General features: G+C 41.1%; 11 protein-coding genes and 1 long non-coding RNA gene across 17 annotated transcripts; 8 read left to right on the top strand and 4 right to left on the bottom strand.

Annotated features, from left to right (window-relative positions):
* The first annotated feature begins 3,095 nt into the window (after window positions 1–3,095).
* Window positions 3,096–36,751, top strand: rbl1 (retinoblastoma-like 1 (p107)). Of its 2 annotated transcripts, XM_022213868.2 has the most exons (22): window positions 3,096–3,393; window positions 5,974–6,107; window positions 7,307–7,510; window positions 8,160–8,224; window positions 8,711–8,839; window positions 10,469–10,632; window positions 10,840–10,904; window positions 11,006–11,180; window positions 12,390–12,556; window positions 13,510–13,622; window positions 13,830–13,933; window positions 14,163–14,300; window positions 16,007–16,171; window positions 25,998–26,151; window positions 26,760–26,987; window positions 27,639–27,841; window positions 27,963–28,139; window positions 30,959–31,030; window positions 31,845–31,932; window positions 32,500–32,648; window positions 32,725–32,889; window positions 34,454–36,751. In XM_022213868.2, the coding sequence occupies exons 1-22, from the start codon at window positions 3,232–3,234 to the stop codon at window positions 34,646–34,648; spliced, it is 3,216 nt and encodes a 1,071-aa protein (XP_022069560.2). In that variant the 5' UTR covers window positions 3,096–3,231; the 3' UTR covers window positions 34,649–36,751. The 2 variants fall into 2 exon arrangements, with proteins under 2 accessions (XP_022069560.2, XP_051803961.1); XM_051948001.1 differs by lacking the exons at window positions 3,096–3,393; window positions 5,974–6,107; window positions 7,307–7,510 and adding an exon at window positions 7,574–8,027.
* Window positions 36,752–43,542: 6,791 nt separating this feature from the next.
* On the top strand, window positions 43,543–68,459 carry tmem74b (transmembrane protein 74B). The gene is made up of 4 exons (XM_022213872.2): window positions 43,543–43,801; window positions 49,838–49,900; window positions 50,900–51,166; window positions 55,265–68,459. The coding sequence occupies exons 3-4, from the start codon at window positions 50,948–50,950 to the stop codon at window positions 55,883–55,885; spliced, it is 840 nt and encodes a 279-aa protein (XP_022069564.1). The 5' UTR covers window positions 43,543–43,801; window positions 49,838–49,900; window positions 50,900–50,947; the 3' UTR covers window positions 55,886–68,459.
* A 2,865-nt stretch (window positions 68,460–71,324) lies between these two features.
* Window positions 71,325–88,085, bottom strand: psmf1 (proteasome inhibitor subunit 1). Its single transcript, XM_022213869.2, has 7 exons — window positions 87,858–88,085; window positions 85,330–85,482; window positions 81,357–81,439; window positions 80,850–81,038; window positions 74,133–74,189; window positions 73,427–73,585; window positions 71,325–72,031 (listed from the first exon to the last, which is right to left on the bottom strand). The coding sequence occupies exons 1-7, from the start codon at window positions 87,984–87,986 to the stop codon at window positions 71,980–71,982; spliced, it is 822 nt and encodes a 273-aa protein (XP_022069561.2). The 5' UTR covers window positions 87,987–88,085; the 3' UTR covers window positions 71,325–71,979.
* Window positions 88,086–89,888: 1,803 nt separating this feature from the next.
* pigu (phosphatidylinositol glycan anchor biosynthesis, class U) lies at window positions 89,889–105,999 on the top strand. The gene is made up of 12 exons (XM_022213863.2): window positions 89,889–90,064; window positions 91,081–91,145; window positions 91,775–91,834; window positions 91,986–92,048; window positions 92,551–92,660; window positions 95,033–95,133; window positions 95,281–95,378; window positions 97,472–97,626; window positions 98,556–98,699; window positions 98,802–98,926; window positions 100,539–100,681; window positions 102,841–105,999. Exons 1-12 carry the CDS (start codon window positions 89,935–89,937, stop codon window positions 102,952–102,954), a joined length of 1,308 nt encoding a protein of 435 aa, XP_022069555.1. The 5' UTR covers window positions 89,889–89,934; the 3' UTR covers window positions 102,955–105,999.
* Window positions 106,000–107,913: 1,914 nt separating this feature from the next.
* Window positions 107,914–122,954, bottom strand: gmppb (GDP-mannose pyrophosphorylase B). Its single transcript, XM_022213864.2, has 10 exons — window positions 122,828–122,954; window positions 120,257–120,450; window positions 120,107–120,187; window positions 117,009–117,057; window positions 116,650–116,792; window positions 115,704–115,862; window positions 115,498–115,576; window positions 112,824–112,951; window positions 112,556–112,738; window positions 107,914–110,964 (listed from the first exon to the last, which is right to left on the bottom strand). Exons 2-10 carry the CDS (start codon window positions 120,383–120,385, stop codon window positions 110,833–110,835), a joined length of 1,083 nt encoding a protein of 360 aa, XP_022069556.1. The 5' UTR covers window positions 120,386–120,450; window positions 122,828–122,954; the 3' UTR covers window positions 107,914–110,832.
* Window positions 122,955–125,500: 2,546 nt separating this feature from the next.
* pde12 (phosphodiesterase 12) lies at window positions 125,501–134,450 on the bottom strand. The gene is made up of 8 exons (XM_022213866.2): window positions 133,506–134,450; window positions 132,196–132,608; window positions 130,345–130,450; window positions 129,907–130,051; window positions 129,289–129,367; window positions 129,072–129,194; window positions 127,407–127,612; window positions 125,501–126,041 (listed from the first exon to the last, which is right to left on the bottom strand). Exons 1-8 carry the CDS (start codon window positions 134,072–134,074, stop codon window positions 125,922–125,924), a joined length of 1,761 nt encoding a protein of 586 aa, XP_022069558.2. The 5' UTR covers window positions 134,075–134,450; the 3' UTR covers window positions 125,501–125,921.
* Window positions 134,034–136,806, top strand: LOC127533954 (uncharacterized). Its single transcript, XR_007941849.1, has 2 exons — window positions 134,034–134,154; window positions 136,469–136,806. It is a non-coding gene; the product is annotated as an uncharacterized LOC127533954 (long non-coding RNA).
* atp6ap1la (ATPase H+ transporting accessory protein 1 like a) lies at window positions 136,168–167,583 on the bottom strand. The gene is made up of 8 exons (XM_051948085.1): window positions 167,460–167,583; window positions 153,128–153,150; window positions 152,599–152,642; window positions 151,672–151,740; window positions 150,376–150,530; window positions 150,120–150,170; window positions 142,076–142,313; window positions 136,168–136,612 (listed from the first exon to the last, which is right to left on the bottom strand). The coding sequence occupies exons 1-8, from the start codon at window positions 167,546–167,548 to the stop codon at window positions 136,355–136,357; spliced, it is 927 nt and encodes a 308-aa protein (XP_051804045.1). The 5' UTR covers window positions 167,549–167,583; the 3' UTR covers window positions 136,168–136,354.
* Window positions 167,584–170,333: 2,750 nt separating this feature from the next.
* On the top strand, window positions 170,334–173,395 carry rps23 (ribosomal protein S23). The gene is made up of 4 exons (XM_022215840.2): window positions 170,334–170,425; window positions 172,052–172,211; window positions 172,692–172,812; window positions 173,207–173,395. Exons 1-4 carry the CDS (start codon window positions 170,422–170,424, stop codon window positions 173,351–173,353), a joined length of 432 nt encoding a protein of 143 aa, XP_022071532.1. The 5' UTR covers window positions 170,334–170,421; the 3' UTR covers window positions 173,354–173,395.
* A 2,880-nt stretch (window positions 173,396–176,275) lies between these two features.
* LOC110966471 (dynein axonemal heavy chain 12-like) lies at window positions 176,276–187,545 on the top strand. The gene is made up of 13 exons (XM_022215842.2): window positions 176,276–176,430; window positions 177,861–178,025; window positions 178,905–178,954; window positions 181,153–181,287; window positions 181,355–181,513; window positions 181,812–182,057; window positions 182,393–182,564; window positions 182,652–182,757; window positions 184,633–184,812; window positions 185,367–185,495; window positions 185,597–185,725; window positions 186,908–187,061; window positions 187,125–187,545. The coding sequence occupies exons 2-13, from the start codon at window positions 177,889–177,891 to the stop codon at window positions 187,298–187,300; spliced, it is 1,773 nt and encodes a 590-aa protein (XP_022071534.2). The 5' UTR covers window positions 176,276–176,430; window positions 177,861–177,888; the 3' UTR covers window positions 187,301–187,545.
* Window positions 187,546–194,192: 6,647 nt separating this feature from the next.
* ip6k1 (inositol hexakisphosphate kinase 1) lies at window positions 194,193–235,364 on the top strand. 2 transcript variants are annotated; one of them, XM_022215838.2, is made up of 9 exons: window positions 194,193–194,415; window positions 213,210–213,457; window positions 215,258–215,403; window positions 216,319–216,445; window positions 221,213–221,450; window positions 223,917–224,098; window positions 227,649–227,824; window positions 230,401–230,634; window positions 231,750–235,364. In XM_022215838.2, exons 3-9 carry the CDS (start codon window positions 215,287–215,289, stop codon window positions 232,233–232,235), a joined length of 1,560 nt encoding a protein of 519 aa, XP_022071530.2. In that variant the 5' UTR covers window positions 194,193–194,415; window positions 213,210–213,457; window positions 215,258–215,286; the 3' UTR covers window positions 232,236–235,364. The 2 variants fall into 2 exon arrangements, with proteins under 2 accessions (XP_022071530.2, XP_051803999.1); XM_051948039.1 differs by lacking the exon at window positions 194,193–194,415 and adding an exon at window positions 208,510–208,674.
* A 1,178-nt stretch (window positions 235,365–236,542) lies between these two features.
* On the top strand, window positions 236,543–261,982 carry ccdc66 (coiled-coil domain containing 66). Of its 4 annotated transcripts, none has more exons than XM_051948018.1 (21): window positions 236,552–236,773; window positions 240,242–240,300; window positions 240,886–240,908; window positions 241,024–241,272; window positions 244,013–244,262; window positions 244,341–244,464; window positions 244,843–244,937; window positions 245,190–245,245; window positions 245,627–245,719; window positions 247,526–247,660; window positions 247,737–247,957; window positions 248,690–248,774; window positions 248,871–249,029; window positions 249,134–249,212; window positions 249,535–249,600; window positions 251,473–251,719; window positions 252,679–252,883; window positions 252,981–253,033; window positions 253,609–253,757; window positions 257,229–257,341; window positions 259,661–261,982. In XM_051948018.1, the coding sequence occupies exons 1-21, from the start codon at window positions 236,763–236,765 to the stop codon at window positions 259,760–259,762; spliced, it is 2,574 nt and encodes an 857-aa protein (XP_051803978.1). In that variant the 5' UTR covers window positions 236,552–236,762; the 3' UTR covers window positions 259,763–261,982. The 4 variants fall into 4 exon arrangements, with proteins under 4 accessions (XP_051803980.1, XP_051803978.1, XP_051803977.1 ...); XM_051948017.1 differs by having other exon boundaries at window positions 241,021–241,272; XM_051948019.1 differs by having other exon boundaries at window positions 236,554–236,773; window positions 241,021–241,272; window positions 247,782–247,957.
* Window positions 261,983–262,607: the final 625 nt, after the last annotated feature.

Here is a 262,607-nt window from a genome sequence, read left to right as displayed (position 1 = left end):
CAAGTCCAATCAGTTTAATTAAACACAGCTGGACTCCAATAAAGAAGCAGAACCATCTCGAGGAGGATCAGAAGAAATGGACAGCATGTGAGTTAAATATGAATGTCGCTGCAAAGGCTCTGAATACTTCTGACCATGTGATATTTCAGTTTTTCTTTTTTAATAAATTTGCAAAAATTTCTACATTTTTTGTTTTTTTTCTGTCAAGATGGGGTGCTGAGTGTACATTAATGAGAAATAAAATGAACTTTTTTGATTTTGGCAAATGGCTGCAATGACACAGAGAGTGAAACATTTCAAGGGGTCTGAATACTTTCCGTACCCATTGTAGAAAGATAGATAGATAGATAGATAGATAGATAGATAGATAGATAGATAGATAGATAGATAGCATTGGTAGAATTATTGATGAAGCAGGTCCCTAAAGTGTATTACAACCACAGTCACACTCAACCCACAGTAAATCTGAAATAATTTAACACTGCCCTCCAGATGTTAGTTAGTGTGTGTGCACTTCAACAGACAGAGACAGTGGAGGACTTCACAGTGCTTTAAAAGTAATAGAGTTCCATTTTACCAGCAGAGTTGTTGTTAGGATTTAGATTCTAGAAACACTGAGAGATTTACCCAGTCTAAAAACGTTCGCATTTCAGCCTGATCGTTTTCAGGTTATTTCACTCTAAAATGAAGTGCATGACTCAGGTCACACTTCTGCATCCTTATGTGACACATGACTTGAGTTCTCTCCTGAAAAATAGATGTTATGGACTGTGACCATCATTTTTCAACAGGTAAATAATTAACAGTATGAAACAAAAATCTGCTTCCAGCAGCTGTTGGTGGTGAAGTCTCCAGTGCGCATCCACATCAGAGAGAAAGGTCAGTGTAAATAAAATTATTATTACCATCAATAATAAATTGTATTATTTTTCTTAAATTTCATCATTCTGTTTCAACAGTATTGTTTTTCTTATAGCCATGCAGTCATAATTACATCAGGACTGATCCAATGTGATTATAATACATCCAGGGCCGGCCCTAGGACTTTGGTGGCCCTAAGCAAGATTTTTTTGTGGCCCCAAAACATGCACAGGGCAACTACCAAATCACGTGCACAGCTTGTAACTGGGTTAAAACACAAATGTTTTTATACTTAAAAAATATAATTTCACATAGCTTGGAAAGTAAATGGATATCCTTAAATGTTTGGGCCAGTTCAGATATTGAATATATGTATTAAAATTATAAGTCTAAACAAACACAAATTTAATGTTGCAATAAAACATTAAATCAACTCCTATTCATGTTATTCCTTGGCCTGCAGCTTCAACACATAGGCCTACTGTTGATTTGAGGTGTGAATGACTGTACACACCAAAAAAAAAACTATCATTCACATTACACAAAGTTGTCATTTTTTTCTCTTTTCAAGAATATTGAAGAGGCTAAATATAGTGAGCTTTTGACAAAAATCTGCATCCTAAAATAAGATGGATTGACTAATATCACAAGAGTTGTGCTTATTTGACATATCTAACTGCCTTCAAGGGTCTGTTCATAATCTATTCTTGATCAAAAGTTGTGTTTTCATGTCTAGCCTACTTTTCACATTTCTTAACATGCAACTAGCAAAGAGCCTCATTATTCCGCCACAGCTGCAGTGTAGAGCCTGACCTTCTAGGAACCTGGCTGGAAACTGTGTATGCATGCAGAGAGAGATTTCTGGCTTTTACTTTCCCTGTTTACATAGCCAATACAGTATCCATGCCTGATTGCTGCCTAGCTTGTTGCCTCCTACTAGAGCAGCAACCGTGTCACCATCCTAAGGCTGCTCAAAAGCTGTCGACATTATTGCATCGCAATACCAAAATCAAAGCAGGCTGCCCAAACAACGCCTAAGGCCATTTGTATTCGCTAACTAAAAGATTTGAAATGTTTAATTTTCTGTGACAGCCATGCTGTGCATGCGAGGTTGGAGAGTTTAGGCTACTTGCATTAGAGCGCGTTGATGGGGCACTGCACGCGCTTAAGTGAGAGAGCGAGCAAGAATGATTGTATCGGAAAGATTTGTGTGAAGTCGAGTGACATGATAACCTTTATCTCGGGCTCTTCTTTCCATCTCCAGCTTCTTCTTTTTTCGTCCTTCAGCACCACTCCAGAACTTCCTTTTTGGAGCCATGATGCCATCTCTAGTGCTACTGCTTTTCCATCTGTAGCTTCTCCAGACCAGTGTAATCGATCAAGTTTGAAACGGTGCCGTGGTGTCACAGTAGCCTAACTTACGCACGAAGCATGGAGTCACCAACTGACTGCTGGTTTATTTTTTCTTTCCTGTATTTTTCCCATATAGTTTTCTAATAAGCCAGTTTAAATTGATATGTTACCATGATGATTTATGTGTTATTGGAATAAAGACAGGGACAAAATGCGAATCACACACTTATTGTGGTGTGGCCCCCTCTAGTGGATGTGGCTATAAACAACGGCATAGAGTGTTTATGCCAGCGGCCAGCCCTGAATACATCTATGCATTTTATGGAATTTACAAGTGTTTTCGTGCTACCTGTCAAAATGACTTTAAACCATTTAAATCATCTTAAATCACTTTAAACCATTTAAATCATCTTAAATCACTTTAAGCCATTTCAATCATCTTAAATCACTTTAAAGCATTTCCATCATTTTAAATCACATTAGACCATGGTGTCTTGAAGGTGTACATACTGTTTTATTGACTTTTAATATATTTAGTATTTGTATAGAATTTAAAATTATATATGTTTTGTTTCTAGTATCGTACAGCAAGTTTTTTAGAGTATGAACTAAGCTTTAACGTTAATGTTGCTAACCTGCTTGTTTTGCCTTTTTGTTATTTTTGTTTTTGTATGTAAGCTGCTGAATATTTTGAATTTCCCTGGGGATTAATAAAGTATCTATCTATCTATCTATCTATCTATCTATCTATCTATCTATCTATCTATCTATCTATCTATCTGGTGAGTCCTGTTGCTTCGTGACAGCCGTGGAAGGGGGTTGGGCGAGCCGCCGCTCCCCTCTCCTCTCATTGGTCAGTGCCGTGAAGTTTTCGCGCCAACGCGCTGCATTGTGGGGATTAGTAGCGGAAGTCCGCCGGTGGTCGGCGTTGTTTGGATGAGGTAGGGAAGCGCCGTGTTTTGGTGTTTCGGTTTTAACTCCGGGGGGATTTAAAACGTGACGGTTTCGCTCGGACGGATGCGGGGCGAGGAGTCGTCGGATTCGGAGTCGGGGAGGATGGAGGAGAGCTCGGTGCGGAAGAGCCTGGAGACGCTGTGTCAAGAGCTGAACATGGACGAGCAGACTGCCGCTGAAGCCATGGACAACTTCACCGGCATCTGGAACACCTACACTCTGGAGGTGAACACTGTCCAGAACCCTTCAGTAACCTGTTTATTAGAGTAGCTGCTCTAGAGGAACTTCTCTGTCACAGTAAACTCTGCAGAAGTGAACTCCGGTGCATTGTGGGACACAAACACTGGAGTTAAAGGGCTTCACACAATTCACTCTACCACTGTTTTCATTTAGAAACGCAACGAGTTCATCGATGCTTGTTATACTCATAAATAAGTGTTGTCGTATTATTTCCAAGTAAGAGTCAAACATCTCTGGTTTCAGGTTCTCTCTCTGGTAGAATCTTTATTCATTAATGAAATCCCACATGTTAACAGGACTGTAGATCTCTATCTTTAAATGCAGATGAGCTCCTGTTGTCGTTTTAGGGTGAACTGAAGCACAATAAGTGGCATGCAAACACCGTGATCCACCCAGTCCCTGAATCATTGTAGGGAGCTTCTTTATATTGTCACAGCTTTTATTTTCCACCTCCAACACATTGAGACAAACGGAACACCATCAGATGTTTTTCTTTACACAGTTCAGCAGCCTCTTCACAGAAATCGCTAAACTAAGAGTCTGACAGAACACTACACAAAGAAAAGCAAAAGTCTTCTTTACTTCATTAATGATGTCGTCGACAGTCAAAATAGTACCAACGAGCTCATTCATCAGTGTGAGAAATACAGATTCAAACATTTGTGACTACTCACCAATTCTGTCTGACAATTACATAAAAAGTAATAGATATTATGTATAGTGAATAATGTTTTCTTTTTTTCATTTGTAGCATGCAAACATTATACCACAAAAACAAGACCGGTTTAAAGATGTCATGGATTCTTGATCACATTGTTTTTCAGAGGGAAGTGTTTAATAAGATGAAAACAGGGTAACTGATTAGCTGGCCTTAAGAGATTATTTTATTGAACCAATACAAAACAGGTGAAGTCAAACTGCTGCATTTGGTGCCATGTTGTGACAGAACAGCCCGTCTGTGTGCTCTACCATCGTTAATGAATGCCTTTACAACAGCTACACTAATTGCGTCGTTGCTCACTGTGACGGATAAGAAGGAGAAGCAGCGACCATAACGCTGGTTAAATAACACGCGAGGCATCTACTGCCTCATTTATCCAGCTGTAAACAGCTGCATGGGTTCTGTGCTGCTCTGCAAAGTGCCATTTACCAGCTCAAACTGTCACAACAGTCCCTGAGTCACTGTGGTGACTGAATGACTAAAACGTTGTAGTGCCTTGTTAATTAACGATATAACAAAACTGAAACCAATGTTTGATCTGTTCTGTTCTACTGCGGCCAGTACTAGTAATATTAAACGTGTCTATTGTGCAATAATTAAGTGGTTAATACTTAATTTATTCTCTCTTGTTATTTTACATTGTATTAAACCTGTGCCGCTGCCATCCATCCATCCATTCATTATCTATACACCATAATCCTCATCAGGGTCATGAAGAGCTGGAGTCTATCCCAGCTGATTTAGGGTGAAGGCAGGAAACACCTGGACAGGTAACAGTCTGTCACAGGACTGCACATGGAGACAAACGGTCACACTCACATTCACACCTACAGATAGTTTAGAATCACCAATTAACCTCAGCATGTTTCTGGACTGTGGGAGGAAGCTGGAGAACCTGGAGAAAAGCCACACATGTACAGAACATGGAGACTCCATGCAGGAAGATCCCAGGCCCAGATGTGAACCGGAGATCTTCTAGCTGCAAGGCGACGGTGCTAACCACCAATCACTGTGCAGCCCGCTTCTACCATTATTTTTTTTTTGTTGTTGTCTAATGTTCAGATGATTGTCGTGATGAATAGTTGATCATTCTGTTCATTGCTTGTCAGAAAGTTGGTTTAAAAATATGTGATGCCAAAATGCAACAGGCCAAAAACCAGAATATATTGAATTTGTAATAATAAATAACAACAACCTGGTTGTGTCACATGTCTGTAAAACATCACAAAATGTTTTAGATGGAAAATATAATAATATTAATAAAAAGAATTGCTATAATGTCAAAACTGTACAGAGGATAAATCGAAAAGGTAAATGCAGGAGCTAAAATCATAAAGTAGACATAAAGGCTTTCTTACAGTGATATAAAGCAGAAAATACACATTTGACTTTTTACTTAAAAAGTGAAGCAGGTGATTAAACAGTTGTCAGAATAATTCTGACCTAATTAGCTGTCAGCTGTTTCGTGCAGGTATTCATTGTGTTTGAAAACGAGTTAAAAGGCCAAATGTAGTTGTCTTTTGTGCTTTTTTTAAAATAGATTTTTATTTCTAAAAATGTATTTCTCAGTGCCTAAACTAAAATGCTGTGTAGTTATGTCTCACTGGGGCATTCAACAGGCTCATTGTCAAAACAACCACTTATGTTTTCTGCTGTTCATTAATAAAACTTAAAGTTTTGCACAGGTTTTAGCTACGTGTGTGTACATGTGTAATTATGCTGCATAACCTTGAATGCTGCTGTTGAAGTTGCTTGAAGTGGACCAGCGATCGTCACGCTTTCTCTATCAGCAGAACGATGGTGCCGCCCGGTGTTTGCTAACGTTTGTGTGTGTGTCTCTGTAGGGGGAGGTGGTGCACTGGCTGGCCTGTTCGCTGTACGCAGCCTGCAGGAAGGGCTCCACTCCCACAGTGGGTAAAGGACTGATGGAGGGAAACTGCGTCTCCCTCACTAGGATCCTTCGCTCGTCCAAACTCAGGTCAGACACTGGCGCCTCTGCAGGACAATATTACAGTAAAACCTGCCTCTGAATACTGCCTAATAAATTAAAACACTGAACTATTTTCAATAATGAATGGATTCTGGTTAAATGTATTTTATTCTTTTAAAGCTCCTTCAAACAACTGGGTCATGAATGATGTGTTTGCAAACCCAAGCTTTGCCAAAGGGAGTTGAAAAATGTCAACAGTTGTTCAGTGAGTTATTTTAAACAGGAGCCAGTGAATGAGCACAGTAAACATCTGTTTTTATGTCTCCTCTTTGTCTGTGTCTCAGAGCTGCCTCAGGTAATAAAAAATTCTCAGTGAGCCCATACTGTACACATTTAGAGGTTCCTAATTTATTTTGTGGGTAAAGTAGAATGTTTACAAGTATGCATTTTTTTCAAAAACACATGATTTTAACATGATTATGGAGATGTAGCAGCAGCAGAAGAAGCTGCTCAGTCTTTGTTTGAGGCCAAAGTAGCCACCAGGCAGGCGCTTTGTGTTACATGGTGATGTAGATCAGTAGCAGAAGAAACACCTGCACTCAGAATGAGGTACTGTGATGAGAACAACAGCCCAGCCCCTTATTCACAAGATTTCTGAAAACAGAGATCTATTAACTGGTGATCCAGGATTAGAACACAAACACGTTTGACGTTTAGATGCTCTGCCAAGGTGGCTGTTGAGTTGTGATATTAAAAAAGCTTTTTGCAAAGTTTATTTTTAACCATTTTCTTCCACTTGGTATCAGAGTATTTAGTTCAGCCACTGAACTGAAAATGAAATGAAAGAACCCAGCTGCTGTGTTTCCCTGTTCTTTTTAGACTTGTCGTTCTCTAACACCTGGCCTAGTTTCATTCTTAAACCTGTTGCTGCTGCGTTTTTCTTGCCTTATAATGGATCTTTGACCACACACAGCAGTGGGCACGATTGATAGCATGCTGTGAGTGAACTCATCTGACAAAAATCAGAGTGTTTTTCTCACTCTTCAGTAACAGACACGTAAAAACGGTTTAAAGAGTTACATTTTTATACCATGTTCTGGTGTTGTTTTCCTTTGGTGCCTGCTCAAACCTCTTTGGATGGTGTATAAACAATTCTCACTGCAAGAAAACCCTTGTTTTTATGATTTTACTGTGGAAAGTTAGTTGGTCTATATAAATGCTTTTTGACGCTTGTGTCCTTGTCTCAGTCTGATCCAGTTCTTCTCTAAGATGAGGAAGTGGGCCGACATGTCCAACCTCTCGCAGGACTTCAGGCTACGAATGGATCGACTGGAGCGAAACTTTGAGGTCTCCACCGTGATCTTCCGCAAGTTCGAGCCTATCTTCATGGACATGTTTCAGAATCCACAGGGAGGAGAGCCGCCACGACAGCCACGCAGCAGGAAACACAGGCAAGACACACAAACTGCTGTCTGTGCACCATTTTTAGTATTAAGTTCATAAAGACATGCTAACTGCTACTTGTCTAACTCCTGCTCTAGCCTTGAACCAAGTATTCCCCCTGAAATGTCTTGATTTAATAGTAAGAGACTTCCTTTTTGTCCAAACGGTGTGTCAGCTACATTCAGTGTTCAACAAGTAAGCAATAGTTTTGTTTCAATGAATAGAAACACATGTGAGGAGTACGTTATTGTTTAAATTATTTTCCTGGTCATAAAACTGTTAACCAAGACGTGGTTTTATTGGGGAGCTGTGACAGTTTAGAGCTGCATGTGGCAAACAACTGATCAAGAATAATAGAAGTTGCTATATTAAACAATAGCACTTCCAAACATCCAACTTATACTCACTCCTTGAGTCCTCTTTGCTGCTGTGACCTGAAAATCAGCCCGCTCCACCATCATGGAGGATCTTCCAAACCTTTAAATGCTCAATAAGGAGAGTGGAGCTCAGAGTGAGTAAACCCAGGTGTGTTCTATGCACAGTAACTACAGGTTATGCACGTGCAACATGCAAGACTGGTTTCTGTGGTTTAATGCCACACACACACCGTCCCCCTGCCCAGTCTAACAGAGTGTGTGTCGTCTCTCTGCTCTGCAGGCGGCTGCCCTGTCACATCAGCGATGTCTTCAAGTTCTGCTGGACTCTGTTTGTCTACACCAAAGGTACTGTGAACCAAACCCGACTGCTGTGGGGCTCGTTGCTTTGTCACGTTTCTGCTGACATCAGTCTGGATGTTTGAAGTGATGTGATGTGAAACTCTGCATTACGGCTTAGCTGCATGATGACAGTGCTGGTTACAAAAGGCATAAAGCTGCTTATTTTACATATGTATTGGTTTTCTACATAATGTCTCTGTTGTTTTGTCTGAACAATACCAGAAACACACCAAAGTGCAGGGGGAGATATTTCCAGTTTGTTTTATTCCGTCTGCAGTCCAAACCAAAGACATGCCAGTGATTCTTCCATATTACAAAGAAAAGCATCAGATTCTCACAGCTGAGAGTCTGAAAGCAGCAAATGTTCTGCCTTTTTCTTCTTAAAAAATGACTTAAACATTTAATCAGTTGTGAAAATAGTCATTTTCTATCAACCAGCTTCCCAAATATTCGTGTTGCTGCATCTTTCCTTGTCCTCATGTGTTTGTGAAGGAAACTTCCGTATGATCGGTGACGACCTGGTGAACTCCTACCACCTGCTGCTCTGCTGTCTGGACCTGGTGTTTGGAAACGCTCTGCTGTGTGCCAACAGGAAGGACCTCATCAACCCGACGTTCAGAGGTGTGTTACAGGCTTCACTCAGACTGAAAGGTACAAATACAGAACTGTAGTGATGTCACTAAACCTACCACCAGAGTCACACAGAGCTGCTCTCTGTCTGTCTGTCTGTCAAAAACGGACAAACGGAGTTGGATGAAATTTTCAGGGAAGGTCAGAAATGACACAAGGACCAAGTGATTAGATTTTGGCAGTGATGCAGCTTATAGTCTGGATGCATGGATTTGTTAAAGATTTCTGTATCATTGTGAGATAGCAGCACAGCATCACTGTAACCATGACAACAGTTGCCTGCTGATGATCAGCTGATTGTGATCCTGCTACAAATCCACCACTGAGGACTTATCAGGACTTATCCATCAGAAATGATCCAATGAACAGCTGATTAAATTGTGGGGGTGTTTCTGACTCCCATCAATTCCCGCCGTCCGCTACATATTTAGGTCACGTGATTTGGTATCCGTACATAACATACACATACATAACATACACATGCAGAACACACACCTGTGCTCATCACAAGGTTATTTTTTTGTTTGTGGGTACTTCTATATTAAATAGACGCATTCTATGCTGTCATGAATTCTGATCATCAATAACTAATAAATATACAAATGCTACAGTCCTAAAAATATAAATGGTTAAAGACACAGACGATGCTGTATGGGGGAATGAACAGCCTTGGTGGAGTACTGCTCTCTGAGTGCTTTTCTAGTTCTTACATGTAGAAAATATAATCCTAAACAAATATTAAATATAATCAGGCTAAAGGCATCAGGACTGCTGCCAAAGCAGGAAGGAAAACTGGTGAATAGCGACTTACTGTGTAAATGTATAAATGAATAACAGGTTTGTCATTGTCCCTGCCTCATTATGAAAGAATTCCGAGCCGACTAGAGTAACAGTTGTAAATCAGATAATTATCATTCAGTTTAATTATCATCATGCAGCTAAAGATTGTAGAATGAAATGCAGATTCATTCCCTTTATGCTACTCACAGAAACATTTAAACAGCAAGTAATAAAAATAAAGTAGTTTTGGTGCTGATGTGGAGGATTAATTAGACTCTCAATGAATCTCTTTATTATAGACTTTAAAGCTATTTCAGTCTGATTTAGGCCTGGAGATGTTAAACATGTATGGCAGCAAATAGAGAATAAATCATTTAAGTAGGTAAGTAGGGTTACAAGCAATGTTTAGTGAGTTTTAGTTTTTACCCTTTTTCTGTTTTAGGAATAAATCGCTATACAAAGACAGAACGATGAAATGGCTTTGAAATCATTTGTTCCTGCCCTTCTCACTATCTGTTCATCTATTCACTGAACTCTGCTGGATTTTCCTGCGGGTTTGATTGATCGATAGCCGGTGGTTATATGCGCATTGATCTGCTATCTCAAACACAACCTACAGGTTCAAAAATTCACCGTAAGTTACTGTGATGTACCTGGTAGGAGGTGACACTCAGTGGTAGTCCTGAATACCAGTTAAACCTGAACACACCTCAACCATGCTTAGCTATTCCACTTGTTTTTGTTCACAGAAGAAAAGTCCTGTCAGCTTTTCAGGATTACCTCCTGAATACCTGCTGTTGACTAAAGTTTCACCATCTTCACTTGTTCGTTTGTGTGCAGGTCTGCCTGCTCTGTACCGCCCTGACGGCCACGTTTCCTCTGATGAACCTCCTCCATGTGTGCTGGAGAGGCTGTGTGAGCTGCATGACGGGCTGGTGGTGGAGGCTAAGGGCATCAAGCAGCACTACTTCAAACCCTACATACAGAAACTCTTCCAGAAACAGGTGCTCTATTCAGCTTTTCCTGCTTTCTCCATTCACCCGTGCTGTTTTATCAGAGTGACAAATTCATTCTGTTAAATGGGATCAGCCCTGGATTTCATTTCAGATGAATTCTCTATGGTCACTTAATGATCATCCCATATTTTTGGTGTTTTCTTTTCAAAACAAATATCCTTTATTAACTTAGATTTATGTCTGCTCACCAACCAGATTCTGAAAGGAAACGAGGAGCTTTTGACAGAAATGTTGGATCCTCAGAACTTCATTGACAACAAGTAAGAAGAGCACAGCTAGAAACTGTGCTTCTCCTTCTTTACCATCCCTCTGTTTCTCTGTCTTCAACTCTTTGTGAGGTTTTGTTAATGTGTGTGTGTAGTAAAGCCATGAACAGGGAGTATGAGGAGTACGTGTTGACGGTGGGAGACTTCGATGAGAGAGTGTTTCTGGGAGCTGATGCTGACGAGGAAATCGGAACGCCGAGGAAGATCATTCAGGAAACAACCGTTACCCAAACAGCGGCTCAGAACCAGCTGCAGCAGCACGTGGAAAAGGTAAAGACACACACAGATACAGCAGCAACAACACACACAGAGCGCTTTATTAGGAACACCTGACCAATCAGTCAGTCGTACAGAAATGATAGAGATTAGGATCTTTATGTTTACATCAGAATGGGGAGAAAGTGTGATCTCAAAAATTTTGGAACAGGAAATGAATTTATAACAGCAGCATGTTAACATAGACAACAGAGGAGGAGTGAGGTGGGGCTGAGCTGATGAAGGCAGAAGTCTGGTTTGGAGGAGATGGTGGACCTGGTCTCTCCAGTCTGAGCGTGTGCAGTAGGAGGAATGTAAACAACAATGGAGACCATCAGTGAACTCCTGCAGCAGATAGTATGATCTCAGACTAACTGCTAACAGTTCACTGTCCTGCTACAGATCTGTTCTCTGATGGTATCGTGTTACAGCAGGGTTCCACCGTCAGACCAAGTCCTCCACCTCTCCTCTTACTGCCCGTATAGTCTGGAAGCCTCTGACTCTGGTGATATTCTCGGTAATACAGTTTTCCCGCCATGTTTCTGTGTAAACATGAGGCTGCTTTCCTGGTAGAGTCTTTGGTTCCTGCTCCTCCATCTTATCACCCATAGAGCCAACATTTCCATGATAACAGACAGAAGAGCTGGTCTAAACCATCTCTTCAAACCATCTATTTTTCTCACAACTTTTTACTCCAGCTCATCTCCCTCTACATCTCTTCTGTAGTAATTCCTCCAGAATACCATGTCTCATCCTGGTAGTTTCAGAGAACTCAGTGAGATCAGAACCTACTGTTGGGAGTAAAGAACAGCCGGCTGGCTCCGTTGCTCTGCAGGTAGAATTCCACTGATCAACGGTAGCAACTTTCTTTTCCACTCCCTTTCCTCCTCTTACTCCACCAAGATAATCAAAACAGTAGAATAAAAAACACTTATATCACTAATGATTATAAAAAAAAAAAAAAGTTTGGCATCAAGAAAAAAAACAACAAAAACAAACACACTGTACTGAAAGCACAGGACTAAAAAGCTGCCGTTAGCAGGCTGCTACCTCTTGTTTTCTTTTGAATGATGGCATTGTCCTGACTAAGTATTGCAGCTGATCCTGTGCATCCCTTCATGACCACACTTTACTGTTCAGTCCTAAAAAAACAACAGACTCTTGGTTTCATGTTCTGTAAGTACAGATGGTGTAAAGATGCTCACAGAAACTGTCTGTCTGCAGTCCGGCTCTCTGGCCCCCTCCACTCCTCTGACGGGACGAGTCTACCTGAAGGAGAAGGACCTGCTCGTCACGCCCGTTTCCTCGGCAACGCAAAGTGTGGGCCGGCTGCAGAGCATGGTGACCGGTCTGAGGACGGCACCCAGCGACCACCTGATGCAGATCTTCAAGTGAGTGCTCAGCTGTGTGTCTGTATGCAGAGAAATGAGAAAAGAGGGCACTGGAGCAGATTAGAGAGAGATGAAAAAATGTAGAAGAAAACTGAAGGAAAAGATGAGTACAATCAGGATGAGCAGTCTGTTATTTTGGGGGTAGAATTTCATATTTTTACCTGCTTTTTAGTGTTCTACTTTAACTCTCTGAACCCCAAGCAGTGTCTTGGCATTCAGTTTACTCGCTGTGGGCTCCTTTTCCACAGCAACATAAAGTTCTGCACCTTTAGAGAAACGGCACAACCATGGCTAGAAGCAGAAGGAATTCAATTTTCTTTTAAGCAATCTGACAAAGTTGTAATGTGACGAACCTAAAAGCGTTTAATTTCTTTGATTATTCAGCTTTTATTAAAAATCTGAAACTAATTTGAATCAACATGGACAACAGTTTTTTTTAAGACAGCTGGGAAAAAAACCACGACTCGAAATCCATTTTTCATTTATTTCCATATTTATCTTTTATCTGCTCCGTGTAATCAAATTTAACCAAAAAGTTGCTGGACGTTTGTCACGTGACTGTTGGTCACCGTTGACTTATTCAGGACTTCATGGCTGAGCACTGAGTTGTTTCGTTTGATGCAAATGTGGGTCAGAGCAAATCATTCATATTTGGGGAATTTTTAAATGAGACATATAAAATAAATTTTTTTGGATGACATATTGCAGTTTTAATCTTGTCCAAAAGCATGGCACATCGTATACGACTGCTTCAAGGTCATTTCAAACCCACCTTTAGGTTTTGGGACTCAGAGGGGTAAAATCTACTTTTTTTTTTTGTTGTAGCTGCTGCTGCACATAATGTGGTTTACATTTAAAGCCCTAAAATCATAACTGAATAAATGAATGGTTCTAATGTGGTGATACAGTATCATCTGTATCATAATATAACGTTTCCTGTGTTGCTGTCAAAGGTCCTGCTCCAGAGATCCCACAGAGTCCATACTGGCTCGAGTCAAGACTCTGGGACAAACCTTCAAAGAACATTACACCAACGACTCAGATGAAACACCTGGCTCTCATATAGGTACAGCGCACACACACACACAGATGTACGGCTGGTGGTGACATATCCCAAATTTCTTACTGATTAAATTAACCTTGAGAACTACAGTTTTACCGTTTTTGGATGTTTAACACTCGTCTGATCCCTGAATCCTCCTCAGCTGGTTTTGACAGCCTTGGAATCAGAGTCAGCAGGATTCCTGCGACGAATGAATGTCTTTTGTTTCAGACTTTGCAGAGAACCGTCTGAAGCTGGCGGAGATACTGTACTACAAGATCCTGGAGAACGTCATGGTTCAGGAGACCAAACGGCTGCAGGGCAGAGACATGAGTGTAAGCAGCCTCTAAACACCACGACCACTCAAACATGACAAGAAAAATCATCTGTGGTTTGTTTATTTTCAGCAAATAACTGCAGCAGCTCCAAAATGTCAATCTCCCTGTTCATTTCTTTCCAACTTCCAGTTCCAGCAGATGTGAGCAGATGATCTGGTTTGATGACTGCCTCATGAAAACGTGTGTGTTTGTAGTGGATATAAATGTATGTGTGCACTGTCCTCAGGTTTTACTGGAGCAGGACATCTTCCACTGCTCCCTGATGGCCTGCTGTCTGGAGGTGGTGCTGTTTTCCTACAGCTCCCAGAGGACCTTCCCATGGATCATCAGCGTCTTCAAACTGGCCCCATTTTACTTCTTCAAGGTAACACAGACGTTCACTTTTGTCAGTTGAGTCAGACAGATTTCTTGAGTTAATAACATGACAGAGGGACACTGTATGTAGGCTCAACTGCATGTTGTCCGAGTGAAACTAAATCTCTGAGTGATGGGGAGAGCACGGTAAACAACTCGTCTGTATACTCCTTTGTAATATCACTAAAATGTCAAAAGACCTCTCAGTAATTGCATTCTTTCTGAAGTTGAACAGTAGAGTATTCCCTCTTTGGAGCATCCTAAAAACATATACGATATTTTGCAAATTTCAGACTGTATTAAAAATACATTCCACCAAATATGAGTCCAGCAATAATCAGGAGGTACAGAATGAGCCACTAATCAGAGCTGCTGTGGATGAAATGCCTCCGCAGACAGTGCACTACTTTAACAGTCCAGCTATGAGAAAACACACGGCAGCTTCTCAGTGGTTATGAATGGACGGCTCACATGAAGGACGGGGCCCAATATCAACGTACCCTCTATGGATGATGTCCCAAAAAAACAGTCTTGTTTGCTTTTTGGCACAAAACTGTGAAATTAAAATGTGCTAAAATAGAATAAAGGCCTGATGAATATTGGGAGCACATTCTTGGATGGCACCAATATGAATGTGTTTGATTCAGACCAGGTCCAGAAAGTTTGGTGTGAACCTGGTCAGGACGACCACAGTGAATGCATGGTCAGATCTGGGAGTGTGATGATGTGATTCTGTACGAGTACAAAAGATGCTGGGAAGATGATATTTACTCCACCCACCAAGGAGCGCGGTGGAGTCATGTGACCATCAGCGTATGTTTATCTGTCTCTGTCTGTCCGCCACATTACTGAAAAACAGATTAACAGATTTTGATGAAATTTTCAGGGAAGGTCAGAAATGATTCAAGGACCAAGTGATTAGATTTTGGCAGTGATGCAGCTTATAGTCTGGATCCATGGATTTGTTAAAGATTTCTGTATCGTTGCCAGATAGCGGCACGACATCACTGTAACCATGACAACAAGTAAACAATACATCAGCTGATTGCTGATGATCACATGATTGTGATCCTACTACAAATCCACCACTGAGGACTTATCAGGACTTATCCATCAAAAATGATACAAGGAACAACTGATTAAACTGTGGGGGTGTTTCTGAGTCCCATCAGTTCCCACAGCCTGCTACATATTTAGGTCACGTGATTCGGTATCTGTACATAATGTACACATGCAGAACTCACGCCTGTGCTCAGTACAAGGTCATTTTTTGTTAAAGATTTCATCCATTGGAAATGATACGACTTGGCAGCCTTGGCGGAGTACTGTGCTCTGAGTGCTTTTCTTGTTGTAGATGGCACTATTAATGCTGACATGATGACTTCCAGTCTGCACAACATGGAGGAATATTCCAGAGTGCTAATGATCCAGAGAGTACTGCCAAAATCATGTGTTTCTACAGGAGAAGAAGGTGAAAGCTTTGACCAAATATGTGGTCAGTCTTAAATCCAATAGAACCCCTTTGTGGCACCCACACAAACTTCACCTTGGCCTCGTGAAGCAAATTATGGAGCCATTTAATGTAGGATGCAGCCAAACGCTGCCTTTAGTGAAGCTAAACCTCAGTGTACAACATAATATGTCTGCTTTGTAGTTGAGTACTACCATTGTTTTTCACTGTTAACAAGCTTTCTAACGGATCTGTTGTGTGTGCAGGTGATCGAGGTGTTTATCCGCTCAGAGGAAGGCCTGTCCAGAGACATGGTGAAGCATCTGAACTCGATTGAGGAGCAGGTTCTGGAGAGCAGAGCGTGGACTGCAGACTCTGCCCTGTGGAGTGCCTTGCAGGTTGCTGGGAACAAAGTTCCCACAGTGGAGGAGGTCAGCAGGACACAAACTCACAGAAACACGCAAAATGATATGATCAAATGCTCCGTTGCTGTGCAGACATTGGGCCTCTCTACAGATGTGGAGGGCAGGTAGGCGGTGTTCTTGAATAAGAGTTTTAAGACTTGAGGTTAGTTTGCAACACTTTGAACAAATAGAATAAGATTTGAGGCAAATTTGTTGTGAGCTGCTAAGGTTAGTAATGAAACAGAAACAAAATATTTTCTTCTTTGTTCTTTAAAAAGTGTCACATTATTTTCAAAAATTAGCCAGATCTCCTGCAAGAAAAAAAAAATAGGGCGCCTTTAGAGCTCAATGGGTTAAGCAGGCGAACCATGTACAGGGGCTGGTCTACGAAGCAGCGGCCTGGGTTTGATTCCCACTTGCGGCCCTTTGCTGCACGTCTTCCCCCAACTCTTCTCCCCATTTCCTGTCTCTCTCTATCTCTCCTATCAAATAAAGCCTAGAAAAGGCCAAAAAAATTACTATAAAAAAACAAGTTTGGAGTAAAATGGTAAGTAAACATTTAGACGTGTTTACTTTGCAAGAAATACAGCAGTTTTACTTTAGTTAATGTTGTTTTGATAAGGTTCAGTTTATCTGCACAGTTAAATACACAAAGGCAGGAACCCCTAATTAGTGACATTTTTACTCACCTTGGGCTCATTTCGCTAAAGAATATCATAATGGTGTTGTGTTTGTTAGTACATCTGTTAAATGGACACATTCTATGGTGAAGTGATTTCTGATCATCAGTTTCTAATTAACAAATGCTGCATTTATTTAATAACATGCTGCATTTCTGAGCCTTGGAGGAGTGCTGTGCTCTCAGTGCTTTTCTTGTACTATTTGTCTCAACTGTTAGTCACAGCTGAGTCACTCATGCCTTTTCATTTGCACCAAGGAACACAAAATCTTCCTGTCTTTTTTAAAGTCATGTTTTAAAATTTTAATCTGGTTCATTTTCCCAACAAAATTCAGAGTTGTGCATAAGTTCAAGAACCATTGAAAAATTGAAAGTTAAGCCTTTCTGTTTTTACAGTTTCTGCTTCCGTATCTGCGATCTTGTTCTTTTGGTCACTACCCAAAGCTCATGACCATAGGTGAGGGTTGGAACGTAGATGGATGGTAAATCGAGAGCTTCGCCTTACGGCTCAGCTCCCTCTTCACCACGACGGACCGGTACAACGCCCGCATTACTGCTGACGCTGCACCGATCCGTCTGTCCATCTGTCGCTCCATTTTCCCATCACTCGTGAACAAGATCCCGAGATACTTGAACTCCTTCACTTGGGGAAGCAACTCACCCCCAACTCGGAGGGAGCAATTCACCGGTTTCCGGCAGAGAACCATGGCCTCGGACGTGGAGGTGCTGATCCGTGTCCCTGCCGCTTCACACTCGGCTGCAAACCGCTCCAGTGCGTGCTGAAGGTCACGGTCTCAGGACGCCAATAAAACCACATCTTCCGCAAAAAGCAGAGATGCGATCCTGAGGCTCCCAAACCGAAAACCCTCCCCACCACGACTGCGCCTTGAAATCCCGTCCATGAAACCACAAACAGGATTGGAGACAAGGGGCAGCCCTGGCGGAATCCAACACCCACCGGAAACGTGTCTGACTTAGTGCCGAGTATGCGAACACAGCTCTCACTTTGGTCGTACAGGGACCGAATGGCTCGTAGCAACAAGCCCAGGACCCCATACTCCCGCAGTGCCCCCCACAAAGCCCCTCGAGGGACACGGTCATAGGCCTTCTCCAGATCCACAAAACACATGTAGACTGGCAGGTCATACTCCCATGACCCCCTCAGCAGCTCCGCAAGGGTAAAGAGCTGGTCCGCTGTTCCACGACCGGGACGGAATCCGCATTGCTCCTCCTGAATCCGAGGTTCGACTATCGGTCGGATCCTCCCTTCCAGCACCCTAGAGTAAACTTTCCCAGGGAGGCTGAGAAATGTGATACCACGGTAGTTGGCACAAACTCTCTGGTCCCCCTTCTTGAAAATAGGGACCACCACCCCGTTCTGCCACTCCACAGGCACTGTACCCGATGCCCACACAACATTGTATAGACGTGTCAACCAGGACAGTCCAACAATGTCCGGAGCCTTCAGCATCTCAGGGCGAATCTCGTCCACACCTGGCGCCTTGCCACCAAGGAGCTTCTTAACTACCTCGGCGACCTCTGCCACAGATATGGACGAAGATCCCCCCGAGTCTTCAGGCTCTGCCTTCTCCATAGAGGATGTGTTTACCGGGTTCAGGAGTTCCTCGAAGTGCTCTTTCCACTGCTCGACGATATCCCCAGTACGGGTCAACAGTTCTCCACTCCGACTGTACACAGCCTGAGCGAAGCCCTGCCTCCCCTTCCTGAGGCATCGAACGGTTTGCCAGAACTTCCCCGAGGTCGACCGAAAGTCCTTCTCCATGGCCTTCCCGAACTCCTCCCACATCCGAGTTTTAGCTTCCACAACCACCACAGCTGCCGCCCTTTTGGCCAACCGGTACCTGTCAGCTGCTTTGGGAGACCCCCGAGCCAACCAGGCTAAAAGTCTCCTTTTTCAGCCTGACGGCCTCCCTCACCGCTGGTGTCTACCAGCGGATCCTTGGATTGCCGCCACGACAGGCACCAGCGACCTTCAGATCACAGCTCCTAGCAGCTGCTTCTGCAATGGAGGTTTTGAACATGGACCACTCAGACTCCATGTCCCCAACCTCCCCCGAGATGCAGGAGAAACTCTTCCGGAGGTGGGAGTTAAAAACCCTACGGACAGGGTCCTCCGCCAGACGTTCCCAGTTCACCCGCACTACACATTTGGGTTTACCAGGTCTGTCCGGCAGTCTTCCCCGCCATCGGATCCAACTCACCACCAGGTGGTGATCAGTTGACAGCTCTGCACCTCTCTTCACCCGAGTGTCCAAAACATACAGCCGCAGGTCTGACGATACGACTATAAAGTCGATCATCGACCTTTGGCCTAAGGTGCTCTGGTACCAAGTACACTTATGAGCAACCTTATGCTCAAACATGGTGTTTGTTATGGCCAAACCATGACTAGCACAGAAGTCCAATAACAAAACACCACTCGGGTTCAGATCAGGCAGGCCGTTTCCTCCCAGTCACCCCCCTCCAGGTTTCTCCATCGTTGCCCACGTGAGCGTTGAAGTCTCCCTGGAGAACTATGGAATCCCCAGGTGGTACCCCTTCCAGGACACCACCCAGAGACTCCAAGAAGGCCGAATACTCCGAACTGCTGTTCAGTGCATAAGCACAGACAACAGTCAGAGTTTTCCCCTCTGCAACACGAAGTCGCAGAGAGGCGAACCTCTCGTTCTCCAGGGAGAACTCCAACAAAGTGGCGCTCAGCTGGGGGCTTGTGAGTATCCCCACACCCGCCTGGCGCCTCTCACTTTGGGCAACTCCAGAGTAGGAGAGAGTCCAACCCCTCTCCAGGATTCTGGTTCCAAACCCTTGCTGTGCGTGGAGGTGAGCCCAACTATATCTAGCCGGTATCGCTCCACCTCCCGCACCAGCTCAGGTTCCTTCCCCGCCAGTGAGGTGACGTTCCACGTCCCCAGAACCAGTCTATGCCACCAGGGGGTAGAAAAAATGCGACCCCCGATCCGAAAGGGACAGGGACCCCAGAGGCTGTGGCAGACGAGACAAGACCGGCAAAACGGCAAAAAATAAGAACTTATAGCGACAGCTACCTCAAGTATGGATTTAGCTGGAGGGGAGATGCTGCGTGCCCCGAGCCGGTATGTCTACTTTGCCTGGAGAAGTTGGCAAATGCGGCGCTGGTGCCAAGTAAATTATTACGGCACCTGGAAACAAAGCACCCTGAACACAAGAACAAAAACACTGAACATTTTCAAAGACTAAAAACTCAGAATGAAAGACAGACTGAACGGATGCGATCATCTGTGCGTGTGTCCGAAAAAGCACAAGAAGCTAATTTTCTTGTGGCTGAGCTGGTTGCCAAGTCCAAAAAAATCACACACCATTGCAGAATCACTAATACTACCAGCATGCAAGATAATGGTTGAAAAAACGTTTGGACTGGATGCTGTCAAGGAAATAGAGAAAATCCCACTCTCGGACACACTATCAAACGGCGTATTGATGACATGTCAGATGACGTGGAATCTATCCTCTGCGAAAAACTGCGGCTGAGGGGGAACTTCGCGCTCCAAATTGATGATTCAACAGACAAAGAACTGACTTTGGACCGTTTTTGGGTCAGTGTGGGGCAGGAGTACTCCTCTCTGTCAGAGAGTGCCATCAGGGTCTTGATACAGTTTCCCACCTCTTACCTCTGTGAACTGGCATTCTCCAATCTTACATACATGAAGAATAAACTGAGGCAAAAAATGTCAGTCGAACAGGATCTGAGAGTTGCCCTGTCCACAATCCCCCCTCGTATCAAGAGACTTTGTAATCAAAGACAGGCACATGTGTCTCATTAAATTGTCAAGCTGGCTGTGTGGAAACCAGACACAATTAAAGTGCCTTGTAACGCTTGAAATGTTTAATTTGATTAAAGAAGAAATAAGTATTAGTTAAATGAGTGTATGATAAGAATATGACCTTGTATGAAATTGTTACATTTGACGTTTGACATGTTGAAGTTTGCACTCAAAATGTTTTTCACTGTGAAATATATATATATATATATATATATATATATATATATATGGCATGCCGTTTAGGAAATTATATATATAATGAAAGTCGATATATATATAATGAAACTTGATATATATATATATAATGAAAGTCGATATATATATAATGAAACTTGATATATATATAATGAAAGTCGATATATACACACGTGGACAAAATTGTTGGTACCCCTCAGTTAAAGAAGGAAAAACCCACAATTCTCACTGAAATCACTTGAAACTCACAAAAGTAACAAATAAAAATTTATTGAAAATTAAATAATCAAAATCAGCCATCACTTTTGAATTGTTGATTAACATAATTATTTTAAAAAACAAACTAATGAAATAGGGCTGGACAAAAATGATGGTACCCATAACTTAATATTTTGTTGCACAACCTTTTGAGGCAATCACTGCAATTAAACGATTTCTGTATTTGTCAATGAGCGTTCTGCAGCTGTCAACAGGTATTTTGGCCCACTCCTCATGAGCAAACAGCTCCAGTTGTCTCAGGTTTGATGGGTGTCTTCTCCAAATGGCATGTTTCAGCTCCTTCCACATATGTTCAATGGGATTCAGATCTGGGCTCATAGAAGGCCACTTTAGAATAGTTCAACGCTTTTCTCTCAGCCATTCTTGGGTGTTTTTGGCTGTGTGTTTTGGATGGTTGTCCTGTTGGAAGACCCATGACCTGCGACTGAGACCAAGCTTTCTGACACTAGGCAGCACATTTCTCTCCAGAATGCCTTGATAGTCTTCAGATTTCATCGTACCTTGCACACTTTCAAGACACCCTGTGTCAGATGCAGCAAAGCAGCCCCAAAACATTACTGAGCCTCCTCCATGTTTCACCGTAGGGACAGTGTTCTTTTCTTCGTATGCTTGGTTTTTGAGTCTATGAACATAGAGTTGATGTGCCTTACCAAAAAGCTCCAGTTTGGTCTCATCTGTCCAAAGGACATTCTCCCAGAAGCTTTGTGGCTTGTCAACATGCATTTTTGCAAATTCCAGTCTGGCTTTTTTATGAGTTTTTTTCAGCAGTGGTGTCCTCCTTGGTCGTCTCCCATGAAGTCCACTTTGGCTCAAACAACGACGAATGGTGCGATCTGACACTGATGTACCTTGGCCTTGGAGTTCACCTTTAATTTCTTTGGAGGTTGCTCTGGGCTCTTTGGATACAATTCCAACGATCCGTCTCTTCAATTTGTCATCAATTTTCCTCTTGCGGCCACGTCCAGGGAGGTTGGCTACTGTCCCGTGGATCTTGAACTTCTGAATAATATGAGCCACTGTTGTCACAGGAACTTCAAGCTGTTTAGAGATGGTCTTATAGCCTTTACCTTTAAGATGTTTGTCTATCATTTTTTTTCGGATGTCCTGGGACAATTCTCTCCTTCGCTTTCTGTTGTCCATGTTCAGTGTGGTACACACCTTTTCACCAAACAGCAGGGTGACTACTTGTCTCCCTTTAAATAGGCAGACTGACTGATTATGAGTTTGGAAACACCTGTGATGTCAATTAAATGACACACCTGAGTTAATCATGTCACTCTGGTCAAATAGTTTTCAATCTTTTATAGAGGTACCATCATTTTTGTCCAGGCCTGTTTCATTAGTTTGTTTTTTTAAATAATTATGTTAATCAACAATTCAAAAGTAATGGCTGTTTTTGATTATTTAATTTTCAATAAATTTTTATTTATTGTTACTTTTGTGAGTTTCAAGTGATTTCAGTGAGAATTGTGGGTTTTTCCTTCTTTAACTGAGGGGTACCAACAATTTTGTCCACGTGTGTGTATATATATATATATATATATATATATATATCAACTTTCATTATATATATATATATCAACTTTCATTATATATATATATATCGACTTTCATTATATATATATATATATATCAACTTTCATTATATATATATCAACTTTCATTATATATATATCAAATCTTTTTTTCCTACCGAGCCCCGGAAGGGACATGTCCGTATGGCGAAGCGACAATGAAGGACACTCACCCGGACGAGAATTTTATTGAGTTTTATTTTGAAATCGGCCTGAAATACACAGACATTCAAGCAGTGCGATGCGCTAAGAGTCTGCCATGCAGACCAGCGATCCTGATAATGGTAAGTTTTATTTCTCCAACATCCTGCTGTTATCCTACTATGAATACGCTAGCTACAACAGTCCCACATCAGTATTATGAACGTTCCGCCAGCTAACGCGGTCCGGACACCGGATCACTGACTAGAGGTTGGCGTTGAACTATTGTTTGCCAGCCAGTTAGCCGCTGGTAAGCTAACAAGCTATGAAACAACTCCTTATAAAACCGGAGGAAAGCAGCAGCAATATTTCAGTCCAACACCTGTATTCAGAACCTCCCACGCTGTTACACAATGACCCATTAATCATATTACTGAACTATATGGTTATCATTGAAATTTCCCTTGAAGAACCAGTGAACTCTTTGCGAACACATTTTAATTTATGTGTTGATTATGTTTCGTATCAGTAATACAAGTCTAAAAAACTGATTCAAATGATCAAGTTAACACAGTGAAGTAAAGAGTACTGGTAATCTGCAGCTATTTTCATAATTTCAAGGTGAAATTCTGATGTGTGATTTTCTAGCTTTGCAGATGTGGAAATCCAATGCACTGATTTCTTATACACAGATGCTTTTGGTCTTTTTTGTTGTAAAATAAAACAAGGCATTTATCACTGTTGGAAATTATTACAGGTATTATTTGTAACACTTTCTAACATTGTATGGACAAAGCAATAAATCAGTTAATGGATAAAATCATTTGTATTACAGATGCTATCAACAGCATGTCTTGTTCATTTTATTTAGTTGTCGGCCTTGGATGATGAGGTCCAGTTACCAGGAGCACTAGTCTGCAGCTTACTGGTTCCGTCCTGCAGCTCCTCCACGCTGTCCTCCTCTCTACAGACCAAATCAAGTAAGATCTGTTAGACTATGCAGACATCAACATGATCAGTATGTTATCGTTTGACTCATCCTAAAATCACAAAATAGAACATTTACTTTAAGTTAACTGTGTTTATGAAAATAGAAAATAATTACTGACAACTAGTACTTTTTGGTGCTTTTATGCAGGAAAAGGGAACCAGGAAGCTGCTGTGGATCCTCTGCAGTATCTGGAGAGGTCAGAGGAACGGTTCTTGGAACAGATCGGAAGACACCAAGACGTGACCTCTGCCATTCTCCAGAACATCCAGAAGATGAAAGAAAACCTTGGTTGCACTGATGGGACGCATGGTGTCGGTGCTGGAGCAACTGTCCCAGAATTAAACTGCATTGTTGACTATTGGCTTTTCTAGAAAATAAATCTTTTTTAGTACTTCACCTGTTTTGTATTTTACCCATGCACTTTGGGTGAATAAACAGAAATTTGTGATGAGAGATGCAAATTTTGTCTATAATGTACAGAGACTTTATTCAGTGTTCAGTGCACACTTTTGTTACACACATTTTGACAGATAAGCAGTTGTGCTTTTCAAGCAGATTTTAGTCAGAAACATCAGTAGCATATGTTTTTTTTTACTGTTACACCAATCTAGGTAGATAAACTGCACTACTGCAGCAGATATATTATTGAAATGTGCTTCTATTATGTGTCTACATACACTGCTCACAAATAGTTATTCAACTTTTGGGTGAAATTGATGGAAAATATAAAAAGTGCATGCTGTAGTGATATATCATAAAAGTAGGGTATTTAACTAGAAACATGCAATAGTGATTTCCTCATCTCAAAAAAAATTATTGAATCAAAAGCTAACAACGGTGGAGGGTATGTCACAATAAAAATGTCTGTTTGGACAGAACAGCAGCCTTCAGCTGAAATCCAGTACAATTGTGTCCCACCAGTGGCGTGATCATGGATGTGTCCAGGCAGCAGCTGACCTCTGCCTCGTAATTAGCCTTAAGACCAGCTATAAAGATAAACATAGATATTATCATTATCATCAACATATGGTGCATGTGTTTAACCTTTAAGCTATGTAGGGATGCAAATGTAGTTGAAGCTAAGTAGCTAAGCTAATGCTAACACGTTCAGTGTTCAGAATCAAAACATCTCTAAAAATTACCTGTTTTCTCAAACGTAGTCGCCGTTCCCTGTGACAACCATGAAGACAGACAGATAATCACAGAAGAGCTCATCTGAAGAGCAAATGTCCAATAAGGTTCCTGTTTTTGTTTGCCATGTCCTTCCAGGGCTCAGTAGGAAAAAGTCTGAATATATGGAATGAAACTTTGAATAGATGGAATGAAAATCTGAACATTCTATATTCCGACTTTCATTATATATATATCAAGTTTCATTATATATATATCAACTTTCATTATATATATATCAACTTTCATTATATATATATCAAGTTTCATTATATATATATCGACTTTCATTATATATATAATTTCCTAAACGGCATGCCATATATATATATATATATATATATATATATATATAAAATCGGTTGAATGTAAGTTGCACTTTAAATTTGTCACATTTGGTGACCAACGTTTTTGGATATTACCTTAACTGTTACTTGTTACTTATTTTACTGATTATACTACTTCCCAATAAAACATATTCATTCAGATGTTGTCATCCTTTTTTTCAACAAAAACTTTAATAACGGTAATTACGGTAATGGTGACATATGCCTCAAACAGAAGGTGCTCGGAGTGCAAACTATAGAAATAATTTAGGGGTGCCTCAGATTAAAATAACATTTCTTGGGGTGCCCTGAGGCAAAAAAGTTTGGGAACCCCTGCCCTACAACATAGCTCCCAGGATCCCCGAGACACTCAAACCCCTCTACCGCGATAAGGTGGCGATTCGACGGGGGGGGGTTATTTCAGTCTGCTGTATTTCTCATCAATGTGGTAAATAACAATTGTGTCTTTGTGTGTCATATGAACAAACCAAGAGTTTCCCAACATGGCGTATATTACGACACTTTGAGCAAGTTTCGTGCAGCATTAGAAAACGCAGCAGGTTTCTAAATTAATGTCAGTGGCAGAATTTAGCCGCCTGGAGGTGACCTTTTGTTAGCTGCTCTAAGGATCTCCACTCTGGGATACAGACTATATCTCATCTCCCGTCTCTCTGCAGGTGAATTTTTCCTCCAGTCTCGACACTGGCTCTGGTTCTGGTTCTTTCAGTTCTGGGTCCACAGTTCAGTCCCATCTGCCCCTGGTGGCCCTCTCTCCCATCATCCACCCTCGTATCAGGGAGTTCAGATCAGGCCTGGGCAGCATACGTAAAGGTGAGTCCCCTGCAGAGGAGCGCATACCGACATGACGCCTTCTTTGGAAACCTTCTCTTACACCGTAAAAACAGTTCACCAGTTTGTGTTTATAAAAACATTTAGAATGAGGAAACAGCCATGCATCTGTCTTCATTTTAGATCAGCAACAGCTACTGTAAAAGCTTTTCAGGAGTTCCAAGAGGCAGTCAAATGCCCCTGATTTACATAACAAAGACGAAAACTCAACCTTGTGCAGGGGAGGAGCAGCCGACGTGATGTCTATCAAAAAGCACCAGTCTGCTCCAGAATACACTGCAAAGCTGCTTCTGTAGACAGGGAACAGAAAGTGTAGACACAGAGTATTAGGTAGGCTACTTTCTCATCTGTTTGGAGAATATGTTCCATGCCTGTGCTGCAGATCAGCATCTACGGATTTCATGCTTTCACACTACTGCCTTTGTGGCGTACTCACCAAACCCCACAGCTGAAGCCACTTGAACTCTGGCATGCTCTTGGATGCAGAAATCCCTCTGGACTCAGTGTGGTCTGTGTCTGCAGGTAGCTTCTGTACTTTGGTGTGAAATCGCCTTCATGAGCTATAATTTGTTGTATTTCCCCTCTTCCAGATGTGCCTCCCTCTCCGCTGTCGGTCCATGACAGGTACAGCTCTCCTGCGGCCGGCAGCGCAAAGCGGCGTCTCTTCGGTGACGACCCTCCGGCTCCATCTCCAGGCCTCAACCCCAGCGGGAGCCCCATGCCGTCTCCAGCCAAGAGGCTGACGTTTGGCTCCAGCAGCACCCTGAAGATCGGAGCACAGGGGACCCAGACCACCGTCCTGAGCATCCCACTGCAAGGCCAGTACACATTTCCATCTCTACACCGTCTTTGATTGCTTCAGACAAATCCACAGAAACCAGACAGATTCTTCAGATGTTTCTTTCCCTGAGCTCAAGTGGTTTCCTGCAGAGGAACTGTTGGAGCTGTAGCGCTCACTTTTGTTAACACATGCAGTGTGTAAAGCAGGAAAGTTACATTTATATTTTAGCACAAACTTCACAAATATTTCAAAAGCAGGAAAGGAATGAAAAGTCATGAGTTTACTCCGTCTTCATTAAGGCTGTAATCATAACAAGACAAGCTGAAAGGAGACATGCTTCACTGTGATCACCCTAAATCTGAATTATCTGTTGTGAGGCCTCTAAGAACTTTTCCTAAACACTTTTACATGACCTCAATGGAGGACTTCATGAGGTCAAGGAAAGATATGAGTGGAGTTCATGAAGACAGGATGCTGATGTGGATTCTATCACTGTGAAGCTTGCTGCCATATGGACTTGTGAGACTGCATCATCATACCGTACAGTTGGACCAGTTCTTATTACAGGACATGTAGTGAAGCCCCTCCCCTGACAGACTGACGGATCCCTGAGCTTAGATAAGTCTGCATAAAACACGCTGGTAGCTTCTTTATAGAGCTGATTGTGTCTCTGTGTGAATACCTGCAGGTGTGAATAATGACCGCACCATCACGCTGATCCCAGTCCAACCATGTGACTCCTCTGCTGCCATCACCGCTCAGTTCCTGCTGACGGCCTCCCCGAGCCGGATCGCCCCCATCCCAGCCCCCGCTGCTGCCACGACCTCCGACCCCCAGACAGGAAGTGGACGGCCGCGACGCACCGGATCACTGGCTCTGTTCTTCAGGAAGGTAGAGGCTGCAGAACGGACAGATTTTAGTGTCCATCATCGTATAAATGTGGGAGGGTTTATCCTCTGCTGTGTGTCCTGTGCAGTTGTGGTGGTTTTATCCTTTCTTCTGTGTTTCTCAGGTGTACCACCTGGCCAGCGTACGGCTCAGGGATTTGTGTGTGAAGTTGGACATCTCGTCGGAGCTGAGAGGGAAAATCTGGACGTGTTTCGAGCATTCTGTGGTCCACTCTACCGATCTGATGAAGGACCGACACCTAGACCAGCTGCTGCTGTGCAGCATTTATATCATATCCAAAGTAAGAAAAGCTTCACATTCAGTTCACCGTTGAACCATAAGACCTTCCAGCAGGTTTGAAAGGCATACTGTCTTTGTTTTTCTTTACTTGAACATCCAACACACATACATTTATAACTTGCCACAATTATCACATTTTTCCCTTTCATCAGTCCTTTCATTTGAGATCTTCTTTTTTCCTCCCCCACCGTCCTCCAATCCCCCTATAGTCCAGTCATTGTAGTAATTGTTTAACCCTTTACACTTCAGTGCGTCGTAGGTGTACCGCCGGCGGTACACCTACTAATTTGCATAGGAATTTCAAGAATGTCCGACGGCTGCAAACCCGATTATACAAACACTATACGCCGATGGAAAGCTTAGATTCTCATGAATCCGCCGGTATAAACCACTTTCAGATGCGATTACCACAGCGGGTAATATAAACACATTTGTCCGACAAAAACAAATATTCATCCGTCCGTTCTCTATACACGGCTTCAACGCACACAGCGCGACTCACATTTCCGGGTTCATTATTACACACAGAAAAAAAGATTCCACAAAAAACGGCCATAATCCAACCTTTTACATCCAGACGACACAAGCCAGTAAACTATTTTGTCCAAAACATGTCCTGAAGTCGGTATAAAATCCACGAATCGGTCGTTTTCAAAGAAATGCACCTCGTGATGTGCGTCCAATATTCCCTGTATTTTTCATAATTTTTTTTATTTAAAAATAGAATATTAGCGATTTTTTTTTTGTACTGAAAACGGCTGGAATTGACTGAAGCTTAAAGGGTTAAAGAACAGAAATATGCCTCACTTCACAAATATAATCAATACCGACTCATAACTCATACGACAAACTCCACATTCAGTGCTAGTGATAATAAGGATAATGGTAGGAAATAATAAAATGGGGGGGGGGGGGGGGCAAGAATAAATAAATAAAAATAGATAAATAAATGAAAAGCAAAAAAAAAAGAATTACCAGATGCAGAAAGGATGACTCATACATTCACGAATCAGGAAATCAACCCTCAGGAGTACATATCGTATATCATTGCAGTATCAGAGACATCACAGGCTTCCATCTCTTTAAAAATTTTTCTTTTTGAAGTCTAACAGCATAGGTAATTTTTTCATTTTCATAAATCTCCCATACCTTCAAAATCCAGTCATTATATGAAGGGGATTCAGGATCCAGCTATCGAAATGTAAGCTAGTAGGATTTGTAACAAATATGCATTATCTCGGCCTGTGACTCCTTCTGGTATTAAACCAAGGAGAACCACTATGTGTTCTTTGGGAATTTCACTATGAAAGATTTATTTTAAAGACCTCCTTCAAATAATCCTCTAATTTTGGGCATGACCACATTACAAGGCATGCTGTCTTTTTAACAAATCTTCAAATGACACTAATTACATGATGGTCCTGGAACTAATCATCTGTGATGTTCCTTCAGAAAACATGAGCAAATCTCAGCTTAAAATCATGTACAGGGTGAACTTTTTAACAATCCAATAAAACCAAGAGTGATGGAAGAAAAATATTTTATTCATAGTAACTGAAACCTTAAAACATGTCATTTAAGAAACAATGATGGAATTTTCATTTTTTTAAAATTACTTCCTGTAGATGGCGTCCTCCTGTACGAATGCATTCTTGAAATCTACCTGGGGCTATCTCAAGAGTAAAGTGTACACGACTCGACCAAGAACTCTGGATGAGTTAAAACAGAGAATTCAGGATGAAATTCACAGCATCCCCGCTGAGATGTTGTAGCGGTCAATGAGGAATCTCAACAGTAGATTTCAAGAATGTATTCGTACAGGAGGACGCCATCTACAGGAAGTTATTTTTAAACAAAAATGAAAATTCCATCATTGTTTCTTAAATGGTATGTTTTAAGGTTTCCATTACTATGAATAAAATACTTTTCTTCCATCACTCTTGGTTTTATTGGATTGTTAAAAAGTTCCTGTTTTTTTGTGTCACCCTGTGTGTCACGATGCTTTTGGTCTAGATGTGTCACTGAAACTGTTTGGGTTTAAGAGAACTGGTGGCAGCTGTTTTCAAAGGAGGCTTCTCTGCTGCCTTGAGGAGAAATGTTTTGGGGACATGTTCGCAGGTTTTTAATTTCTCAGCCACGATTTTGTCCTTTGAGAGACACGTGTTTGTGACAGGTGCACTAAACTGATAGCCGGACTGAAAATAAATAACATCTGGTACGGTAATTTGTTTTTAAAAACAATTCTCAAGATGATTCTGTTTCCAGCTGTATCAGTATCATACAGGTTTATAGAGATGCTAAACATTTATATGCATTAATTCTAAAATGTAATATCTACATTTATTTGTGTCCCTCTGTCACGGTCACATTTAACTAAATGAGTAACACTTTAACAACAAAAACTCACATGGATGTAAGTAACCAGCTTCCTCACAGCAAAGCAGCTGTGTTTGTGTAGCACATTTTAGCAACAAGTGGCAGTGCAAGATGTGAATGAAATGTACTAAATGGTAGGAAACTAAAAAATGTGAAATCCTGGCAGTGGGAGTGGACCTGTGGTGTTTTGGGAAAGAAACCAGGTTGGACATGTGATTAGTTATAGGTGATGATCATACTCGTGTGACTGTGTTGCCAAAAACTTAACTTCTAGAGTCAATTTAGTGTCATGAGACTTTCTTTTAATCTTTTGTTATGAACATTTAAACTGTAAAAAACAAAAACGTTGACTGCTGAATCGGGGGTCAGTCTTCTTCAAAGAATCCAAATGGACTCCTGTGATTAGACTGAATGTGACTCCTGTGATTCCTGCCTTCATTGTAGATCACCAAAGAGACTCACACCTTCCAGGACATCATGAAGTGTTACCGGAGCCAACCACAGGCCAGCAGCCACGTAAGAAACACACTAAATACACAGGCTAGACAAACAAAATGTGTCATTGTGGTTTTTACTCTCTGTCAGCAACATTACTCAAAAAACAGACCATTGGATTTGGCTGAAATTTTCAGTGAAGGTCAGAAATGACACAAGGACCAGATTAGATTTTGGAAGTGATGCGGCTTATAGTCTGGATCCATGGGTTTGTTAAAGATTTCTGTATCACTGCCAGATAGTGGCATGGCGTCACTGTAACCATGACAACAAGTGAACACTACATCAGCTGATTGTGATCCTGATATGAATCCACCACTGAGGACTTATCAGGACTTATCCATCAGAAATGATCCAGTAACAGCTGATTAAATTGTGGGAGTGTTTCTGAGTCCCATCAGTTCCCACCATCCGCCACATATTTAGGTCACGTGATTCGGTATCCGTACATAACGTACACATGCAGAACACACGCCTGTACTCGGCACAAGGTCATTTTGTTTGTAGATACATATATATTAAATAGACACATTCTATGCTACCATGATTTCTGATCATCAATAACTAATAAATAAATGGTGCATTTGTAAAAAAATGCTGCATTTGTGGCAATGCCATATGGAGGAATGAGCAGCCTTGGAGGAGCACTGCACCCTGAGTGCTTTTCCTGTTTTTTTTTGTTTTTTTAAAAAATAGCTTTTTATGAAGTCTTTGACAACGTGCAGTATGTTTAATCCTGTGATTGTCTGACTACTGTGGACTGTTTGTGTCTCGATCAGATTCAAAACTTACTGAACTGTGTGTGTGTGTGTGTGTGTGTGTGTTGTGTGTGCAGGTGTACCGCAGCGTCTTACTGCGTCACACTCCCAGAGAGCAGGTAGCTGATGAAAACATGGAGGTGGATTCTGTTTCAGGTGGAGAATGTAAGATCACACACAGAGTGTTCACTAAAAGCCTTTAAAAGAAGACGGAGGCCTGTGGTCCCATTTAAAGCAGCACTAAACAGTAATGAGGAACACCCTGCACTCCGATCCAAGAACAACCTGATTTTACACTGAACAGTTGAACCATTTTAATGGAGGTGTTGTCCTCAAAAATGTTAGTTTTACCTAAAAAGTTGGTTTCACTGCATAACCCAACCAAAGAAAGTTCTTTCTTTTTACAGTTAATGCACATTTAGACTCCTTAAAGATGTCCTGACTCACAGGTGCAGGCCACTGATTTTCCATTCATATTGTAGAAATCCAGATTAAATCTAAATCCATGTAAACATAGAACAACAGAGCACACCAGAGCTGCAGCTGATGACTTATAATTGGTCATATTTATTTGTACATTGACTGTTTTTGATTAATTTTCTCAAATGCAAATTCCAACAGGATTCGGTTTATTATGATACAAGTTTGATAAAAGTCACGTTTTTGGCGTTTAAAAAGCTCCAGCGTACAAACGTTTGACATGTTTGATGATTGGTTTGTGCGTTTCTGCAGCTGCAGAGAAAACCAGTCAGCTCCCAGGAGATGCAAACTCCAACCAATCAGTGGAGGAGGAGCGTGGAGACCTCATCCAGTTCTACAACAGCGTGTTTGTCCTGAAGATGAAGAGCTTTGCACTGCGATACGCCATCCACGATAACCGGGTACGAGCGTCTCCCCGCTGCACGCTGAGCACGCTGAGGTTTGAGCGTTCCGTTTAACTTTGTGTTTGATCTGCAGGCCGACGCTCCTCCTCTCTCTCCGTTCCCGTCGGTCCGGGCTCAGCCTCTTTCTCCTCGCAGAGTCTCTCAGAGACACTCGCTCTACGTCTCCCCTCACAAGAACTCAGCGGGGTGCCTCACCCCCAACTCCTACACCTACAGGATCAACAGCAGCCCATCCAAGGCAAGAACACACACACACACACACACACACACACACACACACACACACACACACACACACACACACACACACTGTGTTTTTCTATCATTGTGGGGTTCTACCATTGACTCCCATTCATATCTAACACCTAACCCTTACCCTAACCTTAACCCAGACCAAAACAATGCCTAACCATAAAGAAACGTTTTTGCACTTTTACTTTTTTCAGTAACAACAACATGGCCAAGAAAACACTGTTTAGACTTGTGGGGACCGAAATGAGGTCCCCACAAGTGACATTTCTTTTGGTTTTCCTATGGTTGTGAGGACATTAGGTCCCCACAAGTATAGCCAGCACCTGATCGCACGCACGCACACACGCACACACACACTGCACTGGGACCACACTGTCAGGAACAAACAAGCTGCTGCCATGATTAGAGGGTTCCAACACTCCTGCTGTGACTGAAATGGATGCAGTGTGTGTAGTTCTTCATCAGTGCGTCTTTAGCATCAGATTTGGTAGAACTGGTTCCATAACATCAGTGTGACTGACCCGCTGCTATCACACTGTTCTTTACTCTTTTCTACTGTTTAGATGAAGCTGGACACAGTAATCCTTATTGGATTTGAAAGTTTTGATCCATTGAGCCCATTTTCATTCTGGCCTCACAGTTCCTGTTCCTGAAGTCATCCAGGGATGATTTTTTTCAGATGGAATTTTAAAAAACAGCTGTTAATCAAATGAATTGCAGTAAAATGCATTCATTTATTAATTGTCCTTAAATCCACGTCTCACAGGTCTAAAAAGTCACATTCAGAGCCCAGCGCTGTGATCAGGAGGCAGTCATCTTAAAAACAACTTGGTAAAATGAAAACAGGAAGAATTCTTAGATTTTCAACCTTTTAACAGCTCCTTACCACAGATAGGGAAAATAATTTATCAGCATCACTTTATTCTTGCTGCCCATTTAAAACGTGGAACAGAAGCAGCTGTCTGTGTGAAAACAAACATGAAGCCATTAGGGACAAAAACTGAGGGCATTTTCAGTTGAACTGCAGGCTGTGTTTACACAGAGCAGAGAGGAGACGCATAAGGAATAGATTTCACTGAAAGCATTTTATTTTACATGTCTCCTTTAAAAATGACTCCTCCAGTCATGTGACTAACATTCAGGGACGGTTTGAAATGCAGAGAGTGTTTATGCAGACCTCATTTTTATGGTAAATGGCTCTTTACAATGTTTCCTGTACACTCACCAGTAGCACCAGAGCTGCCATGATGCCTGCACTGGGAGGGTTTAGCATCTTCCCATGGAGAGGCTGCAGATCAGTGGACAACCAGCTCTGCTTCTCATGCAGTGATAAGGAGGACAGGAACTGTTTGGGGTTAAAGGTGGAGGATTTGCTGCCTCTCCTTCTTACAGGATGGTGAACTGAGTATGTTTGTTATTGAGGCATTTGAGGAGGTCACCACAGACCTGGAAAGTTGTGAGCCCCTGTAGGAAACAGACAATGATACTGGTTGTTTCTGTTAGCAGCATGAGCCTCATTCAACCTTGTCCCCTCATCTGCCTCCATGCAGGAACTGTCCGACATCAACCGGATGATCCGGCAGGGCTGTGTGAGCAGGAAGAGGGCCTTCACTATGGAGGGGGATGTGATGATGTCATCAGCGTGCGACTCCCCCAGTAAGAGGGCGTGTCCAGAGAACAGCAGCAGTCCAGATGTGCTGCTGAAGCGTCTGCAGGACGTCGTGTCAGAGAGGCAGAGTCACTGAGACCAGACAGAAACCAAAACCTGACAGCGATGAAAGCTGCTCCTCAGGTCAACAAGCTGCCCTGACAGAAACCTTCAGGAAACGAAACATTAACAGTCTTTTTTTCACAACTTTGACTTCTCTGTTATGACCTGAGGGACATAGAGATTCATTCATGCTGTGTTGTTTTCTACAAAGCAGATTGTAGTTCCACTTTCACCATCCCAAAGTTTTGACTTTTGTACCAGTAATAATATCCAGAGTGTGATATTTAAACCACATCAGTTATCAAAGCTGAGAATGAAGCAGACAGCAGTGAGACGACAATCTGTGTGTCATTTGCACCCATCAGCATCACATTAGCAGCTACATGGAGCATCCCACAGATGATGATCGATGTCTTTCACTTCAGCTGTCAGTGGTCAGAATGCTGTGGGTGATCTGTGTATACGTGTACGGTCTGGTTTTTACCTGTCCACGAGGTATCATGTTTAACTCCTGTTCATTGTTTCTTTTCCATTTTTACTCAGCCTCCTCTCCCAACCAGAAGTAGGATCAACCAGTGATTTAAAGCGCAGGTTGTCGAGGTTCAGATGTCTTCAGAGACCTAACGCATTGACCACAGTTTGTTCACTTGTAGTTTTATAATGAAAAAAAATCCCTGCAGCCCTAAAATATTTTTCATTGACCTCCATTATGAAGAAGACGTCTGTAAAAGTGTGCTGAAAACAGGGTTTGATTTTAATTTTTCTACAATAAGCTTTTAATCTGTTGAGGCTTCAGAAACCTTTGTGACCTGTCTTTCTCTCACTGTTTATTGGCAGTACATCATTTTGGCTTATTTATTTTGTCAGTGTAAATTGAATATCTGTTTGACTTAATTGGGTAAAGTTCATCTTGCGCTAACCCTCTGCTGCACTGACCTGCAGACATTTTTAACAGAGCATGATGCAGGAGAAGATGCTTGAGGTGATTCAGAAGTCATGAAAAAAGCTGTTTTTCCTTGTAGTGACACAGGATAAACAACCTGAACGAGCTTCTTCAAACAGTGTGTGGATCTGGACTAGTCTGGTAGTGTTCATATCAGATGTTATTGTAATGCAACAGTTTGACGACATGTCTGCAGATGGTTTTACCACGTGGGTCGGGGGCTGATGTTGAAGCATCAGAAGCATTTTTTCAAAGCTTTCACAGCTTGGTGACAGCAGCAGGCTTGAGATGATTCAGTATTTCTCAATTCCACCTTTAACAGACTGAAAGAAGCAGCACACTCTGTCCATTAACAAAGAACAGCAGATGTTTGTAGTACGTTCTTCAGTGTGACACCATCCCAGCTTTTTCTAAAACAAAAAACATCTCGTATTTCCTTTAAAGTCTGATGAAGAAGAAAACCTCTTCAGTGAATCAATCGGAAGATTTTTGACTCAGACGACCTTTGAATGTTTTGTTTTTATTCATCTTTGTGTTCACTGCGGTACAGTGAAACTCTGGGTTGCCATGACAGCGGTGCTCGCGTCTTTTCACAGTCAAACCTCTCAGCCTGTCGGTGCCTTGTTGTAGACAAATAGCTGACAGTATTTTAAAATAAAAATATCTGAATTTCAAGTCCAGCTGGTGAACAGTGAAGCTCTCTGCTGCCAGATGTGATTGAGCCTCTAACTTGTATATAGTTTTCTCTAACATGTTGTGTTTCACTACAGTATCTGCAGAACCTCCACTTTGTTTGGAGGCTGTCTCCTTTTAATATTTTCTTTCTTTGGTTTTGAACCATGTAATGCTGTAAAAACAGGCTGAATGCTAACAAAAAGCTGGACTGATGCAGCGTCTCTGTACCTAAATGTGTGTGTGTGTGTAGTATCTACACTTGATCTTTTTACTGAATTTAACATTATACTGAGTTGTTTTCATATGTACAACAGTACTGCTGTTAGAAATCAATCTTTGTAATGTTTAATATCTTTTTATTTTCATACCTGTTGAAGGGAAAGGTCAGAAAAGATGAACCACTTAGTTTTTTTCTCATTGACAGCCTGAAAACATAATGATGGAGTCTGCTTTTCTAAACAGTGACTTTTGCATTTTCTACTGTCAGTCAGGTTTTGTACAATAAAACTTACTTCATTATTTTTATGTCTTCAAGCTTCATTCATCTTCTTTAAAGTGTGAATGCATTTTAGAATATATATATAGGTACATCTATATTACACTGCGACCCAAATTATTATGCAAGTCCGTTTAAAAAATATCTTTATCCAAATATGTTCCACTGATGAACAAGTGGTATTAATGTAAGCCTGATAGGGCAGTTGATTATCCAAAAGCATAAAATATCTGAGTAATTTTGAGTAATAATCAGTTAAAATTTAAAATGCTGTGAACCAAATTATTATGCAGACATATATATAAAAGTGAATATTCTGTGTTCTGTGACCATAAGCACTAAAGATGGGAAAGAAGAAGGACCTCAGTAGTAAGGAGAAGGCTTCTATCGTGACATTTTTGGGAGAGTGGTGGCCAACGATCGAAATAACCAGATTATTGGACTGTGACCATAGGACAATCAAGGCCTTTGTTTCTAATGGTGAAAAAGCAAGAAAAAACGTGAAGAGGCCCCTAGCAGGAAGCTAACAGCTCGAGATTTGTCAGCTTTAAAGAGAGAAATGGTCAAACAGCCTTTGAGTTCCAGTGCAAGCATCTTTTCTGCTGTTGGTCTCGGTCACACCCCAAAGACATCACGGAATCGTCTTCTGAAAACGCTTGGTAAGGTCCAAAAAGCGAAAACAAGGCCTCCACTTAATCAAAAGCACAAGGACAAAAGACTTGCTTGGTGTAAGAAGTACATGAAATTGGATTTTGGACAAGTTATCTGGACTGATGAGATGCGTGCCGCCCTTGATGGTCCGGTTGGGCTAGAGGTTGGATAGCCGAAGGTGCCGATGCTCCACCCAGGTTGAGGCGTCAGCAAGGTGGTGGCGGTGTGATGACATGGGCAGGCATCATAAAAAATGAACTCATTGGACCTTTCTGGGTTGCAGAAGGAGTGAAAATGGATTCTGCAAATTACTGCAAATTTCTAGGAGAAAATTTCCTTCTGTGGTTGAAGAAAAAAACAGCTGCTGAGCGCAAGAAAATGATGTTCATGCATGATAATGCTCCAAGCCATGCATCGAAGTTTACTGCTGAATGGCTGGCATCAAAGGGCTACCCAAAGGACAAGGTAATGGACTGGCCAGCATCCTCACCCAATTTAAACTGCATAGAAAATCTGTGGTCGATCTTGAAAAGAAGGGTTTTTGAAAATGGAAAACAGTTCTCATCAAAGGATAAGCAGTGGGAAGCTATTGTAAAGGCTGCAAAAAGCATAACACCTGCTGAAATTGAAAACTTAACATCTTCAATGGACAGCAGGCTCCTTATCAATCAATCAATCAATCAATCAATCTTTATTTATAAAGCACCTTTCATACACTAGAAATGCAGCACAAAGTGCTTTACATAGAATAAAAAGCACAGAGAATAAAACACGCACACGCACACACACACGCACACACACACACACACACACACACACACACACACACACACACACACACACACACACACACACACACACACGTTTACCTGAAGAGCCCACCCCCATTCTCACCCCCCCATCCACCCACCTAGAAAAATACAAACATAGCAGCATGGGTTGGCTGAGCACAGAGGAACCAGGTTGAGGAAACACCATCTTTGAGAGTCGTCTGCACGTTGGGCAGCAGACGCCGACAGCCCAAACACCAGCCTAGGGTGCACCACGGCAGGGGCCAAAGGAAAGGCAGAAGCCTCCCCACCTCCCAAAACGCCAGAGTGGATCCCAAGTCGGCGTCACCGGACCGAGAGCCAACCACAGCCCCAGATGCAGACGGCCCCAAACTGAGGAAACACAGGAATGTAGAATAAAATAGAGTGAATAAACACATTAAGAATATAACTAAAACTGTGTAAAACAGGATGTTAAAACAAATGTTGAAATAATTACTCCTTACTCTGATGCAGAAGAAAGGTGGCTACATCTCCAAGTAAAGATACATCCAGATATGCTTATTGTTTGACCATTTGTGCTCAGGATAGTCTAACTGACAGTATAAAATACATTTGTTAATAAAAAAAAAGATGTTTTATTTTCATATGCTGGATGTTTGAGTTTGAAATAAAGATTTGCATAATAATTTGGTTCACCTGAAATTTGAAATGTTACATTTTCCATCTGATGTCATTTGAGTGTCACATTTTTATGGATACATTTGTAGAACCAATATAACAATGTATACGATAGTTTCTGCAAAGTAATTAAAAACCTAACTTGCTTAATAATTTGGGTCGCAGTGTAAATGCACACGTTCTACGTTACCGTGGTTTCTAATTTGACAGTGATGCAGCTTGTAGTCTGTGGTTAATTTGTGTTTCATTTTGGTCACTTCCTTTTCTTTGTGGTTGATTTCAGGCCTTTTGTGATCATATTGTATCTTGTGGTCATTTTGCATCTTTTTGTGGTTGTTTGTGGTTATTTTTTTTAATCTCTACGGTTGATATTTGTCTTTGTGGATGATGTTTGCATTTGCTTTTGCCTTTTTGTTGTCTCTTTGTGCTAATTTTACACCAGTTGGTGGTTGTTTGTGGTCATTCGGTGTCTTTTTGTCATTGTTTTTTGCCCTTGAGGTAGTTTTGTGCGTCTTTGTATTTGATTCTCGCATTTTTGTGGTCAGTTTGCATCTTGTTCTGGTTTGATCTGATGAGTCCGTATTTGAGATCTTTGGTTCCACCCGCCGTGTCTTTGTGAGAGCAGAAAAGGTGATGGATGGTCTCTGCATGTATGGTTCCCACCGTGAAGCATGGAAGAGGAGGTGTGATGGTCTCTACATGCATGGTTCCCACCGTGAAGCATGGAAGAGGAGGTGTGACAGTGTGAGAAAATGAAAGATGGACCACAGAGTGAAGGCTAAAGGACCAACAAGTGCTCAGCATCTTTGGGAACTCCTTCAAGACTGTTGGAGAACAGCGATAGGAGACTAAGGTGCACGCTTCAGCATTTCTAAAAACACATCTGGTTTCTTTTAAATCTGATTTTGCACATCCTAAAGAACACTGAGGGAAATAACACGGTGTCATGTGGCATTACTCTGTAAACCATACGACTCTAACCCTGGAGTCTTGTTCTTTCATTCAACTGTTTCTCTTCACAAACAAGAAGTTGATCCAGCTTTAAGTATCCGCACAATCATTTGGTATTTCTTTACAGTTTTTTTGCACTGGTATGCTGGTGTACCCATGTAGAAGTCTGAAAAGAATCATATTTACTTTTGTAAACACTGAGAAAGCCTCATCGGTCGTCACAGTCTTCATTTTGGTGTGAATTTAGCGATAAAGTTAGAAGTGAGATTCAGAGAGAACTGCTGCAGGTTTTCAGTATTTAATCACTGTGAGGAATAGGAGAAACCCAAAATGTTCCATATCCCCATGAATACAATCCTTTCTCATCCTTTAAACCTGGATACAAAGGCCTGATCTAAAATTAGGCCAGCTGAGTATTGAGGCCACCTCTGCCTGTGAATCAGCCTCTCTGTGGTTCCTCTGTGCAGCGACTGAGACACGCCACACTTCCCTGACCTTACATCTCCTCAAGGTGAGCTGATGATCCACCCGAGGCTGCTCAGAAACACATCTTCACCGCCGAGACATGAGATTATTCAGCATTTCACGGGCTGCTGCCTTTTTACATGGATGACTTCTCTCTGACAGCCGGTGCTCCCTTCGCCTTCAATATCTGTTCATCGTATACCAAGAAGTCTCTGTGATGTTTAACGTTTCCAGGAGCTGCTTTCACCTGCCACTTACATTCTTCTTTTTCATTATTTGCCAGCTGTACTCATGAAAAACCTTGAGCTAAATCCCAGCTTGGGGCCCATTTCCAATCTATGTCAAACACTTACCCATCAGCCCAACCTCACATCCCAGTGTTAGCAGAATCTGAAATACAGTTTTATACTCTCCGTCCACACAGCAGCCTGACTATCGATCGGTAACTCCCCCACTTTGATCCTCAGTAAAATATCTGAACAACCTTATATGTCATCTGTTGAAAGTGTCGTGTGAGGTTGACAGTTTTTCTTTCGGGTGAATACTTGGGGGCTGCACAGAGGCTTGGTGGTTAGCTCATTCATCAGCTAGAAGATTTTTGGTTCACATCCTGGCCTTCCTGGGATCTTTTTGCATGGAGTTTGCATGTTCTCCCTGCTTCCCCCCCACCCCACCCCACCTCCAAAACTAATGTCATTCCCACCAGCCTCAGCTTTAAGCTTTTTTTTGGCTATTCATTTAAAGCATTCTAATGTAGAAACTAGGAGAGAAGATATAGACATGAAGTTGTAGCATGCTAACATACTATCATCAGGTCAAATCATTTGTATGGCACGACTCAACCCTCTCTGGGAGGGATGTCAAACATAAGGCCCGTGGGCCAAAACTGGCCCTCCAGAGGCTCCAATCCGGCCCATGGGATGACTTTGCAAAGTGTAAAAATTGCAGAGGTGAAAACAAATCCTAACTATGAAAATATTTAAAGACATTGAGCATTGTTCAACATAATGTGAGTAAGCAGCTTCAGTATGACAGAGTCTGGGTTGTTGATGCACTGATACAACTTTTATGCATTTTTATATATACATTTTCTACATTTACAAAGCAGGAGGATAACTTAACCTTCTTCCTTTTATTCACTAAAAGAAAGAGAAATATTAGGAGGAGTTGTTGTTCTTTATAGGTTTATTATGCTATGATTTGACTGGTCTGACCCACTTAAAATCAAATTGGGCTGAATGTAGCTCCTGAACAGAAATTAGTTTGATGTTCTGCTCAACAGGATATATATCTGTGAGCATCCTGGTGCGTGTCAGTCAGAGTAATGTAGTGTGTCTGTGCTGATAAAGGGACCATATTAGGACCACAATAAGCTAAGAGGAGAAGGTTATGCCGGGCGCTTATACAACTTTAACTTGTTGCATCATCTGCTGACCAATTATGTGGCTGCAATGCATGCTGGTCTTTTGAGGCTGGTAAAGAAACTACAGTCCCCTCCATGGAGCCATGAGCAGATAGAGGATGTTTATCTCAGCAGAGTGTTTGGAGCTGCAGACATACAAAACATCATTCCAGGAACTGTTCTCCACTAGAACCAGGAAGAGATCAGAGAGCATCACCAGAGATCCCACTCACCCTGGACATGAGCTGTTCTCCCCCCTCCCCTCCTGGACACAAAAACCTCCAGACACAAGAGCAGCCTAATAAACAGCTGAGCCATTCTTCCACACCTGTACTACATACCAACGGACAGATACATTATTTTTGCACTAAGAACAGCATTCTCTGCTCTCTCTTTTTTGCACTGTAGCAGTTATCATTTTGCACTACTGTGTTTGTCTTTCTTTTGTCCTAGATGTGTAAATGTCAGTTTATATTTTTTGTTGTTTATTTTTTATTACTACTGTTTTAAAAATGAATTTTATTTCTTCTCTTCTTCTTTCCATAGTTTCTTTTTTATTACTATTCTCTTTCCATATTCCTAGGACGACACACTCGATACCAGATTGTACGTTGTGTTCGTACTCGGTCATTAAAGCTGATTCTGAAGATAACATGTAGAAATCAGCTGCAGTCAGATGACAGGCTTTTGTCAACTAATGTTTTCATGAGTGCTGCATTTATGAATGCTAATGTCTGCGCTAGATATGTGTTGCCATGGTAACAGGTATGGAGATTGTAATCTTTGCAAACCAAAATGAGGCAGGCTCTTCCATCTGAGTGAGTCCTCTTTGGACAGACTTTGCTGTGAGGAGATTCACAGACCAGAATTACCTGCCAGATCCATTATTACACATATATCTGTCTGGAACTTCTTTTGCTTCACTTTCAAAACCCGCTGCAATAATTCTGTCACAGCGTCTCAGAAATGGAGTTGGTAATGTTAAGAGAGAGGCTGTTTCCTGGTTCTGTTGCCTCCCTGTGGCTGTGTTGCATCTATTTGTGGACATTGTGTGTCTCTCTCTGGTCATTTTTTGCGTTACTCTGGTTAATTGTTGCCAGTTTGTGGTCATTTTGTGTCTGTTTGTGGTTGTTTTGCATCTCTTTCTGGTTGTATTATGTCTCTTCATGACTTTCACTTCACTTTTCATCAGCTTTGTTCTTCACTGATTGGTTACACAAACTGGCTATGCTAAACACAAGAAAGTACTTGTTACCCCATGAAGAACACATTAAAGTGTTGCTGTGCAGCATTTTGTTGGCTTTGGATGACGTAAAAAGAGGCGGTTGTTTTAGGTTTTGTTGTTAAATGTAAAAAGGAACATTTCCCCCATCTTTTAATGATATTGAAAACTGCTTTATTTCAGATTTTGTTGAGTTAAAAAGTTGCTTTTGCTTTTTTGACCTTTGATGTTGTATAAAGCATGTTGTGTTTCTGATGGGGTAAAAAGATGAAGGTTTTCTTCTTGGTTTCTGACCGTAAAAAAGAAAAAAGTAATGGTGTAAAAAGCAATGATACCCTAAAACCCACTAGTGTGTGTGTGTGTGTGTGTGTGTGCATGTGTGTGTGTGTCTGTCCATATATATATATATATATATATATATATGTGTGTGTGTGTGTGTGTGTGTGTGTGTGTGTGTGTGCATGTGTGTGTGCGTGTGTATGTGTGTGTGCGTGTGTGTGTTAATATTTTTTTTGGGCTTATTTTTTCTGTATTTAGGTCTTACAGGGTTAAAACCTATTTTAACAAAACAGCAGAAATCTGCTATCTGCTCTTAAAATCCCGTAAAAAAGCAGTCAGAAAGCGTTCATTGTTGTGGTTTATTTGGAGGACAGCGTCCCTGATGGGGTGTTTGGGGGCGCTGTAGCCTCGCTGCATCAGGAGATCTGTCTGCAGATGTAGGTCAAAGGCATGAAGTCAGGAGGTTTCCGTGACTCCACCAGCTCCACACACACCAGCACCGCTCAAATCCACGGGCTGCTTTTGCGCATGGTCAGTCTCACCCCTCTCTCTCCTCCTCCTCTCTCCATCCTCCTCACTCATCCTCCAGCAGCATCCATCTCTCCGGGCATCCACGGTGCAGATTCCCGGCCGGTGGCGGCTCCTGCTCCAGGTAAGACTCCTCGTTCCACCGTCATTCCGCCTCTTTGCGCATCGAGCCCCTCCGTCCTCTCCTCCCGGCGGATTATCGATGCTTTCGGTGGCGTTTCTACTGATGCAGCTCGGGATGGATGCTGAATCCATCCCCGGTGTTTCCCTCCGGAGAAATGTGTCGCTGGTTGCATAATTTCCCTCCGATTATCCGCTGACTCGGTCGGTCCCTCCTCCCGTTATCAGCCTTCTGGACAGCATGTCGGTGTTATCTGCCCCGGTTCCTCCTGTCGTCTCCACACACAGGGGTGTGTGTGGTCCAGGTTTGGCGCATGACAAGGTCACGGTGCTGCTGACGGCCGGAGCTGCAGCCTGACCACCGGGCACCGGGCACCGGGCACCGGGCTCCCTGGGGCTCCGCAGCTTCATGTCAGGATGGATGGAAGTGTGTCAGTGGGTTACTGTGGCCTGGAGCTCCCCGGAGATTATCCTGCAGCAGAAACAAAAAAAAAAGAAAAAAAGAAATGTAAATATCTGCAGGATAGAGTACAAAATAAAGGTCTGTCCAGCTGGAATATCCTCCCTGATGAATCACAGCCAGGACTCTACAGGAAAGACAGGCTTTCTTTTTATTGTGGGGTTTTTAGGTGTGTGTTGCTTTGAGAGGACATTTGTGGAAAGTGAATTCATTTGAGGGTTCGTTTTGGGATCATATTTCTGTTTTCTGTTTTTTGGTAGAAAAATATCTATTTTTTCCCTTTATGTATATATTGTCAGATTAAAACCGAAACACAACATATTATAGACTCATGAATCATAATAATAGTCATAATCTGCTATTAACATAACAATAACAGAGTCCGGACACAGCTTATACCCAAACCAACAAGATAACAGAAGCTATAATAACAACAGCAGTAATAAAACTGCACTTAATTTAAAAGTCAAACTTAACAAATGAAATGAAACAATGGATTTTAGATGTAGCTACATTTAGAAACTAAATATTAGTTTTTTTCTGTCATAACCACACTGGCTATTTCTGTGTATAAAAATCATTTGTGTCATTTGTGGTTTGGTGATTAGCACCGTCACCTCACAGCTACAAGATCCCCGGTTCATGTCCTGACCTTCCTGGATCTTCCTGCATGGAGTCTCCATGTTCTCCTGTACATGCGTGGGTTTTCTCCAGGTTCTCCGGCTTCCTCCCACAGTCCACAAACATGCTGAGGTTAATTGGTGATTCTAAATTGTCTGTAGGTGTGAATGTTTGTCTTTATTTGTTCTCCAGCCCCCATTAATCTTTTTTTTGAAAATTTCTACATAAAAGCAAAACCACAACAAAAAACAAAGAATATTTTCCTTAAAAATGGGTGGGAGGATGTGGAAGCCGATCTAATCCCACCTATTCTCCTCTCACAATGATTGTAAATCTCTTCATTCTGTTTCTTCTAAGTACAACCATTTATAAACAATAATAATAATAACAATAAAAATAATAGTGAACATGATTTAGAATAAATATACACCAATGTTTCAGTTTACATTCATACAAAAGGACAAAGACAAAAGGACCTAACAACAGCAAAACACAGCGGGAAGAAAAGACCCAACTAATAATACACATAAATAAATAAAGAAAACAAATGATTTTAGAAATAAATCATGACTAACAGTAACCTGTGCACACCCAGTGACTGTCACACCTCCACTCCATCCCTGTATCCTGAGAAAACATTCTCTTTGTATGTAGTTTTAAACTGTTGTATGTTTGGATGTTCTTTTGTCTCCTCACCCAGACTGTTCCAGAGTTCTACTCCACAGAATGAAATACAGAATCTTTTTCGGTTTTGTTCATTTTGAAGTTGTATTTTCCTCCCTAATGAGGATTTAGCGGTGTGTAGATAAAGGATGGATGTATATACGATCTTCTCAGGTGCGTTTTTAATAAGTTACAGAACAAGTTGTTTTATCCAGAAAAGTTGCATGTCTGTCTAGCGTGAGTACAACACTGATCAGGTCACAGAAAAATGTTCCTTTCTGCAGAACTCTGTGAATTTCAGTCAGTTTTATGTTAAGGTGAGCAGGAGATGCACACATGTCAGTGTAGGTTCAGACATGTGCATGTGTGCACATCTTAATTTGTTTCTGTCGACAAATTTTAGATGATTTTTTCAGGCTTTGTTAAATTGTAGAGCTGCATAATGAAGTGCTTACGGTATAATAGTATAATGAAAGTGCAGGAGGTGCACTGTGAAGTCAGGCAGGTAACTCAGAAACATTTGGTTGCACCTTTGTTTGCTCCTCAATACAAATGGTCCTCATTTTAGACCAGTCAGACTGATGTATAATTTAGTCCGTTTTTTTACACTTTATTTACAGCACACAGAGTTTGTTGAAATGTAGCTTTCACATAGACACCACAGACGGAGCAAGGAACAGGAGAGAAGTGCTGAAAAAACGCCTAAATTTAAAAAAAAAGAAAAAAAGAAGGAAACGCAACATCAGCTGTATGGAAATGTATCAGCTACACTAAGGATGACGTTGAGCAACAACTGGCCCTCTGTTAGCAGAATCCTTCAATCATCACAACTACACTGAACAAAAATAAAAACACAATATGTAGATTTTTCTTTTCTGACTTGAAACATCTCAATCTCTCATCTCTTGTTATGGATGGAAAAGTGTTCAGTTTGATCAGTTGTGCACAGAAACAGATGCTTGAGCATGGAGTTAACGTATGCCCTGATCAGGTGTGGCTTTAAAGCACAAACATCAGATAGTGTAGCTCCTTTGATCTATTAAAGGACACCTTAAAATGCAGCTTTATTCAGTGACACAGATGAAAAAACAAGAATAAGAACAGCAGCCTCATGGACTGTGTGTGTCACAGATGTGTGACTTGTTTCTGACTGTGACTCCATTTTCTGGGTCATGAAGTCTGTTCTGTTGGCTTTGTGTTGAAGCAATAAATCCTTTATAGCTAAAACAATAGATCACATTGAATTATTTCATGCTGCATTTTTGTTTTTGTTCAGTATAACAACTTTGAACATTTGAATCAGCACCACAGAGTTGTTCAAAAAATCTGGTGAAAATATCTGTATTTTTCCATGTAGCAATATATATACTACAGAATACTAAATATCTCAATGTCAGTTTTTTCCGGTATTTGTAGCCCTGTTAGTTGGAACGGACCTTGGCGATGAAGACTCACATGATGCTTTATGGAGCTGAACAATATGCAACAAAAATCCTTTCTGATTAGTCCAGGTGGCCTTTGATGGTGTAACATGCGATATTTTGTTGGCTTTGATGGTGTAAAGAAAACTATGCCTATTTTTTTGGCTTTTGGCTGCATTAAAAGCAGATTTCTTTGGCTTTTGGTCTTGATCAAAGAGGAAGTTTCTTGCCTCCTGACAGCACAGAAGGTGACATTTATTCAACTTTGACAGTGTTGTATAGAACAGTTTATTTAGCATTGGACATTGTAGAAAGCACAGTTTTTTCATCTCCTAATGATGTAAAAAGTAATGTATTTTCAGATTTTGATTTGGTCAACTGTCATGGTATGAGGGGGCGGGAATGGGATTTGAACCCAAGAGTGAGAGCATACAGAGCAGGGGATAAGCGAAAGTCTATCAAACAGGTTTTATTAAACAAAGAACAATGCCACTCAGTCCAGGGGGAGGGTGGGGAGGCTGCTCTGGCGTCTTCAGTGTCGCACCGTGGTCTCAGATCGAGACAGACAGTCAGTAGACTCCGACACTGAGTGCAGTGCGGAGCCGGTCTTTATTGCTGCTACTGGATGAGCTGCAGATGTGCGTCTTCCACAGCTGTGCTTCATCCATGCTGACTCCAGCAGTGCAGATGCAGCAGGTAGAGAGACACACCTGCAGCAGAGGGACAGACAGCAGTAAAGTGGGGGTCAAAACCCTGGCTGTGACATAAACAGAGGCGTTATAATGTTCTGCAACTCAATAGAGCACCTTAGACCGGGTAACCTTTAACTGGTTAGCCTTATACTGCATAAAATGCAGCATTTTGAGCAATTTTGACTGTGGAAGAGCAGCTTTTTTGGCTTTTGATGCTGTATGTTTGCATTTATTTTCCAGTGCAAGAGATGTTAAAATGATAATTGGTTTTTGCTGCAATCTGTACCAAGCAGGCATGTTCACTGACACTAACGGTCAAACGTTTGGACACACCTTCATTCAATGTTTTTCTTTATTTTCATGACTGTTTACATTGTAGTTTTTCACTGAAGGCATCAAACTATGAATGAACACAAATGAAATTATGTAGTAAACAAGTAAGTGTGAAATGAGTCAAAACATGTTTTATATTTTAGATTCTTTGATTGCTGCTTTGCACACTCTTGGCATTCTCTGGATGAGCTTCATGAGGTAGAACCTGAAATGGTTCTCCAACAGTCTTGAAGGAGTACCAGAGATGCTGAGCACTTGTTGGTCCTTTTGTCTTCACTCTGTGGTCCATCTCATCCTAAACCATCTGGATTGGGTTTAGGTCAGGTGACTGTGGAGGCCAGGTCATCTCCATCATCTCCTTCTTGGTCAGATAGTCCTTCCACAGCATGGAGGTGTGTTTGGGGTCATTGTCCTGCTGGAGAATAAATGATGGTCCAACTAAACCAAACCTGATGGGATGTCATGTGGCTGCAGGATGCTGTGGTAGCCATGCTGGTTCAGAGTTCCTTCACTTTGGAATAAATCTCCAACAGTGTCACCTGCAAAGCATTCCCACACCATCACACCTCCTCCTCCATGCTTCACGGTGGAACCATGCATGTAGAGACCATCCATCACCTTCTCTGGTCTCACAAAAGCACAGCGGGTGGAACCAAAGATCTCAAATTTGGACTCATCAGACCAAAGCACAGATCTCCACTGATCTCTCTAATGTCATTTCCTGATGTTTTTTTTTTGGTCCAAACTAATCTCTTCTGCTTGTTGTTTTTCCTTAGTAGTGTTTTTTTTAGCAGCTATTGGACCATAAAGGCCTGATTGGTTCAGTCTCCTCTGGACAGTTGATGTAGAGATGTGTCTGCTACTAGAACTCTGGGTGGCATTTATCTGGGCTCTAATCTGAGTTGCTGTTAACTTGTGATTTCTGAGGCTGGACACTTGGATGAACTTATCCTCAGCAGCAGAGGAGACTCTTTGTCTTCCTTTCCTGAGGTGGTCCTCATTTGAGTCAGTTTGTTTGTAGCACTTGATGGTTTTTGCGACTGCACTTGTAGACACATTCAAAGGTTTTGCAGTTTTCCAGAGTGACTACCTTCAGTTCTTAAAGTAATGATGGACTGTCGTTTCTCTTAGCTGACCGATTCTTGCCATAATATGGATTCTAACAGTTGTCAAATAGGGCTGTCAACTGTGGACCAACCTGACTTCTGCACAACACAACTGATGGTTCCAACCCCATTAAGAAGGCAAGAAGTTCTACTAATGAACCTTGACAAGGAACATCTGTGAAATGAAAACCATTTCAGACACCAAGGGTGTGTAAAGCTGTCATCAAAGCAAAGGGTGGCTATTTTGAAGAATCTGAAATATAAAACATGTTCTGACTTATTTAACACTTTATTATTTACTACATAATTCCATATGTTTTTTTGATGCCTTCAGTGAAAATCTAAAGAGTGATGAAAATGAAGAAAAACCATTAAATGAGGAGGTGTGTCCAAACTTTTGACTAGTAGTGCAGGTCTCAAGATTTGTTACTGCAGTCAGAGATTGTGAGACTTCAGTAATATTTCTGATGAATTGTTCAGCCCTAGATGAGCTACTAGGATGTGTACTTTTTGACCAGTCTGTTCAATTTCCCCTCGGGGATGAATAAAGTAATTGTATTGTATTGTATTGTCTTCATTATATAGGACACTTCTGAGGAGTATTTTAGGTTCATTTGGTTTTTGGATACAGAATGAGATGTTCAGGAGTCAGTGTAGGTTGTCATTAAGCAGAAACATCTCTTCTGTCTGTGACATCTGTTTTAGATTCAGCATCTGATTTTAACTCTCCATTGCACTCAACAGGATGTGACAGCAGCGCTTCCAGTGATGACAGGAGGAAAGCAATGGAAGTAAATCACCACCAAGGTGAGCTTCCTGTGATTCAGTGTGTTTGTGTGAGATGGATTCATGGCTGCTGGCTGAGTTGAGATAATAGTTTTCCCAGATAAATCCTCTCTGGTGCAACAAAACTGAGCCATTTGTGACAAAGTGAGATGTTCCTGAGATTTTATTTACTCTAGCAGAGGTCAAAAGAATCCAGTGAAAGTGTTTGCACTCAAGCACCTGTATTTGTACGGCACATTATGCTGAGACATCTATTTATTTATCACATATAATTGGAATTATTAGCGATTAATTAAGGTAGACAGTATGTTAATGCTCTCAAGAGATATATTATTTTAATGAGTCTAAATAGTGTTAGGTATTTAATCGATAAAATACATATTTTGTGAATAAAACCCTGATTTGAAAAGCTGTTAAATAAATGCAGGGGGCATTGTGGGAAATAAGTCCCACTATAAAGTGATGCAGAAAAGGAACATGTGGTGCATAAAAATGTCACCAGAATGCAGTGAATGAAAGACCCCTGCTTAATCTTTATAAATGGATTGTGTATAAACTGTTGGGTTATTTAATAAATAAAGTAAATGTTTTGTGAATATCTAACATAAAATTTGGGCTTTTTACTGTAGCTGTTAAATAAGTGCAGTGTACAGGTACATTTGTAAGGATAGTGCTGAAAATGATACTTACATTTCACTGCACCACTGTTTTTTCTTCAGGACTGCGTCTTTTTTACTCCAAATTATGTGAATTATAAACTCATACAAGCACTGAATCTTTAAAGTCTAATTAGATCCATATATATTCTGTTGTATTTTATTTTATTTTTATGTTTTCCTTTGTGCAAATAAAGACATTCAGATTTCAGGAAGTGTTTGAGGCTCAAAGACTTATTCTGTCCCATATTATAATAACCCTACGCTCATCATTCATACTATACCAGTGTAAAGATGTCATGTCAATATAACCACTCCACTTTTTCTTGTGCCTTCAATCACTGTTTTTAATTCTTTCTTTCAGGGAGGATAAAGCAGAGCTGAGGGCTGGTGAAGACATGAGCACATTTTGATGGAGTTCTCTTTCAACGCCGTGGAGCTCCGGGAGCTTCGGGGTGGAGGAGGCCGACGAGGCCCGTCTCCAACGCCGACCTCCTGGACCGCGGCCACAGTGGGCACCACCCGGGGCTTCGAGAACGCCTCCTACCAGCAGGACGAGGAGCAGGACCAGCAGCAGCAGGAGGCGACCACATCGGCCAGTTATCCACCTCCAGCATCAGGCAGCAGCAAGGTAGACCAGATGTGTTCAGCAGATATCTGTGGTTTGGTCCTCAGTCACAGAGAACTTTTCATTTGTCCACACTGTCACTCTTGCTGGACAAATGATGCACTTCCATGTGTTTGGGGTTTGTGACTGCAGATTTGTGACTAGTTCTAACTCCAGTTTCACATTCAGTTTAACTCTGACTAGTTACGATTCCTAGCTGCACAGTTGCTTGGTGGTTAACAGCTACAAGATCATGTCCCAGTCTTCCCAGGATCTTTCTGCATGGAGTCTCCATGTTCTCCTGTTCATGTGTGGCTTTTCTCCAGGTTCTCCAGCTTCCTCCCACAGTCCAGAAACATGCTGAGGTTAATCAGTGATTCTAAATTGTCTGTAGGTGTAAATGTGAGTGTGATTGTTTGTCTCTATGTGTAGTCCTGTGACAGACTGTTACCTGTCCAGGTGTCTCCTGTCTTCACCCTCAGTCAGCTGGGATAGACTCCAGCCCCCATGACCCTGATGAGGATTGCGTGGTGTGTGGATGATGGATGGATGGATGGATGGATGGATGCATGGATGGATGAATGGATGGATGCATGGATGGATGCATGGATAGATGGATGGATGCATGGATGGATGTATGGATGGAAGGATGGATGCATAGATGGATGCATGGATGGAAGGATGGATGGATGCATGGATGGATGAATGGATGGATGCATGGATGGATGCATGGATAGATGGATGGATGCATGGATGGATGGATCATGGTTGGATGCATGGATGGTGAATGAATGAATGGATGCATGGATGATGGATGGATGATAGATGCATGCATGCATGGATGGATGGATGCATGGTTGGATGCATGGATGATGGATGAATGGATGGATGCATGGATGATGGATGAATGGATGGATGGATGGATGCAAGGATGATGGATGGTGAATGAATGGATGGATGCATGGATGATGGATGGATGATAGATGCATGCATGCATGGATGGATGGATGCATGGTTGGATGCATGGATGATGGATGAATAGATGGATGAATGGGATAGTCATAATTCTGGTTTAAGGTATCTTTAATTCTTCTCAATTCAGGATATCTATATTATCGTGTAGTTTTATCGTTGTAGTTAGAACTGATTTTGTAAATATCTGGAAATAGAATTCTGAGCAGTAATTGCAGATACCTTGACTTAGAGCTTTGACTTGTTGAAATGACGCTGCAGATATCTGTAGTTACATCGGAGGGCAGAGACAGCTTGTTTTCAGACACTGCTGTGGACAGAGACCAAAGTTCATCCACAAGTCTCTAATGAACAGAGCTCTTGTTCTCCACCAGCTCCTCGCTGATGAGCTGCCTCAGTCTCGTTCACCACAGCAGCAGTCGTCACCTCTGCTGTCTCTGTTCAGTTGCTTTGCTGGACCAGCATCAAACATGAAGCCTCACATGAGCAGTGTCATCACAACAGGGAGGTTTCTGCTCTGCTGTCAGTCTGACTGCTCAGGATGTCACTGTAGATGTCTGGAATATAAATTCTGGCTCATCACAGAGTTGTTGATATCTGTAATGTTAAGTGTCAGACTGAATGCTAAAGCAGCTTGTCTTATGTGAGTGTGGTTTGATTATTATTTGATCACTGATATTTGCAGGAGCTTCTTTCTGTCATCTATCCAGAGACCCGCAAGTTTCAGTATTATAGCTTTTGTGTGTTTCTTTATGGTCGCTTTGTATATTTCCGTTGTGATGTGGGGTCTTTTTGTGGTTGATTTCTAACATTTTGTGTCATTTTGTGTCCTTTTTGGAGACTTGTGGCCATGTTGTCTTTTTCTGGTTGTTTTACTCCTTGTGGTTGTTTTTGACCATTTTGAGTCCCCAGGGTTGATTGTAGTATTTTATATATTTTGTGGTTGTGTTGCATTTTTGTGGTTAGTTTGTGTCTCTGTGGTTTATTTTTGTGCCTTCTGTGATCATTTTATGTCATTTTGTTTTAGATTTTTTCATAACTCCACCAAGGAGCACTGTGGAGTTATGTGATAATCAACATTGGTTTGTCCATCTCTTACTCTGTCTGTCTCTCTGTTTGTCTGTCTCTCTGTCTGTCTGTCTGTCTGTCTGTCTGTCTGTCTGTCTGTCTGTCTGTCTGTCTGTCTGTCTGTCTGTCTGTCTGTCTGTCTGTCTGTCTGTCTCTCTGTCTGTCTGTCTGTCTCTCTGTCTGTCTGTCTGTCTGTCTGTCAGCAACTTCACTCAAAAATGGATTTGGATGAAATTTTCAGGGAAGGTTAGAAATGACACAAGGACCAAGTGAATCCACAGATTTGTTATAGATTTCTGTATGGTTGTGAGATAGTGTCACTGTAACCATGACAACAAGTGAACACTACATCAGCTGATTGTGATCCTGCTACAAATCCACCACTGAGGACTTATCTGGACTTATCTGTCGGAAATCAAACGACTGAGCAGCTTTGGCGGAGTCCTACACTCAGTGCTTTTTATGTTGTGTCTGTGGTCATGTTATGTGTTTTCTAGTTGATTGCTGCCTTTTGTGATAATTTTGTGTGCTTTGTGTGGTTGTTGTGCATCACTTTGTGGTCATTTTACATCTTTTATCATTTATTGTCTTTGTGGTAACTGTGTGTGTTTTTTGTGATGGTTTTGTGGTCGTTTTGTAGGTCTTTATAGTTAATTTGTGGCTTTTTGTGATATATTTGCATCTGTTTTGTGATCATTTTGCATCTTTTTGTGGTTGTTTTACAACTTTGTGGTCATTTTGTGCGTTCTGTTGTCAGACTGTTCCCTCTGTGATTACGTTGTGTGTCTTTGTGATTATTGTGAGTGGAAAAACTACAGACTCATCTGGTCAGCTGGTTCACTAATCCGCTGCAGTCATATGAGCATGTATTCAGAGCTGATGACTTTATGTTTTAAGTTCTCTCTTTAAGCTCTGTTTTTGGTCTCTACCTTGTTTTCAGAAAGCTACTTTGACCTTCAATTTGCTTTCACACCCAATGAAATATGTAAAACCAACACCAGCAGGAGCTGCACTCATGTTTGAGTAAGACAACCTGAATGCTCCATGACTCTGCACAGTCCAGAATGTAAAATAAGAGCGGCTGGTGAATCCCGGTTCAAACCCAGCACGAAGCGGATGAACAGACTGTGGGCTAACGGGCTGCTGAGGAGCTGCCAAAGCTCTCAAAGCTCACAGCGGTGAAACACAGAAACACAGTGACGGGACCACACCGCAGGAACGCTCTCATGGTTCCAACTATCACCAGAAATATTACAGATACCAGATATTATTCATCTTATCAAGTATTAATGTGCCACTTTGTAATTTATATTTTCATTTGTCATGAATAAAACAAACATTTACTGTTTACTGCTGGAGTTACCTGAGGGCAGCAGATTATTCACTGACTTACATTATTTATTATTTATTACCAACTACATATTTGTTTTTTTGTCTTTTTTCTTCTCTCCTTGCTTTTCTGCTTTTCCTTTCTTTCTTTCTTGTTTCCTCCCTTCTTCTCTTTTTCTTTCCTCTTTTGTTTCTACTACTTTCCATTTTTAATTCGATCCTTTCCTTCCTCCCTTTTCCTTTGTTTTCGTTTTCATTAGTTTTCCTTCATTTCTCTTTTCTTTCCTGCTTTTCTTTTTTCTTCCCTTTGTTTCTTCCCATCCTCTGTCTTCTGTCCTTTCTTCCATTCCTCCTTTCATCATACCTTTCTTCTTTCTCCTTTTTTGTTTCCGTCAATCATTTTCTTCTTCCCTGTTTACTCTCCTTTTATCACTTTTTCTTCTTTCATTCTTTACTCTCCTTGCTTTCTTTTCATTACTTCCACTGTTTTTCCCTTTCTTCCTCCTTTCTTTCCTACTTCTCTTGTTTTCTTCCTTCTTTCCTTCAATCATTGTTTCATTCTTCATGTTTTCATTCTTCTTTTCCTTTTTGTTTTTCCTTCAATCTTTGTGTCTTCCCTTCACTGCTTTCTCTTTTCCTTCCATCTTTCCTTCTTTCTTTCCTTTTTGAGCTTTTTTTAAATCTTTTGTTTCTCATTAACCCTAACCCTTCCCTCACTCATCCCTTCTCTCTTTCCTTCTCTCTCCCATCCAGCGGCAGCATCAGGAGGCTTCTCCTCAGTCCTATGACGATGAGGAGGCCGGTGCTGCAGCTGGAGGTCCAGAGGACGCTCAGGACTTGGCCGAGTTCAGCCCGGCTGACGACCACTCAGCGGACTACGGCTTCATCCTGGCTCTGGTGTTCCTGGTGAGCGGCATCGTGCTGGTGGTCATCGCCTACACCATCCCCAGGGAGGCTAAAGTGGACCCAGACTCGGTGTCGGCACGGCAGATGGAGAAGCTGGAGATGTACTACGCCCAGCTGGGCTCCCACCTGGATAAGTGCATCATTGCAGGTCTGGGCCTGCTGACGCTGGGGGGGATGTTCCTGTCGGTGCTGCTCATGGTGTCCATCTGCCGGGGAGAAATGTACCGGCGCAGGGCGGCCTTCATTCGGCCCAAAAGGACTTACGGCTCCATCAACCTGAGGATGAAGCAGCTGGCGACCGGGGAGGCGGGAGGAGGCGACGGCGGGGACGGAGGGGAGGAATTTTTGGTTGCAGAGACTCGGAATAACGTCCAGCCAGAACCGAGCCGAGACTCCAAACTAGAAACAGGACTGAGCAGACATCCTGCTCCTCCTGCTGCTGCTTCTGCTGGACATGGACTCAACTAATCCTGCGGTTTGTTTCCTCTGCAGACGTGTTGCCTTCCTGTGCCCCGTTGCATTATGGGGATTCACAGCAGTGCAGGTGCCGACTGGAGAAGCACAACTTGAGCACAAGGCTTTCCGCTGAAGCTTCATGCCGGCGTTTGGGATGAACTGAGTTAAAGGATATTTATTCTAACTGATCAGGAGGATGTACTGCTTCACATAAGAGGGCTTGCTACGGTAGAAGAGCGAGGTAAGGCTGTGGCTGCGTGGAAAAGAGCACATGCGGAGATGAACAGTTGCATATCAAAGATTAGAGTTTCAATATTAAACCCTAGTATGTTAATCAGAGACTTGATTTCACAATAAAAGCACATAATAAAGAAAAGCACTGCAGAGAGCAACATTATTGTGAAGATGTTCCACATTAGCCATATTTTTAACACTTAAATTTTGGCTTTCTGCTGTGAATAGCACTTCTGAAATCTGAAATACAGTTCAGCCGTTGGATAGCAGCATCATTTCCAGACGTCTTGAAGAAGTGAGACAGACAGCGTGATGCTAGCACAAAGTAAACACAGGCAACGTTCTGGCAACTCACTCACCACCAGCAATAAATGGACGATAAAAGTAAAAATATTCACAAAGCAAAAGCAAAAAAGAATCTCAGTTTAAACCTGCATTAAGCGACATGTTTTCACTAATTAAAGGGATCATCTGACTGCTTTCAGCTCATTGTTTTGGTTCTATAGCAGCACAGTTGAGCTTCACATGAGGAAGTAGATTAGAGCTGGATGGGTTCTGAGTCATCCACTTTTTTATCATATTATTGTCACTTTAAGTTCATTATGTGCCACTTTGGATTGTTTTATACTTAAAACAACAGACGTTTGTTACCATAAAACAAATACAAATCCAACATTTTCTACCTTCAACTTAGTTTCTGTCTGTTTCTGTCTCTTTAGCAGCTAAATGCTGCTCTGTGTTCACCAGCTCGTCTCTAACTGTCTGTCTGCTGTGGAGCAGGTAGCGATCAGAGGCTTTTTACAGCTTTATTTCCTTCAAACATCTGCCTCCAGCACTCACAGAGCAGCATTATGATTCATTTTGAGTCATGGCTGTGTGCATCTGATGGATTTATCGTCCAGTCTTCCCTCTGTTTTTGAGAGATACGTGACTTTTTAGCTGCTAAACGCTCCACTATGTTCACCAGCTCGTCTCTAACGGAGTCTGTCTGCTGTTTGTTGTATAGTCAAGCTTCATCTTCAAAAGGATGTTAATTTGTTATTATTATAAGATGACAATTATAACCGCTTATAATTCAAATATTCAGATTTTTTAAAACAACACTGCAGGTAATGTTGAGAGCTTAATATAAAAATTGCAGGTGAAGTGCCCCTTAAAGCAACAACAGATGTATTAGCCCATATGAAGTGTTTCATGTTTTGTCAGTCATAGGAAAACAGCTCCATAGTGTTAGTAGAGGTCAAAAACTCCACAGGGAACCTTTAAACTATCAGATATGAACACTTATATTGCCAATCAATCTGTCTGTGACTGCAGTCGAGCTACACAAAAACAAAGACAAGTGAAAAGGCAAAATGGCTGCCAGTCTCCCCGTGAAATGTGAAGTTTACTGAGAGAATCCTAAACTTCTTCATGTGGAAGATAATTGCTTAATGCAGCTTTAAACACTTAGCCAGTCGTCAATAAGATGCAGCGAGAGGCAGGAGGTGACGATCAAAGGCGAGACTGAGAGGTGCAGAAGTGAAATGAGTCACCGTTTACTGTGAGTCCACCAGCCGGAGCCGGTTTGTTGTTGAGAAGCAGCCTTGGGTAACAGTGTGTTACCTCAGACAGCTGGAGGAGACGTGTAGCTCTGCCTGTAAACTCCTCCTCAGTTTCTCACATTTTCAGCGCCTTCTCTGCTGCTGGCTGAAGCCAAAAACACAAAAACAGATTTAAACACACGGAACATGGCGAGCAAATATTCAGCATCTAACACATGTCCAGTGTCTAATAACGCTGCATCACCCAGAACTGCTGCCTCGTGTTTACTGATCAGCATTTCCTGCTAACGTCTCCGCAGCATCACGCTCCATCTTCTGTCAGCAGCTGCTGTTCCCAGGCTTGAAATTACATGTGAATGGTCATATTTATGTGACGTTTAAAGGTGGAATATCAAACTTTCCTGTGCTACATACTAGTGGCTGCTGCTGCTGCTATAAAAAGAAACTCCAGCTTTATAAATGAACTTTGGCAGATCAAGCTGTTATTATAATCAGTGGTGGGGAAGTTCACATTACTGATGCCACAGAAATAGAAATACTTATTACAAGTATAAGTTCCTGCATTGAAAATTTCACCTACATGTTACACAAAATGACCCTTGTGACTGATAGGCAACATTTCATTGTAGTTACAGCTAACTGGTTGTTGGTGTTTTTGGTTTGTAAGAATTCAGGAAATATTTCAATGTTACCAGAGCCCAGAGTGGCACATTCACAATAAATCATTTTTAAAACACTTATTATTAAAAAAGTGAATGTACATGTTTGAGAATGAGCTGGAGTGATGAAATCTAGAGGCATTTTTCTATCTAAAATAACTTCTGTTGCTGATCATTTGAGCTCTACTAGTTTCATTTAGGGCTTCTGAAATGATCGTTTTCATTGTGCATTAATCTGTGGATTATTTTAACAATCAAATAATTGTTCTATCTGTGAAATGTTAGAAAGTGGTTTACACCCTCCAATGTCTTGGTGTGTCTACAGCTCAAAGATACTCTGTCTGAGAAGAATGAAAGAAACCAGATAATATTCAAATTTAAGAAACTGGAACCAGCAGCAAACCAATAATTGATAACTAGAATAGCTGGCCACTAAACAGTTCACAGAATCAATTAATCATCTCTAATGTACATCATATTTACTCCGCCAAGGAACGCAGCAGAGTTATGTGATGATCGGCATCCATCTCCATGTCTGTTAGCAACATTACTCAAAAACAGACAAAACATTTCTGTATCATTGCCAGATAGCGGCATGGCGTCTCTGTAACCATGACAACAAGTGAACACTACACGTGATCACATGATTGTGATCCTACTACAAATCCACCTCTGAGGACTTATCAGGACTTATCCATCAGAAATGATACAAGGAACATCTGATTAAATTGTGGGGGTGTTTCTGAGTCCCATCAATTCCCACCACCTGCTACAGTTGCTGCTATTTAAGTCACATGATCCAGTATCCGTACATAAGGTACACATCCAGAACACACACCTGCAAGGTCATTATGTTTGTGGGTACATCTATATTAAATGGATGCATTCTATGGTGGGGTGATTTCTGATCATCAATAACTAATAAACAAAACAAAATGCTGCATTTCTGACAGCTTTGGAGGAGTACTACTCTCTCTGAGCGCTTTTATTGTTTCTGAAGCCTTTAGGGGTTTTGTTCACCAAAAGTTAAATTTGAAAAGTACCTACAGCTGTTAGATAAACGCAGTGCAGTGAAAAGTCTGATCATTTCAACTGACCTGAGTTCAGGTAAACGTCTTAAGTACAGTACTTGAGTAAATGTACTTAGTTACAATCCACCACTGATTATAATGAGCTGGGCCTTAATGGGAAATTAGCAAAATGACTTTTAAAGCATTAAGGAGACGTGTGCGTGTCTTTTTCTGTCTACAAGAAGTTGGTTTTGAGTGAGATGAATCTTTAATGACACAGCGCCTACTTGTATTATAACCTGATGTTATTTATGTCATGTAAGGATACAATATGCCTTAATGAGTAAACACACACATTGTAAAGTGTATATATATTATGCTAATGTAAAATAGTGTGTATAGTTAACCAGTTAGCCAAGGGTAATGTAGCCACACACACACATATACAAACAAACACACACTCACTGTTACATTTATACTCATCCTGAGCTGTTTGCTGTAACACAGTACAGAAACGTAATAAATATCACGGGAAGACATGTCAGATGTAGAGGAGCAGCAGAAGCTAAAGCTCAAAAACCAAATACGCAACACAGGTATGCAAAAGTGGAAAAACCTCGTCACAGCTGGACCAGTTTGTTCCTGTGAGCGGCTTCTTGACCTCAGCGGGAACAGAAAACAGAGAAATTGTGATTTAATGAACATTCAGGTCAATTAAATCACAATGAAATACTCTAAATGCTCTGTAGATATTAGGGCTGATTGATTATTATGATGACTATTTCCTTGATTAATTGACTGTTTGATCCATAAAATGTCCAAAATAACCTGATTTAATTAGTCAAATAGATTATTTTAACTTCTGCAATTGGAAACAGTGAATTGTGGGTCTTTTCTGGTTAAAAACATGACATAACTGACAATAAAGCAAGTGCTTATAATGAAAATAGTATATATCATAGTATAAATCAGTTTTAACTCCAGAGTAGTCTGCTAATTATTTCAGCAGTTACCCATTTAATGTCTCACAAATGCTAAAACAAGATTATGAGAGTCATAATCCTCAAAATATTCTGTTTAACGTCCAGTTTGACAAAGAGAAGCATCATAATGTCACATGTTGGAAGCTGGAACAAGCAAATATGATAAACCAATTATCATCAATTCGTTTTCCCGCTGTTCATGAAATATTTGACGCTTAAAAGGAAAGCCACAACATCAAGTTTCACTTCAGTTTCACATACACAGTAGTCATGATAGTATTATTCTTAATGATAAAAGATGTTCATTAAAAAGAAAAAAGAAAATAGATGTTATGAGGAGCAGAGATGCTCCACACTGTCAGTTTAATCTGTGCTGCAGCAGGTTAGCGCTGTGATTTAAATCTTGTTCTTTTACTGGACAGTTCGATTCCCGTGACAGTCCGCCCCTGCAGAAGTGTCTTCAAGTATATCTGCATTCATGTCAGCTGAATCCACTGAACCTCAAGCTGCTTATGGGGGTATTGTTTTACTTGCCGTGGGTTCATTTTTGAAAATAAATTCCTCTATTTAAACAGCACAAGAATGGCCAGAAGGAGGCTGAACTCAGAAATGTCTTCTGTGCAGCTTAGCAAACTTTTGACATGAATCTTAAAAAAGAAAAAAAGATTTCTTTGATTTTACAGAAATTGGAAAAACCTGGAATCAACATGTACACCACAGAATGGAAAACGGATATTTTAACATTTACACAGCCTGCAGTTCAGCTGAATTTTTTTGTCATGTGACTGATGGTCACAGCTGGATCACTGAAAGCTTCACAGAAATTTTGTTTTTTCACAAAATCTGGTTTTTATTTTTGGCGATTCTAAAATGAAACAACGAAGCAATTCTGATGAAAAATCACTATTTTAAGCCCAGATGTGGTTTATTTTCCCAACAAAAGTGAAAGTCAGACAGGATTTTTTTAAGGCCCAATGAATCTTTCAGTTTTTTACAGTTTCTGGCTCTAAGAAACTGTGTAACGTTGGTGATTTTTAAACATAAGCTGCTGTATCACCATTTAGACGAATTAGAAACATCTGGTTGTAGGTTCAGGCTCTCATTCAGACCGATGTGCACTGAGCAGTGAAGGAGCAGCCAGAAGTAAAGAGTGGAAAGCTCTGCAACTAGAAAGAAGCACAGCAGAGTGTTTTCTGTGAGGGAGAAGTGGAGTGAGTGACGGAGGGGAGAAGCAGTGGGCGAGGTGGTGGGATGCAGCTGGATGACGTGAGGGGATTCTTGAAGAGGTGGATTCTCAGCAAGAAGCTAAATCCTCTGAATGACACATTCAGGTTTCCACACTCCCCTCGGGATAAAAAAGATGAGAATGAACAGACAGACACGACTCAGATTAAGCCTGAAAGAGCGGCTGCTTGTTGTTGGGAGACAGAGAGGAGGTCTGCTGCAGCCGGCAGGTCGTCATTAGAGGAGAGAAAGAGCAGCTACAGAAACACAACGTGATGCAGGGAAGGATTACTGCTGCTGCTGGACTCTGGAGGTCTGAGAGGTTTTATTAGAGTTACATGGATGGATAGATGCAGCGAGCAGCAGACCCACAGACCAAGGATTGCTTTTGTGGAAAACACTCCACTGATTTAACACATCAAAGCCCCATTCAGACAGGATTAATTCTCCGGGGGGCGGAGGTTTAACATTACCTGCCCCAGTGAGTAATTACACAAATGACCTCCTGTTTTTCTGTGAACTCGCTGCTCCTCCTGCAATTTAACTCCCATGTTTTAAAGTGAATTCTTGATCTTTTTTCTTTCCTTCTTTTGAATTTTTTACACTATGTGAGGAAGTCAGAAATGTCTCTACCATTCTGCATTAATGTGCACGTCGGTTTAAAGCTGCAGCTGTTAGAAGTGAGGCTAGTCTACTCACTTTATGAACAGCTGGGTAGCCTCATCTATAAAACCACTGCAGTTGTATTCAAAACCTGAAAACTGAATTTATTTCTCATCATGACATTGATTCAGAAACAAAAATATTGACAAAGCACGTCAATAAAGATTATAAGTGAGTTGAAATATGAAGGAAAAAAGGGTCATTTGAGCATTTGAGCACATTAACAAAACAACTGATACTGCAGCTCTAAACCTTAGTCAGAATATTCAGTGTCTATGGATTAACTGAGCTTTTAAATTGAAGCTTCAAGAATCACGTTTTTTTCAAGCCACTTGGCTAAACAACTTTAAACAGCTTCAAGTGACAGAAGTTGCCTGTCTGCTATTTAAAAAATGAACACGCCTGACAGTTGCTGTCATATCTGTCGACATTCAGGCACCTTTATTTGTTTCCTTCACAAAGATGGCGGTGAAGCTTGTGCAGCTGAATCAGTCATTTCAGAGACGCAGACAATAAACTGATTAAAAGAGTGAATTTTTCCTGTCTTTCCTGAAATGACTCATACATTTATAACGCACCCTCGTGCCCCAACAGCTTTACTTCAGCAGCGTAATTAAACACATGATTAGATATTTACTAGAAGTCAGAGCAGAAAGACGATGTGTTGTGAAGAAAGAAACGCTGGGTTTCAGCTCCTCTGTGACGCGTCTGAATGTCAAGACCAAACGCGAGCACCTTGACCAAAGACACAAGAGAAAATCAATCTTTATTCTGTCGGCCGCACGATGACTCTGTTACCATAGAAATAGTCTATTTATATCGAGGACTGTTGGGGGAACAGTTCTCAGATGTCATGGAAAGTCCTTGTGAGGACGCAACAGCAAAAATAAAGTCTTAGACCCTCTAGTTGTCCCTGCAGACGAGGAGACGAACAGTTGGCATTAGTGCCAGTAAATACCACATTTTTAAGAAAAAATAATGAAGATGTAGATGTCTTAATTCATTCACTCTAGGTCAAAAGTGGCTAACAAGTCAGAGTGTTATGAAGCAGACAATAACCCTGCTGGGCTAAAGAATAAACCATCAGCAGCTAGAGTTTCCCAAATCCAGCACAACCACAAAGCCTTCAGTGAGTCAGCAGCAACAAGTCACATGACAAAAATTCAAGAGTTTCTCAGCTGAACTGCAGGCAGTGTTTACACAGACCAGATGGAAGACAAGGATAGAGACAAATTAAACATCCATCCATTGCCTACTACCTTAATCCTCACCAGGGTCATGGGTGGGTGGAGTCTATCCCTCTGAGGGTGAAGACAGGGGACACCTGGACAGGTAACAGTCTGTCACAGGGCTACATATACAGACACACAATCACACTCACATTCACACCTACAGACTATTTAGAATCACCAATTAACCTCAGCATGTTTCTGGACTGTGGGAGGAAGCTGGAGAACCTGGAGGAAACCCACACATGTACAGGAGAACATGGAGACTCCATGCAGGAAGATCCAGGAAGGTCAGGATATGAACCGAGGATCCTAAGGCGATGGTGCTAACCACCGTGCAGCCCCAATTTAAACATGTAAATATTAAAATATCTACAGTTTGTAGAGTCACCACTTTAGTACACTTTAAGCTTCATATTTTCATCCTTTTTTAAAAGTCATTCACATAAGTTGAACTTATTTTGTTGTTAGTTAAAAAAAAAACTATTAGTTTTCTTCTTGTATCGCTGATTTTCAGCCATACTTTTCAAGGCCAGAGGTGAATGAAATTAAGATGAAATACACTTCCTCAATTATTTTTATACACAACAACATATTTAAATATATAAACAGTAAGATTAGCTGCTGACTGCATCCACTACACCTCAGCAATGGAAATACAAAGTTGTACATCATTCAACATGTTTCCCCTTGGTTTTTGTAGCTGAAATAATGAAGTAAATTCAATTCAATATTTTTCAGTTTTTAAGATTTGTGATGTTATGTACAAAATACATTTCTGTGTTCTCTCCACTTCTAGCCCATGGTGGCTAAAAATGTGACAGGAAACAAAATGGAACCTTAGGAACCTTAAACTGGATTTATTTTTTATCTTAAAAAAGATTAATAAAATAGCTGCTGGTTAATTGTCTTTTGGGCCAAACGTGTCTCAAATCTCAGTTTGAAACCTTTAAAGAAATGCACAATTCGCTACATTTTACAAAATATGTATACGTTAATAAATGCAGATTTGTCAGTGCTTAAACTCACAGGACCCTATGATCGTTATACGTTTGGCCTTTCTTGTATGGGACAGAGGAGACAGAGACAGGAAACATGGATAGAAGAGTGGGGGATGACATGCAGTAAACGGTCTCGGGTTGGATTTGAACCCATGACCGCCGCATCGGGGACTATAGTCCCTAGGCCAGCTCAGCTATCCGGGTGCCCCAGCCTGTTATAATCTAACCCTAACCTCCTGCAGTCGCACAAATACATATTAAGTATCTTCAGAAGAACAAAAAGTGTCCACACTGAAGGTCGGAGGTCACAGTGGTTCTGCAGCTGCTTGGGATGCAGCGCGATACTCAAGGACACTTCAGCAGACCCCGAGTTCAGCCTCATTAATCACAACACATCCTGCTGTCTCAGCACTGGTCGCCGTAGCAACAAGCCCCTGGTTCAATAGATATACAACCTCAAATAAGCAGCTAGGCAATAATAGTTTCCGGTTAACCTCCTGCTGTGTTGTTCACCTTAAACAAACCTGCTGTCGCTGCTGGCAGGCTGCAGCTGGATGCTTCCCTTTATGTACAGCAAACAATATGCAGACATGTAACACACAGCAGTAGCATTTTACTCAGAGACTCAATGAATGTACCATGTGTTGCCGCAGAAGGTGGTGCAGCGCAGCAGTGTCACGTAATATCACAATATTATCTTCTGTCATTCACACGTGAAACTATTCGATGTAAAGTCACATGATTTCAGTAAAAAACGCTGTTGTATAAACATTCCTGTTCTTCTTTTGTTCCGTCCTGAACGTGCAGAGTAGCTAGATGTATATTTAAAGAGATAAAGCGATGTTTCACGCAGGTGGAATGTTTTTATGGACCAACCTAGAAGTGAAGAGTCAGCTTCCACTGAAGAATCTGCTTGTTTTAGGCTTTACTGGCCTCTGAATTCAGAACATTCAAACCTGAACTGAAATCATTCAAGCAGCCACTTTCTGAAAAAAGATCACCTCAAATCAGGTTTACTGATTTATTGTGGTTGTAGGAAGTCATAAAAATATTTCCCCATTAAATTTGTTGTAGTTCCTCTGAAAAAGTGAACGTAGAAACATTTACAATTTGAGTCATCCCTGCATTTATTTCTATTTCAAATAAAAGTAGAACTGAGTCAGTGGCAGATGTCTCAGGTTGTCGTGTGTTCACAGCTGAATGTTCATGAATTTAAATGTAAAACAGTTCCATCCCAGTGAAATATCGCTTTAGGAAACCAGAATGAAATGATGCATATGAAAGTCTATGAAACATACAAAAGGAATGAAAAAATATTCAGAGGCCTGAGAATAGAAATGTGTGTCTGTGAGTCAAAGATGTGAATCTTTTGCAATCAATATATGACAGTGAAAGTAATGTTTACCACAAACGTAATGGACACTAAAGGGATATATCACTGGAATTTTTACTTACACTATAAACTGGTGGAAATATTTATAGGTGGAAGAGTTGTTATAAGGAGATTTTTGGTCTATTGTACAGTAATTATTCCAATATTACTTCAGAAAAGTGACATAACCCTTTAATCTGAGTGAAAACCAGGGTCTCTAGACTGTTACAGAGCAGACGGCTGTTAAGATAATTCTGGTTGCATTTTTTTCAATATTTTTTTTATTTCTTGTTTAATGACTTTAGGGAAACACAAGCAGCTCATTTGCTCTTCCTCACATTCATTGTTAAAACAGCTGAGACATTAAAATGGGGGAAATCAGCTTAAAGTCATCCACTGCTTTGTTTTGGAAGCAGATCAATGGCACCTAAACACAGCTGAGCTTCCAAACTGAGGCTGATCTGCTTTAGGTGTCTTCACATTTCAGTGGAAAAACGTGTTCTGTGTTGGTTAGCGTAGCGTTTACTGCTCAGGAGCTCCTTAGCTGCCGTGTTACTTTTGCTAGCAGTAGAGCCAGAAGTTCTAGAGTCTGAAACTGCTAATATTTGGCCTATTTTTCTTTTGTCTGGTCTCAATGTAACACAGTTTTGCTGTTAAGAAGTTGTAGAAATTAGGAAACACAAGCTCCTTTTGTTGCTCATTTCAAGCCCCAGTGTTCAACGTGATTGGTCGGGACTGCAAACTGTTAAAGATGGATGACATGATGACTCCCTCAGGTGGGAATCCAAAACATCTCAGCAGCAAATGCCACCACTTTCACCAGTGACGTCATTTGCAGCCAGAGTTTGTGCAGTAGTGACTGTGTGATGATGAAGGCCAGGCGGGGAAACACTGTAAACCTCCACAGACTGTGTTCCACTGCAGGAACTCTCCCTGTTAACTACCTTCCAGCTTTTGTGTTTCCATTGCTCTATAGATTTGCAACATTAACCCTAATTGCAGTGAAACAGCAAACAGTAGTTGCTATATGTCAGTCCGGGCCCATGAAGCGTGTAGAAATAGAGCAACAGAGGCGGCTTACGTTTGCCTGGATGGTTAATGTTGCATGTCAGGGAGAAGACTGCTGCTCAAAAAGAACACTGGGAGGGCTGAAAAATAATAGTCATCTTCTCCCAGTTTACAAAAATCAGCACTGAGACCTCCACAGCGGTTAATCAGGGCCGCTCAGACGTAACAAGGGGTGTTGCTTCCATTTTAGGGCATAACTGAATATACGTATATTATGAAGTGGATTAGTTACTCCAGCAAACATCTTCCTAATGAGTTTATGGCCTCAATTGCTAGTTTCAAGTCTCCTTCAATGAGGCAGATGTCCATGGTGTAAATGTTTGCCCCATTTAGGGGACAAATGAACAGTGTATGCTTTACCATGGGCTACCATGTGACAGTTAGCTATCATATGAGCATCTTCCAGTCAGACCTATCTATCAGTTGCTGGGTTGGGTTTCAAAAGAGCAAAATGCTAAATGCCAAACTCAAGGCTTCAGGAGGGGTGGTCCACAAATCAATGAGTGACACCATGGTTGCTGCGTCCATCTTTTATAGACAGTCTGTGGTTGTTGTCTTTGTGACCAGTCAACTATCGTCCTGCACACGATCCACATGTGCAGGTTTTCATGTGTGCTGCTCCACTTTGGAGTTTTCAGTAAATGAGCTTGGTATAATAACTTTGGAATTTGGTCCAATGCATTGACAGATGTTATGAATGTAAGGATTAATAAAATGCTGTATTTCAGCTACACAGTCATGTCAGAATCAGATGTCATTGTTTTCGATGTTTTTTGAGATCCTATAAAAGAAAAAATGTGAACTCTGAAGCTTCTGCAGCACATTTTGAGCATTTTTCTATTTTAATTAAAACAGGAATTTCCCTCTAAGACAGCTTTTAGGATTGGCTTTTCATGATTTTCACAACAATTTCAGACATTTTCATTTGATATATTCCATCATTACAACATCACTTCCACAAAGAGTGACATTTGTGCTTATTTTTGAAACCAATAGCAGATATTCAGTCATCTTGTCTTCCCCGTCTGATACGAGAACAATCCCTTTCTAACTGAATGGTTTAAGCTGCACAGACCCCTGGTTTGCTCAGTGGTGTGTTTTATGAAGAGCACAGTGACTTGTGTACAGTGTGTAACTGAATTATATTATTAAAATGATGGCATATCATACATGATCAGTATTTATTCGTAACTATTACCCATTGATAAATCTTTAAAATCCTGCTGAAGAGCCGACATAAAGTGAATTAACGCTGTGAAAATTCCTCCTACAAACATGCTATATTATTGAATGATGATGAATGTAGAATTTTCAATGTTCTATCACTGACCTGAAGAAATATATTCTAAAGATTGATCGAACAAATATATCTGTGTCATCTCCTGTTGTTGGTCCTTATCATAGTTTGAAAAGACGCTGCTTTGTGTGCTTCAGGAGAACAGTGAATCTGCATGTTACTAGTGTGTGGCGCTGTAAAGGTCCGATGCCTTGTTCTGTACATACTGAGGAGCTGTATCCTGTGTGTAACCATGATGCTGATTTTAAGTATGATTTTGTTAATGTGAACAATAAAGTTTCTGTTTTGCTGTTGTTTTTAAACTAGTGTACTGCTTTCTGCTTTTTCTATTAAACATCAGCTGAACCTCATTTCCATTTCAGCAGGTCGATCTGCAGCCAGGCGGCATGGCGGTTGGTGTAACCGTCCAATCAGAGAGATGCTGTAGGTTTAATATCTCCATCTTGAAGTGGGGAAAGCCTGTACCTGTCATCTTTAAAGTGCTTCTTATCCATCACACAGTGACATCAGAGATGCTTCAAATTCTTGGAAAGACATCACAAGATGTTAGCAGATGTGTTTGTATCATTAATGGCAGTTTATCGTAACACACTGATTCATATCGTATATGATATATCAGCGACAAAATAAAATCATGGCACCCACATAGTAACCGCATTGTAACACCACAGCAACCATCAGCTGCATAGCAGCCCCATAACAAGACCAAAACAAAATCTGAAGAACCACACAACAAAACTCTGGCAATCATATGACAACGACATAGCAAAACCTTAACAACACAGAACGAAACCATAAAAAACACACAGCAATGACCATAGTAACTACATAGAAGCTGCATAGAAACTGCATAGCAACCGCATCCCAAAGCCCTAACCACCACATAGCAACTGCAAGACAAAAACATAGCAACCGCATAGCAAAACCCTGGGATCCAAATTACAAAGCCATGGAAACCACACAGCAAAACTCCAGCAACTATATAGCAACTGCATAACAAAATCACAGCAACCACATGATGACCATGACACACAACCATAGACGCCGCACAGCAACTGCATAGCAACCACAAAACAAGACCACAAGACCACAGAGCAACTGTGTAACCACTTAACAAAACCATAGCAACCGCACAGCAATCACGCAGCAAAACCATAGCAACCATGTAAAAAAAAAGTAACCACAGCACATAACAAAACCACAGAAACCACGTAGGACCCACTTTGTAAAACCATAGCCACCATTTATCAACCACAAAATGAAACCATGGCAACCACATCGTAAAACCATGGCAACCACAGAACAAAACCATAAAAACCACACAGCAACCACACAACAAAGTGATAGTAACTACATAGAAACTGCCTATTTAAAACCAGAACGTCCGCATAGTTAAACTAGAATAAGCATTTATTAACCACAAAACAAAACCACAGAAACAAAGCAGGTACCCAGCAACCAGTTAGGATTCAGCAAAAGTGGAACCCATATGCAGCTCAGACTCAGGAGAAGGTTCCAAAGTTTTAGACGGTATGTGTGATGTGAAGGATGGCAGCTGGAGGCAAAGAGCCGGAGTGGTGCTGGAGGTTGAAGGAGGTGAGCACATGGTGGCTGACCAGGTGAAGGAAATGCTGGCTGGGCTGTAGGAGAGTAAGCAGGCAGGCTGAGGGCTGAGAGAGGCTGAAGAGGGAGAGTCTGATCCACAAGGAAACATGGTTAGTCAAAAGGTAATTCAGTCAGAACGAAAACAGGACCAGAAACACTGGCTTAAGAGTGACAGCTACCTCTGGGTCATGGACAGAGTGATGACTGGGCGACCAGCCGGGTGGATGTTCTGATGGAGCGGATGAGTTGATGGGAAGCAGGTGTGCCAGGTGAAAACCCCCACTGATGATTTAGTAATGAGCTGTGAATGCTCTGCAGGTCTGGCCAGTGCTGCAGCGCTCTCTCACACTGAGTCTCTGCCCTTCAAATGTCTGCCTGTCTCTGCTGTTGGTTTGGATTATGAGTTATTGTCCGTTTTTTTTATCCCACTTTGAGCATTTCTCAAGTCTTTTCCAGTCGTCTCTCGCATTATTACCACTGTCAGTCCTTGGGCAGATTTAAATCTGAACATTCGCCTCCATGTTCTTCGTCTCTCTTTGTCCCCATCTTGCTTTTGCTTCAGTACTCTCTCTGCTGTCGTCCTTCATAAAGTGTGATTGTTCTGGTGTCAGAATGACTCATGAATGTTTTCCACACGACAAAGTCAGATCCTCACTTTCCTCTCTGCAAAACTCGATGTAACCACCTGCTGGTCGAAAGGTGAGAACGTCTGTGCCAGAAGCTCTAATTAAAGTAAAAGGAGACACATCAGGTGAGTGTGACTCATCTGTGAGCTTCAGTTGTGAGTTCAGAGCATCATTTACATCAGGGGTGTCAAATCTGCGACCCACAGGCCAAAAGCGGTCCTCCACAGGGTCCAATCCGGTCCTCCAAGTGTAAAAATTACAGAGAAGACATTAACTCAGATTGTAAATTAGTAATAACTATAAAATGAAAATAATTTCTTGACCATGACAATTTGTTTTGAAAAACTAAAATAAAATACTAGATTGTTTTGTCATTTTGTGTCTCATTTTTGTAATATTTTGTCCTGTTTTTGTTGTTTTTTGTCTTTTTTTGGACTTTTGTTGTTTATCTCACGTTTTTGTTACCGTTTCCTTTTTGTCTCACTTGTGTTTTTTGTCTCGTTTATTTGTTGTTGTGTTTTGTGTATTGCTTTTGCCGTTTCTGCCTCTATTTCTGATTCTAACACCCTGTCTTCACACTGTATGCCATTTTCCTCCTCTTTAACTATCCCGCTACCTGTGGTGTCCACTACGATATTTACCTCTCAGCTCACCTGGACAGATAAAAACAACTTGAGATAGCTGCCAAATAAATTAATACATAACAGCTTATTGAGCTTAAAGTAATGAGGGGTAGAAATAAAAAATCTAACAGTATGACAGACAGAATAAGGAGGATGCAGCAGTAAATTAAATAACCTAAAACAAGATGATTTAGGGCACTTTTTTTGAACAAATAGATGGTTGGAGGGGCTTTAACCTTATCGTTTGCCGATAAATGTGGCATTTTCCTACAAAATTCAGCACTAAACAACACAATAACTAAACAACACGGAGCAGAATGCAAACTCAGAGGCTTTTATTAGCGTATTTTGGCATGAGATCAATCAGTTCAATTTTAATAACAAACCAAAGAAAAACAATTGTAAATAACTTTATTTTTATTATAACTTTTATTTTCAATATATTCCCAAGAGAAATGCAAAAAAAAAAAAAAAATTCTTACATTAATAAACCATAACTAGAGGATGCAGCTGAATGAAATGAGAATCTAAACAGACTGCTGCTTCAGAAGCTGTGATCTTTCATTAAATGGACTCCTGTGGACTCAGATCCACCCTGCAGCCCATCCAAACGTCACCTCACTGCTTCACAACAATGAAGCTCACCAACGTTTAGATGTCAAAATATGAGTTTATGGTCAGTATCTATCTCCTTCTTCAACACTAGTCCAAAATGACATCGATGACATCTTTTATTTCAAACTGATGTCTATTTGACGGTTTCTTTTACATCAGGAACAAGGGTCTCCTGCAGAAGTTGTATATATGTTATGCAAAAGGAAAATCTGAAAACAAACTTCTCCAAACACGGAAAACTGGAACTTGTAAGTCACTAAACTGGATGAAACCCTCGAACAGGTGAAGACAGCTGCTATGAGCCAGAGGAAAGGACGTGGATGAGAGGAGCAAACAGGAGGAGCTGCTGGCTTCTACATGAACATGTCATCATAGCCGGGTGGAGGCATGTGGTCTGGATCAGGCCTGCAACAGAACACACAGACACACAGCACCGTCATTACTAACACATGCTGAATCTGTCACTGACCACTGCATTCTCTATGATCTGGTTGGCTGGACATCACTAAGCATTCATAGACAACAAAACTGCTCTATGCTCATCTATAAAGCTCTGCTGGACACCTCAGCACCTTCTCACTGTCACTCCTAGTAGCTACCATCAAACCTCCAAGTGGAAGCTTCTGAATGTTTCCCGGGTTCTAACACACTGTGGCTAAGCAGCATTCTCCCATCATGCACCTTGGTCATGGAATTCTTCAAAAAAAAAACTCTTAAACTGGAAACATTCATATCCATTAATGAGTCTAAGAATATAACGAAAAAGGAATGTGAATGTTTTTCTTGAGAGGTCATTTGAATAGCTGTCAATCTGTTTTATTGTTTATTGTGTGTATCATGTATCTGTTTTATAGAACTTCTGTAGGGCTGCTACCTTGGCCGGGTCTCTCTTATCTCTAATCTCAGTGGGACTTCCTGGTTAAATAAAGGAAGTAAATGAATTAATTACTGTCATACACCCATGTGCTGTCATTGTTTTTAATGGTATGGAGACAGAGTCTAGAAACTGTAATTTTACAGTAATTCACAGCAGCTATAAATAACATCCATACTACTTTGTTTCAGTAACACTAACCTCAGGGAGACACTGATGCTAGTGGTGAGAGAAGTGTTCAGATCCTTTACTTAAGAAAAAAGTAAAAATACAACAACGTAAAGGTACTCTGTATAGGTCAAAGTCCATCCATCCGTCATCTATACACTGCTTCATCCTCATCAGGGTCATGGGGGGTGGAGTCTATTACAGCTGACTGAGGCTGAAGACAGAGGACACCTGGACAGGTAACAGTCTGTCACAGGGCTACACATAGAGACAAACAATCACACTCACATTCACACCTACAGACAATTTAGAATCACCAGTTAACCTCAGCATGTTTCTGGACTGTGGGAGGAAGCTGGAGAACCTGGAGAAAAGCCACACATGTACAGGAGAACATGGAGACTCCATGCATGAAGATCCCAGTCCCAGGCTGGGATGTGAACCAGGGATCTTCTAGCTGTGAGGTGACAATGCTAACCACTGACATGGTCAAAGTCCTGCAGGAAAAATCCTACTTAATTCTACGATTTGGTCCCTCTAAGTGATAAAACATTAAATCTGTCATCATTGTTGCATCAGTGTGTCAGCAGCTTGTCACAGGTTTGAACCACTTTATATTCAGTTATTTATACAAACCAGTTTGTCCACAGCGGTGGCGCTGACGGAGAGAGGCGTGTGTGTGTGTGTGTGTGTGTGTGTGTGTGTGTGTGTGTGTGTGTGTGTGTGTGTGTGTGTGTGTGTGTGTGTGTGTGTCTCACCCTGGTCTGTGACGTCCGACGGGTCCAAACGGGTCGAATCGAGCTCCCGGGGGAACAGCTCCAGGAGGCAGAATGTCTGGGATGCCGCTAGACGGGTCAAAGCCAGAGCGAGGATACCCCGACCTCAGCGGGTCGACTATCATCCCACCAGTACGAGATCTGAGGGGAGAGAAGGTTCACGGAGAGGAGGGACAAGTAATGGGAGGCCGTTACAGTTTCATTGTTTAAAATAAAAAATCAAGGCAGCAAAGTATCAGAAAGAGATGATTAGTTTGAGGTTAATAAAACGATGGCTTGTGTTCGAGTACTTTTGAGTGTCATCATATTCTTATTATTAGTGGAAGTGACACTGCTAGTGAGGAATAAAGTGATAACAATAACCTGAAAACAAATTAAGGTGAATCAAAAGGGGTGAATTAAGGAGTTTAATACGATTTATGAAGTCTCTAAGCGAAGGAGACAAAAAAAGCTCCATCTGAGGTAAAATGATGTTCTGCTTCTGTCTGGTAATGTCTCTGATGTTTAAGGTTAAAGCGTCACATTCAGTGGTGGAATGAATCTGGACAGACGCCAGTAATCCACCGCTGCTGCTCTGTCACTACGTGTTCATCCCCAAATCCCAGATTAGAACAAAACCAGAGCCATGCTTAAATATACATCTGAAAATGATTTGAGGGATTTATGATGCAGGACGACATGGACTCACCCAAAGGGATCCAGATCTGCTCCTCCAACTGCAAACGGAGGAACCATGGGGTCGGGCCTGAAACACACCAACACATCTGTAAACAGAACATTTGTTTTTGTGCCTAAAAATCAACTTAAAGACTTTTTTTTTTTTTTTTACCACAGAGAAGACAATCAAGCAAAATTCAGGCTAAAACCAGTAACGAGTGACAGACATCATCACTTCTGAAGCTACAAACATGCATTAAATATCTGAATTAAAACCATTGTCATCACATCCTATGAGTATTTCTCATAATATATGGGGGACATGGGACACCTCTCCTTAATTCTTATTAAAAAGTCAGAGTTCAATGAAAAGACAAAGACCTCAAAGAAATGCAAAATAACTACAGAAACTTTGAAAATGACCATAAAGAAATACAAAATGACTGCAAATGGACACAAAAGTAGCCCAAGACACGCATAACAAGCTCAGAGAGATGCAATACGACCCCAAGAGACATAAAACAAACACAAAGTGATGCAGAACGACCACAATGACACCAAAGATGACCACAACGAGACAAAAGAGCACAAAAAGAAAAAGATGCATATTGGCCACAAAGAAATGGTAAAATTACACTAAAGAGACACTAAACAACTCAAAAGGATGACAGAAAAGACTCAAAATAATCACAATGATGCACAAAGATGATCACAAACACGTGAAAATGAGCCAAAGAGACGTTTAATGACTTTAAAGAAACAAAAAGAATATCCAGAGACACAATGACCACAAAGAGAAACAATGTCATGAGATTTTATAGCTTAATGTGTGTTTTCTTTGATGAGCTCAGTTAATTCAGGTGTTTTCAGAAGGAGGAAGATCACAGAAGTCTAATTTTCTACAAGCCAGCTTCTACAGTTCAACATTACATGCTGCCTACTGTCCCATTAGAGAGTCTAATTGTTCTTTCCAACCTCTCTGCTCAATTCCCACATCTTTTATTACTCATTTCTTTGTTCCTTGTATCTGTTCTTCTGATTTTCTTTCCCTTTTCTTTATCTTTTCTCTCCTTCCTCTCAGATTTTGCTCTACTTCCTCTCCATCTGTCACTGTTTTCTCGTCCTTATCTCATCCTCTCTGCGTCTCTCCGGGGACGAGGAGGCGACGGCAGTGAGGTCGATAAAGTGCTGACATCACATCGCATCTCATCTGATCAGGTCACGGCTAAGAGGACCGGGGGGGGAGGTGTTTCTCCCACTTCAGAGGACAGTACTAACCCCTGACCACACATTCTCTACTTTGATGCTGTAGTTACAGACAGGCTGTGAGGCTGATCGACTTCTTGTTTCTTCAATTTAAAAAATATCTGATGTTGCAACATCTTAATAATTGATTTCGTTACATCACACAAATAATGCAGCATGAAAAGGCAGAAAAAAGTAATCCAAGCTCCTCAGGCATAGCATAGGCACTGAATTTATGTTATATTTTGTTTTTTCTGAGCAATTTCTGATAAAAAATTTCCTTCAGGATTAATAAAATTTCATCCTATCTTATAAGAAAGCAGCATCTGCCTCCTCTGCAGCATCTGTCCCCAGTAAAATGCACATGATTCGATTTGATTAGGTTGCCTTTAAATCATACATTCACAGGAATTTCCATAATGCTACATTATTAACCATCTCATTGGTACAATGTCAGCAAGAAATCGAAAACAAGAACACGAGTTTATTATGTGTTATAAGGGCTGGGGGTCAATAGATTATTGGTATTAAAATATTTAGCATTTTTCCACATTTTACAGATTCCTGATGAAAACTAAATTATTTGAATGTGCGCTACTTTGGCTCTGAGGCAGTCGACTCTTCTTTCTGCCACTCTGAGTCCCCACAGCACTGCTGATTACACATCAACACTGACGGATGAATGCTGAAAGCTGTCTTTAATTACATCCATCCATACATCGCTTAGACCTCATCAGGGTCATTGGGGGTGGAGTCTGTCCCAGCTGACTGAGGGTGAAGGTTCACCTGGACAGGTAACAGTCTATCACAGGGCTACACATAGAGACAAACAATCACACTCTCATTCACACCTACAGACAATTTAGAATCACCAGTTAATCTCAGCATTGTTTTTGGACTGTGGGAGGAAGCTGGAGAACCTGGAGAAAAGCCACACATGTACAGGAGAACATGGAGACTCCATGCAGAAAGATCCCAGATCTGGACACAAACCAGGGATCTCCTAGCTGCAAGGTGACAGTGCTAACCACTGATCACTGTGCAGACCCCTTTAATTACATGTAATATGCAAAACAAGAATAACCAAAGGCATTTCAGTGAAGTTTTGTGTTGGAGTTTGTATTATTGCACATTTTATTGCCGCGCTAGACAACCCACAGCAACGAATTTAATTCTCTGCCAGGGTGGGTCTAGTTACCCTCCATAAGGCTTGAGGCTGGATTCTCCTAAAACTGGCCGGACCAATCACCATGAAGTGTAGAGTCAGAAGGCGGGCGTAACTAAGTGACGACAGAGGCGTGACGATTCTGACAGAAACAACCGGTGCACAATAAACAGTTATCTTTCGACTCGGCTTTGGCCACAGCCCTTAAAGATTTGAAGCTAAAATTCAACTTGAAAGATAAACAAAGGACGGCACTGAAGTGTTTCATTGAGAAGAAAGACGTATTTGGACTTATGCCGACGGGATATGGCAAATCCTTAATATACCAGTTGGCTCTGCTGGTTGGGAAGCTAATGGGACTTAGCCACAATCCGCCGGCGCTCTAGGAACTACATCAGCCTATTCGTTGCGCTGATTGGTTGTATACCTACCCAATTGCTGCAGAGTGATTTGAAAGACAACCTTTAAGCCCGCCTCCCTCCCTGTCGAGCGGTCCTAGACCCTTGTGCCTTCAGAATTCAGAACATGGGTCTAGCGCGGCCAGGCTAGAACAATTATTGATCTCCTTGATGACTGAAAATCTGCATCAAAACATCTCATTCATCAACCCCATCATCAGTGACAAAGATTGATAACAATCCTTAAAGAGAACTAAATGACAGTTTTACAACTTAAATATCTGTTGCAATTAAAGCTGTCAGGCTTACTCTAAGTAACTCTAACTAACCCTAACCTGACTTTAACCTCTAAAACTAAATCTCACCTTTAACCTTCTGAGCCCAAAAACCCACTGGTAGATTTGAAAGACGTAACCTTTCCTCTGTAATAAACTGAGAATAGTTGGATTTTTACTCCACCAAGGAATGCGGCAGAGTTATGTGATGATTGGCGTACATGTGTCCGTCTGTCTGTCTGTTAGTAAGATTACTCAAAAACAGACAAATGGATTTGGATAAAATTTTCTGGTAAGGTCAGAAATGACACAAGGACCAAGTGATCAGATTCTGGCAGTGATGCAGCTTAAAGTCTGGATCCATGGATTTGTTAAAGGTTTCTGTATCATTGTGAGATACTGAGGACTTCCCAGGACTTATCCATCATAAATGATACAAGGAACAACTGATTAAATTGTGGGGGTGTCTCTGAGTCCCATCAATTCCCACCGTCACTACATACTTAGGTCACATGATTCAGTATCCATACATAGCGTACACATGCAGAACACACGCTCAGCACAAATGATACAAAGAGTGAGCAGAGTTGGCCGAGCACTGCGCTCTGAGTGCTTTTCTCATTAACTTTCTGACATTCTTTAAACTTATCATGTGTGATGTTCCTTCAGGTGGTACACTGAACCAAATCTAAGCCTAACCTGTGATATTTCTTCAAAATCACTTTAGTCTACATGTTCCATTTTTAAAACTACCAATAATAAGTCATTTGTTTTAGCTAGATCGTGTGAAAACAGAAAGGTCTGTGCTCTTTAGTGCAACCAGGAGGCCTTCAGGGACTCAGCTGTGGTTCAATGGTCGCATGACAATACTTCAGAGAGTATGCAGGAGCGGTGTTTACACCGAGCAGACAAGAGGCAAGAATGGAAACAAAATTTGAAATCCAAGTAGTAAATCCTCTATAGTATGTAAAATCATCATTTTTCCAATAGTGGTAAAATTTGTGTTCATATGCTGATGTGAGTGATCATCAGGAAGATTCAGCTTTCATTTCGATCTTTTCATGATTTATGGCATTATAACTTTGTTATACTTTACAAACTGTTTCAGCTTCAGGTCCTTCAGCTGCTCATCGGCATGCATCATTTCATCAGAACACACATCCAAATCTAAGCAGGAAACAGTGCTACTTTAATAAAATCACTTTATTCTAATGCCCCAATTAAAGGTAAACTAGATTCTGTACAAAGCTAAAAAATCTGCACTTATCCATAGACTGTATATGTGTATACACCTGACAGACCAACCATGAACTCGTTGGTGACTGACTATTCAGCTGAAGGCTTAGTGTTTTTGTTTTCTGTAATCAACAATCAAAGCATTTCAACTCTTATTATTTTTCATTTTCAGAATCCACCCCACTGTACTGTGTTATACAGACATCCCTGAGTTCTCTCTACATCCAGCCACGGTTGTTCTGTTTCCACAGAGGTGAAGGACTTAGATTGTAGTGAATAATGAGCCTACAGGGAGGAAACATGTGACAGGAGCAAAGAAAAAAAAAAGCCTGAAACTGTTTGGGTGCAGAGGGTAAATCTAACCTTCAACCAAATCTTCATTCTAATATCCACTGATTCAAGATGACAGCGTAAACACACACACACTTTATGTTTCCATCCCTTCTGAGGAAATCACACTGACTTACATTCTTTTCCTGGACACTTACTGAAATCTAAAACCATTTTTTTTCTAAAATGTGAAATATGTGTTGTGAAAACAGACTGATGTCCCCATAACGTGTCTAATTTAAGTGCAAACACGCACTGTAGCAGCCTGAGCTCTGGCCTCATTTACGAACAGCTGCTCTGTCTGGACTCAGCACATCCAGAGGGGTGTGTGTGTGTGTGTGTGTGTGTGTGTGTGTGTGTGTGTACTTGTTTCTGCTATTCCGGTGGGGACTTTGACCTGACTATTTGCTATAAAGGTGGGGACTTGTCTTACGGTGGGGACCTAAAATGAGGTCCCCACGGGTGGCAACACCGTTTTCTTGGCCATATCGTTGTTAATAAAAAATGTAAAAGTGCAAAAACGTTTGTTTAGGGTTAGGCATTGATTTGGTGATGGTTAAGGTTAGGGTTAGGAGTTAGATATGAATGGGAGTCAATGGTAAGTCCCCACCGGTATAGAAAAACAACGTGTGTGTGTGTGTGTGTGTGTGTGTGTGTGTGTGTGTGTGTGTGTGTCTGTCTGTCTGTCTGTCTGTCTGTGTATGCATCTGTGAACTAATTTGGGGTTTGATGGCATCAGAATCTTGAGGATTAAATCCTGGTTGCTGATTTATTTTCTTGGTTTGTGGATGGGGCCACAGCAGCTACTGACTAATTCATTGCGATTTGTCAGTTTTAACAAAAAAAAACATGTGAAAATGGTGAAATATGCCACTTAGTGTTCCTTAACTACAAGATGACGTCCTGAAATGTCCTGTTTTGTTCACAGCACAAAGACATTGAGTTTACTGTTACAGAGGAGTAAAAAGGAAAAGAAAAAGTTAGAAGTAATTAAAAAAAGAATAAAATTCACATTAAAAAGCTTGAATCTGATTTTTTTTCTACATTTTTCTTTAAATATTACTGAAAATAATTAATCATTTGTGAAAATATTTGAAGATGAATTCATTCTAGCTCCTCAGGCTGCAAACAAACCGTCTAATCCACCTGGACAGTCTATGGGAATCTGCACGTCTCACAGTGAGCTCAACTTTTACACCCGATTGGCTTTAGTTTAACGAGTTAATCATTTGTGATTGATAATCAGAGTTTATTCTGCATAGAGGAATTTTTAACACTCATCAAATAAGTTTATCCAACATTAAAGAAACATTACCTGTGCCAAAGGTTGAAGGTCATTAAGCATTACACACATTTTATTCATCCAGTGCTCAGGAAGAACTGAAAACATGAACAGATTTCTGTTCATAAGATAGCAGACTGGTGAATCATGTTCAGTCACACAGTAACTGACACTAGATCGGTCCAGACAGGAATTATTTGGACAGATGCTCTTTTTTTGTTGTTGTTTTTTGTTCTTCCTCACATTCACTCTGAAATAATCAACACTACATTATAATGCAGAGTCTCTGCTGTAATCTGAGTGAATTTACACCAGTATAGAAAGAACTGTGTGTGAGTTAAAACGATGTCCAAATGTTCAAAAGTAACTGGACACAAAATGTTTCTTAAAACTGCTTCTGAATGTAATGAAGACTACTGGAGACCCTAGATTTATGTTGAGCAGCTCTAAGAGCATCTAAAGAAAGATTCTCTCTCTTCTGTTAATCATCCATGTCTTCTGTTAGTCACAGAGACAAACATGCTCCGCTTTCCACATCTACCAGATTCTGCAGTTTGCATGAAGACAGTGAAGCAGTTAGGAAAGATAGAAATGCTGCAAAGAGCACTGAATGAATGAAAACGCATCAGTGGAGTCAGATTGAAGACTTTGAAATGATTTGATCCCTTCTTCCCCTTTTTTAAGTCTTTTTTATGCAGTCAAAACAGAAACTACAAAAACAGCAAACATGTTCTAAAAACTTCATATTAGTGATTTTGAGAATAAACTAATAAAACTAGTATCTGAACAAACAGTTTTTGGCTGCGTCATCACCCACCAGTGCGGCTGTGTTCCCTGACGAGGATGTCTGCCGGGGATCCGGAGGGGGTCGCTGTCATCTGCTCTTCTTCTCTGCTCATCCTCCTCCTCCTCCCTCCGACTCTTCCTCTGTCCTGCTGATCTGTCCTGGGAGGGCAGCAGCTGAGTCTTCACCTTCTCTGACAAACTGTCTGCACTCTTGAACACGCTGCAAACAAGAAAGAGCTCTTCATTTCATTCATCAGGACAGCGGATCTGTCAGACTGTTCTGTACTGTCTGATCAGCTTTAAATGCTGCACATAATCATTTTCAAAAGCACAACTAAACACATACAGCCAGCAGTTGCTGAGTTATTTCAGACTGGATTAAAGCAGTATGCATAGTCTTTAACACTAAATGACTTTAAAACCACATGAACTGGTTCTTCAGATTATTCCGTTTGATGAGGAAGAACAGGCTGAACACAGCGGTCTGCTCCCTGCTGATGGTCATCATCAGGACTTTAAACAATGATAACACACCAACCTGTCAAAGGTGTGCAGCTGGTCAGCATCCACGTGATCGCTGATGTTCACGGTCAAGTCTGACACCTGCTGCGTGCCTGAGTTCTTCAAACACAGAAACAAACATAGAAAACATGTTATTAATCACCTAAACACTAAACCGGCAGGTCTGCAGGGTAACGTGTGGAATCTGACCTGAACAAACAGGCTCATGTTTAAAGATGAGCATTAGCAACATGAACATTACTTGAACATCTTGTTTTTGCTGACCCCCAGTGGTCACTGCCAGCTCTCACTTTACTGCAGTGAGGTAGAAAAGGTGCTCTGTGGGTACAGGTGTGGCTTCCCTACAGGGCAGGGCGTCAAATTCATTCTAGTTCAGGTTCCACATTCAGTTCACTCACAGCACAATAACCTCTACATAACCACAACTCCAATTTCTCCTTTGTTTTAGTGCAAAAAAGTACATTCTGAAAATGTTCACATTTAAGAAATTATCTTTTTACAAAACCTCATGTAGAACCTGGAATTTGTTAAGAAAAATAATTCAGTTTGAAAAACATTCAGCCTCAGTTTATCATTTGTGCATTACAACCTACAGATTACAGTTTATCTGCAAAAAGACAAAACTTTTAGTTATCTGGAACTGAATGATATAGTATTCTACTTTATGATCAAAATGACAAAAGTCAGGCAAAAAAAGACAAAAAACAACAAAAACAAGACAAAAAATGGACAAGCGGCAAAAACTAAACAAAAAATGACAAAAGCGAGAAACAAAACAACAAAAAAAACACAAAATGACAAAAATGACACACAAAACAATGAATAAAGCAAAACGCAAAATGACAAAAATAAGACAAAAAGAATAAGCGAGACAAAATGGAAACACAAAACAACAAAAACCTGAGACAACAACAAAAGTCAGACAAAAAAAACAAACAAGACAAAATGTTAGAAAAATGTGATACAAAACAGAAGAATCTAGAATTCTACTTTATGATCAAAACAACTGTCATGGTGGAAAAATTATTTGAAATTTATAGTTTTACTGTAATTTTTACACTTTACAGAGGGGGCTGGATTGGACCCTCTGGCAGGCCGCTTTAGGCCCACGAGCCGCATGTTTGACACCTCTGCTATACGGGGATGTTTTGGACTGATTTGGACAATTTTTTTAACTCAGAGATGGATGAAATACATTCTTGTTATCCTGGTGGATATTTTATTCCTAAAGTTTATATCTACACAAAAATGGCCTTTTTCTAAGCCTCACATTTCTCATGTCAAATATCCTGTTTTGTGTAATCAAACCTCCATTTTATCTTTACAAAAAAAAGGTCAACACCAGAAACTTAAACAGAAAAACTTGCCAGATTTTCAACTGTCCAAAGGTCTTTGAACTACTCATCTGTGACACGTTGTCCCATCATAAAACATAATCTAAACTGAAGATCGTGACTCAAAATCACTTTACAATGGGTACGGAAAGTATTCAGACCCCTTGAAATTTTTCACTCTCTGTGTCATTGCAGCCATTTGCCAAAATCAAAAAAGTTCATTTTATTTCTCATTAATGTACACTCAGCACCCCATCTTGACAGGAAAAAAAGAGAAATGTAGAAATTTTTGCAAATGTATTAAAAAAGAAAAACTGAAATATCACATGGTCAGAAGTATTCAGACCCTTTGCAGCGACATTCATATTTAACTCACATGCTGTCCATTTCTTCTGATCCTTCTTGAGATGGTTCTGCTTCTTTATTGGAGTCCAGCTGTGTTTAATTAAACTGATTGGACTTGATTAGGAAAGGCACACACCTGTCTATATAAGACCTTACAGCTCACAGTGCATGTCAGAGCAAATGAGAATCATGAGGTGGAAGGAACTGCCCAAGGAGCTCAGACAGAATTGTGGCAAGGCACAGATCTGGCCAAGGTTACAAAGAATTTCTGCAGCACTCAAGGTTCCTCAGAGCACAGTGACCTCCATAATCCTCAAACGGAAGAAGTTTGGGACGACCACAACTCTTCCTAGACCCGGCCGTCCAGCCAAACTGAGCAATGGTGGGAGAAGAGCCTTGGTGAGAGAGGTAAAGAAGAACCCAAAGATCACTGTGGCTGAGCTCCAGAGATGCAGTCGGGAGATAGGAGAAAGTTCCACAAAGTCAACTATCACTGCAGCCCTCCACCAGTCGGGGCTTTATGGCAGAGTGGCCCGACGGAAGCCTCTCCTCAGTGCAAGACACATGAAAGCCTGCATAGAGTTTGAAAAAACACATGAAGGACTCCCAGACTATGAGAAATAAGATTCTCTGGTCTGATGAGACCAAGATTGAATTTTTGGTGTTAATTCTAAGCGGTATGTGTGGAGAAAAGCAGGCACTGCTCATCACCTGATCAATACAATCCCTACAGTGAAACATGGTGGTGGAGCATCATGTTGTGGGGGTGTTCTTCAGCTGCAGGGACAGGACGACTGGTTGCAACTGAAGGAAGGATGAATGTGGCCAAGTACAGAGATATCCTGGAGGAAAACCTCTTCCAGAGTGCTCAGGACCTCAGACTGGGCCAAAGGTTCACCTTTCAACAGGACAATGACCCTAAGCACACAGCTAAAATAACAAAGGAGTGGCTTCAGAACAACTCTGTGACCGTTCTTGACTGGCCCAGCCAGAGCCCTGACCTAAACCCAATTGAGCATCTCTGGAGAGACCTCAGAATGTCTGTCCACCAACGTTCACCATCCAACCTGACAGAACTGGAGAGGATCTGCAAGGAAGAATGGCAGAGGATCCCCAAATCCAGGTGTGAAAAATGTGTTGTGTCATTACCAAGAAGACTCATGGCTGTACTAGCTGAAAAGGCTGCTTCTACTCAATACTGAGCACAGGGTCTGAATACTTCTGACCATGTGATATTTCACTTTTTCTTTTTTAATAAGTTTGCAAAAATTTCTACATTTCTGGGGTTTTTTTCTGTCAAGATGGGGTGCTGAGTGTACATTAATGAGAAATAAAATGAACTTTTTTGATTTTGGCAAATGGCTGCAATGACACAGAGAGTGAAACATTTCAAGGGGTCTGAATACTTTCCGTACCCACTGTAATCCACAGAGTGTCCCTAAAGACTGGACACAGAGGAAACTTCATTAAGTAGCATTTATTTGCTACCACAGGTTAAATAAGGCTAATACATTAAACATATATTTGATTAATTATGTAATACAAAATAAATTCAATCTATTAAAAATATATATATTGAAAAAAATGTTGTTAAAAAATTCATTTATTGAGAATACGTGTTTTTGCCTCCATGCTCAGACTTTAGGGACACCACACATGCAAACCACTTTTTTAAATTAGATTTTTTTTTTTTTTTAAAAAAAGGCAAAAAATGCTGCAATCCACATTTTAGCTGAAGAGTCTTTAGTGACTCAGCAGCAACCAGCCGTCACGTAACAACAATCCAAAGACTTTTCATCTGAACTGCAGGCTGTGTTCCCATAGAGCAGATAGGAGACAAGCATGAAAACAAACTAAAACAGCTCAGCACTTAAATATCTACAGAATATGGAGTCACATTTTTCTGGAAAAACGTGACCCCCACACACACATTTTTGAGTCGTCTCTGCTTCTAGTTTATGTATCATGCCGCTTCCTGTTCTACTTTGGTCACATCTAAATTCAGGAAGTCAAGAAAACCAGGAAACACCGATTTCTGGTTATATCACAACTTGTAAATCATCACGTTTCAGATCCCTGAAAACGGTTTTTGGTTACCTTTGTGCAGGTAATGTGTCGACAGATTTTATGGATGTGTGTTTGCCATCTCCAACAGAGACTATATGACAGTAATTAGGCAGTTTTTCTGACTTATTAGTCTCCAAATTCAGCAATTAAGCCGTTCGTCTGCCAGCTCCAACAATAAGCGAAGAGCATCGACATACTGGGCTAAAACAAGCTGCTGGAGTTCAGAGGCAGAGGTTTACCTACCATCAGGTTGAAGATCAAGGTGGAGTCAACAGTAATGGCTTTGAGCAGTATCTGGTTGTCGGTGTCGGTGGCTTTGTACCGTAGACTGTAGAGCTCCTTGTTGCTGCTCCAGTCAGCAGGAAGGAGCTCTGACTTCTTATCACTGCTGCGAGGCTGAAGGATGGAAGAGGAGCAAGAAAGACACAGAAACAAAGAGGAAGATTCACCCAGATTAATAACACACTATGTCATTTATGAAGCAATCAACAAATAGAGTCATGGAAAAAATGAATAGACCACCCTCATTTTCTTCAATTTCTTGTTCATTTCAATGCCTGGTAACACTAAAGGTTTATTACCTGAAGAATACAATTAACACAACCAAAAATGCAGCTGATTGATTCCATCATACTTTATATCCTGTTTGACATGCTTCAGCTTCATTCTATTCCAGGGTATAGAAGAGGACATTTCATGTCATAAGCAGCACTGCACATGTAAAGGTCTAGAATGGTTTCCTGCTGACATTCAAGTCGTAGCACAGCTCAGAAGTTGTCAGCTCTCACATAATGCCTAAAACTAAAGATTATGTGAAGACACAAAGGCAGCCATCCTGGTACTGCTGGAAATTGGTTTGAATGAGAGACAGGAGGCAAAAAAACCCCAGAAGATCTCCATGACAATCTTCATTACACCAAGAAAAATCAATCCCAATATGTTTCTACCAAACTGCTAGCTGGTCAGGAAACATCTTTCTACCCACCAGATGACCGTCACTCATCCAGTTCTGCATTAGAAATCATCCTCAGACCTCCAGGGAACTTAAAAATGAGTCGGTACTGTTCAGAAATGTGACTTGTTTGGCAAGAACAGTTGGAAAGCAACTTGTTGAAGCTGGTCTGAAGTCACACAGGGCAGGAAGAAGCCCTTCATCAAGGAAAGGCAGAGGAAAGCCTGGTTACTCTTTGCTGGGATCACAAGGATTGGACTGTTGATGATTGGGCTAAGGTTCTCTTCAGGGATGAATCCAGTTTTCAGCTGATGTTCACTCCAGACAACTTACTGGTTAGGAGGAAGCCAAGAGAAGCTACAAACCAGACTGTCTGCCCCTACAGTAAAACATGGGGGTGGATCAGTGATCATCTGGGGTTGGTTCAGTCTGGGTGGAACAGGGAGAATGAACCAGGTCATGAACAGGACTACTCTGGAAAACAGTCTTCTTCCATCAGCTGGATAACTCTTTCCTGCCTCCAATGACTGGATTTTCCAACAAGACAAGGTCAGTTAAAGCCTGGATGGAGAAGCAGAACATTGGAACCATGCCTTGGTTGTTCAATCACCAGATCTAAATCTAAATGAAAACCTGTGGGAAACCATCAAACACAAAATGGAGAACCACAAACTCCAAAAAACAAAGCAGATTAGTTAGAATTAGTGCAACAGGAATGGTCTGCTGTGATCAGAAGCTGGTGGAGAGCATGCCAAGACGCATGGCTGCAGTCATCAGAAACAATGGTTATGAATCAGTACTAACTCCTGAGTGGATCATGTCACTAAAACAGACAGAAAAGAAAACATGGAATCCTAAAAGCTGTTTTCTATAGCTACTGATGGAAGAACTGAAGTGGTTTAGGTTAGTATCAAGAAAACCATGGAAAATGTCTGATATCAGCTCTGAAATTAAACTCTTATGAGATATTTTTGTTGGTATCATCACATTTGTCCAAAGCAATGCACCTTTGGTTGTACCAGGCATTAAAATGAACAAGAAATTGAAAAAAATAAAGGCGGTCTAATCATTTTTGCCATGACTGTATACACATATGCAAAACTATCCATCCTGCATAGTGAGTACTTTTACTTTTGGTACTTGAAGTACATTTTGATGTACAATATTTTTGCACTTTTATTCAAGTACACTTCTCCACTGTGTCAAGTAGTTCAGTACTTGTGCAGTATTGTGGTGGAACTGCGTTAGCCTGCTAAAGATGACATGACACTTTTTAGAGCTCGTCAGACCTCCATTTTAAATCAGCTTCTGTTTGATTCTGTAGTGAAACGACAGCTCTAAGGAGCAAAGCTAAAAGCCGTCTGTCAGACAGGTACAGTGGCTGGATAATGTCAGCTACACACAGGAGGTGATACTCTTACAGGAGGCCAATGCTAAGCTAAACGCAGCTACTAACAGGAACAGAGGTTCGTTGATAAAAACGACAGTTAAAGGTCTCATTGAGTAGAACGTGCCAAAATTATTTAAACAACCGAACCAAAAGGTTTGTCTGAAGAATAAAAAGAGGCTCTTTGATTCGGCATATATTTTATTTGAAAAACAGAAAGTTTTTAATTACAAATCGTATTCAGCATCTATTGATCCTTTGACTCTTTTCATATGAATCCACATTCCGTTAGTTTTGACTCGTAAACATATAAATTCCTTAAAATAATGAGCTGAATCCATCCAGGCTGACTAATGAGCAGGTTGTCGTTGAGCTGCTGTGTTGTTGTTTGCACCAGAGCTAACACAAGTCTAGCTAGCTGCTTTATCTCACCTCGTCTCCAGCTCCGACACATCTGTATCCGCTCTTTATCATCTCCCAGTGGACGAAGCACACCATGGCGTCCTGCGGGCAGCTGATGCTACCTGCGACACAGGTGTACAACACCTCTAAACCTGCCATCTCTCTTCAATACACCGACATCAACTCTGTTTCCAGTCAAGAAATGAAAACGAAAGTCCTGACAGGGGCTTTACTTCGTCAAGTTCTCGCCAACAGCAGGTATTTCCTGGGTACAAATTTCAGTATAAAAGCACCACATAACCGTTCCATTGAATTCTGAGCTAAATATTTACATAAGGGTCAATATATAATTGAGGGACTTTTGAAGTTCATAGGATATATCTTTTTTTAAATTAAAGGTTGCAAAAATACAGTTTTTTGTGTTTACTATGATTATGTTTTTACAAATTCCATAATTATTTGTTATGGAAACAATAACTTAATAAAAAAAATGACTGATAACACTAAAATGTCAACCCTGTTACAAAAAAAATCCTGAAATTTTATGACATGATCCATAATTACAGAAAATTAGTCCTGAATGACATGAAATTTGTCCTAAATGACTCGAAAATCATCCCAAAAACACAAAAATTATCCAAAATGACAAGAAAGAACCAAGCTGACATAAAACCTTATGAAAAAACAAGACAATTTTCCAGAATGATTCAAAATTTGTTCAAAATGATTAAAAAATTTTCCGGGTCAATATATAATTGAGGGACTTTGAAGTCCATGAGATATATCTTGCATACCTTTTTATTAAAAGTAAAAACAAATAATATTTTTTTATGTTCATTATGATCATATCTTTTCAAATTTCATAATTATTTGTTATGGAAACAATCACTTATTAAAAAAATAACTGGATATGACTAAAATGTCAACTAAATAACCGTCTGAATTTAATAACAACCACCTTCTAATTAGCTAAACAATAATAAAATGAGCTGATTCAGAAATAGCTTGGATTGTGTTCTTTTTATTTAGTTGAGATAATCATGACAGATGTTTCTTTTTTGGCAAAATATCAGATTTTATATGGAAAACAACAAATTGTATCTGTGTCCCAGAAATCACTTTCCACTAAGTTCCCCATTACAAAAACACCTCTGCAGGAAGTGTGTTAATTCCAGATCACATGACCTGCTCCACATGATGTCATTTCCTCCTGAAGTAAAGACTGGACAGACTCCAAGGCTTTCTGACTTATTTAAAATGAAGTAGTTAACAGGTTTACTGGAATATCATTGTAAATAACTTTCAATTTCAATTTTACTTAGTTGTATATATAATACTTAGAAGAATCTTAGTCTAAAAGTGCCATGTGGTGTTTGGTTATAGGCGGCCATGTTGATTTTAGGCTTGAAAACAGCAAAAATGTCAACTATGATACAAGAAGTCACACATTATATATTGACCCATTCACATTCATACAAATAAAACACACTGAAAATGAAAAATGTATAATAAAGATAGTTCACATTTAATAATTTTGTAAGATTTTTTCTAAAAGCACGTGCCCGATTGTTACCAAAATATGTTCACATACTTTAGACTGAATCAGTTTTTCTTCAGAGTTAATTTATTTTGATAAGAGGAAAACCTCACTGGCGGAAACCAGGGAATTTACTGTCTTTAGCTTTACACAGCTTTGTCGGTTTTGTTTTGATCCAACACAAAAAGAGTTTCCGGGTGAAAACTTCTACAAAATTACAGAATGGCATTGTTCCGCTTGACAAGACAACTAACAACAATTGGAGTGTATTTCCTTAATCGTGTTTATTTCTCCTAAATTTCTGCCTAAAATAATAGAATAGTAAAATGATGATTAAAACAACAACAATAATAATAATAATAATAATAATATTTTTTATTATTATTATCATTATTATTATTATTATTTAGGAGTGATATCTAAATGATAAGTAAATGATATGGAAGGTTTTTTTTCATTCATTTAATAGTGTATCATGTTTTTCAGAGTGGACTTCCGGGTTTCCTCACTCCAAGCGGACTTCATTTCCCACCGTGCCCTTCGCAGGGCGGACAGCGCTTCCTTGTCGAGATGGCGGCTCCCTTGACTCTGCTGTTGATTTTAGCTGTTACGATCCGAGCGGCTCTGTTCAGATCCAACTTGGCGGAGCTGATCGCGGAGAGGGTGGAGGTGGTGTCTCCGATCACCGCCTGGAAGAGAGGTAAGCGGGGGTTCGACAGCGGTGCGGATCCCGGTTTGGTCGCTGAAACGCCGCTCCGTTTCCCTCCTGCTGCCCCAGCTCGGCGCTGTTATCCGGTGTAACTGAGGGACGTCGGTAACGTCAAACCGGTTTAGCTGCAGCAATGTGAACACGTTAGAAACCCCACGAGCGTTTTACTACACAGAGCTTCAGCAGCAGACGGGTTTCTGTAGATGGAGGTTTAAATTAGAGCCGAGTCGACTCGTGTCTTAATTCTGTGTTTGATTAGAAGAGACAAGCATAAAACCCTCCATACAATCCACAGCCGGACAGAGTCCTCAGGGAACACGGCTGCAGCAGTGATCAGGACATAGTAGCACTCAGCAGAGATGCAGGGATCCTCCTCAAGTCATTCTTCTGCACACAGTCTGGCTCTGCAAAACAGTGTTTCAGGGTTTATCAACAGAAATCTGAGAAATCAGACACTGAAAATGACACAACAGCCACCTCTGAAAAATTATTGCACCCTTTCTGTAAATCCTATAAACTTCATTTCACTTCTCAAATATCACTGTGTTCGTCTGCTATATGATGTATTTAACTGAAATTGCTGATCCGAACAACCAGTGATTTATAAAGGAAAGTCTTAAAAATGATCAGGGGTGCTCAGACTTTTGCATACCACTGTATAGGTTGTTATGCTGTGATTTTACTGGTCCAGTCCACTTGAGATGAAATTGGGCTGAATGTGGAACCTGGACTAAGATGAGCTGACACCCCTGAGATTTAGTCGCCTGCAGCTGTAATGTTGCTCATTTTGCCAGAATGTCAAAAATGTCAGGGGGTTGAATCATTTTGCATGCAACTGTATACTACAAATGTAAAGTAATAAATCTGTATGAAGCCTCAGCTTGAAATGCAGGAGAAAACACAACACATGAGCTGCATGCTGTTCACACAAAAACCACAACCCCTCATGAATTGTTCATCAGGCAGCCCTAACAGGAAGCTCACTTTCTCTGGTTGTTTGTTTGCAGTGGTTGAAGGTTTGGCTCTGCTCGACTTGGGAGTTTCACCGTATTCTGGAGACGTTTTCCATGAGGTGAGAGATCCACACACGTACTGAGGCAGTCAGAACACTGAGCGATCGGCCACCTAGACCTAGAAGCCTGGGAAATATTCTAAAGAAAACATTAAAGACGTTTAAAAACACACGTTCTGACTTGAAAACTGGAGAAGAAATATTTCAGATTTGTCTCCGTTTCTCAGTCAAACTAAAGCAGCGTTGTTTGTCAAGAGGTAGAACTTTACTGAGTTGCATCCTTCCAGATGACGTCTAAGTAGAGTTGATGAACTAGTTTGAGGCTTGTTCATCCTCAGTTTTTGCTGTTTCTGTCTGCACATTCTGGAGAAGGTGTAGAGTTGAAGCTAGACCGGTTAGACTGAATTAGACTGGTCTGAGGAGTGGCAGGCAGGAGAGTGGGGAGAAGAACGGGGGAAAACCTGCAGTAAAGGACCATGAGCTGCATTTGAACCCAGGCCGCTGAGTCTGGGACTATAGCTTCTGTTCAATCAGTTCAGCTATCTGGGTGCCTGAATCTCAGCCTTTTTAATGCAGGAAACTATTGTTTTAATGTTAAAACATGTTCCATTTGTAACTGATGAGTTTTTAGTTCAGCTGTACTCTAAATATGTGTTTTCACTCCAAATGTCCTCTTCTGTTCTCTTCAGACTCCCCTCATCATTTACCTCTTTCACTTTGTGGTGGACTATGCAGAGATCACATTTATGGTGAGTGAAGACGAAGAACATTTTTCCAAATGCTGATAAACAAGTGGAATATTTCCAGTAGGATCCACAGTGAACACAAGCCGGACTGTTGCTGCTGTGATCTGAAGAGAAAGCAGAAGGATTTTCTTTTTAACCGTTTGTGTCTCTTCAGTTGGCAGATGTGATCACTGCTGTGGCTCTCTACATGGCCGTCAAGGACTACAACAAACAGGTGGTAAGTACGCAGCAAACCATCCAGAGAAAACAAATAAACATGTATGAACTGTAATGATTGTGCAGTTGGTTGTCCATTCTTACAGTTTGAGTGATTTCCGAACGAAAAAAGTGGAGATCCTGATCCCAGCTCCTGAAATTGTAATAATCTAGTTCCTTGACTCTACTGTAACAATAAACTGAGTATCTTTGATTTATGGAAACAAACGAGACATTTGAGGACATCACAAATTGACATTTTTCACCATTTTTTGACAAATAATAGATTATTCAACAGTGGATAGAACTGTATAAAGTAGAGACGATCATTTGTTTTACTAGCATCAGGTTGTGATGAAATATTGATTGTTGTGTTCTGAACTTCACTCCTTTCTTCACATATGTGGCCACATATGACAGATACTACATTTACCATTCCTTTGGATCGAACGTTTTGTTCATATTAGTAATTAAATGTAAAAACAACTCTAACATTTACTGACCTGTCTTTGATGCTGTTTCAGTTCAGAAAGCAGAAGTTTGCCTTGGAGGCAGACCGCTATCCTCTGGACTGTTTGGAGCTCATCAGAAGCCCCAAAGAAATGTACTACATCCCTCTGAAAGTAGCCATGTTGTAAGTGTCATCTGCCCCCAGAGGGCGCTAAAGCAAACCCTGCATGTAGAGAGGGCCTTCCTACTGAAGCCTTTTGAACCTGGGAGCTGCTGCACAAAACGCCTTCAGTCTGACACTTCTCCTTAGATAAGGACCAAACGACTTAACGACCAAATCACTTATATATGGAGTCACAGGAGTGCCAAATCCAAAAAAAATATATAAATAAATAAATGTGGAAATATAAAGAGAAATAAATAAATACAAAGGAAAATTTTGTCTTTGCTTTTACCTTTTCTGTTTTTTCCTTTTATTTATTTATTTGTCTTTATATTTCCTTATTTATTTATTTATTTCTCTTTATATTTCCACATTTATTTATTTATTTATTTATATTTTGACGTGGCACTCCTGTGATTCCATACTTATACACTTCCCTTAGTTAAGGAAAACTATTTAGACATTTCGTGCATTAAAAATCATTCTAGCACAGTGAAACTCCACAGATTACATGGAGAACATTTGTTTGCTTGTACTCCCTCTCTGTGACACCAGAGGGCTGCACTACTAAGATCAGTGTGTTAAAGAGAAGTAAGGGGCTGAATCCCAAACCGCCCCCTACACACTCCCCCTCCACTACCGAGTGTCACTCCAAAAGAAGTCACACTCGCAGCTGTGGAGGGCACCTATTATTGAAGGGGGAGGGTATAAATACGATCGTCAGGAATGGGACGCCCTGTCGCCTCACCGGAAAACGGAAGACGTCATCGCCATGGTAACACAAAGACGCCTACTGTGCATGGCTGTCGCGCTGTGGCACAGGTTGCAACTAACAAGGATCGCTGCTGCTTCCAGAAGACGAAAGCATCCCACTTTTTTTTCACTCACGTTTTCCAATCTTATTATCTGGCATTTCAAATCCAACAAATGAATGAATGAATTCTGTCAGTTGTGTTCAAATTTTAAGGTGTCAGGGGGTGCACAATTAAATCAAACATCAGCAGAGAAGAAGATTTGTTTCTTTTGATTTATCTTTTTACATCACTCTTTTTGTGATGCTCTGTCAGTGTGAAAAAGGCGTGGGAGAAATAAACGCATGTGGAACTTACATCGATATGTTTGTTTCCTCCTCCATTTCGACGTTGCACTTCCTGAAAAAATTGTACAGAGTGAGCATCGATGCAGACTCGCTATTTAAGGGCTGAACAGTCCACTCCCCCTCCGCACTACGCGGTTTGGGACGGCCCTTAATATGGAGGACCCTCCGCGGGAACGCGCAAACGGAGGGATAGTGTGTAGGGATAGTGTGTAGGGATAGTGTGTAGGGGGCGGTTTGGGATTCAGCCAGGGTTTTCGTTGTCATGAAGGCGGTGCTCTGTTAGCCTGCTAGATCACCATGGTAACTGATGCTGCACAGGAAACCTTCTCTAGAGCTTCTGTTAAGAGTTTGGCGTTTAAGTTACTGTCTGTAAGCCTGTTGAGCTGTGCAGTACTGATCCCTCTTAATGAAGCAGTGCAGTAACAGGCACACTGAATGCATCGTGTTTCCATGGGAACCTACATGTATTCAGCCGGTCATACAGAACATGCATAAATATGTTTTTAAATGTGGTCCTGATCTGCTGTCCTGTCAGTTTTCCACTGCTGGTGCTGCAGCTGATAGAACACAGATTAGAAAACCGATGAGGTATTTATGAATCCATAAATCACATTCAACTGATTTCCACTTATCCTTCATTAGGGTACAGTATCATTTCTTTAATGGTATGTTTAAATGTAACATTTAAGAGCAGTAATGTGCAGCTGTACTGAGCTATAACATTACACTGATCAGGCATAACGTTATGACCGCCTGCCTAACGTTGTGTTGGTCCTCTTTACGCTGCTAAAACTCCTCTTTTATGTGAGCATGTTTACAGCCTGGTGATTGGTGTTGTCTCCCAAAGTTGGTATATGGAAAGTTTCAAACAAATATTCAACAAATGGCAGAAGAATAGAAGACAAAGGAAGAAGAAAGCACAAGCTAAGGAGAAAATTTGATCTGTGAATAAAAGCAAAAAGAAAAGAACAATTGTGGAAGGAAATTGCAACATGAATTCATTCAAGAAGGCCTGACAGTTTATTTCATTAGTTTTTATCGACATAAAATTGATCTTGTTGAGATAGAATGAGACAGTCTTTGTACCGTGGTTTAACTGACTTTAAAGGATTCCTTAAGTATCACAACATAAGGAGAAAGCCCCAAATACTTTACAAGGTAATGTCAAGGAGAGGACTTAAGGGTATTTTATGAAACTGATTTGTTTTAAAGAAACCTTAACTCAGACTTTAGATTTTTATGCATCGGCCTCCAGAGTTGCAGCCAAATAATTTACTGTCACCTTCTCTCACAGTTACCTGTTGAACCCGTTCACCATCCTGTCCTGTGTCGCCAAGTCGACATGCGGCTTGAACAACGCTGTCGTCGCCCTGTTCATCCTCTCTACCATAAAGGGTAAACCACAGATCTCATCTAACTTCTCTGTCTGAGCAGGATTTGACTGTTATGTTGTTTACCCATTTAGAAATTCATCTAATTCTAGTAGTTTGTTAAAAAGTTAGCCAACTCTTCTGACCTACATGAACTCTGTTTGGGTTTCAGGAAACGCTCTGCTGAGTGCCATATTTCTGTGCTTGGCCACCTATCAGTCCATCTATCCTCTGACTCTGTGTGCTCCAGCAATGCTGTATCTGATGCAGGTATGCAGCGTTTGAATGGACATGTCCAGTGGTTTGTTTCACCGTCTTCACTAGGAATGTTAATCATGAATAAATTAATTGCTGTTAATGATTTGACTGAAATCTATTAACCGATAAGGCAGAAAATGAAGTGCTTTCATGTCAGAACATGTAATGTAGATTAGCTGTAGCAGCTGGTGGTGGATCGATTCCAGCGTTGGTACTGATAGTAACCAGTCTAATGAGATCGATACTTTAGTTTCAGTTCTCTGCTGTATGCCTGAGCTGCTGTGGTTTCATCAAGGAGTCTGTCTGTCTGTCTGTCTGTCTGTCTGTCTGTCTGTCTGTCTGTCTGTCTGTCTGTCTGTCTGTCTGTCTGTCTGTCTGTCTGTCTGTCTGTCTGTCTGTCTCTCTGTCTGTCTGTCTCTCTGTCTGTCTGTCTCTCTGTCTGTCTGTCTCTCTGTCTGTGCGTCCGTCCGTCCGTCCGTGCGTCCGTCCGTGCTCAGCAGCTCCATCTTCAATCATAGTGGTGGAAAGTGTAACTTTAATTACTTCCATGGCTCTGTCAGTCTGTTCCCCTCTGATGTGTAAAATGAGCTGTTTAGTTGCTGGACGTTCTTCAACCAACACTGAGGAAAGAGGAGGAGAAGTCTGAGACACATCTGATGATCAGACTGCAGGCAGGAGGATACTGCAAAGGCTAGTGCCATAGCAGGGCTACAAACTGAAATGACCATTGATCACAATCATGATTTTAGCTTCCATCCACTATACAGAATCGACTGACTGCAATCTTTAAAATTTAAAAATGTGCCCCGCTCTTAAAAGACTCTTATCAAAGTCATTTTTGCTCACTCACCTGTCTGAGCAGCATCAGTCTGCACCGTGAGGCGTTTAGGGAACATTGGTAAATGTAGTGTCTGTGGTGAGCAAATGTGCAGCTAGTGAGGTGTTTCACCTGTAGCCAGGTCAGACCAGGTGGGCGCGACCAACTGACCATGTCTGTCGTACCAGTGTGACGACTGAAAACGTTAGTCTGCAGTGTGTATTTACTTTGTACTGGATCAATACCACATCTTACACTATCGCTCTCCACAAGTAGCAGCTTGTTGTTCTACAAGAGGAAGCCTGCAGTTTATTAGATTAGAAGACTGCAGCCTGTTTGCTGTGTTTAGCTTCAGTTTGAGGAGGAGTTCTGTGTGGCTAAGCATGACAGAGACTTCTGTGGTGAATAATGTTCATGCTGAGAGAGAGTCTTACATTTCACGATGAGCTAAAGTCTATTAGGACAGAGTTCCTATAGCTGAGTGGCTTCTGGTTGTCAGGATATAGAATGGTCTCCACTGTACTCAAGATGTGTTATCGATTAATTAATTATTGCCTGAGAACACTGTTGACTATCAGTTAAAAAACATATCCTTTGTCTTCATTAATTTATCTCTAGTTTGTACTTCTGTCCTGTTCTTCCACCTGCTTTAAAGCTTTTCTCACTGTCTTTTTTGTAACCTTCAGTCACATTTTTACTCACTGTAGCCTCATGTTTAGAAAGTCTCACACCTCTATGTGAACAGCACGAGAGCTACAGAGAACTCAGACAGTGTCTTTCGTCCACATTTATTCCACAAATCATAAAAACAGCACACAAATGTTCATTTTTTAATATACTTTACAAAAACTGCTGGAAGTGCCTGCAGTACTGTGGTTATGGATATTTTACTACTTACATTTTATTCAGTTTTTATACTTGACTGCTTTCTGCTGAATCACTAATGGCTTCTTCAATGCATGCAGAAGCAGAGAGTTCTTTTTTTTATTTTTTAAAGAATCTGGTTAGTGTGAATGGTTTATTTATGGTGACTTTTGTTTCCACATGTAGAATAGAGAGGTTTTCTGATGGAGCAGCACATCTCAGATGAATAACTAGTGAGTAGTTAGAAATCCAGTGAGTCTTTCTGTTTTTTGAGTTTTGGGCTCTGATAATTTCATAAAACGATAATGTGCATTTACCAAGCAGTTGCAGGTTTCAGGATCCAGACGGTAAATATCTGAGTATTCCTTCTTGTTTTTACGCCTGTGTTTAATGTCTGTCTGTGATTCTGTGTCTCCTCCTCCAGCGTCAGTACATCCCGGTGAATTTTCGGCGAGCCAGCTTCTGGTGGTTCATCGCTCAGTACCTCTTCATGTACCTCGGCAGCCTGTTTGTCCTCATCTGTCTCTCGTTTTTCCTTCTCGGCTCCTGGGACTACATGCCGTCCGTCTACGGCTTCATGTAAGCGGAGAAAGAAAGTTTAAGTAGCACTGTGGAGGAGCTTCATTTAGTTTGTTTTGACTGTGCATGAACGTTTCTCCCAGTCTGGACTGTCATTGTCCAAAAACGTCTGAAGTCTCTTTGGAAGGCTTGTTAGAAGCTAATATGTTGCTCAGTGGTTGAAACGTGCTTCATGGAGTCAGGCTTTTAAACTCTGGAAATTCTTTTATTATTATTATTATTATTATTATTATTATTATTATTACTCTGCCAAGGAACACTCCGTCCATCCGTCTGTCTGTCAGCAACATTACTCAAAAAAAAAAGACGGATTTGGATGAAATTTTCAGGGAAGGTCAGAAATGACACAAGGACCAAGTGATTAGATTTTATCAGTGATGCAGCTTATAGTCTGGATCCACAGATTAGTTAAAGTTTTCTGTATCATTGCCAGATAGTGGCATGGCATCACTGTAACCATGACAAGTGAACACTACGTGATCTCATGATTGTGATCCTACTACAAATCCACCACTGAGGACTTATCAGGACTCATCCATCAGAAATGAGCCAAGGAACGACTGATTAAATTGTGGGCTGTTTCTGAGTCCCATGCTACATATTTAGGTCATGTGTTTCGGTATCTGTACATAACGTACACATGCAGAACACATGCCTGTGCTCAGTGCAAGGTCATTTTTTATTAAAGATTTCAAAATCTTTAATAAAATCATATGACCGAGCAGCCCTGGCAGAGTACTGCGTTCTGTCTGTGTTTTTTTACACCGAATGAGGGCTTCTTGAATGTTGTGAATTTATATTTTATTACTGTTAAAAGTCCCTGTCAGAGCACATATTGTTCAAAAGTGTTAAACAACACTGAAATGTTATCTAGTCCCGGTCAGTCGGTAGACCTCTGCTGTTACACTTTCTGTTTTCTCTCCCTTCAGTCTCTCTGTTCCTGACTTGACCCCGAACATCGGCCTCTTCTGGTATTTCTTCGCTGAGATGTTTGAACATTTCCGCCTCTTCTTCCTCTGCGTCTTCCAGATCAACGTTTTCTTCTACACCATCCCCCTGTCTGTCAAACTCAAGTAAGCCCTCCACATCACCGTCACCCCGTCAGCCCTTCCAGCTTCATCTGTCTGTCTTCTTTGGTCAGTCCCATCATGCTGCTCTGTGTGTTTGTGCTACAGGGAGCATCCAGTGTTTCTGATCTTCATGCAGTTAGCCGTGATCTCCATCTTTAAGTCGTACCCCACAGTGGGAGACATTGCACTCTACATGGCCTTCCTCCCTGTCTGGAGTCATCTGCACAGATGTGAGTACAGAAACAACAGGTCCACCAAGGGCTGCAGGTAAACACAGAAAACATTATTTGCCTAAAATCGTACGAACTCTTCAACCAATCGATTGGTTGCAGGGGAAAAATAATAATTTTCACATTATCTGTAAGTGAACTACATGAGCCTTCCTGCCAACCAATTTGGCCTAAATTAATAGATAATACTGATTATTTAATCATTTTACCCTCATAAATGATCAGATTTTTAAAGATAGAACTATCTTGACTGATCCAGCAGAAGAATTACTGAGAAATAAAACACGGATAAGGTAGCTTCTGTTTTTCTACCATGTTTGTTGTTGAGCTGTGATTTAAAATCTGCCGAATTTACACTGGAGGGAGGGGGCCGTATGTAAATACAATGTGAATAGTGGTTAATTTGTGTATGGTTGCTAATCAGCAACAGAAGAGAAGAGAACAAAGAAGAAAAGGTGGTTGAATCAAGACGTCTGACAGACAATAAAAGACAGGAGATAAGGAGTCTGGCAAACAGTTGCAAATAGCAAAGATGCAACGATAAAAGGTAAGAGATGAGGGATCTGACAGAGAGTAGCAAATAACAAAAGATAAAAGAATTATGGATAACTGTGGGAAACGGAGTGAAGGAGTGACACTGGAAGGTATCTGTAGCAAAAGGTGTGCTATTTTCTTCATCACTACCTGAGTGGTACTCAAAGCGCTTTACAGGATTTCTCATTCATTCATTTATCCATTCACACACACGTTCACACACCAGTGATGCTTCAGTACCCATCACAGATGCAGCACTTTTCTCTTTCTGAAAGGAACACCAGCGATTGTCCGACTTCAGAGAATTCCGTCAGATGAGAGCGTCTGTCAGCCACATCCATAATACAAGCTCCCTGTAATCTAGTAATCCAGTGTGTTCAGTTCAAAGCCCTGAAGCTCACAAAGCCAATAATGCCGATGCTATTGGAACGGTGATTTTAGGTGACTTATTGGGTTTGTAGTAGGGGGTGGTGATGTGCTAGATTCCTGAGATTCTGGCCTATTTGTGCACGTTAAATGTCTGACAACAAAAAGGCTTTATACAGATGGATGAAGTGTCAAATTCTTTGAATCATTATTTTCAGTTTAAGGTGAATTTTCATCCTATAAATTGCTTCAGGACAAAATGCATCCACAGAATGAAATGTGGAGGTGGTTTAGAGTTGGTTGGTCCACAGATGTTCCAGCAGCAGTTGTTCTTTTTAGTAATCGTGTGGCAGACTGACATCCTCCTCAACAGAGAGCATTTCTGTCAAGTTCTTCCTGTGCTACAATGACGTTAGCTGTTCCCTGTCCTGCTTTAATAATCAAAGAAGAATCCTGTTTTAATTGGCTTTTCTAGAGGTTTTTAACTGAAATTAGCTGACTGCTGTGGGTCATAATAGCAAAAGAAGCAGAGCTGATGGTTCTCACTGTCAACATAAAAACACTGACTATAGTCTCTTTTAGAAAAGATTTGTTTTTATGTGACTTTTGTTCTTTTACTAAATGAAAAATAATGAACATTTAAACTGTTAAAACACAGTGATGATCCAGAACTTAAGCTTGAGTGCTTTTTTTGGTTTTTCTCCTTGTCCAGTCTTGAGGAACATCTTCCTGGTGTCCTGCGTCCTGCTGGCCTGTTCCACTCTGTTCCCCGTCCTCTGGCACCTCTGGATCTACGCCGGCAGCGCCAACTCCAACTTCTACTACGCTATAACTCTGCTGTTCAACGTGGCGCAGGTAGGACAGCCGGGACGGAGCCAGAGGCCCATTATTGATCAAGATAATCTAATGTGATGATGGCTGAATTCCATTTAGCTGCTTCAGTGTCCTGGTGGTGGTGTGTGTTGCTGGGACTCTTACCAACAACATTAATAATAACAGTAGTTATCTTTATTTATAGAGCATTTTCAAAATACAAGTTAGACTTCTCCAAAGCAGAAAAACCAAACAGACAGGCATCAAATTATCAGGATTTAGGAGACAGATAAAAACACAATATAGCTTCTAAAAACAACTGGATCTGAAAAGTTCCAAGAAAATCAAATAAAATCAGGAAAGGTTGTTTGATAAAAGTATGTTTTAAGAAGTGTGATCCTGTGAATTCTGCCGCTAACTTTAGTTAGAGGTCTGAGTTGGAGAAGGGATGTGTAGCATCTGGAGACAATCCAGGATTTATAGCAGCTGTTTCCTCCAGAACTTACTGGAAAAGTTCCACATTTTATTTGCTTTCTGCTGGAGAATTGGATGTTCAGACAGAAATCATTCTGACTTATTTGCATTAAAGAGAAATAACAATACTAGAGCCTGACCTGTAAAGCTCCCTCTATACAATACCTAAAGCGTGAAAACGATCATTTACCATCTTGCCAGGCATTTGGCTTGATCCCTGACAACCAGCAGGGAATCCAAGAAGTTCCATCATGATGTGAAGCATGGTGGTGGCAGCATCATGATGTGATATAATCCATCACTGTTTGCAGACCAAGGAAAAAAGGGTGAATGATCTTTTACCTGCCATACAATGTAAATAACAGTTACACATAACATACCCTTCAAAATAAAAGGTTAAATGGAGCTTTTTGTACATCAGACTAGACACTATGTTTGGCGGACACCAAATGCTGTACGTCACCACCAACACACCATCCCCACTGTGAAGCATGGTGGTGGCAGCATCATGATGAAGCATGGTGGTGGCAGCATCATGATGAAGCATGGTGGTGGCAGCATCATGATGTGAAGCACGGTGGTGGCAGCATCATGATGAAGCATGGTGGAGGCAGCATCATGATGAAGCATGGTGGTGGTAGCATCATGATATGAAGCATGGTGGTGGTAGCATCATGATATGAAGCATGGTGGTGGCAGCATCATGATATGAAGCATGGTGGTGGCAGCATCATGATATGAAGCATGGTGGTGGCAGCATCATGATATGAAGCATGGTGGTGGCAGCATCATGATGTGAAGCATGGTGATGGCAGCATCATGATGTGAAGCATGGTGGTGGCAGCATCGTGATGAAGCATGGTGGTGGCAGCATCATGATATGAAGCATGGTGGTGGCAGCATCATGATATGAAGCATGGTGGTGGCAGCATCGTGATGAAGCATGGTGGTGGCAGCATCATGATATGAAGCATGGTGGTGGCAGCATCGTGATGAAGCATGGTGGTGGCAGCATCGTGATATGAAGCATGGTGGTGGCAGCATCGTGATATGAAGCATGGTGGTGGCAGCATCATGATATGAAGCATGGTGGTGGCAGCATCATGATATGAAGCATGGTGGTGGCAGCATCATGATATGAAGCATGGTGGTGGCAGCATCATGATATGAAGCACGATGATGCAAACAAACAGAAATGTCCATTAAGATAAAACGTCACTATGTTGAAGACACTCTGCTTTAGTGTGACTCACCAGTAATGAATGCAGTCCAGGTTTTATCAGAATGTTACCAGGAGCTGAAGACTAGTTTGTTGCTTCGTGCTGTTCAGGAATATTTTCTCTAACTTCCTAAAATACGTGCAGCATCAAATAGCAGCAGGATCCATCTGAAAGAGAGCTGCATGTTGTTATTCCTGTGAATCAGTTGTGATTTCATTAATAACTTTACTTTCAGTTTTTGTGCTGAATGCTACGTAACAGAAAAGAAAATCATTTCTAATAGACTAATTAAAGAATTCTTCAACTGTTGTACCAATGTTAAGTTCGCTAAACTTAGTGAAGATTTCATTTTATCAATGAAAGCTCTTCTGATAAAGATGTATAAGGAAAAGCTACATATTTTGAATGTGTTTTTCTATTTAATACATTTGTTTGAGAGAACTTACTCAGTTCCCTGATCTCTCTCTCTGAGTATTTATTACTGTCCTGATCTTTGTTTCTCCATAGATCCTGCTGGTGTCGGATTATTTCTATGCCTTCTTGAGGAGGGAACACCACCTTACCTACGGACTGTATCTGAAGAGGAAGGACGGGTCTGAGGCCACGCTCGTTCTGAAATAAAACGCTCCCGTCCAGCCTCTGCAGGGAGGAGGAAAATGCTCGAACAAACACCAAGTGAGGAGGATAAAACACTCTCATCCTCAAACCGATCAAAAGCACACATGCAGACCGTGTGCACGGTACAACGTCATATGCAAACAACAGAACCGCAACAAACTACATGACTGACACATGTGGGATGTAGACATGTGGCTCCGTCTCCTCTGGAGTGCTCTTATTTTGAAGCATCACTCCACCTGGAACCTACCTGCTGGGGTGGCTTTTGTTTTGAAGATTTCTTCCTTCTGTCAGCCACTCTGGATGAATTTTATTTTGTTTATCCGGCAGTTCCTGCTTTTATTATGAAGACACAACTTCCAACACAGAATAAAACGTCCCAAAGGGGGAGGCTTTTATTTTGAAGCCTTGTGTAAACACCAAGAGGAGTTTTAAAAATGTGGGAATCTGACACTAATTTGATCATTTGACACCCAGCTCGCCCACACACTCTATTTTTTGTTGTTTTCTGTTTACCTGTTAACATCTGTGTGGGGGAAAAGCCAGAAGAAAGTCTGGAATCATTCTCTTCCTCACTGTTTTCTATTTTATTTCTAACTAACAAATCCTACATGGTCATTGTTGCATCTCATCTCAAGTAGAAACCAGCCAGACCTCGTACAAATGTACTACTCGGGATTGTGATCTTTTCAGCTGCCTAAAAACTGAAGTCACTAAAACCTCCAACATGACTTACATGAATAACTAACAGTTCTTACTGCTAACAGAGAGGAGAGCAAAGACAACAGTGAATGTGTTTTAACAACTGCAGCATCTGTGGAGACAGGAATAAAAATTACCGATATCGTTATAATAATGACCACATTAATGTTATCTAGTCCCATTTTAATCCTATAGCGTCCACCAAATGAATCAGTAATGAGGGAAGTTTTATAGTTTCCTCTGGTTTTTGCATGTAATCAGTGAATTCTTTGTTAAACCTAGCTAATTTTCGCATTTAAAATGAATCATTATCATTGCATGTTCCTAGAGGTGTTTTAGGACGAGAGGCGAATCAACAGCTTAAAGACGAGTGTGGCATTTTTAGGAAATATTTGCCTTCTTGCTGAGAATGAGATAAAAAAAAAAAAAACTCTGTGTGGTAAAAACAAAGCTACAGCCAGGAGGTTAGCTTAGCATAAAGGCTGGAAACAAAGCCCCAATAAACAGACACTACTGAGGGGATTAAACCAAGTTCTAACATGTTAACTGGTGACTTTTAGAGGTGCTGGTAGGTAGAGTTTAGGCTAGCTGCTTCCCCCCATTTCCTGACTGTACGCTAAGCTAAGCTAAGCTAAGCTAAGCTAACCATCTCCTTTATTTATAGAGTGTCCAAAATCCACTCTACACACTAATGGAGAGTTTACTCCAGACTAAAGTCACTGTTTTAGCTGTCAGGGTATGAAAATGAACACATTTGGAAATGGGTTTTACGGGAGGTGTTTTAACTATTTTAACTGGCTACAGGTGTGAAAGCAGAGGTGTAATTAACAACCAGTCCCATTTAGGGTCCCAGTACGCCGTAACTGAACCAGCATAAACAAAAGCAGGACGCCTGTGCTTTCCCTGCTCAGATGAGTCTAAATGTTTCCCCTAAATAACGATTGCAGCAGCAGAGTTCCATTATCATTCATTCACAGTCAAGATTGTACCAGCCCAATTATTTTTTCATCCAGCATCTCTTCAGCTGCTAAATAATCCAGTTTGTTCACCAGTTGGGGAAAATAGCTGCTGGCTGCTGCCAAGCAAAGGCCCAGAGAGTGAAATAAAAGGGTGAAGTTGTAAGTTTAAGCTCTGTGAAGCTGAGAGGAGACGCAGACTGAGCTGGTTCATCTCTGAGGGTTCATCCTCCAAGCAAACGTTCACATTGTTGCTTCATATGCTGGTAAATCAGTGATTAGTCACAAAATGTCTGTCTTAACTGATTTGTTCTGTTCTCAGATGTCCAATAGCAGCAACATTCATCCACACTGACCAGAAATACACTTTTTTCCCCAGTAAGAAGTCACTCCACTCTGAAGATGAATCAATTTATCTCAACTACTGAACTAATCATTGCATATTTTGATTGACTGATAAGTTTGGGTGATTTTTTTTAAGAGAAAAGTCTAAATTGTCTGATTTCGGCCTCTTAAATCTGAATATTTTCTTGTTCTTTTACCCGCTCTGACAGTGAACGGAATATCTTTGTTGGTGGACAAATCAAGACATTTGAGGTGGTCGTCTTGGGCTTTGAGAAACACTATTTTATGACATTTTATAGACTAAACAACTAATGAACTACTCCAGAAAATGATCAACAGGTTGATAATGAAAATACTCAGAAACAGTTTGTAAAGTAGAACTGAGGCATGAAATCGCTCATGTTTTCCCGTCTTTTAGCATTTGCTTTTCCTTCCTTCTTTATCAGGAAACTGTATTTTCATCCTGACATGGCAGAACATTTCTGCCTTCAGTAGAGGTCACTGAGGGTGGATTGAATTCACAAATTTAAAAAAAAGCCTTAAACAGCCTCTGAAGTGTCAGGAAAGGACTGAAAGATGAACTTTTACAAGACATTTTAATCTGTATTATGAAGACAGCTGATAAAAAAAGTTATGGTTTTAGTTACTCTCAGATGTGAAAAAATCAAATGTTTATAACTGTAATAAACTGATTTTCATGTGAAATGAAAAATAACTGCTTAGTGTCCAAGTACATGAGAATATTAAGTGACAACATAAACAAAGTCTGTTGTTGAACTCCTCACCTGTTAAGGCGGGAACAGCGGCCATTTTGATACCAATGCCTGAGAAATAATTTCTGATATTTATTTATTTGCTGCACTGAAACCTTTGAAGAGATTTATTATTTTCTTTATTTTTGAGAAGAAGGAGGAGCTCTTGAGTTCTTTTGATACTGTTGTGTATATCTTCCTTTGTTTGATTCAGGGTTGGACAGGGCTGATATTATGTTTGATGAATGAGTGAACATGTCATAAATGTTGATTAAACCTGAGGTGTTGGTTCAGCCGCATGTGTGTTTTATTGCTGATACTGATGTGTGAGATGTTCTTTGCCAGTTTAAACTTTAACATTTTACACCAAAATGAGATTATTTTTTGTAAAAATGTGCAAATTAAAAATAAAATATAGTAGTCTTTAAAAAAATAAACAAAGAAAGCCAAGTAGCCTCTGCCGCACACAGCTGTGAACAAAAGTTTACCTACTTGTTAAGATGATGTATATCATGATAGTCTTGATGTAAATGTATTCCAGCGACTCGTATGATTTACTCCAGAGATGCATTTTGGGAACTTACAACAATGCTAATATTTGGTTAAATGTCTTTTAGCTAGACCAGTCTAAAACCTTTGTCCATGTGATCAGCAGTAAACTTGATGCAAGTCTTAACGTGCTATTTCTGGAGAAAACCCTTCCTTCTTGCATGCCATCCATCATCTATACACCACTTTATTTTCTGTAGGGTCATGGAGGGCTGGAGTCTGTCCCAGCTGACTGAGGGTGAAGGCAGAGGACACCTGGACAGGTAACAGTCTATCACAGGACTACACTTAAGGCGCATTTCCAATACCACCTACTGGACTCAGCTTGGTTGAGGTCGTTTTCCACTACAGTTGAGTACCACCTCATCATGGGTGGAGTCAGGAAGCAGCCAGGAAGTCGCTTAACGTCATTTGTGTGCGACACAAATGCAACACAACAATGGAGGACATCATGGCCATGGTATACCTGCTGCTCAGTCTGTGGCTTTTTGTCAAATTCAAAGCAGTGGAGAGTAATGTGCATCGTCACTGCTGTCAGTTTTTTTCTAAAATGGGGGGTGTGGTTTTCGTGAAGGAGCCACTCTCGTGTCATCACTCCCTGTCCAATCAGTGGCCTGCACTCTGCAGACATCACGTTATCGGCTCCAGTCAGCTCGCTTGGAACATTAGACGAGTAGGTTCTAAAATAGTACCTGGTATCAGGTACTAAGTCCTAATGGAAAACCTCACAAACCAAGTAGAGCCGAGTCGAGTAGATGCTAGTGGAAAAGCACCATAGAGACAAAAGATCACACTCACATTCACACCTACCGACAAATGAGAATCACCAATTAACCTCAGCATCTTTCTGGACTGTGGGAGGAAGCTGGAGAACCTGGAGAAAACCCACGCATGTAGAGGAGAACATGGAGACTCCATGCAGGAAGATCCCAGACCCAGTCCAGGACGCAAACCCAGGATCTTCCAGCTGTCAGGTGACAGTGGTAACCACTGAGCAGCCCTCTTTCTTGACTTGTACAAGTCAATTATTTGCTTTTTCAGATCTGACTTGAACTTCTCAGACTTCTCCACTTTACTGTTTGTTGCTGAGTCTGAGTGAATAAAATGAGCTCAGTGGAGTCACCAGCTGTAGTCAATCGTATTCAGTCATGAGAAGTTAGGGCACAGCTTTCTACATCACCAAAACTGATTATTCAAGTAGTTTTGTATATGTTTGACCCAGCAGATGTTGCCATATTTCCAGAAAACTTGTAATAAATATACAAAAGAACCAAAACACGTTTGTTTGCTGTTTTTTGTGAGAAAGACGTGTTTCAATTGTTCCAGTATAAAAAAAAAAATTAAGAGTTAAAACAGTAACTGGAAACTGAAGACTGCCGTAATATACACGTTTTTTTAAGTATACCTAAATTTTTCTTCATAACTGTACATACAGCATACTCATAGCAGTGGTGGCTCGGTGGGTAAGGCTTCCTACTGCTCAGAAGAGGTTCAGGTTACACCAACAAGCTGCCACTGATGTCTCTCTGATATGGATTTAATTTAGATATATATGTATGTGCTAACTTGTTGTGTTTTGCCTTTTATAAAAAGCTGACCCTCTTGTGTGAAATATCCCCTAAAACCAGGAAAAGAAAGACAGACAGAGCAACATGTCGTAGGTGTGATCAGTAGATTCCATTATTCTCTTTTTAAAAAAGACTTCAGAACAAGAAATGACTTCATTCATTCAGACATAAAGCCTTCACATTTACAGTTTCCCCCACTGTTCATCACTGACTTCATAACAACCATGGAACAGTCCAGTGCTGAGTGTCTGAACCACCTGCTGCACATGTACATGTATCATTAGTCCTGATCTGAAACAAGGACGACCTCCAGGAACAATTATTTTCACTCCATCAGCCATCTGATGATTTAACACCGCCACGTTTTTACAACCAGGGCGACACAGATCAGCAGTCAAGTCTGTCTCATGCAGACTATTCCCTTTATGTTCATTAAAGAACATAATTTTAAATGTCAGCCTGTGAGGCAGCTTATGAATCAGACAGTCCTCCTAATTTCAACTAGTGTCATTAATAATGGGGCGGCTGTGGCTCAGGTGGTAGAGCGGGTCGTCCAATAATCAAAGGGTCGGCACTTCGATTCCCGCTCTCGCCTAGTCATGTGCTGTATGCCGAAGTTTCCTTGGGCAAGATTCTGAACCCCGAATTGCCTACCAGTGACTGTTCCACTGGTGTATGAATGTATACTGACTGATGTTGCAGGTTGATTAGCAACCTGCGCATTAGTGTGTGTCTGGGTGAATGGGAGCAATTGTTGTAAAAGTGCTTTGAGTACTCTGATGAGTAGAAAAGCGCTATATAAGAGCAGGTCCATTTAATAACAGTTTTAGCTGACCAACATTTCAGTAAACAGTGAAGTCCCAGCAACTTCAACTTGAGATGAATGCTAAAATGGCGTGCTAACATGCTAAACATTTGCATATTTATCACTTTTTAGAGAGGGGTTGCTGACCAACACATCCAGATTGACTCTTTCCTCTGTACTTTAAATATATACTGATCACATTAGCTTACAAGTTGAAGATTTAAGTCCATTCATGACTTTTAAAGAAGTCATCCAACACAGTTCTAACAGCAAAATCCACATCACAGCCTGTTGAGTTTTAGCCAAATGTACAACAAAGCTGGAGGTAACACCAGGAAGAACTCTGGTGGAGCATGCTAACAAATGGCAGGTGAGCTAGCTGTGGCTAACTGAGGAGTCCAGCTGAGACCGATGAAGCCTGAAATGTCCCAACATGGCCACCGTACACAGAACAAGTACTTCTGATTTAGGGAAGAACATGAATGAACTGCAGCATAATGAAGAACTTTCTTCACAATGAATCCAAAGAATAAACTCCCCCAAACTTCTGCTGCACCTGTAACCACGCCCCCCTGTGATGTCACCAGGTCCTGACACACACCTGTACATCAGCACAGCATGAGCTCAACCACAGCACGACTTCCAGAAACACTGAGACAAAACTAAATCAGTCCACATGCACACCACTGTAGACTAAATCATTAAAAAAAACAATTACCAAGCTGAAGGAGGAGAAATATTCTGAGAAAGAACTCCATGTACTTTTCATTCCATTCATCAAACTGTATTTTCAGATCTGGCAATAAGGAAATCAATGTGATTTAGGCCAGAAAAACACATTTAAAAAAGTAATAAAGGAAGAAAAGAATAATTTCTTGTATATTTACATTTTGTACATGTCAGAGAAGTTTGTTTTTCTCATAAATGAACAATATTAATCTCAGAGAATATCCATGTTTTTGTCTTGTATATTTATTAAGACTTTGATTTCAGGGAATATCTGAGCTTTACTCTGACTTTAATCTCAGAGCTTTGTTCTCATCCATTTACCACATCAGTCTTAGGGAAGATCCATGGTTTTTTCCATCTTATATTTTGGTGTTTATCTCTGGGATTTTTTTTAATGTAATTTTTATTTTTTGGCTTTAATCTCAGAATAGAGTTTTTACTCTGGTAAATTTACAATTTTAATCTCAGAATGTCCAGCACTTCAGGCTTAGAGCACATTCAAGTCTTTCTTGGAAATTTACAAGTTTATTGCCAGAGACTATCCAAATTCTTATTAAATTTACTACTTTGATCTCGGAGAATAGTCTTTTTATATTTTTTTTCTCAAAAAATATCAGAGGCTTGCTCTTCAATCAGACAAGATTTTGTCATAAACTTACAACTTTAACCTAAGACACGTAGTTTGTTTTCTCAAAAATGACTCTCCTCCTTCAGCTCAGTAGTATTTCTACTGATGTGTTCATTTAGAACCTACAGTGGCCCTCACACACCGTTGATTCAGTGTCACTCAAACTCATGTAAACAGACTAGAAACTGCAGCTACACGTTGTTCATTTTTTACGTACAGAAAAACCGTTGTCAAGGCAACAACACAAAACTGACAGTGATGCTAATTAAAGCTGCACTAATTAGTATTTCTACATAAAAATGGATCAAATCACATGTTGTGATGGGATAAGGAAGAGCTCGTACATTCATCTGGTAGACACAAACATGGTTCCTAACTCTTGCTTTTTCACAGCTACAGTTGTGCTGTCCACATGAACAAACTAAACTGCATTTAACTATGTTGAATACTGCATTTTGTTGAAAAGGTCTGATCAGAGTCTCAGCTTTGTTAGTCATGATTTCAACATGTGGTTTGATCTTTCAGTGTAAATGCATAGGGAGTCTAAAAAGCAGTGCTAATGCTGCTCTCATCTCCTCACCACCCCCCGTCCCTCCCCTGTATTCCCTGTATTTATCATCCACCAGCGTTTGACCTCTATAACTAGCATGAACCTCCCCGCTGTCTGTTTTTGTCTTACTGGTGGAAGATGCAGCCAAGCAGGGCTAAAACCAATCCAAATCAATTTTAAAAAGAAACAAAAAGCAGCCCTTTGTTCTTCCTCCTCCCCCCGACCCGATTGTTCGTCCCTCTGTTCCTCTGGCACAGTTTGGGTGTTCAGTTCATATAAAAGGCGTTGGGAGTTTCGCTACATGATGATCCGCGGCTCTGGGACCGACTCGTTGATGGATTTGTGCGGCAGGACGTTGGCTCCGTTCAGGTAAAGCTCGTCGTTCACGATCACATCCTCCCCCAGCACCGTCACGTTCTCCATGCGGACCTGACAACAGACAAGTCATCAGTGAACATGACAGCAGCCGGGGCAAGTCTCGACATTCCAGAATGACATAAAACTGATTTGATGAAACGACTGAAGAAGAGCTGCAACCATTTTCACTCTCATCTATTCTTTACTTTCTGTGATCCAAACAGAACTAAACTCCAGCACTTCATTTTTTTGTTTTGTTTTGGTTTGGAATCTTTTAATCCTCCTTTTAAACCAGTTCTACATGTTAGTGTTTCCTGTAATGCCTCAAGACGTCAGTATTGGACACTGTATAAGATGTATGATAAGTAACCAAATAAATGGAACTTTTGTTGCTTCTTTGGTTCATGATTTTTGACGACATAATTTAATTACACGGCAGAAAGAGCTTTGTCTAACAAATTTACAACTAACTTCAGGAGATCCAAATTTGTTTCTTGTAAATTTAAAACTTTAATCCAAAAGAATATCCGAGTTTTTTGCTTCTAATTTTACAGCATCAGTCTTTGTTCTTCTCAATTTACAATTAATCTCAGAAAACATCCAAGCTTTTAAAATATAAATTCACAATTTTAATGTCAGAATATCCTCACTGTTTTTCTTTTAATTTTAAAATTTTATTTCAAGCAATACTTGAATTTAGTTTTTAGATTCAGTTTATAAACAGAAAATAGCAAATTTACAACTGCAGTTTCTGACAATATTTAAGTTTGTTCTTGTAAATTTATGACTGAAAACTTGTAAATTCTGTGGCTTTTCTCGAAAAATTACCTTCTTCTCCTGCTTGGACATTTTTAATACATTTTTATTTTTTTTAAATGTTTATCTGTCCTTACACACTGTCACAGCAGCTTCACTCAAACACACACCACTGTTCAAAAGTTTGGGGTAATCCAGACAATTCCATGTTTTCCATGAAAACTCCCACTTTTATCCATGTGCTAACATAACTGCACAAGGGTTTTCTAATCATCAATGAGCCTTTCAACAGCATTAGCTAACACAATGTAGCATTAGAACACAGGAGTGATGGTTGCTGGAAATGTTCCTCTGTACCCCTATGGAGATATTCCATTAAAAATCAGTTGTTTACAGCCACAATAGTCATTTACCACATTAACAATGTCTACACTGGATTTATCATTCATTTAATGTTATCTTCATTGTGGGGAAAAAAAACATTTTTAAGTGACTCCAAACTGTTGAAGGGTAGTGTAGACTTATCTCAGATTTTGTCGTACTGCACAAAAGATGTTTGTGAAGGATGACAAATGTAACCATGACTACTTCTGGTCCTATTTCTTCACTGTCCTTGAAGGATTCAACAGATAAAAGATATTTCACTAAAAATTACATGAAAAATCTTTGGGGGAAAAATTGTGATCACAGTTTAATGTGCTCTCTAAAAGTCTTCTGCTTCTCAACACAATATTATCTATAAACCATAAATTAGTATCCTCGTACTGCACCTCTTTCTGTCAGGTTGTGTTTTTGTCAGATGTTTAGACAGTCACAGACCGATGTGAACTCTCTCTGAAGACGTCTGCTGATCTTGGCTCATGTCTGGATGTTTGGAAAACGCCGGCAGCTCCTCCCCTCTACTCACCCACTGGCCGACCGAGGAGCTCCACCCCACGATGCAGCTCTCCAGCCAGGAGTGCGATCGAACCCTCGACCCTTTCAGCACCGTGCACCGCTTTATCCTCACGCCGTCCTCCACGACCACACCGGCGCCGATGGTGACGTTGGGACCGATGGTGCAGTTCTCCCCGATCTGCGCTGTCGGGTCCTGCAGGGGAGGAAGTGGCACAGACCATCACCATCATGCAGGAGTATCCTGGACCTGATGTGTAGCCTCAACACGCTACACTCACCACCATGACGTTGCCAAGGAAACCGGGCCCCGTACGCAGCCTCTCAGGAGCCTGTTGTCGTAGTGACTGGAGGTACATACACATCCCTGTCAGGAAGTCTTTGGGCTGACCGATGTCCATCCAGAAACCTGCAGACAGACAGAGAGAGACAAAGAGCAGCAGACAAACAACAAGCAGACACAGAGACATGACGAGTTAGTTTCCATGGAAACAAGCAGGAGCTTCCTTGTGATTTTGAATATGTGACTTAGTGTAACTTGCAAAAACACGTGTATTCTGCTGCTAGAAAACGGTTTGTTCCAAAGAGAAGCCGTGTTAAATATGGAGTAAAAGAAAGAAAAACTCTCCACAGCTCCAAACGGATCAAGTTCACATTAAATGGACAAAATACAACAAAGTGCTGCTTAAAACCCCAAAAGACAAAGTCCAGCACCAAAATGTCATAAATAAAAGTATTTATGACGGTGTGCAGGAGTCTGTGGATATGTTTGAATCCCCTACACATCTGTCTATTTACCAGACTTTTGGAGAACTCTACTAACTTCTGCTCATCTAAGGAAAAGCGACTTATTGTGAAAACCAATCAGTGCATCAGATTACCACAACAAATCAGTAGTTAGCTAACTCTGCACCAGTCTGTGGGTTGGAGCTCAAAGAACAGCTCTGGTTAACTTCAACTCGCTTTGTTCGGATGCATAGAGACCATAGACTGTATATAAAGATGGACGTAGCATCTGGCTCCAGAATTGAAGCCAACCCGGAAGTGTCAAAAACTTGCAATATCACGCCGTCCACTAGGGTTGGCTCCAAAAAGCTTTTTCTCCATAGACCCCAATTCATCACCGGAAAAAATAAATTTGATAGACTGATGTTCTACAGCTCAGGATTTTTTCCCGTTAGTTTTCATGGTCAAAATGAGAGATCAGGTGGCCGATCTTAAAATAAATCAATACTGAATTTTAAATAAATTGTTAAAGTTGGCGGAGCCAGGGGGCGTGGCTATACTTGATAGACCGCAACAGAAGCCTCTGCGGTAAAATGTGGGCGGGATAAGAGAGTCCTCAGCCAATCCTGCCCCTAGTTGCTCTCCGGTCCAGTCTGTTTGATGACGCTTTTTACGTCACTGGCTCCAAAAAAATCCAAAACGGCGACCAGGAAGTAGCAAAATCCGGGCTTCATTTTCTCGGCGTTGAAACCAACGGGTGACGTCACGGTTAGTTTACGCCTGATAGAGACCCAATAGGCACATTACTGGGAAATAAATCTGAATGATCATCTAAAGATTTGTTGCTATGACAACAGATTCACATATATTTGAAGCCATCTTTAAAGAATAAAACATTTTTGTCCTGAGCTCTGATCGTTCAATAAATCCCCTGCAGGAAATAACAGAACTTCAGTCATTCTTTTACAGTTTCAGAGGGAAACAAACCCTCTACTGCTGGGACCAGTCTGCCTGCTGGACTACAGGATGGAGGGAGGTTTGACTGCCAGCTAGGTGTTCCTCTATTTCAGCCTCCCAGAGAGGGATGAGGATCTAGAGAAGCACCAACAGCAGTTCTGATCTCTTCTGATGTTTATCTGAGCACTAGTGAACCTTCAGGTTTGGGTATAAAGAGCGATCCTGTTTCAAACGTCCTGCTTTTTGGTGTCGGTGCTTCTCTACAAACGATTCCTCTCCAGAACTACATGAGAAGAAAAGCCCAAACACTTACGTCTGGTGGAGCTGTGAGCTGCAGAGACCAGAACAGAGAATACAGCACAAGAATAAACAAGAATACAGCGACAAGATGTTCCATTACACTGACAGTACTGCTGAGCTTCTTGGTAAGAACAGCCACAGTGTTTCAGTAGGAACTGCTGTTGATGGATCAAACAGCTTCTTCTTCAGACACAAGCTGTGTTTTCACATCTTATATTCACCAGAGCTCAGTCACTTTGTCCACTGACAGCTACACAAAAGTTATTCAAACATGAGAAGCTAAGACTGCACTGCTGGTTTGAATGGGTAATTTAACTCTATTAATATCTAATTGTGTTTAAATTTTTTAAAAATAAATGGTAACAATCTAATTTAAGCTGTTATAAAATCGTAATAAACCGTAGCTCCAAACCTCAGGTATAGACTGATCTTTGAATCTAACGAGCAGTGGAACACGTTACCATCCAATAGGCCTTCACACGTCTTTTTTGGCCACAACAACACGACCGTCACTCCCCACCTGCTCTGCTCACCTGATTCTATTCCTTGTGACGTCTTCCTCATCCCCAAAATGAAACTGAAGGTTAACGGTTGTAAATTAGACACGGTTTAAGAGACCATGGCCGACGGTGGGCGGTTCATTTACTGGGTTCTAAGGAAGAACTGCAGCACTGCTCTACACTGAGCAGGTGATGGTGGCAAAATTTAAATCAGGTTCATGATTTTATAGGTGCAGTCTCTAAACGTATTGATCACCTGTCATATTACAGTACTCTGCTGAAAAAAAGAGAGAAGGCAGGGTGGAGTGTGTGGAGAGGAAAGGCAGCAGCAGGAGAGGAAAAGGAAGGAGGACGGTTGTAAAGGCAGCTGAGTTACAGTAAAACACGGTAAAATCTGCACTGGATGGGCAGGATGGGAGATGAGGGGATCAGAGGGACAAAGAAGAGAGAAGAAAGAAGAAGAAGAAGTTACCCTGCAGCTCCATGGCATACAGCTGCCCCTCCTCTGCCATGACTGGAAAGATTTCTTTCTCTATGGATGTTGGTCTCAGCTGCACACAAATATGAAACATGAAAGGAAGTCACAATCAAAGAACCTACACACCATCATGTACACTTTAGAATATTGAAATACTTCAAAATCCACCCAGTAACACGGCGACAGAGTGAGGTGGTCACCTGGATCCTGCTGAGCATGCTGGGATTGAAGATGTACATCCCGGCATTAATCTTGTTGGACACAAACACCTGCGGCTTCTCAACGAAGCGATGGATCCTCCCGCTGTCCGACTCAAACACCACCACGCCGTACTTAGAGGGCTCCTCCACCCGCGTCACCTGCACACACATCCAGCCTCCGTGAACGTCAGCATCACAGAAAAGGACCAAATCTCTCAAATCAAAAGTCATAAACGTTTTAAGCACTGGTAAGTTTTTCACGGTTCTGCAAGTTGTTGACTCAGAAATCTAAACTGTGGTTCTTTCAGTTTCTTCTATTTACTGATATAGATACAAGGGATGAACTAAGGTGGAAATATGAAGTATAAACGTTTGTGATGTTTTTTCACTGTTAGTTTGATTTTCAATACTTAAAAGCAATAACTCTGAGTCTGGTTCCAGAGTGGTTTTACTACCTTTTATTGAAGCTTATCTTGGTCATTATAAGGGCTAGCAGTACAAACTGTATGGATGTTTTTATTCAGAACAGTCTTAGCTCTTCCATCATTTCACATGACAGTACTTGCAGAGGTTTTAGATTAGCCTTTACATTGAGGAAAAAACTATTCGTATTAAGAAATTGTTATGTTTTTACTTTTGTCAAGATATTGTTTCATAACTGTGTAGCGGAGACTGTTTTAAATCTGGAACTGTCAGAACTAAGATGGATAAGAGCTACAAGGAAACAAGGAGCCGTAAAAACAGCAACCACCGTGGCAAAAAGAAGGAGCTCCCTGCAGCTTTCTGAAGTTTTTTAGAACATCTGTTTTCAGTCTGAATTATCCACTGGTGGACAGCTTTCACCGTTTAGACTGACAGATTTCACTCTGTTTTATCAACATTCTTTGTTGTAAAATCCCTAAAACCTGACAAAATAAAATCCCGTGTGTGGCTCCGTCTCTCTCACCACGATGGTTCCCTCCTTGCCGTGGTTGTGGTGAAACTGAAGCAGATCTTTGAAGGGAAAATCACAGATGACGTCTGAGTTAAGGACGAAGAACGGCTCGTTGTCGATGTTCAGCAGCTCTCGAGCCAAAGCCAGGGGACCCGCTGTAGAAACACATTCATTAAGTCCAATCTCTGTGTCGGAAACTCCACGACATTATTAAAGTATGTCTGTGTTCAGATCCCAAAAACGCCACAGCAAGCAATAACATTTTAGAGAAAAGTGTACAGTCTGACAGAACCTCATCCACAAATGTTATCTGCCCAGTTAATGAATAAGAACTGGACCGGGCAGCTGGTCTGAGATGAACAGAAACTCACCGGTTCCCAAAGGCTCCTTCTCATGAGACAGAGAAATACGAATCCCGAGCTGAGGAGAAAACAGAGAAATGTTCAGAGCACCACAGCATGAAAATCACTTCTAATCACATCAGATCAGATCAGACAGAGAAGAAGAAAAGCACTCAGAGAGTTCAGCGCTCCACCAAGGCTGCTAGGTCGTATCGTTTCAGACGGATGAAATCTTTAACAAAAAATGACCTTGCACTGAGCACAGGTGTGTTTTGCATGTGTACGTTATGTACATGTACTAAATCACGTGACCTAAATATGTAGCAGGTGGTGGGAATTAATGGGACTCAGAAACATCCCCACAATTTAATCAGTTGTTCCTTGTGCCATTTTATATGGATAAGTCCTGATAAGTCCTCAGAGGTGGATTTGTAGTAGGATCACAATCAGCTGATGTAGTGTTCACTGGTTGTCATTACAGTGACGTCATGCTGCTATCTCGCAATGATACAGAAATCTTAAACAAATTTGTGGATCCAGACTGTAAGCTGCATCACTGCCAAAATCTAATCAGTTGGTCATTGTGGCATTTCTGACCTTCCCTGAAAAATTCATCCAAATCTGTTGGTCCGTTTTTGAGTGATGTTGCTGAAAGACAGACGGAATCACAGAAGGACAAACGGACGCTGATCGTCACATAACTCCGTTCCTCGGTGGAGTAAAATTGTTCAGGAATGATTTGGACACAAAAGCGTGATGGGGAAACAAACAGAGCAAATCCAAACTCTTTAGTAGAATAAGAACACCGGCTTTACCCCACTTTCAAATGAACACAACTAAAGACTACTCACTATTGTCTACACTGAAAAAAGTAAGGAGGATGGCCGAGGTATCAAAGAACACTGCAACACGATGAAAAGAATCATCTTTTAAAAATGTAGTCAGGAGTGATTTCATTAAAATACATTGTCTAGCCTTACTTTAACATGAGATCGTGTGTTTTTAATGTAGGATATTTACATTTGCAAAAACAATGAAAAAATCTCTCTCATTATTCTGTAAATTAATAAATAGAAATAATGTTGGTAATCCTAACTGACCTAAAATGGGAAAGTTTAGTCTGATTTACTGTCAGACAGTAAGTAAAAAAAGGGTATATGTCATTTTACACAGCGTATGTAAGCTTCTGGTTTCATCTGTGTCTGTATATATATGGCTATATAGTTCTAGATGTCGTACACCTCCTGGAATAGAAACTCTAGAAGTTGAATTCCCTCAGGAATGTCTTGGCAGTGTACCAGCTGTTTACCTCCTTTAGCATGCTAGCAGGGTTGGCCTGTGAGCTAAGCTACAGACTGTTTGTGACTGGTATGAAACCTGTACGACTCCCATTCTACGTTTGAACTCCTGCAGCCACAACCAGAGATTGTGGAGCTCACTTTATCCTCTAACCATGCAGTGAAGGCGATTAAAACCAGATGGTTGTCCTTAGTGTTGACTAAAACGCAGCATTACTTTGTGGAGCTCTAAAACTGAAACTACTTCTGGCTTTGATGGATAATTATAAATATGGTTCATTTTATTTGTTTTGTACTGGAGAGGTAACAGTTAACAGTCTTTTCTTATTGACAGAATTGCAGCACCTTAAATTTACTGGAAGAATTTTGGCCAACTAGACACTTTTTATTGTTTTAATTTTTTGAACATAAATGAAAAAAATGTTCACCTATCAGCTTAAACAACAACTTCAGCCAAGTTAACATTAAACTGTGAGTGTTGTGTACCATTACATCCTGTACACTGTTTTTCCACCAAGGAACGCGGTGGAGTTATGTGACGATCCATCCGTCTGTCATTACTCAAAAACAGACTAACGGATTCAGATGAAATTTTCAGAGAAGGTCAGAAATGACACAAGGTGATTAGATTTTGACAGTGATGCAGCTTATAGTCTGGATCCACAAATTTGTTAAAGATTTCTGTATCATTGCCAGACAGCAGCATGTCATCACTGTAACCATGACAACAAGTGAACACTACATCAGCTGCCTGCTGATGACCACATGATTGTGATCCTACTACAAATCCACCACTGAGGACTTATCAGGACTTATCCATCAGGGTGTTTCTGAGTCCCATCAATTCCAACCACCCACTGAATACTTAAGTCATGTGATTCGATATCCGTACATAACATACACATGCAGAACACACGCCTGTGCTCAGTGCAAGGTCATTTTGTTTGTTGGTACATCTACATTTAATGGACACATTCTATGGTGCTGTGATTTCTACCACAAAGTTTTTTCAAGATTTCATCCATCGGAAATGCTCCGACGACTGAGCAGCTTTGGAGGAGTACTGCGCTCTCTGAGTGCTTTATTTGTTGTAAAAGATCCTTCAAGAATGATCCAAAATTACTTGAAAATGATCCAGAATTACAAAATTTTCCAGAAATGATCTAAAACAATGAAAATTTACTTAGAATGACATGAAAATAATCTAAAATGACTACAAAATGATCCAAAATCAGTCAGAATTTCTCTCAAATGATTAGAAAGGATCCAGAATGACAAAAAAATACAGAATGATATTAAATTTGTCCAAAATGCTGTAAAAATCATTCAAAATGACTTGAAAATGATCCAAAATTAGAGAAGATTTTCCAGAAATGATCTAAAACGATTAAAATTTACTCAGAATGACATGAAAATAATCTAATATGAATGGAAAATGATCCAAAATTATTCAGAATTTCTCTCAGATGATTAGAAAGGATCTAGAATAACAAAAAAATACAGAATGACACTTAATTTGTCCAAGATGTTGTAAAAATCATGCAAAATGACTTGAAAATGATCCAAAATTGAAGAAAATGTGTCCAGAATTACACAAAAATTGTCAAAATTACAAAAATCTTTCCAAAGTGACTGAAAAAATGATCATAATGACTTAAATCTGCTCAGAATAAACAGAAATGTATACCTAAATGGCCACATTTTATGTCAATAACTAATAAACAAATGCTGCATCTCTGACATACGGGGGAATGAGCAGCCTTGGAGGAGGACTGAGCTCTCAGTGCTGTTCTTGTTGTGTGTGCTCTAAGTGTGTGATGGTGTACATACTCTCTGCTCCTGGACTCTCATCTCTCTCTCCAGCAGCTCTGACATGTAGCTCACAGCCAGAACCACATGGTCCACACCAGCCTGCAAACACAACGACTGATCAGTACAGCTCACAGCCACCTGTCAGCAGAACAGCTGAATGTCTCCTACCTTGACCAGCGCCTCCACCTGGTGCAGCAGGATGGGTTTGTTACAGAACTCCACCAGCGGTTTGGGAACGCTCAGGGTGAGCGGTCGCAGCCGGGTCCCGTATCCTCCGACCAGGATTAGAGCCTTCATGCTTCTGCCGTTAGCAACAGTTACCGAGGAGGACGCCGTTCATCAACACCGACACATCAACCAGTCTGGAAGAAGGAAAAGGTACAATGATTAAAGAAGCAGCGTCAGTGACTACGACATGCTGGTTTCTATGACAGATTATTACATTTGAGTTGACTTAAAAGTTTATCTTTATTACTCTGAAGACCATATTTGTCATATTCAGCATCTAAAGTCCAGCAAACTGACATTAAATGAATTAATTACAACCTGTGAGACAAAAGAAACATGTTTTCTCAGCTCAGCGATAAAGGCTCATGATCTACATGTTTTTTTCTATTTCCAAGGTATGTTTTCTCTCAATATTTTATATTTTCATTCATTCATTCATACAAAAAATGTCTGCTTGAGTGTTACACAAAGAGCGACGGTGACATGCAGCTATCTGTCTTTCAACGATCAAACTATGAGCCAAACCTGAAAAACAGGTTAAAACTTCAGATGAACGGTTGCTGGCCTGGCTGTGTCTGAACACATCGGCTCTGTCTGTCTCTGATAGCAGAACGCTTAAAAATAGTGTTTGGATGACACCATGTCGTTAGATCCTTTTTTAACTATTTATTCTTCAGGAGGAATGACTTCATGTTTCTCCACTGGGCCAAAGAGAAGCACTACTGGGTCAGAACAAACACACATCGATGCCACAGTGTGTCCTGGTTCACAGAGGCCACGACATGCAAAACAGTAAGAGTAAAGAAAAGAGTGTATGTACAGTATGTATTTTCCTGTTATTTCTGATCACTGACAAACAAGAATGTCATTTGTGCTTAAATACACCCATCCATCTATTATCTGTACACCTCTTTGTCTTCTGTGGGGTCACGGGGGTTCAGGTCTATCGAGGCTGATTCAAGGTGAAGGCCGGACATATTTCCCAACACTTTTTTTCCAGCCCTCTTTCAGCAGTTTTTTTTGGGGGTTCAGTTTATTTTAAATACTAAAGATACAAACTTGACATTTTCTCTCTGTTCAAATCAGATGATTTGTTCTATTTTTACCATTCCTGGCTGGTAGACGGTGTATTTTTGTAAACACTGCCTGCAGTTCAACCTAAAAACTCTGAACTTTGTCTTTTATAGAATCTTTTCAGTGATTTTTTTGGGGCAAATTTTTAAATGATACAAGTAGAATAACGTCATTTTGATGAATTATTATAATTTTCAGCTCATTTCTGACTTCTTTCCCCCTGACAGTAAACTTATGTTGCACATGATGCATTCACTGACTGTTGGAAAGTTAAAAATCTGTTGTAATTTTGGTGATATTTTTAAAGTTCAAATGTCTTTTGGGTTTCATAGGGACAAACTGAAAACCTTTTGTTAACACGCTAGCGTTTAGTTTGCCTATCGAGCTGCAACTATTTCTCAACTAGTCATCAACTTTAAACTAATTCTGCAACTATTATCATCATTGAATGAGAGATTTTTTTTTAAAGAAAACTAGAAATTGTCTGATTAGAGCTTCTTAAATGTCCGTATTTTCTGGTAACCATGAATATCGACAGTAGATTACATTTAATAGTTGTGGACAACGATGGACAACCCTGGACAGGTCACCAGTCTATCACACTGATATTCTTTTTCACCTGAAATCTATTTGAAAGAGAATGAAAAGTTCTTTTCTGCATCCATCCATCAGCTCTGTCAGCTCATGCTTCAGGTCAGAGAAGGTAACACTGAGCCAGAGGAAGATTGGATCCTCAGAAAAGAAACTGAAAACAGAGATTTAGCTGCTCACATCTCAGTTTGCCTCCTTGTTTGAGTCAAGCAACAAAAACAAACACCCAGTGAAACTTGTTAAAAACTAAAACGTTAACTTTTATTTTCAGTAAGAGTGGTACAAAGGCTACTTTGAAAGTTAGAAATACGTTTAAAACACACACTAGAGGTAGTTAAAGCATCATTTTGATCATTTAAGTGCGAGACAAAACCACTGTCTAACTTCCTAAAGCTGAACCAAACCCCAATTTTCCAGCAGATAAGCCATAAAACGTAAACATGTCTCCTTAATGAAGCATCTCCTGGCTGTTAGTTATGGTGTTGTCTTAATTCATTTCATTCATTCTTTACATAAGTCTGACTGAGTTAGTATCCTACTTAATCCCTCTACAGTGTGTAGGAAACCACCACAGATTAACACAGTGGATTTCTCTTGTTACATCGAACATAACGATAACGGCATATGCGTGAAAACTTCAGTATTTGAGTGTAAACAGTGAGTTCAGAGACAAACAGACAGCGCTCATGTTTTGGTCTCAATGAAGTGCAGTTAGCCACCGTTAGCACAACGAGCTAACTGGCCTGTTACTTCATCTACAGCTACTAACCGCCTGTTGGCTGCTTCGGACATGTTTGCTAAAGTCTAAAGTCTTTGTTTAAGTGACTAAAGAGGATAAAAACTCACCTGGATTTGTTCAGCAGAAGTCCCCGGCAGGTTCGTGAATCACTTGAACTCTCGTAATGACACGTAAGACCGTCCAAGCAAGAATTCCGTGTTTGTTTCCGGTGCCGCCGCAATGCGTCAATGTGACATCATCACACGCACAGTGTCCGGCCCGACTTTTCAAAACAATGGTAGAGTGTTTTTTTACACTAAAAAAAGGGTTTTGCTTAAATAAATAAATGTCCTAAATATGTTTAATTAATACACGTGACCATTAAAGAATTTAATTTGCTCTGTAATTCTACATGAAGCTGTTTGTTAAATGAATCTATCTATCTATCTATCTATCTATCTATCTATCTATCTATCTATCTATCTATCTATCTGTCTATCTATCTATCTATCTACAGTCATGGAAAGAATAATTAGACCATCCTTGTTTTCTTCAATTTCTTATTCATTTTAATGTCTGGTACCATAAAGGTTTATTACCCGAAGAATACAATGAACATCACAAAAAATGCAGCTGATTCCATAATACTTTATGTCCTATTTGACATGCTTCAGTTTCATTGTATTCCAGGGTATATAAGAGGACATTTCATGTCATAAGCAGCACTGCACATGTAAAGGTCTAGAGTGGTTTCCTGCTGACATTCAAGTCGTAGCATAGCTCAGAAATTGTCACCTCTCACATAATGCCTAAAACTGAAGACTTATGTGAAGCCACAAAGGCAGCCATCTTGAAATTGGCATGAATGAGAGACAGGTAGCCAAAAAAACTGAAGATCTCTAAGACAGTCATTCATTACACCAAGAAAAAAAAACAATCCCAACATGTTTCTACCAAACTGCTAGCTGGTCAGGAAACATCTTTCTACCCACCAGATGACCGTCACTCATCTGTTCCTGTGTCAGAAATCATCCTTAGACCTCCAGGGAACTTAAAAATGAGTCGGTACTGTTCAGAAATGTGACTTGTTTGGCAAGAACAGTTGGAAAGCGACTTGTTGAAGCTGGTCTGAAGTCACACAGGGCAGGAAGAAGCCCTTCATCAAGGAAAGGCAGAGGAAAGCCCGGTTACTCTTTGCTGGGATCACAAGGATTGGACTGTTGATGATTGGGCTAAGGTTCTCTTCAGGGCTGAATCCAGTTTTCAGCTGATGTCCACTCCAGACAACTTACTGGTTAGGAGGAAGCCTGGAGAAGCTACAAACCAGACTGTCTGCCCCTACAGTAAAACATGGGGGTGGATCAGTGACCATCTGGGGTAGTTTCAGTCTGGGTGGAACAGGGTCAATGAACCAGGTCATGTACAGGACTACTCTTGAAAACAGTCTTCTTCCATCAGCTTGAAAACTCTTTCCTGCCTCCAATGACTGGATTTTCCAACAAGACAAGGTCAGTCAAAGCCTGGATGGAGAACCAGAACACTGGAGCCATGTCTTGGCTGCTCAATCACCAGATCTAAATCCAACTGAAAACCTGTGGAAAATCATCAAACACAAAATGGAGAACCACAAATTCCAAAAACAAAGCAGATTAGTTAGAATTTGAGCAACAGGATTGGGCTGCTATGATTAGAAGCTGGTAGAGAACATGCCAAGACGCATGATTGCAGTCATCAGAAACAATGGTTATGAATCAGTACTAACTCCTGTGTGGATCATGAGACTAAAACAGACAGAAAACATGGAATCCTAAAAGCTGTTTTTGGCAGAACAATGCCATAGCTACTGATAAAAGAACTGAAGTGACTTTGGTTATTGTTAAGAAAATCATGGAGAATGTCTGATATCAGCTCTGAAGTTAAACTCTTGTTGTCATTATATTTGTCCAAATAAATGTACCTTTAGTTGTACCAGGCATTAAAATAAACAAGAAACTTTAGAAAACAAGGGTGGTCTAATATTTTTTTTCCATGACTGTATAATCACTGATTGCTGACATGAAAATGACTGATGGTCAATTCCACTGCAATAAGGGTAAAAATCAAGCATTTATTTTGAAGATCAAATCGTTCTGTTCCTGCTCTGAACGGGGATATTCTGGGGAACTTAACGGTCGATCCTATCTGCATTTGTTCACTCGGGGAGGGTCAAATTAAACGGAATCTTAAATGAACACCGCGCATTTTCCTGTATTTCACAGTGAATTCAGAAGGAATTGTAAACTATAAACTTCACCAAAATAAAAACGCCAAACATCACGGCCGCCATGCTTATTTCATCAACTTCATCTAAACTGTCTTATACACCCCTAACGTTTTATACAATGGTATGTCCCACACACCCTTGTCCCGCCCTTTCATTACTTCTGACCAATCAGAGAAAAACAGCGTGGCGATGAAAGGTGGATAAAACATCCCGATTTACATAAGAGGACGGATGAGGTCCCATCAGTGATCTCTGTCTGACAGTTTTAATATATTTATTTCAATATGTCTTTACAGCATACTTTGAAGTTTTACTATTACACTATATACTTGATACTATTTTGTCATTTTCTCTTGTCTCAGTCAATGCAATAATTTTAATAACTTCTCTGTGCTGTTCATGATTTATCTAATTGAATTCATTTCATTTAGTCACTGTCATATTTTGTGTTTTATTGTTTACCTTCACCATTTAGATTTGACTCTTCTCCTGTTGCTTTTTAGTGTATTTGTTGCAGAGATCACAACAATAATGGAAGTTCATGCTGCCAAGTGAAGTTTTATTAAAAACTGATCGGTCATACGAATAAATACTTACAATAAAATGTTATTATTTATTCAATAACCATGTCACAGCAGAATTAAAGCCATTAAGTCTTTGACAACAGCTTTTTAAAAGGAAGAACCAGCAAGAGTCAGGATTCCCCTTAAAAAAAAAAAAATCAAGAATCATGCAATTAATTGTCTTTTACACCTCAACACTGAATATCAGTGATGAAAACTCATTATTGCCTAATGAGGACTGTAAATAATGCAACACAAACTGAACCACAACCATGTATCGTGCTGGATTTAAGACACTTCTGTTGACTGTTCATCAGTAAACCTGTAAGAACACATTTTAAAGCCACCAGAGGCAGAGTGTGGGGGCAGATTCTTCAGCAGCTTCCAGTCTGGAGGTCAGCGGTTCCAGCGCAGGTCACAGACCAGAGCGATGTGGTCGGAGGGGTGGGCCACGCTGGGCAGAGCCTCGTAGGTGGTGACCTCCTGGTGGCTGGGCAGAGGAATCACCTGCTCCACCTGCACAGACACAGCAGCATGTCAGCCTCAGTCCAGCTGCAATAATCCCTGTTAAAAACATCACTCATTTCTACCAGGACTTTAAATGGCTGACGGGTTAGTACATGTAAACATCATCAGGGGCCTTATTATAATCAGTAATTATAATAAAAAGGATTTAAATGTAACCAAAATAAATAAAAATACCGACAACTCTCAATTTTCCAGCTGTTTCGCTTTTTACTAAAGCCAAATGGATGTCAATAATGCAGGACACTTTAAAAAAAAAAAAAGTACGGAGCCCCTCTGATGACATGGTAAAAAAATATATAAATTGTGGCCACGAAATAGGTATAGCGTGTGCACGAAATACTATTAATAATACTAAGAAAAAACATTAAAAACACTCCAATAAGTATCAAGTACCACCGCATACACTGTCAAATAAATAATTGCGCCACCTCCGATGTAAAATACACTATTTCCACTTATAAATTAAGGCGGAATGCAGTTTATTGTGACTGCCCCTAAAACAAACGTACTTGCATTTTTCATGCAACTTTAACAACTTTTAACTAAACTGCTGAGAAAAACTAAGCAGCAACATATGTCAGTAGAAAAAAGCAGAAAAACAGGTAGCCTATCTGCTGATGTGTCACCCAATACACAAACTTTAGGCTTTAGGCAGATAGGCTACCCGTTGCAACAAAATATCAAACACAGGCCTAAATAAATAACTGCCTAAACGCTGGATAAAAAGATATGGACTAGAACAGCTAAGAAAAGACACTCATTTTAGGAACATCACGTAGGTACAGCCCATACACATATTATTGCAGGTTGTAGAGAGGGTGCGCTCAATTTGCTTACCCAGCTGTCCAGGAATTATATTAATAGCATTAGTTAGTATTTCGTGTGCACATTGTACCCATTTCGTGGGAACGAAGTAGCATTTCCTGCGCAAGTTATAGCTATGTCGTGGCCACAATTTATTTTTTTACCATTTCATCAGAGGGGCTCCGTAAAAAAGAGCTCATTTTCAAACACTAACTGTAATTTGCAAAGACATTTTATAAACATTACTTGGTGATATTTACACCTCGACCAGCAGAAAAATGAGACAAATAATGACCTTCAACTGTCCAGCATCACTGATGCCCTCTGAATACTTTCAGGGAGCTTGAATATAGAAACTGATGTTCGTACACAGTTCTGTAATGATGTTTTACTATTGCAGCTCTGTGGTCAATGGAGAAGCAAACTTAGGACGTTCACCAGTTAAACCAGCACGAAAACTAATCCTAAACCAGTACCTGGTTCATGCTGGTGGAGAGCAGCTAAAGAACAGTGTTGGATGACTTTGTTGTCATGAGTCAGCATCAGTACCTGCATGCTGTCCGGCTGTATGAAGATGTAGTCCAGGCAGCCGTGGAATCCTCCCACATAGTTGGTGTAGGCCGGCTGACCGCAGGCGCTCAGCAGAGGAGGGAAGGTAGAGAGCAGCTCCATGCTGCAGGCCTCCTCCGGCCCTGAGCTGCTCCAGTCTGCATGATGCTGAGGAACCACAGCCTCACTGAGCAGCTGGAACACACCTGAGACCAGAGCAACACACAGGACTCACACAGCTGCATTTTCTAACAAGATTCATCATGTTAACTCTGTTTCTGTTTGACAAACATGCAAACCTGCTCTGACCAGACTCAGCACTTGACATCTGTATAATATGTTTCTCAGGAAATACATTAATGTTGTCAGCAGTCGTTTCAGTGAGGTTGTCTGAGGTCACTGCTAGAAACTGTGCACAGGATAAACTCCTCATCTGCTGATAGAAACTGCATTTTACCGATGTCCCTAAACGCCTCTGATGAAGGCAGACGCAGTTCAGTCAGGTGTGTGATCAGAAATTTATTGGAAAGGAGTGAAATAAGGCATTTTGTCACTAAATGCTTGCATTTGATGATTGAATGTTGTTGTTCATTTATAACTGTGTGCAGTGATTGCCCATGAAGCACCGAGGAACTGAGGTCCAACCGCCGTCCCTGCAGCAAACCAAAGATAACACACACCAGCTGTGTGACTGATGACAGTATGCCTGTAGAAAAGCTACACTGTTTCTCGCCTTTGCCAGTCACTCGTTCAGACTGTGTCTGTTCAGGTTGATTCTTTCCACAAGTCAAACTTTGCTCTGACTTAAGACAACTCTGAGTGTTCATTTGGAGAAGTCAGGACTCCACTGAAGAATTCTCCTGACTCATTTTAATGCCCATGTGGATAAAATGTGTGATTTTATGTCCATGGGCTGTTTTATATCTGCAGCAGCTGATCATGTTCATACAGTTGTGGAATCCAAACCCCTGATCACTGATAATACTCCTTTAGTTTTGCAGCTCCAGCTCTCTGTCAGCCATCATGACTGAACGTAGCACGCTGCTTTTTCTTCACAAATGGTCATCATTTTCCAGCCTGCATCTGCACTCTGATCATCAGGAGTGTCTGAGTCTCTACCAGCTGCCTTCTCTCTCCTCATTTTGTTTTTTAGAATATCAGCACCGCATCAGTTCATTGTTGCAACATGGGAGCAGCAAAACACACAAAACACATCAGGCAGGGGAGCCAGTGAAGGAGGAAAAGTATTAATTCAACCACAGCAGCTTCCCGTCTGGCCGGAGGGTCACCAGATCAGCCTGATGATCATCACACCACATGAAATGTAACTGCTACACTCATTTAATTAAAGGTTGCATATCATCCCCTTCCTAAAATTCATTTTCTGACTAAAGTTACTGTTTTGCCTAAATCATCTCCTTATGATGCTAGCCACCTCTGGTACAATCACCTACCTCCTCAGCTGAATAGATCATGCGGTTCTACCCCTGTAGTGTAACGGCCTAGGTCAAGGTTCAGTGTGGTGTGGGTCAGTTTTTGTGTTTTCTGAAAAACCTGAAAACATGACTTTGGCCAGTATTTTAACATTTAGGTCACAGTCTGGAGCCCTGAGAGGCGTTTTTTTATGTGTTTAATGTCAGTTCAATAAGCTTCAGCTGAAGTTACCTGAGTTTGGGGTGGAGTTAAAGTCGCCACAGAAGAGCAGCGGGGCTTCAGGTGCCACCTCGCTGATCACACGCCTCAGGTGCTGCAGAGTCACGCCCATCTGGGCCAAGCGAACGTTCCCCCCTTCAAAGGAAGTAATTCAGTTTTTTAGAAGTTCCTTCTTGTACAGATCACCACCTTCATGGCTGATATCGGTACCTCCGCTGTGTAGTTTTACCTTTGGGGTGCCAGTACAGGTGAGTGTTGGCCACGCACACCTTCCTGCCTGCTTCACTGACATCTTCAAGCACACTGACCTTTGGAGAGACAAACGATTCACATGGTGGGTTAAAGATGGATCAAAAACTTTGCTCATTACTGAACAAACTGCTGATTATTGGTCTGATTTTAACATGCTGGCTCCTTTTCATCCCCATTTAAACCACCGGAGAGTAGACGTTGCATGTCTGATGAAATCTTTTCCCACCCAGCAAACACACTTTCATTCGCATATTTGCAGACAAACAAAAGTTCTGTGATACTTAGAATAAACAAGAAACATTTAATGTGGCTTAAAAAAAACATCATAAGATATAACATCCTTTTCATGTGACTTAAATTCTCAGATATATTACAAAAGACATGACCACAACATTTTTAGTGGTATCTATGACCTTCATCTTGTGTTCCAATAAACGTCAGCTGGTATGAAAATCTAGTTACAGCGACTAAAAACTGCGTTGAAATAAAAAAATATGTTGACAACAAACTGTGTGTGATTAGATATTATCTAGACAGTAATGTAAACGGCCTGCATCTTCTTCCAGTTTACTCTCAGACAGGTGAGCAGCAGTACCTGCAGCGAGGTGGACCTCTGCAGGATCCTGTCCTTCAGGACGCTTTTAGCAGAAAGCTTCTCCAGCAGATCAGAGTGGACGGGGTCAGAGGTCAGCGCCTCACTCAGCATGATGTCATGACGACTCAGCAGCCGAAACTTTGACCTAAAACACAGCAAGACGTCGTTCAGCAAGTAAGATTTATAGTAATATAGTCACCTAAACAGCACGATGAACAGATGAGGTTCTTCTAGCTTTCCTGAGAAACGTTTGCAGTGCAGGAGGGAGTACTATGCTGCTATAAACGGGCTCTGTTATCTTGTTTAGGAAGGTGCTATGTGCCAAAGTAGCATCCACTGAGTGCAGAACCCAACGTTCCCAGCAGAACGTTGCTCAGAGCAGAGTCTTTCAAAAAGTAATAACTAGAATTACAGATTATGGCTGGTGTTGGACCTCACCTGCGGTAGAAAGTGGCCAGCCCTTCATGCTGCTTCTCTTTAATCCTAAAAACACCGTCCAGACCGAAGGCATCCAGAGCCGGAACCAGGCTGTCCAGGAACACACCTGAAGAGTCCAGAAGACATGAAGACGGTCAGAAGACAAACTCATACGTCCAGACGACGCCTCTGCAGATGAGCACAGTAGCTCCTCCTCTGATGACTAGTTTTATTTAGTAGAAACTGTTTTCAGTCACACTGCACCGTGGATCAGCGGTTAGCACCGTTGCTTTGAAGCTAGAAAACCCCTTCCTGGGATCTTTCTGCATGGAGTCTCCATGTTCTCCTGGACATGTGTGGTTTTTCTCCAGGTTCTCCAGCTTCCTCCCACAGTCCACAAACATGCTGAGGTTAATTGGTGATTCTAAATTATCTGTATTGTCTGTGAATGTGATTGTTTGTCTCTATGTGTAGCCCTGTCCCCTGCCTTCATCCTCAGTCAGCTGGATAGACTCCAGCCACCATGACCCTGATGAGGATTAAACGGTGTATAGATGATGGATGTTTTCTGTCAGGAGAGCTGTAATTATTCTCTAATGTCAGCTGCTATTGTCATGTTTAATGCTGTCTAGGGACAAATATAAATTTAAAAACATCAGAAACAGATGAAATGTTTGCTGTCAGAACTCATCTTCCAGGACACACACATGAACTCATTTTCAAACAAAATATTAAGTGCAAAAACATCTTTGGGAAACTGGGGAAATGTTTGATTTTGCTGCTTCCATTAACTTTTTCTAATGTGATACTTCTAAATGTGTTATGAAAATATACCTGTGTGGCAGTGTCTGTTATGAGCAACAGAACTAATCGACTCCTCAGTAACACCTGAACTACAGCTGCTGTGTAACTAGCTGTCAAAAAGACTGAAGGCAGCAGCAGACAACAGGGTTCTCACCAGGATTTTTATTGCATGCGCAATAGACGGGAACGGGTCAATCGACAGGAAAGTACGGCTGAGGTGGGGAGACATAAATGAACCTAGATAGGCACCCAGTCAATAAAACAAAAGCACATGGCGTTATCTCTCAAAATAACAGCGCAGCGGCCCTAATCACAGTGTTAACCCTTCCTGTTCGGCCCCCGACCGTGGTCAGGAAGCCCGGGGTTAACCCCCTTTACTTCATCAGCAGCCGTAGAGGCAAAAACACAGGAGCCCAGCCGCATCGAAGAACACTGCAGCCTTTATTGTCTATCAACAGTGGCTGAACCACACAGTACCACCAACCCAGTAACTACACACCTTCTCTCCTCTACCAAACCAACTGAACCGACTGCCGTCTCTCTCGCTCGCGCTGCATTCTAGGTCACTTGGACATCTCGCTCTCCCCCTCTCTCCTACACACACATGCTGCTCTCTCTCCCTCTCTCATGACGGAGCCACACACTCTCATAACAACAGCGTAATCTTTGAAATGCGCTGACGAGAACCCTGATCTGTCAAAATAACAGCGTAGCGGCCCTAATCACAGCGTAATCTTTTAAACTGACAGCGTAACAGGCTGTTACGACAGCGTAATGGCCCGTTAGCCAGCGTAACGGGCCGTTATGACAGCGTAATGGCCCGTTAGCCAGCGTAACCGGCCGTTATGACAGCGTAACCGGCCGTTATGACAGCGTAACCGGCCGTTATGACAGCGTAACCGGCCGTTATGACAGCGTAACGGGCCGTTACGCTGAAATGCGCTGGCGGGAACCCTGGACAATCATATGAGGGAGAAAAATAATAATCACTCTGAAGAACAAGAGGAACGTTTGGCACCTGTGTGGTTGATTCAATTTCTCTCAGCAGGCTGTTCTGTCATAGGTTACCTCTGTCGACCTCCTGCAGACAGATGATGTCGGCGTTGTACCCGGCCAGCTCCTTCTTGATAAGGTTCTGCCTGTAGTCCAGCTGCAGGGCGTAGGGGGCACAGTAGGGATACAGCACCGTCTTAGACAGGTCTGTCTGGGCGTAGACGTCGGCCAGGATGTTGTACGACACCACTCTGACGGACGGCCACTCTGCTCCTCTCACGGTGTAAGCGTGACGGTTGTCAAACGTGCACACGCCTGGTCCAGCCTCCACAGCTCCTACAGAGACCAGCTCCTTAGCCGGGCCGCTGCGAGTTCCATCTTTGGGCGTGCAGATCAGTTTGAATTTGCAGCCGATATCCTGATTGGACGGAACGTGGACGCGCTCACGTCCGACCTGTGTCCAGCCACCATCCTGACCAGCTTCAGAACTACGACAAGAACAGGAAGGAGGTGAACAAAGAAAGATTCAAGTGCTGAAACTCCTGAAGCAAACTGATAATATCGTCAAAGTGGAGTATTTTTTACCCTCTGATGACTTAGAGAAAGATTTTATTTTTATTTTGCTTTTGTGTTTTCCAGTTTTTTAATTTTCTTTGTGACCCATCCTACAACACACTACTGCATTACCCTGATTATCCTCTTTGCCAGCTGGCACTGAGACTTACTGATCAGGAAACAGTCAACATTTATCAGCCTCAGATCAGCACCACATATTACTGCAGTGATAAAACTTACTAGAAGAGACCTATAAGGAACATTCAAAGAACCATCTAAAGCTCAAAAGTTAAACAGGAAAATGACAGAAAAGAAGAAGAGGAAGGAAGAGAAGCAGAGAAGAAAGTTAAGAGGAGAAGAAAATACAGGAGGAGAAAGAGCAGAAAAAGATTTTTAAAAAAGGACAAGAAAAATAGCTGCATGAATATCAGGTTAACAAAATGAATGCCAGCAAAGTATATTGAATTGATCTGAGTAAACAATGCATTAACAGGTGTTTGTGGTGCACCGTTTATAAACTATTATGACTGAAAATTGTTTAAGAACCAGTGACCCAAATCAAAATCACACTTTCTTGATGATTCCTATAATTGTACTGCTAGAACTGGTTCAAAGTTTAAACCTTTTCCCATAAATGACAACAGACTCCAAACTACTTCTGAGTGTTCTGTATGTTCTGCTCCTGTGTCTGAGAGCTGTTTTCCAGGGTCACTGTCTCCTTATTCTGAAGTGAGGGGCAGAGCTGATTATTAGTAACCTCAGGTTGCATTTCCCTGCACACACTTTGTATCACACAAGCTGCCAACACCACCTCTGTTCCGTGTAATCACCTCGAGTCTCTGATGTTTTCTTTCAACCACGTGAACTCGCAGTCCTGGAGGTTCCCAAACTCCACCTCCAGTTTGGGGCAGACGGGGAAACCGGCAAGCAGGGACACCGGCAGCTCAGCGGTGGTGAAAGTGGGAGCGTTCCTCTGCACCGAGTACCGGACGTCTCCCACCTGCAGCACGGATCCGTCCCGCCACGCCTCCGAGTTCAGCGCCGTGTCGGGCACCTCGTCCCCGCCGTAGAAGAGTTTCACCACGGCGGGCTCCGCGGCTTCTCCCGGCTGCTGCTCCCGGTTCTTCTTCGACTTCTTCGCTTTTCCTTGACTCTTGGCGATGCTGTTGGAGATCCGGGCCAGCACCTTACCCACCGCCTCGCCCTGGTCCCGCAGCATATGCTTGTGGCTGCCATTGAGGCAGAAGGAGATGGTGAGCTTGGGCTCCCCGGGAAGGCACCTCACCACGGCCGCCTCCATCCTGCCGAGGAGGCGGCAGGCTCCGGTCAGAGTCCTCGGTGAGGACGAGAGCAGGAGGCGGGGGAACAGCGAGAGAGAGGCGGGGAGGTGGTTGAACATGAAGCTCCCGGTGACAGGAGGAAGACAGCGGGGCTGAACGGGATCACCGGAACCGGTAACAGTCAGTCAGCAGCCAGCAGGTACGTAGCGCTGGTCACGCGTGACCCGGCGGGACTGTTAGGCGGTTCCGGTTAGCTAAATGCTAATAAGCCAAATGCTAATCGGAACAGAAACCCGTTAAAATGGAGAGTTGGAGTCAGCCTTCAGCGGTACCGATATACACTAAACAACACTCAGGGTTCGGTGATAAAACGTAGTTCAATACGTTTTTAATATTTAGAAAACATAGGTTACTTTTCTGTCGGTACGAAGCGAAGTCCAGCTGAGCGTCTTCTTCTACTTCTTAAATACTCAGGAGGCTGACTTCTACAGGTACCAGAGCGCCCCCATCGGAAATATCTAGAATTACACCAGACCTCAAAGTGTTCAAATAACATGAAGGTTGTTGCAGCAGCTTCTTGACTCGCGAGACTCGCGTACGGGTCCGTATCTGTCTGGCAAATGGAAAGTGCCGTACCCGTAGCCTGTGGGCTACGGATACGGACCCGTATCCGTAGACACTACCTAACATGAATTGGGTTCATGGGATCTATCTTGCATACGTTTTTATTAAAAATAAAAATAAATATTTAATGTTTTTATTTTCATTATAATATTGTCTTTGCATATTCCATATTTATTCATTATGAAAACAATCATTTATTAATAAAAATGACTGGATATCACAAAAAATGTCAACTCAATAACCGTCTGAATTTAATAACAACCACCTTCTAATTAGGTAAATAATAATAAAATGAGCTGATTCAGAAATAATTTGGATTGTGTTTTTTTTTATTCAGTTGAGATAATCATTACAGATATTTCTTTTTTGGCAATATATCAAATTTTATATGGAAAATAACAAATTGTATCTGTGTTCGAAAAATCCCTTTGAACTAAGCTACCAGTTACGTAAACACCTCTACAGGAAGTGTGTTAATTTCAGATCACATGATCTGCTGAACGTGATGCCATTTCATCCTGAAGAAAAGACTCCAAGGCTTTCTGACTTATTTAATATAAAGTAGTCAACAGGTTTACTACAATATCTTTATAAATAACTTTCAGTTTCAATTTTACTCAGTAGTCCATATAATATTTTAGAAGAATCTCTCTCTAAATATGCCCTGTGGTGTTTGGTTATAGGTTGATTTTAGACCTGAAAACAGCAGAAATGTCAACTATGTTACAAAAAGTCCCGCAATTACACACTGACCCATTTATCTTTGTAGAAAGAGTCACTTTATGACATGCATTACTTTTACAGGGCTTTGAAAAAGTGAGAATGCTTTCAAAGTTAATGTCATGAATGCTTTTGAGTTTCATGCCACATGAAATATTGTGCTTTTGACTCCTCTGCAGAAAACCTGTGTAACACAGTTAAACATCCAAGTTTTAAATATTTTAATGGCTTTTCCTTGATGGAGTGATGAAATGTACACTTTTTAGGTCATGAGTAAAATAATTTTTTAGTTCCTTTTGATTTTTCTGAATACCTTTTTACACCACTTTAAATAAATACAAGGCTTTAGCCTCCAGTACATTCATTTTTCAGCATTAGCAGTTAAAAGTGTGCCTTAAGTCTTCAGTACAGTTTAGTACTCTGTAAATAGGATTCATGCTAGAAATGTTTCATGTTCAGTGTTTGTAATAGTAGATGCTGTAACAAAGTAATTTTCATCACATGTTACTTTTAGATTATTCAACCAAATTTAAATTCTATTTTCTGTGTGTTTTTCAAATTGTGCGGTCTACTGCCAGAGAGGCTAACAGCTAGCATCACAAGCAACAAATGAACAATGAATGAATGCAATATGTGCTGCAACAATGCAGCAAAGTGATGGGAAAATTTTCACACTGGTACAAAACGAATCATTTTAGCCCGATGGAGGTCTAGCGCTGAAACGTTGCATTAATAAATTTATCATTGTCTGTTTTGTACCTGGTTTTACATGCACACCCCTCTCAAATGCACCTGCCTCAGGTAATAAAGAAGGGTTTAAAATTACCACGCTGCAAACATAAAGGGATCCAGAACACAACAGAAGCTATTTTTATTTTTATTTATTTTGTTATAAAGATAAAACCAGAATTTCAACAATGGGTAAATTACAAAACACTAGAAATATCTGTTAAAAAAACGAAATCCTGAGCTGGAAGTACATCACTCTGGAGGTTTGGTGCCATTATCAGATCAGTTGTGTCTCTTTAAAGTCTCTAATCATCTCACTGGTTACGCTACATGACATTTTTCTCAATGGTGTTTTCAGCACAGCAGTGTTCGAGTTGTTCGGGAGTTTGTGGGTAGTAGATGTCAGCCTTGTGTTCGTCCTCATGCTCAATGTGTTTCAGATGGATGACCATGTGCAGGGCATAGGCCAGGACCAGCAGCAGGATGAGGGAGGTGATGAGGCCCATCAGGATAGCCGGTGTCAGGAAGGTGATGCAGTCACTCGCCGGGGAAAACTTACCGGATGAGACACTGAAGGCCTGGATCTGAGGAACACACAGACACATGGTGAAAATAACTAAGAAGACATCTTCATTCATCCTCACACAGCTATTTGTTGAAGGGGATCCTCTATGGAAATTAAAATCTATGATAAGAATACTCTGGCTTTTTGAAGGCGAGATGGTGATATTTCTGAGATGTTGATATTAAATAAATAATCATTTTTCATGTACCATTAGTCAGAGTTAAACGTATGGATTCATTCATGAACTCATTATATTAAGGTCCACTGATGTCACTTCTGTTGTTGATCTCTGCTCAAATAACTAATAAACAGATCGAACTACATAGAATCAAAGTGAAAGAAAATCAGTAAATGGTAATTTCAGAAATCAGACAAAATCTGCGCAGATTCAAGGTTGTAAAAAAAATCACAATGATCAACAACTGCCTGCTGTGTGAGCCACAAATAAAAAGCCTGTTTAATTCAATGTCTTCACCAATGCAGCATCCAATCCAAAAACTAATACTATACATCATCTATCTATACACCGCTTCATCCTCATCAGGGTCATGGGGGGTGGAGTCTGTCCCAGCTGACTGAGGGTGAAGGCAGGAGACACCTGGACAGGTAACAGTCTATCACAGGGCTACACATAGAGACATAGAGAAATATTTTTTAAACTGGGACAACAGGTTGACAGATTTTATGTGTATATAAAGTTTTACAGCACAGAGAGATATGTAGGATCAGTTTGTGCATTTGTGGACATAAATTAGGCACAAATCATCACACACACTGTACTGGTTTTGATTTGTAGATTATATAATGAGCAATTGTCACCATTATTGAGTCTGATATCTCCATATAGATTTCTCAATGAAAGTCAGTTCCACAGATCTACAATGAATGATAAATACATCCTAGGATGCACCGGGACACATCTTCAGTGATTTTCCTGAGATCATTGGGCATTTCTGCGTCCAACATCATACATCCTCCCTCAGGCGACCCAGCCAAGGTTGATAAGACCCTGGCTTGTGTCCTGGTAGCATCGGTCCACAGATCACTCCTCTTGATCCAAAGCCGTCTGGAGGCTCTCTCCACTGTCTCCATGGTGGACTTGATGGCCTTCCTCTTTGCTGCCCCCATGATTCCCAGCAAGGTGTAGAGCCTGCACAGTGAGCGCCCAGCAAAACCCCTACACCCCACTTCTATTGGCTCACAGAGTGTCCTCCAACCTTGTCTCTGGCATTCGTCAACCAGCTTCTGGTACTTTGCCCTCTTCCGTTCATTCGCCTCCTCCATTCGATCCTCCCATGGAACGGTTAGTTCTATAAGAAGGAACTGCTTTGTAGAGACTGACGAAAGTACTATGTCAGGCCGCAATGGAGTTGCTGCGATGTGATCTGGAAATTTGAGCTGCTTCTCCAAGTCCACATGCACATCCCAGTCCACTGCTGAGGCGAGAAGGCCAGCTACTGGTTTGGGCCGTGGCCGTGGCTGCTCTCTAGCTCTAATGAAGGCGATCTTCCTCCTGTCATACTGCTGCCCTGCGCACTTACTAGCAGCCACAGCGTTAGCAATGGTCTCTGCTACTGTTCTCAGCACCTGGTCATGTCTCCACCGGTAGCGACCCTCTCCCAGGGCTATTGTGCAGCTGCTTAATGTTGTGTTTCTAAGTGTGTATAGTGCGTACATAAACAAGGGAGGCAGGTATCCAGTTTAGCAGGAGAAAAAGAGCGCTTTGCTGAGCAGAGCTTGTAATAAGTAGAGCAAAACAGGTAGGTGGAGCTGGTACGTCACAATACAGTGTGCTTGACCATGTGACACCATTATCCAATTAGGTGACTACAGTTATGGCAAAATAAAATATATTCTTGTCAGAATATTACACTTAAGATGTGCTCTAGAGAGCCCTTCCTGGAGCACAGGGCGCAGGCTGGAGAGTCACTCATGCCCCAGAGGTGAAGGTTTGATGGACTGGGCAGGACATCATAAACAGCCCGCACCATGAACCTGATGCGTTGTGGTTCTGCCTTCCAGAGCTCCGACCAGGAAACCTTCTTCTCCAGTACACCTTCCCACCTTGTACTTGCTCCCTGTTGCTGCATGCCCACCAACCTGCTGGTCCGTTCCTCCTCGACCCCTGCTCGCACCTCCTTCAAGACAAGCTGGTGTTTGTCTTTACCTTTAGCCTTCTCATAGAGCGGTTGGGGAAATGTTCCTAACCCTGCACGGCCCATTGTCAGCGTGCCCACCAGAGCCCTGTGTCTTAGTCAAGACTCAGCTATCTTGTGCGAGAGACCCTGAACTCCTCATCAAGGCTGCTGAATGGCAGCTGGAGTTTGCTGGTCTTCCCATACAGTGCAGCACTGCACAGGCTGCGTGGAAAGCCCATCCATCTACGGAGATAGCTGCTGATCTTCCTCTCCATAGTCTCTACCATGGACAAGGGCACCTTGTACACCAACAGAGGCCATAGTACTCGGGGCAAGATGCCGTGCTGGTAAATCCATGCCTTAAACCTGCCAGGTAAGCCAGACTTGTCCACAGCCGATAGCCATGTCTCCAGCTCCTTTGTGGTGGTTCGAATTGCTGCAGCATCCCTGAGACTACAGTCAAAGACCTTTCCCAGGCTCTTCACTGGTTTCTTGGTGATCGAAGGGATTGCTGTGCGATCCACGAAGAAGCGGGACTTGTCCACCACCTTTCCTCTCTTCAGCACCATGGCTCGGGACTTAGCAGGTTTAAAGCTCAGTCGTGCCCAGGAGATTAGCTTCTCCAGACCCTGGAGTATCCATCTCCCCCCAGGCACTGATGTTGTGGTGACCGTCAGGTCGTCCATGAACGCTCTGATGGGGGGGCTGCCGAATGCCAGACTTGGACAAAGGACCTCTGCATTCCTTCTCAGCCGCTTTGACTACCATGTTCATGGCAAGAGCAAAAAGGCTAACTGAGATGGTACACCCCGTTATAATGCCCTTTTCAAGCCGATGCCAGTCCGATGTTACACTCCCAGAAGTTACTCTCAACCTGAAATTCCCGTAGTAATTCAGGATGAGGTCCTTGATCTTACAGGGTACATGGTGGCGAACGAGGGTAGTCTCCACGAGCTTGTGGGGTATGGATCCATAGGCATTGGCGAGATCAAGCCACAGCACCACAAGGTCTCCCTTGCCCTCTCGTACCTCCCTGATCAACTGGGTGACAACTCCAGTGTGCTCTAGGCAACCAGTCACTCCAGGAATTCTGCCTTTCTGGACTGAAGTGTCGATGTAACTGTTCTTGAGCAGGAAATCTGTCAACCTTCTAGATAAGATGCTGAAGAAGATCTTCCCCTCTATGCTGAGTAGCCAGATGGTTCTGAACTGCTCCAGCATGGTGGAATTCTCCTCCTTCGGTATCCAGATGCCCTCCGCCTGCCTCCACTGGTCTGCTACCACTCCCCTACACCAAACCACACGCAGGATCTTCCAGAGAATTCTCAGGAGCCCAGGGCAGTGTTTGTGCACCTTGTACGGTACACCACTTGGTTTTGGGGCAGATCCTGCTCTGGCTGCAGTAACTACCTCCTGGACTACCTCTCTGGGGCGGCATGGCTCAGTGGGTAGAGTGGCCGTCTCTGGGGCGGCATGGCTCAGTGGGTAGAGTGGCCGTCTTGCAACCGAAGGGTTGCCGGTTTGATCCTCGCCCCGTCGTGTTCGAGGTGTCCCTGAGCAAGACACCTAACCCCGAATTGCTCCTGATGGGGTCGTGGTTAGCGCCTTGCATGGCAGCTTCCGCCATCAGTGTGTGAATGTGTGTGTGAATGGGTGAATGTGATGTATCATGTAAAGCGCTTTGGGTACCTTGCAGGTATAGTAAAGCGCTATATAAATACAGACCATTTACCATTTACCATTTCCTTCCAGGTGGGCTCAGTGGTCGTGAAATCGACAATAGGAAGTGGTATGTCCACCAAGGCACTGTGAGGCCCTAGGTCGTGCTCTCTATCAGAGTCGCTCAAGTTGTTCTCCAGGAACTGGTCTATCTCTTCATTGGAGCAAGCTAACTGCCCGCTGCGCTTCTGCCCTAACAGCCGTTTGGTAAATCCAAATGGATCGGCAATGAATGCAGTTCACTTCCTGGCTCTCTCTCTCCTTCGTCTCCTGTGCCATTCAGCTCTGCGCAGGGTCATAAGTTTCTTCCGGATGATGTTACGTAGCTCCGTCAATGGTAGCTTCTCCTCCTCAGTTGCTACCTTGTGCTGCTTTGCCAGGGCCCGAAGCTCTTGCCGCAGCTGGTGGATCATCTCTGCCCTTTGGTTCCTGGTGAAGTTGGGGCTGGTGGACTTGCACTCTTTTACACCAAATCTCTCTGCACCAAGTGTGACAAGAGAGATTTTGAGACTGTGTCTACAAATAGAGAAGGCAAAATAAAAAAATAAAATAAGAAACAAAAATAAAATCAGAGCATTCCGGACAGCCCTCTAAACTGTCCCAGACCAACATTTTCCAGCTCCTCCTGGAGGATCCTGAGGTGTTCCCAGACCAGATGAGATATGTGACCCTCCCAGAGAGTTCTAGGTCCACCCCAGGGTCTCCTCCTTTTTAAATAAGCCTGGAACACCCTTCAAGAGAATCACCCATGAGTCATCCTAATTAGATGCTGAACCACCTCAAGAAGATCAACAAGAAGACCATCTGGATGGCCAGTATTAGGAGGAAGATGAGACCCAGGTGGACAAAGTTGGTAGGCAGCAGAGAGAGGAGGTAGAAGAGGAAGAATAGGAGCTCTATAACAAAGAGAACATAGAACAGGATGAAGTAAAACACCAGAAGGACCAAGAAAGGAGGGAGACCACAGAAATGGCATGATGAGGAAGAGAATCATGAAGAGGAGGTAGAGGAGGACACAGCTGATTGAGACAAGGGAACCAATCAGAGGACAGAAGTGTAGGACAGGCATGAACATTGACCTGTTGCAGAGCTCCCTGTAGAGCCAGTCTGGTCTTTCTTTCTCTTGATTCCCAAAGGAATAAAACCAGTCATCCATTCATAATTCTAGTTAGGAAATTCGGGATATCATACTTGCTAAACACTGTGGGGTTGGAGCGGATCAGCTTAAACTGTGGAAAAAGACACGACTAGTAGGCCGCCAAGGGGATATATTCTGTATATGAGTCCTTACAATTAGAAGGAGCATCGACTCTACCGTGAGCTCCCTTCAGATGTCTCCTCATGTCTCTAAAGACTAATTCTAACTAATTTCAGCTGCTTGTATCTGCAATCTCATTCTTTCAGTCACTGTACATAGAGCTCATAAGAGTTCAAGTGAAAGTTGTAATTCAGGAGCTTTGCCCTTCCACTCAGCGTTCTGTTTACCATGACAATCCAGTGCAACTCCCACACTAATGCTGCAACAATTCATCAGTCCATCTCTTACTCCGGTTTACTGTCTCTCCTGAGCAAATATATTTTCCTGTGCACCAGACAGTGAGTCAGCTTGGTAAATAGGCAGATACCTGGAAGTCTGTGAAGGTGATGGCCCAGCGGCGGGCGTGGTTGCTGCTGGGCAGTAGCAGGGCGCTGTACCGCTGCAGGCTGCTGACATGGAGGCAGCGGTAGGAGGCCGAGGCCGGAGCATAAACATCGCTGGCATTGAACACAGCCTCCTCAGAGGTGTTGTAGAGCAACGAGACGCTGTCAACAGAGAACCACCACTGTCCTGAAGACTCGTAAAAAGTGTTGGAGAGCTGCAGTCTGATGTGAGAAGGATGAGAGAAGAACGTTTACCCCATTAGTGGTGAATGTCTAAGAACAGCATTTATAAAACCATTTTGTTTCTGGGTTTGCAAAATGCTTTTCAGTAGACAGTTAGCATCACTGTAGACTTTCTGGCCTTCAAGTGTGCTGCAAGCAGTGAGACACAAATTTGACATTATTTACACAATTAAAGCTCGTGTCCGGAGTTTCCGTTTGTTTTCAATTTATGTATCATTGTTTAACAAAGCTCAAATGTGTTAGTCTAGTTCGATACTATAATATAATGTTAGTATGACGCGATATGAAAATTTATTCATGAGGTCCGCCTTCCTCTCATAGACCCCCATGTTATTCCAAAAAGTGCCAGTCGCTGCCGACCAATCAAGTTCGAGCTTCAGCTTTGTCATGCTGTCAATCAACGGTTACGCGCACAGCAAGAAAGCCCATGCAGAGGTGGGCGAGCTACGCACTACGCAACTGCGCGCACATTTGTTTTGCTTGTGGAGGAGAGAGCATCAGGGATCAGCAACTTCCAGAAAAGTTACCAATCCCACGGCTTGTCAGGCCAAGAGACTGCAGGACGTTTTTTGGCTCGGGGTGCTCGCGTCGCTCCTCGACCACGGCCTCCATAGCCCGCCTGACGGCTTCGTTTAGATGCCCGACCTCTGGAGGAAGATGTTGGGGCGTCTGGGACATACTCTTCGTCAGAGGAGTCATGCAATTCTGAACTCTAGATAGAAATAAATAATGTAACACATATACACGCGTAAATGCACTAAGTTTGATAAACAACGTCATCGAGAGGGATACACGAGTGTAATCACATATTGAAACTTTACTCTTAGCAGATTCATGTTATTTTGGTATTAGGACAAGTTAGACTCAATACAGAATTCTTTTTTTTTAACACTTTATTTATAATTTTTTCTTTACATTACAATGAAATTTACAATAAATTCCCTTCTCCCACCCACCCCTGGTTTACATAAAAGAAAAAACAAAAACAAACAACAAAAAAACAACAAAAAAACCCCCCAAAAGGTGACAAAAAGACAAACAGAATAAAAGAGAAAAAAATATATAAAGTGAATATAATAATCATGAATACCATGACCATACATTTGAGGTAAGTGGGTCTACAAGCATAATTAAGTGCATCAGGTCAACATGGAAATAAGTAAAAAAATAAAACAAACAAGTTTTCCTTCACTTGATTATATAGCATCACAGATTGCACTAATACAAAGTATTATGGCAGTTTTAAGATGGACACAGATTTTGCACATATTCAAAGAAAAGAGACCAAGTATTTCTAAAGTTTTCCAGGCAGTTGGCTCTACTATATCTAAGTTTTTCTAGCTGCAGCATACAAAGCATTTCTCTGATCCAGCCATCAAAAGAGGGTGGTTTATCTGATTTCCACTGGAGAAGGATAAGTCTACGGGCCATTAATGAGGCAAAGGCTATTGCCTTTGCTTGTGTTGCAGGGACAGTGATTTCTGGAGGAGGCACCCCAAAGATTGAGATGAATGGAGAAGGTGTTATTAATTTCTTACACGTGTGAAAGCACCTCAGAGATGTTCTTCCAAAAGCTATTCAAAGTCTGGCAATTCCAAAACATGTGACCTGTAGTAGCTCGACTCTGATGACATCTTATGCAGATTGGACTGACATTAGGATATATTTTTGCAAGCTTGTCATTTGAGTAATGTAGACGATGCAGTACCTTAAATTGGATTAGGCATTGTCTAATACAAATGGATGAAGTATGAATATTTTCTAGACAAATTTGCCAAGACTCTTCAGAGAGTTCCATATTCAGGTCTTGCTCCCATGCTGATTTTGTTTTCCTCCATGAGGGTGGACTGATGTTTTGTATCATGGTGTGTATCTTCGAAATGTTACCTTTTTTATAAGGGTTTAAGGCCAAGATTTCGTCAACAACATTTTTAATTGGAGTTATTTGGGGTCTACAGTACTTACTAACAAAACTTCTAATTTGTAGGAACCTAAAAAAATGACTTTTTGGAATATTATAATTTTTTGTAGTGTTTCGAATGGAATAAATTTACCATTTACAAAAAAGTCTTTAAAAAATACCAATCCCTTTTTATGCCACATTTTAAAAGTTGAATCGGTTTGAGATGGTGGAAAAAGATGATTGTTCACCTGGGGGGAAAACAAGCTCAACTGGTTAATCCGAAAGTGTTTCCTAAACTGGAACCAAATCTTTAAAGAGTGCTTAACTACTGGGTTAGGCATTTGGGGATGCGTCCCAACAGGAGTTGTAGAACTCAATAGTGAAATAGGAAAAGCTGCTGGGTTACTATTCAACTCCATATTTACCCAGACCGGGCCCTGATTATTTTCCCATGTGGAAATCCAGTGTGTTAACTTGTTTATATTTGCAACCCAGCAATAGTAAATAAAACTGGGTAGACCCAGACCTCCTGCTGATCTGGGCACCTCCAGGAAGCGTTTCCTCATCCGTGGCACAGATTTGTTCCAAATGAAAGCAGAAATCAAGTTATCTATTTCTTTGAACACAGATTTAGGCAAAAAATAAGGAATCATTTGAAAGAGATACAAAAAGCGTGGTAGAATTGTCATTTTAACTGTATTCACTCTTCCAGCCAATGAGATTGGTAGTAAGGACCACCGAGACAGATCTTGTTTTGTCTGTTCTAGTAGGATTTTAAAGTTAAGGCTATAAAGGTCTTTGTATTGACGAGTGATATTTACTCCTAGGTAAGTGAATTCTTTAGCTTGACTAAATGGAAAGAGACCAAAATCTGTTACTGTTGCCAGGAGATTAACAGGAAAAAGAGTACTCTTGGAAAAGTTTACTTTGTATCCAGATATTTTGCCATATAAATTGAGTATATCAGTGCGTGCTGGTAGGGATTGCAAAGGGTTTGATAAATATATTAAAAGGTCATCTGCATACAGCGATACCTTATGCGTTGCGTCGTGTCTAATCACTCCGCTGATCCTGTTATCCATTCGTAAGGCAATCGCTAAGGGTTCTATGGCCAGATCAAAAAGGAATGGTGACAGGCAGCAACCCTGTCTTGTGCCACGATGCAGTGGAAAGTAGTTAGATGTCACAGAATTAGTTTGTACTGAAGCCATTGGTGTCGAGTAAATTGTTTTAATCCAGGAAATGAAAGTAGAGCCAAATCCAAACTTCTCCAGTGTAGTAAATAGGTATTCCCACTCCACCCGGTCAAATGCCTTTTCAGCATCTAAAGAAATTACGACTTCTGGCTGTTGGGTGGAGTGGGAAGAATACAGTACATTAAGCAAACGGCGTGTATTATAAAATGACTGCCTACCTGGTATGAAACCTGTTTGGTCTGGATTTATTATTTTGGGGATTATTGTTTCGAGGCGTCTTGAGAGAACTTTTGTAAGGATTTTATAGTCGCAGCAGAGTAAACTTATTGGTCGATAAGAGCCACAGTCGCGGGGGTCCTTACATTTTTTGGGCAGAACAATTATGGTTGCTTGAGTCATGGTTTGGGGTAATTTTTGCACAGCTAGAATTTCCGCAAAAAGCTTGCTGAGAATGGGAAACAGTTTGGCTGAAAAGGTCTTGTAGAATTCTGTTGGTAGTCCATCTGGACCAGGTGTTTTGCCATTTTGCATAGAGCTTATAGCTTTTGCTATTTCTTCACTTGATATATCTGAATCCATTATAGTCAGGTCTTCCAAACTGATCTTTGGAATTTCGAGCAGTTCAAAGAAAGTCTGAATCTCAAAGGAATTGGAAGAAGCCTGTGAGGTATAAAGGTTGGCGTAGAATTGTTTGAATTGTTAATTTATAATTTTGGGATGGGTGGATATTAGTCCTTCAGGTGTACGGATTTCGGTTATCATACGACTAGCAGAAGCTTGCCTGAGTTGGTGGGACAATAATCTGCCAGCCTTATCACCATATTCATAATAAGTCTGTTTTGTTTTCAGTAATAGCCGTTCTGTGTGTTTAGTGGAAAGGTCATCAAATTCGGCTTGTAACAACAGTCTCTCTTTATATAGACTTGGGTTTGGAGAAATAGCATAATCATTGTCCAGCAATTGTATTTTCTGTGATAATTCAGTCAGACGGCAGCTATGTTCTCTTTTTTTCTGAGATGCATATGAAATTATTTGTCCCCTAAGGAAGGCTTTAAGGGTTTCCCAGATGGTGGTGTACGACATGCCTGGTGTACTGTTGGTATCAAGGAAAAAGCCAATTTGATTTGAAATGAAATTTTGAAATGACTTGCAAGATAGTAATAGTGAGTCTAGGTGCCAAGTACGCTGGGACACAGTGTTATCTGGGAAACTGATGTCCAACTGGACAGGACAGTGATCAGAAATCACAATACTGTGATATTCACATTTAGTAACTAAAGGTAAAAATCTATTATCAGTTAGAAAGAAATCTATCCTCGAGTACGAATGGTGAACAGATGAGAAAAAAGAGTATTGTCTGGAAGTAGGATTAGCATTTCTCCAAGGATCTGATAGTTTATAAGCGTCCATTAATGATAAAACTGTGGTTGCGGATTTGGAAATCTTGTTAGGACTCTTAGGATTGGACCTGTCCATATTAGGTTCTAACACCAAGTTAAAATCGCCTCCTATAATTAAGTGATAGATATTGGGATCGGGAAGATTTGCAAAAATGTTGGAAAAGTACTGCGAGTCGTCCCAGTTTGGACCATAGATATTAACTAGAGCTACATCCAATCCAGATAGTTTCCCCAGAACCATAACATATCTGCCTTTGATATCAGAAACTGTCTTTACTGGTACAAATGAAACCCCTTTTCTTATTAGGATGGCTGTGCCTCTGGATCTGTCCCCGTAGTTGGAGTGGTGTATTTGGTCAATCCAGCCTTTCTTTAATTTTGAATGCTCGTTAGTTCGGAGATGGGTCTCCTGTAAAAATACTATGCCAGGCCCCAAGGTTTTTAAATGTGTGAAAACTCTACTGCGCTTAATAGGATTGTGTACGCCTTTGATATTCCAGCTAATAAAACGTATTTGGCCAGAAGATTGCATTGGTCCCATTCATTTAGTAAGTAAACTGAATATAGATTGTGTCTCTGACATTAAGAAGGAGAAAAAACACACACATGAAGGATAAATAAATAAAAAGTGATAATATCCCTCCCATCCGTGCATGACCACCACCCCCGTGGAAGGTCGCACCCCCACCTCCGTCATAAAATGAAAAAAAAAGCACTAAAGTGCACGGAGATGACTGCTAAACTGCTACTTTCCCTACTAAACACAACAAAGCAACTCATCAACAATGAAAGAGAAAATAAAGGCACATCTGAATTGGCATTAAGAGCTAACAAGATGAACTGTCTGTATTCACTTTGCCTCACACAACGCAAAAATAAGCCAAAATGTTTGATTTGGGTTAAAGTAACTGGAATAAGAACAAATGCCATCCAGACTTGCTCAACTGTATGTGCTAAAGAGTCAACAAAGGGTAAACAGGATGGCAATATAATATTTCTAAAACAGAACTATAATGTACATACTTTGCTAATCCACAGAGTATTAATAAATGGGATTTTAAAGGCTTACTCCTATTTGTATTTGTTACCTGGTCGGTGAACCAATTCCCATCAATTTAACGTCCTGTAACGTTCTGTGTTATGTACGTTTGGGCCTCCTCCGGAGTGGAGAAGGTTTTTTTCCACGTTTTGGTAGGTGATCCTGAGCCGGGCTGGGTAGAGGATTCCAAACTTCATCCCCTCTATCTCCCGAAGCTGTCGTCTGATGTCGTTGAACGCAACACGGGCTTTGGCTGTTTTTGCAGTGTAGTCTGGGAAAACTGAGATGCTCATGTCGCTCATCTTGATCCGTTGTTTCTCTCGGGCGAGGCGGAGGATGTTTGTGCAATCTTGGTAGTAATGGAGATGGGCCACAATAACGCGTGGGGGGCTTCCCCGTCCCGGCACCGGCAGAAGTGATCGGTGCGCCCTGTCCAGCAGCGGCGCTTCTTTCAAATCAAACGCTTGTTTTAACAATGCCGATACAGAGGCCAGAGAGCAGCCCCGGGACTCTGGAACTCCAACTATTCTGACGTTGTTTCTCCGTGACCTCGCCTCTAAATCGTCACATTTATTTTGCAGCGCATCTGCCACTGCAGTGAGCCATACTTCTTTCTGTAGACATGAAACATCATCCGTACAAGCAGACAGATTTTCTTCCATACCTTTCACTGTGCCACACAGCGTCGACAGTTCGGTTGCAACAGATTCTCTATATTCTTTCAGTTCATTTCTGACTGTAGCAATGTCGGTTCTGATGACTGCCATTTCCCCCTCCAACGCTCGGTTTTTAAGATGTCTGATAAGTCTTTACATAGGGAAATCAGAAGCTCTTTTCTAAAGCCCTCGGTGTCCATCTTGTGTGCGGCCGCACCTTGATCCACCTCACCCGGGTCGGGTCTCTCAGTGGAGGCCGCGGATGGAGTAGGAGTTGCGGGCCTCGTGGTTAAAAGGGTTGTTTGTTTTCCTCTGGATGATTTACCTGCCATTTTCAGTTAACCTCAGTACAAGGCAACTTGAAATTAAATCGCCATTGAGTTCCCTTAATAATTTGTGCCGAAAATAATACTTTTTATAAAGTTGCTCTGCGGTGCTCTGCAAACCGCGTCCTACTCCATTGCTTGCTCAGCAGCGCCCCCCTCAATACAGCATTCTAACGTAATTCCTTTGTTGTTTACTAAATGTACTAAATGTAGAGGAGTGGAAAACAGCAAAACAGGCAAGATACTGCAGCACTCCGGGCACTCCTCTCAGGTACAGCGCGCGTGCACAAATAAAGGGGCGAAATCAGAGGGAGGGACCAACAGTGTTTTGGGAGACGCTGCGATTCAAACTCCGGACACGAGCTTTAAAATTGATGTCCAGTTGCTCCAAAAATCACCTCTGCCTGTGTTTAATGGGGAACAAATGGCATTCATCACATTTCTTAGGCCTCAGCGGTGCAAACAGCGAGTTTTATGACACCAAGTGCAAAAATGTATTCATTCTTCTTCTACAGAAAACGATGTGTTGCACTTTCACATAAGATTTAATCTTATATACAAATTCACTGACATTATAGAGTGATTCCATCCTTCATCATCAGAGCATTCTCTGGACCAGCTCTCATCTGCTAGAATTTTTTTTTTTTTTATCATAAACTACGGATGTTTTAAATGGTGTAAAATTTTACAGATACCATTTTATAGAAGTCAACTAGTTGAACCATATATAGCTAAAGTCACAACAATACAAAACAAAATATAAACAATAAACTTAAAATATAAATTACTTGATCACAAAAATGAGAAATGTGGTTCATAAAATATCACTAGCTGACTTAGTACCATTTTTTTGTCTATGTGTATGCAAAGATGGGACCACAATGTTTTAACTCGCCCATAATTAGAGATTATTTGATCTGTTCTGCAAATTGCAGATTATGAATTAGTGGCACAATGAGAAATAACAGTAACATTTTCAGATTTTAATCTTTGAAAGTTCCTGAGATATCATTCTTCAAACATAGCCTCAAACTTCCAACATGCTGACAGTGGGTTGACAGGTAGTTTAAAGAAAATAATATCTCAGAATATATTTGATACATCAATCTAAAATTTTGCAAACATCTTTATGAATATCCATATATTATACTATAAAAGTTCAGAATCAGAGATGGATGAGCAGAAATAGTTTTAAAATGTGATGATTTGAGATGGAATGACGGTATAAAGTTACATTTCAGTAGACAACAGGTAGTTTGACTAACCTGATGGTCAGACCTCTGAGATCTTCCACATCTCCAAACCTCATGACCAACCTGCAGGGGACAGACAAACTCACTCAGATAAAGGGTCAGACGTACGCGCTGGTTCTGTTGCTTTGTGGACTTGACACAAGACATTGCAGCTGGACTGAGTTATCACCTGCTTTCCTCACACTGTTTTAGTGGTCCTGTGTTTAATCAGAGCCTCTGAAGGTCTGCAGATATCAGACAGGAGGAAGGTAAAGAGAGGTGTACATACGTGGCTTTATCCCCACTGCAGACAGACTGACTGGTGTCCACGGTTTTCTGAGGGGAAAAGGCTCGTTCTGTCAGGTCCAGCTGCTTCTGCTTGTCATAGCGGAGAGACAGTTTCCTGGCCTGGAACAAGATGCACGTCTCCCCATCAGACAAGACCTGGAGGACAGAGACAGCTGGGTTACTGCAGAACGCAAGCAGGGAACGTTCCCACAACATTCACTGGTGTGTTCAAGGTCTCTCAGGACTTTAATGTTTGAAGAACATTGTAAGGATATTAGTCATTCATATAAGGGTCCTTTAAAATGTAACTAAGACAGAACGCTTCGACGTTCCATCGATGTTTGCAGGATATGGCAAACATCCTCTTTTTTTTTAAAGCAGCTGTAGCTTTACAGGGCTGCACAGTGGTGTACTGGTTAGCACTTTCTCCTTGCAGCAAGAACATCCCCGGTTCAAATTACGGGGTGGGCCTGGGATCTTTCTGCATGGAGTTTGCATGTTCTCCCTGTGCATGTGTGGGTTTTCTCCGGGTACTCCGGCTTCCTCCCACAGTCCAAAAACATGCTGAGGTTAATTGGTTACTCTAAATTGTCCGTAGGTGTGAATGTGAGTGTGATTGTGTGTCTGTATATGTAGCCCTGTGACAGACTGGTGACCTGTCCAGGGTGTCCCCTGCCTTCGCTTGAGTCAGCTGGGATAGACTCCAGCACCCCTGCAACCCTAATGAGGATAAAGCGGTGTATAGAGAATGGATGGATGGATGGAAGTTCATATTTTGTATAAAGATACTTCATTAAATATGTGAACATTGTCAGAATGCACTTTTTTGCACTAAAACAAAGCAAGAATTTGGAGTTGTGGTTTTTATTATGTTATGGTTTTACTGGTCCGGCCCATTTTAGATCAGATTGGGCTGAATATTTGACACCCCTGATCTATATTAAGGCAGATAAACAGCAGATTAGCCCAAACCTTTATATTTAGCTCACCAATACAACTAGATACAAATGTCCAGAGATGCATTATATGAGAACACAAAATGGTTGATTGATTGATTGATTGATTGATTGATTGATTGATTGATTGATTGATTGATTGATTGATTGATTGATTTGCCTAAAAGGGGGCTGAAGGTAGCAGGAGAGATTGAGGAGATGATACAGCAGGACTAACACCAAACTGAGGTATCAATTTATCAGTTATCAGTTGCGATATAACCGTCTGTTTTTGACAAGCAGCTGAAAGTTGTAGGTGTTCCATGTGACAGTAAATGTTCATCATCCAGAGAATACGCCACCTTGAGAGGAAGAAAGGGAACAGCGGCTCCTTGCATCTGAAGTAATTTCCTCCGTGATACATCTGAAGACTAGAAGAACAGAAAGAAAAAGCATTTTTTATCACAATGAACCAAGATTTTAAATATATGTCCAATTTAACTTTCCTTTAAGTTCACAGTAGAGGCATAGAAATTTCTGGCAGTTTTGATTTACATGTGAGTATTTGTTTTTTTGGAGTAAACAAGAATTTTACGAGTTGCTATTGCTTGATTATTACCTTTTCAATTATCATCAGTTTCTCTGTTCAGTCTTCATTTCAGAGCTATGTTTTGGAAGGTTCAATCAGGCAAATAAAGCTTCGTATGTTGTTAAATTTCAACATGAAGACAACGTGGAAGCAACTTGCAACTCTGCCACACTTCACACAGAAGATTTAAAAGTGTAATTAAAACCAGCATATTGTTGCAATACAAATAAATAAATTAAGAGTCTCATAGTGTTGTGAAAGAAAACTCTGATCTGAGTGACAGTTGCTTTGGAGGCCTCTCAGGCACTAGTCATTTTGTTTGTTGTTTGTTTTTAATGCTCATTGTAACTGATTGTTTGTTATAAAGGGGCAGATTACATAAGTTTATTCTTCTTTCTGCCCTCTGTCATTCAGAAGTTTGGAAACTTTTGCTCTATGCATTGTATTGATTTTTTTCTTTTGTCAATGAATGAAATAAAACTAACTTCATATTCTGCTGTTAGAGGACTCAGCAATTGGTGAAATGGCAAAAATACCACCCATCTTCACTCCCAAGGCATTACAAAATATATGTTATTATTGTTGTTGTCATTATATCATTGCTGTTGAAGCAAAATGTTTTGTTTTGTTTTGTTTTGAAAGAATCACAAACAGTACCTGTGCCTTGATTTAAAAAAATAAAATCCCCCTTAGAGTTTACCTGCTGTTGTTCCTCCATCTTCATCCTTTCATCACTTCCCTCATCTGGGGAAAGACAACTTCAATCAATTCCCTAAAATATTCTTCACAACCATGAAGATAATGAACACGCTGAAAACCCCTTTTGACTATAACACTGGAAATGTGAAAATGTGTGTATTTTTTGTAAACCTTTGCAAATATAAAGCTGCACCTGATGGTTCAGGCAGCCCATAATTTGCTTGTTGTAGCTTGTTACAGATTTTCATCGGTTTTTCCTCTCCTGCTACGTGTTGCATGTGATGATCTTCTTCCTCCCTTCCTTCTCTACATCCTTGTATCCTTCTCTTCCTTCAGCTGTCTTTCCTATCTCCTCTTTCTTTCCTCTTACAGCGTCACACTTCCTGCAAGAATGATCTCAGTCTCTAAGCTTTGCTCTGTGAGTGAGGTGTATCTTGGCTTTAAATTATAATTCTGAAATCATACTTGTCTAGGTAGTTCTGGAATTTGAAATCCATCAAGAATGATATAGACTGATAGACACGTCTTACCAAGGACTGGAGACTCAGAAGCACTGCAAATAGAAGAGACAGGACAAGTATTAGTGGTTTTCATCATTTCTGCAGTCAATCAATCAATCAATCGATCAATCAATCAAAGTTTTTTCTATCGCCCTTTACAACAGCCCAAAGGGTGACCAAAGTGCTTCATAGTAAAAAAAAAACAAGAAAATAACTTTTAAAAAAATACAGTAACTTAAAGCAGGGCAAATAATTCCACTCGCATTCACACCTACAGGCAAATTTAGGAGAATAAATTAATCTCAGCATATTTTTGGACTGTGGGAAGAAACCGGAGAACCAGGAGGAAACCCATGCATGTACAGGGAAGAGCACAGAAACTTCATGTAGAAAGATACCGGGAAGGCCGGGACGTGAACCAGAGATCTTCTAGCTGCAAGGCGAGAAGTGCTAACCACCACTGTGTAGCCCATAAAATATACAATAAAATAAACAGAAATAAAACAGCACTAAAATATACATCTCAAAGTTATAAAGTGTCACCATGCCGCTAGGTATTAAAAGCCATTCCAAACAGGAAGGTTTTCAGTTTTGATTTAAACAGACCCAGGTCAGTGATGGTCCATGTTGGAGGGAGCTAGGTCCAGAGTCTGGGTTCTACAGAGAACGCCTGTCACCCCAGGGTTTGTGTTTAGACCTGGGTACTTCAAACAGCCACTGATTGGACGACCACAGAGCTCTTTTTTGGTCCTGTAAAATTAAAAGTTCTGATAAATAAAGGGGAGCAAGACCATTAAAGGCATTATGGAGGATGTTTTTTTTTTGTTTAATTTGTCAGACTCACATAAAATGAATATACTGACCTTTAGTGGACTTGTATGTATGGTCTCTAAAAGAATTAAAAAAAAAACAAACTGTGGACATGGCAGGACCTGAAAAACATCAGCCAATCATTGCGCTCGGACCGAGGCGTTTGCTTTGCTCCCTTTCCTGTCAATCAAAAATCTTCCGGCTCAGGCCTAGTTACGTAGATTACGTACGCCTTGGACTTACGTGTTTTGTGTATGTGTTGCTTTGGTATAGCTTCGTAGTTAGCTGGTGACTTGATTTGCTCATCTTTTTTTACATAATGGCAGATAAATATCCAGGGGGACCCAGCCGTAAAAGACAGCTTCACGAGTCCTACGCAAGTTTCTGGAGGGGGGCATTTCTTCATAAATGTTAAGAGGGGGGAGGTTAGAGGGGGGTGAGGGAGAGGTTGTATGTGCGCATGCGCATGCTACGTTCAAAGTCGTAGGAAATTAAATCTCCTCTAATGCCTTTAAGAGCTTAATAGAACAAACAAAAAAAGTTTTTAAAAAAAATCCTGATTGGACTGGAAGCCAGTGGAGAGCGTAAAGGACCGGGATGATGTGCTGACGTCTGGGGGTGTTTGTTAAAAGACGCTGCAGCATTTTGCACGAGTTGCAGGCGACTGATAGATGACTGGGAGATGCCAATGTAAAATGCACTGCAGTAGTCCAGGTTGGAGCTGATAAAAGCATGAATGGCTTTTTCAAGGTCGGTGCGGTTTAAGAAAGGCTTGACTTTCTTAAACTTGCTCTTACCAGAGTGTCAATTTGTTTGTTACAAGTGTCTGTCAAATATCACCCAAGATTTTTGACTGTTGGTCTCATAGTCATTGAACCGAAACCTGATAGATCAGTATCAGTATCCCCAACCACAATGCATTCAGTCTTGTCCTCATTTAAAAGTAAACAGCTGGATGACAGCCACTCCTTAATGTCCCTTATACCATTTAGTGCCTCATTTTCTGCTGGTTGCACTGGTAGGTAAATCTGAATGTCGTCTGTGTAACAGTGGAAAGACAGATTGTGTTTTGCTATAATTCCGCCAAGTGGCATATAGAGGGAGATCAGAGTAGGGCCAAGAATTGAACCTTGTGGCACCCCACTAGAGAGGGGTACAGATCACCAATCATTACTGAAAAACTGTAAGATAAAAAGTGAACCGTCTAACAGCAGTGCCACTGATGCCAACATACTGGTTCAGAGATACAGGAGGACTGTAAGGTCCACCGTGTCAAAAGCTGCTGAAAGGTCCAGCAGCACCACAATCATAGAATCTTCACAGTTTTTTATTCTTAATATTTGCTTCCAACGTGTTTCTCTCTAAAAACCCTGTTCTTTAGCCTTTTAATAGGTAAGTTAAATACTTATGAATTTGCTGTTACGCTAATACATTAGCAATCACTGTTGGAAGAGCTCCAAAATCAACAAACAAAACAAACAAACAAACAAAAAAACAGGTCAAACAGAGAAATAAAGTGAAGTACATTGCATGTTGTAATTTCTTGTTTGGAGAGCATCAAAATAGTCTAATTTAATTACACACGTGGACAAAATTGTTGGTACCCCTCAGTTAAAGAAGGAAAAACCCACAATTCTCACTGAAATCACTTGAAACTCACAAAAGTAACAATAAATAAAAATTTATTGAAAATTAAATCATCAAAAACAGCCATTACTTTTGAATTGTTGATTAACATAATTATTTAAAAAAACAAACTAATGAAACAGGCCTGGACAAAAATGATGGTACCTCTATAAAAGATTGAAAACTATTTGACCAGAGTGACATGATTAACTCAGGTGTGTCATTTAATTGACATCACAGGTGTTTCCAAACTCATAATCAGTCAGTCTGCCTATTTAAAGGGAGACAAGTAGTCACCCTGCTGTTTGGTGAAAAGGTGTGTACCACACTGAACATGGACAACAGAAAGCGAAGGAGAGAATTGTCCCAGGACATCCGAAAAAAAATGATAGACAAACATTTTAAAGGTAAAGGCTATAAGACCATCTCTAAACAGCTTGAAGTTCCTGTGACAACAGTGGCTCATATTATTCAGAAGTTCAAGACCCACGGGACAGTAGCCAACCTCCCTGGACGTGGCCGCAAGAGGAAAATTGATGACAAATTGAAGAGACGGATCGTTGGAATTGTATCCAAAGAGCCCAGAGCAACCTCCAAAGAAATTAAAGGTGAACTCCAAGGCCAAGGTACATCAGTGTCAGATGGCACCATTCGTCGTTGTTTGAGCCAAAGTGGACTTCATGGGAGACGACCAAGGAGGACACCACTGCTGAAAAAAACTCATAAAAAAGCCAGACTGGAATTTGCAAAAATGCATGTTGACAAGCCACAAAGCTTCTGGGAGAATGTCCTTTGGACAGATGAGACCAAACTGGAGCTTTTTGGTAAGGCACATCAACTCTATGTTCATAGACTCAAAAACCAAGCATACCAAGAAAAGAACACTGTCCCTACGGTGAAACATGGAGGAGGCTCAGTAATGTTTTGGGGCTGCTTTGCTGCATCTGGCACAGGGTGTCTTGAAAGTGTGCAAGGTACGATGAAATCTGAAGACTATCAAGGCATTCTGGAGAGAAATGTGCTGCCTAGTGTCAGAAAGCTTGGTCTCAGTCGCAGGTCATGAGTCTTCCAACAGGACAACGATCCAAAACACACAGCCAAAAACACCCAAGAATGGCTGAGAGAAAAGCGTTGGACTATTCTAAAGTGGCCTTCTATGAGCCCAGATCTGAATCCCATTGAACATATGTGGAAGGAGCTGAAACATGCCATTTGGAGAAGACACCCATCAAACCTGAGACAACTGGAGCTGTTTGCTCACGAGGAGTGGGCCAAAATACCTGTTGACAGCTGCAGAACGCTCATTGACAAATACAGAAATCGTTTAATTGCAGTGATTGCCTCAAAAGGTTGTGCAACAAAATATTAAGTTATGGGTACCATCATTTTTGTCCAGCCCTATTTCATTAGTTTGTTTTTTTAAATAATTATGTTAATCAACAATTCAAAAGTGATGGCTGATTTAGATTATTTAATTTTCAATACATTTTTATTTATTGTTACTTTTGTGAGTTTCAAGTGATTTCAGTGAGAATTGTGGGTTTTTCCTTCTTTAACTGAGGGGTACCAACAATTTTGTCCACGTGTGTAGAATATATAAAGAAAAGCATAATAAAATCTTATTTTAAAGGGAAAACAATATTTAGTTCTGTCACGGAACTAGTTAGTCTTTTCATAACAGAATAATGTCTCATTAAAGTCAAATACATTTTAGATACAATTAACAGCTTGAAAGAAAGCCAAAAATAATGCTGAATAAAATAAAACAGACAGGAGATGAACCTGTCATTCTCCTCTATTTTGAGAAGCCAGAGTGCACCTGGGTAGTCCAGTGACCAGCCGCTGACCTGGAGGATTAGTGCTTCAGGTAACAAACACACTGATCAGTCTGGCACTGGGAGTGTTGGGGGGACCCGGTCTGACCCGGATTACACACACAGTCTTTCCATTGAAAAATAACAGCTCAAGATTTAATACTACAATCAGCTTAACACAGAGCAGCAGATCTGATTGATGTTTTTATGGATATAAATGCATGCAGGCTATACATAAGGAGTGCTGAGCATGTGCAGAACAGCATCAACACGCTTCAGTGCATCCACTTTTTCTAAAGAAGTTATCTTAAATTATTGATTATAAAGAGTTTAGTGCTCAAAAAAATCAGGAAATCTTCTTCATACACTTCAGACTTGTTAAATATTAGCAATCAGTACCACAACTCTCCTGTTGTGATGACATTCTCATGGATCTCGAGGGTATATCTACAAGTCTGAAAGTTAATTCCTGACACTGCAGCCTGTGGATATCCGCTGTGAAGGTACACAAATAAACAGAAGGGATAAAGTTCTCCAACACCATCTTTAACCCTATGATGCACAATATGGGTCAAAAGTGACCCAAATCCAATTAAACATGGGAATCTCCTGACTGACACGTCCATCAAAGGGTTACACAAGGTAACCACCTGCCATCCCACCTGGTAACTAAACCATTTCCATGACAACTGAGCAACTCCACCTGTTGAGGAAGGCTGTGAGAAATGGCTAAAAGCAACAAGTAAGATGGTTTTAGTGTTTTATTTCTTCAGCTACAGACAGTAAACACAAGATACCCTTAAAAATTTGCAGAAACTGCTTTAACTTTGGTGCAGAACCCTTCAAATAAGAGGTAGAACTCCAACAATTAGCTATTAACTGTTCAATTAAATGCCAACTATTAAAAAAAAAACACAAATCAGAATTTTATTTTTGAATATATTCTGACATTTTATAGACTAAACAACTAATGAATTAAGCGAGAAAATAACTGACATGTTTACTGATTATGAAAATCTTCTTACATAGCAGGCCTAGTAGAACACTGATGCAAAAATCACATTTTTTTCTTAGTTTCTTTCTCCACAGACAAAAACACAGTAACTACATACTTGGTCAAAATTATTAAATTCATCTTTCAATCTGTAGCTACTGCATAAATAAACACACAGCCGCTATCAGGGCCACAGCCTTGTGCTCCTTCCAGCCTGGACTCCTGCCTGCTCCTGTCAATCCCTGGATCCATTCACCTCAAGCTTTAGCTGTCCATTGCCACTCCAACCCCAGCTCTTTATTCAGATCATTCACCAGGCTGCCATGTGCTTCATCACGCTGTCTCCTGCCACGCCAAAATGCCACTCCATCATCTACCTCTACCACCTGCTGAAGACTCCCCAATTCTCCACTTGGTTCCCCATCAGCTAAGTTCCCAACTCCTGAGCCAGGCTGGTAGTTATTTATTTTGTGTACTAGTAGTTTTGTAGTGTGTATTTGTTTCTGTACTCCTTGGAGGTTAGTATAGTGTTATGCTGTTTAATGCAGCTCTCTGACTTATATTATTACCCTGCTTAGTATCTTTGTTTTGTACTGTGCTCTGCCTAGAGCAATTCTTAGACCTGCGCTGTTAGTCTGCTTAATAAAATCCTAGGTTTGTATAGTTGCTCTGCTTAGCAGAGGCCTTGAGATTTGTAGTGTTCTGCTTAGTGTAGAATTACTCCTGTGGTTATTTAGTGTACCTCTTGCTCTGCTGCCTGAGTTTTGCCGTCTGTGAATTAGTCATTGTGCTCATAGTTCACTTTCAGTATTGGCGTAGTTTCTCCACCTGCCTGTCAGGGGGCTTAGTTCCCCCTTTCTGCCATAGGCTATATTCTGGGTGACAGTCTGTCACTTCTGCTTGTAGTCCTTCTGTTTGTCTCGTAGTTCTGAATTACTTGATTCATTCTGTCAATAAATCTTATACTTTTAATTGTGTTTTTCTCATTCCCTGTGCCTCCTCAAACCATAACAGCCAAAAGACATTTACACATACAGTATATTTATACATGTGGTGTGCTGGTGACCACTGACTCAGCTAGAAGGTCCTGGGTTCAGATCTCAGCTTGAGGTGGCGCTGAGGATAATGATTCTACAGTGTCTGTAGGTGTGACTGTGCTTGGTTGTCTGTGTGATGGACTAGTTACCTGTACAGCTAAACCCTGCCTTGGCACTAAATCAGTTAAGAGACTCGAGCCTCCCTGTGACCTAATGAGGATAAAGTGGGCAGGTCCTTGACTTATGTCAGAGTTCCATTCATACAGATAGATGTAAGTCGGAACTTTGGTGACAATGTAAACAAATTCTGTTATGTGAATCATGATATTGATCACTACTTCAGGGGAAAAGTCATGAATACCAATTAATTTCATGCATGTACAGGTCATTTTACAAGAAAACAGAACATGCTCCACTGATGGCTTTCCATTTTTTTCAAAGCACTGCCATCAGTGTCTAACTTGTGCTTGGGAGCCATGAAGGGCAAAAAGTTAGTGACTGTAGCGTAATCGGAGGTTGCGTACAACTTCCGAATGTAAAAGTGATCTTACAGCAATCATTCACTTATTCATCCGCTCGTCAACTAATTCCACATAACCCGTCATGACGACATGCCGTACATTAAACCAGGGATCGGTCCATAACCAGTTTTGATGTAACGACGTAGATCGAGGACGTCATAAACCGAGGACTCCCTGTATAGATACTGGATGGGTGTACTGTCTCTGCTCAAGTTTGACAAGTAGCTACAGAGGGGGAGACAAAGAGGTCATCAGTCTCCAGAAATGTCAGCCCCAGTACTATGGTTACTCTCGTAGTAAACGGCTCATCTGCACTGAATACACCCACAACACCCTGTCCTGCTCCTCCACCAGCCTTTCACCCTCCCACTGCACCTATAGATACCAACTGCCCCTGTTCTGCCCTCCAAAAGGAGGTCAAGGTCCTATCAGCCATGGCCCTAATTCGATGTAGGAGCACATGGACACATTCCTATCAGATTCCTCCTCAAATGTTGCCCACTACAAGCAGGCAGTGGACCGCTATTGCATGTTTGCTCCCCAGTATAAGGTGGGTGACAGTATGCTCATGGTTGACAATAGCCACAGTGATGCAGATAGAATCTTTTCTCTGGATGGTGATGTAATAGAGGTGGCAACATTTGAGTTCATGAGTTCAGTCATTAACACATAAGAGAGCTGCACCCAAGAGATTAAAAGAAGACTAGCAATGGCTCTAAGCGCAAAACATGACCAAGCTATCGAAAAGTAAACTTCCTTCATCAATCAAGGTCAGACTACTGAGATCAGCAGCCTTTGCAGTGGCGTTATATGGCTCCAAATCCTGGACTATGAAGTCAGCAGATAAAATGAGATTGGATTCTTTTAAACTGAGGTGCTAGTGCAGGATACTGAGGATACCATGGACAGACAAGAGAACAAATGCATCTGTACTCAAGGAGCTAGGAGTCGAAAAAACACTGAGCTAACATCATTGCAAGTAAACTCAGTTGTTTTGGTCATGCTACCAGACATCACTGCCTTACGAAAACAATCATCCAAGGGATGGTTAGCAGAAAGAGAAGGACAGGTAGTCCTGCAAGGAGTTGGCTTCACGACATCAAAGAGATCACAGGAAGTGGAATTGTGGAGGCTACTACAGCTGCTGCTGCTGACTGGAGATGATGGCACTCTCTCATTTGAACCACACCAGCATTTACTTATGCTACATGACTTTTAGAAGATAAAGACAGTGTGTGGCTGGCCGCTCAAACTCCCTCCTCACACAGAGTCTCATAAGTTGACTCTTTGTCAAAAGTTCTTAATTCCTCAGATGTAAAGCTAAAACATCCGAGATCCATGAAAATTCATACCATGTTCCATGTCAGCCATGTCAAGCCGTCCAGGGAGATCCTGTTTGTGCTGGCCACTCCTCCTTCTCCTTTACCAGACTATTGTGATCTGGACACCACTGCCTTATTATTGTGCTCCATAGTGAAATGAATACTTAGAATTTTAGAAAGCATTTTTGAACTGTTTCCTGTTTGTATTTATGTGATATCAAGTATGTTTTATTTCGCTCTCCGTCTCTATAAATTGTTTAAACTTGTCTCCTAAGTCTGTTTAAGTAATCTGGCTCTGACAAATGGTGTAATTTTATTTCATTTTTCTGTAGACGAGATGCCTTTCAATCCTGCGGTTAATTTTCAGATTTTCAGGGTTCCTAAGTGCTTTTTCTACCTTTGAGTATGTTTAATAGCCTCCTTATTCTCGGCCAGTCCATTCTGAACCCACTTGTACAAATTATACTATTTTTCAAAACGCAAAGATACCAATAACACAGCAGCATAAGCTCCATATTTTATAATAAAGTGCACACACATTATCAAGTAGTGTCTCACCTTCTCTGTCATTGCTGAGGTACTTGTTAAATTACTATGTGCTGCACACTTTTTTCATAGGAGTAGGAGTTCAACAAACCTGTAAAGTATATCCATGATCTACACTGTTCTAAAGGATCCTGACTTCTGGGTAATCTGTCAAAATTGTATAATCTAATCTAAATGAGCCCAGTGCACACTACACAGATATCTGGGAGTTTTCTCCCACTCAGGGTGAGAATCCTCTGAGTAGATATAAAATAAAGTGTGTCTAATTTTTTGATGCCATTCTGAATGTGTTCTATTGTGAATGTGCATTGTTCAGAAAAACTGACAATGGAGCTGTCAAATCTGCCCTGATCTACCCAATCCCTGCAGCCCAAAAAAAAAGGTTTAGCTGCTCGTGTCCTGGGTCAGAGCAATTGACTGTGGATTGTGGGATTGCACTGATTGCATAATCATATAATCGCACTGACATGCAGGTCATGACGGACGAGGTGGCTCCCAGCCAAAAGGAGATTTTACAGCTCCTCAATCCTTAACAGCAGCACACTGTAAACACACACACACACACACACACACACACACACACACACACACACACACACACACACACACACACACACACACACACACACACACACGCCTGTGGCATGTACACATCCAGCACACATGGCAACATCATCATCCTTTTGGAGATCTCTGTTGCCGGACGAAAACAGAAACATTGTACAATTTTGCTCAGTCCCAGTTTATATTCAATGACTTCCAACGTCAACAATTTTACTAGAAAAAAAATAGTAACAATCAGCCATAAATGAATAAAAGCAGAGTAAAAACAGAAATAACTCTGAAAAGTTGGATTTGAACAGATATTTCAAAGAGGAAACAGCTGCCTGTCTATGATCTCATAAAGCAGGTTGTTCAACTGATTCATGTTAAGCTGAAAACAGAGTTTTACAAAGTAATACCAATTAATTAAAACATTAAAAAAAAAGAAGCAAGATATGCCATTGCATAAATTTCCACCCCCTTCAAGTCAATGTTTAGTAGATGCACCTTTAGGGGCAAGTCCAGCATTGTGCCAGTGTGCATAGACATAAATCCTCTTGAATCCGAGTCTGGATGATGCAAATTTACCTCATTCTTCTTTGCAAAACTGTTCAAGCTTTGTCAGGTATCAGGAGTAAACAACTCTTTTAAAGTCCAGCCACAAATTCTCATTTGGATTGAGGTCTGGGCTCTGACTCCAGAACACTCCTCTTGTTGTCTTTAAACCATTTCTATGTAGTTTTACCTGGATGCTTCAGGTCATTGTCTTGTTGCAAAACAGACCTTCTCCTTCCTAAGTCACAGTTCTCTTGCAGACTGAATCAGGTTTCCCTACACTGTGCAGCATTCATTTTACTTTCAACCTTAAAAGCCTTCCAGGGTCTGCTGCTGGGAAGCATCCCCACATCATGATGCTGCCACCGCTGTGCTTCATGGTGGGGATGTTGTGTTTGTGATGATGTGCAGTGTTTGGTGTCTGCCAAATACTGAGTCTAGTCTGATGCCTAAAAAGCTCAATTTTGGTCATCATCATCAGGCCAAAGCACGTTCTTCCTCTCACATGCCTTCTGCAGACCTCTAGTCCAGATTTTACATTATCTTTATTCAACAGTGGTTTTCGCTTTGTCACTCATCCATAAATCTTTGACTGTTGAAAAACAGACAACAGTTGTTGTATACACAGTCTCTCATATCAGCCACTGAAGCTTGTAAGTCCTTCAGAAGAGTCACAGGTGCCTTGGTGGCCTCCTGCACTCTTTCCTGTTCAGTCGCTCAGTTTTTGAGGACGACCTGCTTTAGGCACATTTACACACGTGCCATATTCCTTCAACTTCTAAATTATGGATTTAACTGTACCCAAAAGGATGTTTGGTGACCTGGAAATTTTTCTTTTCTCCATCCCTTGACTTTTGCTTTGCAATAATCTTTTCACAGAGGTGCTTGAAGGGGTTGTTTTCATGATGTAGTCATAGTCAGAAGTACTGATTCATCAGTGACTGGACCTTCCATGTACAGGTGTCTTTCTACTACAATCACTTCGGACACATTCACTGCACTCAGATGAATTCCATTTCACTAACTTTGAGAGTTCGAGCACTAACTGACTGAAATGTGGTGAAAACCTATGCAATCATTTATTTTTCATTAAAGATTTGAATGCTCTTCATAGGTTCAACAGAGGTCTGACAGATAATTTAAGGCTGCATCGAGGCAGACAGGCAATCATTAAAAACATCAATTCAAATCTAAATCATACAGGTAAGCACTGTAGGGATGCTTAATTTGCCATTTTGTGAATTCTTTGATTGGATTTAGTTGTGTCAGGAAAGCAGAGAGGAGGACCTGAGTGCAGATTCACTCAGTAAACAGGTGTTTGTTTGTTTTTTTTAAATTAAATGCAAGAATAGTCTGACAGGTTGGTAGAAAGAAAGGCAGATAGCAGACAACATGAACAAATATTATTTCAGGAATCTGGATCCAATTCAAGTCATCTCAGAGTGCTTTATTTAGTAAGTTCAGAGAATCCAGCAGTTCTGATGTTTACGGGAGTGAGGCAGCAAGCAAAGGTACGATGGCTGATGTATATATTACAGATGAGCTGGTAGGGGAATGGGAGCAGTTGAGGTGAGTGACTCCAAGGTATTGTCAAAATGTGCAGCAAAATTGTTGGCACTCCACTGACTGACATTTCTGTCCTATAAAAGACTAGATCTTTAAAAATAGGCAAAATTCGTCCTGTTTGACCCGAGTCACCCTCTTGCTACTGAATTCAGGGTGCTTCCAACTAGATGTAGGTTTCAAGTGCCTAGATGCAGGACAGACAGATTTAAAAAATCATGGGTCCCATTGGCCATTGGCCTTCTTAATAATGAACGGTTTTGCACTCTGCTTTGTGGTCACTTTAACTTTCCTTGGGTTTTATCTTCATCTATTGTTGCGTATCGCATTTTATTGTGATAGCTTGTTGGTTTTGCTGCTGGCTGCACCAAAAATTGCCCCACAGGGACAATAAAGGTTTCTTGACTTGACTTGAGTGTGGCAGACAGGTAACTGGGTTCAGACTGCAAGACTGAGGACCTGAGGAGCTGACAAAACCTGGACTCTTCATGTTAAGTTTTGTAAATGTAATTTAACTAATTTTAACTTTTACATTCAATGATGATCTTTGGATAATGGACTCGTTCTTCTGTTGATTTACATTGAAAATGAGGATTGTGAGTGAGTGCACCTCTGGTATGACAGTAGCACAGTCCTCCATATGGCCTAGGAATCAAAAACAGTAGCTGCAAAATCTTACAGAGAAGATTAGCATCCCACATTTTGTAGAATATACATATCTGTTGTACAACTTAATTTGACTCAGCAGAATTGTTGTCAATCAAATGCATTTTATTTGCATTTAAATTCTCTTGAGATGTTTAAAGAGAAGAAAGAATATTTGTGGATCTCAAAGTCATGTGACAGCATCCATTTTTTAGTATAAAGTGCAGTATTTTTCTTTGTATTTCAGAACAGAGTCCGCTTTCTTTGCAATCCAGTCAATTACATTAGTAATACCAAAAAAAGTGCATGTGACTGTTGCAACACGGTCTCACGGGGATTCGTGAAACTGTCACGTCAGTTTTTGTTTCGGTTTCGTGCGCACCAACACGATGTCGTCATGTTTTTCGTGCCGCTCACCACGAGCGAAACCCGCTGTGGTAATCACATCTGAAAGTGGTTTATACCGGCGGATTTATGACGATCTAAGCTGTCCATCGGCGTTTGCGGCCGCCGCTGTGGCCGCCGCTTCGGCCGCCGCACATTCTTTAAATTCCTATGCAAATTCGGCGGATTCATGACGATCTAAGCTGTCCATCGGTGTTTGCGGCCGCCGCCGCGGCCGCCATTTTGGCCGCCGGACATCCGGCCACAACAGCGGCCGGATCACATCTGAAAGTGGTTTATACCGGCGGATTCATGACGATTTAAGCTGTCCATTGGCGTTTGCGGCCGCCGCCGCGGCCGCTGCTGCAACCGGATGTCTGGCGGCTGCAATGGCTGCTGCGGCGGCAGCCGCTAACGCCGATGGACAGCTTAGATCATCATGAATCCGCCGGTATAAACCACTTTCAGATGTGATTACCACAGCGGGTTTCGCTCGTGGTGAGTGGCACGAAAAACATGACAACATCGTGTTGGTGCGCACGAAACGAAACAAAAACTGACGTGACAGTTTCACGAATCCCCGTGAGACCGGGCTGGACTGTACCATAGACTGTATATAAAGATGGACGTAGCATCTGGCTCAAAAATTGAAGCCCACCCGGAAGTGTCAAAAACTTGCAATATCACGCCGTTGGCTAGGGTTGGCTCCAAAAAGCTTTTGCTCCATAGACCCCAATTCATTTTTGGAAAAAATAAAATCTGATAGACTGACTTTCTACAGCTCACGATTTTTTTCCCGTTAGTTTTCATGGTCAAAATGAGAGATCAGGTGGCCGATCTTAAAATAAATCAATACTGAATTTTAAATAAATTGTTAAAGTTGGTGGAGCTAGGGGGCGTGGCTATACTTGATTGACAGTCCCATTGACTGGTCCTGCCCGGAGTTGCTCTCCAATCCAGCCTGTTTGATGACACTTTTTACGTCACTGACTCCAAAAAATCCAAAATGGCGACCAGGAAATAGCAAAATCCGGGCTTCATTTTCTCGGCGTTGAAACCAACGGGTGACGTCACGGTTAGTTCACGCCTGGACTGTACTCAGCACTGACATTTCAACCATGATAATTTAATATCATTTTCATTGGTGACAGTTACTCTGAAAACAACTAGCCTAGTGCAAATATTACTGACATGTTGCAGCACTTTGTGTTTTATTCATTGTTCTAGTTGTTGTTTGTTGGTTACGGTGTCCAAGGCAATTTAAATTTAACTAAAAATGGATTAGACAGTGATAAAAAAATTAAAGTAGTTGAAATATATGAGCAACAATTCTCAGAATGCGTAGCAGTAAACACTAAAATGTCAACACATTCAGTGGTCAAAATAATCAACTACTGCTGAGACCGACATCTCATTTGCCATCCATCGCTTGGTTTTCAGTAAAATGCAAGTATTTCTACAAAGTTTCAGGAAAAAAAAAGTTCCAACTGTTCAGTGGATGCAAATCGTGATGTCAGCGCAAATACAGGTGTACTGTTCAGTCTTCTGTTAACTCCAGTTTAATGAGTTCACATGGAGCTCTCATCCACTTTCAACCTCTTTTGGGTTTTAGTATTTTGTTTTTTTTTCTGCTGACTGTCCACTCGCATGCATTGTTTATAGCAGGCAGCATTTTCTCAGGTGGAACTAATAGCCGAGTGAACATCAGGTCTAGATTATTCAGGTCGACACAAACACAACTATATCAGGATGATAATGTTGCTGTGTAGACACCTACTTAGACTGTAAATGGTGATAACAGATCAGCTTGTTCATCTGTCTTCTAAACAAAATGAATCATTTCACAGAGCTGTATGTAAATGATGAAAACGGTCCAGGTTACCAGAAACACAGCAGTACTGCTAGAGCTGTCAAGAGTCAAAGATAAGAGGGTCAGGAGAGGTCAGAGATGGCCATTGTGAAGGTAAAGCTACACCTGTGTGGAGTCCATTTGTCCACCTACCTGTCTGCAGGTTGCTGGTGGAGGCAGGCCGACGACTGCAGATGAAGGAGGACGAGGAAGCAGCAGCAGCGTTTCCACGGTGAAGCCATCGCTGTGGTGACCAGAGTGTGATTCCAACCAGGCTGTGTCTTCTCCCTGCTCCCTGTAATCTACTTTAATCAGCCCACTATCTCTAAGCCCTGCTGACAGACGGAGGAATCAGCCAATCAGGGCTTGGCAAGGTGGAGTAAACCCCGCCCATTGTTTAAATACACTGTTGTTCCTTCATTTTGCCATTTTCAGGTCAGTCTTTTTAAAATACATTTCATTCATGAAGATAAAAGGTAAAAGGAGTGATTATAACACTAAGGACAAACAATTTGAAATAAGCACTGCTACTTTGACACAGACAAATGCTTTAATTACAGCTACTTTGTGGCAGAATTCTAACTCAGTACTGACTGATTTTAAATATTTTTGTCCTCCAAAGAATTTGAAATTTAAAGACATTCAACTTATTTTTTAAATATTCTCACCTGCAAAAGAATTCAGGTACTGGTAAATGTCCCCCTTAAATCTGCTCTGTCTGGAAATTCATATATGCTGATGCACTTTTGTTTGTATTTAAAGAGTACAAACAAAAAGAAAAATCATTTCTGAAATCAGATCATTCTTAAGGCTCATAAGACATTCTGTAAGCATTATAAGGAAGAAAAATATCACAAAAAAGTTATTCACTTGCAAAATTGGCAAAAATATATGATAACAAATAAACTAAAAACTTGTCTTGAACACCAGATTTAAAACTCAGACGTATTGTAAAATACAAAAAGATTTTCCTGACAGTGAGAGTTTTAACCAGCATTGTGTGAACCTGTTTGGCTTGAAAATAATGCATATTCATTCATATGTTAGTCCAGTACTGGAGCTGTAACACACACACATATGTGTTACTACTTTGAAGTCAGCGACACTTGAAAATTTCTTATTTATATTTTCAGAAGACTTCAGAAACATGAGCTTGTCTGTCTCTGGTCTTGAAATGATGAGGTAAATGAATGTACTCTGGAGCATTCTCAAGCCATTACATTAAGTTTCTAGAGAAGCTCATAAGAAATTTTCCAGCACAAACTGTTTGAGACTCCGGGGACTCCTATATGTGCAGTTTCAGGAAAACATGTCATGGTGGAAACCTGGTTCGAGTCTTTAATACATCCATCCATCCATCCATGCATCCATTTTCTTCCGCTTATCTGGGGCCGGGTCGCGGAGGCAGCAGTTGAAGCAGGTCGTTCCAGACGTCCCTCCCCCCAGCGACGCTTTCCAGCTCTTCCTGGGGGATCCCAAGGCGGATATATGAGCTATATAACTCCTCCAGTGAGTTCTGGGTCTACTCGGGGGTCTCTTCCCAGGCGGACGTGCTCAGAAAACCTCCAAAGGAAGTCTCCCTGGAGGCATCCGAATCAGATGGCCAAACCACCTCAACTAGCTCCTTTAGAGGTGAAGGAGCAGCGGCTCTACTCCGAGCTCCCTCCGGATGTCTGAGCTCCTCACCTTATCTCTAAGGCTGAGCCCAGCCACCCTACTGAAGAAGCTCATTTCAGCCGCTTGTATCCGCGATCTTGTTCTTTCGGTCACTACCCAAAGCTTATGACCATAGGTGAGGGTTGGAACGTAGATGGACTGGTAAATCGAGAGCTTCGCTTTACGGCTCAGCTCCCTCTTCATCACGACGGTACGGTACAACGCCCGCATTACTGCTGACGCTGCACCGATCCGCCTGTCCATCTCTCGCTCCATTTTCCCATCACTCGTGAACAAGATCCCGAGATACTTAAACTCCTTCGCTTGGGGAAGCAACTCCCCCCCAACCCAGAAGGAGCAATCCACCGGTTTCTGGCAGAGAACCATGGCCTCGGACTTGGAGGTGCTGATCCGCAACTCTGCCGCTTCACACTCGGCTGCAAACCGCTCCAGTGCGTGCTGGAGGTCACGGTCTGAGGACGCCAACAAAACCACATCATCTGCAAAAAGCAAAGATGCGATCCTGAGGCCCCCAAACCAGACACCCTCCCTACCACGACTGCGCCTTGAGATCCTGTCCATGAAAACCACAAACAGGATTGGAGACAAGTGGCAGCCCTGGCGGAGTCCAACACCCACCAGAAACGTGTCTGACTTAGTGCCATACATGTCAGCTACCATTTGCTGCATGTCTCTTGGTATTATCTGTGTCAGTTAAGGTGCAAAAATATCCCTCAAATATCCCAAAAAATGAATTTAATCGTTGCTTTTCATGATTAAAAAAAAAGGCTGATGTATGATTGATGGTCCACTACAACATAGATGTAATTTTGTATCGACTCTGGTGCAAAAAGGCTTTGACAGCAGCAACTGTAAGTTCTGTATGTCACCATAGTTAAGCATGTAAAGATGCTGATATTCACCATAATAAAGGCATGATTTGCTAATTCCATGACAGGAGATATGTGACATTACCTAAAATTAGTTAAATAGCCCACATATATCAGTATCGGTATCGGTTGATATCAGAATTGGAAATTGAGAGTTGGACAATATCGGCATAGTGGTGATTGGCAAAAAAGCCAGTATCGGACATCCCTAGTGAAAATATCCATCCATCCATTCTCTATACACCGCTTTATCCTCCTTAGGGTCGGGGGGGGGGCTGGAGCCTAGTGAAAATATGAAAACTGGATAAATAAAAGAGTAACAAGACATACAAAATATTGCCATATTGAAGTCATAGATTGTATATTTAAAGCACGTACAGTATATGACTAAAGTTGTATTGTACGTCGCTTTGGACAAAAGCGTCTGCTAAATGAAACTGTAGAATTGTAAAGTTGCATAATTTCAAACAGGCAATTTTGTTGGCACGCCTCGTTAGGGTCCTCAGAGTAGACATTGCCGCGGTGCATCCTGGGTCCTTCCTTTCCAACCCAGGCTCGCTTCTGCAATCATGGGTACGGCTCAAACTTCATCCGAAATATTGAATAATTCTTTACAAAGCGCTGTTTTTTCTCAGTGGTGTTGTATATAAACAGTTAACGGACTGCTAAGGGCTGTTTGTGTCGGTAAAACTCAGAGTTAGATATTAAAAACTGACCGTATTTGTGGTTCGTTTTCCTCGCAACGTGGAGCGGCCATGACATGTCCGAGTTGCTAGCGGCACGTTAGCGGTGTTAGCTTAGCATAGCGTCCTTTACTGTTACGGTTAAGTCTGATCCCACACTTTTATAGTTTTCAGATTAAACAGATAACTTAATAAAATGGCTTTAGAGTTGAACTATTTGTGCAGTTCTGTCTTTACAGCTAGATATTGAGTGTTTGTATAGCCGATTAGCCTAGCAGTAGCGCCGCTCGCTGCTAGCTCTGTGGAACATTTGTGAATATTAATTGGATATATAAAGTGAAGGGCTGTTTTTTGCGAGACTATGTCACATTTGTTCCAAGTGGTTATCATCAGTCAGGTTACTCAGACGTTAAATCAGCCGTTTGTCTGACTTTAAATTATTGAATCGATGATTTAAGCCTTCGCGTAGCTCGATCCTTTGGTGAATATTTGTGCCTGTTTAACATTGTAAAGTTTAGCTGATGAGCCTTAGGGCTCTGTAGACACGATACTCTAACTCGTTTTTAGTGTTGTCTGAGCTTCTCAAGTTTTTTTTCGTTGAAACTGATAAATATCTAACGTTCTGTGACCAACTGAGCTTCTTCCTGACCTTTTTTGTGTTGAGAACTTGGATTTCTCACAGCCAAGAAGTGGATCTAAAATGTGTTAAATTGTGTAAACTGTCTGTTTGGGTCAGACTATAGGAGTTTTGGGCAGATCTACCCATTTCACTGTATCTTAACAGTCAGAGGGAAATGGGTTGTCAGATCTTGGTCTGAAAGGGTTAACGTCAGATTACTTGGTAGTATCAGGAGTGTACAGATTTATCTGAACGACTCACTCTGATATCAAGCATGTTTTATGTTTAAGAGTTTAAATCAGGATGGTTATGATGATATGCTAAACATTGTAGCCCTGGAGACTGATATTAGCCATTGATATTAATACTGGCATTAGGAGTCATATTTCTCCTTCATCGTGCTGTTTGTAATGACTGTGTGTGATGCTCTGTTATTTTCTAGTCTAGTAGTGTGCACATTTGACATCTGTAATAATGATGCAGATCAAATTCTAAATCTGTTCCTCACTGGCATTGCTTGCATTTTGACTCTTCTCAGTGAAGTTGCAAGAGAGATTTGTTAAAGAAATGTGAGGACAGAAAAGGCAAAGCTGCCAAATGAGAAATCCTTAATTCAGTACCATCAGTCTCAGGTGACACTACTTAGTTACTATCATGAAATCACCCATAGTGCTGCGTACACAGAAGGGACGCGTCCATTAGAATATAGAAATACTTTATTTTTGCATTTGCAAAGGATTAATAAAGTATCAGTTTTTGCACAAATGTCATGAGTCAATTTCTTTTACTTGCAGCAGCACTGCGAGGTTCTGAGATGTAGACATTTAAAAATATTTGTCAAGAATGCTACAAGACATTAGGCTGAAAACTTTATTTCCTATTTTTTCTTTCTTACAGGAAAGTGTCGTGGTCTGCGTACTGCCAGGAAGCTCCGCAATCACCGCCGTGAGCAGAAATGGCACGATAAACAGTACAAGAAGGCCCATTTGGGCACTGCCCTGAAGGCTAACCCCTTCGGAGGAGCTTCTCACGCCAAGGGAATCGTTCTCGAGAAAGTGTGAGTACTTTGTGACCTGCTGAAGTTCAAGTAATATCACAACACTAATCCTGACCCAACAGCAGAGAGCCAATCATTTTTAGGCTTTGATCTCTGCTTCAGATAGAACTGATGCCCATGTGGGTCTCTTTAAAGCTTTTTAACCAGAGGTCCTGACTCAAGTCATTCCACTGGATGTTGACCTCTGAATTAAGTTGTTGTTACTGGAAGGATTGTTTTGTATTGGTCGTGTTGGTTAGAGAAAGTCTGCTGTCACTGTTGAAATATTGTGTTAGATATATTTCATAGAGTTTAGGGTTTGTTTGCAGCATTTTAAACCTTTTTGTTCTCAGTCCTGGCATTGAATTCCACTTCCTAAAAGCTGTTTAACATTACAATTTGTCATTTAGTGACCTTTACTGGACAGATGAAATAAATCTGATGTTGTACATGTCAGTTGTTTTGAAGTTCAGTGTAACAGTGGTTGTTTCCCCTCTGCAGTGGTGTGGAGGCTAAGCAGCCCAACTCTGCCATCAGGAAGTGTGTGAGAGTTCAGCTCATCAAGAACGGCAAGAAGATCACCGCCTTCGTCCCCAATGACGGTTGCCTCAACTTCATCGAGGTAAACAACAATGAAAAGTAGCCAAACACAGTTTAGGCTTCATGTTTATGTCAAGGGTCTGCAGCAGAGAAGATGAGCTGAATCTGTACTCTCAGCGTCATATGCTTCTGCTAAAATGTTTGATCCTCTCAGTATTCCACAGCTTGTATGAAATTCCATTGACCTGGTGTCTGTAGGTTCTACTAGTCCTAAAATGTTCTAGTTACATCAACATCTTTGTGAAATAGAGGGTTTTTTTCACCGTCATTCATGTCATAAATCGGATTTAAAAAAAAAAAAGTTTTCTTCCTCTTAAAAGCTCCTGGATGTGATTTAGCTTTTGTAACCATGTAAGAGAAGCGTTGGTCTTTGTCCATCCTGACATTCTCTCCCTTCTCTGCTTGTGGTCCTGCAGGAGAACGATGAGGTTCTGGTGGCAGGTTTCGGACGTAAAGGTCATGCCGTGGGTGACATTCCTGGAGTTCGTTTCAAGGTGGTCAAAGTGGCCAACGTGTCTCTGCTGGCGCTCTACAAAGGCAAGAAGGAGAGACCCAGGTCATAAACTGTAGAGGCACAAAATGAAATAAACGTGTTTTCAATTACAGTTTGTTTCGTGTTCTCATTTGTGTCAAATCTTATTGTTCTCAGATCATATTTTGACAGGAAATGAAGGCAGCAAATATATTTAGTAACAGATTTTTTTTTCTTAAACACCTAGGAGTCTGACCCGTTCATTAGTAAGACAAAGCCATGATAAGATGCAGCTTACAAACATGAAGTCCAGGTTGTGGTCTGGCCTGTGTGAACTATTAGAACTGAAAGAATAATCTGTTGGAAACTGGTAAACATGATGTATAACTGGGTCACAAATGGGTTTAGAGATACAATGGTCATGTGTGCATTGAACAGGTGGTTTTATAAACGTGTTTGTTTATGGGGGCCAGTCAGCTTTGGTAACTGCAAATTTGTTAAGACAGTTTGTGTGGAAGTGCATCTCCTCCACATTAACTAAAAAGGGGGTGGAAGACTTTTGTACCACCGAATGACAGACTCTGAGGTGCTACCAGATGTAATAACGTTTATAACACGTGTTCTTGTTTTCACTCAAATACAGAGCAAAATGTCCTGTTAAGTCTTTTGTTGGCAGACGGAAACTTTTTCAGGAAACAAAATGAGTCAGTGAGCAGCAACGAGCTAAAAACGAGCATGTGAACTCGATATTGGCTTGGTTTTTTTGGTTGTTTTTTTTTGTCTGAACAAGTAACCTCTTTCTTTAAAACTGAGGCTGCAGATGAAGGTGACGGGTTTTTCCATCTCAGATCCTCAGGGGCTTTCTGCTCCACTGGCTCAGATCTGTTTGAAACTTTATAATTATCTGGATATTCAAAATGATCGCTGAGAATTTGAATGCTGATGTACTTTCTGGGGTAATTGATCGAAAAACAAATAAAGTTTATCAACTTTTAGGTTGTTTTTTTTTGCACATTGAAATTTGAGGCCATGTTTGGTTGAAAATATCTCAAACTATCGAAGATTTAAGTCTTTTATATTGTGTTTATGTGGTTCATATTTGTAAATAAGGTTTCATTTAACTAAACCAAACCTGCAGTCGTTAGTCCATTAATCACTTCGCTAATAGCATAAAAATTAACCTGAAACTTTTGTGATGGCTGATTTATTGGCTGATTCTGCTGTTTATCTTCTTTGATTATCATTTTTATGAACTTTTTTTCAATATTTTCTGACATTTTCTAAACAAAACATTAATACACTGCCTGTCCCCAGAATATATATATGTATACACACATATATATATGTATATATATATATATATATATAGATAGATAGATATATTTCATTGGACCACTGTTAGCTTTGAGTACAGCACTCATTCACCGTGGCATCATTTTGATAAGCTTCTGCAATGTCACAGCATTTATTTCTGCCCAGAGTTGGATTGATTTTCTGCAAAGGTTTGGTACTGATAATGGGAGAGTCGGACCACTGCACAAAGTCTTCTCCAGAACATCCCAAAGATTCTCAGTGGGGCTGAGGTCTGGACATTGTAGAGGACTATCTCAGTGTGACCCCATCAATCCTGGCATCGTCATCTTGGAACATGCTCGTGTTATCAGGGAAGAAAAACTCCAGTGATGTAAAGACCTAGTCATTCAGTATCTTCAGGTATCAGCTGACCTCATTCTTTGGGAACATAACGTTGCTGAACCTGACCAACCCCAGATCATAACCCTAACCCCCACTAGCCGTGATGAGTTCATCACTTCATCCACCTCTCTTCTTACCCTGATGCCCCCATCACTCTGGAACAGGGTAAATCTGGACTCATCAGACCATATTTGTTCCTGGAAGATGATGGTTCTCTACTATCCTTCCAGTTTTAATGATGCATTGGAGGATTCTTAACCTGATTTTTATAGTTTAATCTCCTTAGTTGTTTTCTTTGCTTGATGCAGGCCAATAAGTTGACCCTTCCCAGACATATTAACATCCTTTCCATGACCACAAGACATGTCTTCCAACATGGTTGTTGAAGAAATGAGAAGGTCCTCACCACATCAGCTGGGGTTAAATAAGTTGTTGTCATCACTGCAGTAATTATCCAATGGAAGGCTCTAAACTATTTGTTTAGTTAAATTCAGGTGGTGACTTTTTATTTGGACAAACAGTGTATATGAGGGAGGGAATCTAGTAGACAGCATCCCCACAACTCTAGCTAGGATTACCTACAAGTTCTAATAATTTTTAAAGGTTTATCCAAAGGTTTAGAGAAAGATGTCTATGGTTTCAAACATGCTTCAATAAGACAAAACATTTTAACTGCAACATTCAGAGAGTTTGGAGAATGTTCCCAGGCCCACAGGTTATAGTCCTTGATCATGGCCTGTCTTGTTTTAGGGGTGTTGTTGAGAGAGAATATTATGTAAAGTTCCCACAAATATTTTACAATGTAACATGAGAACAAAGAAATATCATGTTTGGGCCTAATTGTTGTCTAATGTTGTTATCACCAAGGAAGTTTAGAATGGCTTTAATCATCCATCATTTAATCAGAGCATCCTGGGAACAAACAAAATGATTTTACTCTCCAAGCATTTCTAGAACTTTGCAGAACTTTCTCAAAATTTTTTAAGAATAAATGAATTCTAGCTGGGAGATGAATGAACAATAAGAGGCACATGTACGACACAGAGGGCGGTGAACTGTGCTGTAATGTTTCCCTCAGAGTCACCATGATTGTCTCACTGCATGAACTTTTCTGGAGCAGCTAAATATAGAAGCAGGTGTCAGATCGCCCGACCCAGAGCGCTGTAGCCGCACAGCTGAAACATGGAGGTCCCTGAACCTCCACCTGCAGAATTATTACACTTTCATGACCCTCCTCTGAAACATATTAGTGTTCATCTTGAGAGTAAATAACATGCATTTATGTGTCGGTCATACTGTTCAGACACCGAGTGGAGGATCAGGGAAGCACCAGAGACGCAGTGAGAACCCATGTGGGCACAAAGCTCTGGTTTCAGACCTCTCCTCCTCCTCTTACTCCTCCTCTTCCTGACAGCTCTCAGCAACAACAACTTTGAATCTGCAGGGACAGAGCGACCCAACACAACCCACAAGGTAAAAAAAACAAAGTGAAGCTGAAATATTTCTCAAGTTTTGGTGATCAGTTTGCTGCCTGTGTGGTTTAAAGTCTGGTTGAGGTCAGGAAGACACTGACTGCTGGACCTTTTGCCTCTTTTACAATCACTTTTCACCTCACGATATGAAGGTTATTATTATTCCTGCTTCCTGATACTGAATATTAAGGTTTGTATGCTTAAGTGTTCCTTTGTTCTGGATCTGTTTAGCTTGTCTTAGACCCTTTAAGTTGAAACGAAGAGGACTCTTTGCGTTATTTTTTCAAACTGCAGCATTGGTCTAACCTGAAGTCCTGAAATGAGAACACTCCTTTTGCTCTCAGTTCCTGATGAGATGTTGGAAAACTGCTCCATGCTGACATGATTCATGCTGCCAGTCTCCCATTTCACCACATCCTACTGGGCTCACATCTGCACACTGGGCAGGCCACAAACTCACTGTGATCTGATGCATGACCCTGCTGGAAGGCGGTTAACTGTGGTCATAAGAGGACGTACATGATCAGCACCAACACTCAGACAGGCTGCAGCATTCAAACCATGACTGGAGGTTTTAAAGCTTCAAAGTATCAGCAAATAATGAAAGTCTCACATGTCTCCAGAAAACGACTTAACTCAGCTACAAAGACGGTTCATTTCATCACCGTTTTTAACTCCTGTGTTTGACTCGTTTTACAGTGTTGTAGTTATAAAGTCAGTTCTTTAGCCGTACCAAACATCAAGCTGGAAATCACAGTAAGAATCGCAATCTTCTTCAATGGCCAAGTACGTATATAACATACAAGGAATTTGGTTTTGGATGTTGGTGTCACCCTACAAAAAAAGAAAAATCAAATAATAACATAAGTATCACCAAAAAAAAAGAAAAAGAAAAAATACAGAGACATTTACAAATCTAGAAAATAATATATACACAGTAGTGCAAAACGACAATAGCCAAAGTGAGAACAAAAGCTGAAGTAACAATGTAGTACAGTAATATAGAGTCAGCAGTATTTTAGCTGAAAGTGACTGCTAGTTAACTGTTGATTTTCTGCTACTATTTCACTCTCATGCTGCTGTATGACAAACAAACCATAGAAATGTATGAACGAGAACAGCTTTATTATTAATTTGTCTGTATTAAAGTACAGAATATATGAGCACAGGGAGCAGGAGAGAAACAAACAGATGTTTACACCATTTCTGAATCTCTCTTAACTTTACATTTTCAACATAGCTCTGACTTATGAGCAAACTATCAAAGCTCATGGCAACATTAGCCACTAACGCAAAGGCTTTCCCTGTTGTTGTGGAAGCACTACCATCAATCATTTTTTTAATGATAAATAAAAATAATTGGTGTCCACACAGCTGTATGGTGCAGAATCACACCGTTTGGTTGAACACAGCCTTGATGATCACACACAGGGTCAGGACAGTCTACGTGGACATCATCATGGAGTTTGATGGATTTGGGATGGAGGATGGGGATGATGAAGACGATGCAGCAACTCAGTACATGATTGAACAGAGTCTGCTGGAAAGCAACAAACACAAGGAGACAAAGAAAGAGGAGACGACACGACACAGCAGGTCAGCACAACACATTTACATTCTGTAAATGACCCAACAGATGTGATCATTCTGCAGTGTTTAGCATTTCTCCTTCTTCTGAGGGCTTTATTGGAGGGCAGCATCAGTCAGAAGTTTGAAGACACCTGGTAGTTCAAAGGATTTTATTAGTTTTACACTGTACAACAGAGCTTTAAAAAATACTAAACATGACTCCAAACTGTTCTGTCTGTTAGCTCATTTGTCTAAACAAATTTATTTTACTGATTTCACTGAATCACTTAATCTTCTACTGATTTACTTTACTATATCAGATATAGACTTTTCTGAGCTGTAAGATTTTATTTACAGGTGAGATAAATCAAACTAGTTGAATGCATCAATAAATATTTCTATTGTGTTAAATCAGTTTTATTGAGTGAAAGTATTGATACTGACTTTTAATCTGTAATTACTTGGTTAAAAGAGCAGTGAAGCTTTTTGTTGTTATTTTTACACCAAGTAGCTTATAAAAGTATAGTAAATATAACTCAAATATAAATGTTATAGCTAATATTCTGTGGTTCAGTTTCCGTGCAATTACATTAATAAAATTAATTCAACTTACCGAACTTCCTTTTAGTCTCCATTTCAATTGTTTGATTAACAGAAATACTGCTTTATTGATCATCTGACGGAGTGATAAGCTGGTTTTACATTACAGTATATAACAATAATTAATTCATATTTAAATGTGATTTATTAACAAAGACAGTGCTCACTGAACAGACTTAGAGGACAGTAATGGATCTAGAAGAGTTGTAGTTATTGATGTTGTTTTGCCATAATAATATTTAAACAGAATATTCCTGTTCAGTGTCACAGAGTTTTATTTTCTCTTGTGTTTTTCTTTCCATGCAGCTCTGGGCCTGAGGACGGCATCACCCAGGTGTTCACTGCTATCAGACAAGGTGAGACAAAATGTGGTTTGTTATTAAAGAAAGCAAATTAAACTATCAGGTATTCAAATTTTAGCCTTCCTTGGTTAATGTTTGAGTTAGTGATAGTTTGCAACTGAATAATATGTTATAATACCAGTTCTATCAGATGGTTTCCTATAAGCATGGCTGTAACAGAGACCAAAAAGTATAGTCAGAAATACACACGTGGACAAAATTGTTGGTACCCCTCAGTTAAAGAAGGAAAAACCCACAATTCTCACTGAAATCACTTGAAACTCACAAAAGTAACAATAAATAAAAATTTATTGAAAATTAAATAATCAAAATCAGCCATCACTTTTGAATTGTTGATTAACATAATTATTAAAAAAAACAAACTAATGAAATAGGACTGGACAAAAATGATGGTACCCATAACTTAATATTTTGTTGCACAACCTTTTGAGGCAATCACTGCAATTAAACGATTTCTGTATTTGTCAATGAGCGTTCTGCAGCTGTCTACAGGTATTTTGGCCCACTCCTCATGAGCAAACAGCTCCAGTTGTCTCAGGTTTGATGGGTGTCTTCTCCAAATGGCATGTTTCAGCTCCTTCCACATATGTTCAATGGGATTCAGATCTGGGCTCATAGAAGGCCACTTTAGAATAGTCCAACGCTTTTCTCTCAGCCATTCTTGGGTGTTTTTGACTGTGTGTTTTGGATCGTTGTCCTGTTGGAAGACCCATGACCTGCGACTGAGACCAAGCTTTCTGACACTAGGCAGCACATTTCTCTCCAGAATGCCTTGATAGTCTTCAGATTTCATCGTACCTTGCACACTTTCAAGACACCCTGTGCCAGATGCAGCAAAGCAGCCCCAAAACATTACTGAGCCTCCTCCATGTTTCACCGTAGGGACAGTGTTCTTTTCTTCGTATGCTTGTTTTTTGAGTCTATGAACATAGAGTTGATGTGCCTTACCAAAAAGCTCCAGTTTGGTCTCATCTGTCCAAAGGACATTCTCCCAGAAGCTTTGTGGCTTGTCAACATGCATTTTTGCAAATTCCAGTCTGGCTTTTTTATGAGTTTTTTTCAGCAGTGGTGTCCTCCTTGGTCGTCTCCCATGAAGTCCACTTTGGCTCAAACAACGACGAATGGTGCGATCTGACACTGATGTACCTTGGCCTTGGAGTTCACCTTTAATTTCTTTGGAGGTTGCTCTGGGCTCTTTGGATACAATTCCAACGATCCGTCTCTTCAATTTGTCATCAATTTTCCTCTTGCGGCCACGTCCAGGGAGGTTGGCTACTGTCCCGTGGGTCTTGAACTTCTGAATAATATGAGCCACTGTTGTCACAGGAACTTCAAGCTGTTTAGAGATGGTCTTATAGCCTTTACCTTTAAGATGTTTGTCTATCGTTTTTTTTCGGATGTCCTGGGACAATTCTCTCCTTCGCTTTCTGTTGTCCATGTTCAGTGTGGTACACACCTTTTCACCAAACAGCAGGGTGACTACTTGTCTCCCTTTAAATAGGCAGACTGACTGATTATGAGTTTGGAAACACCTGTGATGTCAATTAAATGACACACCTGAGTTAATCATGTCACTCTGGTCAAATAGTTTTCAATCTTTTATAGAGGTACCATCATTTTTGTCCAGGCCTGTTTCATTAGTTTGTTTTTTTAAATAATTATGTTAATCAACAATTCAAAAGTGATGGCTGTTTTTGATTATTTAATTTTCAATAAATTTTTATTTACTGTTACTTTTGTGAGTTTCAAGTGATTTCAGTGAGAATTGTGGGTTTTTCCTTCTTTAACTGAGGGGTACCAACAATTTTGTCCACGTGTGTACTTATCTAAGAGCAGTTGTATGGAGCAAAGCTTAACAGTTCTGTGGTAAACTTTACAAAACAGCCTTTAGGTAACCTATATATTTAGATTAAATCAGTTCTTATCAGTCACACTACGAACAGCTTTGCATTTAATCTACAGAAATGTAGTTGTTAAGGTGTTAAATGGTTTTATTTCCCACACAATTCCTTCTATGTTGTCATAAACCAGATTTAACAAACATTTAACTGCTGTTGTTGCTGACAATCGCTTTTTATCCAGACGGTTTTACAATTGATTCTTGATTTGTGATGAGAATCATTAGCAGTCCAAGCCAGTGTTGGTACTGAGACCTGTTCCAGTTTAATGTCCTCATCCATTGGTCTCTGCAGGCGACGAGAAGCTGCTGAAGGATTTATGTGTCCGACAAAAAGACAAGTTTTTACAGACAGATGATAGAGGCTGGATGCCTCTCCACGAAGCAGCAGCTCAGAGCAACCAAACCATCCTGGAGCTCACATTTAAAGGTTTGTATCAGCTTTATTGACTCTGTGCAGCTTTACAGTAACACTGATCAGGTGTGATGGTCTCCAGCTTCAGACCCAGACTCCATGGAGTGTCGTACTCTCTGTGGTCAAACTCCTCTCTTCATGGCAGTGGAACAAGGTCTGATAGAAAATGCCTCCTTCCTGCTCAAACATGGAGCCCAGCCGGACAGCCAGGACAACAATCAGGACGCCCCACTATTTGTAGGTAGGCTGAGCGACATTTCACTGCCTCGGTGCCGGTTCAGCTGCTGAATCTCCCTGTTCCTAGAAACAGGAACAGTGTATGAAGTCAGGGATCGACCTGGTAGCCCTACTGTGATGAACCTGTGTCAGAGTGATTGCAAGGGCAACAAGTGGAGAGTGAGTGAGCACAAGGTTGGGTTCAGAGTATTTTCTGGAACGGATCCCAATGTTGTTCAGGCTTATTTACAAAATAAAGAGGAACAAGAAGCTGTGGGGGAATCCATCTTCAGCTATGAATCATGGACTATTCTTCTCTGCAGCCATCCGTTCAGACCGCACCGACCTGGTGAAGCTGCTGCTCCTGCGGGGCTCCAGGGTGAACCAGGAGGGCTGCCATGGCCGCTGCCCCCTCCACGAGGCCTCACGACTGGGCAAAGTGGGGCTGGTCACCATGCTGTTGGAGGCCGGAGCACGGCCGGACCCCCGCAGCCACTACGGCCTCACACCGCTGGCACTGGCTGCTCAGGAGGGACACGTGGAAGTGGTGGAGACCCTCCTGAAGAGAGGTGAGAAGCTTCAACCAGGCAGTTTGGAGGCTGAACAGCTGATTGCTGCCACAGCAGGAATGTTCCATTTTGTTAATATATGACATCACAGAAACATCTCATAAAGCATGTTTTTTTGAATGTTGGTTTGAGAACAGTCCTCCTTTCCCCCTAGAACATAGCCTGTGTTCCTGACAATATCCTCTGAGTGTTTAAAAAAAACATGATGCATTATTGGAAACGAAAACCTTCAAAAAATTCTTAAAACTTGTAGGTAATGTTGGGAACCCAGTCTTTACAGAGACAGATATATTATTGTGTCTTTCCCGACACTTAGCATGCTGTTTGTCCTGTAGGAGCCGACGTCTTGTCTCAGGCCCAGGATGAGGCGTCCATCTTGTTCGAAGCGTCTGCGTCCGGAGATCCAGCCGTCATCAGGCTGCTGCTGGAATATGGCGCCGATGCCAACATCGCCAAACACTCTGGACACATGCCGATCCACCGAGTCGCACACCGAGGACACCTGCAGTAAACTGTTCATCACATGAGACAATGTTTTTTTTTTTAACTTTCTGACAATTTTATCACATTTAAACTTGTGTGCCTCTGTGTCAGGGCTCTGCAGCTGCTGCTTCCGGTCACCTCCATGTCTGATGTAAATGATAGTGGGATGAGTCCTCTTCACTCAGCTGCTGCAGGAGGACACACAAACTGCATCAAGGTGTGTGTATATACAGTGCCTTGTGAAAGTATTCGGCCCCCTTGAACTTTTCAACCTTTCGCCACATTTCAGGCTTCAAACATAAAGATATAAAATTTTAATTTTTTGTCAAGAATCAACAACAATTGGGACACAATCGTGAAGTGGAATGAAATTTATTGGATATTTTAAACTTTTTAACAAATAAAAACCTGAAAAGTGGGGCGTGCAATATTATTCGGCCCCCTTGCATTAATACTTTGTAGCGCCACGTTTTGCTGCAATTACAGCTGCAAGTCGCTTGGGGTATGTCTCTATCAGTTTTGCACATGGAGAGACTGAAATTCTCGCCCATTCTTCCTTGCAAAACAGCTCGAGCTCAGTGAGGTTGGATGGAGAGCGTTTGTGAACAGCAGTCTTCAGCTCTGCCCACAGATTCTCCATTGGATTCAGGTCTGGACTTTGACTTGGCCATTCTAACACCTGGATACGTTTATTTGTGAACCATTCCATTGTAGATTTGGCTTTATGTTTTGGATCATTGTCCTGTTGGAAGATAAATCTCCGTCCCAGTCTCAGGTCTTTTGCAGACTCCAACAGGTTTTCTTCCAGAATGCTCCTGTATTTGGCTCCATTCATCTTCCCATCAATTTTAACCATCTTCCCTGTCCCTGCTGAAGAAAAGCAGGCCCAAACCATGAGGCTGCCACCACCATGTTTGACAGTGGGGATGGTGTGTTCAGGGTGATGAGCTGTGTTGCTTTTACACCAAACATATCGTTTTGCATTGTGGCCAAAAAGTTGGATTTTGGTTTCATCTGACCAGAGCACCTTCTTCCACATGTTTGGTGTGTCTCCCAGGTGGCTTGTGGCAAACTTCAAATGAGACTTTTTATGGATATCTTTGAGAAATGGCTTTCTTCTTGTCACTCTTCCATAAAGGCCAGATTTGTGCAGTGTACGACTGATTGTTGTCCTATGGACAGACTCTCCCACCTCAGCTGTAGATCTCTGCAGTTCATCCAGAGTGATCATGGGCCTCTTGGCTGCATCTCTGATCAGTCTTCTCCTTGTTCCAGGTGAAAGTTTAGAGGGACGGCCGGGTCTTGGTAGATTTGCAGTGGTCTGATACTCCTTCCATTTCAATATGATTGCTTGCACAGTGCTCCTTGAGATGTTTAAAGCTTGGGAAATCTTTTTGTATCCAAATCCGGCTTTAAACTTCTCCACAACAGTATCTGGGACCTGCCTGGTGTGTTCCTTGGTCTTCATGATGCTCTCTGCACTTTAAACAGAACCCTGAGACTATCACAGAGCAGGTGCATTTATACGGAGACTTGATTACACACAGGTGGATTCTATTTATCATCATCAGTCATTTAGGACAACATTGGATCATTCAGAGATCCTCACTGAACTTCTGGAGTGAGTTTGCTGCACTGAAAGTAAAGGGGCCGAATAATATTGCACGCCCCACTTTTCAGTTTTTTATTTGTTAAAAAGTATAAAATATCCAATAAATTTCATTCCACTTCACGATTGTGTCCCAATTGTTGTTGATTCTTGACAAAAAATTAAAATTTTATATCTTTATGTTTGAAGCCTGAAATGTGGTGAAAGGTTGAAAAGTTCAAGGGGCCGAATACTTTCACAAGGCACTGTACATGTGTGTGTCAGTCTACAGTTTTATTTGATAATTCCATCATACCTACTTGTATAATGATGCTGATTGTAGTGATGAACCCACTGAAGCTGAATCAGAAAGGTCATGTAATCGTGTCTCATGTACTTCAGCTTTTATATAATATAATATCCTTGTAAAAGACACTTTTATCACTCTGTTTTTGTGAAGTGTTGTGCACCTAAATGTTCACCCTCTCCCTGAACTCCCATCAGGTCTTGCTGGATGCAGGTTATGACCCAAACTACATGCTCCATCCTTGGGTTCGCCGTAGCTATGACGATGAGAGAAAATCGGCTCTCTTCTTTGCCGTCACCAACAACGACGTGCCAACAGCAAAACTGCTGCTGGAGGCTGGAGCTATGGCTAACCAAGACCCAGTCAAATGCCTGCAGGTACCAGAGTGTGTGGATTCAGTGGACGCTTCGTCAGAACAAAAACAGCTTTCTTTTTTATTGTGATGTCGAACCAAAATGTGACTCAAAAATTTATTAAGAAATTTTCTGCATATTCCAAAACTTATAAAAGAACAATCTTCAGTTGAAAAACTCTTAGTCTCTGAAAGTGAGCTGAAGTCAGGCTGTGGTTAGCTTAGTTTGGTACAAACACTAGAAGCAAATGGCAACTGCTAGCCTTAGTCAGAAGTACCTGAAAAGCTCTGTAATTAACATCTTGATTTGTTGTGTGTGTTAATGTGTGCCCAAAAAGAAATGTGAAAGCAATATACAACGTAAGAGTTACTACTAGAACTACTTGTTGATGGGCATCAGACCGGGGCAGTTAGTACGAGCCGTTTTCTTGTTTCTGCCTGTTCAGAAATCAAAAACTTCCTCACCGCCTGTGTCTGTACATCCATTCTGTAGCCAGACATGGTGTAAAATTATTTGTCAGGAAGTAGTAAATTAATTAATCATGGATGTTTTGCTGTTTTGTTGACCATGTTTTCAAGGTTGCGCTGCGTCTTGGTAACTACGAGTTGATCAACATGTTGCTGCGATACGGAGCCAACGTCAACTATTACTGCAGAGTAAACACGACACACTTTCCCTCAGCGCTGCAGTATGCTCTCAAAGACGAGGTAATGTCACGACCCCGTTGTCAGTCTGCAAAACCTTTCTGAGTCAAATCAGCAGCTTTAGTTTCACTAACTTCACTCATGTTGTCTCTGATGTGTGTTAGGTGGTTCTCAGGATGCTGTGTAGCTATGGTTACGACGTGAAGCGCTGCTTTGACTGTCCCTATGGCAACAATGCCCACATCCCTGAAGGCTACGAGGGATGGAGCAACACTGTGATCAAAGACACAATGGTAGCAAACAGGGTGAAGCTGCCCTGTGCTAACTAGAAAGCATGGCTCTAATGGTACGTGCCCACAGGAGTGTTTTTGGACATGAGGAGTTGCACTGATTCCCAGTTTTTGATGCTTGAAGGGCGTGCGGGTAAACGGGCAGTTGTTCTTCACCAGAAAACCAGTACAGGCTATGCCCCCCTACAACCAAACACCCACTGCACCAGGATGAACCCTTATAAACCAGCGTGACAGCCTGTTTGAAATCTTTCTTATTTATTGTGAAAATAGTTCACCAAAATTTGAGTTTTCCCACCAAAGTTTACAACGTGAGATGAGAAATAAGCCAGCAGTTGCTGAATCTGTTGTCATTTTTGATCTACAACACCTAATCGTGTGAACCCCAAAACCCTGTGGGTTTGGAAGGCACACTGTAAATAACACCAGTCATCAGATACAGAAATGGTAAACAGAGAAAGAGTTGCTGTATTTTTTCTTTTTAATGGTCCTTAAACTACTCATCTGCGAGGTCCCTTTCTGAAAATTTTAAATGAGTTAAAATCACTTAATTCCATGTCTCATTTAAAAAAAAATGTCAAAAAGAAAAAGAAAGTTAATCTGATTCTGTTAAAAAATGAAAAATTCTGCACTCTTCAGCACAGCCGTGAGGCCAGAACTGACTCAGAGGCAAATAGTTATGGAAACAGAACTTCTTTAAGTTTATGGCTGAGATGCAGGCTGAGTTTACATTAGAATGAAGATGCTAGTAGTAAAACATTTAAAGTATATACATTCATTATTTTATTTTTTCCCCCCTTTATTGGTAAGACTTGTGGATATCTGAAAAGATGTTGTACAGGTTGATTCAAAGTTTCTCGTTGAACTAATATTTAAAGAAATGCGTAGCATTGTGACTTTGCTAACCTGTACTTGATTTGCACAAAGTAGCTTAGACTTCAACTGCATGCAGTGAGGTGCAGCCAATGTGACACCACCTCTGTACAAATGCAATGTGGTGCTACCAGGATGCATTGCACAGCTGTGTACATAGACAATGATTTGAAAATGTGGAAATGAGGGATCCTGTGGACACGTATCAGAACTTGCTCGTGATATTGTCACCAAAGTAGACCTGAACTAATTCCATTTTCTAAAGTAATAAGACACATGTAAATGCTTTCTGCTGTCTGTCTGTCAGCGCAGTTCTGTGAGGTGATCTCCGTCTCCTGGCTGAAACACCTGTCGGGTCACGTGGTTCGTGTCCTGCTGGACTACATGGACCATGTGACCCTGTGCTCCAAACTGAAGGCAGCTGTGATGGAGCAGAAGCAGTGGCCTGACATCTGCAGGCTGCAAGGTGACTCAAATAAAATCAGTGGGAAAATATGAAATGAATTTAACTTTTTCCTTTCCTCTACAGAAAATGCCCGGTGCCTTCAGCATCTCTGTCGCCTGCGGATCCGGCGGTGTCTTGGTCGTCTTCGTCTGCGGTCACCTGTCTTCATCAGCTTCCTGCCACTCCCGCCCAGGCTGAAAGACTACATCCTGTATCGAGAGTACGACCTGTGGGGCCGCCAGAGCTGCACGCCAGGCTGAGAGCAGAAAACATGAGACAATTCATTTAAAGAGTCAGCTAGTTAGCATATGTAGATACTCAGTATGTGCCAGGTTGACTGTTCTGTCATTCCCACTTATGGTTCTGATTTATAAATCCAGCTCTGTTACAAACACAATTTTTTTCAGCACACACACAAAACAGACAGCTGAATTTGGCAAGTAAAGTTTATTGGATTAAATTTCTTAAGAGCTCTGTAACAGTACATTTCTCCTTTGTGAGATCAATAAAGTCTATCTTATCTATCGATCGATCTATTGATCTGTCTATCTATCTATCTGAATATGACCTGGGCCTCAGATCTTTCTGTGTGGAGTTTGCATGTTTTTTCTGTGCATGTGTGAATTTTCTCTGGCTACTCTAGGTTCCTGCCACAGCCCAAAAAGTATCTGTAGGTGTGAATGTGAGTGTGATTGTTTGTCTCTATGTGTATCCCTGTGATAGACTGTTACCTGTCCAGGTGTCTCCTGCCTTCACCCTCAGTCAGCTGGGATAGACTCCACCCCCCATGACCCTGATGAGGACTAAGCAGTGTATAGATGATGGATGGATGGACTTTGACCTATACAGAGTACCTTTATGTTGTATTTTTACTTTTTTCTTAAGTAAAGGATCTGAACACTTCTCTCACCACTAGCATCAGTGTCTCCCTGAGGTTAGTGTTACTGAAACAAAGTAGTATGGATGTTATTTTATAGCTGCTGTGTGAATTACTGTAAAAGTAAGTTCTGTATTACAGTTTCTAGACTCTCCATACCATAAAAACAATGACAGCACATGAGTATATGATAGTAATGACAGTGCTGTGTGCCTATTTGTTTTATTTTAGGCTCGATCCAGACCACATCCCTCCACCTGGCTATGATGACATGTTCATGTAGAAGCCAGCAGCTCTTCCTGTTTGCTGCTATGTGGCCTATAGATAATGGAAGAATATATATACGTATAAAATGGAAACAACTGCAGAGAGACACAAGACGATCCAAATCAAAATGAGAAACAGTCCAAAAAACATTAAGAGATACAGAATGGCTGCAAAGAGAGCACTGCAGCCAAAATGAGGTGTGAAGTTACCAAACTGGACAAAAAAACAAGCATAAAGAGACACAAAATGTGATATATAAGTGATGCAAAAAAACTAAATGAGACAAAATATGGTAAATATCACAAAATGACTAGACACACAATGTCAATGAAGAGATGCAAAATTCAAATCAAAGACAGAATTTAAACAAAATGGATCAAAAACAACCAACATTAAATGTAAATTCGCAGGAATGGATGTAAAACAACTAACATTAGACACAATAGGTGCAAAAAAGGATGAGAAAACAACCATGAAGAGACACAAAATGATACAAAATGGGAAAATTCCCACGAAGATATATAAAATCATGGAAAAAATCTGCAAGATGCACAGTTGGAGACAAAACAGAACCAAAAGACCTGCTCCCTTCTCTCTGAGCATCCCTATAAATTGTGTCCTCTGAAAATGCTCTGGGTGGGCTTACCTTCACAGACTCATGCTCTGTGTGGTCCCCCCACCGTATGCCAGACTACCAATAAACACCCCATTAAAGCAAACTTTCAAGGACAGAGTGAATTTTCTTCAACACTTTACACTGCTTAATGCTCATCAGGGTCATGGGGGGCTGGAGTCTATCCCAGCTGATTCAGGGTGAAGGCAAGGTTCACCTGGACAGGTAACAGTCTATCACAGGACTACACATAGAAACAAACAATCACACTCACATTCACACCTACAGACAATTTAGAATCACCAATTAACCTCAGTATGTTTTTCTGGGAGGTTCTGTAGGAGGAAACCAGAGTTCATGGTGAAAACCCACGTATGCACAGGGGGAACATGCAAACTCTTTGCAGAAAGACCCAAGGAAGGTCAGGACACGAACCGGGGATCCTCTACCTGCAGGGCAACAATGCTAACCACTGATCACTGTGCAGCCTCAGCCCAGCAATGACAGAGTTTTAAAAAAAATCAGTTCAATTCAATTTTATTTACAAAGCGCCAATTACTGGTCAAATTGTCTCAAGACGCTAGAGAAGTAGAAGGGTAGAGAGGGGGGGATGGGAGAAGAGGGGGGTGGGCAACGAGGAGCATATAACACACATTTGGATACATGTATGATAAGATAGATGATACATACAAAGTACAAGCTAACATTGAAACTGATTCACAGTTTACTGTTATGGTGTACGGCTCTGGCATTAAATATACTACATATATAGATGGTAGTTAAATTGCAACAGTGTGTAGAAGAGCATATCAGGTAAAGTGAGGGTGATGCAGAGTAGACTGGTGGAAATGGGCAGCTGGAAGCAATGGGCTGGAGGCAGGTCAGCACCAGCATCCCACAGTGGACATGATGGAGACTAGACCAGGTGGTGGGACAGTAACCACAGATCTGAAGCATCCAGCTCTGGGACCAGGGACACTCAGAGAAAGGACATAGGGAGAAACAGAGTTAGTGTAATGCAATAATGGAAGATACAGTAAATACAAAGGTAATGAAAGAAGAGCTCAGTGCATCCAGAGAGGTCCCCCAGCAGCCTATAGGCCTACAGCAGCAGAACTAGGGGCAGAACTAAGGGACGTCCAAGAGGGAGACTCCAGCTGACCCACTCAGGCTCACCCAGTCAGCCCTAACTATAAGATCTGTCAAAAAGGAAGGTTTTAAGCCTGGTCTTAAAAATAGAGAGGGTGTCTGCCACCCGAACCCAAATTGGGAACCATAAGTTGCTATAGTTAGATAAATGATCATGATACACGGACAGAATTTGCAGATTTTCAGTTGAAATCACAAATAAACAACAGATGTTTTGCCTGAAGGCGATTTTTTTCTCCCTCAAATATCCAGCAGTCCTTTTATTTTGAATGATTATCATTGACTAAAATACTGACTGTGCCTGTAGTGAGATCAGATAATTTGCAAAATAAACTGAAAATACTAAACCAGTGTAGTGAGTGTTGATGAAATGGAATACTTTCTGATACCACGTTCAAGAGAAATTGCATTTCATCCTACCTATAAATGGACTTTCTTTTAACAGAGCATAAATTGTGTGATTGTCGAAAACAAGAAGTGCCAAAATGATACACTAACAAAATTAGCATTTTTTGAAATCGCAAAATGAGTGTATTAAATAGGAATCAAACAGTGAATATTTTCCTTTAAATTTTTGTGAGCTTAACAATTTTAGTGCCAGAACACTGTTTTGGTTTCCAGTATCACTACGCACGGTGCCATTTGTATACACACGTGGACAAAATTGTTGGTACCCCTCAGTTAAAGAAGGAAAAACCCACAATTCTCACTGAAATCACTTGAAACTCACAAAAGTAACAATAAATAAAAATTTATTGAAAATTAAATAATCAAAAACAGCCATCACTTTTGAATTGTTGATTAACATAATTATTTAAAAAAACAAACTAATGAAACAGGCCTGGACAAAAATGATGGTACCTCTGTAAAAGATTGAAAACTATTTGACCAGAGTGACATGATTAACTCAGGTGTGTCATTTAATTGACATCACAGGTGTTTCCAAACTCATAATCAGTCAGTCTGCCTATTTAAAGGGAGACAAGTAGTCACCCTGCTGTTTGGTGAAAAGGTGTGTACCACACTGAACATGGACAACAGAAAGCGAAGGAGAGAATTGTCCCAGGACATCCGAAAAAAAATGATAGACAAACATCTTAAAGGTAAAGGCTATAAGACCATCTCTAAACAGCTTGAAGTTCCTGTGACAACAGTGGCTCATATTATTTAGAAGTTCAAGACCCACGGGACAGTAGCCAACCTCCCTGGACGTGGCCGCAAGAGGAAAATTGATGACAAATTGAAGAGACGGATCGTTGGAATTGTATCCAAAGAGCCCAGAGCAACCTCCAAAGAAATTAAAGGTGAACTCCAAGGCCAAGGTACATCAGTGTCAGATCGCACCATTCGTCGTTGTTTGAGCCAAAGTGGACTTCATGGGAGACGACCAAGGAGGACACCACTGCTGAAAAAAACTCATAAAAAAGCCAGACTGGAATTTGCAAAAATGCATGTTGACAAGCCACAAAGCTTCTGGGAGAATGTCCTTTGGACAGATGAGACCAAACTGGAGCTTTTTGGCAAGGCACATCAACTCTATGTTCATAGACTCAAAAACCAAGCATACGAAGAAAAGAACACTGTCCCTACGGTGAAACATGGAGGAGGCTCAGTAATGTTTTGGGGCTGCTTTGCTGCATCTGGCACAGGGTGTCTTGAAAGTGTGCAAGGTACGATGAAATCTGAAGACTATCAAGGCATTCTGGAGAGAAATGTGCTGCCTAGTGTCAGAAAGCTTGGTCTCAGTCGCAGGTCATGGGTCTTCCAACAGGACAACGATCCAAAACACACAGCCAAAAACACCCAAGAATGGCTGAGAGAAAAGCGTTGGACTATTCTAAAGTGGCCTTCTATGAGCCCAGATCTGAATCCCATTGAACATATGTGGAAGGAGCTGAAACATGCCATTTGGAGAAGACACCCATCAAACCTGAGACAACTGGAGCTGTTTGCTCATGAGGAGTGGGCCAAAATACCTGTTGACAGCTGCAGAACGCTCATTGACAAATACAGAAATCGTTTAATTGCAGTGATTGCCTCAAAAGGTTGTGCAACAAAATATTACATTATGGGTACCATCATTTTTGTCCAGCCCTATTTCATTAGTTTGTTTTTTAAAATAATTATGTTAATCAACAATTCAAAAGTGATGGCTGATTTTGATTATTTAATTTTCAATAAATTTTTATTTATTGTTACTTTTGTGAGTTTCAAGTGATTTCAGTGAGAATTGTGGGTTTTTCCTTCTTTAACTGAGGGGTACCAACAATTTTGTCCACGTGTGTAATACCCATCGACTGTATGATAATACCTAACCCATGCGATTTTCTTCTTTTTCAAATGTTTTATCAGCACCTCTTTGTCAAGCGTTCTATTTTTAAATACACACCTATGTGATTTCTTATCTCATCATCTAGTCTCTATACAACAATTTCGGGTGACGCCTAGAAAAGCTCTAGCTGCCACTACTTCTTCTAACATATGTGTAATCATTTCATTGATTATTGAATATATGAATATTTAAGGTGAGTCAGTGAGTAGGTCTATGTGGTAGCCGTGTTCAAAAGTTTCTGAAAGCCCTGTTGGTATCAAACAAATAAAACAGAACAGCAAAAACAAAAATGAATTTTTTTATACTGTTGTATTTTTGTGTTTAAAATATTCACATTAGTTGTTACTCTGCCAAAAAACATGGCATTGGTTTGTCTGTCTGTTAGCAACATTACTCAAAAATAGACTAATGGATGAAATTTTCAGGGAAGGTCAGAAACGACACAAGGACCAGTTGATTAGATTTTGGCAGTGATGAGGCTTATAGTCTGGATCTACAGATTTGTTAAAGATTTCTGTATCACTGTGAGATAGCAGCACAGCATCACTGCAGCTCACATGATTGTGATCCTACTACAAATCCACTGCAAGGACCACAAATTTTTAAAAGATTTCCTCTGTCAGATGTCATACAACGACTGAATGCCTTGGCGGAGTACTTTTAAAATATTAAAATAAAAAAAATTAAATATGTGGCATCCTATTTTCCCATTAACATCTTATTTTCCCATTAACATCTGTAAAAAAACAAAGATGATAACTGGAATTCAGTTACAGTGATGTCAATTAAAGCTCTAGCGATCTATTTTTAAGCATTTACTTGTTCATAATGATTTAAATAGTTACTGAAAATATGTATATTTGAAGGGAATTACCGGTAATCAGTAAGTTTTTGTGATGGCCATAGTCAATTTCTTTTTTCAAAAGCCCTGTTTGAATTTGTAAAAGAACAGAAGGGGGAAAGAAAAATTAATATTTTTAAATGCTAGCATAAGTATTTCCGTTATGTTTTTGCATATTATATGCATGAATATTTGAAGAAATTAAAATGTTGACATGAATATATGGTGTCCCATTGTAAACAATAAAGATTTCCTATTTTACTGGTCCCAGGAAATAACTGAAGTTCAGTTATTATAATTTCTGGCTTTTGATTTCTGGAGGAGGCCCTGTTGAGGAAACTTCAAGAAGATGGAACTTCAAGAATCACAATGAAGTTCACTTACAAACATGGACAAAATTGTTGAATTCCTTCCGTTAAAGAAAGAAAACCTCACAGTGGTTGCTGGAATGACTTTGAAAAGTGATAATTAAAAAAAGAATACTGAATATGAACTGATGAAAATCAGACATTGTTTTTGAATTGTGGTTCAACATAATCATTAGACAAAAAGAAAATAATGAAATTGGCCTGGACAAAAATGATGGTTATGATTCTGTTGAACCATAATTCAAAAGCAACGTCTGATTTTCATTTGCTATTTTTCAGCAATTTCTTATTTGCCAGTTTCAAGTGATTTCAGGGATCACTGTGGGTTTTTCTTTCTTTAATGGAAGGGTACCTACAATTTGTCCACATATATTACTATCAATCAATCAGATTTTATTTATCTAGCACTTTTCATACATATGGAATGTAACACAAAGCCTCTTATGGATGAAAAGACTGAAAATGGAAAAAAAAAACCTTTAAAAACACTCGTTATAAGTGAAGGACTGAAAACCACAAGGATTGAGGAACTGAAGAAACAGAATCATAAATAATGCAAACAATGGGGAATGAAATAAAATGAAATCATAAAATAAATATGACTGAAAATCAACCGTGAATATAATCATATTTGGATCATGTTATTTTCCATCCTCAGCAGCAGTCAGTGCGCTGCGGGGCGGTGGAGGCAGCACACCCAGCTATAGGCGGTAGGTGGCCCCAAAGCGTCGCACTGATGTAAATGAACTGTAAAATGCAAACAGGCTGCGTTAGCTTCACTGTAATGACGTTAGCCTGCTGGATGTTTTTCTCCGCCGTTGATGAGTTTGAGTACCGGGACCAACATCCATGAAGCTCTGCGCTCTCTGAAGCAGCTCCACCGTGACCTCAGCGAAGTGTGATCGGCGTCCGCTCGGTGATCCTGAAGGTGTGTTGTTATTGTGACAGCTCGGTGCCTCTAACCGGAGACACTGCGTAACGGCAAGCCGTGATGTTAGCCCGCTAGCGTTAGCACGAGCGGCTACTTAAACGGCAGTTCGAGTAGGACGCTGTTCGGTGTTTTCCACCGGAGTCCGACACACGGAGCATCCGTTAAAAACCAAGGGAGTGAAGTGGAGCGAGATGGCAGGAGGCAGTGTGAGATTTTATTTTGATTCTGAGCTCATTTATAGTGAGTGTAGCTCACTTAGCTAGCTAGCATGTTGTCAGGCTAAGGTCAAGAAGCTGGCCAATCTGACAGCTAACGCTAACTAATATGGTACCCGTGTCTATAAACGTGTTATGTGGCAGCCAGCCACACAGCTGCCAGTGTACGGCACCACCGACTAACAGTACGATCCGCTATCATCGGAGGCTCGGCCGGAGTCGTTTTCACGATAAAGAGGTGGCTCCCTAAAAGTTTCATTAGCTTGCCGCTAGCTTGGTGTTGGGCTTCCCAGTGTCATATATATACCGTGACAGGTTATCGGTGTAACTACATTGTTATTACTGCCTGGCATGTTGTGGAGGTTTAGCTGTAAGAGGTTGATCAGGAGGCTTCAGTTGCACTGGGAGTGATGGTCACCACGCTGGTTTCTGTGTTTATTTGTTGTCATCCTGCTGATGCAGACTGCCTGATCATGCTGCCCTGCAAATGGTCCCAGTATTAGTCAATAAACAGGGAGATACCTCTCTGTTGTTACACATCCGTAGCGACTGATAGCTCTAGGGAGGATGTGGTGGTTTATGTGGCACTGGTGTAAACAAGTTGTCGGTCCACGACCGCGAGTCATCTGGGCTCAGTGTAACACCAAGGAAAGGCTACTTGGTTTCTGTCATCATCAGTGGATGTCAGTAGAACTGATTGTAAGGACAAGAGATTTCTATGGAAACATATTCTGCTTCTCAAGAGTAACAGACTTGGTAATTATAACATTATCATTTCATACCCTAGCCCTAGTTAGTGCCTCTTTTATCTTCTAATATCTGGATTTTTTTCTACGGATGTGGATTTAGATTAAGGGAAGTTTCCTTTTCCTTGCAAAGAGAGATGCTTGGTGGAAACGACATCTGTAACATAAAATGTATATGGCACTGAACAAAATGAAATATTATGAGTTTTAAGTGGCTTCATTAGTTTATATTGTCATACATACTAGTAAACTTAACAAGCTTGTAAAAGTAGTGAATCATCATATAAACTTCCATGGATGTGTGGTATTTGCAGCAGTCTGTACTGCTACCCTATAGTCACAACATAAATAATCTGAAAAAAGTGGGCAAAATATTCTCTTTTCCTCATAGTCAGAACAAGAGTCTTTTGGAGTATTCTGGACACACTGCTGGTTTTTAAACAACCGAGATTTTAAAGTCCAAGAAAAACTGACTCTTAGCTCTGCAACAAAAAAAAAACTAATACAGTAGAGCAAAAAACAAATGTTTGATGTTATAGTGATATATAACTGTAGAATTATTTATCTTTGGATGTTATATGCGGCTGTTTCAGTGTTAATTTGCAACACCGTGGACAACAGGATATGATCGGATAGAATGTTTTTGATCAGAGTGGTTCAAAGAGTCAGCTGTATGCTTTTTAACTTCAAGAAAACCAATGTTATTTAAGTTACATGTTGCCCTCATAGCTTCAGATCCAAATCTCCACAGAGATATTTGAACTTTGACATTTCTGTGCAAATAAGTGATCATTTTTACTAAACTCAAACTTCTCTGCAGCAAATGTGGTAACATTCGGTCTGTTTAAAGGTTTGCTTTGTAACTACATTTGCAGATTTGGCTTTGTTGAAATGTGAGGATTTATTTATTTATTTATTGTTACTGTTTCTTCTGTGCTGCTTTTTGGTTTTATCCTTTTTATGGTTTTACGGTTTCTATAGCTTTTATGGTTTTGTGGTTTTTATGGTTTTGTTATAGAAATTGTATTGTTTTGTTTGATCATGCTGTTGGAAAGCACTTTGATCTTCTTTTATGATGTTGTCAGGTGCTATATAAATAAATTTTGATTGATTGATTGATTTAAGTTGAGATCATTATCCTATGTCAGCGTCAACAACTCTGGTGTTTATGTGAAAGTCTTATCAGATCTAGTTTCTGCTCTGTCCGACACATTTTGAGACATAATTGATGCATGTGGGACAGTTTAGACAGAAGCATAGATGCTGGCACTTACACTGTCCACAGGACCAGTGAGTATCGTACTGTGGTGATTGTTTATGGATTAGGCATGTTTTCGTCTGACGTCAAACCCGGTACCCATTGCCTGATAAGCATATGTGTAGGTCAGCATATCAGTTTTTCACAGACATATTATGCTGCTACACAAATACGAAATGAAATGTATGAATATTTTATAGTTATCATTCTTTTGTTTGTGTCTTCATTTTGTTAAATTGCAGTTTAAAGTACACTTCAGTTAATTTTGATCTATATTTTCTGCTATTGCTGTCCTATTTCAAGTGTCAAGGTTTTTCCTGCATGACGATAAGCATGATTGGTCTGCATACAGTAAAGGCACAATGTTTGACAGAAATCCATGCATTTTCCTTTTTTTATTTGTTTGTTTTACTTTTTTTTTTACCATCTCATAAACAAATATGTCCTATTGTGCCAGACCAAATAAAACCCCAATTAGCAAGACTAGTTTAGAATTTAATTTTTCTTTTTCTAATCAGTTGTTATCTTTTTGGTGCTGGTGATTAATCCTTGTTGCTGCCTAAAACCTCTTCAGGGGTGCCAAAATTCCTCTAGGCAGGAGAAAAACCCTGTTAGTAAAATATATTTTGTGTCCACTGATATCTTGTATCAGGAGATACTATTATCACAACTTTCTGCTAATCACATTTTAGATACTAGCCTGAAATGTTACCGAGTGTTTATATATGAAAAATGAAATGATACATTTTACAAGTGTTTGTTTTAACATCTAAAATTGATCGGGCTTTATTTTTTTCAATTTCAGTCTCGATAAAGGAAGATCCTGTACACCGCTCTCGCTTAGCATCACAATTTATTCATCATACTAACGCTCCAGCCTCTCAGGGCCTTCGTTAAAAGTGTGCATTGAGAACAGTCGAGTTAAAAACTCTCTTTATGAAGACTCGGAGGGGCCAAAAGCTTGGCATGATCAATACATTGTGTTGCTGTTCTTTTCTTGAGACTGCAGTGAAATCTTCCATCACACCTGTATCTGAGATGGCTGGTAGTGCTGTAGTTGACCGAAGAAAGTGTGGGTGAACTGAAATTGACTTATTCTCTAGCCTGTCACTTAGTTGCTGGGGGAAATAGGCCACGATGCACTCCTGCAGGGGTATTTGGAGCATATTAAATCATTTGAACCTGGTTATTTTAGTGAAATAGTGCAGACCAGCATGCACCTACAGATATTCACATGGTTTCTGAAACTAGCATGAAATCAACAGGTAATCCCACTACAGGAACTACTGAAGAATAGAACACAGACAAGTCCACTGTTTTTAGATGTTGAGATGTGATGTGCAAACTGTTGTTTGCCAAGTACATACTTGACTTTCTGGCCATCCATTTGAATGCAATGCAGCCTCACTGATGGCTACTTTGACATGTTGTCAATTAGTTTGGAGCTGTTAAATATAATTAAATAAGTTAGACCAGGCAGTCTCTATTAGATTGAGCTCAAAGTTGTAAAAATCAGAGTTGTTCACACATAGTCTGATCCACCCTTCACTAAAGTAGATCTGTCGTGGAAGGCTGTTCATGCTTTTTTCCTTTAAAAGTTCCTCTGGTTATTGTCCACCCAATGAGAATTTTCTTGAATGGGAGCATATTGACCAACCCGTTCAACAGTTGAGTGCAAGGCTACAGTCGGTAGTAGTTTGATGTGTGTTTATCTCTCTAGATACCTTGAGCATATTTGACATTGTAAAACTTTGGGCTCATTTTTCCATATATGTTTAAAGTTGTAATTACAATAGATAGTAGTTCACTTTTTTCTTTTAGACCGAAACTTTTTTCCTGTTCCTCAAATGTTATAAAGATAGACTGCCACTGTTTTGTCACCACAGTGGTAGTGACACTGAAACAAGACGATGAACGCTCCATGGTAAATTCTATTGTCGATCTCTTCTATTCGTTTACCACTTCAACAGTGACGATGAAAAAATGTCCTTTTCGACACAGGGATCTCCGTCGCAGAATGTAAACAAACCTCAGCTGGGCTTGGCGTCTGTTGCTATGAAATCAGCATGCCAAGCTATAAATAAAATGATGTGACAAAGTTCTGCAGGCGTACTGATGTATAATTTAGCCCTCAGTCTATAATTTGACAATTTGGCTTTTTCCAGGCAACCAACCAACCAACATGAGGTACTTCACTCTGTCAGTATAATGAGAAGATCTTGGAAAATCATCCATGTTCCTCTGTTGTTAAGTGGGTCAGTGTGGGGTATTTAACCTGGGACCTGCCCCATGGGTTAGCTGGCTAACTTTAGGCTCAAGCTTAACTTTTTGGTACGACAAATACCGTTAACCCTACATGGTCCAGAGGTTCACACATTTAGAGCTGCAACTAACAATTATTTTCATTGATATCCTGTCAGCTATTTTCAGCATTGTCTGATCAGTTGTTTGGTCTGAAAAATATAAGAAAATGATAAAAACTATCAATTAGTGTTTCCGGAATCTAGAAGGCATTCACATTTCAGGAATTGGAATCAAAGAATTTAGATTTTTTTCTCCTTAAAAATGTAATCAAAACCACTGAATTAGTCATGAAAATAGGTGGCAATTATTTTAATTAACAGTTGACCGTTAATTGATTCATTGATCTATTATTGCAGTTTTCACAGATACATTTACAGTAAAGAATCTGAAACGATGCCTGTGCTATTTGTAAACATTGAATTTGTTGTAAAAGATTTTGCATGAGGAGACCTAAGAAATAGAAAGTCTTTGTAGAAAAAAAGGAGATGACAGTGTCACGTAAATGACAAGTATTCCCACTGAGACGCAGAGACAAGTAATAATCAGCCTTTTAAATGAAAGAAAATCTGCTCTCTGAAAATTAGCACCCTATAATTTATTCATCCACATCAGTCACACAGACCTGTCTGCAGTTTCTCTGCATCAGCAGCAGAAATTCTGCCTGATTGAATGATCCTTCTACAGCTGTTTGTTCATCAGTGTCCACTGTGTTAAGGACGCTGGTAAATCGGTTATCTCAGCCAGTTACAAACTGCACAGTGGGAGGAAGTTTTGTGTCTTCAGTTACAGGGTTTGACATATAAACATACAGCTTGCAGTGCAAGGGTTAGTTGTACTTAAAGTTAACCGAAAACAACATGGACTCTCTGGCCACTTTATTAGGGACACCTGTTCCGTTGCTTGTTAACACAAATATTTATCCAGCCAATCACATGGCAGCAACTCAATGCATTTAAGCATGTAGACGTGGTCAAGACAACCTGCTGAAGTTCAAACTGAGCATCAGAATGGAGAAGAAAGGGGATTTAAGGGACTTTGAACATGGCATGGTTGTTGGTCTGAGTGTTTCACAAACTGCTGATCTACTGGGATTTTCACACACAACCATCTGTAGGGTTTACAGAGAATGGTCTGAAAAAGAGAAAATATCCAGTGAGCAGCGGTTGTGTGAATGAAAATGCCTTGTTGATGAGAGGTCAGAGGAGAATGGGTAGACTGACAACAGTAAGTCAAATAACCACTGGTTGCAACCAAGGAATGAAGAATATCATCTCTGAACCACAACACCTCCAACCCTAAAGAAGATGTCCTACAGCAGCAGAAGACCACACCAGGTGCCACTCCTGTCAGCTAAGAACAGGAAACTGAGGCTACAATTCACCCAGACTCAGTAAAACTAGACAATAGAAGACTGAAAACCATTGCCTGCTCTGATGAGTCTCCATTTCAGCTGCAGCATTCAGATTGCCAGAATTTGGTGTAAACAACATGAAAGCATGAATCCATCCTGCCTTGTATCAACGGTTCAGGCACCATCAGGTGGTGTAATGATGTGGGGGATATTTTCTTGGCTCACTTTGGGCCCTTTAGTACCAACTGATCATGGTTTAAATGTCTCAGTCTACCTGAGTATTGCTGCTAACCATGCCCCCCCCCCTTTATGATCACAGTGGACCATCTTCTGATGGCTCCTTCCAGCAGATGAATGCACCATGCCACAAAGCTCACATCATCTCAAGCCGGTTTCTTGAACATGGCAATGAGTTCACTAGACTCCAATGTCCTCCACAGTCACCAGATCTCAATCCAGAACCTCTGGGATGTGGTGGAACAGGAGATTAACATCATGGATGTTCAGCCGACAAATCTGCAGCAACTGCATGATGTTATCATGTCAATATGGACCAAAACCTCTGACGAATGTTTCCAGGCAAAAGGGGTTCTAACCTTTGACTAGCAAAGTGTAGCTAATAAAGTGGTCAGTGAGTGTATAGTGTTTTTAGACAGGAATGTGCGTAAACATTTGGTAGTGTAGCAAATGAGATTCAGAAAATGTTGCTGATTATGCAAAATAGTCATACATTTAGCTTGAATTTGTAGGTTGTGCAACAGAGGTTTATGTTTTTTAAGTGTTCAGATTGGAGTGTTGGACAACATGAGTATCGACTGAGTAAGGTGCATCGTGAGCAGTGGGGAGATATAAAGTACACATGTGCACATGTAAACGAAATCTGATGCAATCCAAAACAGCAGCAAAGTCATTTATTCTACCTTTTCCAGAGATAATATCGTGATTGACCCTGTCCTGTAGGAAATTTGGAGCAACAAGGACTTCAGTTTCGGTGTTTGGGTGATTTTTTTTTTTATGCACCAATTTGTGCCAAGCCTGTTTTCTAAATATCGGTGTATTTATTATTGATGTTAAAGTTGCAATGATGTGAAACTGGAATGCGTTTTGTCCACCACATCTGCCAAGACGAGAACATTACTGACAAGGTTTCATCCAAAAACTTGGCTTGAACGTGCGTGCCTCATTGATCTGACAGGCGTATCAGCTAACTGACTGACATGTCGTGTTTTGGTCGCAGTGGTCACTCCAGAGTCTTCGGTCTGTGGTGAGGAAGGAGACCCAGATGGTAGATATGTGTGGTCTGAGTGGCTGTTTTGACTGATGCGGGCTGTCGTCTCACCCAGACGTTTGTTCATAGGACGGATTGTACTCCTCTTTGTGTGTGTGTGTGTGTGGCTCAGCAGCTGCTTTGTTGTGTCAAGGGACATGTGCAGCAGCTGTGTGTGTGTTTCTGTGTTTTTTTTCAAGTTGTAGTTTGTGATTTCTGAGGCTGACAGATGTGTTTTTGGGTATGCCTCCTCCCACAGGACTGCATGATACTGAAACACAGCTGCATCTGTTTTCCCACACTACTTTCCTCCAAACATTTTTGTGTCACTATGACGGCCTTATGCTTTATTATTTTAGTATAATTGCTTCCTCTGCCTTCTATAGCTCATCCTCGTACTTCACTACCTCTTTCTTTTCTTTCCTTCACTTCGTCTTTCCTTTTAATGACACTGGTATTGGTCACACATTGATGACACATTGCCCGATTGATTATCTGTTACGCCTGAACCTGGGTCTGTGTTTCTTCCACCTGGAGTCTTGGTGTTTGTGTGCTTCCCAGGGTAATGGTTTGTGTGTCAGCGGTAGCAACCTCCAGCCCTTATTTAGCGTTGTTTAGCCTGGTTATGCTACACTACGCTGATACAACCACAAAGCAGTAAACCACTCACACAAGCTGCTGAGGTAATACATTACAGTGAGGTGCTCATAGTGACGTCTTGTTTATGCTTTGAATTTTAGAATTTGCACTGGTGCAGGTGGAAACGGAGGTTGAAGAACTCGCAGAAAATGTGTCTTTTAAATGATTTTCATTATCGACAATCTGATGTCTCAACTGATTTTCTCAATCAGTTAATCATCATTTATCACATTTTCTAATTAGATTTTATCAAATGTCTTGAAATTATTTAATGATCATCCAAATAGTTGCTAAATATTTTTGTAACGCTGCCTGCAGCCCTGCTCCATCAATCACGAACAAGACCCAAGATACAGTGTTTCTTCTTAGGAGTCACGTAGAGAAATTAGTTTTCATCACAGTTTGTCTCTTTCCTTTGTTTGTGTATTCCCATTAGCTTCTTTGAGGAAGAATAAACACTCTTCTGGCAGCCCCCTGACAGTAAGCATCTGATTTAAATATGGTTGTTCATGATCATTCATTTTCCTAAAACTGTTGTGTCTTTAGCCGTAATCCTGATCTCAAAGGACTTTACTGTTAGAAATTGTTTGTGTTTAATCTTGGATGGTGTTTTATTTCTTACCATCAATTACACAATATTATTTTTTTAGCAGGCTAAATCTTAAATATGCAAAATCTGAGTGGTATGGTCAAAGTCTCACCAATTGAACGGATAATGCAAATTGTCTGTAGGATCTGTCACATTGCTGATCAGTGTGTGCATGTGTTGATGCAGCCCTGAACGTTGCTGTGTCTCCACTGAGCTTGCACCAGTATGTTGCTGTGGTTTGACAGATTACGATCTGATTAGCTCTGGTAGGTTCAATGCTGGTGAAACAGGTTCCTTCTAAGCACATTCAGTAAACTGTCGGCTCAAAGAAAATATTTGCTTTGATGGGGCAGAGTTGTACTGAAACCAGCAGCTGAATTGATTCAGATGATTTAGGTAAGTAAAAAATACTTTAGCTGGTTTTCTCTCTTCTTGGTGCCTTTTCTGCTGTTGAATCACACCATCATGAGGTTTTTTTGTTGCTCAGATTTAATAAGATGTTTGATCATATTGGGATGTTTAGGTTTGTAACTTTGACTAAACAACAAATTGAACTCATCTTTTTTGTTTGCTTCCTTTTATTTATTTTTTCACATTCTATGTTTGACAGAGCATAGTAGTGTCAGGGGTTTTGTGGGCTGACGAAACAAGCGTCTCTGGCTGGATTCAGAAATGTCTCAGTTTTATAATTTGTCTTAAGACAGTTTATTCACATCTCCTGTCTGGTGTCTGACACTTTGAAATACTGGTGCCAAGCTTCTCTTGGTCTCTTGCTGACTGGAGAAGCTGATGATGCAAGAAAAAATGCAGGTTCCTGAAAAAACTAAATAAAGAATCATTTGTGGTCACGACCTCTTGTTCGAGCAAGGCTGATGGCTAACTTTAATATACTAATAACTACTTTGTTCAGTTTTTTTGGACCAATGCAGTATGCTGGCAGTGTCTTCAATGTCAGTAAGATATTGAAAATATCTTATTAAAAGCTATATTTTATTAAACTCCTGTACTTATCCTGACTTAGGATGTGTAGGCCTGTCACATTAATGTATCGTGGCCTTTTGCAGTTATTTAAAAGTTGTTTCCATTCACCTGTATAAACACAGCTGGTTGTAGCTCACAGAAATGTCATGTTTTAGTCACTATTTCCACAATGTTTTCCACCATTTGTGCCCACTTCTTCTGCTGTGGTTTAATGGCACCAAAAGTTCTTCATTTCCAATATTTGACCCACTGCATTAACCTTGTAGTCAAACACTGAAAAGTTTGGTGTGCTGAAATCATGCTTCCTCTTCAAGCAATGGGCTGGTTGCTGAAAAAGTAATGTTGTCTCTCAATTTACCAAAAACCAAAAAAAAAGAAAAACTAAAAATCAACACCTATAAAGCTGATTAATTAAGAGCGAGAGTTGTGTTCAACTAAAGATAATCTTTATCAGCTGAAATTCTGCCTAGTTTTCAAAGAACCGATTGGTCACCTGCTAGCCTTGTTAGGCTAAATGAATTCTAAGTTAACATAAAGAGCTAGTGTTTTTAGCATATTAGATAATTAAAACTTGATTATTTATGCTGACTGATGACAGACTTAGAGCAGACCAGCTGCCCATATTCATATGATTTCTGAAAATAGAACTGTATCAGCTGGTGATCCAGCACAGGAGCTATTAAGAAATATAAAGCAGACAAGCTAGCTGCAGTTTATAGATGATCTTACATGTTTGTTGTTGAGCTGTAATAAGAAAACTGCTATTTGCAAAGTTTACACTTAACTTTTAGGCCATCTCTTAAAGACAATGCAACCATACAGACGAAGCGTTATGGTGTTTATCAGGTGGAAGCCAACTCTGAGTAAATGTTCGGTAGAGGGTAATAAGTTTGACCTAGCTGTCTCTATTGGGTTGTGCCATGTTATGAAAGTTATGAAAGTTATCAAAGGGATAGTCTGTTCCTCCTACCACCAAAAACATTAAATTAATCCTGGAACAACCGTACAACAAGTGAGAATTTTGGTGCATGAGAACATATCAGCCAACCAGTTGAGTAGCTGACTGCAGCCTTCTACACATTTTTTGGTTTGTTTTAGTTTAAAAGCCAGACTCTGCAGCACTGCTGTGGAATAGTTTTGTTTTTGAGCCAAATGTAAAAGGAGATGATAATAATAATCTAGAGGAAGCAATTTGCTGGATTTGCAGAAAAAAGTTGGTGTTCAAAGGCACTAATGGCAGCAAACTAAAACCAATAGAGGCATACCATGAACACCAAAAAGACAAGTTATTGAATTTATTTATCCCTAAATCGTCACTGCAATTTGACTGCAAGTCCACTGCAGTTCTCAGAATTCAACACATCACTGTTTAATTGTGTGGGCAATACATCTAAAAAATGTATCATGATAAAATGTTTTACCGCTTTCCATCGATAATCATTTATCATTTTTAGTTGCCTGTTTTTAACCCTTTGATGCGTAGTGTGGGTCAGGAGATACCAATTTTCCATTGGATTTGCATCACTTTTGACCCATGTTGCACATCAAAGAGTCAGTAAGAATACAGTGGTCAGTGGTCTCCATGTTCTCCTGTACATGTGTGGGTTTTCTCCAGGTTCTCCAGCTTCCTCCCACAGTCCAAAAACATGCTGAGGTTAATTGGTGATTCTAAATTGTCCGTTCGTGTGAATTTGATTGTGATTGTTTGTCTCTGTGATAGACTGTTACCTGTCCAGGTGTCCCCTGTCTTCACCCTCAGTCAGCTGGGATAGACTCCACCCCCCATGACCCTGATGAGGATTGAGCAAATGGATAGATGGATGGATGTTTTTAATCCAACAGAAGAAAATCTTGATTTGAATTTACACACCTTTTAATTTAACTTTTTTTTTATAAAGAATGATCTCATCTTGATACACGTCAAATAAACAATGCAGTGCAAGTTGATTCTTGATTCTCAAAATCAACTTTGAGCATGCTTGGGATCTGTTCATGGAACCAACACTTGGTGTTTTTGTTAGGCGCCTTAATGGCGATTTGCTTGTAAATGCATTCATCTCTCTGAAACTTTTCTTGTAGCTATTGATGAAGTGTCTATTATTGTAGGTATCCGTATCATTTCATCACCCAGGCCTGGTGCCAAGAAACAGACTCCTACTTTTAGATATTCCTGAAAGTCTTTAATTGGCTCTCTCATCTCTGACTTACTGAAGGACAGCAGGATTCCGTCACACACAAACACACAGCCAGTCAGTCAGAAATAGCAGCTTAATCAGTCGCTCGGTGTTGTCAGGCTGTAGTGAGCCCGTAGCTTTGTCCTGGTGATGACTGATGAAGTAAGCTATGTTCACACAGATCCTCTAAGCTGATTGGGTGACTGCTCAGGTCATTCACCACACCTGGCAGGACACAGGGGTCTGATTAGAGATAAAGGGGTTGTTTTTCTGCTTGTCGCTGTTTGTTTGGACCTCTTCCTGCTTTGCCTCCTGCAGTTCTGCTCAGACAGACTTCACAGCTTCGATGCACAGCAGACAGTTATTCCTGACGTCCAGTTGGCTTCTCCATTCATGTCAGATAACATTGGTTCTATGACCTGAAACCATGTCCATGCACAGTAATTACACATAAGTGCACATAACAACATAACAGAAGCACCACCACAGAAATACGGACAACAAACAACTTGCACCTGAAACACTGGCACAAAATACAACCAGCAGTTCTGACTACATTTAAGACCTCACATGACGGAACAGTGGAGTGTTACTGAGTGGTCTTTCAGCATTAGTAATGCTACAGTGCAGTGTTTATCTCTGTATTAGCTTTTTGTGACCCCTTTAAGTCCAGCATTTGTTGTTTTTAAGAGAGTGCCGACCTCTTTCAGGGGACCGCAGACCCCCTGCAATTCAAGCACTGAACAAAAAAATAAACCCTACTTAACCTCAATAGAAGTATTTTTGAGCCCTGAATACTATATTTGCTTTTCTCCATATTTTTGCACAAAATAACTTTAGCATGATATTGTCTTCAATCCACGACACTGAAACTTTTCTGTATGTAAACATCTGTTTTGATAAAATAACTTCACAAATTACCATGCAATTCTTTCCATGTCGCTCAGCCCTTTGAGAAAGGAGGGCTGAAATAGGGGAGGACATGAAAAGAAGGGATTTGGGAAGAAGGATGAAGCAAACAGGAAGGGGAGGAGGATGGTGCGTTTTGGAGAGAGGAGGGGGAGACAAGTCGTCCTTGACTTTGTCCTTCACCAGCCTATTCACAGCCCTCTGCATCGCACTGACTGCATACAGGACTGCTGGACACACACCTGTTGTCTCACTGGAGACACTTAGAAAAGACCACTGTGCAGAGGGGTCGACAAAACAGGCCTTCAGCTTCAATACCTTCCACGGTTTCTCAATGAGGTGCTATTTTTTGTATTGATCGGGTAATGTATCTGAATGTATTTGTGGTATTGTGCAGCTGTTTTGGCTCCGTTTTCACAGTACAAGTTTAGTAGGCACAATTCTAAAAGCAAATAGACAAGGCAAGTTTATTGTCTTAGCAGGTTTCATTCACAGGGGTGATTCACGTAGCGCATTATTTAAACAAAGAGAAAGCAGTGTCAAAGCAGTGAAGTTCAAACTGAAAGAATAGAAAAATGACGCATAAATAAAAGGAATAGACACATCATCTCAGAGCATCTTTCACTGCTTGTTGCTGAGCATACAGATCCCTGAGTCAATGCAGCAACAGTCAGCACACCATTTTATTTTACCTTGCACCCTAGCACTCATGGCATTGGCTCATTCTGACAGAAATGATCCAATGTTCAACAGCACAAAGCGTCACGATTCAGTTTCAACCATTTGAACTTACCAAGGCCATAGCACTAACAGTTTACTTTGCAATTAGAATGTGTACACCACTAACGGCAGTGTTTATTCACCTGTTCTGTAGTCTATAAGGGCACATGCCTGTTGAACCTCTAATTGCTGTATGCTGTTTTCACTGTAAAAATTCAGCAAACGAGTTCCCAGCTGGATGTTTATCGGTGGTGGTTAGGTTCTCTCTTTTTTGCAGAAACGTTGGATTTGCTGATGACTATTCCAGCCTTTTTGATCTTCCCAAACCTGACAGATGATCAGATCAGATATTTGGTATTGTGATTTTTTTAACAGCATTCCCAATTCAATTAAGTAGTTTGAAAATCCATTACTTTTGCTCTAATGCATTTGCTTGTAGTCAATGGTCTGGATTCATACCTCACCCTCAACACTGTCTTATTGGTTACGCAGTATGAGTAACAGCCAATCAACACTGAAAGATAAATGCTGAAAAATTTCCTTTTATTAAACAGATACCTTGTTTGTATTTTGTATTTTGCATTTTGTGGGTTTTGAGGCCATAATTAGGAGTAAAGCATATCAGAAATAGAATATATACCATTAAAAATTGATAGTAACTAATACTGGCAAATTTCCAGTATGCTAGTGTTACAGATGGTTTTCAGGGGACACATCTCCCAGCGTTAAATTGTCAGGGAAAGCTGGAAGGATGACGTCTCTGATCCAGGGCTTCAGACTAACTTTTTCACTGGTAGCACTGGTATGACGAACTTTCTTATCAGGTCACCTCCCACCTCGTCACAGGCAAAACACATCAGCTGGTGAACATCTGCTTATCGATAGAGGTCACATTTACCGATGTTGTCTAGGTGCCCCACAGTGCAGGCTGCAGTAGCTGTGGTGTGTGACCAAAAATGACCTTGAAAAGAAGAAGCTAGGGCTTTCTGATATCAGATGTGTCCAAGGTGAAACAGAATGATTTTGCTCTACGTGTGCTCTTTTCTGTGAGTGGAAAAACCAGCGCATGTAGGTGCATTTCACAGGAGACCACGTTTTAAAATGTAAGTACTGCAGTAGATAGTGTTCATGTAATTGGTGCGAAGCTGAAATCATTATTGTGATTAGTGTTCATTTCATTTTGCGGCCCTAATTCTGCTTAGCCATTGTAACTGAATGGATTTTGATGTATTTTTCTATCATCAGTTCTATCAGTGTCTCTCAGCCTCCACCTGCTCTCTGATCATCAGCTGTTTGAGTCGGACCTTTCTCTGTCTGCCTCCTCTTCTCTCGTTTTCTTTTACAATAATCAGCTACACATTGCTTAATCTTTTTAACATGCATCAACTAGCCAGCTTATTGGACACACCAGACAGAGACACTGAAGTTCTACAAATACTACTTTCCACCGCTGTAGTTGACACAGGAGCAGCCTGAGGTTACAGCGACTCCATACAGCTTCATGGTCATCATTCACTGTCCAGAATGAGACCAGTTGAAATTTAAACTTGCACACTCTCAAAAAAAGGTTGCAAATGCAACCATTTTGGTCGCAGTCTGGAGCCCTGCACGGACCCCAGAACGGAACAGATGTGGCCTGATGTTTACTGTCTGCTGCTAACTTTAGAAGTCATTGCTCATGGGAAACACTGTTTACCCTCTGTGTGTGTGTGTGTGTGTGTGTGTGTGTGTGTGTGTGTGTGTGTGTGTGTGTGTGTGTGTGTGTGTGTGTGTGTGTGTGTGTGTGTGTGTGTGTGTGTGTGTGTTCCAGCCCGCATCTGAGGCTCCTGCTTGGTCAAGGTTGGATTGTGACTTGAGATCTTGGATGCTGAGTTTCCATCGTGGTTAAATTTGTGCACCCTGTGGCGTGTGATGTGGGCCCAGAGCGAGTAACAGGAAGACGGTGGTTAAAGGCATTTCTTACCTTGATGACATGTTGGAAGTTTTCAGTGTCTGGTGCCTACAGCTTGTCTTGTTTTCCTTTCATTTTCCGGTTTGAAAGGCAAACATAAAAAAAACTTTGAAAAAAATAAAAGGAGAGTCGGGATCCCTTTGAACAGAGACTGAGTTGAAAAACTTCTTAAACAAAGTCACAATTAAAGCTTTCCAGTTCACACTTGAAACCGACTCTTGATACTGAACGGTCGTTTAATTTTCGTCATGTTTATGACCAAGATATTTATGATGGGGTTAAAAACAAGGTCTTGTTTTTGTGTCTTGTGTGTGGCAAAGTAGCGTGCTTTGGCTTTGCAGGGCAATTCAGGCCCTTTCTCTTGTGGATTCATTGTATGGTATTTGTACACTGTAACTGCCTCTTTACAAAGAGTGGTTTATCGTTTCCATTGCAGATGATGCAGGGAGCGCATTTTTGAGAACTTGTTTCGGAGTCCGACAGCATTAGCATAGCGTTAGCCTGGATATCTCCGTCTTTGGAGATATCCATGCTTTACTAACTCGGGCAATGTGAAGCGTGACGTCAGGGTTGGTTGTTCCGCGTGATACTGGGGAGTTGAGGGGGAGGTAAGGAGATTTGAGTATTCAGATCTTAAAATTAATATTCGGATACCACAATGACTGAATTCGGATATTCAGGACCAGCCCTAAAATCGCAGATAGCAAGTGAAGCCTGAAGGCCACCAGACACCTCTTCCACATCTTTATGCTGCACATTTAATCAACATTAATGCTACAAACAACAGGGAGGTGCACTTGTTTTATGAGACCTCTACCTTAACATTTTGTTTGTGCAGGGCAGCTCGGCAAAACTCAGTATTATTCATGAGGAACCCACCTGATTGGTTAATGAATGAGCTGTTAGGGTGTTGGGTGAGCCAGTCAGAGGCAGATGAATGTGGCTCATACCTGTACCACTATGGGAAAGGAAATTTATTCCTCACCTGGATCCATCCATCCATCCATCCATCCATCCATCCATCCATCCATCCATCCATCCATCCATCCATCCATCCACTCATTCACTCATTCACTCACTATCTATACTCCACTTTATCCTCTGTAGGGTTGCAAAGGGGCTGGAGTCTATTCCAGCTGACTGAGGGTGAAGGTGAGGGACACCTGGACAGGTAACAGTCTATCACAGGACGACATATAGAGACAAGGAATGCCACATTCATAACTACAGACAGTTTAGAATCACCAGTTAACCTCAGCATGTTTTTGGACTGTGGCAGGAAGAAAACCCACACATGAACAAGGAGAACATACAGTGAACATAGAAAGACCCAGGTCTAGATCCTAACCCAGGACCTCAGAGCTGAGGTGACAGTGCTATAACCACAGCACACCCTGCTGCCCACACCTGTTTCTCCAGCTCAAAAAACAGCGAGAGGCTCCACCTGGTGGTTCAGATTTGTCAGATCAGATCATGTGTAAAACATGTTATTTTAATCAGTTGTTTTTCTACTTCTGGTTTGAGGTTTTCACCCAGAATTTGGAACCAGGCTGCAGGGCTTCATCCATAGGAGCAATACTGAGGCCACTAACAGATAATAGATAATAAGGCCTGGTTCACAGCAGAGTTGTTAGATTGGGTAGACGTCAGGACCCTGTGCTTAGGGACACAGTCATGTAGAAGCAATCAGGAAATGACCCTCAACAAAAAAGAAATCATTATATGCATCCGCATTAACATTTCTCTTCATACATTTCTACAATTATGGGGTGTCTTTGTCTGTTTGATGTGGTAATTTCAAATAAATATCACGGGTTCATTGTTATTGTCTCTGGTATGATTCTTTCATATGCTAATCACTTATAATTGTGTTTTTTTTAATAGGCTTTGATTTCATTCTGTGGTTCATGTTGTTTGTGAAAGAGAATCAGTCTAGGAACATATCTGCTCAGCTGATCTGGTCTACAATTCAGAACAGCTGACGTCATCAGCAAAAAGCTGGGAGGACTAAAAGATGTTCAAGAAACTTGAAGGTCCCAAATGATCAGATTTTGCAATTTATTCTCATCAGAGCAACCAGGAGGAGAGAGATTTCCACAGTAATGCATTAGAAACCAACAGTTAGCCATTAACTTCTTCTGATCTTATGTATTGAGCTTCATCGATAATTAAAAGATTGTGTGTGTGTGTGTGCGTGCGTGTGTGCCTGCGTGCCTGCGTGCCTGCGTGCGTGCGTGCGTGCCTGCGTGCCTGCGTGCGTGCGTGCGTGCCTGCGTGCGTGCGTGCGTGCGTGTGTGTGCGCGTGTGTGTATGCATGCACTGAAGCATCTGAAGTTGTTTGTGGCCACTTGCCCCAATGACTGTATTATTTTCATCAGATGAAGGGAAGCTCCTGGTTCAGATTTTGTTGTTTAGAGCTTTTGTCGATGAGAATGTTGTTCATTTTCACGGTTGCACTGCTGCACCCATTGGCCATTTAGATTGCATTTTAGTTTGCACTACCTTTTTGTCAGCTCGCATACACACGGGTAATTCTCTAACTAACTATCCTTTTATATATAATTATATACTATCATCGTGCATGCTGGAGCTCATGCTGTTTAGAGGGGAGAGTGTAGCCCAGGCTGTTTTCTGAAAGTACCATTTACTGATGTTCCCTACATGCCTTTACACTTGACACGCACTTCTGGATGGTACAATTTAATGATCATTTCTTATTGCATCTTGTGCTGCGGTGCATAAAGAAGCTTCTAGAATCCCCACTAAGTTACCTCAATGTTAGATGTACCTCAGGTAAAACTTCACTGTAAAATCAATCTGTAAAAAAAATAAATGGTACAAATCAGGCTGCAAGAGTGTCAGAATAAATGTTTTAGACACTATGGAGAAATGCAACATTCAATGATGGCAAATAAAATTACAATAATGGTCTTTTTAGCTGAGTTGAATACATGAAAATGGCAATTTTATGGTTATGCATTGTAAATGAACAAATTTATATGTATTAAAATATTTTTTTGTAAATGTTTGTACATGTAAATGAATACTTTAAACACACTATTGTTCTTTGATTTTAACAGATATATTATGTAATTTAACCAAGCAGGGAAAATCTGTAAAATTCCATGTTAAAAATGATTTTCCATCTTTTCATCCTCATTTTTTTTTCAAATAATGGTAATTACCTGTACCAACATTTTATACCAACAGAGAATTTTGTTTGCTCTCAGGTTTTTTTAGTTCTTATCTGTAATTGAACAAAACAGGGGAAATCTCTAAAATGACAATACATTGTTAAAAAAATTAAGTTTTAAGTGATTTAGTTGCACCTGATAGATTTTGGGATGTACGCTGGAGCCCTGCTTGCTGAACCTTAACATAATGTAACATATAGCACTACAGCACCTCCTCAGGTATTTACTCTCAAGCTACATTAAAAAGTTTGTTTCTGAGCAAGCACTTTGAAAAATAAGTAAGAGAAAATATCTAATGTCCTCTTTAATGATTATAAAAGTTGCTGTTACTGGTTAGCTGGTCAGGCTGAAGGTGCTGTAATGAATGTTTTTGTACGTCCAGTGGGTCAGGTCCATAGAATCCATAGAAACATTCTTGATCTTCTCTGTGTGTATGATGCATGTACGGAGCTTGAAATGCACATTAAACATAGCGTGTTTCCTGTCTCCACAGGAAGTGGTGCCCCTGCCTAACTGACACCCTGCTTCTCCAGCTGTCCCCCCACCTCTGCCCCCCCACCCCCTGTCCTAATTGGGTCTCTGTGCTGCCGGCGGTGGATTGGAGCACTCTGATTGGAGGTTTTGCGAGGTGGTTTTTCGGTCTGGCGCCGCCTCCCCCCGGGGCCGGTGTGCGCTCCCAGCAGCCCGTGGTGCCCTGCGCCCCCCCCTCCCCGTCACTGCACACCAGAGCCCATGACCAGGGTAAGACCGCGGTGTGTGGAGCTAGAGGCATTCATCATTTGGTGCTCAAACCTGTAGTTTGGCTTCATGTGTCTGAAATGTAGTGAAATATGTTTCATCAGAACACATCATTTCCTTTGACTGATTACTAAAACCAAATATTATAGTTTCTAACAGTTAGCTTTAAATTGTTACAATAAATTGCATCGTGTCACACTAGCAGAAGGTCATGAGATTTCCAAATGTCTAGCACAGGGGTCGGCAACCCGCGGCTCCAGAGCCGCATGCGGCTCTTTCAGCCCTCTGTTGTGGCTCCTTGTAACGTTGGAAAATAAATTGTTCTGCCTTTCAGGCGCGTTTCAATGCATTTTTATATAGAGAGTTTTATTGTGAAATTACCGCTCTTATTTTGATGTGTCACTCCACCGGTGGAGACACAACGCCTGTAGTTTCACATCGTTTTGTACTCAAGAATGGCAAGCCTGTATATTAAAGCTCCACTCCAAGAAAGACACGTCTTGTCTTTGAGTCAAAAGTACTCATGAATACTAAGGTAAACTGCGGATAACTGTCTTGCTCAGTATTTACTCTTTGATAGGGTAATACAGGATACTCGCAAGAACACGTCCAGCATCCAGGCAGCAGGTCAGAGTGTCAGAGGAGTGTCGTCTTGGAAAATAGGTCAGCGACTTACCGGAGAAAAGTTATTAGCTTAAGATAAATAGATTTTACAAGTTAAATAGACATTCGCAAAATATTGATTTCCAGCTAACATTACGTAACATATGAGGTCCAGGAGCAAAAATGACATTAACCAAGTAAGATAAATAGTGGAAGGACACAATTAAAAAAATGAATCTATCTAATTAGAGGCTTTGTAATTAATTAATCACGACTGATTAACAAGGGCATAGATGTAAAAAAAAAGTGATATATGCTGTGTTGTCTTCATTTTAAATGCCAAAATGATTTTGCTTCTCCCAGTGTTTTCTGTGGGAAACGGGTTGAAATGGCTCTTTGAGTGTTAAAGGTTGCCGACCCCTGGTCTAGCACAATGTCGGAACAGAGAGGAGAACTTTTAGATGGCTGTCAAATTTAGATGTAAAGCAGATCATCAGCAGGGCTGAAAAGTCTAGGTAGCTTCAGTTTCTTTTGCGTTTAAGTCAATATGACCAGAATCAATCAGTTTTCTGGCTGATTAAAGGCTGATTGAATGTTTTTAATCACGTCTGTGGCTCTTCCTTACTGTGGTTTTATTTGTCACTGAAATAGAAAGTATTGCACAAAACAAAATAAAATGAAGCTGGATCAAAATACTATTCACTTAACTGAGAAAATAATTAATCGAATAATTGACAATGGAAATAACAAGTAGTTGCAGCCCTGATTTTTACTCAAGTAGACGAAAAAGTGGTCATCATATTCACTACTTTTGGTATAGCACAAAAATATGTAGAACCCAGACATGTGAAACTTTTAACTTCAGGGTGACATACAACAACATGGGATAAAACTCTTAATAGCAGAGTCACCGGTTGGATATTGTCCCATTTTCTCTTCCTGCTTTTCATACAGATGCCTCCAAAAGTACATACCTGAACAGGAACAAGTTACTTTGTTCATTACATGAAATGGGCGTTAGTAAGATCTCACAGTAAAGTGTTGAAAGAAGTATAATGGAGTGATAGACTTTCCTGAGGAGAAGTGGGTTGACTCTATGATTATGGAAAGCCTCTTGTCAGAGTGGAGCTGGAAACAGCAGCATGAAGTCCAGAGGAGTTCCCACTGTCACCTCCTATCTAAATGTTCCTCCCTCTGCAGGAGGAGGCGCGGTGCGTCCGCCAGGAGCCATGTGCCTCCCTCACACCAACAATATGGACAGCAAGCTGCAAGGGGCGGGGCCAGGGGGAGGGGCTTCACTTCAACCACAAGGAGGAGGTGTTCCACTGGAGCCCTTCATACACCAGGTGGGTGGGAATGGTATGAGAGGGGCAGTACCTCACACGCATTAATTCTCTGGGAAATCACTCACTATACTCTATGTAGTGCCCCATATAGGGTGCTGGCCATTTTGTAGTGCTGTCTGAACATTAAGATACAAATGTTATACCCTATATAATGCACTCAGTGTATCCCACAATGCACCGTGAACAGTAGTGTCCAGCCAACAGTCACTAACCAGCAATATGTACCGTCGTGCACTGTGCAAAGCAGAACGTGAATGAGACTAATGAGAGTGTGAAAGCCTGTCAGTCAAATGCAAGTAATTTCCTGTTTAAGCTGTACCGTCAGATTTGATTTTACCAGTTTCTCAGCTATGTAATAAATTAAATTTGATTTGTTTGAACGACACTGCTACAGCACAAATCAGGGCTAGCGAGTGACGGAATTAATAGCTTGAGCAGGGTCCGAAATGTTACTTTTGCCTACATGGTTCACTACAGAGTTCACTATGTAGTCGCCCTAGACAGTGAGTAGGGAAGTATAGGATGATTTCAGACACAGCTACAGTTTGGCTTTTTGGTAAGAATTTACAAAAACAGTCATTTGCATCAAGGTGAAAACAGATTTCAGTGTGTTCGAGGTGTTTTGGTGGCCTCCTCACTTTTCTTTAAATTGCACAATTAATTTTGATGAGCAATTAAAAAAGAAAACTTCCAAGGGACTGAACACTTTTTCTAGGCTCTGTGTATTTTTATTTTTAGTAGTAACCAACACAAATAATAATAGCACTAATAAAGCCATGTTATCAGACGACCTGAACTACATGAAGAAATGAGAAGCTCATGGTTTTCCTTCTTTATGTTAAATATTTTGCTCTTTTTATATGTGTGTGTGTGTGTGTGTGTGTGTGTGTGTGTGTGTGCGCGCGCTCTTTGCAGGTGGGGGGTCACAGCAGTATGATGCGTTATGACGACCACACAGTGTGTAAACCACTGATCAGCAGAGAGCAACGCTTCTATGAGAACCTGCCTCCTGAGATGAAAGAGTTCACTCCAGAGTTTAAAGGTCAGTCACAGCTCATTCTCAGTGTCAGTGCAGCTGCAGCAACAAACTCGAACTCTTCATACCAACCCTATTTTTGTCCCACAGGTCCATGATGAGATGGGCTTAAATACCACATCAGTAGATGTAATTGCCTTCATAGATTTGTTTTGCATTTGAATTAGATGAACATGGTCCAAACTCCGGTGGGGCAGACCATAACGAACAGAGAACACAAACACTGGCAATAGCATGAGGACATCAGTTAATTAGATCAGTTAACAAGTTGCTGTGGTGGGAAAAGACAGCACTACAATGATAAGCAGTGCTCTGAGAGATCATGTAAAATCACAGAAACAGAAATCATTTGTCCATATGCTTCAAGGACACATTTTGATTAACTATAGGGCTGCCAACCAAACATTAGTTGATGAGGGGAGTCTTAGTCAACCTAGTTTAAATTTGTTGGGTGGTTACAGGAAAACAAAAGGAACAAACACCCTCAACAGTAGGATGCGGATTTTTATATTTTCCTAAACCAGGAAACCACATAATAGCAAATAATTTGTAACTGTATCTATCAAAAATCATTAACAAGACAATGACTTGGTGGACATTATTCAGTGCCCCTGCGAAAGTCCTTGGACATACGCTGCACACCTCAGTTTGTCTGTAAGGTGGGGCGCTGGCTGGCATTATGCTCTAGTTAAACTCCCATAGTGCTCTCTGTCATAAATGGAACTGCTGATGGTCACAGTGAACGCCTCCTTAGGTCACTCAAGCATAGTACAAATGATGCAGCCACATTTTTAACACATCCTAATATACTGTAATACATATATATATCATTATCAGTCAAATTCAGGTCATTTTCAGGAAAATTGGTCCTCTTTAGCTGGACAGCAGTTGAAGGCCTGCTCTAAATAAACTTTACTCTGCCTGTTCTGTGGCAGATCAAGAGGCAGATTGACAGAAGAGAAGGAAGAAAGAACGGATGTTTAATGGAAGTGAAGTGTTTTAGTGGCTCTGCTCTGCATCAACAAGAACAGGACTTTTCCAACTTCCTTTTGCTTTTTTAACAGAGTCAAACAAACTCTTCAGCCAGTGTGCACTCACACACACACACATCTCTTCCTCACCACCATTTATATGAGAAGGTATTTTGATGGTGGATGCAACCAAGTGATGGCTCTGTTCCATTTAGCTGTGCCTCTTAAGTCGCAGGAGTGAGTCAGCAGACAAAAGCCCAACTGCTTCAACACTGAAACGCTAACTAATCCGGTGCAGTCATTGTTATGATTGTGATTTTCATCCGTCTGTGACGTCAAACTGTCTGCCAGGAAAAAGGTCAGGCAGGAAAGTGCTAAGAGACATGGACTCTGTCTCTGTCCAGCAATGCATACCGATTCCAAGCTGAGTTTCAGTGTCTAGCTGGGCCAGGGTGTACATTAACATGATATGTAGCAAGGTGTGACGCCACCTGTTGCTTTAAGACCCAGAGTTGCAGCTTACGGTTTATTTTTAGTTTGGAGACAGGACCTCCCAGCCAAGAGTGTTGCTTTTCACACTAAGAAAACTCGCAGACACTAACTTATTTGAAACATCAACTGGTCCATATGCTGGCTAACGTAGCTACTCTATGATAATAGTAACATGGTTGCCGAATACAAACAAGGAAATGAACAAGATCAGATAAACTCCTCCTACCTGCCGTATGATATGACTGCAAACTGTACATTCAATAAATCAAACTGTGTACAACGCTTTGTTGTTCTGGGTTACTCATCTACAGTATTTTTGTCCAATGCTGGTGTTTGATTTGTTCATTCTGATCCACTTTGGTTTGCTGTCTTTAAATCCCCTCTTTCTGTTGTTACATATGGTATGCCAGCAAATGTTTCACAATAAAATAAAGGCGTCCTGCTCCGTTCTGGAAGCAGCACAGCCTTAGCTAGAAGTAGAGAGAACTGTATGACAGTAACAGAAACGGAATGCATGTCACAGATTCTTTGTGTTTTTTACTATTTGTGGCTCTCATTATTGCTGTAATTTTGCAGATTTTTAAAAGATAACATACCTTTCAAACCCACTGGAGGATTTGGCATTGTTGACCTCTGTGGTAAATGAGGTAAATTAAGGTCCTTGTCAATATTTGACAAAAATCTGGTTTGTTGTACTACCAGGGCCATTAACTAGTTCAAACATGAAACGGACAGCAGCCTGTGAGGATCATGTACAGTACCTTCTTATCCACAAGCGTATTTTATTCTTTAAACAGAAGCTCTAACTGTCTGGGTGGGTTCAGGAGCGAGAGAGCAGCAGGCGAGCCGCTGCGGCAGACGTCAAAGCCTTCTGTGAGCCCTTAAATCTTATTAACGGAGCAGTCATTTCCAAAATGACCACCAGCATGCTTATTAGAGGATGCCAAAATAAGTGATTGTGACCATAATGACTCCTTAAAAACAATCACTGACCTATTTGTAGAGACGCTTTTTGAATGGGAGTCAGTCAAGTAAGGCCTTGGTGGCCATCATCAGCACTGCACTTTTAAGGTACTATTGCACTTCTGAGAAAGCTCTGCAAAGTCAAAAAAGATGTTAAATCCCATGAAGAGCTGCAGTGCACCCAGATGGGGTTTTTACTTGATTAGACCTCCTGTAATGATTACAGATTACACTTGACTGACACCTCCTTCACTGGTCTCACTGTCTTACACCTGTTAGGCACATTACACCCTCATTATTCTTATAAACACACTGGGTTTGGTTAGATGATTTATTTCCCAGTACTACTCAAGTCCAACCATCCTGAATAAGTGGAAGCACCTGTGAGAGTTTTTAAAGTTAAATATTAGAAATGGAACAGAAGAACAGCTGGTGAATCCGTTTACAGGGCAGAGAAGACAAAGACAAGTCAGGACTGCATTCAGTTTATTTAGTCCCTTAAAAAGACACTAAAAATGTGTTTTCTATGTACTTTCTGGAAACAGTAGTTTGACTCTAACATGGCTGTCACAGAGTGAGGATGAAAATGAGAGAAAAAATTAAATAAAATTATTGGATATCACTGTACTAAATTCCTGAGTTATTTCCCGTGAATCTCACATGCTGAAGATATTTTAAATCTATAATGATTCTCCGACAACAAGAAAAACTACTTAGGTAATTACTGAAAAACACACATCACAAATATTATCAGAAGGTTAGATCATGACTTTAAAACTGTTTTTCTTCTTCTTTGTGAGCGTGAATTGGTTGTGGTTTTCTAAATTTAGAGTGACTTGTGTATTATTTGCTGTTAAAGTAATGAACATCATTTTCTTGCATACTAAGTGCATAAACACACACTTAGCTGTAATTTTAACTAACTGAAAGGTTACATGGAGTCATCACACGTCAACAACAGGTGTCTGCCACAGTAACTAAAAGATAGTGTAGGATGAAAGATTTAAAACAGACTTATGACATAGATGTTGCAGATAAATTCTCAAACTATATCCCATTTAACTAAGTATTTATGCTCCCTGGACATGTTAGCATCTAACTGTCCCAACAGTTTCTGGTGACATTTTATGAAAGTAACCCTGGTGGTTGTGTGACCAATCAGAATGTGGACTTCAAAACAGATACTTATTTTTTATGAAATGTTGTTGTGGTTATTATTAATTTCGATATGACCCCACTGGACTGCTTTACTGGTGGACGTAATCCCAGTACACTGTCCTGCTGTACGTCTGTATTCCCTCCAGTCCATCCTGCTGGTGTTCTGGGTTCCAGTGCCATGACAACAGGCTCCATAAGGAGTCTATATTTAGCCCTGGATCTTTGCCCACTACCATTGTCCTGCTGATTAAATAACAGCAGACACACAGACAGACAGCTGCCCTGGGACGCTTCCTGAATCTGTCAAGGTTGTTTCATTCACAAACTGCTTGACATGATCAGATTAAAACTTCTCCTTGGTGAAGTTTACTTTGGACTGTGAGCTCACTGTGCCTTTCAGGGGAACATATGATTCTTCAGTCTGGACTTGATATTTGGAGTTGATTTCCCACTTGTGAGCAAGCTGACAGCAAATCACATTTGGGTTAGCATGGAGGATGTTCAGCGTTTCCCTTAGCAGGGATGACATGCTCTGGTCTGTTTATAAATCTAAGGATGGCTAAATGATTGTCACACTTTTTTTCTTATTTCTTCTCTAAACTGTTTCTCAGTTACACTTCAGGATCTTAAGTAAAAACCAACATTAAGTTAGTGAGATGTTGGTCCAAGAAGACCTTTCAGAACAGCTTCAGTAGTTACTTCAGTAGTTACTCTCATACCACGAACAGCATTTTCTAAGAATGTGTTTGGTGTTTTGATGATGGTTGTGGCTCCACTGGCAGCTTGCTAACATAATAAGCAGCTCAAGTTATGAGCTGTCGCTACATTAGCCTAAACAGGCTAATATTAGACTTTTACACATCCTCTGTGGAATATTACTACACAGATCCAGCTGTCGCAGTTCACAATAACATTTCCGATTGTGAACATTATTGTCTTACAGCAGCATTGTATGGCTCCACCACATGTAATAAGACCGGATGTAATTTGACTTGCTTGTGCTGAGTCTCAGTTACAAAGAGCTGACCTTTGTTCTCCTGGATTGCTGTGATAGGATTGTCATTTTTGTAAACTGTGAAGTTTCTAAAGTGTTTTAGTATGTGGAGGATATTTCTCTGTGCCTGTCTTTTTTACCAGCTGAGTGGAACGTTTCTGATCATGCTGTCTGTATTTCACTCCATCCTGTCAGGTGTGGTGCTGGTGTGCTTTGAAGGCGACTCTGACGGCTACATCAACCTGGTGGCTTACCCCTACGTGGAAAGCAACCTGGGAGATGGCACAGACGAGCATGAAGAGCGTGACCCTCCAGAGAGGGAGCAGCCGAGGAGGAAACACTCCCGCCGTAGCCTTCATCGCTCCTCTTCCTCCTCCGAACATAAGGAGGGGCCTGACAGGAGGGAGGCACAGGACACCGACCCCTCTGAGAAGTAAGATCGACTGTATTTATCCATAATCATTGTTATTTTAACATTTCAGTGATTTACCAATTAAAAGAGCTGTTTTTATACCAGTAGAAATGTTCAGCAGTGAAATATGAATAACAAAAACCTTTGAAGAGGCCATATTAGGCACATTTCAAACTTCAAACTTTATTTATTTGTATACCACTTTTAATGCAAGAACAACACAAAGTGCTTCACAAGCAATTAAAAACAAAGAACACAATAAATAAATAAAAATAAAAAACCCAACTCTCCCACCCTCCCTACAAAGACAGCCATTCACACACACACACACACACACACACACACACACACACACACACACACACACACACACACGTCCACACCCAAAAAGTATCAACTTGACATCATCATGACACGGCGAGGCACTGAGGCTAGAAGAAAGGAAGGAAGACACTACCTTGAAGAGGGGGGGCAGCCACACTGAGAGGGTCGCAGACCGCCGAAGGTGGGGCTTTTGGGGGAGGGGGGTAAGTGAGGGATGGAGGGGGTATGGGGACTAACAGTTAACACCCCCATGGACAGAAACAGCTCGTGTAGGAGCCCCCCCACCCCCACCCCACCCACCCACTGGGAAAACACTGGAGAATTAAAACACTAGAACTGAAATAAATAAATAAAATAAAATAAAAAATATATAAAAATAAGTTAAAATAAAGGTTAAAATATGTAAAACCATAAAACCCTAAAAGTTTGATTGTTGCGGCCGAAAATGCCTGAATTTGCGGCAGCTTTTCTAAAAAATTGCGACAAAAGTTGCGATGTTTTAAGCTTATTTATTGTGATGAAATTGCAGGAGACAGTGACAACTGCTAAAAAGCTGCATTTTTTCCAGCTTGTAGAACATGTTTCAACACTGTAATTGACAATATTTATTCCGAAATTAATTATTTAATGTTCCAACCCATTTCCACAAAAGCTGGCACACCACGGTGGGACATTAGCAGCAGCCAGATACTGGTTTAATATGAAGTGGTTGGTAGATTTGTGGCACAAAATGATAATTTACTATTGAATGAATCATATTCGGACATATCTGTCAGTGACTTAAAAAGTTAATTTCACATCCTGGCACACACGTGTTCACACACACACGCTCACGGCTTGTCAGGTCAACTAACAAGAACAGCACTGAGAGAGCGCAGTACTCTTTCTGCATGTGTACATACCGAATCGCGTGACCTAAATATGTAGCACCTCCACAATTTAATCAGTTGTTCTTTGTGTCATTTCCGATACGTCCACAGTGGTAGATTTGTTGTAGGATCACAATGATGTGATCGTCAGCAGGCCGCTGAGGTAGCGTTCTCTTGTTGCCATGGTTACCGTGCCGCTATGAGACGCCGTGCCGCTACCTCAATGGGAAATCCTTAACAAATCCGTGGATCCAAACTTTAAGCCGTATCACTGCCGAAGTCTAATCACTTGGTCCTTGTGTCATTTCTGACCGACCCTGAAAACTTCATTCAAATCCCTGAGTCCGTTTTTGAGTGATGTTGGTAACAGAGGAAGGATTCACACATGCTGATCATTACATAACTTTGCCGTGTTCTTTGGTGGAATAATTAATCTAATTTACCTTCATTCTTTCAGTGCTCTAACAGATCTGGATGCAACAGTTTTCATCATAGTGATTTATGTGGTCCGTTGTCTGATCATTTCAGCCGTTCTAATAAGTTTCGTGTTTTTTTTTAAGTGTATCAATCGATGATTTTTTCTTTTTTGTATTCCACCACAGTATTGCACGGGTGTAAAACAGTTTAGCTCCGCTTTGGTGAAGAACATCAGTGAATTAATTGTTTATCACGGTCTTCAGCAGTAATTTTTGTTGGTAAATGAGAGACAGTAGTATCGCACACGTCTGCATCTTCAAACCAGAAACAAGGAAGTGAATTCGGTGACGTACGCGCATTAGGTTTGCGCTGGGGACTGCTCTGATTGGTGGAACTCACGGGAGGCGGGCCAAAATTGCGGGAAAGTTGTGGTGATTGGACAAAATTGCAAGGCCGTGCAAAATTCGCGGAGATTGGTTGATTTCACGTGAATTCGCGCGATCGCAACATCGCGAATTCCTGGAGGGATTGTTCTATGTTTGATTTCGTGCCAAACTAGCCACTGGGCAGCTGTTTTCTAAAAGTCTTAGATCGTGACGTAGATAAGCAACAGAAGAAAAGCCAGACTTTGAGCGAGACATTTCAAACAAGAAGGAACAGTGTTTTCTGTGGAGAAAAAAAACAGTTTTTGACGTGGTTGTAAGTTTGCATACTTCTTATATACAGAAATAAACAGCTATACAGCACCATGAAGGACAGGGGGAAAGCCCAAAAGGCAGAATAGTGGCTCTTTAAATCCACTGTAGATGTTACAGACAACGCAGAGAGTCGCCAACAGTACCTTTATAATGTTACTGGTCCTCTCTCCCCCCTGCAGTCTTGGAGAGCTGAAGAGTCCGAGGCTCGACCCAAAGATCCACTCAGATGTTCCCTTTCAAATGCTGGACTGGAACAGTGGTGTGACATCGGAGAAGATCAGCCACAATCCTTGGAGCCTCCGCTGCCACAAACAGCAGCTCAGCCGCATGAGGTCCGAGTCCAAGGACCGCAAACTCTTCAGTATCCTTCTTCAGGCAATCACATCCTCTGATATTCAACGGTCTCTTTTATATGACAAGACGTTTTGTTTTTGTACATCTTGATCTTTAAGAAGATTTTACACAGTTTTTCCTGCAAAGACATTATAACCTGCGCCAACGTGATAAGAACTGAGAATAAATCAGCAGTTCAAATTCTAAACAGTTTTGTTCATCTGAGTTACATGTTCTTAAACATAATATACATTTTTGTATATGAAATGTTCCAAAATGGAAGGAAAATGCCTAAATTTCTATCAAATGAGGTAGCACATACTTATATGGATCAATCGGAATTACTCCCCAAGAACCCAATCTGAACCAGGATCCTCCACATCATGACTGTAGCTCAAAGCATTTAACTAAAAAATGTTCACATTTAGTGAACTTTCTTCTTTTTACAAAACATTATGAGCAAACTAAAATTTCTGAAGAAAAATAAGTGAAATTTCTACAATATTATGCCTCAGTTTATCATTTATGTATGTGCATTACAAGTTACAGATCTCAGTTTATCTGCAAAGACATTAAATATTTAATCACAGGTATCTGGAACTGAACAATCTGGTATTTTACATTATGACCAAAACAACTTTTTATAAATGTGCATTTATTTCCACATCTGTGTAACTCTGACCTTCACACTGTGCAAACTGAAGTGGGAACTATTAAGAAAGAAGGTTAAGCTGTCCTGTCTTGTGAATATATAAGATTTATGCTTAAAAAATACATAAAAAGTTGTGGCAGTGCAGTGGACAAATTTGGAAAAGAAGTTACTTTTACTGAAAAATTGCAGTTAATGTCTTCTCTGTAATTTTAACAATTTGACGACGTCATCCCGAGGACCGGATTGGACCCTTTGGTGGGCCTGTTTTGGCCCGCGGGCTGTATGTTTGGCACCTCTGCTCTAGACTATTGTACGGTACGTGTAATAATGGCAGCTAATATGTTATCCTTAAGAAGTCGTCTCTGACTTGTCATTTTGCTCGTCGACTACTTGACTAGTGGAGAGGTGCAGTAGTTCCTCGTGCTGCAGGAGGCTCTGACTGTAAATGTGAGACTGACTGAATGAAGGTGGGAATAAAAGGGAGGACTCATGGTGTCCAAGGTTATCAGGTGAAAGCTCATGTTTTGATCTGCAACTTCAAAGAGAGCAGCCTGCAGCTGTTTGGAAAACACTACTGAGGACAGTGAACACACTCTGTCCGCAACAAGGTCCGTCTGCCTGCAGTGCAAACAGATACGGCATGCTGCTGTTAGCTGGAAGGATTTACTGAACGGATACAAGTACATTCCAACTGCTGAAATGGTCCATGTCATCAAGAAAAAAGGAAAAAATAAGAATAAGCAGTAAACACAGTGCTATTGTAGCCTTAAAGGGGAACTTTGTTTTTTTTTCAACCTGGGGTCTGTTTCCATATGTAATTTCATACATGTGAGTGATGGAGAAATGAATTTTAGACATAGCTCCAGTATTTAGCCAGGCAGGCAGCTTAGCAGCTCAGCGAGCAGCTCGGCTAGCAAAAAGTATGGGGCAGCTGGCCCCCCCGCGTCAAAGTCCGCCCTAACGTGCTTTTTTCCCCCACACTGACCGGCTCAGATAGTCTCAATGAGTGTCCCACAACATAGTAGAGATGAGAAGTGAACGAAAACCTCCACATTACCTGGCAATCGCTCTTTGTTGTGGTCTGTATCCAAATCTCAGGACGCTAGAAAGCAAATCTCGTTCCGAAATCGTGCGAGAGCTCGCGCCAAAACATCGGTTTTGGCGCGAGCTCTCGTGCGATTTCGGAACGAGATTTGCGTTCCAAAATCGAGCATCCTGAGATTTGGATACAGACCACAACAAAGAGCGATTGCCAGGTAATGTGGATGTTTTCGTTCACTTCTCATCTCTACTATGTTGTGGGACACTCATTGAGACTATCTGAGCCGGTCAGTGTGGGGCAAAAAGCACGTTAGGGCGGACTTTGACGCGGGGGGGCCAGCTGCCCCGTACTTTTTGCTAGCCGAGCTGCTCGCTGAGCTGCTAAGCTGCCTGCCTGGCTAAATACTGGAGCTATGTCAAAAATTCATTTCTCCATCACTCACATGTATGAAATTACATATGGAAACAGACCCCAGGTTGAAAAAAAACGAAGTTCCCCTTTAACCACGTCATTGAACAGATTGACAAATGTGTTCTGCCTCAGTGATAGAAATGTTTCCAAATTTGAATATTAGCAGTTGAGTACTAAAGTAGAAGATACATTAATATATTTAAGTTTCAGTTATTATAAGGTCTTTCCTTCCCTTTTTTCAAAATTGAAGTTTCTGTAGCAGTAATGCTGATGATGTAGCTGAACATCCTGGTGAAGAGGGAGTTACGCTGGAAGGTGATAGTCTTGAGTTTCCAACCCTCACCTGCGATCATCAGCTTCGGATAGTGACCAAAAGATTAAGGTCTTGGATACAAGCAGCTAAAATGAGCCTTAGAGACGTGATGAGAAACATCCAGAGGGAGGTCCGAGTAGAAAAGCAGCCACCTTATTGTTCAGACACCTGCTTAGGACACCTTCCTTTGGAGGTTTCCTGGGCATGTCTAGCTCACTGGAGGGATCACATATCTCATCTAGTCTGGGACACCCTGTGATCCGCCAGGACGAGTTGGAAAGCGTTGCTGGGTGGGGGCATCTGAAATGTCCTGCATTTTGTATTGCTGCTGCATTCATACGTGCAGTGTGCATACATTACTGCTTTGTCATAATATTGTTCCTTAAGCGCGACCGTCTTGCTCATAAATCCATCAAAGTGTGTGAAGCCAGATGAGCTGTTCTGCATCTGCATGCTCTGACCGGCTCAGACTGGTTTATATTAATGCAGATATAGTGACATGTGTGACGTGTCTTCTGAGGATTGTGGGTCAGAGCGGCCTGGAAAGCGTGCAGGCTTGCAAACTGCATAGTGTGACTGGATGCAGTGAGACATCCTGTTATTTTTGGCATGCTGCCTTTGATGTACCACGCATTAGAGCACCCAAAACATTTTCTGGCATACTGAATAATATGGCAGTACAGGTGAACTGTGTGGCTGTTAATTTGAACCAGCCCCTAACTTGATGCTAGAAAGGTGTGAGGAGGATGTTTCTGAAGCCATTCTCTAATTTAAGAAGCCACAGTTTGAGTATTGAAAAAACATCCTTGACTTTTATAGTTTTTGTACTTCCTGTAGATGTCGTACATTAAAGCTTAAAAGCCACTCAGAGGACACAATCCCTCCTGTTTCTTGGGGTCTGTTAGTGTGGGAGATGTTCAGGAAGTGTTGAATTTCATTTGAAAATATTTAACAGATTATTTAGTTGAACTTTACAGTTCTGTGATTTTCCATTAGCCCATGTACAGTATTTAGTTTTTATTATCAAATTGTTTACTTCAAATTTAATGCAGCTTTTATACAAGAAACAATTAAATGTGATTAAAGTGGAGACGATTCTGAGCTCCAGACTGGTTGGAAATCAGTGACAGAGTGCTCCTTAACGGCAGCGTGTTAACCAGAGTTCCTGTTGTTGGAGAACGTGGTTCACCACTTCTCGTACCCCTGTATCCTGGACCTGAAGATGGGCACCAGGCAACACGGAGACGACGCCTCCGAGGAGAAGGCGGCCAGGCAGATGAAGAAATGTGAACAGAGCACTTCAGCGACGCTGGGAGTCAGAGTGTGTGGCATGCAGGTACAACCGTAACTCACAGCGTTGAACATGTCAGAAAATCCAGCCATGACAGAAACATTTGTTCTGAATCTAGATGTGAATGTGCTGGGGTGAAGTGAGCAGAATGACATAATGTTAGGATTCCTCATTCAGACAAGATATTATAGAAATGAAATGTAGTCTGTTGCATTTCTATGGACTGTTTAATCTACAGGGAAGTGTATGATCAGGTTGATCCTGCAGCATTATAGTCCTACTACTGTCAGTGCAACCTCTGGTGTTACAACCTCAGCAGGATTTACTCCTGCCTCCTCTGTTTTTATGTTTTCACTACTAATAATCATGATACTACCCACGTGGCCTGGACAATCCAGTGTATGTACATGCACACATATGTTGATATTTGGGGAGATAAATAAACCCTCTTAACCCCAAAGGCCCTCCAACAGAGGCACATCATCCTAAAAACAGTAATAACACCACCAACCTGACTTCATTAGAGCCAGAAACTGTAAACGCAAGAAGAGTTGTCATGTTTACAACTTTCCGATGGTCCTTGAACTACTCATCTGTGACGTTTCATCATGGTAGTGTCTACAGATACGGACCCGTACCCGTAGCCTGTGGCCTACGGATACGGCACTTTCCCTTATCATAAATATTAATGAGTCGTACATAAATATTAATGAGCTGGCTGATGAACGCGCTTCGTGATTGGCTGGTAATCCGACGGACATAAATATTAATAAGCCGGCGACGCTGATGAAGGCGCTTCCGTGATTCGAGGTGAATCTGCGGAATGAATGGCGGAACTAACAGCCAGCAAACTATAAGTATTTTTTTACCTTCAAAAGTAGCGACAGACTATTACATATTAACAACCTAAACAAAACCCTGACGTATTTTCTACGTCTGTCAACACAGACACTGCACGTCAGTCACTTTAATGTTAGCGGACTCTGTTGAATGGCTAAGTTACATAACCACAAACAAATCTCACAATATTACAGTAAATCGAGTTTGTGGGTTTTTTAAATTCAAGCCGAATTAAAGAGCTGCTCCTCACCATTCACGAGTGTTTGTTTCATATTCGACATCCTTAATTTTATCTTGTAAATTAGCGTCCGAAATTAAATGGGAACATTTGCAATGGAGTTCGTCAGCCGCTTCCACCACTGAACGTGGTAAACTACTTAATAGGAACTGGACTTCAAACAATTTATACACGGCGTCTAAAAGCGTAAAAACTGCAATGTCTAAAGTGTGAGAGGAGACGGTGTATTTTTGGTTAAATTATACAATGTTCGCCGTCAAAGTCATTCATATAAACTGCCTGTAATGTGCAGCAAATAGTAGTTAACCATCGCCAGCTCTTCAGTGACCTTAACGGGTCCGTACCTCTAGTACAGATGCTACGGGTACGGGTCCGTACCTCTAGCATCAACCTTTCATCATAGACTGTCTCTCATGCAGCCGATAGACTAAATCTGAACATAAAATCATGGTACTTCATTAAAATTAGTTTATTTTGTATGTCTCTTTTTTAAGTTCCTCAAACCATTTACTCAACCAGATTCTGTAAAGCATAAAATTCTGCTAAAAAAAAACAACAACAACAACAAAAAACTATATGTTCAGTTACCATGTTCCCCAGAACTGGTAACACCTGTGGGCCCTTGGGTATGGTTACATGGAATTTTTTATTCGGAATGAACTCATTCGGAATTAAAGGTTTCTGCTTCAAGTTTACATGGAAATATTAATTCCGAATTAAGGTTTACATGGACCTCACATTTTTTTCCCCTTCCTTAATTCCGCTGTAACGCTGTGGCGTTGGAAAGGATTCTGATTGGACAGGGAGTGGACGTGACATATCCCTAAACAAAGTCCATTTGCTGCAGCATTTCTTTTCCCCAACAACTAATAAGCACGCTTTTCGCTTTGCTTTTTATTGTTGTTTTGAAACAGTAACTCGACAAAGGTCGCAGAACGTGTACGTCGTTACGTCATCGCTACATGAGGAGCCAAGCATGCACAGAATGATCGGAATTAACTAAAGTGGAATTAACTGTATACATGAATAGAACGTAAGCAGGAATTAGTTTATTAACATCAGAATAAACCAGGTAGTTTATTCGGAATTAACTTTTAAATTCGGAATTAATTAAGTGTTTACAAGGATATTTTAAAGCGTAATTAACTTTTATTCCGAATTAAAGAGGAATTAAAGTTCCCATGTAAACATACTGAGTGTTGCATTTGTTTATACAAATAGATTGAACTTTAATTGTTCTTTATTATAACTATCATACTGCACAAAAGACATTTTTAACATTTTCTCTGTACTTCTAGCCATGGTTGCACTGGACTTTATATTGGAGGAATTAAAAATATGACAAGCAACTGATTGAGTTTCAAAGTGTTACAAAATCAAGATTTGTCTGCCTATGGCCTGATGTTGTTTTGAAGATCTGATCACAGGATATAATTTATTGCAAAATGAAACAGGATTATATTGAATGAACGTGAAGGGAAGCCATGTAAATGTTTCATGCTGGGCTACTGATGTCTGAGAGGCCGTCCACCTGTCTCCACAGGTATACCAGCTCAGCACTGGTCACTACCTCTGCAGAAACAAGTACTACGGCCGCGGCCTGTCGATCGAAGGCTTCCGCCAGGCCCTCTACCAGTACATGCACAATGGAAAGGGCCTGAGGCGGGACCTCTTTGATCCAATCCTGTACAAGCTTCGCAGCCTGAAGGCAGTGCTGGAAAGGCAGGCATCTTACCGCTTCTACTCATCCTCGCTGCTCATCATCTATGAGGGAAAGGTAAGCCTGTGATGCTTTTTATAATGAACTGAAAGAGCAACTTGTGGGTATGTGACCCCAGTTAAACAATATTGTTGGAAAATATAGCAGACAATATGTCTACATGTGCAAACTGAGATTAGTTGTAGCAAATTAAAAACACGTCTGTGTCATCACATCACAAAAGGGAGAGTCACCAAGCCAGGTCCAGTTCAGCAACTACAAACATGGTCTCCTGATTGTAGTTCTAACACTAAAGAGGTTCAAAATCATTTACAAGAACTTTTAAATATGAATTTAGTGAAAAATTCGACCGGCAAGTTGCTCTTTAAGGTGTGATAGTTTGTCAGGTGGGTTTACAGCTCGTTTCTGCTGCCACCTGGTGGCCAAATATGTGTTATGCAGCTCAAAAGAAGAGCTGAGTTTAGCTGAAAGGTTTGAGCTGGAGCAGCATGTGTCTGCAGCGTTTTCAGGACTGCTGTTGTAGGACACTTGTTCTTCAAGAACTCCGTCTGTTTACTTCTAAGAGGAGCTAGCTTTTGTTGTCCACAGACACTGCCAACAAAATGAACCATGTACAGTTCTGAGCTGAATAAACCTTTAAACCCACAACTTAGTAGTTAGTACTATCTGGATGGAGCAGACCATTACAAATATTAGTAAAATTTTGGATGGAACAACACTTAAATCCATAACTTATCAGTTGGAAAATATAATTTAATTTGAGCAGACTTGGATAGAAAGTAGTATCATGGGTGGAACAAATCTTTAAAAGTAACAGTACTTGTATAGACATTAGTACTCTGGGTGGAACAAACTTTTACTGGTCAGTTAGAAAGCACACCTTTATAACAATAAACCGTTAAAAGCAGAACTGCTGAGCTAGAATCTGAAATTTTGGTTTAACAAACCTGTAAAGCTATAAGTATTTGGACAGAAAGTAGTGTTCTGGGTATGTGTGGAAAACCTTTCACTCAGTACACTGCGTACTTCAGCAGTCTTGCAGTTTGGCAGGCGGTGGTGTCGAGACCAACGAGGGTCCTGGAAACGGAGTCCTGAAGCTGCCGCTCTAGTGCAGACATTTAGCATCATTAAAGGTTCCTGTTCTGATGTTCTGTGATTGATGGTGTCTGTAGGAACTTGAGGGCCCTTCAGTCCTCCACTCTGTGCAGCATGCAGCCCGGCAGCAGAAGACCCCCGTGGCCCCCGCAGAGCTCCAGTGTGGCCCCACACCCCCACGCCCCGACGCTCCCTGTCAAACGGACATGAGCCAGAACCCGGGCCTGGGCTCTCTGATGGCTCCGCCCTCCGCCTCGCCTCCCACACAGGCCCAGCCCACCAAATCAGACTGGCACTCCTTCCTCCCACGACCCCCTTCGCCTCACCCGCATCCAGACTTCCCCTCACCGCCTCCCAGTTTGAGCTCCTTCCCCTCTCCTCCCCCTCCACCGCCCCAGCAGCCCCCCCTTGTGGACGTTCGTATGATCGACTTCGCCCACTCCACCTTCAAAGGTTTCCGCGGCGACACAGCGGTGCATGACGGGCCGGACCGGGGCTACGTGTTTGGACTGGAGAGCCTGGTCCAGATCCTGGAGAGCCTGCGGGACGACAACCTGACCTAGCTCCCAACACACACTCTCATTCGTACTTCTGTCTTTGTGAGGACCCTCGTGCAGCCCTGTGAAGGTTCGTCCCACAGTGAGGATCAACCACAACGTCCCCACTGTCCAAAAACGCCCTCACACCCAAAGTCCAGTTGGTCCTCACAAAGATGGATGCATAAACACACATACACAGTTCAGGGAGTTCTGTCGGTGCCGCAACGTTCTCAGTAACTGAGACGTCTCGGCTGTAAATATGGAACAGTGTTCTCCGAGACATCACCGTGGCAACATGGGCTTTCTACAGTCGATTAGTTACTATAGCAATGGCCAGGAGGTGGGACAGTGGAGCAAAAATGGCTGCAAATTAAAGCTGATATGGAGAACCTCTGTGTGTCTGCGTCCCTGCACAACACGCACACAGTTTGTACTTCTGCTCTTGTGAGGATGATGTAAAGCTCAGTGATGTGAAGCATTCCCTAAACGTAGCCATCAAAAACAAATCCCCAGCTCCCTACTGCGTTGTTGGCGACATTTTAACCATCGTGAGACTAATCTCCTGAGCTTGTATTGGGCGTTACTCTCCTGAGGGCTTTAGTTTTCCCCATTATCATATTGGTGCCCAAGTTAAAAAAAACAAACACATTTGACTGACTACGTTTTTAATCAGAAGCCTCAAATGAAGTAAAACGGACAGAATGCATGGAAGAGATCCACTTTAAAATAGGAGGACGTGTCTCCAAGTGGGATACTGGAGGACAAAAAGCAGTAGTTTGTTTAGGCTTTAGTTATTTCAGGGTTGCAGTCTGAAGAGGGCTGTGCTTGTACTTCAAATGCTGAATGTGCAAAGTGTCTCTGTGCTCACCGAAAATATACATGTGAACGAATTTGGAAGACGTGATGTGGATTCCTGAGCCCTCCAGGGCAGAAACTCTGAGCACTGAGTGTGCCATGAAATAGGAAAAATCTAGTGTCCCGTTAAACGAGATCAAAGCATGTATTTTTATATTTCAGGCTGCAGCGACTCTGAGAAATTTCACAGTACTCGTGGCGTTTTAGTACCCCTAGAATTGAGACTTTTAGGAATACTGCTGACCCTGATTTAGTTTTATAAAATCTGGAGTTGCACTTTAGTCTGGATGGGCAGAAACAGACTTGCAAGACACCTATGTTCACTGTAAGATTAGGCCTAATGAGATTGTTTTCAGTAGCCTTAGAACAAATCTGAAACTCAAAGTGGTCCTCACAATGATAGACAAATGCGTCCTGAGAGCGGCTGTGGGACAGCGTGTCCTCACCGGTCAGTTCAATCCCAGGGAATGCCCACTGACAAATGCTCACTTTACTCCCTGCTCCTCACTCCCTGATCCCCGCATCTTCCCTTCACTCCTATTCCTCTACAAAACACAAACTTAGACAGGTGAACGCACTCAGAAACACACCCAAGCGTCTGTTAAAGCAATAGATGGCAATTAAATGTAAGACGGCAACGTTAGTCCTCCTCAGCGGTAGGGAGGGAGACCCAGGTGCAACGGAAGTAAAAGTAGACTTCATGGAGAGAATATAGATCATTTTTACAACGCTCTATGTCCGTCTTTGGGGATTAATTGAAAAACACATTAGTAGTCTGTGTCCTGTGAAATTATCCTCTGGGTTGTTGTGTAATATTGGAAGCAGAATTGTCACGTTTCCAAATCTCATGTGGTGTTACTGTATTTATTATTAACAACAAATCTTATAAAAAGCCTGATAAAAACACACCTACACACCATCTGGCTGTTGTAAACTGCCAGAGCAACAAATATTTGTTGAAAATAGTCACTCCTTAGAAAATTCCTTTTACAGACACATCTAAATAAATATAGGAGTATTTGAGTTCATTCAGCGGCTCTTCTGGAGTTCATGGAGCTGCTCAAGTGGTTAAAATCTTCATGTTGTAAAGATAAAATCTATAGAGTGAGTCACTAAATAGATCCTGTGTGTGAACCAAGGTCAGGATTGAACCTTAAAAATGCAGAGGAGACGAAAATAATAGATCATGGGGTTTGATCACAAACTCTAGAAACAGATCCAAGTGAGCCTCGAGGTCTTTTCATGGGATTTGTTGACAAAATAAAACAGTAGCACCATCTTTATGCTTTAAGTTAGGGCTGGGTGATACAGCTAAACAATCAGTAAAATATGTTTCATAAAAAATAATATCTATATATTATAAAGATATGTAATATAAATCACGGTATTAGAAATGATCCCATTCATGTCCACTAAATTGTTATCTTTCAACAGTTTTGTTTTCGGTTATAGTAAAATTTATAATACTGAATTGTCATCCAGCCCTGTCTCAAAAACACATTAAGTCTATATTTGTAAGTATATACGTATGTATATGAACAAATTATCTTGTAACTGTTAGCAGAATTGGCTGCATTTGTCGTCTCGGATTGGTCCAGAGAAGGCAGTGTTAGCCAATCGTATTCGTCCATTTATGCCTCCTTCAACAAGTCCAGGTCGTGATGCAGCGCCCCCTGCTGGACAGCAACAGGCCCTCAGCCCCAGGAGCTGAAATAAGAGAGAGCAAATATGAATATTTTATTTTTGGTTTATCAAGGTAATAATTTATTTTTTTATCGTACCTTTACCCATGTGTGTGGGTAAATGTTTTGTCTTTTACATGTCTCCCCCTGATTGTATAAAATGTAAAGAAATGAAGAGACACCGTGTGTGAAGCGTCAGGAGCTTGTTAAACAGTATTATTGAGCCCAACACTGGTAGCCTGCAGTGGAGCTGCTGCTCTGGTGGGAAGCTCTGTTGAACGTGTGTGTGTGTGTCTGTGTGTGTGTGTGTGTGTGTGTGTGTTAGAACAGACGCCATCTTTAGTCTTTGGTTTGTTTCACTTCACATTTAAAGAGTCAGTAAAGAACTGCATGCACATTTACGTCATCCCTGTTTTGAACACCACGTCAAACATCCTTGTAACGGTCGTCACCGAGTCCCCAGCAGCGATGGTCCACATGTCCTCTCATGATACTTCATCATGGATATTAGTCTTTGGTGATTGATTGGACTTATTTAGCAGCATTTTCTGCATTTGACATCATCCTGACTGTTTGTTAGAACAGTGGAAGTAAGTGAGATTAAATCTTTCCAGAAGCTTTTGGGGCTTGTGTTTTGATTCCTGATTGGATTCAGGGTTTCTGCCAACAGGTGAAGACGTCCAGCAACAGAAACACCTGGGTCATGTAAAGAAGTTTACACACAACGCTGACAATATTGACACTCAGTCACATCATAGAATTTTGAGACAATTAGATGAAAAAAAAATCATTAATAGATATTTTTGACCAAATAGTTTCAGCAACCACAGATTGAGACACGACAGAAAAAACATAATTTGCTTCCACAACACGTCAGCTTTCACACTATCCATCCATCCATCCATCCATCCATCCATCCATCCATCATCTATACACTGTGTAGTCCTCATCAGGGTCATGAGGGGCTGAAGGCAGGAGACACCTGGACAGGTAACAGTCTGTCACAGGGCTACACATAGAGACAAACAATCACACTCACACCTCGGGAGGATTTAGAATTGCTTTCAGACTAGTGGAAAAAGCTTAAATTGCACATTTAATGTTTTGTGTGGGTTTTTTTTTTTTACTACTGTGTGTCATATCTTTAAGGAGAGTTATTTCAAAATAAATCTTTTCTCTCTGAGCCACACATTTCCTGTTCAGCAGCACCAACATAAACCAAACTGTCTCCTTTTATTCCCATCTATGTTCTGAATATTTTAACATGTTTGCTCATTTATCAGCCTGATTTATGGAACATTTTAATCTTAAAAACATGGTAGAAATGGATTTTTTTTTCTGGTTGATGACAATGTTCTCGGATTTACAGAGTGTTAAATATAGATATCCAAATCCACACTGTACACATCTGTTAAACTGTCCTCCATTATCTACTTACTGTGGACTGTGGGAGGAAGCCGGAGTATCTGGTCTCTACACCAACACTGGTACCCACCCCTGCACAGGGAGAACATGCACTCACATACATAAGACAAATTAGATTATAGGATTTTAACCTTTCAGTGGATTGTAGTCTGGGAAGTGTATATAATTAATATTATTGTTGGGTCTTCATGCTTAAATTCGTCATATAAATCTAAATAAGTAAACCTTAATATTTAAATAAATAATACATCTGAAAACTCTTCAGCTCTGGTGCTTTAATAAACGTGCTGTACTGACGTAAAACCTGACTTGACTAAATTCCCAGTTCCTTTAAACGCAGCACCGTCGACGTAAAGCTCCAAATGAAGGCGTCTGATTGGCCGTTGGTTTCAAACACAATAAAGAGTCAGCCAATCAGAGAAGCTGTTGTTGGTCGTTGCCAGCAACGAACGTACACAATTTTAGCAGCTAGTAAATGCCATGTTTGTCAGTGCAGCGACTCGAAGGCAGATAAAAGTGCCATTATAAGGCTGTGAATTATGTGTGTTTTATAAGGTTCCAGGTTAACGGGCTGCTGTTTTCTGTCGGCATGAATATCGGGTGAGTCAGTTTTCTATCAGCAGCTGCAGCTAGCTAACGAGCTAGGCTAATACAGAATGTGTCGCACTAAGAAGATTTTTTAGTATCTTTACAGGAACATGCTTCTCACACACTGGTGTTTCACTAGACATCACATGTCAGGGACCAAACCTGCACTTTTACTTTAATACCTTAACTCCATTTTGGTGCCTGTATACTTTTAATTAAGTAGAACATACAGTAGAATTCCTGTGAATAAGAGAAAATGACAAGGCTGTAGACATATTAAATCTGCTTCTTTTGAATGGACTTTGGGCTGAGAGGTTCGGTTTTGTCAGCGTGTTGAAATGAAACACTTACGGACCCTGTAGCAACACCAATGAATTCCAGGTGTGAAGCAACTTAATCAAAGCAAACACACAAAGCACAGTCTAGGTATGGTTTATGCACTCATTTTGGCTTGATCAAAGGGAACTTGGGAATGTTGGATCCTCTGATTAAAAATTGTAAACAAATCTCAGGCCAGGTACTCCAGTGGTTGAGGTCTTACCTGTCAGAGAGATCTCAAAATGTTTTCTTTAATGAGTCCTGTTCTTAGGCATGGGGTACTGCAGGGGTCTGTACTGGGTCCACTGTTGTTTTCTCTCTATCTGATACCTTTGGGTCAAATTTTGTGGGTTTTTTTTCAGATCTCTTTTCATTGTTTTGCAGATGATCTACAGTTATACATGTCCTTGCTCCTTCAAAGTGATTCTGACACAGATAAACTTCAGTCCTGTCTCTCAGCTGTTAGGAGCTAGTTATCAACACATTTCCTGCTTCTGAACTCTGCTAAGGCAGAAATGATGGTTATTAATCCTCTGTTTGACAATTTTCCTCTGTCTTTGGGTGACTGTGTTATTCAGGGTAAAGACAGAGTCCAGAATCTTGGTGTGTTTTTTGATAAAACATTTTTGTTCGAGTTCCATGTTAAAGAGGTGACCAGAGTGGCCTTTTTTCACCTCAGAAACACTGGAATGATTAGACCGATTCTGTCGTTTCAGGATGCTGAGATTCTACTTCATGCTTTTGTTTTGTCATGGTTAGATTACTGTAAAGTCCTTTTATCAGGTTTGCTAAAGAAGAGCCTTGGTGGTCTGCAGATAGTCCAGAACCAGCAGATCGAGTACATATGAGCAGATCACTCCAGTGCTGGCCTCTCTGCACTGACTACCTGTTCAGGTTAGAGCAGACTTTAAGGTGCTGCTGCTAAATGGAACTGTCCCATCGTACCTGTCCAATCTGGTGAACCTGTATGTCCCCACTGGTGTTCTCCGTTTCCAGGGGACGGGACTTCTGAGTGTCCCAGTGGTTGGGATAGAAAGACGTTGGGGAACGGACTTTTCCTTTCCGTGCATCAACTTTGTAGAACAGTCTAGCTGCTGAAATCAGGCAGGAATCTTCCACTGATGGATTTAAAACTAAGCTGAAGACCAGCTGGTTTACTGCTACATATGAGTCTTAAACAGTTTGTTTCACTGATGTCCTTTCTAGTGCTTCAGTATGTTTGTATATGTTTGTGTATTTCTGAGTTTCTTGTTTTTTTCTTTCTATGTACAGCACTTTGACTGAAAGCACTTTATAAATACATTTATTATTAATTTATGATTAACCATGTCAGATGTTATGAAATAATGTACACTTCTGTTCAAAATTTTGGAGTCACTTAGAAATCTCCTTAGTTTTGAAAAAAAGAGTATTTTTTTCAATGAAGGTAACTGAAATGAATGATAAATCCAGTGTAGACATTGTTAATGTGGTAAATGACTATTGTAGCTGTAAACAGCTGATTTTTAATGGAATACCTCCATAGGGGTACAGAGGAACATTTCCAGCAACCATCACTCCTGTGTTCTAATGCTACATTGTGTTAGCTAATGCTGTTGAAAGGTTCATTGATGATTAGAAAACCTTTGTGCAGTTATGTTAGCACATGGATAAAAGTGTGAGTTTTCATGGAAGACATGGAATTGTCTGGGTGACCCCAAACTTTTGAACAGTGGTGTAAGTAATGAATAGTATTTAATGGAATGGAGAGTTTTTCTATGATCAGTAGTGAAATAAATACTCAGATACCTTGCTTAAGTAAAATTACCAATACAGTAATCTAAAAATATTTCAACAGACTTCATGGAAAACGTTTTTATATATGATTTCATCAGTCATTAATAGTGAAGCATCAGGGTGTCAGCACCATGTGAAGCTAATTTTTTATTTTTTTTATAAAGGGAGCCGAGGAAACGCTGTCATAAACAAATAAATGCAGCACCGGAGGCAAGTCAAAATTCAGAATAGCAAAAATTAAAAGAAAAAGAATAATAATGAGCTGATAAAAGATACAACTTATCTTTTAAAAGAAAACGCCCATAACGACAATATCAATTCATAAACAGACTTAAAAGGTAGATCTTAAGTTTGCATTTTAAAATGCATCAACCTTCTCTGCTGCCCTCAGGTCTTCAGTCAGGCTCTTCCAGACACACAGAACTTTAAATGACATGCTGCCTCCCTGTGGCTTTTTGTTCTGACTCTTGGTAGAAATAAATCCCACTACCAGAAGATTTGAGGGTTCTAGTGGGTTCCTTGGATCAGTGCAAACTCAATAAATAGACAGAACCAAGACCCTTAAGAGCTTTCTAAACCGATACAAGGATCTTAAAATGACAACAGGCAGCCAGAGTAGAAACTTTAGATCAGAATGTGGACTTTCCTTCTGGTCTGCTGAGTTTTGAAGCAACTAAAGCTGAGATGTTTTCTTCTTGGGGAGACCAGATAGTAGAGCACTGCAGTAATCACAGCTGCTTGTAATAAGAGTGTGTACTAGTTAGATGTTGGATTATTTATTCAAATAAAACCATATGAGAAGTTTAGAGAGAAAACTGAATATGAAGTGCAGCTGCTGACAACTCATTAGCATCTGGAATGTGAGTGGACTACATAAAGGTTGGAAACACTAATTTATTCTTTAACTTGGTGTATTTAACAGCTTGTTATCTAGTGTATAAAAATAATCTAAAATGTATCTAAAGCTGTAGAATGAATTAGAAAGTAAAAGTAAAATAAAAAAAAAGTACAGATACCTGAAAACTCCGGTCCAACACAGTAAATGTACGCCACTACTGGCTGTGCTACACAGTGAGATACTTTTATTATTACCCAGCAGCATGATGCACTATTTAGTGTCTGCAAACATTGTTTTTAATCAGTTTGTTAATACGAGCGACTGAGGAAAGAACAGTATTGATCTTTGTACACAGATGACTGAAAACCAAACAAACTGTAATTTTTCTAAAGTGAGACAGTTTGTAATCCTGTAATTTCAGAACTATCTTTACAATTTAAACACAACAAAGACACAAAAGACAGCTGCATGTACTGACAGCTGTTACTTCATATGCACTACAATAAGATGTGAAGTTGTGCTCTAAGAATTCCTGTTTTTGTGAACAGAGACGGCCTGCTGTTTGAACTGGAAAATGGAAAACCTCGGTTGATTTTGCTCCGTCATGGTAAGACCTTTCAGCTCTTATCGTCTTTTGTTTTCCAACAAATGTTGACTAATTTATGTAGTTATACTTTGTAATTAATTGATTATTGTGTTATTATTTATTGTTTATTATATTTAGTTGTGTTACCAGCACATTTACTGGGCAATGTCAAAGTGTTTTTCTATTTTTAATCGCTTTTCTATTTATGGTTTTACTTAAAGATCAATGGAATTTTTTTCACTTCTGTTTAATGAGACGTGGGTTGAAGAGAAACAAGCATATCTAACACACTCACACACACTATTTAATATGCTAAAATGCATTTATTCATGATATCTCAGCACTAGGCCTTCATCATAGAGAGAAGCCATTTCAAATTGTGTGGAAGTCGGCTTGAAACTCTTCTGGAACATTTATTTCTCATATCTATGCAAGTTCTTAAAAGTTTTAATTTTTTACATTTTACAACAATAAACAAGAGGCCTACAGGAGGTTTGAATACATCCTCAAGCAGAATGTTAGCATTACAGACCTGCAGAGGTGTTGCTGAAAATGAATGGTGTGATAATCATTGCTGCTCTCTGACTCACTTTTCTTCAACTGCAGGGGCTGAGAAGAATGCTGCAAAGGTAGGAATTGTCGTCACAGCGTGATTCTTACATTTCTAACACACTGTAGCACTGCTTTTGTAGGAATGAGATTAACTGAACAAGTGTTTTGTCTCATCTGATGAATTCCCAGCAGCCGTCCTTCCGGCCCAGAGCAGCAAACATCCTGAGCTCCAGGCAGCCGTCCTGCATGGAGGAGGTGCAGGGAGAGGAGCATCGGCCCCGGCAGCCGGCAGGGAGGCACCAAGAAGTCAGGCATAAAGCCAGAAGAGCAGCTGCCTCCTTCAGCTCCAACATCACCACCACTGAGGGGAGGAACACCACTCTGACTTCATGTAAGACAAACGATGATCACAAAAGGGGCAGCAGTAAAGTGGTGGCCAAGGTAAGAGTCCAGTTATCCTCTGTAAGAAGTAGCAATTGAACTTATTAATCAAACCTTAATTCAACGGTTTGTTGTAATATATTAAGTAACGCTGCACCGTATATCAGCTAAGTGACAACTATTAAATCAGGGGGCTTCTGCTTGACCCGCTCAGATTTAATATTTTATATATATTAAAATATTTACACTTTAGATTGTACACACTACCGTTCAAAAGTTTGGAGTCATCCAGCCATTTTGTGTTTTCCATGAAAACTCCCACTTTTTTGGGGGCGGCATAGCTCGGTGGGTAGAGTGGCCGTCTTGTAACTGGAGGGTTGCCGGTTCGATCCTCGGCCCGTTGTGCTCATGTCGAGGTGTCCACCGAACCCCTAATTACCCCTGGTGGGTCATGCTTAGCGCCTTGCATGGCAGCTTCCACCATCAGTGTGTGAATGTGTGTGTGAATGGGTGAATGTGACGTATCATGTAAAGCGCTTTGGATAAAGGCGCTATATAAATACAACCAATTTACCATTTGTCCATGTGCTAACATAACTACACAAGGGTTTTCTAATCAACACAATGTAGCATTAGAACACAGGAGTGATGGTTGCTGGAAATGTTCCTCTGTACCCCTAAACATCAGCCGTTTACAGCTACAATAGTCATTTACCACATTAACTATGTCTACACTGGATTTATCATTCATTTAATGTTAACTTCATTGAAAAAAACTGCTTTTCTTTCAACAATAATTACATTTCTCATTGACTCCACACTTTTGAACAGTAGTGCACATCAAGTACTTGCCAAATTAAAAACAAAACAAACAAAACAAGCAGCACTAGTTCCCTGTCAGCCCTCTTTCAGCGAGTTGTTTTGCACATTGAAATTTGATGTTTTGTTTCTACGACAATATCTCAGGAACTATTAAAGTTAGAAGCTTCAGTTTTTTGCTGTTATTTCTCATCATGCTACTGATTAAGAATATTTGGAGAACCATTTTGAAACTCCAGAACTCTCTTCTACGTTGATAAGGCTGTTTATAGTTGATTTGTTTGTCCATTATTGCAGATTATGAATGAATGACATGACTAGAACAAACTTTTTCAGAAATTCGGGCTTTTATCTATTAGTTTCTGAGATATTGTGGTGTATATGTATCCTCAGATTATTTTGTCAAAGTGCAAAAAAAATGTGCTGAAAGTGGCTTGATGGACAACTTTGGAAAAAAAACAGAAAAAATCTTGGAAAGAATTTGATGTATCAATCTACAATTTTACAAATCTCCTCATAGATATCCTTTTCTATGTTATACAAAAGTCTGAGACGTCAGAAATGACTGAGTAGAAAGTGCTCTAAAAGTTTTATCATTTTAGATAAAGATATGAGTGTGAGCAGCACTCATGTTGCAGGAAGAGAAATCTGTTTAAGTGACAATAATTTACTCTGATTAAAGAGTTTTTAAAACATTTTAATGAAAAACATTGACATGCAGCCTTCACATTGCTCAACAAAATAAGCTAGAAATAGAAGACAAACACTGACAAAGAAGAATGTCGATGGAAAAATGACAACTATAGAAGTTGAAAAATTAAAGTCTGGGAAGTTGAGGTGGGTTTGAAAAGTCAAAGACTTTTGTTTTAGTGGGACAGGGTAACAGCACCCAACATTTTTCAGCTTGCACCTTTTTTCAGAATGTGGAAAAACCAATACAGAAGAAGGAAGATTTGATTGCAATAAGCAAAATGAAGTGCCAAATGAACATAGTCAGCTGTGACACTGATGTTTAAAATGATCTGCTTATAGAAAACCACGGAGGTAAAGTCGTTTGATTTCAGCTTGGGTGAATCTGTCATTTAAAAATCAACTTTTTATTTCTTTTTACACAGAAACCATCAGAGCTCCTCCTCCATTCTGCCACATACAGTTTGGACACAGCTTCTCATTCAGTGGTTTTTATTTAATTATTTTCTCTGTTGCAGATTAATACTGAAGACATCAACACTATAAAACACTACATATGGAATTATGTTGTAAACAAAAACATGTTAATCTTCAGTATTGATCTTCAATGTAGAAAATAATACAAATAAAGCAAAGCATCTAAACTATATTCTAGACTCTTCAGGCACCTGAAATGCCTTTCCTGAATTATTTCAGATGCAGCAAACATTTATCTGTAATTGTTTCCACTTCTTACGTTGTCTTTGCCTCTGGAAACACGATAAATACTGACTGACATGAAAGAATATTTACAGCTTTCCTGTTTTAAATTCCTGAAGACTTCTCTTATTTTTCTCATAGATGACCAAAGTTATGTTCCTCTTTATACCGCTCAGATTTTTTAGCAGTTGGCAGACAAGTAGGTGTTGTTAGCATACTGCATTTGAAATGCTTTGTATTGGAACATCTTGTTGGTGTGCTGTGTAGTATTTGGTTTTCTTTCAGCTTCCACTCTGTTTATACAGCCATGTGTACTCTAACCTATTCTGCCATCCTCTGGTGACACCAGCATTTAGTGTCTTTGCTCCGTTTTCTGTCTTTTGGCACCTTCTCAAAAATTTGCTTCAAATTTGCTTGACAGTTCCAGGGAGAAACAGCTGCTAACTGCTCTGTCTGAACGTTTTACGTACACCAAACTGCATTATTTAACACACTGAAGAAAACATCCAAAGGAAGGATACTCTATTGACTCTTTGATGCATTTGTTTGCTTTACTGTTGGTCATTTTTGTCCTCTGTGTGTCCATGTGAAGGGGAAGTCAGACAGACAGAAACACAGCGGGACAGTCGGACCCCTCAGAGTCGATGGGAGAACAGGACCAGCCCAGAATGTCGGGACTCGAGGTGCTGGAAAGGCAGGTCTTAAGGAAGCACTGACTGGTTTAGATGCAGGACTGAAAGAAAATGTGGTGTGTCTGACCAGTGAGCAGCTCCAGCAGATCCTCAGCACCGTCCAGACCTCCAGCAATGGTCAACTCCTACCAGATGACCACCAAGGACCAGGTGGTGATGATGGTCTGACAGCTACTGTACCACACAGGGGTCTGGAAGATCCAAACTTCATGTTTTTTTCTTTGCTAGGAAGTCAAACTCAGACCTCAATGACTGAAGGAGAAGGAGGAGAGATGAAGAAGGAAGATGGAGGAAGAGAAGAGGAAATACAGAAAGGAAGAGGAGAAGCTGAAATACAAGAAAAAGACAGACGGTGAGGAACTCAACACAAGATGTACAGATCTCTGGATGTAGTCCTTAAAATAAATACAGATGCTAAATGAAGACCCTGAATGGTTTATTAGATGAGGACAATAAATTCACAGGACTCTAACTTCACTCTTTTACTTCACCAACGGTAGTAACAGTCGAGGACATTCTATTATAACCGGCTTCATCACATCCTCACACAGAAACCTGTTTGTTTGATTGCATTAGTCAGGATGCCCCTCTTTGCTGCTGCCTCTGGATTTAGTTTATTTGTGAGAGAGAAAGCTGACGACATGTCAGCCGTGGTACATCAGGTCAGAAATGCGTGTTCTGTAAAAAGGTGGTTAAAGATTCCATTGGAGATGTCGCTGCTGCTGCTCAGGTTGTCTGGATGTCTGTTCAGCTGGATGGAGGAGCGAGAGTCGGACAGCAGGGTGGCCATCGACGCCAGGAAAGCTCGGTGGAAGAAAGAACTTGGTACAGAAACACACACAAACACGAGTGTTTTAAGGCATCAGTAATCCACATGCAGCGGTGAAAAAAGTTTTTAGACACCCTTAAAATTTTACACAATAGTATGACAGAAATCTGCAATCTAAAATCTCCCAGATACCTTTTAAATGTCCAGAGTTTGTGACTGACCAGTAATAACCTGAATATAAACAGAATTATTTAGGAACATTCATTAAAGTAACTGACATATGGACTGAGTGTGTGTTTGTGTGTTAGATGAACAGGTGGCTCTAAAACAGCAGCAGCAGTGTTCGGTCCCTGCAAGACTTCAGGTATTTTTCTCCTCATCTCACATGATTTGTTTTTATCATAACTGTGGAAACAAAATGGCTGCAAAGCAAACTGCTCCTCATAGTTAAATGTGGTGCTGATATTTTAGTCTACAGGCAAAACGTTGTACAGGAAAAATGAAAACTGGAATTTTAATTGTAGCAAGAATAGGTTGACAAGTATTCATTCATGCTGTGGAAATTAGTTTGATGCTGGTAATGCTTATTATTGTCCTCTATCATAAAACAAACAAAGAAGCACTCTTTTTTTCTGACTGAGTTGGATTTGTGTCAGTGAAGTCAGCAGACTGAACAGTGACCTGAGGAGAGCGGGCTAACACCAGGTGTCCTCTGACTCGCTGCTGATCGATGTGTTTGTTTCAGGTGGAGGAGGATGCAGACAGCGTGTTGTCAGTCCAGAGCTGTGTCAGCCACAGAGAGCTACCTGCTGCCATCAGATCCAGCCTCAGACTGGGGGTAAATATGACCTGTCCATCACGCTGAGCAGCTTTTACAAACTGTGCAGCTCTTCCTAACATTTCTTCACACTGTGGCTCTTTCCTGGTCAGAGGAAAAAAGTATCTCTAAAAAATGATTTATTCCACTTTAACCCTCTGAACCTCAAACACTTTTCAGGATGTTTTCTGCATCATTTTTTTTCCTCAAATGATGTGATATCTGACAGAGGTTACAAACTCACAGGTATATTATATGTTTTCAGATTTTTAGTGCTGATGAGATGATGTGAATCCCACTCACATGACTAGATTTCATTATTCATATTTCAGCAAGACTGATTGCCAAGTTTGTAATCTTGTTTTATATATTTAAATCGTGCCAGGTTTTAGCAGCACTAACTTGTTGACAGTATTTACATTAGAATATAATCATAGACCTGATTGGTGCACACCTGACTTTCTGGTGAACAGTACGCAAATTATGTATTTATTCATTTGTTTTGATTTCATTTTGAAAACATCTAGATCATGTTCAAAGTCTGTTTAATTTTGGTTTGAACTAATAAACTTGGATTTACTAAAGGGAGAGCATTTTTTTAAATTGAGCATCAAACCCTCTGCTTTATTTGAAATCTGTATTTACTAATTTTAAACCCAGTTTTGCTGAGCTCTTATTAGAACTAGTCTGTGATTAATAGAAATGCTTGTCTTAATGTTTGATGTCTTCACCCTTTCCACGCTGCATTCGTCATTAAAACCAAATGTGGCTACATGTAGCTTTAGCTGTGATTCGGTTCTGTTGCATCAGGCTCGGTAGGGTGGCTCTGGAGTGTTTTTAACCCACCTCAATAACATCAGTGTCACTGACTCATTGCTATAAGGCTGATATTTACTCTTTGATTTACAGTTTTGATGAGGCAGAAATACATAATTTTCTTTTTTTTTTTGCAGTGTGGCAGCAGTGACGTTATGGAAATAAACTGGCATTTAAAGGGTTCAGATGATGAAAATGACTGAATATTTGGTATTTCTAATCAGGACTGATGTTGAAAGGGAAAGTGGAAAATAATATTTTCAAAGAACATTTCTATAGAAGTTTTTTTTTAACGGAGACATTTTCGTCTTTAAAATCCTGAATGTGGATTTTCATGAGAGCTGATGGTGACGCTAAACATGCACACATCCCAGACTGTGATCATCAAAACAAGAAATATTCACCAAGCACTTATTATATGGATAATAGCTCATTTTTTTGTGTATTTTTCTTATAAAATAACAACAGTGACATCATGTAAACAACCTATCATTTGAAGGTTTAAATCCTGAGCTATGATCAGGACTGATGTGGATCTATAAAAATAAAGACTGAAAGTGGAACGTATTATTAATGTAAATCAATATTTATGTACTATACTATAGTATAAATCTAATGTTTCTGTGGTCTTGTTTTTCACCTCAGCAACAAATAGTGAAAGCATCAGACTCATTGTCAGTCCTCATCCCTGACACCTCCCAGACTGTAGTATCAGAGGAAGGAATTTCCACTTTGCGCTTATTAGATAGAAAATTGTTAATTCCTGGTAATTTTTTTTTTTTTTTACCTCAAAACAACAATGACATCATACTATTTGATAGTAATGATCAGGAGTGATGTAGATTTACAAAAATAGCTAATGAACAAAGCAGATAATAATATGTAATATCATTGTTTTTGACACTTGAAGCACCTCGATGCAACTTTTTTAAGTTGGCGCCTAAGGGTTGAGGATCTTTTGATGTGAAAAACAGTCCTGCAGTTACTGTGTGGACTGTGTTATCTCTTTAGGAGGTAACTCCAATGGAGGAGACGCTGACTGTAGAGAGGAAAGAAGAGGAGAGGAGGCGCTGGTTGGAGGAGCTGGACCATCAGCGAGAGGAGACGACTGAACGCAGGAGGCGAGAGAAGCTGCTGCAGAGCCAGGTACAGCAGACACTGGACAGGAGGGCTCTGAGGCTCTAGCTGTACCTTCATGGCTAACCTGTGGGTGTATCTGCAGACAGAGGATGTTGCGTTCTGGGCCACTCACTTTGACTCGTTGCAGAGAAGGCCTCCCGTCCATCCTGCAGCTCCGTCAGCTCCGACTCCTGCTCAGTTCAGCAGCTCTGAGCGAGGGGAGTGGGATCCGTCCAGCCTGTGGGAGGCCATGAGCAGCTGTGGAGCAGAGAGTGTCGGGACAGTTAGTGTGGATACAGTCAGCGGATACCCGACCAGACCCAGGTAGGAGGAGGGGTAGAAGATGAAAAGATGTAGATTGTACTGTACCAGTCAAAGGTTTGGACACACCTTCTCATTTAATGTTTTTCTTTGTTTTCATGACTGTTTACATAGTAGATTCTCACTGAAGGCATCAAACTATGAATGAACACATATGGAATTATGTAGTAAACAAGAAAGTGTGAAATAAGTCAGAACATGTTTTAGATTCTTTGCTTTGATTCCTGCTTTGGACACGCTTGGCATTCTCTGGATGAGCTTCATGAGGCAGAACCTGACATGGTTCTCTAACAGTTTTGAAGGAGTTCCAGAGATGCTGAGTTCTTGTTGGTTCATTTGTGTTCTCTGTGTTCCATCTCATCCCAAAACATCTGGATTGGGTTTAGATCAGGTGACTGTGGAGGCCAGGTCATGTGACCGAAGCAGCACTCCATCACATCCACATGCGTTTAACGCTAACCCTTCATGCTGAGTTGCTTAAATAGAAATTTTAAATAGTCTTATTTTTTTGATTTGCAGGGGTGCATTGTGATAAATAAACGATTCTGACTCTCGCTGGATTTATCTTATTTGTGTGTGAAATTGTCTCACGTTTGTTCTTTTTCTGCCTCGATTCCCTCCTCTGAAGCTCTAATGAGCTCCTTGTTCTCCAACCCAAGTGAAGTACTGTCTCTGAGCTGCAGGACATGTTGTGAATATATATTTAGTGTTTTTGTTTCCCTGTTTTTCGTGCAGCTATCTCAGGACCATGACTGCCCTGCTGGACCCCGCCCAGATCGAGGAGAAAGAGAGGAGGAGGCTCAAACAGCTTGAGCAGCAGGTCAGAGGAGATGCACGACTCTAGGAGGGAGGAGAAGAGCAGCTTTACCTTTTCTAAATGTCTACCTTCATCTCCTCCTAACACATGCTGTCCCAGCGAGCGATCCAAGCCCAGATGGAGGAGCGCCGGCAGCAGAGGGAGCGAGATCAGGCGAAGAGGAGGCAGGAGGAGGAGGCGGAGGAGAGGAGGGTGATGCTGGAGAGGGAGATGCTGCAGAAACAGTACGAGATGGACACACTGAGGGAGAAGCAGAAGGTCAGGGAGCCCTGTCCTTTATTTATCACTCATTTTTCTACATCTCGCCAGTGTTCTGTAAAACATTTTCTCATGAACTGACTGGAGCTGCACCTGTGTCCCAGGAGCAGCCAGTTCACCAAGCAGAGCAGCCAAAGAGAGGACATGAGGACGGTGGACAGCAGGAGACGCTGGAGCCCAGTGGTGAGCAGCTACATCAGTATTAATGCACCACAGACAAAAAACTGAGCCCAGGCACACGCTTAAGGAAGGCAGCTTAGATCTGAAGTATTTTTGTGTTCATTACTGTATGTTTAGCTTGGTGTGAGAACTGTTAGTTAAACAGAAGTTTTGGGAGAACTGTTCAGATTCTTCACATAAAGGTTGCGTTTTGGGCCACTTCACAACAAACATATGTCAACATTTAAGTGTTTCAGTGATTTAAAGGGCTCAATATAGGGCCTTTAACAGAGGCAGGTATTTGTAATGATCACCCTGTAACTGTGTATTTGTTTGTGTTTGGCAGCTCCCCAACAGGCTGAGGGTTTGAAAGCTTCAGCTGTGGCATATAAAGACTCTGCTGTACAAACAGGTGATAAAGCTGCACAGATAACGTTACTGCTACCACTGTTGCTACCGTCACTACTGCAGCTGCTCCTTTTCCTTCTAGAACTGCTGCTGCTGTTCTTAAGTACATCGTTGTGCTTCAGTAAAAAAGCTGTAAACACTGCATGCATCCACACACCACACTGAAGCCTCTCATTCATATGTTTATACGTGTTCTTCTGTCAAACAGCGTCAAATATAAGGATCACAGCTGTTTTTCTTCTTGGGCTTTTATTATGATTTTATTCAAAGACTCTGTATAAACACTGATTAAAAACCATAGCTGCACTGACTCAGCACAGAGAACGTTAGAGGCAGTAAAAGGTTGTCTTCACAGATCATTCGGGGCCAAAGCTGATGACTTGACCTGAACCTGTATACCATAAGACTCTGTTAACATCACACTTATAAATACATTATATTTCTGAATGCGTTTGTGCCTGTTGGAGCTTAATAATCAATAACATTACCAGGTGCCTCAGTAATATGTTCTAAACTTAGATATTATTATTGGAGTAAACCAGTTTGAGATTTCCTCATCCAGGGATTGATGTTTGTGTAAATTCATGTTTTTTTATCGCTGCATGGCAAAGACTCGACCGTGTTCAAATGTCAAAACAACGTCTTCAGAGATCTTCAGCCTTCAGAGGCAGCAGGATTTATTGTTGACAAAAATCCCTGGATCGGTTTTTAACAGCGTCCAGCGATGCAAGAAATACTGAAGATACTGAGCTGTCTTTCATGATGTCAGAGTTTGTCAGTTTTTCCACACCTATGGGGCGTATTATGGGAGAGACGGTTGTGACACTGTTAGACTTTAGTAAATCTCTTGGTCAGGTCTTCACATCAGGTCATCATATTTCACCACTAGATCTCTCCCGACGGAAGATCAGCTCATCATTAAGTCATGTTTTACAGAGAACATGTCCAGGCTATGTTCTGTACTCACCCCTACTATTTTTAGGACAGTTTTACACCATTATGTGTTGTTGTTTCTGGTAAGGGCTGCACAGTGGACTAGTGGTTAGCACTGTCGCCTCGCAGCAAGAAGATCCCCGGTTCAAATCCCAGCCTGGGATCTTTCTGCATGGAGTTTGCATGTTCTCCCTGTGCATGCGTGGGTTTTCTCCGGGTACTCCGGCTTCCTCCCACAGTCCAAAAATATGCTGAGGTTAATTGGTTACTCTAAATTGTCCGTAGGTGTGAATGTGAGTGTGACTGTGTGTCTGTATATGTAGCCCTGTGACAGACTGGTGACCTGTCCAGGGTGTCCCCTGCCTTCACCTGAGTCAGCTGGGATAGACTCCAGCACCCCCCATGACCCTAGTGAGGATAAAGCGGTGTATAGAGAATGGATGGATGGATGGCTGTTTCTGGTAAACCTTTTTAAAGTTATATTGCCTTAATTTTACACCATCATGTTTTGAGTACTCCATATATAATTTTCTACAAAGCATGTGATTTGTCTTCACACTAAAAATACCAAAATATGTGTGTCTGTCTGTCTGTCTGTCTTTCTGTGTGTGTGTGTGTGTGTGTGTGTGTGTGTGTCCACAGAAACACACACATTACCATAAAACATCAGTGATTATTAGAACATTGACCTTTATGTATTTCACACACGTCTTAACTCTACTCCTTAGTTTCATAGCATTTCCCATGATTATATCATTGTCTAGTTTGAGCATATTGGACCCAAAAATGTTGTGCTACAGCAGCAGATGAGAGGCAGTGTTTCTGCTTGCACTGAGAGCTTTTGTAGCTCATGCTGCTGATTTTATGACGCTGTTGTTTCTGTCCGCTCTGTAAAGTACATTTTGTCTCCACGCTGTTTGATAGAACGTCTCTCTGTGTGCAGATGCAGTTCTGTCTCTCACAGCAGACAGAGCTGAGACTCCAGACGTCTCTGCACAGTACCAGCTGCCTCCTCTTCCTCCTCCTTCTCCTCCTCCTCTTCCTCCTCCTCCTCCACCCACCACTCCTCCAAGCAGCAAGAGCCGAGCAGTGAGAACAGGGAAGGAGAACATCTGTCTACCAGCAGGAGGAGACCCATATGAAGCGTTTGCCAGGAGAGACAAGAAGAGGCCAGAGTGGAACACACAGAGGTACGAACACAGACTGAAAGCAACACTGGATGCTTCTTCTGAAGAGCACAAATAACTTTTGGATTTGATTGGTTCTGAGGTTGTCAGATCAGAACCTCAGAACCCAATGGCAGCTGTGAAAAGTATGTTACCGTTTAAAAGTTGTCAAAATGATCCCGTTTATCAGAACAGGAAACTGTAAAAGCAGAAAGAACCGGTGGATTTTCAATATCCTGACAGTCCTTGAACTGTGCACATGTGAGGGAAAATCAACAAAATTTAGGCTTAGAATTGTGATATTTAATCAGAATAAATAAATAGTTTGCTCTAATTACAAAAAGAAGTCTGAGCTCTTTGGAACAGTTCTAAAGCCATGAGTGATGTGAAAAAAGCTCAGGATTTACAGCTGTAGGTAGTAAAATATCTGTATGTATCCCCTCAGCATGTCACAGATGACAAGTAGTTTAAGGACCGTTGGAGAGTTGAAAATCAAATTATTTTTTGCAGTTTCAAGCTCTGATAAATAGTGTAATTTTGGCGATTTTTTTTTCTTTCAAAGATAGTATGCCTTTCAAGCCTGCCAGCAGGTTTTGGACTTCAGACGGTTCTTATGAGCCCTGAATGTTCATCACTAAAAGTAAACTATTCTTTGAAACACTTTTCAAAATATTTTCTATGGAGTTTTTTTTGTAGCACTGAGTGACAGTTGGTTTGCCACAGAGTTAGATATGTGAGATTTAAAGACAAACATTTCAGAATTTAATTCTTTTTTGTTATGAAATACAAACAGTAATGAGCTTTTAATCACCTTTCATTCAGTTACAGACTTTGGCTGAAGTCAGACTTCCGTATTTATTTGTTTTGATTTCTTTGAGCATCCAGAAATACGAACAAATTTTCCAAACTTTCAAAGTGGGAGGCAGTTAATCACAGGAACTCTGATCCCACAGTGTCACTGAGTGCTTCCTCTGATCCTGCAGGCCCAGCCGTCGGTTTGTTCCCGCCTCAGAGCGCTACCCAGTCGCTTTGCAGAAGAACCGACAGGAGAGTCGACTGAAGAGGCAGGCCGAGCTGCTGGCTCTGCAGGAGAGGACCTGTCTGTCCAGGACCGGCCCACCGCTTCAGAACCAGGAGTCTGGTCCCTGCCCCAACCCCTCACAGACCAGAACCAGTCCAAGCAGGAAGGTGGGGAGATGCCTTCCTACTGGATTCTAAAATCTGGGTTTCACGTTTTCTCTGCCAGTTGTGGTTAGATGTTTGTTCATAACTGCTGCTGTTTCAGGTGGAAAACGATTCCAGCGGACCGAGCAGCTCTTCAGCCGTCAACACTGAAAGGTGAGCAGCTCTGACAAACCCACCAAAGTACTGCAGAGCCAAGACTCTGCTCCTGTAAGAATCTTTGATTTTTATTCAAACTGATTTTTAAAAGTCAAAATATTGTGTTGTCCGCAGAGGATTAGATGTTAGAGCAAAGACAAAGCTGCTCCTCACTCTGAAAGTAGCCTGAAATCATAGAATTACAGTTTATTTAAGGACCAAAAATGACCAGTTTCTACCTGTAAACTGGGTCAAAATTCTTCTTCTTTAACAGGAGAAATGGCAAGGAATGCTTTAATTTTCACATTTGTGCTGTTCATGGATTGAAATACTTCATAAGGGTTGAAATTAATGAACTGAACACTGTCCTTGCCTAAACTGGATCGGTTTGAATGGAACTGTGTTGCACTGATTAAATCTGCTGCCGGTCAAACATCCGTGGTGTTGTGTGTCAGAGTGTTAGAGAACCCTGAGCTGCAGGGCAGTAAAAACACAACAGCACCAGCAGCTGGAGTCAGGAGGAAGTAACTGAGTGCTTATTCCAGATAAAAACTCCTGTCCATCCAGCAGCCTCATGTAGTGTTGTCCTGCAGGGGGCGCTCTCCTCCTGTCCCTGCATTCAGACACAGAGTGCAGACTCCTCCTCCTGTCCTGGAGTTCGTTCCTTACGTCAGGACTGATGAAGTCTTTAACATGGACCCTCTGGAGCCTGCTGACACCCCCCCACCTCAGGCACACACAGGTCAGACACACAAACAGTTTGAATTCTGCAGACTTTGTTAGAGTTTAGACCTTTTTCCTGTTCTGTTGTTTGTTTTGGCTCATTTAATGACAGCTGATCAAACTTTCTCAGCTCATATCAGGGACTGTCTTTGTAATTGCTGGTCATTGAAAGAGTCCACGCTTCGTACTGATGTCCACAAAAAGGTTTATTCTTCTCAGAAGACATATCATTTGGTGGTACACCGTGAAAACTATAAACACAGGCAGAACATCGCATTCAAATCATGACATGACAAGAAAGCAAATACCTTATCTCTCACTTCTCTCTAAACAAATACACGGTTCTCTAAAGCTTATTAAAATAAATAATTACCGTGTTCGCCTGGATGACCAACAGAAAATAAATAAAGGCAGACGGGATGTAGAATTGTCCGCTGAACCCGCCCGATCTCTGTCTCTCTCCCGCGCTGCACCTCACGTCCGCAGCGTAAGTCACACGAGGACTAATCCAACTTTATCGACACGGACAAATAAATCAAGCAAAAACTACTAAAAATGCTACATTTTACCAAGACAATATGATGATAGGCACAACAGGACAAATGTTGTAACAATGCTTTCCAAAACAAAATTCACTTAATGAATGTAAATAATCAGCTTCCTGTGTTGTCATGTGGACTCTTAAACAGCGTGAGCTACAGTCTTGAAAAACGTTATTCTCGGTTCATGAGATGTCGCAAATTGGTAAATCTCTACTAAAATTTCTGTGTACAACACCATCAAAACACCAGTTATTCCAGAGAGGGGGGGTTGTCCCGGGCAGACAAGCAGCGGCAGGTGTTAGCCGACCAGCTAGCGGGGGAGACCGGGGGAGAGCAGCCGGCGGACCCGCAGAGTTAAAAATGACAGCTCCGGTGGCATGGTGCTTTCTGTTTGTTTTTTTTGTTTGTTTGTTTTTTTTGGGGCGCGGACCAGTGAGGCGGCAATTTCTGCAAAATTGTAGTGAGGCGGTGGTCTATACCAGCGAGGCGGCCCGCCTCGTCGGTCACATAGGAGGGAAAACACTGCATGACATGTTAAAGGCCCACGTTTATGTCAACGTGCACAAAGTTTAAAGCAAAGAAACAGAATTAACAAAGAAAGCTGAGAACCGTCCTGGTGATACCCGTTAGCTCTGTCCGGGGTTTAGGTTTGTGTCCAGCCTGAATGTGTTGAAACGACTTCTCTGATGCTGTTAGATTTTAGACTGTTGCTTCAGTATAACGAGCTGTTGTAAAATGTCACTTTGGGCTCTAACTTTACGTTTCAATGTTTTTTTCAACTAATTTAAAAAGTATTAACCAATTTCTTTTTTGAAGAAGCTAGTTGTCACAGAGACTGAATGCAGACTGATAGTAAACAGACGTACTCTACCTTTCAGAACGTTTGGGGTCACCCAGATAATTCTATGTTTTCCATGAAAACTCACACTTTTTTTCATGTGCTAATATAACTGCTCAAGGGTTTTCTAATCATCAATGAGCCTTTCAGCACCATTAGCTAACACAATGTACACACGTGGACAAAATTGTTGGTACCCCTCAGTTAAAGAAGGAAAAACCCACAATTCTCACTGAAATCACTTGAAACTCACAAAAGTAACAATAAATAAAAAATTATTGAAAATTAAATAATCAAAAACAGCCATTACTTTTGAATTGTTGATTAACATAATTATTTAAAAAAACAAACTAATGAAACAGGCCTGGACAAAAATGATGGTACCTCTATAAAAGATTGAAAACTATTTGACCAGAGTGACATGATTAACTCAGGTGTGTCATTTAATTGACATCACAGGTGTTTCCAAACTCATAATCAGTCAGTCTGCCTATTTAAAGGGAGACAAGTAGTCACCCTGCTGTTTGGTGAAAAGGTGTGTACCACACTGAACATGGACAACAGAAAGCGAAGGAGAGAATTGTCCCAGGACATCCGAAAAAAAATGATAGACAAACATCTTAAAGGTAAAGGCTATAAGACCATCTCTAAACAGCTTGAAGTTCCTGTGACAACAGTGGCTCATATTATTCAGAAGTTCAAGACCCACGGGACAGTAGCCAACCTCCCTGGACGTGGCCGCAAGAGGAAAATTGATGACAAATTGAAGAGACGGATCGTTGGAATTGTATCCAAAGAGCCCAGAGCAACCTCCAAAGAAATTAAAGGTGAACTCCAAGGCCAAGGTACATCAGTGTCAGATCGCACCATTCGTCGTTGTTTGAGCCAAAGTGGACTTCATGGGAGACGACCAAGGAGGACACCACTGCTGAAAAAAACTCATAAAAAAGCCAGACTGGAATTTGCAAAAATGCATGTTGACAAGCCACAAAGCTTCTGGGAGAATGTCCTTTGGACAGATGAGACCAAACTGGAGCTTTTTGGTAAGGCACATCAACTCTATGTTCATAGACTCAAAAACCAAGCATACGAAGAAAAGAACACTGTCCCTACGGTCAAACATGGAGGAGGCTCAGTAATGTTTTGGGGCTGCTTTGCTGCATCTGGCACAGGGTGTCTTGAAAGTGTGCAAGGTACAATGAAATCTGAAGACTATCAAGGCATTCTGGAGAGAAATGTGCTGCCTAGTGTCAGAAAGCTTGGTCTCAAGTCGCAGGTCATGGGTCTTCCAACAGGACAACGATCCAAAACACACAGCCAAAAACACCCAAGAATGGCTGAGAGAAAAGCATTGGACTATTCTAAAGTGGCCTTCTATGAGCCCAGATCTGAATCCCATTGAACATATGTGGAAGGAGCTGAAACATGCCATTTGGAGAAGACACCCATCAAACCTGAGACAACTGGAGCTGTTTGCTCATGAGGAGTGGGCCAAAATACCTGTTGACAGCTGCAGAACGCTCATTGACAAATACAGAAATCGTTTAATTGCAGTGATTGCCTCAAAAGGTTGTGCAACAAAATATTAAGTTATGGGTACCATCATTTTTGTCCAGCCCTATTTCATTAGTTTGTTTTTTTAAATAATTATGTTAATCAACAATTCAAAAGTAATGGCTGATTTTGATTATTTAATTTTCAATAAATTTTTATTTATTGTTACTTTTGTGAGTTTCAAGTGATTTCAGTGAGAATTGTGGGTTTTTCCTTCTTTAACTGAGGGGTACCAACAATTTTGTCCACGTGTGTAGCATTAGAACACAGGAGTGATGGTTGCTGGAAATGTTCCTCTGTAGCCCTATGGAGATATTCCATTAAAAATCAGCTGTTTACAACTACAATAGTCATTTACCACATTAACAATGTCTACACTGGATTTATCATTCATTTAATGCTATCTTCATTGAAAAAACGGCTTCTCTTTCAAAAATAAGGACTTTTCTAAGTGAACCCAAACAGACAGAAACAGCAACAGCAGTGATACTGAAACATGGAGCAAGGAAGTGCTGTGAAGCAGACTGGCTAAATAAACGTCCTTTCTCCTGGTCAGGAGCTCCTCCTGCTGCTCCTCATCGAGACCCTCTGCTCCACCCAGAGCTGCTGCGTACCTCCCACACCCACCGGCAGCAGGAGATCCTCAGAGGCCTGGCTCAGCTGCGACAGGTAAACCGCTCACCAGGTGGAGTCCAGCATCATTTACTGACCTTTACAACCAGCATTAATTCTATCTAAACACTCTGAACCCCAAAAACGAACACAGGTTTGATAGACATGTCATTTTAAAAAGGAAAAACTAATGACATTGTTTGTCAGAGCCAAAACTGTAAAAGGAAAATCAGTGATCAGATTTTCACCTTTCTGATGGTCCTTCAAACACTGAGACATAACCACTCTTAACCATCTTTAAGCTTCAAAACGTGGTATTTTGTTAAAATCCCTTTCTAGAAGTTTTCTAATAAAGAAGCCACTCTGAGATTCAGTAAAAAATCATTATTCTGCGTTCCTCGGTGCAGCCATGAACCAGTTAGTGAGTCTGGGCTGAACTGCAGGCTGTGTAACACCATTTATGAGAGCAAGAAACTGAGAACATTTAAGATTTGTAACCTTCAGGTGATCCTTGAACTACCCATCTGTGACCTGTGGAAAAACTAATGAGCTCATAATTGTGACATTTCATCACAATTATTTTATTTTAGTTCTCTTACTTGAAAATTGAACAACAGTTAAACAAAAAGTAATAATAATTGTGCTCCTCTGGCAGCTGTGAAGCCGTTAATGACCCAGCCGACTGTTTCCATAGAGCAGACAGGAGACGAGTAAGGAGAGAAGTTAAACACAGAAGTAGTTCCATATCTGGAGGATGTGTTTTTTCCAGTACTGGTAACACCTGTGCACATCTGGAAAATGTTGTACAAGTTCATTTAATGTAAAATAAAGAAAGAAAATCAGCTTCTTTTTAATGATGAATGACTTCATTGTGTCAAACTGCACACAGGACACTTGAAGTTCTTCCTCCTTCTAGCTGTCATTGTGCTGTTTACAGAGAGGTTCAGAACATCCATCCATCCATCCAATCTCTATACACCGCTTCATCCTCACTAGGGTCATGGGGGGTGCTGGAGTCTATCCCAGCTGACTCGGGTGAAGGCAGGGGACACCCTGGACAGGTCACCAGTCTGTCACAGGGCTACATATACAGACAAACAATCACACTCACATTCACACCTACAGACAATTTAGAGTAACCAATTAACCTCAGCATGTTTTTGGACTGTAGGAGGAAGCCGGAGTGCCCGGAGAAAACCCATGCATGCACAGGGAGAACATGCAAACTCCATGCAGAAAGATCCCAGGCCAGGATTTGAACCGGGGATCTTCTTGCTGCAAGGAGAAAGTACTAACCACTATATCACTGTGCAGCCCTAAATTCAATTCAGTTTTATTTATATAGCACCAATTGCAGTCAAATTGTCTCAAGATGCTTTACAGAACCCATATGCCTGAATCCCCAGAGCAGCCTTAAGGCGACAGTGGCAAGAAAAACACCCTTTTAACAGGGAAGAAACCTTGAGCAGGGAGGGGCAGGGAGGGGCAGAGAGGGGCAGAGAGGGGCAGAGAGGGGCAGGGAGGGGCAGGGAGGGGCAGAGAGGGGCAGAGAGGGGCAGGGAGGGGCAGGGAGGGGCAGGGAGGGGCAGAGAGGGGCAGAGAACATAAAACACACAATTTGATTACATGCATGATAAGACAGATGATACATACAAAGTAGAAGCTAACATGGAAACTGATTCAGAGTTTACTGTTCTGGTGTACAGCTCTGGCATTAAATGTACTACATATATAGATGGTAGGAAACTCAAAAATATGTAGAAGAGCATATCAGGTATGGTGAGGGCGATGCAGATCAGAGTGTGTACAAAAGAACAAAACATTCAGTCTGGAACTGAACAGTTTATATTTTATAACTTGTCAAGATCTAGAAATGATTTTAAATTCCTATTTATTTCCACATCTGTGTGGTAATCCTGACACAGCACACAAACTAATGGGGAATGATCAAGGAAAAGGTTAAGTTCTCCTCCTGCGTTGTAAATGCAGAAAATTTCTACATAAAAATGCATGAAAGTTGTCAGTGCATCAACAATAGGGTTCAACCAACCAGACTCAGTCATGCTGAAGCTACTGACTGTATTATTATTATTATTATTATTATTATGTTGCACAATGTTCAATGTCTTCTGTAATTTTTAAACTCTGCAAAATCGTCCCACGGGCCGGTTTGGACCCTCTGGTGGTCCGGTTTTGTCCCAAAGGCCTTATGTTTGACATCCCTGCTATGAATGCTTTAAAAGAGTCTCAAACTGCTTTCAAAGCACCAAGTGAACTGAGAATAAACAGGATAGTTTACATCTGTCTGAATTCCTCTCATCATGACTCTAACACTGACGTCAGCGTCCTCACATGAACCAACGTTTCTGTCTTCAGGGTTTACTCCAGAAGCAGAGGGAGCTGGAGACAGACCTGAATCCTCTGCTGAAGCGCCATGACAACGGGCGCTGGTCGCCCTCGACGACACAACGCATGTGACCTCTGACGGCTCGCTGTGATTGGCTGAGGCTGTTTTCCAGGAGGAACACTTCTAGTCAACATTTGTTGGCTCTTCAGGCAGCTGTTTCAATCCTCTGAAATGTTGCATTAATAGATAATTCTAATAGTTAATTTTTTAAAGTTGGACAGTGTTATTTTGCAAGTGCAACAGACCTTTTACATCTCCATCAGCAGAACCATGCTGTCTGGCCTCATCATCCCTCCATGTGTGACGGCCTCAGAGCCACAACACAAACATTAGTGAGAAACACAGCAGGTTAAATCTCCTTTAAGTTTGACTATTTCACGACAAACACCTCAGTGTTTCCTTTAAACCTGCTGGTACCTACTAGAGCTGGACCCGAATATCCTGAATATCCAAATATTCGTTCGCGACGGCGGTATCCGGATATTAATTTTGGTATCCGAATATCGCCCACCCCGTCCCCTGTCGGACGTTACCAGGTAGAACGAATATTCGGTGTTACTGTCTTAGCTCCGCCTTTGGCCCACATCGGCTCATCCCATCGTGTGATCTCATAAACATATACACATTTGTCTATGTGATCACCCCCTCCTCTCCCCAGACGAAAATATGAATATTCGGAGCTCGTTTCTTCCCTGCGCCTTCGGCACACTTCGGCTCATCCCGCCGTGTTCTTCGGCTCATCTCGGCTCCTCCATTCCTGTTTCTTAACACCACCCGAATGGCTGAGTGGCTGTAGACTCTGACGTCACGCTTCACTTCGTTGCATAAGCACAAGACAAGATGCTGAAGACCTCTGCTGTTTGGGAATTCTTCAGTTTAACTGAAGACAAAATGAAGGCAGAGTGCAAAATTTGCGTCCAGGAGACCAGAGGAATAGATCCAAATACTCAGGCGGGTCTCCTCCGGTCCGGCCCCCTCCCTCACCACCCCCCATTGGATGTTATGGGGCGGAACGAATATTCGGATATTTGTCTTTAATAGGGCCCGAATATCCGGAGACCAGAAACCACTATTCGGGCCAGCCCTAGTACCTACACTATAATGTGTCACGGGTTCACTTCTGCAGGAAAGTAGTGATGGCTCAGACAACCATGAATCAGCGTTTTTTAAATTTTATTTAGCACCCATTGTTCCAAAACGGCGGTGAAAAAGGAAAAAAAATAAATCACTGCAGCAAACGGTACACAAAGTATTTACATTTGGGAAACAAAAACCTCACAATTTTTGCAGCTAGTCACCCACTATGTGACTAGCTTGTCCAAGCAAAGCCCCACAATGAACCACAGCTCCTTTTATACCCCTCGCCCCTCCCCTGGGCAACTACCAACTTGCCAACAGAGGGTTCCAGGCAAAAACAATACCTCATAGAAAGGATTTCACATCTTTCCAATACATTTCAGTAGTGAAAATAAGTAAACAAATAAATTAATTACTGGCTTCCCAAACAGGTTTTACAACCCGCCAGACACATGGTTAATCATTTCTTCCCCAATAATGGAAGGTTCCATGTCACATGATATTAAAAAAAACGCGCCACCCAGCGCTTTTAAGGCGTACCGTGAAAGCAGCGTGAAAGCGGCTTAATCTATGGAAGGGTGAACAGGATGCAGCAACAGCAGGTGAGTGTGTGTGTGTGTGTGTGTGTGTGTGTGTGTGTGTGTGTGTGTGTGTGTGTGTGTGTGTGTGTGTGTGTGTGTGTGTGTGTGTGTGTGTGTGTGTGTGTGTGTGTGTGTGGTGGGTTGCCGCATCGGTGGCGCATCGGTGCCGAGTGTGTACCTTCAGACGCCGACTGCAGCCAGCACAAAAGTCCGGTGGTGGCGAACAGTGCATTCATATGATGATGCATGATTTAGACAGGGAACGGCGGCGCACTCTGTGGCCCTGGCGCTCACCGGCACGGAGCGAGAGAATGATGGAGAATGACGGGGCGTTCATCGGCGCTCCGTCACATAATGACAGACGGATGTTTGACCTGCTGCTCTCTGAGCAACACTTGATGTGAAGATTGTATTTTCAGCATTGATGCACTTTTCCTCTGTGAACGACGCTGAGTTTGAACGTGCTTCCAACAGAGAAGCTCCATCAGATAGTTTAAATCATGAATGAAATGTGGTTTATTTCAGTTTCCTGCTGTTCCTGGTGCTTCTGTGTCATTTTGGTTATTTTGTAATTATTCTGTATTTGTGTATTTTTTATTTATTTTGAATGTAATAAAGTGAAGTGGATTGAAAGCTGTTGTTTTGATTAACTTGAATAGCCACAGTATATTTTATTTTATGCCCCTATCGTTAAGAACTGGAGGGAAGATGGAATCACTCTGTCTGGAGCTGGACATCTTCCTCACCAAGACCAGCATATCATAAGTCCACTGGAAGAGCGTTCTTTGGTCCAGATAGACCAAAACTGTAGCCTAGCCACGCTACACCCATGTTTCTGACGGCACAAGGGTCTAGGGAAGCTCGACAGGGAGCGAGGCGGGCTAAAAGGTTGTCTATCAAATCCCTCTGCAGCAGTTGGGTAGGTATACAACCAATCAACGCAACAAATAGGCTGGCGTAGTTCCGAGAGCACCGGCGGATTGTGGCTAAGTCCCGTTAGCTTCCCAACCAGCGGAGCTGCGGAGCCAACTGGTATATTAAGGATTTGCCATATCCCGTCGGCATAAGTCCAAATACGTCTTTCTTCTCAGTGAAACACTTCAGTGCCGTCCTTTGTTTATCTTTCAAGTTGAATTTTAGCTTCAAATCTTTAAGGGCTGTGGCCAAAGCCGAGTCGAAAGATAACTGTTTATTGTGCGCCGGTTGTTTCTGTCAGAATCGTCGCGCCTCTGTCGTCACTTCGTTACGCCCGCCTTCT

Source organism: Acanthochromis polyacanthus, chromosome 5, assembly GCF_021347895.1.
Source record: "Acanthochromis polyacanthus isolate Apoly-LR-REF ecotype Palm Island chromosome 5, KAUST_Apoly_ChrSc, whole genome shotgun sequence".
Classification (NCBI taxonomy): domain Eukaryota; kingdom Metazoa; phylum Chordata; class Actinopteri; family Pomacentridae; genus Acanthochromis; species Acanthochromis polyacanthus.
This window is presented reverse-complemented; position numbering and strand designations above follow the sequence as displayed.

Excerpts from the sequence above, each read along its gene's own strand:
- rps23 (XM_022215840.2), top strand. Across the intron at positions 172,212-172,691 it reads GGAATCGTTCTCGAGAAAGT|TGGTGTGGAGGCTAAGCAGC; the intron begins GTGAGTACTTTG and ends TCCCCTCTGCAG. Across the intron at positions 172,813-173,206 it reads GTTGCCTCAACTTCATCGAG|GAGAACGATGAGGTTCTGGT; the intron begins GTAAACAACAAT and ends GTGGTCCTGCAG.
- ip6k1 (XM_051948039.1), top strand. Across the intron at positions 215,404-216,318 it reads TGGAGCCCTTCATACACCAG|GTGGGGGGTCACAGCAGTAT; the intron begins GTGGGTGGGAAT and ends CGCTCTTTGCAG. Across the intron at positions 230,635-231,749 it reads TCATCATCTATGAGGGAAAG|GAACTTGAGGGCCCTTCAGT; the intron begins GTAAGCCTGTGA and ends TGGTGTCTGTAG.
- pigu (XM_022213863.2), top strand. The coding sequence starts at position 89,935 with ATGGCGGCTCCCTTGACTCTGCTGTTGATTTTAGCTGTTACGATCCGA. Across the intron at positions 95,134-95,280 it reads CATCCTCTCTACCATAAAGG|GAAACGCTCTGCTGAGTGCC; the intron begins GTAAACCACAGA and ends TTTGGGTTTCAG. Across the intron at positions 95,379-97,471 it reads CAATGCTGTATCTGATGCAG|CGTCAGTACATCCCGGTGAA; the intron begins GTATGCAGCGTT and ends CTCCTCCTCCAG.
- tmem74b (XM_022213872.2), top strand. The coding sequence starts at position 50,948 with ATGGAGTTCTCTTTCAACGCCGTGGAGCTCCGGGAGCTTCGGGGTGGA. Across the intron at positions 51,167-55,264 it reads CAGCATCAGGCAGCAGCAAG|CGGCAGCATCAGGAGGCTTC; the intron begins GTAGACCAGATG and ends TCTCCCATCCAG.
- pde12 (XM_022213866.2), bottom strand. The coding sequence starts at position 134,074 with ATGTTCAACCACCTCCCCGCCTCTCTCTCGCTGTTCCCCCGCCTCCTG. Across the intron at positions 132,609-133,505 it reads GAAAACATCAGAGACTCGAG|TTCTGAAGCTGGTCAGGATG; the intron begins GTGATTACACGG and ends TTCTTGTCGTAG. Across the intron at positions 130,052-130,344 it reads CTGGCCACTTTCTACCGCAG|GTCAAAGTTTCGGCTGCTGA; the intron begins GTGAGGTCCAAC and ends GCTGTGTTTTAG.
- psmf1 (XM_022213869.2), bottom strand. The coding sequence starts at position 87,986 with ATGGCAGGTTTAGAGGTGTTGTACACCTGTGTCGCAGGTAGCATCAGC. Across the intron at positions 81,440-85,329 it reads CCTTGATCTTCAACCTGATG|AACTCAGGCACGCAGCAGGT; the intron begins GTAGGTAAACCT and ends CTGTGTTTGAAG. Across the intron at positions 72,032-73,426 it reads GTCGGACGTCACAGACCAGG|GCCTGATCCAGACCACATGC; the intron begins GTGAGACACACA and ends GTTCTGTTGCAG.
- atp6ap1la (XM_051948085.1), bottom strand. The coding sequence starts at position 167,548 with ATGGCTTCACCGTGGAAACGCTGCTGCTGCTTCCTCGTCCTCCTTCAT. Across the intron at positions 153,151-167,459 it reads CACCAGCAACCTGCAGACAG|TGCTTCTGAGTCTCCAGTCC; the intron begins GTAGGTGGACAA and ends TTCTATTTGCAG. Across the intron at positions 142,314-150,119 it reads CTCAGAGGTCTGACCATCAG|ACTGCAGCTCTCCAACACTT; the intron begins GTTAGTCAAACT and ends TTCTCACATCAG.
- gmppb (XM_022213864.2), bottom strand. The coding sequence starts at position 120,385 with ATGAAGGCTCTAATCCTGGTCGGAGGATACGGGACCCGGCTGCGACCG. Across the intron at positions 117,058-120,106 it reads TGAGAGTCCAGGAGCAGAGA|CTCGGGATTCGTATTTCTCT; the intron begins GTATGTACACCA and ends TTTTCTCCTCAG. Across the intron at positions 112,739-112,823 it reads TCCTTGGCAACGTCATGGTG|GACCCGACAGCGCAGATCGG; the intron begins GTGAGTGTAGCG and ends CCTCCCCTGCAG.
- rbl1 (XM_022213868.2), top strand. The coding sequence starts at position 3,232 with ATGCGGGGCGAGGAGTCGTCGGATTCGGAGTCGGGGAGGATGGAGGAG. Across the intron at positions 7,511-8,159 it reads CCACGCAGCAGGAAACACAG|GCGGCTGCCCTGTCACATCA; the intron begins GCAAGACACACA and ends TCTGCTCTGCAG. Across the intron at positions 31,933-32,499 it reads TTCTGTTTCAGGTGGAGAAT|CTGCAGAGAAAACCAGTCAG; the intron begins GTAAGATCACAC and ends GCGTTTCTGCAG.
- ccdc66 (XM_051948017.1), top strand. Across the intron at positions 247,661-247,736 it reads AGAAGCTGCTGCAGAGCCAG|ACAGAGGATGTTGCGTTCTG; the intron begins GTACAGCAGACA and ends GTGTATCTGCAG. Across the intron at positions 247,958-248,689 it reads GGATACCCGACCAGACCCAG|CTATCTCAGGACCATGACTG; the intron begins GTAGGAGGAGGG and ends TTTTTCGTGCAG.
- LOC110966471 (XM_022215842.2), top strand. The coding sequence starts at position 177,889 with ATGGAGTTTGATGGATTTGGGATGGAGGATGGGGATGATGAAGACGAT. Across the intron at positions 178,026-178,904 it reads GAGACGACACGACACAGCAG|CTCTGGGCCTGAGGACGGCA; the intron begins GTCAGCACAACA and ends CTTTCCATGCAG. Across the intron at positions 181,288-181,354 it reads CCTGGAGCTCACATTTAAAG|CTTCAGACCCAGACTCCATG; the intron begins GTTTGTATCAGC and ends GATGGTCTCCAG.